Source organism: Tinamus guttatus, unplaced genomic scaffold (genome assembly GCF_059628265.1).
Source record: "Tinamus guttatus ecotype Peru unplaced genomic scaffold, ASM5962826v1 Tinamus_guttatus_pri_ptg000115l, whole genome shotgun sequence".
Taxonomy (NCBI): domain Eukaryota; kingdom Metazoa; phylum Chordata; class Aves; order Tinamiformes; family Tinamidae; genus Tinamus; species Tinamus guttatus.
In genome coordinates this window covers 2,806,108-3,026,687 of record NW_028288649.1, presented here as the reverse complement: position 1 = coordinate 3,026,687, position 220,580 = coordinate 2,806,108, and the positions used below count along the sequence as shown (strand labels likewise).

At 43.5% G+C, this 220,580-nt stretch overlaps 5 protein-coding genes and 1 non-coding gene across 10 annotated transcripts; 2 read left to right on the top strand and 4 right to left on the bottom strand.

Annotated features, from left to right (window-relative positions):
- The first annotated feature begins 8,686 nt into the window (after positions 1 to 8,686).
- SLC6A20 (solute carrier family 6 member 20) lies at positions 8,687 to 19,948 on the top strand. The gene is made up of 11 exons (XM_088521211.1): positions 8,687 to 8,825; positions 11,915 to 12,055; positions 12,465 to 12,556; positions 13,006 to 13,233; positions 14,121 to 14,231; positions 14,366 to 14,607; positions 14,740 to 14,902; positions 15,607 to 15,811; positions 17,126 to 17,285; positions 18,592 to 18,757; positions 19,793 to 19,948. The coding sequence occupies exons 1-11, from the start codon at positions 8,705 to 8,707 to the stop codon at positions 19,946 to 19,948; spliced, it is 1,785 nt and encodes a 594-aa protein (XP_088377337.1). The 5' UTR covers positions 8,687 to 8,704.
- Positions 19,949 to 21,169: 1,221 nt separating this feature from the next.
- Positions 21,170 to 25,592, bottom strand: SNRPD1 (small nuclear ribonucleoprotein D1 polypeptide). Its single transcript, XM_088521078.1, has 4 exons — positions 25,461 to 25,592; positions 25,117 to 25,193; positions 23,373 to 23,564; positions 21,170 to 21,350 (listed from the first exon to the last, which is right to left on the bottom strand). The coding sequence occupies exons 1-4, from the start codon at positions 25,472 to 25,474 to the stop codon at positions 21,274 to 21,276; spliced, it is 360 nt and encodes a 119-aa protein (XP_088377204.1). The 5' UTR covers positions 25,475 to 25,592; the 3' UTR covers positions 21,170 to 21,273.
- Positions 25,593 to 28,362: 2,770 nt separating this feature from the next.
- On the bottom strand, positions 28,363 to 54,836 carry SACM1L (SAC1 like phosphatidylinositide phosphatase). Its single transcript, XM_088521077.1, is given in 20 exon segments — positions 28,363 to 28,576; positions 29,333 to 29,390; positions 30,015 to 30,107; positions 30,190 to 30,283; positions 30,703 to 30,775; positions 30,861 to 30,930; positions 31,160 to 31,298; positions 34,210 to 34,308; positions 36,018 to 36,097; positions 36,185 to 36,253; positions 36,726 to 36,812; positions 37,016 to 37,101; positions 37,606 to 37,707; positions 40,390 to 40,423; positions 41,572 to 41,631; positions 44,256 to 44,405; positions 45,471 to 45,598; positions 47,378 to 47,452; positions 47,773 to 47,870; positions 54,652 to 54,836. Coding segments are annotated over 20 exon segments (1,851 nt in total). The 5' UTR covers positions 54,705 to 54,836; the 3' UTR covers positions 28,363 to 28,373.
- A 270-nt stretch (positions 54,837 to 55,106) lies between these two features.
- TRNAR-ACG (transfer RNA arginine (anticodon ACG)) lies at positions 55,107 to 55,179 on the top strand. Its single transcript has one exon. It is a non-coding gene; the product is annotated as a tRNA-Arg (tRNA).
- Positions 55,180 to 60,926: 5,747 nt separating this feature from the next.
- On the bottom strand, positions 60,927 to 91,406 carry LIMD1 (LIM domain containing 1). 4 transcript variants are annotated; one of them, XM_088521081.1, is made up of 9 exons: positions 90,847 to 91,406; positions 90,026 to 90,729; positions 79,127 to 79,228; positions 67,641 to 67,708; positions 66,243 to 66,305; positions 64,685 to 64,815; positions 63,029 to 63,080; positions 62,299 to 62,367; positions 60,927 to 61,383 (listed from the first exon to the last, which is right to left on the bottom strand). In XM_088521081.1, exons 1-9 carry the CDS (start codon positions 91,383 to 91,385, stop codon positions 61,246 to 61,248), a joined length of 1,866 nt encoding a protein of 621 aa, XP_088377207.1. In that variant the 5' UTR covers positions 91,386 to 91,406; the 3' UTR covers positions 60,927 to 61,245. The 4 variants fall into 4 exon arrangements, with proteins under 4 accessions (XP_088377207.1, XP_088377205.1, XP_088377206.1 ...); XM_088521079.1 differs by having other exon boundaries at positions 90,026 to 90,895; positions 90,953 to 91,406; XM_088521080.1 differs by having other exon boundaries at positions 90,026 to 91,004; positions 91,104 to 91,406.
- Positions 91,407 to 99,590: 8,184 nt separating this feature from the next.
- On the bottom strand, positions 99,591 to 187,700 carry LARS2 (leucyl-tRNA synthetase 2, mitochondrial). 2 transcript variants are annotated; one of them, XM_088521086.1, is made up of 21 exons: positions 186,487 to 187,700; positions 173,229 to 173,484; positions 171,359 to 171,487; positions 162,920 to 163,011; positions 160,516 to 160,576; positions 153,458 to 153,547; positions 149,847 to 149,990; positions 138,506 to 138,613; positions 137,787 to 137,946; positions 134,188 to 134,292; positions 131,436 to 131,551; positions 130,136 to 130,419; positions 128,127 to 128,225; positions 125,456 to 125,593; positions 119,391 to 119,494; positions 118,272 to 118,454; positions 117,455 to 117,624; positions 116,337 to 116,414; positions 114,150 to 114,261; positions 106,807 to 106,934; positions 99,591 to 100,740 (listed from the first exon to the last, which is right to left on the bottom strand). In XM_088521086.1, exons 1-21 carry the CDS (start codon positions 186,507 to 186,509, stop codon positions 100,561 to 100,563), a joined length of 2,760 nt encoding a protein of 919 aa, XP_088377212.1. In that variant the 5' UTR covers positions 186,510 to 187,700; the 3' UTR covers positions 99,591 to 100,560. The 2 variants fall into 2 exon arrangements, with proteins under 2 accessions (XP_088377212.1, XP_010225875.2); XM_010227573.2 differs by lacking the exon at positions 186,487 to 187,700 and adding an exon at positions 175,307 to 175,387.
- Positions 187,701 to 220,580: the final 32,880 nt, after the last annotated feature.

Genomic DNA, 220,580 nt, shown 5'->3' with positions numbered 1-220,580 from the left:
ATTAAGGACAACTGTTGGTTTCCGTGTGACGCCAAATGCTGTCAAAGACATTGACAAATGATTCTGACTGTCCTGAGAAGCGACGTGGATCATCTGATTCAGGTGGCTGAACAGATCAAGCTTGGAGTTCATGCTGCCCTAGGAAGACAGGCCTTTTAAAACATATTAAGAACAAATTTAATACCATTTGAAAGTAAGTTTGTATGTGAGCAGGTGAGCATTACTGCAATAAACGTTTTTGGGTTTGAGAATGTGCCCACAGGGCTCAACCTGTAACTGTTAATTCTTGATCATGGCACAGAGAAAGTACTGGCCTGTGATTCTGGCCCTAACCACCTACGAAACTCTTCCTAATCTGCTCGCCTCCTCAAATACTCCAGGGAAAAAAAACTGCTTTCCAAGTCCTACTGCATCCACACAGGTGTGGGGGTCAGCCTAAGGTCAGTAGCAGAGTGTCTCCTCACTGGATGGGGGCTGAGCAGGAGCGAGGGGAGCTGCGGCCACATGGCCAGCGCATGACCAAGCAGCTGCTCATGGGGTGGCCTCACGGTGGTCAGCACGTGATCATTGAGTTGATGGGTTGGTTGGGTTGCTGGGCTTTGCATGCTGCTGGGCAGAACAGGAACTGTCCGCAGGGTCGGAGCTATATAAGTCGTGTTTAACGCTAAATAAAGGTCTTTGGTTTCACCACACCAAAGTCTATAATTCCTTCATACGCTGCAAATGGTGCCCAACCTGGGGCACAAGCACTGAGGAGGTTCACAAAGCCCATGAACCTGGCAGCGCAGCCCAGCCGAACCAGGAATGGAGGAGGAAGGACTCTGTTGTGCACCCAGAGCCTGATTAGAGGTGAGTGGCTCGGGAACTATGGCAGGTGGAAAGTCTCAAGAGCAGAAAGGCAGCCTGGATGATCTGCAGCTCATAGTGCACGAACAGAACCAGGAGGTTTCTGGGAAGCACTTAGTCGTGCTACTAGAATGGATTTGGGAGAAAGTGCCTGCTCTCCCGAAGGAAGGCACATTCCAGGCGCTCAGAAAGCGCCTTTAGGAGGCAGTGGTGGATGGTGATACAACTGCGGTAAAACATGTGACCACCTGGTGGTGGATCATGCTCACCCTAAAAACGGCCTGGTATCTTCAGGGGAACAAAAGCAATCAGCCACATGCAGCAGCACCGTCAGCACCACCGTGTGGTGGGGCAACCATCCGTTGGACCCAGGCCCTGTGGACCCAGAGAAAGAACCCAATTTGTACCCCCCCCCCAGGCCCATATAACGAAGTTACAAAAGGGGATCAAGGGTCGGATTGCTGGGGAATGTTTAGGAGAGAGGCAGTTCAGTGGAGGCACTTAGATATGCTAATGACTGTGCCAGTTGTGAACTGACCTGCTGTGCTACTGCAGTGGGAATGACTGCCCTATGCAGCTATAAAAGAATTGTGGAAGGTGGTAAAGGAAAGCAGGATATTATCAAACATAACTATGACTCTCTTGGAATCAGTAGCAGAAAGTCACATTTTAATGCCCCAAGATTGGAAATCAGTGTTGCGAATGATCTTGACTCACATGAGTTATTGAGTATGGTTAGATGAATTTAAAGAAATGTCCACCTTACAGGCTATGGACAATGCTGCGCAGGGCGTGCAAGCCTCATACAAAATGCTAGCTGGGGAAGGTCCTCATGCCATCCCACAGATGCAAGTTGGGTACCCAAGGCCAGAATATGTCCAGATTAAAGAGTTAGCCTTATGCGTTTTGCGACAAATACCAGACGCTGGACCTGAGACTGCCCAATCATTCACAACAACCACCCAAGGCCCGACGGAAGGTTACTCTGCATTCTTAGATCACTTGCAGAGAGCCTTGGAGCAGCAAGTTGAGCAGCCAGAGGCCCAAGAGATGCTGCTCAAACAGCTTGCCTTTGATGATGTAAATTCTGGTCGTAAAAGGCATTGCAGATCACTCATGTGATCAGAGCTTGCCAGAATATTGGCACCGCAGAACATAGTGCCAACGTGTTGGCTATTGCCATTGTGGCGCATTTGACTGCACAAAACCAAATCTGGCCTCAAAAGGGAGGGGCAGAGAAGGGTTTTCACTGGGGAGAGAATGGCCACCTCAAGAAAAACTGCCCCAAAGGGCCGGGAGGTGGAGGCAAGCCAGCTCCAGCTAGCTTATACCCGCGCTGTCAGAAGGGCCCTCACTGGGCCAATGAGTGTCGATCTAAATTCCATGCTAATGGTCAACCCCTGCGTCCATTGTCTGGAAATGGCACCCCACGTGCCCTGAATACTCAAATAAATGTGGGCAGGCAGCAAACAAGCACTTGGCGAATGCACTCCGGCCAGCCACGAGAGGAAGTGCAGGGCTGGACCCGGCCACCGCCCAGGATGTAACCTTAACTGATAGCCGAGTCATGCTGATTCCTACAGGGGTGTTTGGATCTTTGGGAGAGGGTCCACAAGCGCTTTTATTAGGACTTTCTTCTATGACATGACTAGGTTTGTTTGTATTGCCAGGAATTATTGATGCTGATTTCACGGGGGGAAATTCAAATTATGGCATGGACTCCCATGCTCCCAAGTTATATTCCCACTGGACAGTAGATTCCGCAGTTAGTCCCTTTTCTGAGCCCTCCAATGCAAGGATGTGAACAAGAGAGGGGCTCATGAGGTTTTGGAAGTACAGGAGAGCCACAGATTTTCTGGGCAAGGCAGATGATAGATACAGATTGAACAACAGAGGTCGCTACTGACATGCACTATCAAAGGAATTCAATTTGCAGGGCTAGTGGATACAGGGGCAGATGATTCAACTGTACACGAGTGACTGGTCACCCCATTGGCCGACTAAGGAACCAGCGGCTGCTCTTGTGTGTGTGGGAGGCATGCAGCAACCATGACAGAGTGTATGCTTGTTGACAGCTTTGGGTCCGGACGGTACCATAGGCCACATCATAGCACCTTTCGTGCTGTCTGTACTGTGTACTCTCTGGGGCCATGATCTGCTAGGGCAGCTTGGCACGACCTTGTGTGTAAACACGCCCAAAGAGTGCTCGACAGCTTTTCAGTAGGGGCCACTGGCAGGCTGCCAGGCCAGATTCAACCTGTTCAGCTCACCTGGCACACAAATACGCCGGTTTGGGTAGACCAGTGGCCCCTACGAAAAGAGTGACAGAAACAGCTACATTTGCTGATGGAGGAGCAGTTGCCAGCAGGACATCTACAACTAACAGCTAGCCCATGGAATACTCCAGTTTTTGTGATTCCAAAGAAAAATGGTAAATGGAGAGTGTCGCATGACTTAAGGGCGGTTAGTGCAGCTGTTGAGCCTATGGGAGCTTTGCAACCAGGGTTACCCTCACTAGCTGTGTTGCTCGCAGGATGGCCTTTAACTGTTACAGACGTGAAGGATTGTTTCTTTACCACACCATTGCATCCCCAAGCTGCCCCTTGCTTCACATCCTCGGTGCCATCTCTCAACCACTGTGAGACCACGTGCAGCTATCATTGGCTGGTACTACCGCAGGGGATGGTTAACAGTCCCACTATTTGTCAGATGACGGTGGCTCAGATTCTGCAGAGAAATCCAGGCATTTTGATTTAGCATTACATGGATGATAGTCTAATTAGTGGTCTATCGCGACAAGCAGTTGAACAAGTCTCTGAGCAAATACAAGCAGCAGTAACTATGGCAGGATTGCAAGCTGTAAAAGAGAAAGTCCAACGAGCAGAACCATGGAATTATTTGGGATGATGAATAACCGATAGCGAAATTTGGTCTCAGCGAGTCAAAATTGGAATGGAGTCAACAAAAACCCTTAATGACTTGCAAAGATTGTTAGGGGCCATAAACTGGATTCAATCAGTGGTTGGTCTCACCAATGAAGAGTTACGACCCCTTTTTCTACAACTTCAAGGGGATCCGGATCTGAATTCTCCACGACACTTGATGATGAACAGTAAGCAGGCCTTAGAAAGGGTAGTGCATGCAACAGAGAATAGACTGAGCTACAGAATCAAAGAGGAATTAGAAGGTGGCTTAGTTATTATACCTAGTAATTACCAACTGTTTGCTGCCCTGATGCAGTGAGATGTCTCATTGACAGATCCACTCCAAGTGCTGGAATGGATCTTTTTACCCTATGGACAGTCAAAAACCAGTCATCACCGTGACAGAACAATATGCACAGTTAATTCAGAAAGCAACAATGTGCTTAAGAACATTAAACAGCAGCTATCCAAGATTCATTTATCTTCCTGCAACAAAGGAAAATTTGCAATGGTTACTAGCAGAACATTTACCCAGGTGGGTGGCTTTAGCAGACTTTGCAGGACAAATAAACAGCCACTATCCACCACATAGGTTGTGGTCAGAACTTTCTAACATTCCCTTATTAGCAAGGTCTCTTTGGCAGTGAACTCTCATTTCAGGTATTACTGTCTTCACAGATGGATCAGGGCGAAATAAAAAGGCTGCCATGGCCTGGAAAACGTCAGAGGATGCAGAGTGGCAAGCTGATGTTCAAGCCAAAGTACCAGGCTCCACACAGGTGATGGAGTTGATAGCTGCAACCACGGCTTTTCAAAAATTTGCAACTCAAATCTTAGTGTCGTAACGGATTCCTTATATGTCAAGGGCCTGGTGAAGCGCTTGGAGGGAGCTATGCTTCGAGAGATTGCCAATCCTTTGCGAAATTTATGGACTTTGTTAAATCGCCAAGCCAATCCCTACTTTATTACTCATATATGGTCATATACTACTTTGCCAGGACCATTTGCTGAGGAAAATAGAATAGTAGACCAACGTAAATTGGTAGCAGAGGTTGTACCTGACTTATTTCAACAAGCCAGACTGTCACACAATTTTTTTCACCAGAATGCCCGAGCTTTGATGAAACAATTATTTCAGTTGTCAAAGGCTCAAGCATAACAGATCATTCAGGCACGTCCTAACTGTCAGTGAATAAGCACAGTGCCACCACAGCAAGGGGTCAACCCCTGTGGCCTTATGACCTGTGAACTATGGCAGTCAGACATAACTCATATAGGGGAGTTTGGACGATTGAAATGTGTCCATGTCAGGGTAGATAACACATTCAGGGTATCTAATGGCAACCGCACATACTGGGGAGAAAAGTCAGGATGTGTGTAAGCACTGGTTGAGATGTTTTGTGGTCACAGGTGTTTCAAGAAAAACAATGGGCCTGCGTATGTTGCTGTGTGAACCCAGGACTTCCTTAAACAATGTCAACATGTCTTCGGTATTCCTCATTCTCCTCATGGGCAGGCAGTTATTGAACGCACGCACCAGACCCTAAAAAATCTGTTAATTAAACGGAAAGGGGAAGCTCAGGGAGATGGCCCCCAAGAAAGATTGGACAAAGCTTTATATGTGCTTAATCTTTTAAATCATAACATAGCAGGTGAGAGCCGAGTTACTCAACACTTTGGCCAGTGGTCAGAAAATTTACAGCCAAGACCCCAAGGTACCATAAAAGATCTAGTTGTGGGGAAGTGGGAAGGGCCAAAAGACTTAGTAACTTGAGGAAGGGGAACCAGTTAGTAGTATCTCAACATTATGAGTAGATGGTGGTTGGTGTTAAGCAGGTTGGTGCAGGCTTTAAGCAGCTGGACACCCCTGTGAAGTAGAGGGGAAAGAGGTAGAGGAGCCTTGAGGCTGCTGCTGCAGCAAAATGCCAGGAGCCCATGGCAATGGCAGGCGGCTCTGGCAAGGTTTTAGTTCCTCTCTTTAGCCCATTCCGACCCACTGCTACCCAGAGCTGTGAAAGGGCTCTGGTGAGCAGCAGAGCAGCCCAAGAACTCCCCAAACTATTCGCATCCAGTTCTGCATTGCGGTGAGTTAGAGGGGATTCTCCGAGCTCTATCGCGTGCACCTCTATGGAAGGAGTAGCCTAAAAACGACCTCAACCCATAAATGGCAAGAAAGCTGGCTTAAGAAAGTCAAGGAGAGTGAAAAAGAGGATTTTTCCAGGCATGTTTTCTTAGGGATAAGGCCTCCATAAGGATGGCTTACATTACTAATTGATCACTGGAGATAGCGGTAGTGCGGAACAGTTTGAGGGTTGCTAAGGGGCTCAATATGAGAGTTCAGAGCCCAGATCTCAGGGGCATCATCTACAGTCTGGTACCAAGCAGCAAGCAGCAGCGATGAGCTAGACGGAATAACAGCATTCCTGTATAACTGCCAATAACTGATCAAAGGAGAAACTGTAATCTCCAACTACACGTTGAAGCAATCACCCTACTAGTGTCATGGCCCAGGGTTCTTTAGGGTCTGGAAATCCAGCTGGTTCTCTCTGTCTCTGAAAGTAAGGAAATATGGAGCCTAAAGCAGTAGCTGGGAGATGGGAGGTGTCAACAGACAAGCTCAGGATTTGCAGTAGGTACCTTCACCTAGGCACTTCCAGTCCTGCTTCAGCGAGAAATGGGATTTCTTTTTTTGGGTACCTACTTCGTGTTAGGTTTACACAGAGCAGCTCTTGTTCTGTTCTGTCCTTGCCTCGCCTGCCATGGAAGAGATGAATCCCCAGCCTTTCCCCCGCTCTCCCAGCCCCATGCTGGTAGGTAGGGCCCAGGTAGGTAGAGGGAAAATTTATTTTTAATCCCCATTTAAAATGACCAGTGTAATTATCAAGAGTCCTTGTGTCTGTGATCTTCTGTCAGTTGATAGACCTTGTAAGGACAGCTGGAATTTGGACATTTCTCATATTCATTTCCCTCAGTCGATTTCTTTACAGCTTGTCTTGGTCCTTCCACATGAAGCCTAGTTCTTCACCCAACCCAGACAAAGTGAAACTCTTAAAGGAGACAGAGATAAATCCTCAGCATATCTGAGGGGATATGCTCAGATGTGGTGTGTGGAAATTCTTATAAGCAGCGATTACTGGGTGTTCGATGTTTAAATACCCTTAGGTGCATTTTAGAGCCCATCTCTTAGGGTGGATGACACTGGCTGATAGGCACTGGGCCAGGTGCCTGGCTGCATGATAGCCTTTGAAAAAATGACAGCAATTTATGAGCCAGGCTGTTCATAAGGCTGCCGTTTATGAGCGTGATGACAGATAGTGATTCACTCCATTGCACCTGAACTTCCTGATGTGACTGACCTGCTCCAAGCTCACCACTCCTCCCCGCCTGCAGCCTCCCCAGTCCATTAGTAAACTAGTTTGAAATGTAATAGGAAGGAGGTATAGACCCGGGGCAATGTTTAACTTGATTATGCTCATCAGTAGTAGTAATCTATTCACACAGAAGCATGACCATCATCCCAAGTGTTAGCTCTGGGCTATGTATTTTTAAAGCTCTCCTGCCAATGGCTTATTAAATGCTATAAGCCATTTTAAGTAACTTTTTTAATGAATCCCACAGGCAGTGATGTATATTTAACTTAATAATAAAACTTTGCAAAAGTTTTCACGATGTGGGACAGTTAACTGTAGCTTCTCAATATGCAGGTCTGACTGCTCTGACCTGAGCTGAGCGAGTCTCTTTCACAAAAAGGACCTGAAAGGTGCCCAGTCCTGCCCTGAAAGGGCCCATGGTTAGACTCGGGAAGGAAGCTGAGTCCTAGGACTCATTAAGCCCCTTTTGTTGTCTCCTTTCCTGAGAAACCCGTCTGAAGTGGTTGGTGTCAAAATGTACCTTGGCAAGGGCCCAAGCACACCAGGTTCACATCCAGGTTTGACATCTCAGTGCACATTCAAACAGCCCAAAGGCCTTCTAGGTCCTTCTGCCTCCACACCAGGCTGCAGACACAGCTTCCTGGTGACTTTCGTGTATTCCATCCCTGAAACTTACACATGTTTTAAAAGAGCAACTCTTCGGAAAGTCCCTCTGCAGCACAGGGGTTGAGTGTGAAGGCAAGTGGAGTAAGGCAGGGTTGTTTGCAGCTCTCCGTGAGCTCTACATGTATCATCTCACACGCATGACCACTGCCTGGAGGGCTAAGACTTCGGTCTCGACCACATGCCTGGTATTCCTGAAGGCTCAAACTCAGGTGCTGGACTCCAGGCTGAAGCAGGCTGGGGATGGAGATGGGTGATAGGGACTGTTTGTTATAAGGCTATTTTGGGGAAGAGGGTGGGCTGGTGGGGTGAGCAAGGCTGCAGTTTGCCATGCCAGAAATGGATGTATCAGGATGCCTGAAGACCACGCTAGGGCAAGAGATATTCAAACTACAAGTCAGCTCTGACAACTGCTAAACCCAGGTTAATGCTAATAGTGTAGAAACCTCTTCTTTCTGTTACCAAGCCCAAGCCGATGCCTCATTCACAGAAATGCAGCTCCTAGAGAAGAGGAGTGCTCTGTGTAGAAAGATTCTCTAGTTTCCAAAACCTGTCACCCCAGTGTTATCTCCTTCCTCAAGTGAGCATGGGAGCAGAGAAGAATCCCTAGGCTCACATCCTTCCCAGAAATGCCAGTCAAAACCCAAGCAGCTATTCACCCAAAGTGCCAATTTTATAGTTCTGTGTGTGCGTTCCTATAATCTATTTACCAGCATTCCTACTTCAGTATGTGCCTGTTAATAAGATTAGTAATTAAAAGGCTTCATCGGAATTGGCAAGCGTCCCTCCGCCTCTCCTCTCCTCTCCTCCCCCGGGCGCGGGGTGGCCGTGGCGCTGGCGCCGGGCGCGCAGAGCCGTGTGGCCAGGAGGCAGGACGGCGCCGACGAGGCCCGCGCCGACATGGAGAAACCCCGGCCCCTGTGGGACAACCCCCTACAGTTCGTTTTCGCCTGCATTTCGTACGCCGTGGGGCTGGGGAATGTGTGGAGGTTCCCATATTTATGTCAGATGTATGGAGGAGGTAAGTGAGGCTTCTGTTCCTTGCTTCCCTTGAGGGAGGGGTGTTGCGAGCTTTAGACCCACAGCACATGGTGTGTGATGGTAACACCCTGTGCACCCACGAGGGGAGAGCGGGGGTCGGATCCGTGGCTGTATGTGGCAATTTCATTACACAGTGCCAACAAGAGGCATAAGATACACCCATCTCTAGCCATAAATGTCTCTTCGCTTATGTCGCTGTTTTATTTCATGTATTCCTTAGCATGAAGTTCATATGTGCCAGCTGCCCCAACACAGCAGCACTCGTTTCCTACAAGTGCCATGAGGCCATGGGAGGACCCACTTGCCAAAGGGTGGGAGGTAGAGAGGGGCTGCAGGTCCATATGCTATCGATTTATTGCATTCTTCCTACAAGTGAAACACCCTAGAGGCATCAGAAACTGCCTCAGATCATGTGTAGCCTCGCATATGGTGACTCGAATATATATAAGGAGAAGGGGAGATGTTTTTGCTGAGTTAATCAAAAGATTATTCACAGCCGTTTGAGCTGCTGTCCTGAATGTATGTCTTTTATAAGCCTCCTTTTAGAGGAGATAGCTTGGCTGCAAATCTGCCTTGAAGTTGGCTGCAACGCCTTAGTCAACAGGAGTTGCACAGCAAAAACCTTACAGGAAGTTTTGAACATGGGGATTAGATTGGTTTGGGCTCCAAAGTGCTCTTTGAAAGGCTCCCTCTCGCTCCTGTCCAAACTGGAGAAAGAAGATGTCTATACTGAACACCTGCCACAGATGTTCTTTCTCAGAAATCAAATCAGTTAATTAGGTATCAGCTAATTAACTAATATAAGAATAATATAATAATATAGCTTTTATATATATATAGATCTTCTAGTACACAGGTATCATTGGCTAATGTCCATCTTTTAAAGAATGCTTATAAAGAGCTCCTCCAAAATGCTCAGTTTTATTCTACTTTCTATGCTGCATGGATTGCTGTGCTGCTGGATTCAGTGGTATGAATAGCCTCTGCCTTGTTTACTTCTTGCCTGCTGCTGCTTTTCTCTCCTTTCCGGGAGGAAATGCACACTGAGATGTTTGTTTAGGTGCCTTCTACGTGTTTTGTGCGGTGGACATTGGCTCGTAGTTTACTTTTAAACCTGCGCGTGGTAGGGATCAGCGCGTGCTGTGCCGGCTGCTGAGGGGCCGGCTCGGAGCGGGGACCGCAGCTGAGCTGCCCCGTGGGAGCAGGGCCAGGAACCCACAGAATGTAACAACGGCTGCAACTGCAATAGGAGCTGGATGCCATCACGGCCAGAACCTTTTCAGGCATTCTGGAGAGCAGGAGCGATAGTGAGAGGTGCTCTGTTTATAGGGATATCTCCATGCAGGTGCTTCTGAGGGTAAAGCCTTCAGGTCTGATCCTGAGCTCTAGCACAAAGCCTACAACGGCAATGTTTCCGCATGCAGCCATTGGCAGGACACTGCAGTCCACAAAACATGACAGTTTTGTCTTGGCAGACATCCAGAAAGTCAAACACTTGGGTTTTTTTTGCATTGTATCTTCTACTATATTCTCCTTATGGGGCATTATTAGCAAAGATGGTATGAACACTCTGAATATAGCCAGAAATGACTGCCAACCAAAAATGATTAAATTAAAAGGAAAGGTAGGTGAACAGGAGCTGTTTCTGAAATTCTGGACTCGAGGGTCGACTTTGCTTTCCTGTTACCTTGCAAAGCCCTCAGGAGAGGGGAAAAAAAAAAAGTACTTAGTGGCTTTCCGGGGTCTGCAAAAGCTGCCCTGACAAAACATTGTTTCGGTGAGCTTAAAAGCTTGCGGTGACAGGCGCAGGGCTGGGGAGGCCGCGGGCAGCCACTGGCACCTCCGCGCGGGAGAGCAGAGCCAGCGGGAGCGGCGCAGCCCTCCCAGCTGGGAGCCCCGAGCCCTGCGGAGCCCCGACTGCCACGGGCCCGAGCAGAGCAAGGAGAGCAGGGCTGCAGGGGCACAAAGTCCCCGCAGGTGAAGCTGCCTTTTCCAAGGTGGTTGTCACATCTGCAACAGCTCCGGGTGCTGCAAAGCAGAACAAAAACCCTTGGCAAAATGAGTTTTGCGACCCGGGGCAGAGCTGCCCTGGAGGGGCAGCGGGGCTGGCTCCCAGGAGGGACCAGCACTGCTCCGTGTAGGAAGTTACCTAACGGGCAAACAAAGGGGCCGTTAACAAAGCCGAGGTGCCAGGGAGGAAATTAATTCCCAGAATAAACCGGCTTACTCCCCATGTGCGCTTCCAGCCCTCGGCCGCGGCTCTGGTGCGGGGCGCATTCCCGCTGCGAGGAATTTTAATGCCACCGATTAGGGCCTAAAGAAGAGGTGCTTACGTAAATGTTTTTGGCGCACTGTAAAAAGGGAAGCGGGAAAGCCTCTGCAAAATCCCAGCTTTTGGCCTTTTCCAAAGCGAGCGCCCAGTCAAGGACAGGGAAATTTTTCTGTCCCCCAGAAGAAACCCAACAGAGCTGGGGAAAACCCAACCCGAGGAGCAGGCCGCATCCCTTCCCTCGCTTCGGCCCTCATGGCCCACATAGGTCTCTCCAAAAGCCATGGCAGATACCAGTACATCCCTTAACACTTGCCATTTGGACGTTGCTGCTACTTTTTTATTGAGCGCTTGTGCTCTGCCAGGGCGAACTTTCCACGAAGTAAATCTTTCCCCCCGGGGTCCTTCTGTCATTATCTTTTAAAAGCCGTGCCCGGCAGCTGGTTACCCTTTAACAGCGCCGCCCTGCACATTGCTCACGCCGGGCCTGGCTCCCCGGCAGCCCCGCGCGCAGCACATTTTAACATGGCAAATCCTGGCGCTGCCAAGGACCACGGCAGGGACCGGGGTCACCGGACAGCCTGTCCTGTTGCACCGGGACCGGGAATCTGGAGAAAAAACAAACAAACGCAAAAACAAGGAAACCCCATGAGATGTCCCTTGGGGTTTTGCTGTGTCCTGGATGACACAAGGTGCCCCCAAGCCCCAGTGACCTCCTGGTTTCGGGATGCGGTTTGGGGTCTCTGAGGGCAACACGGCGCCCGGTTTGCTGAGCGGCGCCTCTCGGCTTTGGCTCACAGGCGGCTTCCTGATCCCCTACGTTGTCATGCTCGTGGTGGAGGGCATGCCGCTGCTCTACCTAGAGCTGGCCGTGGGGCAGCGCATGCGGCGCGGCAGCATCGGCGCCTGGAAGATGATCAGCCCCTACCTCTGCGGGGTCGGTACGTCTGCGGCCGCGGGGCCTGAGAGCCGGGGGAGCGGGGGCGTTTTGCTGCTCGGAGGAGGAAGCTGAGAGACCAGGCCTGCTCTGAGCTACGCCAGGGAGTCACTGCATGGCCCAGATCATCTCATTTCCTTACACAATGAATGAATGAATGAATAAATAAATAAACAAAGCGAATTTCAACCATCAGGGGCTGATGTACAGCATCCAGTTCAGGATAGCCCTGAAGGAAGAGGGCATTTTGGCAGTAGGAAGTTGCCCTGTGCACCAGAGCTGGCCATGGCCATCGCTATCTGGGGCTATGAGAGCTTAAATCCCTTGGGAATTCAAGGGGGAAGATCATGGCATGGGGCTGCGATTCGGGGAAACGGAGGGCAGCTGGATGAGCAGCTCTCTCCTCGCTGCAGGCGTCGCCAGCGTCGTGGTGTCCTTCTTCCTCTCCATGTACTACAACGTCATAAATGCCTGGGCCTTCTGGTACCTCTTCCACTCCTTCCAGGTGGGTGGGTGGGCAGCTCCCGGGGGAGAGGGTTGGCCGATGCAAGGGAGAGGGGTCGTCTCCTGCGGGGGGAGGAGGTCGGCAGTCCCGGGAAGAGAGTCATCTCCTAGGGAAAGGGCCCCAGGGGAGAAGGGTTGTCCTTGAAGGAGAGGGTCAACAGACCAGAGGGAGAAGGTTGGTTATCCAAGAGGGAGAGTGTTCTTCCCAGGGCAGAGGCTCCAACCCAGGGGAGAGTTGGTAGTGTCAGGGGAGAGAGTTGGTCCCGGGGGTCAGAGGGGACACCCCAACCCCCATGCCAGGGCAGAGGGCTCAGCCATCCCGGGGGAGAGGCCCTGGGGAGAGGGTGGGCCCTGGGGGAGAGGGTTGAACGTGCGGGAGAGGGTGGCACAGCCTGGGTAAGGCAGCGGCTCCGGCCCTGTCTCCTCCGCGCGCCCCGCGTCTCCTGGCAGGACCCCCTGCCCTGGGCCAGCTGCCCGCTGAACAGCAACCGCACGGGCTACGAGGCGGAGTGCGCGCGCACGTCGCCCACGCAGTACTTCTGGTACCGGCGGACGCTCAACATCGCGCCGTCGATGGAGGCCAGCGGGGCGCTGCAGTGGGAGCAGGCACTGTGCCTCACGCTGGCCTGGCTCGTCGTCTACCTCTGCATCCTGCGCGGCACCGAGTCCACGGGCAAGGTGAGCCCCGCCGGAGGCGCCACGCAGCCCCGCGCCGTGGCTGCTGAGCCACGTTGGGAAGTGCCATGGGGGTCTGGCCCACACCAGCGTCGGGCACGAGCCAGGCGGGAGTTGCGCTCTGGATGAGCCGCTTTCCCTTCTCAGGGGCTCTTCCTCTGCTGGGAATCGGTGCAGAACCAAGGGCTGTCTAATAGTTGCTGGTCAGATCCTCTTCTCATTAGCTTGGTAGAGCAGGAGGGGAAAATTCGTTGAGGTCGACGCAAAGGGGCATCAACAAGATTCTCCCTTTCTTGGCATGTTCTAACGTGCAGAATAAAAATTCAGGTTCAAAGTTAGAAGTGTGATCAAAGCTGAAAAAATTTCCTTTTCTACCCTTCTAGCTGGGTTACAGCCAGTTAGAGTCTCTTCTACACTTGAATTAATTTTTCTTCCTTCCAATTTGATTTGGGTCACTTGCTGAGGAGCTCTGCTTTGCTTTTGCTCTGAACAGATGCTGAGACCCAGCTGGTTATTTCTTCTCAAGAAGCTTCAAACCAATTTTCCTCTACTAGATTCTGTGTAACGTAGGTTGTAAACACCACAAACGTTTGAAGTTACTATTTCTCAACTCAAGTAGAAGACTCTAGGAGCTTTACCACAGGTTTTTAGTATCAGTAAAACTTGTTTCTCTAGAACTGGAATCTAAACGTAAATCGCAATCTTAAATTCACTGAAAATATGCATTTAAAGATTAGTGTAAGATAGCAAAAAATAATGCTACTGTTTCAGGTGAAGTAAATGAAAACAGAAAGCTGTAGCAGGTATGTAGCCAGAGATGCTCTTGAGTATTCTTTGCATCAGTACATGGTCTGACAAATTGTCTTCAGTGTCCACTTTCCTTTCGGCAGGTTGTATATGTGACCGCTTCCTTGCCCTACTGCGTTCTTATCATATACCTGATAAGAGGGTTAACGCTCCACGGGGCTGTAAATGGGCTCATTTACATGTTTACACCAAAGGTAAGGAAAAAATTAACAAATTTATAGTACCTCCTGAATGCCTGCATCCTTTGGAAAAAAAAAATAGTGCTAATGCACAGTGTGGGTGTGAGCGGACGGGCTCCCGGCTTGACGGGCGCCGTGCGACCTTGCAGCTGGAGCAGCTGGCGAATCCCAAGGCGTGGATCAGCGCGGCCACGCAGATCTTCTTCTCGCTGGGCCTGGGCTTCGGCAGCCTCATCGCCTTCGCCAGCTACAATGAGCAGAGCAACAACTGCGAGCGGCACGCCATCGTGGTCTCGCTCATCAACAGCACCACCTCCATCTTCGCCAGCATCGTCACGTTCTCCATCTATGGCTTCAAGGCAACCTTCAACTACGAAAGCTGCATGAACAAGTAAGAGCAGGGGTTTAACTCATTTTCGTTTCCCTGCCATAAGCTGCTGCCAGATAAGCAGGGAAAGGGCAGATGATTAGAAGATGCTGCCCCCATGCACCGAGAGATGCTACGCTCCTTGTCTCTCCCCAGGGTGATCCTGCTGCTGACAAACGCTTTTGACCTGGAGGAAGGCTCCTTGACAGCGGACAACCTGGGTGCCGTGCGAGCCCACCTCCAGGCCGCCCACCCGCAGCAGTACGCGGAGCTGCTGCCGCAGCTCAGGAACTGCAGCCTGGAAGCGGAGCTGGACACGGTGAGCGGCCTGCGTCGCGCCTGCCCCGGGGCCCTCGGCAGGCTGCGTGCGCAGCGCACTGCTGCCTCACGGCTCCAGGATGGAGCCGCCCCGTGTGCAGGGAGGCTGGGGCGCAGCAGCTCCCCCTCTGACCAAGGCCCCTGGGGCTCCTGCTGGGGAATGTACCCCCGCTGCAGCCATTGCTGCCGGGTCCCCAGGGGAGCCCAGAGGCTGGATTACTGCTGGATTACAGCTGAGGGCCAGGGAAGGTTGCATGGGTTTGGGGCCCAAGCTTTTTGCTACAAGCAGATCTGACGTTTTCTGTGTATTTTCAATAAACCAGCAAAGATCTCACTTGGCGCTGTTGTGCAGCACCACCAGGGCACGTTTGCATTGCCATGATGGAGGATCAGCCTCTAATGTCGCTGTTCAAGCTGAGGAAAACTTCAGCCCTAGGCAGCCCTGCTGAAATCAGTAGAGCTCCTTGAAGAGTAGGATCCTAGTCAACATAGGGAAAAAAAGGTTGCCTTGATTTTGCTAAAACTGTTGACTGTTAATGCCCTACTGAACACAAATACTGCAATAAGGAAGAGAGATCGAAATCTCCCCAACTAAAAGGGATTGAAATTGGGAAGAATTTCAGTCTCCCCCGTAGAAATGATTCCTTACCATAAAATCGTGGGTCACTGAGGGAAGCACTGACCGTAACTCTCTCCTGCTGCCAGGCTGTCCAGGGGACAGGACTCGCGTTCATCGTCTATTCCGAAGCAATCAAGAACATGGAGGTGCCGCAGCTGTATTCGGTGCTCTACTTCTTCATGCTCCTGATGCTGGGCATAGGGAGCATGCTGGGAAATACGGCTGCAATCCTCACGCCGCTGACCGACAGCAGGTTCATTGCCACCCACCTGTCTAAGGAGGTGGTCTCAGGTGAGCAGACACCATGCAGCAGCATGAGCCAGGCAAAGTGAGAACACGCACATACAAGCTCTGGTGTCTTTGAAGGTCCCGCTTCGTCCTCCTGCAGAGTAGGGATTTTCAAATATGCTGCCACAAGTGCTTGCCTGCTCTTGAGAAATTTTCTGGAACAAGGGCAAACTATGTTGTGCTTGCTGCCATGTGGCTAAATACTAAAACATAGTGGAGATGCTTTAGGGAGGAATATCCCCAGGCACCAGGACAGGCTTGGGGTTAACCTACTGGAAAGCAGCTCCGCAGAGAGGGATTTGGGAGTCCTGGTTGACAACAGACTGACCACAAGGCAGCAGTGTGCCCTTGTGGCCAAGGTGGCCAGTGGGATCCTGGTCTGCATCAGGAGGAGCGTTGCCAGCAGGTCGAGGGAGGGGATCCACCCCCTCTGCTCAGCTCTGGTGAGGCCGCACCTGGAGTATTGGGGGCAGTTCTGGGCTCCCCAGGAGAGGGACACGGAGCTACTGGAAAGAGTCCATCATGGAGCTATGAAGATGATCAGGGGACTGGAGCATCTCTCTTATGAGGAAAAACAGAGAGAGCTGGGCCTGGAGAAGAGAATACTGAGAGGGGATCTTATCTATGTATACAAATACGTGAAGTGAAGGGGTCAAGACTCCGGGGCTGGGCTGTTTGCAGTGGTGCCCAGCAAGAGGACAAGATGTAATGGCCACAACCTGAAGCACAGGAAGTTCTGCCTGAATTTGAGGGAAAACTTTTTAACTGTGAGGGTGACAGAGCACAGGACCAGGTTGCACAGGGAGGCTGTGGAGTCTCCTTCTCTGAAGATATTAGAAACCCGCCCGGACGTGACCCTGTGCCACATGCTCTAGGTGTCCCTGCTTGAGCAGGGCGTCGAACTAGATGATCTCCAGGGGTTCCTTCCAACCTCAACCATTCTGTGATTCTGTGATTTATTGGGTATGTCTCAAGCTCTGACCACTGGACCCCAGTGCTGACAGAGCTACATAGGGAAGTATCACGCAGAGCAGCAATGTTTTAAAGATGGCTGTGAGCGAGATGCAAGAGACCTTCCAAGACTTCAGGGTGCCAGGTCCAGCCAATACCAGCACTTAATGCGGAGCGCTGCAAAGGGCCTTCCTGCAGCCTGGCTGCTTCTGCAGCAGTCATCACGCCAGTAGCTTGATTAATAACTAACTCTATTACCCTGTCAGAAAGCCACAGAAGTGCCGCTATCCTTCTAGTCTCAGTAAGACGTTTCATGCACACGCACTGCCCAGGTGCCACGAGAGCCTCTCTGTACTATCCATGCAGGTCTCGTGTGCTTCGTTAACTGCGTCATTGGCCTGATTTTCACCATGGAGGCTGGGAATTACTGGTTTGACATATTCAACGACTACGCAGCCACCCTCTCGCTGCTGCTCATCGTGCTGGTGGAAACCATTGCTGTGTGCTACGTTTACGGGATAAGAAGGTATGAGCTGGAAACCCCCTTTCGTTACAGCGTGATTGTAAGCAGAAGGGGGATGCAACCATAGGTCAAGCTGGACAGCAGCAGGAGTGAAAATACCACTTTGGACTACTGCTTTTCTATTTTTTTTTTTTTACCCTTTTCCTGACACTTTGGAAGCCCCCAAAGAGGTGCTACCTCCTACAATCTTAGTTTAGGGATTACTTGTCCTTAACACAAGGATAAAAGCCCCCAGCTGCTAGTTTTGGCCGTTATTTTCTCATTTGCCACCCGCCAATACCCTCTGCGCAGGCAGGGGAGCACTAATGAGCGGGACATGCTGTTCCCTGCTCGCTCTATCTCTTCGGCCTAAAGAGCATCTCCTGCCAAACCTCAGCCTCTCCTTTTGCAAGGACACATACGAGCCCAGCAGCGCTGCAGAGCACGGCCAGCGCCAGGCAGGGAGGCTGTGCTTGCGCGCGTGGGCAGCCTAAAGGAAGTTTTAACATTTAATGTGTTTTTAACGCTTGCGAGTCTGTTCACAATGGGCGCGTACAACCACCTGCGTTGCTCTTAGGCGCTAGGCGCATTCAGAAGCTCCAGGTCGCCTCCAGGTTGAGCTCCTGGGGGCAGCATGAGGGCCGCGATGAGGAGGCCTCCCCTCGGCGAGGGCGGGCAGCACGAGTCCTGTCGCCGCCTCAGGGTGAGGTCCTCACGCAGCTTCAACACGAGTCCTCATGCCACTTCAGCGCGAGCCCTCACACCACCTCAGCACGAGGTCCTCATACTGCCTCAGTGCGAGGTCCTCACGCTGCCTCAGGGTGAGGTCCTCATGCCGCTTCAGCACAAGCCCTCACACCACCTCAGCGCGAGGTCCTCACGCTGCCTCAGGGTGAGGTCCTCATGCCGCTTCAGCGCGAGCCCTCACGCCACCTCAGCACGAGGTCCTCATACTGCCTCAGCACGAGCCCTCACGCCGCCTCAGCACGAGCCCTCATGCTGTTTCAGCCCAGCTCTTCAGCAGCCTCCATAACCAACAAGGCTCTGACCTTGCCTAAGGCGAAGTCTATGGGGGCTCTTCTACCATATATAACTCTACCTATGGAGTAGGGGATCCTGTTGCAAGCCCTGCGGGTTTTCACTCCCTTTCAGACAGCCTTTCAGATACTGCCTCTTTCTGCTCATGCCTCCCCCTGGTCAGACACCCTCCACCTGCCTTATTTAACCCTAGAGGAGGTTGTCAAGCCACGGAGATCAAGGTGCTGACTGAGCGGGAGCTGCTCTCAAGAACACATGCTTTCTTTTTTTCTGCTTTTCTTTTTAATCACAGATTTGAGAAAGATCTTCACACAATGATTGGACATAAGCCAAGCTGGTATTGGAAAGTTATGTGGGCTTTTGCTAGTCCTTTGCTAATTATAAGCCTATTTATATTTTACATCACGGACTATATCCTCACAGGAACACTGCAATACCAAGCGTGGGATGCCACACAGGTAAAACAGCACTGGGGCTTTGGTTTGTTTGTGTGTTAAAGAAACTTTTAGAAAATCCTGCAAGGACACACAATGTTCCTTTCTAACTACACTGCTCCACCAAACTGCCTTTTCCAAGGCTGCAGCTGGAGCTAATGCCATTTCCTAGTTCTTATAAATTGATGTCTTTAAACAAAAAAAAGTTTAAAAGTTATAAGTGATGACTTTAAAAAAAAAACTTAAAAATGCCCTTTAACCAAAATCATTTCGTTCCAAAAACCAGCATTTTGAATAAAATAAGAGGTATTTTAAAACAGTGCAGTAGCTGCTGGAATAGCACAAACTGTTTTCACCAACCATATCTCCCAGTTACATTTTTCTTCATGGCCAAAATAATTCTGTAGAAGCGCCAAAGTGATTTTTTTTTGCAGAGGAATTATTACTGGATAAATAATTACTAGTTTCATAAGCTTTTGTGGAAATGTTTCTTGCACATAGGAAAAAAAAAAAAAAAAAAAAAAGAAAAGCCCTGTTTACCTCCTGTCATCACCTATTTGGGTGCCTGTAGAGGTCCGGGGTCACTGACTGGGTACCAGCAGGGGCCCATCCCGCTGCCAGGAGCGTGATGGGAATTGCCTGTGGCAAGGTCAGTGCCCAGCGAGCTCATTAAGGGGAGAGAGGCAGCCAAAATGTGGCTCTCCTACAGTGCACTGAAGCTGCAGGAAGGATAAAACCCCTGTATCTGCAGCATGCAAATCCACCTCTAGCAAGGTGCTGTAACCAAGCTTATGCTGGGGAGGCTGCAGAGCAGCTTTAAGGACAGTCATAGAATCATGGCTGGAAAAGCCCTTCAAGATCATCGAGTCCAACTGTAAGCCCTTCACTCACCACCCTGCCTGCTAGGGCACATTCCCAAGCACCTCCCGTACATGCTTGTCCAGCACCACCAGCCCACAAAGCACATGCGCTTCTCCCTTCCTTCCAAAACCTGTGCGAGGAGCTCAATGAGGGGTGCCCAAGGGCCCGCGCGCGCTAACGCTCATGTCTCACCTGCAGGGGCAGCTGGTGACCAAGGACTACCCGGGCTATGCACTGGCTGTCATCGGGATGCTCGTAGCGGCCTCCACCATGTGCATCCCCCTGGGGGCTCTGCTGACGCTCCTGTGGAGGTGGCTGCGGAGGGAGAGCGCGCGCCCGGCCGCGGTGGCGTGAGGCCGAGGGGACGGCGGGCTCCCTCCCGCGGCGCTGAGGCCACTGCAGCAACCCGTACTCGTAGCAGCAGCTGCTGGTAGAGCCGAGAGCCTCAGACACTGCGTTCACCGGAGCGCTCTTGAGAGGCCCCAAAACCAGTCAGGAAAAAAGAAACCACCCCCCCGCCAAAACAGAAAAAAACAAGCTCTTCTGTAACAGACGAAGCTTTCCGATGGCCTCCGTAGGACGAAACACACAGCAGAAGGGCAGCTCACAAAATGCCACTTAGCACAAGTTAACCAGCCCCCTGGCTAATCATGTAACATTTAGTTGCTCTCTGCCAGCCTGTAGCGCAGCCTACGTGGGAACACGAGCACCGAGCCAAGTGTCTTCCATCACCCAAGTACCGGTGTCCTCAGCATTCAAAGTCAAACTTGACACGCAAGCTGTTTTGGATGACATCTCTATTTAATCTGTTGGAGTTTTACATTGTGAACATAATAATTCCTTTCCTGCAAAAGGAAAACTGGTGGGAAGGTATCCGAGATAAATACTTCGGCTTCCTACATATTTGTGTCAGCAAAGCAGTTATATATAAACTGCAAAAATTCTCATTCCCCAAAGAAGTAAACGTCCAGTTCCAGTATCTAATCGTGTGCTTCATGTTTTCAGGGGTGCAATGTTAGAAGTATCTGTGATATGTTTCTGATCTGTGATACAGCTTCTTTACAAGCCAGGCTCAAACAGGAGCAGCATACGCCACATAATCAGCTTTAGTGAAGTTCCTCTCCAAGGAGGTTTTTAATTTTTACCCCAAGATGCAACAAATCAGCAGTTTCATAGCACTGATAAACTTCCTTATGTATTTTTTTAATAAAGAAAGTAACATAGTAAGTTTTTGAGGTTCACATAATAGAAAACAGTAAAATTCTATCTATGAACTTTAAAAAGGTCACTCTGAACAACAATATTAGACACATTCACAGGACAGTGGTTCTTAATAGGGTGTCTTCATTAGGTGATTAGAAGATGCCAGTTGCCTTACAGGAGAGGGGCTCATTTCAAACATGCACTATTACAGCCTGCCAAGGTCCCAGCTTGGGGCAAAGAGTAACAGATTCTCCAGCCCCTGGGGGTGCCTGGGCTCTAACCCAGTGCCAGCAGGACATGCTCACCCTGAAATGGCCTCTAGGAGTAAAACGGGCCGCCCCTTCCAGGCCTAGCTAACAAAAGAAAGACAACTTTTTCACATTTCAGTTTATTAAAAATGGACACCGTAAACAAGACCTGTACAAAAACTCTCCGAAATTGTCCAGAATGTGGTTAAGAGGAGTTGCAGTGAGAAGTTATCGCCTGGGACCTCCTCTTCCTCTGCCGCGACCTCTGCCTCTCCCACGGCCTCGGCCACGGCCTCTTCCAGCAACTGCACAAATAAAACAAAAGAAACATCTCAGTTTTGACTAAACTGTTCCGTAGCGAGCACAAACAACTCTGTGTCTTATCACAGGTAGGCAGGAAGTCAGATATGAAGTCTGGTAATTGTCAGTGAATTTCAGGCAGTATTTTTATATTTTGTATTAAGTTTTTTCCATCAATAACTTTCCCAGGCTATGGTTTATGTTCAGCTTCATTCAAGATGACAAGGGGAAACAGCAGCCCAGGTGGCTCTTTCCAAGCAGTTGATAGTTTGACAGAGCACTGATTCCCCTTTTCTGATTTCTGAAAAACTAGGTTTTATCAAGAGAAAGAAGACAACTATGCAAGACATTCCTGCACACAATATTTCGTTCACTATTCATCACAACAGATGTATTCCCACAGCTCATATTGTGGGGTTTTTAGCACATGGAGAAAGGGAGATGCACATTTCAATATACTGTTAGATTTTCAAGAACGCTCTTTCATTTACCTGCATGAAACAGTCGCATTTCCCAGCACCAAACAGCTCCTGCTGTTTTCAGAAATGCCTCTACTCATTTTCCAAGTGATTATCAGACCAAGTCTTGGCTCTGTGCTCCTTCTAGATACTACTATATCAGAGAGCAGTAAAACGCAGAGAGAACCACAGAGCAGTTTAGGTCACAAGGGACCGCTGGAGATTGGATGTTCCATATGATGATGGGGTGTCATTTTACCCCCATTTCATATGGAAATGGGCCCAGTGCCATCAGTATGCCAGCTCCCTCTAAGAACTTTTGAAATTACTGGTTGATTTCAAGCAAGCTTGTCAGTGTAGGGCTTGCAAAAGTTGAAGGGCCTGCCTCCCATCCACATTTTAATTTGCCAAGAAGAAATCACACATTAACCTTGTGATTCCTAGAGCACTTGCAGATGAAAGTAAAGAGCAACAAGAGCCTCAGCACAACCAAGGTGCAAGAAGTGAGGTTCAGAAGAGAGCAGCTCAACCACGACCCAGTTTTACCCTGTGGACAGTTTATTTTTAATGGATATGAGAGGGACAAAACACTTCCAGGAGCTTCACACTTGCACTTGATAAAGACCATGGCCACAACAACTAGCACTTTGGAAAGTGCCTCACACCGTGTCAGCAAGGTGACACCACCACCTCTGCCCAAACTGCACTGTATACATGGCTTAAAGCCTGCAGAGCCACATCCAAATACTCCAGCACCAATTACTGGAGAAGTAGGAAAATATTATTTTAGAGCACAATTAGCTTTCACTTAAAAGAAAGAAACAGAAACACCAAGATCAAGCACTATGCAAAATTTACACTCTGCAAACACCCTTCTACAGATTTTCTGCGTTTTACAGGGTGCTCAAGTTTTAATAGCATGGGCTGAAACTGAAGTACTCTCTACACTGTTGTGTTTGTAAGGAAAGGATTTTGCTCAACAGCCTTCTAAGAAAAACTGAATACAGTTCCCAGGAAGAGCACATATAGTGCAATGCTGGGAAACTTCTCACAGGATAAGAGCAATTCACTGCAATCCTGAATTCCCTCCCATTCAGCTCCCCCACAGTTAATTTTTACCCACTACCAAGCAATATACCAGCTATGTGCAAGAGGTCATACCATACTTTCTTACTAGGCTATATGAAGTTCCCCAAATAAAGTACAGAAACACAGCAGACATGCTGAGAAGAGGAAACTGTCTTTTTGGTGTCACCTCTGAAAATGTGGTAGACTAAAACTTCTTCAAGATTAGAAATATTGGCATTTTTTACACAAACATACGACAAGCTATAGGTGTATCATTTCACACAAAAAGAGATTTTATAGATGCTAAGAAGGCAGGCAAGGCAGACTTAGCAATATCAGCATCAAGCCATCAAATATGGAAGAACTAGCTGCAAAATGCAGAAATTAAGATACTCAGACATTTTACAGGACAACTGCATAGTCACACTGATGCAAAGTGAGCCAAAACCACTGCTGCATAGTGTAGAACAAAGAAAAGAGGCCAGGAAATCACAAACTAACCTGCTTCTCTCTTCTTGGACTTGACTTTTGGTTCCACATCCACTAGCAAGGTATCCAGAGGCAAGCTGTCCGGCAGGATGAAGTAGCGAATGTTATTCCCTCGAATGCTCAGCGTCTCCAGTTGCACAGGCTCCCTGTTCTTCAGCGTCATCTTCACCGCTTTGAGATGCGTGTTCATACTGACATCCACTCCTGAAACAGCAACAGGCCTAATGCTGGGATGAGGCCTACAAGATGGGCACTTCTGGCAACACGGGCTGCTCTGACGTATAGACCTGCTTCCAGGTGTGATCTGTTCATTAGCACTTGCTCTGGATCTAGGCCATTCACTAATTAAGCCTCTGAGTAAAACTAAACACGTTGCCTCTCTAATTTATACCGGCTCATTTATCAGTAACTGTCCTCAACCACTTACCGTACATTTTGATGTAAAGCCACTCACTGCTATTTGTACAACAGCACTAGAGACCTTTGTTTAGATCTAACACAGGCGTAGTAATTTTGTACATAATTAAAAAGGTTCCTTTGAGCAAAAAACAAGCTACCCTTTATTATATAAGTCTAATACTAGGATTTTTTGCTTTAAAAAAGTCATTAAAAACACTCTGAGGAGGAAGAGATTGATCATTTCCTCTCTCTGCAAGCATAAGAAGTGGCAGCACCATTCAGCCCTTATATTTTGTCTTGCATAAGCCTGAAACTATGAAGATCAAAAATAAAAATATTTTTTTCAAAACAAAAAATTAGACAAAAGATAGAAATCATAATTTAGAAACATCCACTAATTTACTAATTCAGAGAGGGCAACCACACGAGCAAAATTTTAGTGTATTTGAAGGGTGTGCGCGTCTGTGTGTGCGTGTACAAACAGAAACAACTCTGCGAGGTAAAAGCAGTTATTGTTTCATCTCATAAATAGGGAAAAAATGAAAGACAAGTGTTTCACCAAGGCAATAACACCAGCTTCGTAAAATTAATGCAAGCTTATGTGAAAATGCATTCCTATACAAGGTCACTTTAAATAGAGCAAAGATACCCTCAACAGAAATAATTATTTTGAATTAAAACAATCTATGGCCTACTTGAACTGATCTAAGACTGTGAGGACACTTAACAATTGCCATTTATCTGTCTACCAGAGACACACACAAAAAAGTCCTTTGCTGATGGCTCCACTATAAAATTTTCACATGACTAAGGGCTGGATTTCACAAAGCAAAATCAGACATACTCAAATATATAGAGACTTAAAAGACTTAGCTGTTTACCACGATGTCAAGCTGGCAGTGATACAACTAGCTTGCCACCCCCATCATGCTGATAAGATTCTCCCAAGTAGGTTGTGCTTCCTTCAGATTTGCTAACAAAACAGCTTGCAAAAGTTTACTTCATTTTCCCCTAAGTTTATTTGTAAATATAGCCCAGGAGACCACCAGAGGCCCCAAGCAAGGGCTACAACCAACTCACTGTCTCCCAGCAGCGCGTTGTGAGTAGGAAATCTATTGCCAGATACATCAACAGTGTGAGCCTGCCCGGGGTGCACTGTCCCCGCTCCCCGGCCGGAGATGAGGGCTGCCCGCACCAAGCCGCTGCTCAGAGCTCCGCACGGGACTCCCAGCGGACGTCCCGCCTGCATCCGGAACCCAGCCCGGAGATGACAGAGGGCTGGGGAGGCCCCCGGCCCGCGCAGGCCCCGCAGAGCGCCCCGCGCTGCCGGGGAGCGGCAGGAAGGCGCCGCCGGTACCTGTGATAGTGCCGTGCACCTGCGTGCCGTTCTTGAGCTCGATGGTCACCGTCTCGTGGCTGAGCTTCATGAGGAACCTACGAGGGGAGGAAGGGCCCGTTGGCTCCGCCGCGCCGCCGAGCGCCCGCTCGGGCCCGCCCGCCTCGCGGGGACAAAGGCGGCGCCTCCCGCCCCGCCGCGGGGCCGCAGCGCGGGCCCTGCGGCCTCGGCGCGGCCGCCGCGCGAGCAGGGTCCCCAACGGCCGCCGCGGGGGGAGGGAAAGAGGAGGCGACCGTTAGCGCGGGGGCGGCTCCCGCGCTTCCCGCCGCCAGGCCCGGCGCCGCCATCCGCCGCCATCCGCCCACCTGACGAGCTTCATGGCGGCGCGGGGCGCGCGGCGGGGCCGCGGGGCGCGGCCGGGCGCGGCGGAGGCTGCTGCGGGCGAGCGGCGCCGCCGCGGGCGTCGGGGAGCGGCGGCCGCCGAGCGGGAGCGCCGAGGGGCGGAAACGGCGCCGCGCGCAGCCGCCGGAAGGGGAGGCCGCGGCGCATGCGCAGTGCGCCGAGCGCGCGGGCTTAAACAAAACCGGCGTGCGTGCGTATATGTATTTCATGTAGATAGGAGTTAAAATAGGAGAGGAGAAATCGGGCTACGCAGAAGGGGCGCCAGAATAACGGAAACTAAGCTTTCAGTCACAGCTCAGGAAGGGCTAACTCTTGCGGAGGGTCTAGGTCTTCCCTTAAAAAATAAGGATAAAAATTCATTGCTATAATTCCGCCCCTTTACGCCAAAAAGGCTGTTTCTGGAGTAGAGGAGTTGGGACTCAGCTGGGGGGTAAGGAGGTGGCTTTTCATCCATCTCGAAGGTGCGATAGGGGATCCTTTCCTCAAGGATTTGCCCATTTCCAGTAAGCCTGGGGCTTGGTCTAAGAGCCTGCAACACAAGGAGTAAAATAATCCAACAGTCCTATTTTTCTCCTCCTTCACTGCACCCGTGAAGTGACTTCAACTTTCACGTGACAAGAGAGAAGGGCGGGGGGGAAGAAAAACAAAACAAAAACAAAAAAAAATGCCGCCCCCTATCCAACATTAGTCTTGTAAGGGAAGAGGGGAAAAGCCTTGGAAAGGGGGAAGACATACAGCTTACAACCAATCTTCATGAAGCTGTAAGAAGGGGATGGATTTCCTAATATACAAATTGGCAAGAAAGGACAGAGCTCAGTTAGTCCTTCCTTGATGGGAGTGCATAAGGTCTGTGAAAAGAGTCAGTGGTGGGTACAGGATCATCAGTGAGCACTAGAGCAGCAGCATCTTTACGTGCTATGAACTGCAACAAAAGGGAGTCTTCTTGGTGAGTGACATTTCTTAAGGAACACTTTGGAAAAAGCCACCTCCAAAGCATGAAATGCAATTGACAGTATATAGAAAAGTTGGACTTTTTTATTGTCATTTATGAGTACACTGTTTGTGATTTTTAGAAATACAGAGTCTTTGCAAAGCACTGAAATACAGGTGCCCTCCAACTTTGAAAAACCTACATTATTTTATGTCTTACAGCATGTTTATACTAGCAATTCAAGTTTGGTCTTTGTTGCAACCAGTTGGTCACCAAAGAAGCCAATGTGGAGTTATAGACAGCAAGACAGCCAAACCAAGTTTCAAATGCCACCTGCCTGTGAGCCCTACAAACCAGGTACTTTTAGATAGTTAACCTATGATGTTCTTGTACTTTATGTCCATCATGAATTCATGTGTGAAATTTAAGTTAGAGGATTTTTCCAGTTAACAGTTTCAACTTTTTTCCATTACAGCATCTAAAAAGCAAACAGATACTCTGCAATTACTAGTGCTTATGAACAGATTTCGTTTAAACAAAACTCAGAGAGGCCTCCGGAAACATTCAAGGTTAAATGAACAGTTAACAACTGCAAAAATCTGTACATATTTTCAATCATAACACAACGAAACACTGAAGCATCAGTGTTTTGTGTTCTAGCTTCACTAGTGAAACTGTGCTAGCCCTAGTATTCTACATGTTTCTCCCTTCTCCCCATTTAGATTTATAACTGCAATCTGAATATACAGCTGTACTTACAGGAAATATTAAACAATGCACAGCGCCTTAAAGCAAGTTTCATGTCTGGTTTTGAACAAACCGTATAAAATAAGTGGACAAAGTAGTTTAAGATTGGTCCTTGATTACTTATTTTTACACAGCTTGGAAGCACTAAGTTTAGAGACACACGTTTATTGTTAACCAGCACAAATTATTTTGCAGCTTAGCTTTTTTTTTTTTTTTCTTTAAAGATTGTGTTACAACATCATGCATGAAAAGCAAGCTGTTGCTCCCAAGTGCAAATGTGGAGTTCAGCCTAACACCTTCTCCTCAGGTTGCTACTCCTTCTTTCATAAATTATTTCAGCATAACCAAAAATATAGAAGCAGCTGACTAGCAAAACAATATCAAGTTCATATTTTACCTTGTGTGTTTTTTTTAAAAATAGCAGTGTACTTTGGACCATTACTATAAGGAGGTTTCAATAAACACTGCCAAGGAGTTTACATTCTTTGATTGCACTTACATCTTTAGAAGGAAGATTCTCTATCTTAACTTGCTAACTAATGAATCATCGTCTAAAGACTGCAGTCTTGAAACAGTGCAAGACACTCACAACTGCAGAAGCATCCAAATACACTGTCCTTTCACCCAAACAATGATTAGCAGAATATTGCATCAGTCCTCGGTAAGACAGGATTCAAGGTTTGCTTTAGAGGAGAAGCGTTAGGATTCACAATCCTTTATATTTAGTGAAAAATACATAAATATGCACAAAGGACTCTTTAACATGGACTTTAATTACAACCAATATAATCCAGCTGTAAATCTAAGAACATGTTATTGGTATGAAGTCATATTTGCTCAGAGAACATGATTAGACCCCTTTTCTACTGATATTTCAACATCTGGGTATATTAACAGGGGAAAGCTCTGTTTCTGCCAGAGATCAAGAATTAGATAAAGCTACCTAGGTGGCCTGTGAACTTATCCAGCCCATTTTTATCTTACAACATCCCAGATATCACAGAGTTGGTTTTTATCTTTGAATTATCCTGGTAAGTGTGGAGCCTCCTCCACTACCACGATATTCCCGAGACCACCACCACCAGGATGGCGGAATCCGATCTCAGGTGAAAGCTGCCACCAAAGACGACCGTTTACTTTCTCTCTGTGCTGTCAAGGATGAATGTTAAAAAGACCACTATCCGGTGTGGAAAGCAGGTCAGTAGAGACTCCAGGGGTGACTTGAGGAATCCTCTGCACCAAGCCGCTTTCCACACACACAAATTCAGTCCATCTTCTCTTTCTGGACCAGCTTGGGTGCATCTACAAAATCCTTGCCATTGTAGAGGATGATGGCAAAAGTTCCAAAGCTTGCACTTCCCCAGAACAGCACGTAGGCCAGTGTCTCAGTCCATGTATCACCTGCCAAGAGTTGATAAACTTTTGTTTGTTGTGTCTCATTAACGGTGAGAGCATTTTAGTGCAACAGCAAACAGTCCAAGCCCTCCCCATGTGGATCTGCCATCAGATGCAGTTGAAAGCATTTCCACAGATACTAAGGGCTTCTGCTACCCCATTTCATAAGTGCTTTCATTGATGTTGAAAAGCCCCAGCTATTTGTTCTCACCCCAGCATTCTGCTGCTTGCCACACTGAACTAAGAGCTCTTTCAACACAGCTACAGAGGTCACAGTCAAGTGTCTTTTGGCACTCAAGTAATAAAATTCAAGGCCAAGGCAAAAGGTGAGAGCTTCAGTTTCCAACACAGATCTAGGACATCTGTCAGACCAAGCCTATGCCTATCTGACTCATCTGGATTGCCCTTCTGTCCTGAATTAGGGAGATACTTGTAAAGGAGATTCATCCAGCCTATAGTAAAACTAGACATCCATCTTCGGTAGTTCGGGCAAGTTAAACTCAGTGTTTGGGCAATTAAGTCACACACCTAAATGACTCCTACTAAACTTTTGGCTTTATTTACTGTAGCACCTCATTTTTTTCCCCACATTCATGATGTAGTACTGCCCCTCAGCCTCCAGAGCCATGCTCAGACACATGTTAGTATGACTGAGAAACAGGCAAATACATACCAAATTGTTTAGTAAATGGCTGCTAGGAACTAACAAACCCAACATCCAAGCAAGCTATATTTATGAAGTTACACTAAGTGGTGACTTACCAGCCATTAGCAAACAGATAATGCACATAGAGAAAGCAACCACCATAATAATAGGCAACTGAAGAAAGAAAAAAAAAAAAAGATTACATGATATAATAGAACATATATTACTTAATATCCTTGAAGATTGGCAGCACTGCAAAAGCATTTGTCTTGTAATAAGGTGGCTTCAAGTATTGATGAACAAGTATAAAATTTCATATAACTCAGATTTACAAAGGAGTGTTCAGTAAGTTCAGAATTAAAAATGTATCTAAGACAGGGGGTGAACAAAAAAAACCCACAACAAAAAAACCCATCAAATAAATCTCTAATCCCCAACTCTGTTTCACTGCATGAGATACACAGCAGAGACAGAAGGAAAAAAAAATTCTTCTTATCTTCACAAGCTTCTTCTATTAGTCACCCTCAATGACTGTTTTCTTCTGCAGAACTTCTCCCTTTCCACTTGATGAAACAGATTTTTTTTTTAAAAAAAGCAAGCAGTTTTTCAATAGCTCAAGGACACTCCATTTTCTGTCAAGGGAACATTGTGGGTTTAGGCCTATAAACAGGTATCAGACACATAATCAGATTTTAGGAACACTTCATTGCTAAACAGGCAATTTCTTAGTCTTACTGAAGGGAGGGACTAAAAGGTTACATCTGTTTCTCCCAGCATGAACCAAGTCTCCATACTTACAGCTAAGAACTTCCAATCTTTCTTGACATGTAGAGGACTAGCAGGTTCTACTTCATCCACTGAGTAATTACCAAGAAAGAGATCAATAGCATCCTGGAGAAAAAAAGAGGAACAAATTGCAATGCACTGCAATATTAATCAAATATACTTCTCTGTAGTTAAAAGCCCAACCTACTTGTCTAAATCCATCAGAAAAGTTATTTTTGTAGTAACGTATTAATGAGTTCCAGCCATCCATAATTAAGCCCCACTGAGTTCTTTTCCCAGTTCTGTAAAAAGAAGTTTTGAAAAAAAAAATTAAAATTTTCTTCTTGAATGCACAATATTAGACTTATAACTCTGACTGATCAACAGTACCCCAAGTTTAATTATCCAGTGCTGCCTTGGCATTACTACCATACAGATTTACCACAAAAGTCATCTGAAACTACACTCCTCCCACAACACAAATATGTCTTGAACAGGCCCCACTACCCTGGTTTTATTTCCAATTGTCTTTCCCTCCCCTGCCTTTACAGGGAATAATACTGTTTTTCTGTAGGTTTTAGTCTCACATTTTACCAGCTGAGCTGGTACAAAACTAATTAACAGTCTGAGCCCAAAATAGATCTCTTCAGACATGAAGACTTAAAGAAATCCCCAAACGTACAAAAACCCAGAAAGCTTTTACAGGAAAGGTCTGACTTGCCTTGTGTAATCTGTCTTTAAGGCACCAGTTCCAGCATATTGTTTGGCACAAGCATTAGCATTATCAGCCCATGCTGTGAACAGGAAAGCATTAAGAGGAGATTAAGGAAGTTACGTACTCCATTTCATAAAAACTGTTTAACACAATAAACAACCTACCATTTTTGTAGATTTTCTCAAAGTCTGCTTGCTCTTCAATTCTCTGTCCAACATGTAGAACACCTAGTCTCTAGAACAGAAAGCATAGCACAGCTCACAACAAACTCAGTAGAAAAATGAATTATTTGCTTTCAAGAAGTTATATTTATCAAACTAGAATCTGGCCAATGGGTTTCAAATAAGACCATGAGCAATGGCAACTCAAAGATGCATGCCCTTGTTGAGGTCTTGAGTAACATTTCAATGCCAAGCAGAAAGCCTCAAGCCTCTTACAAGTTGCCAACCAGTCAAACACTCACCTGAAGCTGGGCTTGAAGGGATCGGCGCGCTAACAAGCTCTGAATCACATTAGTCCGATCGAGACAGTCCATGCAGTTACTACGGAATATTCCTTCCTGCTGAGTCACTATTTTACCATCAGAATCAACTAGAAAATAACTAACATACACAATCCATCTAAGTATTTGGATGTAACAGTGCATACAAAGTATACATTTTCACATGTATATATGCACTAGCAGCCAAAAGATGCATTCTCTTGAGCGTACGGTAAGTTACTGACCATGTTTTTGATCTGTGATGCCTCCTGGATTTTCGCTATCACTCCTTACCTCAAAGGAGCTAAAAAGCAACAGGATGCTAAGGACAGGTTCTCAAAACTATACTAACTATTGTTCTTTAAAGTAGCCTGCCAAACTGAACTATGTGACGAGGAAGGAAGACAGCCTCCCCTGCAGCATCACTGAATGATGTTTTTGGCTTCTGAGTTACCAAGATCAGAGAGTAATAGCAGAAGTAACCTGAGATTCACTTGGGCACCAGCTTTAGACCAGTCACCCCTGGACCTCACCTCACCCAGCCATATAGGTTGTTAGCCGTGATTCCTCCAGAAGGGTATTCAAGTCTTATAGGACAATCTGTTATTGCCACTTTTTAATATTTTTCCTGTTACAAGAACATGCAATGGATCAGATGCTCCCCCTACCACCACTTTGCTACTACTGCATACACTCATTATCACCTCTTTTTTTTTTTTTTTTTTTAAATCAGCTAAACCAGGCATTTCTACAGCAATACTGAAAACAGACCAAGTTTTAAATACCAAATTGCATGCATATTTTATGATACCAAAGCTAGTAAATGGAATAGGGAGATCAAGTTATTAGTTGATTATACAAAAGACACTAAACTGTCCTTGTCCTTCTACCACATTAAATTTAAGCCATTATATTTAAGAGTTCCAGTTACTTAAAGATTAACAGATCACACTCTAGAAAAAAAAAAAAGATACTTCATTATGTAGTTACAAACACCAACTTTGATCTAGTGCATCATCCACTGTCATTGTAGTCACTATATTGCATTTTAAAGCTAAAAAAAAAAAAAAGAAGTTATGCTAAGAAGTTATGCCAAGATCAAGAGCCTTAAAACAGTATATGCACTTGGATTAAACTTGTGTTAACAGGACCTGGTCTCCTTCTTGGCAAGGGAGCTTTGTTAAATCATGTTTTTTTAATGTTTAAGTGATTAAAGGAGATGATAACACCAACATAAAATTGATCCTCCCTCCTCTCCCAGGTTTCACCTAGAATTGACATGGAATACTATATAGTCCCACAAGTGGAGATTTCTGGTTAATAACCTAGTAAAGTGACATCTGTTATGACTCCTCTAAAATAAAATGACAAAGCATGCAAGTCAGCTCTCATTTCTGCCAAACCTTTTATACCCCAATTCAATCTTTAGCAAGTTCACTGCCTGAGGACTGCAGAGATTTTTACTCTCCTGTTCTTTATTTAAACAATGGCAAGACAAGGCAGGGTATAACCAACTTAATCTTGAAAGGGCACCTTTGGTTTTGACAAATCTCTAATTCTCATATCAAGAAAACTTAGTTCTGTTGTAAGTTTATAATGGCAGTGAACAAGTGATTCTCAGCAATCATTTCAAGAACTAAGGATCCTTGCCATATAGGAAACTTAAGTACTTATGTCTCCTTCAAAGTGCTCATAAGTCAGTTTATCCTGCTTTTGGGATTTTTTGGGGCTGCTTCTGATGGTAGGGAAGCCTGTATTCACTATTTGCAGGTAGCAGAGACCAAGAAGTGCTTAAAGCAACTCACAGGACTAAGCAAAAACTTCAGTTGATGTAGATATATTTATATATAGATAAACTAAATAAGTAAAAATAAACATGAGAGTTTGCTTCTTTGTGGATATCTTATGCTAGCAAGGTGCATTAAGAAGAGCGTCTCCAGCAGGTCGAGGGAGGTGATCCTGCCCCTCTACTCAGCCCTGGTGAGGCCACATCTGGAGTATTGTGTCCAGTTCTGGGCCCCACAGTACAAGAGGGATGTGGAGCTGCTGGAGAGAGTCCAGCGCAGGGCTACAAGGATGATCAGGGGCCTGGAACATCTGCCATCTGAGAGGGAGCTGGGCCTGTTCAGCCTGCAGAAGAGAAGGCTGAGAGGGATCTGATCAGTGTCTATAAGTACCTCAAGGGAGGCAATGAAGAGGATGCGGCTGGGCTGTTTTCACTGGTGGCCACCAACAGAACTAGAGGTAATGGCCACAAACTGAAGCATCAAAAGTTCCACAGGAACTTAAGGAAAAATTTCTTGACAGTGAGGGTGACAGAGCACTGGAACAGGCTGCCCAGAGAGGTTGTGGAGTCTCCTTCTCTGGGGATCTTCAAAACCCGCTTGGATGCAGTCCTGTGCCACGTGCTCTAGGTGACCCTGTGTGTGCAGGTGTTGCAGATAGTTAGGGAACGGCAGCCGGAAGATATCGTGCTGTGTGGAAAGATAGGGCCCCTAATAGCCAATAGCGTTTAGTTTATGATGTAAGCAGATGGATGTGACGTTGTAAACCTAGCTATATAACACCTTGTTACCCATCAATAAACGCCATTTGCCGTCCACCACATTGGTGTCAACTAGCTGATAGCCCGAGTGGCTTGGGGGTGGTCGCCGTGCCGTCCCTGAACCAGGTCGCTGCACCGTTTGAACTGCAACATGCAGGGGAAGTTGGACTAGATGATCTCTAGAGGTCCCTTCCAACCTTAAGCATTGTATGATTCTAAGGTTTGACACTACAAATGAAACCCAAGTGCTTGGCACCACACTGCAGAACAGTTTACTGCCACCAACATACAGAATTACTCTCAAATGAAAAACTGCCCCCTAAAGAGACCTGAAGCTGATGAAGAAAGTGTGCATACATCTGAAACTTTCACCTAAACTTTTACCAAAATACAAGGTTAGTTCTCAAGTTAAATACAGGGTCAATCAAGTGGTCTCACTTTAGTAGTTCAGAACTACTTGAAACCTATTGAACATCAACCACCTTACCTAAATTCATCTTGCTGTTCTGCCAATTGATCCATCAAAATTTGAAGTCGATCCCACCTCATTCGACTGCACTCTTTATGGAAGTCAAATGCTACATACCTATTGAGAGAAGCACTTTTAAGTTATAGACATATTTCAGTGAAGGTTAAAAAAAAAAAAAAAAAAAAAAAAAAAAAAAAAAAAAAAAAAGCACACACACGACAACAACAACAACACACCACACACACCCCAAACCAAACAAAGGAAAACCACACACAGAGCAAGCCCCCAGGGAAGAGCAATGAGGGGGGTGACAAAAACAAAGCCCCCCCCCACACATCCAGTTTAATCTCTGCCCCCCCCCCCCCTTTTTTTTTTTTTTTTTTTTTTTTAAACCAGCATTCTTCCATGCTCCCTTCCGAGGGGCTGCATCTTGGGCTTGTCAGTTCTCTTTCAAAAGATATGCAGGTGTTAACATGCAATATTCTCTGGCAGGCAGCATAGCCCCATTTGACTGTTCTATAGAAACTAGAGACAAGCTCTGCTTGAATGCCTGAGCTACTGCGCTGTAAGAAAACCCAACAGCTACTGACAGGGAACAAGATTTTAACAGCCAGTGAATTTCTGGTCAAAATGGCTCTGACAAATGGTGTCCAACTCAGCTTTTGTACACTCAGCAATTCACAGCAAGTGAAGTTCCTGAAGTATTAATAACCCCAAAGTTATTATTGGCCAAGCTTTCGAGACTATTTAAGGAAAGGTAGTAATATATGCATTGAAGACTCAATTAAGTTATTTGGCCCAGGAAGTAAATGCCATCAAAATGAACACCCACACATCCCCATACACCCCCACCCTTCCCATCATTCCCCTCCTTCCTCAAAAAAGGACTTTGGCAGCATTAACAAACATGTCAGTCCCATTTTAACATATACAGAGCAGCAAACACTATTTATAAAAACTCCAGAGCCTAGCAGAATTTTAGCATCTGTTTCCACTAGAAGGCTTTATAGCAGCGTCAGAGATGCACATAAACCTACAGGCTCTACACATCTTTAAGATCTCAATATCAGCCTAGAGATGAGGGTGGTAAAAGAACTCTCCTTATAAAAGGATCATATAGTTAAACAACCAGCCACACATCCCACATGCTTAAAGGTAGGATTTTCTCCTCAGACATGAGATCAGTGTAATAGTACCACACAACAAACTCGAGGAAAAGACAAAGAGCTATGGATCTGTGGGAGTTTAAGTCTCCCCATGGAAGTCAGGCAAAGCAAGCTGGTTGTAAACTGTGTACCACACTCAAGATTCCCATGAAAAGATGGAATTTCTCTTAAGTGTATTCCATCTTAAGCATATTCTCTCTTGGCCCAGTTATTCTGATGTGCCCACATTTAAGGTGCACACTTCTCTCCTCTCTAATCATTTCACCCACATTTAGCACTCCCTCACTAAAGCCAGCAATGAAACCATACCTTCTACCAGAAGGTAACCCAATGGGGCCCAATTTATCATCCCAAAATAGAGAGAATCACATCTTTCACAGCATACTATTATTGCTACACAGTATCACCAAGACCCTGGACATCCCTTCTTAATTCTGCCCATCTCTTGTTCACCCCATATTGTTTTCACAGGCGTACTTCCATTCAGCATAGAAACACTGAGGTAGGAGCATTGGTCATATGCAGGCTACTTCACAAAAAATAAAAGTTCTGAAACAAATAATGTATTTGTTCAAGGCCCTAAACCACTGCAAGCAGTTTCTGTGGGCGTCAGGCACAGGCTCCTTTTCACACAGGAAGGCAGCATTTCCTTTCACACACCTGACCATGCCATTTGCCATGCTGTTCACCATTTTTGCAAATGTTTGCTCAAGAGGCTTCTCTGAACCCTTCTGGTTCACCTGTGAGGGAAAAGAATGGATAGTATTACTTGCGAGCATGCTTGATTGATGCTTGAGCTTTCTCAACAAAAACATATGAAATCGTACCAAGTTAACAATCATTTGCTTCCCATAACTAATGATTTGAGAGTCAAAATGTCTTTGGAAACCATCCATCTAGAAAAAGAAAAAAAGAGGTGATGACACATTTATGCTACTGTTAAGACCTGCAATTTATAAGGAAATCTCTATAATGATCCTTCTGATGAAAAAGCACAGGCACTTCTCAACTACTTTTTTTTTTTAATTGTTTTTACTGTGCTAATACATTTCTACTTTCTATCCCCAAGCCCATTCAGTTCTGCATAAACAATCTGCATATGCTGAACACTGGGGAGCTACAAAGACTATTAAACAAGAACCAGAGAACTCATTCACACTTGCATTCTTCCCAGAATCTGAGCTCAAAAAAAAAAAAAAAAAAAAAAAAAAAAAAAAAAAAAGGGATACAAAGGTTTCTTCTTATTAAGCAATAGTAACAAAACTATTTAGTATTGCTAACTTTTATTCTCCTGATTACACATTGGCACCCTTTCACATCCACATAAACCCCAATTAAATCCCCAAAATGCAATGAACAGTCACATACGTGATTTACAGACTTGCTGATCTGTGGCTTTGGTTTATACTTGAGGTTTGGTCTTTGAGACCAGAAAAAAGGAATTGATCCACGGGTCTGCAAGAGAATGGAAATTGGTTTTATTTTTAATGGGCAATTGCTGTTTGTAAGATTTGTCTTTAAACTGCCTCATTTAGTTGGTAACCTCCCTTCTTGAATATACCTCAACAGGACCAACTCAGCACACTGCAAGAAGAAAGGTGGCCAATGAACCATTCAAAAAGCTTATGCCATCTTGCAGTCTATTACACCAATCTTACCTGAACAAATGATGCTTTGCTCCCCTTGTAATGCACAATTTGTTCTGTTTCCACAAAGTTAGCTGCATGTCCTTCTGAATCAATACCTGGGTAGGTAAAAGAAGGAAAGGGGCAAGGGTGGGGGCAGAAAGCTCTCATTACCCAGCTCACAGACTGGCTGGAGAAAAACAGGAGATCAGTAAAAAGTTTCCTACCCTTCCCTAGCAAGTACTCAAAAAAGCAAGAAAATACCATGTAGCTATCAGAAGATGATAAATTAACACAAAGTTTATCATGAGCCACACCAAATTTAATTTGATGTGCATACCTGCTTCAGCAAAAGGCCATAAATTTAAGAACATTGAAAATAACAGTCCTAGAAACTGAGTGGCTTCAATGCAAAATAAAACGAGTATTTTGACATCGAAGTAACCACATTTCAGTAGTAATGGTTTCTAGTATTTTCTTCAAAATGAGGACTTCTTGACACAAACTACTGTTGCAAGTATTTTCTGTTGAAATCATTATACCAGCAACCTCTCTTAAAGAGCGGCCACATATATGGATGGAATTTGCATTATTTTTAAATTAAAATCAATTTGCTCTCTTACCTCTTACATAGTAACGTACACCAGCCCTGAAACAGCTCCTTCTGGAAACAAGCAGCCAGTCAAAGCACTTTCCATTAATAGAACAAGAGTGCATAGTGATAACTGACGAATAACATGTTAAGAAAAACAAATGAACAAACTTAGTTTTAATATGTTTATATAAAAATATAAACAAAGAGGTAGAAAAGGTCAGAGAGCCAAATTATCACATTCAATTAAAACTAAAACATTTACCGTAGTTAAGGTAAACTTGCTTACAGTTAAGAGAAAGCAACTTCACCTTAGAACAACATAACACAAAAGACAAGGTACAAGGTCTGCCACTGACCACAACAGTAAAATTACTTCAATTTTTGACAGAACAGGACCCTGGAGAATATTATTCTAGTTTCAGGGTCCTATGCATTTCTTTAAAAGGACCAACTTGAGAAACTCTCTTCTGCACTATATCCAATCTCATTCATAACTTCTAATTAAACTACCTTAAGGAATTCTTGCCCCCACTGCCTTTTTTAAAAACAAAAAAAACCAAAAACACCACACTTTTCCCCTCTCCTTTAGCGTTTCAGAAGAAGGAATATCTTATACTGTTAAAATTTTGCTCTCGAGCACAACATACAACACATTTACAGATTCCAGGACTAGTACTAACAGAGACTGGGTTTCAAACCTTTACCCTAAGGGCAAGGACATGCATGAGGCTGCTTCTGGACCTTTTCTGCATAGTTTCCTTGCTTCCTCAAGGCTCATTATTTGCTTATCTCAAAACACAAACCTCTCATACACTCCTAAGAGGAACCCCTAATTTCTGCAGATCGAGTTCAGTCTGTGTATGCAGCCTCCACAGATTTGGAAGTTACCACAGGAGGCTAAGTAGGCTTTTCTGCTCACACTAGATATCCAGAACGGTGGCCCGTTCTTAGGGAAGAATTTCAATCAATGAGCAAGCAGAAATCATTAACAACCATTTTCACTTTTTAAGTTTTGCTCTTTCCAGCTTAAAAATACCTTAAACGGAAAAGCATTTATTAAGAATAATTTCAAGGAGCTTCCATCCTTTGTCCCCAACAGCCTAAATCTACAAATTTCAAGCAAGCACAAGACTGACATGAGTAATTTTGCAAGCTGCAGTACTGGCATCCTGCACTCTGTTCTGCAACAGGCCAAGAGACTTACTGTCCTATGGCTGGACGAAGCAAACAAAATGTATTTTCTTTAGAGTGGCACATTTTGTATTTTCTCCAACCCACAGTTCTCACAGCAGTTTCCTGCAGAATACTTAGGAACAAGATATTTCGTAGCAAGGCACCACTCTTTAGTTTACTACTATGCCAAGGAAGAAAGGAAAGGAGATCTTCCTTTTGGAATAATTCACTAGAATCTCAAACTCACTAGGAAAAATAATGCAAAAAAGGAAAACTACCAAAAAAGCCCCCAAAGTTGGAAATATTAATTTCTTCCCCCTCTTAAGCATTTGACTCTTCAAGACTGCAAGGGAATAGTTGGAAAAAAAGTCTGAAGCAAGGGAAGTGTTAAGCCTAAGTTTAGTCTTTCATTAGTGAAAGGCTTGGTCATCCCAAAAAGTCCACTATTTCCTCAGCACTGCAAGATCCAGACTCTAGCCCAGACAGTTGAACAAAATGTATTTAGTTTTATACTGAAATAACTACCAGTGGCACTACAGGTTAGGGCTCTTCGGCTCTAGCAGATTCATCACTAGAAAACCAGTCTCCTACAGATCTTGAGAATAGTTTATCTGAGGTACTTTGTTAGTATTTGAATTATAGCAATGCATACATTACTCACACTAATTATTTATGAAGGGAAATTAGGACAGAGGAAAGTGTTAATTACAGCCAACCAGTTGCTGATTGCAATCCACCCAGCCTCTCCCCTGCATGACTTACAGGATAAGAATGAGGTTGTTTTGACAGTTCCCTCTTCCCATCTTTCCTTGTCTCTCCACCTACTCCCACTACAGTTTCCATTATACTAAATCACAGGAAGGGCTAGAGGTTTTCCAGCACTAACAGCCCCACGAGAAGAACTGGTTGAGCCTGCACACCATTCTGTGGCCATTCCCAAGCTGCAGCCAAGAGCAGCACTGCACGAGTTGCTCCAAACTCAAGAGTTCTTGGGACTGACTTTGTGCAATCACTGCAAGAAGAGTAATGCATCCAGGGAGCCTCAGACCAGTATATACCCCTTCTCAAGAAGAGTAATGCATCCAGGGAGCCTCAGACCAGTATATACCCCTTCTCAAGTATCAACTCAGGAATGCTTTGCTAAAAAGGCTGTTAGCCAAGGCAAAGTGTTGGTGTGGCAAAAGCAACTTCCTAGCAGAAGTGTTCGAGGTGCCTTCAGCAGAACTCATCTTCCTATGCATCAAGAGGATCACTGACAGGCACTCTTAACTATTTGCCTTTATTTTAAATCTAAGGATTTTGATAATAATTGGTTGAATTATTTAGTGGTCAGTTAGTACAGGCTATTTAAGCTATTTATAAATTAAAAAATGCTGTATCTTTTAACCCTTTGAAAGGCAAGCATGCAAATCATGTCTGTGAGATCAAACAAATTAAGTCTTAAGAGTGGGAAAAAAAATTCAAATGAGTTAACAAGAAATACTCAGAGCTCACTTGCATGTTTTTCTTATGTGAACAAACTACAGCCTAACTCTGACATTACTCTGTTATAGGCACCAAATATAGTTTACTCTCATCAGCAACCTTTTTGCCTTAGGCTATCAAATTCAGCACTGAGTCTTACAACATAAAAGGATACATCCATGCATCACTGGTGTAGCAAACCTATGGATCTGAAACAAGAACACAGAACAGTTAAAATATTAGACACTTGTAGCCAAAAAGATATATAACCTAATTATGGTTTGTCTGCAAGTTGGTAGCTTTATATATTTGTTATCCTTCTTTAAGATGCAGTCATGCTCTCTGAGGAAAAAGGGTTCCCAGCATATTACCCAACCCTATGGGAGGAAATGGAGACAGTGAAATTCAGTTCAAGTGACCTTGGCAAAACAAGAGGCTGCTTTGTTCTACCCAAGGTATTTATTTTCCTGGAAACATACTAGATAAACCAGTACACACTGAAAGCCTTTTGGTATGGCTCTGCTGCATCATCTCAGCAGCACAATAAGCTGAATAACAGTTAGCAACATAAACCTTCAGTAGGAAGAATTCTTTGTGAATAATCCTCAAAATGCTTGTTCTACCAATCTGCCACACCTGAACAATGTGGTCTTTCAGTACAGTTTAAAGTTGTTCAATATCAGAAGTTAAAAAATTCCAAATCTGGTTATCTACAGCTGTTGCTACAGCAGGCTACCTTTAGTTAATATTAGGTCAGGTTTCCCCTCACATATGAGTTATCTCCATTTTCAGCTTCTACATTTTGCCTTTTATTTCTGTTTCTATTAACCACACTTGACTTGTCTCCCAGGAAGGTCTGTGTAGCACCATCCAAACCACGTACTCTGCAGCCAGCCCCCAGGCCTCTCCCTCCCTCCGAGGCCTGCATAGCAGCCCTTTGCTAATCTACATCACCACCTTCCAGAAGGAAGGAAAAAAAAAAAAAAAAAAAAAAAGTACAGCCCAGCATTTTGGAGCAGTGGTATCTAATGCAGTATGTCTGCTCAGGTCACTGAGACAGGAATAGAAACCGTGCACCATTCACTTGGAGAAACAATATCAGCAGAGCACCTTCAAATGCAGACACTTGCAAAGGGACAGCTTTGCCATGCACTGCTGAGGACACAGGTATATTAGAAAGTAACAGGCTGTCATGATGAACAGTTTTAATTTACATACACAGTGTTTTCATAATCTGACCTAGTTATTTCAGGTAACAAAAATTTGGCATGAAATAGAGAATTATAGGACAGTGTTGTATGTTTGTAGCATAAAGTATATCCACGGTGTATCAGTATAATCACTGCAGGGAGATTACCTCAGGTTGAGCAGCAAATTCTCTAAGAAGATGCCCATTCCAAACAAACCGTGGATCTGCCTGCAAAAAGAAAAAAGCTCTCAGAGGCTTTAAGCTCTGTTCAATTTAACATAAACATTTATAGCACCCTTGTACTAAGGCAAGTCTAGGGGAGCAGGTATACTCTGAAGTGGAACACTCCTGTATCAGTACATTTCAAATATCCTTTTTACTTTTACTTTTTTGATATTTTAGTTGAGGCTAATTCCCTCTAATCTTTAAGGAGCTGCTTGACCTCAGACATGCTAAGCCATTTACAATTCAGCTGCAACAGAACATCCAAATATCTGCCTTAAGTTAATTTTTGATCATTTTGTCAAGCCATGTTAAGAACAACCGCAATGTAACATTCCTAAAACAGATAAAAGGTAAAGACAGAACCATGTTCAAAAGCAATAATCATCAATTAAGAACCAGAAGTTAAAATACTACTCATAGTTGAAGAAAAACAAACAAACAAACAAAAAAAAACACACACCCACTTAAACAATCACATAAACCGTCCTTCTTAACTCTCTATTTCCTATTACAAATTCCCCTTAAGGTCTCAAACAAGACTCTGAGCACATTCCAAAGAGCTACCAGGTTAGTCACAAAGTGACAGTCTCTGTAGACTGCAATGAGAACTACAGAGAGGTGGCATAAATCTCATGACATGAGACAGGAAGATGATCCATTCACTCCAAGCAGGTTAATTCAAACTCAGTGTTGGAACAATCCTATGTTTAAACAGGAAACAAACATCTCCTAGAAGTCACACACCTTTTTTGATTTTTTTTTGTTTGTTTTAACAACCTCCCTCCCAAAAGGCAATCAAACAGGAAGAGAACTACTTGTCATGTGGATGAGTCTATGCTAACATAACATGATCTCTTCTGCCTCATGTCCTGAGGAATGCTTGTTATCTTGGATAATGGATTGCCCTAAAACAGCTTTTGGACCAAGTAGTCTGGGTCTGTCCACTGGCTTCATTACAGGCAAATCATATTGCAGGTTGGCTCTGAACTAGTTGAAGGACCTCACGTGACACTTTGTAGACCTGTGGCAGCACTGTTTCCTTCTACCACTCCCATCAAGAACAAACCCTAAACCAAACTTCTCTTGCATCAGTGGAGATTCCCCAGAATTACTATCAACCTTTTGTTCTGCCACTATACTGGTCCAACAGGAACACAAAGTTACATTTAAGTGGTTCTAACTAATAAACACATCTACTAACCTAAAAACGAGCCTCCTTTTTGTTATGGTTGGTCTTTCAAACAGCTGTCCTGAAGAGCCAGTTTAAAGGAAACTTCAGTGTCAGGAACTGCTCTCTCTGGCAATAGCACAAGAGGTGCTGATAATGCAAAACAGTTCCCCAGTATAGACTAAGGAAAAAGTAATTTTAAAAAAGCTTAGAAGAAAAGCTGCACTACTCCCTCAGTTTAGGTAGTCTCATTAACTAAGAGATAAAGTCCTGACAACTTTAGTCATCTCTTTGGCAAAGAATGAGAGTACACTCTTCACTTTTAGGGTTTCAATACTTTGGTGTCTATGCAATTCCAGCCTTATTCGTGTCACAGGTTCAGTTATTTACCAGAACAAGGATACTAGCACTCTAAAGCACAGGAGTGGTGAATTTGAGTTTGACTATGTGGTTCTGTTTAAGATGATAGTATAATAAATTCATATGTCAAAAATAAGGAAAAAGCACAGTTTAGAATGCAACATTTGAGGGCCCAAACCCATGGACCCACAGGTCTAAAGAAAAACAAAATATTTTGAAAGAGAATAAAACTCAAGAGATTTATTCCACCTCAAGAAAGAACATGACATTCCTAAATTTGGGGTAGATGAGAATAGAGAGGAAACTCCCCACTCTCGTTTTTGTTAGAATTAGAAACATTTAATATTGAGAGGCAGGATTTTTTTTTCCTTCCTCTTCAGCTTCAATCAAAGCAACCTTTTCAGACAAGTGTTCTGAGTTGCCTGATCTAGAGTTTGCAATCCTTCTAAACAGGTTTCTGGAACTTGTCACTGCTACTAAGCTGCGGGACTGAGGAAGGGCAGGCTAGTATATTCAGTCATAATCTCCAACCCACTAGGCAGGAAAAGTGCAGTACTGAGGAAGTGTCCGTGCTGGAGAACAGACTAGCTAGTTCCAACCTCACTCTAAGCAAATAAGGAAGCAAACTCAAACAGCAGCTTGACTCAGTCTACTTTGCACACTTGCTGGGTTGCTTCCTTTCCTCTTGTGGTCACCTTCTTTTTTTCAGAGAACCACCCGACTACAGGTGGATTGACAAGATCACAGAGACAGTGTAATTACACAGATCAGGAATACAGTGCTACTAATTATAATGATTTGCATCTAAGCAACAAATGTAAATCCGTTTGACTAATTTAACTTAATCATTAAAACAGCAAAACCTTTTCTAGCTTAGAGGGCTACAAATTCCTAATAAATAAAGTAGAAGTTTTGAGCTGAGGGTACTAGGAACACAACTTTCACCAATATCATTCTAAGCCTTGTATGAAGCTTTCTTCAGTTGGTGATCACTTGTTTTGACACCATTTAAACATCAGCTGCATAAACTAAACTTGTATCACAAGGAATTGGATGACAACGAGTTAGACAAGGATAGAGAGCAAAATGAAATCCTTACCCTCTCTAGGAGGCTCATTTCCTGGAACTCAGGGCTGGTGTTTGCTAACCGTTGCAGAGTGTGAGTTAGGTCATAGGTGGTCGAGAAGTAAAATCCATCCACACTCAAGACATGACTAATCATTGATAGAAACACCTTATTGTCCTGCAACTGTTGGGAAGAACAAGAGAGGGGTGGGTGGGAAGAAACAACTCATTTATTAATGCTCATTTATTCATTAAAAGCTTTTTTTTTTTTTTAATTGATGATCTGAACTTTGCTGGTGCTGCTGCTGGAACACATAGAGCATTCAGAGTATAAGGAGGAAAGCAAGAGACTAACAGTGCACTTAACTTGTTGCTACCAGGCTTGCTTAGCTTTTTTTATAGTACAGTAGAGAGGAGACAACAGTGCTCCTCTGACAGGTACCTCAGACTGAGCTACTAGAGCTAGTGAGATTAAACTGCTATTAGGGACTGCCCAGCAAAAAGGAAGCCATCATTTGCTTGAAAGCCATTCAGCCCGAGAAAAAAAAAAATGCCTTTAGCTTCACTGCTCTGGCACCCTTGACTGCTCTGTATCAACCTATAACACACTTGATTTTACATAAAACTTGATCCTTTTCCTCCCACTCAACCCAATTTGTCCCAGCTTGGCAAGTATGTAATAGATACTTAAAACAGCCCCTAAAAAACATCTGTCCTGCTATAAACAGTAAAATCATGAGGGAGAAAAAACAAATAAACAACAAAAAAACCAATAGGAACAGGGGCAGTGATTTTGTGGACTGGCTCAGGAACATGACTTTGCAACATACCGTGCAGAAAGCAACACTAGGACACCTCTAAATATACAGGGCAAGCAAAGCCTCAGGAGGAAAAACAACATCAGATTTCAGGACAAGAGATACAGCAAGACTGTCTGCTTATTCCCTCACCATATGATCTTAAAAGGAGGAAGAACGCAACATGCACTTCAAACTCAAGGTGGCCAATATTTTAAATTGCATGATGTTGTCTGTTGTCCTCAATTATGTAACTTTTCACACATTTATACCTGAATATTATGTCAATTAGAGATGAAAGTATAGTTCACACATCCTTAAAGTTTCATCATCAAATTAGGTCTGAGTGATGAAGACTAACGCAAGAAACCAGAAAGGCGGTGGGGGGAGGACACACAAAGAGTGGGGGGGAAAAAAGTGAAATCTCTTCCTGTCAATCAATCCACTCTTACCTGAATATCAGTTAAGTGCAGCATGGTCTTTTTGTAGGAGAGGATGTCAAAGTCCGTTGCTTTCCAGATCACATGACTGAATATCTCACCTACTTTTTTCTTTTTTGTTATTACAATGAGATATGTGCCTGTAAAACAAAGTTGAAAAATATTAAAAGTATATAAATATGTGCACATTAAGAAAAGCATCTAAAACCATCCCAGGACACTCAAAGCAATACGAAACAAAAGTTTCTTTAAATTTCACCCTCCATTGCAGGCAGGGGAAGGTGGGAAAAGGGGTGGGCAGGAAGAGAGTACAAAGTGTCACTGTCTTTTTTAATTTTAAGTCCTGGTTTTGTAGCATTTACTTGGGTAGAGTCTTCAAGCACTTAAAATGTGAGATGAGAAGATCATGGAGCATTCTTAAATATTGTTTGTGCTTACCAATGTAAAGAAATCAGACACCTTATTAAAAGGCAGCACATTATGTCCACAACTATATCATAAAGATGTTGCATAAATAGGTATATTGAATCAACGTGACTTTTCAATATTGTCGTTTCCTATCTGGGTAGATAGCACTTGATTAGAGATTCCAAACACTGAAGATACTACTTCAGCATTTTTCCCTCTAATGCTATTATAGGAAAACAGCGTTCAACTTTTTTTAAAGATACTTTATTAGATACAGAATCCATTTTATTAACAGATGGCAGTGAGTTGCCTAACATTGCAGAGCTGAACATTAACCTAAACACTATTTATATTTAGTTGACAACTATACATTAAAAATAGCGTAAGACAGTTGGAGTGGGGAATTGGGGCCAGAGGGAAGGAAGAAACAGGACACTGAAGAAGTTGCATACTTTGGTACCACATCCAGTTACATGAATAAAATTCATTACCAAACCTGTAAACTGTGAAAAATGCACTTCAAGGAAGGGGGCTTTTAAAATAACCAAGGCTAGTCGACTGCTTCAGACAAAGATATCCATTAAAAGCCTTTGCTCTGCAGTAACTAGAATTCCCAATTAGGATATGAACATATAAGGTTTGGCAATTTAAGATCCTGTCAGAAGTCAGTGCATTTAACACTGTGGTATTTTGCTTTGGTTTCATTAATTTCATGAACTTAAATCCTTCCTGTGTATGGAAACTTTTATTTAATGTGTACATTCCTATTGCATCAGCTTCCAGACAACTTTTGTCTCAAATTCTTAAGTCTGTATGTCTAGCCACATTTTTTTTTAAACATATACCAACATTCAAAGTCTAAAAAACCCATGACAGTATGCATCAGGTTTTCAGGTTTAACTGTGGCAGTGCCTGCTCGCATCCAATTCAGACATCACTATGGAATATTTTAAAGAGTGCACAGCTTGTTCTTGCCTCACCTCGTAACTCCCTAGAAGTTGGGATTTGGTTTGTCCTTTTTTTCTGCTGCCTCCTCTCCAAGTGTTGAATTTACTCCATACTGGGAGAATCATTCTAACACAGCCATTACTTAAATGGCTGCATGCAGTGGTCTATCACCCTGCTTCTCCCAGCTACTTGTGTACCAACATTATTGATTTGAGGTCAAACAAAAAACCCAACACTTCATGTTATATCAAATTCTGCAGCTGAGATGAACACAGCTAAAGAGCAGGCAGATGAAAGTGTTTGTGCACATTTGAAATACATTCTTTAAAATGTAGCAAGCCGAGGATTTACTCTACCTTTGAACATGCTTATGATAGACATGAACATCCATGATTAACTATGTTTTGATACCTTCATCCTGTAGCAGCCACAAAGAAAGTCTATAAAATGATCAAACTGAACAAAGCACAACCTCAGGTACCCTGCAAAGACTATTTTTGGTTTTAAATTCTCTAGCAATACATTCTGCTAAAATAGTTTAAGAGCAGTTTTGCTTTCCTTACCTGCTACCAATCGGATTGTACCCAAAATACCATATATAGGCCTTGTAACAGCTGAAGGGGGAATATCTTTCTTAACTGAAAAGAAAGAGGAAAAGTCAGAATGTTTCTTCCATGACTGTCACAAAACTATCACACAGTGGGCTGGTCAAGCCACAGGCAAGCATAAACCCCCTTCCTACCCACAAGATCAATTCTACAATGAAAAGCTTTACAAATAAGCCTTTGCCACATTAAAGGCAAAGCACTATTTTAAAAACAAAGAGCAATTCAGGAAAACAACTTCTCTATCTTAACACCAATTTTGTCTTTGAAGAACCTCTGGGACTGCCTGGAGTAAAATAGTAGATGAAGGAACTCAAGAGGCCTATCTTGAGGAGCACTGGTGAGGAGAGTACCTGTGAGAGTGACTTCAGTGGAGACTCTGTCAATAGCAAGTACATCATCAGCTCCGTCATCACAAGCTTCCACATAGAATTTCTCTGGCGTTATGTGCCTGTAACAGAACATATAGGAGAGAAAAAAAAATTTAGCCACACTTACTTTTGATTTATTGTTTTATATTTAGGTTCTTTAGCAGCTTCAGACAAAGCAATCAATTTTAAACCTCATTTGGGCTCTAAAAATAAATAAATCATTCTCACTTGGTTCCTACCCCACAGTCAGTGACTGGGACAGAGCATAATAGAACCAATGAAACTAATCAGTTATTGTAACGTCCACAGCTGTCTTAATTCTAAACCTTGTTTAGGACACTAGAAAGACATGGCACTGAATTCACATATAAACTATTTCCTTTAAAATGAGCATTTAATGATGCAGTGAAATACACCACGTAATTCATGTAAATTTGAAAAAAGTCACCTCAGAAGTCCAATAATCCAAAAATCAAGTTAGAGATTTTTGTTCTAAATTAAACAAACCCACACTTCTCATACAACAGAAATTAAGAATCACATTCCAGATAGAAGTCTGTCTTTATTTTTTTCCCCTCCCCTCTAAAAGACATTTGAAGGGATGAAAACATCTGCTTCACTTTAGAGAAAGTTTCAAGTCACAGACAAATTTACTGAAGCACATGTCTCAACACTACCATTCCCCAGAGTTGTTGGCTAGGCCTGTCCACATCACCTAACACAGCAGACCAACAGTGACATCCTGTTCAGACTTCATAACCATCTTCCCTCAGAAACACTGTACACAGTACAGCATAACTGTAAAATAAAGCAGTTTTCAGAAGTATCCTTTATTAAAAATATGCCAGTTGAGATACTAGCAAGAATCTGACCAGTTATACTTGTGCAGCTTATACAGTTGCTTTGCAAAACTAGCTTGTTACCACACATAAAATGCTTAAAAAGAGTGGTCTGAACTACCCAGCGATTTTTCTCATCTTAAGGCTTGACCTAAGATGGGGGGGAAGTAACAGTTTTAAGACATGTTACTCTTTCTGCAGGATAGGAAATATTTTTAGGCTCCTTCTCCTTACACAGCTCTTGCATTTTTAAAATGTTTTTGTATTTCTCTCTAAATCAGTTCACTGAAGTAGAATCATTGAATAATTTAAGTCAGAGGGGACCTCTGAAAGGGATCTAAAAGGGCTCCTAACAGCTCTAGCCTTCCCCACACTCAAAGAAAAGAAAAAAAGGAAAAAACCTCCACACACCACAAACACATACACTAAACACAACTTGAAAAATAAATCACGTTTCTCATGTTTTGACCATCCTCAGGGATTGGAATTTTATAACCCCTCTGGGCAACCGGAGAAAAGTCAGAGAAGACCAAGTGCTGAACTAGAGGAAAATAAAAGCAAACTGCAGAGCAATCTGAAGTATTCAGGGAACAGCTACCCAATTTCTTCATAGGAAAGTAAGTCTATCTGTTCTAAAATGGACAATATATACCAAGTGGTATGGACAGTATGCACCTTGCATGACATCATTCTAGGCACTTCATATGTGAAGTATTAAAGTCTATTGTATTCTAAACTAAAAACACTGGAGCAAGAAACAGAAATAAGAAGCAGGTCGAGGGAGGTGATCCTGCCCCTCTACTCAGCCCTGGTGAGGCTGCATCTGGAGTATTGTCCAGTTCTGGGCTCCACAGTACAAGAGGGATGTGGAGCTGCTGGAGAGAGTCCAGCGCAGGGCCACAAGGATGATCAGGGGCCTGGAACATCTGCCCCATGAGGAGAGGCTGAGGGAGCTGGGCCTGTTCAGCCTGGAGAAGAGAAGGCCGAGAGGGGACCTGATCAGTGTCTATAAGTACCTCAAGGGAGGCGGTGAAGAGGATGGGGCCAGCCTCTTTCCAGTGGTGGCCACTGACAGAACTAGAGGTAATGGCCACAAACTGAAGCATCAAAAGTTCCACAGGAACTTAAGGAAACATTTCTTAACAGTGAGGGTGACAGAGCACTGGAACAGGCTGCCCAGAGAGGTTGTGGAGTCTCCTTCTCTGGAGATCTTCAAAACTCACTTGGATGCAGTCCTGTGCCACGTGCTCTAGGTGACCCTGCGTGTGCAGGGGGGTTGGACTAGATGATCTCTAGAGGTCCCTTCCAACCTTAAGCATTCTATGATCCTATGAAATATGAAGTTCCTTGAATGACAGAGTTTTAACAACAACAAAAAAGCCATGATTTTCTTACTTCACCTTCATTGAATTTGGTTTTGATGAAGTGCAGAAATCAGGGTGCCAGGCAAAGAAGCTGAGGAATGTAAGCAAGTAGTTCTAAGTTGGAATCACAATGAAAAAAAAATCTCTACATGCCATCTCATAAGCACACCAAGCTGAAAAGCCCAAAGCCAGCAAAAGAATTAAATCCTTGGTTAAAAATAATAATAATAATAAAATTGAATTTCAAAAATGGAGTAAAGCTCGTTAAAAAAATTCTTAGCCTTCTTAGCCCTTACATCCTTAGCCTAAATACTTACAGGTTCTCTCAAATTATGGTTGAGGAAGAAGCCAAGAAGGCAGGAAGCTTCAGTCCAAAAGCTGATTTAAAGACTTATGAACTACAAAACTAAGCTTGTAGTCTCATGTTCTTTGAGTTGCCCCTTCCAATCTTAAGTTTGCTTTAATTAGGATGATCAAGTCTGATTTGTCTTTCAAGAGGGATGCTGGGCAGTCCCTGCAAGAATGCTGGTTCTCCCTTGACTCCATTCAGAACCAAGTACAGATGTACCGTACAGATATATTAAAACAATCTCAGCTCTGTAAGATAAGCGCACATTATAAGATGTTAAAATGCTGAAAGAGGAATAATTCAGTCATAGGGAATTTGTGGTCAAAATGATTCTGTTTTTACTGGAACAGGGAATGGATGAAAGTCCAAATGCTAGATTACATCAAAAAATAAGACCACTTGAGAGTCTTCTAGGGACCTATACTCCATGACTATTCTTGAAGTCAGCTCTCATATACCAATACACACTATATTCAACTCCTGTTTAACTATTTCATGTTCAAGCCTGCATTCTTCTCAGCTATGCTGTTACTGCTGCCTTCAACCAACCAAGCATCCAGAACTCTTCCCAGCAATACCTGCTTCCAGCACAGCTCACCATAAAACCTGCAAAAATGAGATCCTCATTTAGGTACCTTAAAAAATTGATAACCGCTATCATGGGCTACTTCTCAGTGTTGGTGAAGAGAGATAAACGAAGATATTTATCATCAATAGAATTTAGGATACTTTAGAAGAGGAAAGGCACTAGATGTGAACTTTTTGGATGCAACACATCTCATATTCTAAGGGTGACTTGCAGCTCATAATAAAAATAAATAAAAACCCTCTCCCTTTAGAAGCCTATAGATTGTTGCCAACTCACTCAGATTTAGTTCTTACAGTTCAAAGTTAACAGCAAGTATCTGCAAGTGATTTAAAGAAGACCTAGAAGGAAATGAAGACAGTTAGACATCTGGCATTAGTCTGAACTATATATATATATATATATATATATATAAAATATATATGTATGTATGTATGTATTTTAATAAGTGGTTCTTTTTCATTCTTTCAGCTTATGCTTCTGAAGAAGCGGTTAAAAAGAAAGCCTATATAAAGAGTGCACAGAGGCTACAATTAGAAGGTGTCTTCAACAGTTTTGCCCTCAAGGCAAAAAGAACATTCAGCAAAATTGCTACTAAAATTAGACCTTTTGGTTTATTCCCCTAGTTCAAGCACCCTTGTGAATCACTCCGGGCACTGACATGTGAGAGTACATCTAGTGCTGCAGTCATTCCTGCCTCAAGTCCTCGTTTATATGCAGGACGTTTCTATCATTTTTAGCAAGTATGGCACATTTGCAGAGTGTAGGTCCTGTGACAAGAGTACCTTCTCCCCCAGACTTACTAGACATTTTGAAAATAAAGGAAGGAGTTTCACAGCTTTGGCATCTGATTTTCTTAGTAGCTATTTGTACTACCAACAGTTCCTTATCCTTCATCGTGAAATTCAGGTTTCTCTATATTCCTGTGCTGCAATAGAAGTGAACATAGGAAGTCTTGCCACCTCAAAACTTGTGTGTTAAAGTTTATGATTTTCTAATAAAAATGTGGGTTTTTTTTAAAAAAAGAAAAAAGATAGCTGCTTTCTAGGATCTCCTTTTCTTTAATCATAATAGCAAGAGTTATCACATTTAATAATTCAAGTAAAAAGACCACTTTAATGAAACAAAAAAGAAAAGAAACAAGCAACAACAACAACAAAAAAACACATTGCTTTCTGACATAAATGAAAAATCAAGACAGCCAAAGAGAAGGAAAAAAAAGGCGGGGGAAAAAAACAAAACAAAAAACCACACATGCATACACTACTTGCTTAGACCAGTTATAGTCTCAGCTTCATTTAAAGTTGAGCAAGATACTCTTAGCTTATGCATTTATTTTGAAGTTTGCTTTAGTTATAAAATAATACTGCACATTATGAAGAGGAAGCAGAGCTGCATCCCATGCTTTCATTAGGCTGATCTTACAAAAAAAAAATCCTATTTTCAGATGGAAGAGAACCCATCATGCTCTAATAGCAACTAAAGATAGTACTTCACTCAATAGCTCTTAAGGCTTATAGACCTCAACAGCCAAATCTTACTTCAGAAATTGATTATTTCACCATAAATACTTAACATTACTCTGATACAGGAAGCTCTTTGACGCCAGCCTCCGAGTGCTGCAATAAAGCAGACCAAAAACACACATACTGTGCTGCAGAGCCACACACTTGCAGAGCTCAAGATACCAGAGGGGTCTAAAGCAAGATGGAGGAGAGATGTCACTGTATGCAGTAGCCCCAGCTGGGTGTTAAGTAACAGCACTAACACTGTGTTTCAACACTCCGGAGATTCCAGATTTTCTAGGTGAGCAGGTGCTCTAATTTTATACCTACAGTACATATTACTCCTTGAGGAGAAAGAGCTCAAGGAACTGGAATATTTCCCATGGAGTAATAGTTGATGTACGGAGGAGAATGGGATTACAATCTCCTGTTAAATTATTTGAGTATTGGAAACGCCATTTAAGAGACAGTCATCATTAAAAGACATATTTTAGTAATAAAGAGTTAATTTAAATGGCAAGGGATTTACTGCCTAAGTTATGCCCTCTTCAGCCAAAGGGCCCAAATTCATCACAGGAGGCACTTGGACTAAGCAGACCAGGTGCCCAAACCCTGAAAACTTTTATTAATAAATAAATGAGTAGTAATAAAAACAAGTTTTCATCCAGCAGCTGCTAATGCTTGATCTGTACTTTCTCACAACACAAGTGCTGCAATAGGAGATGGGAGTTAGGTTTGAAGCATAGCTAGTGTCAAAGTGTCACAGGATAGTCAGAAGGCTGCAGGATCTGTAAGACAAGGTCTTTGGCACTCAAGAAGGAAAAATAACCTCTAGCAAGCCAAACCAGCAGCCAAGTTTCTCTATTTTGCAAAGAGCGTGGACAATCAGTTTTTCCAGATTATTTGGATTGCTCAGCTTCACTGCCATCTACCAGCTCATTAGCTACTTGCGAGAGTGACGCGAGTCCCAGAATCCTCCCCCTGCAAGGAGGGCCACACACTGCTCATACCACTCCCACAACGCTCAAGTGCCTCCTTCTCTCCTCCCTGCACGAGACCACAAGCTCAGCTTAAAGAGTGACCAATATGGTTTATGTGACAAGAAAAGTGTCTGCAAAGCAGGCAAGAACCTCTCAGCCACCCTTAGCTGTCAGTAACATTCAGTCACCTCCAATGTCTGTACATCCTGACATAGCTACTAATCAAAGTAAGAAGCCCAGCGATCACTAGGCAGGTAACAGCTCTATGACAGCCTGCTTATACAGATATCCAAAGTGAAATCCACGTGCTTGCTCCAAAACAAAAAACAAGTATTGAATGAAATTTAACACAGCGCTAGTTACAGGCTTAAAAACCACTATCAGATGCTGATGCCTCAAAATGGCATCAATTATGGAGTTTCATGCTCGTATTTGGAGGTGGAAAAGCACAGAAATACCTTTAGGACACACAAGGACACTGGCTTAGAATAGCCCTGAACAACATGAACGGTTTCATGCCCAGAGGACTTATTTTCCACCCCCCCAGAAGCTTGAACCGCACAGTGTGAAGGCCTGTAAAGGAAGCACCTTCTTGGTTTCAGCCTAGTATTGCATTGCTTATGCAATTTCCTTTGCTGTACAAAAGGCATCAAGCAGTATCTGGGATATGCATGTTCAGAGAGTTGAGTTCTCTCCTGAAGATGCTAGCCTTATACTAAAGAAGCAAAGCCAAAAAAAAAAAAAAAACACAAAAGGTTAGAAGAACTCATGGAAGAGTCATGCTGAGTGATGCATGGGAGTCCCCCGAATTATTTATGTTGATGAGATCTGATTAACTGGCATGAAAATTACTACTAGACACTGACAGGCGAGTAGCCTTAAAAAGCCTGCTGCTGGCAGGAGGCACTGCAACATGCAGTGCTCGAACCTTTCTGCATGAGGAGCCCGTTTTTTAAGAAAGTTAAATATATTAAAAAAAAATAAAGAAAAAAAAAAAAAAAGAAGGCGGAGGACACGGAGCGAGCGGGAGCGCGCCCAGAGCCAAAGTCCTCCCCCCGCCCTCCCTGCCGCGCGGGCAGCGCCGCGGCCCGGCCCTCGCCGCAGACCCAGGAAGCGGCGCGAGGCGGCAGCCCCAACGGCAGCCCCAACGGCCGCCGCCCCTCGGGCCAGGCGGGTCACGGCAGTGACAGAGCCGCCGCCCCCCCGCCCCTTCCCCGCTCCCGCCGCAGGTCGCTCACAGCTTGAGGCTGCCGTAGGCGGCCGCTGCCGCCGCTGCCGCCGCCGCCGCCATCCGTCCGTGCGCGCGGGCTCCGCGCGGGCGCTGCGGGCGCCGCTCCGCGTCTCGCTCGGCCCCGCCGCTCTGAGGCGCCCCTCGCGCAGCCCGGCCCTACGGGACGGCTCCCCGCGCAGGACAAACCTCCTCGCGCGCATCAAGCGCGAGCGATGGCGACAGAGCCGGGCGCCGCCTATGGAGCGGAGGGGGAGGGGCCGGGGCGGAAACCCCGCTCCGCCATTGGCTGCGCGCCTGCGCTCGGGCCCCGCCCCCGCGGCTCGGGAGTGACGCGCGCCTCTGGGGAGGCGTGGCGGACGAGGCTCTCGGGGCGCGCACTGGATTGGCCCCCGCGGCTGGCCCCACCCCCGCGCAGGCGGAGGAGGCAGTGAAGGGACGCGGGAGGAGAACCGTTCTCGAGCAGGGCCAGTGGCGCAATGGATAACGCGTCTGACTACGGATCAGAAGATTCTAGGTTCGACTCCTGGCTGGCTCGGCCGCTCACTTTTTCTTCTTTTTTTTTTTTTTTTTTTCCCTCGTCTCCCCTCCCCACTCGCCGTGGCCTCCGCACCTTTTTCGTACCCAGGCTCCCCGCCGCCGCCTCTGCACCGGCCTCTCCGCGAGGCAGCCGCGTTGCGGCACCTCGAGACACCCCCCGGGCTGCCCCGCTCCGGCTGCTCTCCGGGCGCTCTGTGGAGCCCAGAGCTGCTCCGAAGGCAGTTTCGGGATGCTCGTGTGTGACAGGACTTCATGGGAGTCCAAGGACTAAAACCAACAGCCCAAACCTTCCCTGTGGCACCCGCAGTCCTTGCGAGCACCCAGGGAAGGGGAAGCTGCAGCCCTCTCATCCCTACCCGTGTCCGAGCAGCCTCCGCTGCCACCCCAGCCCGCCCCATCCTCCTGGGCAGGTGGGTGGGCGCAGCCACCTCCCAGCCCCATGGATCCATCCGCCCACCCTTCGGAGTCCGCGTCCATGTGCTCCATGATCTGCTTAGCCGTTCCCACCAGCAGTGCCTGCAAAACACCCTCTATGGCACCAGCCCCCAGGCCCTGGCACTGCTGCCCTGCCAAGGGCGCTGGAGGCGACCGACGTGGCTGTCTCTGAGCAAAGACTGGACACGGGAAGCGCTTTGCTGCACTGTCTTTAATCACAGGAGTCACAACGGGCCGGGTGCGTCGCCCTCGCTACAGCCGTCACTCTTTGTAAATACCCAACAGCGCGGGAGAGAAGAGGGCCGTATTCACACGTGGCCACGCTTAGCTACACCAGCAGAAAGTCTAAAACACTCCCCTGTGGGGCTGAGCTCTTAAGGAAACGACAAACATAGACCAGTACCGTTGAGTATCGCCCGGCAGCCCCGGGTGCCGCGGGCAGCGCAGGCCGGCTGCGCTGGGCACGGGTCGGCGGCGGCACCGCCTGCGGGCCGCACCGCGGCCCAGGACCGCTCGCCGGGCACGGCAGCACCGGGGCGCGCGGTGCCCGTCTCCTCGTGGGAAGGATTTCTTCGTCTTGCACCCTGCCCTGGCCAATGCGAGCGCTGGGGGACCCGTGCAAAAACGGCACGAGGGGTTTTACTGCCCTCCTTGAATGCAGCGGGCAGCTCTGGCACGGCAGGAAGAAATCCCCCCTCTTGGCTTCGTTATGTACAAGTAAAACCACCGCACAGCTGGAACTGACAAGCAGCAGGACACATGAAGAGAAAAGAAAAATGCACAGGACGCTCTGCAACGGGAGAAGCAAAACCCCTCCGGTCTTCTCCCAGTAACACTGGGATTCTATGAAGGAGGGAAAGGGACACACGTTTGACCTCATCACTTCCCTGGCCTCAAGTGCCGACTTCAGAGAGGTTTCAGGGCCGCAGGGCGCTGCCGGCCGGGGGCTGCTTCTCACTTCCACTCACAGCCTGTGTCTCAAGGCACCTGCGTCGGCAGCCGGGCAGCTCGTGTCACATCAGCCACCCATCCTCTTTGCCCTACAACCTCCCTATTTTTAACGTCACGTCGTTCTTTCCCCATGTGCCCCCACTGCTTCAACACCCAAGTTTGCTTATTGAACAAAAACCATCAGTCTGTTTTAGTGATGATTTCACAGCAAGGACTGCACTGCAGCGGATTTATCCCCGTGTGTATCTTGTCTGTAATAAAACCAGCTCTGGAGCTGACGCCGCACTGACTTAGGCACGTATTTGCTTTTGTCTTTGTGCCGGTTTTATGGGCTTCCGTGGGGCTGCCTATGCACTTAAAGTGAAACGCAGGGTCTTTCACGTGATTTTCTTAGCAGCAGAAGCAAAGCCAGAGCACAAAACTGCCACTAAACTGACCCAACACAGGCTAGTTCGGAGGCTCCGGCGAACACGTTTAGGCAAAGATGCACTGGCAATTTTTCTTTAAGTCGGGACACCGTTTTGTTGTTGCTAAAATAATGAAGTGGCAAAATTTCCAGGGAAACGCAAAAATGCAAAATGGGGACTAAAATTGTTAAATTAGGAAGAAACAGACTCAATTCTCCCCCAGGGCTGTGAACTCATGCGAGGGAGAGGCAGCCGTCTCACCAGCTATTAGACCTAAAAGACAGTAAATATTGAAACTAATTGAATATTTGCCCAGTACTAAAAAGCAGTGCAGGGAGAAAGTACAGGAAAATATTTACTCTTTTTCTGACAGCCGAAGAGAGCCCTTCCTCTCAAGCCGCTAACCTGATGCAGACCAACTCTCACCGCTTCATCTTTCCCTTCAAGCCTGCCATAACAAACCTGCTTGCTGATGTAATTCCAGTGTTTCCAGACCCAGGCGCTGCTCACTTTCTAAAAAATTACAAAAATCATTTAACCACTGAAAAACCAGGAAAACATTTTAAAAGCCCTCAAATGACTTAGAAAGTGAAGAGCTGTAAGACCCTTGACTCACCAAACACTCCTCCGCTAGGTGTTCTAAAAAGCTACTCTCTGCGTTTAACATCAAAGCAGTTCTGTGAAAACGTTTTGACCTCAGCCACTTTGTATACTTGAAAATACACAAAAATATCTGCTTCTTGTATAGCTGAAGTTTTCCTTCTGGCTTTTAAGCAAAGATCCCTATTTAAATGAACACCCATGCTCTAAGCAATAGAAGATTAACAGCATGATCTGAGCCCAAACCCTATAAACTCTGGTTCCTCAAAGCAAGCTTCAGGAAACTCATTTGAGTAACTATTTGCATGTGAGTTACTCACTACCACTCCTGCGGGACTTCCAAGCATCCCTCACCCTAAAATAACTCAACGAGCAAGCTGGTCTGGGAAACAAAGACTAGTCCGACGTTTCAGAGTGTCTGACAGGTTTTCCTATCCCAATAAATAAAAGAGAGCGAGGTTCACATGAAGAGCAGGGAGCAACCTGTCCGACTCGAGTGACGGGCAGTTTGACACACGTTTCCTCAAGTTCTTCTGGAGAAGCGGCTTTAAACTGGTCCTGCTCTGAGCTGCCCCATGGAGCTGAGCCTGAGCAGGGCTGGCTCTGCCTTCGTGCCCTGCAGCAAGAAGCTGAGGAGCCACTTGTCTGCAAAGGACATGGATGATAAGCTTGAATTAACTGAACCTCCCAAAGATAAAAGCTGCAGAGGTCACAACACCACGCCGAGGCAAGGCAGCACCTTTGCAGGTGAGCAGAGCGGCACATGTTCTAGCTTCAAAGCCCCCACGTCAGACGCTCCGTCTCCAAGAGCTCCACACTGTCATTTCTAGCTCTCAGAGAACGCACTGCACAGAGAGCATTCCTTTTGCCTTAATAATTTATGCAGGACATCAGAACTGGAAGTAGGGCAGCCCTCCCTGTGCTGGGCACTGCGGGACGGTCGAGACGAGTAACCAGACACCCTGTGAAAGCCGAGGCCCAACTTTCCGCTGACGCCCAGGGCCCTCCTGCACAGCAGCTCCGAGCACGCCGGCCAGCTGGGGCTTTCCACAAGGGAAAAACTCCAGCCTCCCCCTTCTTCCCTGCCTCTTTCAGTGGGGGGAGCCTGTACAAGTGAAACTGTAGACTAAAACCCAGTGTTAAAAGCTGGTACCTACAGATTAAGCTGTGCTGTACTTGGGTGTCACCGGAAAGTTTTCCACACGCTCATAACCCCTGTGAGCAGCTTCCTCGGGAGAGTTGCTCTCCCTTAGCCCTGTTGCTGCTCCTGCCTTAGGCACTGCCCTAAGGCAACAGAGATGCTCCTGTTCACGAGAACATGGGTTCCATTGGTGTTTTCTGTGCACACAGGGTGCTCTCAAAGAGCTGGCAACAGCTTCAGCTGTGCAGCAGCCAACCGTCCAAGGACAGAGCATCCCACCAAGAGCGCCGCTTCAAGCTCCCTTCCAGAAGCCCCTTTCATAGCACACTCATGCACTGTCTTTGCTGCCAAAGAAAGTTTAGCAAGGAACCACCTGCCAAGGATTAGCTGGATTATTCACTACGTAGCACGGACCTGGTGTTATTTCCCACCTCGGTACCTTGAGACAGTCCTAAAAACCACAGCTGGGTCTTAAGGTCCTCCTGGGCCTACATTTGGTAGCACTGCAGGAGACCGGCTGCTTGCTGCACCTCGCGCTTGCGGTAAGGGGAGCACAGAAGGGTTGCTGAGGTGGCTAGAAATGCAGTTTGTTTGGCAAGGCAAAGGCAAGTCACTGCTAGTTGGGTCACAGCTCCTGATGGTGACAGATGTGAAACACAGGGCTGCGCCTGGGCCTCGTTCCAGCTCAGAGAGGGTGAAGCAGCCCCCAGGGCACGCTCTGCAAGACCGGGCCCTTTCTGTCCCGCAAGGGCAGCACCAACTGGGAAAAAAAAAAAGAGAGAGGGAACGGAGAAAAGCACTAACCCATATTTGTCTGCAAGTGTGGGCCAGACTTTACCATTTCACAGTAAATAACATGCCAGGTCAAACACCGAGCCCTGAAGGACTGCTCTAGGAATTAAAGGTGAGGTCCACATGAGCACACGAGCTGGAATTTGGCTGCTTGGCATGAAGTTCAGTCACCTCCCCAGCTACAATTGCACTGTAGGGAAAGATGTCTGTTTGGGGGTACTCATCTTATGTTCCTTTTTGGTGTGTAAGTGCCACTGCTCACCTAATTTACCGTGGTTTCCTCACTAAGATCTTCAAGAGCATTATTCCGTCCACTATCCATCAGAACTGATTTCTTTTTAGCAGGGACAAAAGAATATTTAACTAGTGTTCCTCAAAATACATGCAGAGAAGAGCAAGTAAGACCCCATATTGCATCTGAGACTTAAAAATAAGAGCTTCTTCTTAAATAAAAACTTGGTACCTATATATGAGGGTCTACATAGCACTGGAACAAAACAAGGACTGCAGGTACATCTACCATACATGTGGCACATACTGTGGGAGCTATAAAGCAAGAGGCTTCAAAATGGGGAATAATCTGCCGTTCTGCTTTCCTTTACAGAAGAGGAAATAAGGGCCAAACTCCCCATCCCCTTGCTCAGATAAGCTGCTATGGTTCATGTGAGCAAATCTGTTTATACCAATGACTGGACTCATTTGCGTGGAGGTTTTGGATCTGGGCTCCAAATCCCTGTATAACAAAGGCCTTCGTCACGATCTCGAGTTTGTTCCCAGGGCTCTAAATAAGCACCGTTACGAAATGGATTTGTGTTGGGTAAACACCCTGGAAAGGAGCAGCCAGGCTGAGCACTGAGTTGTGAGGATAAACCAGGGAAAGCTCAGGCAAACGTCTGTGCGCAGGGAGATTTTTTCCAAAGTGATTTCTGCAAGCAAGGACAGGGATGGATTTCCCCAGTGTTCACACTTCCAACATTCAGGCCTTTCCAAAGCTAATCCGCTATTCAGACTGGCCCCCACACAAGCCCGGGCCCAAAGTCACCGTGGTGGCTTAGTGCAGGTCATTCCAGTTTTCTGTTGTGTTCGAAACGGGCTGCCAGACTCCGTGCCTGGCCTGCACTTGGAGAGCTGGTGCCTTTCAAAGCCAGACCGGTATCAGAGTCCTGGGCATTAACTAGAAGGCTGGAGCAGGCTATTTTGAACGGAGCTCTTTCTTTTCTTTTCCTAAAGAATTAAAAAGAAAGAGAGAGACTGCCTAATAACTGATATTAATAAGTTGATATCCTTGAGGGAATTTGATGAAAGGTGCTGGTTGGAAAACACTTGGTAGACTGAAGGAATGTTCCCAGCAGGCAGGCAGGCCGGCCGGCCTTGGGTTTTCTAATTGTGCACAGCAAGATCTGAGTTCAGAGACACGGCAGCTACTTGTGTTTGTACTGAAGAGTCTTTCAAAATGAGCCAGGAAAGAATCTCTGGAGAGCAGGGAAAGGCACATAAAAGTAAACCCATCAGTTTGGATAACATGCCACATTCTTGGTCAGGTAGATATAGTTTGATACAGCTGGAACTCTCAAGCCTACAAACTCTGGGAGTCCAGGAGAGAAAAAAAAGTCTTCTATCCTTTTACAGGAAAACTGTTGATGGGAGAAAAACATGCACAAGAAATCATCTGAGGGAGGGAAGAGGGAGATCATGTAACAGGACTTCTGTCCAGGCTTTCAGGCATTGGCCTCGCTGGCTAGTAGTGATGCGGGTACCCGGCCGCTGGGGTCGTGCCGTTCTCTATGTGTTTCAGATGACAGGAGTGACACAGCAAATGTTCATCTAGCGGGTAGCAGCGATGCCCGTCCTCATCATTGAGTTCCATGCCGCAGTCCTGCAAAGACAGCCCGTACAAATTACTGTAATATGGCTTTACCTGCCAGTGCTACGCGAGGTCTGGTTCCCATCAGGATGTTCCTGTGACAAGGAGGGACAACACTTGGCCACCAGCGCTCTCTAAGTCCTGAATACTCATACTTGTCACAAGAAGGAACGCACCTGTCACAGACATTTTGAAGGGCAGCCTGATAAGAACTTAAGTGCTTTTAATTAGCAGGTTTTTATCTCACGGTGAGTCGCACCCCTATGCATTTTAAACGTGTTCACATTTTGCCTTTGGGTAGAATTTGAGCCTTGGGTCAGGACCTCCTGTCACTGCATTATGAGCACAGGGATGGAGGACGTCCATTTAAACTCCCAGGGCACAAATATGAAGGCTGTCTGGAAACCCCCACATGGAGACTAATTGAATGTTCGAAGCTGGCACCTCTTGGGATCTTCTTCTGGAGATATAACTTTCTCCTCCTCCTGCCCACAAATTTCCATGAGAGTGAAGGAAACTTATACCGGATAGGATCAGTCAGCATCTTAGCATTTTTGAACAATCTGACTTAGAAATCAGATACATTCATGTGATCTGGAGCTCAAGGTTTCTAAAAAGCAGCACTAGAACCTTATTAATTCACCACATCTCCTTCTCTAACAAATAAACTGCCACGTTTTAAGGGCAGTAATTAATTTTTGCCCACAATGTTATGAACAGGAAATGAGATAATAGTTTATACACACTTTGGAAAAAAATTTGTCTTCAAACTGGAGATTTCTCTGGCACTGCTAACAGACAGTGAGGCTCTCAGCATGCAAGCCCTGAATTGCTCAGCTACCGCACTGAGCAAAAGAAATTTAATTTCCAAAATAGCACTAGCTCTGGTTATTAAGTGCCCGTTCCCTTAGGGAGCTGCTGACCTACCTCGCAGTGGTAACATTCCACGTGGTAATCCTTGTCCATGGACACAACCCGAATGGTCTCGTCAGAGCCCTGTGAACATGCAAGCAGAAGAGAAATTACAAAGTCAGAGGATTAGAGGAGGATCAGGCTCTGCAGATCGCTTCCTGCAATAACGGGAACGTTGAACAAATGCATTTGGGCTGCTGGCTGGAAAACACAAATAAATCCTGCCACCTGCAGTTGTTTTTACAGTAAAGCTCCATCATCAACTGACTGCAGATATCCTCTACAGTCTAACATCAGAAATGTTGCATCTACCCCAGATTATTTGCTAATGATTTAGCAATGTCAATATATCAAGTTTCTCAGCATTTTAAATTGGTTTTGCCAAAGGCGCAGCTCCTGCAAGCACTAAAATGAGTCAGTCACAGAGGGGTCACAAAAGGTCCTTCCTGAGCACCACCAGCTTTTATTGCCACGAAGGAAAGTTATTCCAGCATAACACCAAAAGCAGCATAACTTTGCAGGAGATGAAGAAAAGCAGCCTGGCTCAGGGGGAATAAGTGGCATTATCAAGCAAAGGAGGGGTCACATCTCCATGACAGGGCCAAACAGCTGCAGTCTGGAGGAAGCTGCCATCTCTCTGCAGGCACAAGGACCTCTGGCTTGACACAGGGTCATGTGTGACGGAGCACCAGGCCTCCGGCACGCGCCTGTCACCCACGGGGAGTAAGAAATAAAAGGCTCTCACCTCAGAGGGCAGAATGGGGAGTCCACATGCTGCGCATTTTGGAGCTAAAACTCTAGAAAAGCAATGAGAAATAGACGGCAAGTTATAGATCAGCATTAGGGAAAAAGCTCGTTTGCTCTTAGTGATAAGATGAAAGGCATCTGCATCTATAACACACACAGGATAGCTTTTCATCCCCAAAACACAATTTTATTTTAGGATTCATTGAACATCACCATATTTGTCTCCAATTAAATTTACTGCGCAGGGAAATAAAGGAACGGGGCATATACACAGGGACAGATAGATGCATGTGAAGGATGACTCTGTAGGCCTTGTGTTTCCTCAGGAAATCAGTCTGTAAAAAATAATATTAAAAAAAAAAAAGATTCCAGGGCTGCCTTGATTTTTAATCCATCAGTGCAACAGCTTTCTATTCACAAATGAATATTGCATTTGACCCATGATTACTTGCTGTTTACATATTCTTGTGACTGAAACAGTACTGACTACGGGTCAATAAGCCCAGTCCTTTCCGAATGGGTCCTGCACCAGCCTTGCTAGCAGCTGTCATTATAAACCTAAAAAAGAGTTTCTTTTTTTTTTTCCTTTTTTTCCCAGGTAACTAAGGCTTAGCACAGATTGTTAGTCAGGCAAAAACAGTCTTCTAATTGAAGTAGTTAAAGAAAAAGAAAATCACTGTAAAAATTCTTGGCTATTACTAAGCAAAAATGACTTGGTGATTCAGAAGACAGAAAATGAGCAGGACTGTCTCTGTCCCTCCAAAAACTCCATTAAAAGAACTGACTAACTGCCTCTCCTGCCCTGGGGCAGGATCATGCTGAGAGAAAACAGTAAGGCACTGCAAGGCTCCTTAAGTTTTTTAATATAATAAAAATAATATAGGACAACTGATAAATAGTAAATGAAATTGCAAGGAAATGCATATCCTCTTTGAATAATGCTGACACACAAACGGATTTAAAAATTTAGCACAATTAAGAACAATTCCAGAGGGTTCTTGAGAACCATTTCAAAACTCTGCCTGCTCAAAGAGTGAGACGAGGAGCACAGCAAGCCAAATGGACACTCAAAACGTATGCAGCTCTAACAACATAACTACTAGCTAAGAGCACAATCCTTTTCTTTTGTAAAGACCAAGTGATTTTAAGTCAATTTATCAGCTATTTAACTTAGAGCTACATTTAAAAAAATATTTTGTATTTGGCACTGATCTCTAGTAACATTCCTGGCTCTTCAGAAGTCAAACTCAGCCCTGCAGCTTGTCAAAAGCAGCTTGCACTAATTTCAGAGAGGATTCTCAGTCTTTACTTTTGAGTGGACTAATTTCTTACCTCATTGAACACTTTACGAGCACTATTTGACTATCTCAGTTTCCCTGTGACACCAATAAACATCATCACCACTTTGCAGAGGGTAGCTCTGCAAAGCTACCAGGTAGCTAAAGCCCAAGGAGAAGCAGCTTCCTCACAGTTACACAGGAAGCTGTTGGCATGGCAAGGAGAGACATAAGGGATTTCTAAGGTCCAGTGCCATCCCTGCACTTCTGGTTTCTCATCCTGTCTCTGCTTTACTAACCCATACATCATAATTATCTGGAAGGCTGAAGGAGAGGCTTGTTGATTGGATCCACTCTGCTGTTTGTTTTGTCCTTACTTGTGGTAGTCCCTGACACAGTAGATTTTGTTCTCAGCATCTACGGTGAACGGGACGCCATCCAGGCACTCGTTGCACACCACGCATCGGAAGCAGCCGGGATGATAGGACTTTCCTAGAGCCTGCAGGATCTGCAATAAGCCAAGAGACAGGAAAAGAAAGCACGAGTGGGCATTAAGGGTGAAAATAACACATTCACAGTGTAACATCACAGTGTGGCATGGTCATCAGCAGCGCTGAGCCTTTCTTCGGCACCTCATCTGAAGAATCAGTTAACAGGGATACAAAGGGCAACTGGAATCAATGTGTAACACCTGGTTCCAAAGAACAGAATTCTTAGCGTGGCTAAGAAAACAGTTTACAGAGTCTCAGGCAAGGTACTCAGCATTACAAAGAACAGAAGGGACAGAATTTAAGGGAGAAAATAATTTGTAAAGCCAACAGGTGGAGATTACCTAGCAGAATCAAACAGCAAGATGTTCCACCCCAGCAAAAGGAACATTTTCCATGAGAGGCTGAAACAAATACTCTAACTGGGTTTCCAAAACTTCTAAGATTTCTGGGAGCTTTTGTGCACAGTTACCTGGCTTTTTAATAACACAGACTATGGCAACTGTATTCAACGCAACTCCTGTAATTCACTGTGAGCTTTGGAGCATCAAGTAATGGGTGGAATTACATGACCTGTTATCGTTGTGATCAGACTTCTGAATGGAGTATGAAATAGTTTGCCTGGTTACATTAGAAAGCATTAATATCGGAAAAGTAAAGATAATTTGAGGTAAGCATTCAAAAACCTAGAAATTAATTGCTTCTTTGCCTCAGCCATAGTTTTAGACCATCAGCTACACGACGATGCATTTGTCTCCCTCTGAATGAGCCACACCTGAACACTGGCTGATGCTGGAAAAGACCTCAGACAGTCCTTTGCTGTGTGACCCCCTCAGTGCACACCTGGAGCATGTAGCTGTCATAGGCTAATAATGAGACTTGCCTGCTTTGGCAGGATGTCCACACACCTACTGAGCAGTTTTCAAGGACCTGGACACATCTGAGACTCAAATCACATACCCTGGGTCAAACCTACTCCCCGGAATACCATCCCAGTGCCTTCCAGCATATATAAAAAACAGCACTAAGGCAGCAGCTTCATTTGTGAGCTCCCTGGGAACTCACAGTGTTCCTGCAGGGAAGAAAAGTTCGGCAAGGGAGCACGAGCAAGAAAGCAGTGCAGAACCACTGCACTATTGAGCAGGAAGCACAGGCAGAAACGCACAGTCCAGGGAACCCCGTGGGGGAACGAAGGAGCTGGCAGCTCTGCTTTTCAGCTTGCAACAAAACTGAGCAGAGCAGAGGCTCTGTGCCAAACAGCTGGGAGCCAGCTCCACGTCCCTGCAAGCACGAACATCCAGCTTAGCGGATTTTCTTTCTCTCACCAATCTCACACTAGGCAGACTAACATGAAAACACACAGCACAGGTTATTAATATATTTTGCTTTTCATGTATTCCTCTAAAAAGCTGGAGAATTTTTTTTTCCTAATGCAATTATCACTTACCATGTCCATTATCAAGTGACCACAAATGAAACACCTGTCAGCTGACTGCTGGAAACCAGAATACTGCAAGGACAAGAAAGAATTGGCTTAAAATTTTGCAAGTCTAGTAGAGCATAAATAACAGCACATTGGACAGATTTGGTTTTTTTGTTTGTTGGTTTTTGTTTTTTTGCCTGTTCTCCTTTCACAAACTGTATTTCCTATTGCTTTGTCAGCATATGAAGATATAGATGGGGCAGGTCCCAGAGGATATTCTACAAAGATACCAGATATTTTATGTATAGAATTGTTAGTTCCTAAAACTTTCAAGTTCTAAAATTAAGAACAACAAATTACATGATACCATAAATGCACATGCAAATAAGGCATTTACTAATAAGACTTGCATGTTTATTTGACCATATGAATCTACAAGCCACAAATTTACACGTGTTTATCACATACTTCCATCACAACACTTGTATATATACGCTTGAAAAGCCAAATTCTACCTTGGGCTGCGCAGTTACAGATCTACTGAAACTTGCATGGGAATACTGTCCCAACTCTCTTCTAGTTGGGCCTCGATCATCTTTCAGTTGCCATTGCTAAGATCTAATGGTAAGGAACTGATTGTCATGCACGCAGTGTGCACCTTGGGCACAACACAAAATCTGTCCACACAGAAACAGACATTTGAAACACAAAATGTTTCAAATTCTGTCGAAGAGTGGAAATGCAAACTGGAAAAATGAAATATCTTAAACATGTTTGAATTAGAGGTTTCCATTTTCAGCCTGTGCAGAATACACCAGCAAGAAAAAGAAGGCAACTGACTCTTTGAAATCGCTAGACCTCCTCAGTAAGTGGCAAATAGAACTGTTCAAATCTCAGTGATGTCTTAGCCTGTAAGACTTTGTCTTAGTCTGCGCGGGCTACACAGCTTTTTGCAATTTCTGTGGTGTCATGGTAGTCATGAGTTTCTCCACCAGCCAAGGAGAGGATTGTAGGGCTGCTCCTTTTTCAAATCCCTCTGAGGGCAATGGAAAGACATCCATGAAGGTGCCCAAGCAAGAAGGGTTAATAGGAAAGAAAAGTTCCCTCAAGTCATTTATCTTGCTCTTACTTCCATGGCATTTCTACAAAGATCAGTTTTGAAGAAGCCATCACAAATGGCTACAGCTTCAAGTAATGCAAAACCAAGGGTTCTGACTCTGCTACTTCCACTACCACACACGGCAGCCCCCAGATCACAGACCCAACCAACTTGCTGCGTCTGGTACGTGGGTTAAGAGAGGATGTGCAGGGCCTGGGAATCATACTACAAACGCATGGATGAGAGGCACAGCTGCAGCAAGGGACACGAAGGCTCTGTGGGAGCTGTGCTGCCAACAGCACAAGGGTCATCATTGTGCTCACCAGGAAATCTTCTTCACAGAACACCTTTCCATTGACAAAATAGAAGGCTTTTCCTCTCAGCTTCCGACCTAAGGGGGGAAAAAAAACACAGGGAGAAGAGAAAGGTCAGTAGAGAGCAGGGAAAAAAACATGAGCAAAACCTGACTGCTGGAGACGCCTTTGGACACAGATCACTAATCACATGCAGCAGAACAGCATCTCAAATAACCAGCGCGACCCACTCAAGGACATCAAGCACTAGGGGCAGAGGCCTGAAGACCCAGCGCCCACCCCAAGCACAGGCCTCGCGCGCGTCTCCTCCGTCCCCTGATCCTCGGGCCCCAGCAGGAGTCTCCCCTCGTGCAGGGAGGCGGCAGCCCGGCAGCACCTCCCAGCAGGGGCAGCCCGGCGCTGAGCGGCCTCACGACAAGGCCCGGCCGTGACCGCGGGCATCCTGCCGAGGACAGCAAGCTCTGTGGAGGGTAACGCACAACTCGCCGAGGACAGCAAGCTCTGCGGAGGGTAACACACAACTCGCTCTTGGTCCTTAAAAGCTTCACACTGGTGCTGCAGCACTGAAGGGTGCTTTGCCTACTACCAGCAGCCAACAGATAAGGTATTACAGTATCTTATCTTTCTTATTATCTGCTGCGGGTAAAGTTCAGGGCTGCAGCGCTGAACACGCTTATCTCTGCCCTGGATCAGCACGTCCATCACTGCGCCAACAAGGTTGAAACATCTGAATGGGATCTGTGTTTTCTTTTGAAACAAAATGTCCTCTGACAGAGACAAGATGACACAGTTCTCCAAGAAACAGCTTTGTGTATGAAAGTTTTATATTTACAATAGTTTTTGTATTTATGCCACACATTTACCGTTTCCATTTCCACATGGCTATGGCAACAACTGCTTACACTGCTTCTGCTTCTACCATCCTTCCAGAAAAGGGGACAGTATTTTTTTTTATTTATAAAACACTTGCTTCTGCTGTTTCACAGCCTGTTTTCCCTACTAAACCAACCTACCTAAAGCAGGTTTTGAAACTACAGACTGTACCAGGCTGTACCAATGACAAGAGACAGAACTGCAGCCCAGGCCGTTCAGGAGGCCTGAACCTGGACACCCAAAACTGGGCATGCTGCAAGTGGTAAATATTGTTAAAAGATTTCTCAGCAGTGTTAGTTTATAAATAGGTAAGACACAAGTGACAGGTCTGGAGCTCCCCTCTGGGTATCTTGTGGCATTTACCTACTTGGTTGCCTTCATTGAATAATCACGCTGGCTGAAAAGAATCAAGAAAAGGAGGAAGGCAAGCAAAGCCAATTCCATAAATGATACTGTTTATCAGCCTGTGCGTGCACCAGAGGGCACTCTCCGGCTGGAGAAAGGCACACGCTGCTCCTCCAGGAAATGAAGGGCTCCAACGAGGCTCTGAACGCCCCTACCCCACATTCAGCCAGGCCAGCACTTCACCACTCGCCTGCAGGGCTGGATCCAGCTCCTGGCTACCAGAGCAAGCAAAGGCGGCGGTAGCTGGGTCTGTAGAAAAATAAGCCCTGGTTGGCACGTGCAGCAGGTCCCTGCGTAACCTGCACGTGCTGCTCCGCTGAGGGCTCACGGGGCGGCACGTGAGCCAGAGCAGCGCCCGGACACGCTCCCCGTCTCCGCTGGGGACAAACGGCGCTCGCTCCGAGGTGAGAGAAGGTCTAAATGCAGGGAGTTACCTCGGCCAGGCTGCGGCCTTGGCCCACGGCGTGTCCACAAGGTCAAACAGCTCCAGCCAGACGCTGTGTGAAAGGAGGCCCTGGACACCCGCAACATGACCAACGCGCCAGGCGGGCAAGGGCTGCGCCATGGCACGCGCGGACTGGCACCCCACGTAGCAGAAGGAAAGGTATCCTGCCCTAGGCACGTGTCTTAGTGTTTGCTCCCTCGGGGATGCTTGCCTTGGGCTAAAACACTCTGCCCCCCTTTATCTCATGCTGATACTCTGCCAAGGTTACTGACACCAAAGCAGGGCCCTGAGTCCAAAATAAAAATATCTAATCAGGGACTCGCTGGCTTTATGACCAAATAACCTGAGGTGCATGTTCCTGGGACACCGTCTGCCTGCCTCTCCCTGCAGAAATCCCTGTGGGATGTGCGGGATCTGCAATGCCAGCAGGGAGGGCAAAGCAGGAGGGTTGCCAGCATGCCTAGGGCAGCGAGCAGGTTGCCTACAGCCTAGGGCAGTACTCATCTTATCCAAAACACTGGGATTTGCCATAAAAGCAGGCCGTTACTTTGCACAAAGGCCCCGAGCGCTCGGTGAGCGGTTCCTGCTCCAGCAGTGGGGCCGGGCTTGGCGGACCAAGCAACCCCACTTGCCAGGCGTCAAAATACCGGGTGTATTTTTAACCCCCTGACACTCGCAGGCCAAGACTGATTGCAGCAGCCCTTCAGGGGACTGTCATGGTTAGCGCTCTGCGGCCAGGGCTCTGCTGCAAGCTCCGTTAGCAGGAGGATAAACCCCCGGAAAAGGGTTTGTAATTTGGCTGTTGGTTTTACGTGGACACATGAAGAAGAGCTGCTACTATGAAGAGTACTTTGAGGAGAGAAAGGGGGAATGATTTAATTATTTTATTTGGGGAACGGGCAGTCATTTTGGCTATTTTTTAGCTCCACACTTCTCAATGGCTTTCTTTTCTTAAAGGATTCAGCAGAAACAAAAAAGGAAATTCGTCAGAAAAATGAGTAACCGAGGGGCACTGCAGAAAAGCCCAACCAGCTTCTGGGGAAACTGAGACTAAACGGGGGAACGGTGCCCGCAAACAGAGCGGATTTCTGTGCTTGCCCCTCTCGCCTCTGCCTGCAACACGCAGATACGTTTCTCTCACCACCTCCCTAAGGCAGGGAGACGTCTCCTTGCCTGGGGCATGGGAAACCAGCACAGAGGAACGTTCCCTGCCCCACGGCTCAGCGGGGAGCGGGTGTTGCAGCCACGTCAGTGTCAGCGGAACGTGCAAGGCAGCGTCGTGGTGCCACGCTTCCCGCGGCTGCGGCTCGCGGGGCTTTGGGCAGCAAGACACGGGCTCATGGCCCACACTGGTCAGAAGGAGAGAGCTAACACTGCAGAAAACGGAGCTATGCACTTCTACAGATTTGACTCCTGCATGGATTGATCACTGCTTAGTTTAAACAGGCTTCACTTGGAGATGACTGCAGGGATGACACCCTTTGATAAACATAGGGGTATTAATGCTTGGCTTGCCACTTTCACAACTGATTGCTCTAACACATGCCTTAAAAAGCTGGCTCCTGGCCATAATTTACTTCTCCTTCACCCTGAATTTAGCTAATCTTTTATCCGCAAAAATTCAGGCAATTAAAATTCTTTGGCATTTCAACCCTTTCATCTTCACCTGTTGTTAGGAGATTTCATGTTTCTTTCTCTGGTGGGAGGATTGATCCTCATGCTTTTCTGTACATCTCATCCTTAACACATCTGTCTAATCCATTTAGCGGCTGGACCTTCAGGATGACCTCAAGGTCCTTTAGGCACCAATTTCAGGATATTTCCAGCTTAGCCCGGGGTGCCTTAGTGCTAAGTGGACACACACTGCCTCGCAGCTGATCACAGGCTGCAGTTCTGCGCAGCGCCAGGACGCGCTCCCAGGGTGCTGCGGCTCTTCTATCATTTTCTCCAAGGAAAGCTCTCTCCTTTTGAAGTTGACACAGGGGAGAGGTTTACCAGGCACTTGCGGTGGTTCGAGGAGGATGCCAGCAGCTGCTGGGAGGTCTCTTTCTGGCTGAGAGTCCTGGGCCTCGCTCATTAAAAAGATCATTTTTTTAGACTAGTGGCAGAGCTGTGAGATGAACCTGGACATGCCATTTCTAATGACAGATTCGATACATATATTTAAGCTTATGGAGTCAGTGGGTATAATCTCCCGACACGGTCAGGGGACAGCAGGTTGGAAGCATCAACCCGCTAGGCACTAAGGATCCTTAGTCCTGGAGGACTCCAGCTCACCTGCTGTCCTTCCCCTGTTTCTGGCTCTTCACTTGCAAGGCTATCAGAAGGTTCCAATCCCGGTTTGTTCACAGCCTCTGGACACCACATATGGCACAAGCAGGCCCAGCAACCTCAGTCTCCCAGGCCCTGTACAAAACTCCCCGCTGCCCAATGTTCAGCAGCACTTTGCCAGTTCCTAGCTGGCAAATGTTGCTTTTTAAAGCTGGACACATGAGAGCAGCTGGCACAGAAGTGTTAATATTTCCAGTCCTCTCTTAAGCTGGGACTGCAGAAAAGAGTCCCTTGGGTGTGTGAACACACTCCAAATCACGTATATTCACACTGTGATTAATAGGCAGATACGTCACTGTGGATCAAAGTCTTGGTGAAACAAGGGCAGAAGGATAGGATCTCTTTTAAAAGCAACTGCTCTAGGACACAGCAGCCCCATTAACATGTGAATTGCTCAGCCTCTCACACTCCACTAAAGCAGTTGGATTGTGCAATTGCAAAAGACCCTCCAAGCTCTTGCAAACAGCAGAGGTGACAAAAACAAAGCTTGGAGAAAGAGCTGGAGGCCAGAGAGCCCCAAGGAAGTTCTGGCTGCACTGCGGGCCCTGCTGAGCAGCAGGGCAACACACGGGAGGCCAGAAGGGCTCTGAAAAGGGAACACTGGGAGAGCTCAGCAGGCCGCACCACTGAGCAGCATCTCCTCCATGTTTGCTGTGAACCACTGCAAAATGCTCCCTGGTACATCCGAGTGTTTTTATTTTGGAAGGAACTGCACACCGGCACCCCAGGAGCTTTGATACTGAGAGACAGGATAAACTCATCCTGGGTAAGGCAGAGCTGCAACCAGGGAACCCGCGCGGAAACACCTCACTTCGAGCCAGTGCCCTATCTCCCTCCATGCTGGTACAGGGAGGATGGCTCTGTTTTCCTATCTCCCAAACCCAGGCACAATCTGGGACTGCTCCAAGGATGGAGAAAGTCACACGATGCCATAATTGACCTGGCTGTTCCTGGCCCTGGGGCAGGCCCCTCCAGCTGCAGGAAGCTTCAGTGTGTCTCAAGTTAGACCCTAGAAAACTATTCATAGTTACCACCCAAAACTTTGCCAGCAAACCCGTACAATTCTCACAGCAGAATTAATAACCAATTAATAATCAATTATTAATCAATAATCAATTAATAATCAATCTTACACCTGCTCTTAACCAAAAGCAGCATTCAGGAGGTTACATTAAAAACCAAACTGACCAGAAGGACTGGATATATAGCCCCTCCGGCTTCAAACTTTTGTTCTCATTTTGTCCTAATTCTTGCCCAGCACAAAGACACATGCGACTGTAATACAATACACTGACACAGGACACCAGGCCTATCCAGGAACACCCAGTGCTTCTGCTACTGACCAGCTGCACCTTTCCAGCAGGGATATCTATTGAGGGTGTCTGGACTGTGCCCATGCTCCCTCCCCTCAGACCTGCGGCAGCCTCAAACCTGACTTTTCCAGTGCTGGCCAGGACAGGAACACGTTGTGTCATCCTACAGTGAAAGCTCTCCTGCCCCGCTGCTTTCCCACGCACAGCAACCACTTCCTATGGCAAAAGCTGGAGATTTCTCCCCCGCAAGCTGGGACCAAAGACAAGTCAGTAAGAACAAGACAGCAGTTTAGACGGGAGCTGAAACATCCATAGATGCTTCCACTGTCTCTGGACTGCCTGCAATGCCTGGTGTGTCTGAATCTTTACTGAGATGGCTTTGGCTGAAAATTCAGTCTTTAATTACAAGGACTTTTGCATGTTAATTTTATTAAAGGTATTAAAGGTAGTGTGGCTATTAGCTAATGCTCAACACTGCCTACTTTGAAGATCTATGCATTTCTCACACACGCAGATCAACAGAGTGGTTTTATATTCAGCATTTGCATGAGCCAATTACAAGAAATAAATTCTGCCCTCACCACCGTAGCTGCTATTTTTTTGCATCTGAAGAATATAGCACACGTGCCTGTGCCTAACAGGTTGCTGAGGGGAAATTCACTGGGCCAGCTTGTCTGTCCTTCTCTCTAGAACTGAGCTGCATTTCCACAAAAGTGCAGCTGCTTGTAGTATAATTTAGCAGTCCCAGTGAAGACCATGGTCTTGTTTTTCTCTGGGTTATATACCAATACGGGGCGCATTTATACAACACAGTTAGCCCAGAGGTACCAAAAGCTGCCTAGCTGTAAGTAGCTCTGCTTTATAATCACAGCAGCCAGGCAGTTAGCCCAGCCAGAGGGCTGTGCTCTCCCTTGCATGGCTTTGTACCGTAGCTACCTTGTCTGGTAAATGAATTTGTTACCTCTAATCACCTTGTGAACCAAAATAAAACAAAACAAAATAAAATCCTTCAGAGTAGCAAAACACACCAAGTCTTGTTATTTCAAGTCCTACCACTGGCACTGCAGCCTGTTACTCTTACACAGACATCAACATTAATCTGAACTTTAGGGAAAAAAAAAAAAAAGAAGCAACGTGGACATGCCAAAGGTCGAATTCCGTAACATGGCAAACACGTAGGATTCCCGCTTCCTCGCCACATGGGGTCAAAATCCACTCCTGGTCTCGGCTTTTCTGCTTTAGTTGAACATCTGAGCCTCCTTCACACCACCTTGCAATCAGTTCTTTCCCTCCGACTTCCTTCCTCGCCTATTAATTTCCTTCACAGTCATCTCCGACACTTCCCTTGCACTTTTTTGGCTTTCAGATTTCCTGCGAGGACCAATGGCTCGAGCACAAGAACGGTCCCCTCTGAAGAGCAGCGGCCGGACAGCTGAAAGGGTCTTTCCCTGCCGCAACCTGCCACGGTCAGACACCGGCATAGCTGAGCCCCAGAGAAAAACGCTGAAATAATACAGGGGTTACACCAATATTTGTAATTGATAATGTCTCCTTACCAGTGAAATAATAAATACCAATATCTGGAAATAGCTACATGGGGTTGGGTTTTATTTTTGTGCGTATTCTGAGGACATGTCATAAACTAAGTGAGCTCTGATTGTTTTTCAGATAAATGAGGGTACTTGAGATTTCACAGCAACCTAAAAGGTTAATGTGTAACAAAGCATTTGTTAAGTAAAAATGTTTGTCCAGCAAACTGCAAAGAAAAACAAAACAACAACAAAAAAAAAGGAAGAAGCAGATACCTTGAGTTTTTAGGAAAAGCTGTAAGTTTTTTTAGGGTTCTTTTTCAACTTACTTTCATAGCCTTAAGTCAGATATTTTTACTAAAATGGCATAAACAGCCTAAAATTTCTTTTTCCCCTCTTGTCCTCCACAGAAAGCTACCCTGTTTGTATGTCTGCGTGGTAACAAACAAGAAGATAAATGAGGTATTTATGCCAGAGTAATCATTCTAAATCTGTTGTTTTGACCTCTATGCCAAATTTTCTCCATTGCATACCGTGCCTCAGATAGAACAGCAAATTCTTTTTCCTGACAACTCAAGCCTCTACCGTACCCATAACTCTACACAACAAATTGCTCACGTCTATCATTTATCTCTAAACATTTGTATACCAGAAAACAGAGGGTATTCATCTCTGAGAGGTATCACTTCTCCCCCACACCTCGGCAGACCCTCTCAGCTTGCTGCATCTGGGAAAGCCAAGCGGCATTTGGACGCAAATCCAACCACAAGCAAAATTAGAAATCCTCACAAAAATGGAAAGGGCAAGACAGCAGATAAAAATATCTGGAGGACAATATGCTTTACCCTAATAGGTAATTTTGTATATTTTATTTATTGGAGTGCAGATATTCAGTGTTTGTCCCACAAGCACAGAAATTTTAGGATTGAAATCACAAGCAACCTTGACTTCTCAGAGACAGTTTGTACTGGATGGTATCCAAGCTGAACTCCTGTTGACCTTAAAAACACAGCCTATAACTTACTCACTTTTCAGCAAGAAACCAGAGTCTCGACGTAGGCTGCTCAAGACATGCTTTGCAGCGAGGCAGACAATACTGTCCAGGCAAATATTTGTTTTCCTGGCAGTTAGAGGCCGTCTGGCGTTTACCCCGGCGGTATCACGGTAGGGATCCCAGAGGGGCTGCAGAGAGGCACGGGCGCCCTGTGCTGAGGCCAGACCCGTGTGCGCCTCACCTGCGGTGTCCTGACAGAGAGAAACAGCCTAAATCCATACAGGAGAGGGGACATCTCCTCAGCTTCCCTCCACCACCTCGGGGCAGAACAGTTCGTGCCACCCCAGGCAGCTGAAACACGGCCTGTTTAACCAGAAAGGCGCCTGGGCTGCGCCTGTGCAAACAGGGCGAGCCGAGCCGCGAGGCGAACTCCGCCAGGCAGGAATGCAAACACGCACACCCCGCGCCCCTCGCCGCGTGGGCAATGCGGGGAGATGGCAACTAACGCTAATAAAGCCAACCTGTGCTCTCGTTGCACCCCGTGAGCCCAGGCTTGTGGCTTGCCTCCGGGCGTGCGGAGGCTTTCCTGCGGGCAGCGCCTTGGAGCCGGCCTCTCTGGAAGTCACTGGGAGCGTCGCCTCGGAACGTCACCGGCAGGAGAAACAGGCCAACACGGAGCTTCCACCACAGGCTGAAACACAGCTGTAACACCTGCTGTCAGCAGTGCTGAGGGTTTTTCTCGATTCTAATATAATTAGGAACGATTTGTGGGAGATTCTAGAAAGCTGGTCTCAACGTCAAACCAGCAGGTAACCATCAGTGCGAACACGGCTGGGCCGCGGTGGCGGCGAGGCCGGGAGGAGGACGCGGCGGCGCCCGCAGAAACGCGCCCCGTGTGGGGTGCCCTTCCTCTGCTCTTCCCAGCCACCCGCGGGAGCGGAGAGCGAAGGGGAGCAGTCACTTCCTCGGCCTGCATCGCACGGCCCTTCTTGTTCTTGTTCGCTTGCCAGCGATGGGGTTGGAAAGGAAAGAGGCAAACACATCCTGGAAGGTATCCTCGGCGCAGCGCGAGCTGTCCAAGGGGCGCCTGGGAGGCACGCAAGGGAAAACAAAACCCCACATCCCCCAGCAGGGCTCTGCCCGAACCCACGCCTGGGTAAAAGGATAAAATGGTCCCCCTTCCATGCAGAGGATGTCACCAGGTCTCGCTCCCAGCAGCGGAGCCACGTGCACACGCGTGTGCCCAGGCGACTGGCTACAGCCACAAGCCCCAGCACCACTGCTCCTCTCACTGCAAACAAGGGCATTCCTGGAAATCTGCTTCCCTCTGCTTTTCTGAGGGCAGTTAAGATGTGTTTTCCACTACAACGTTCGGGGGAGCTGAAAAAAAAAATAAGATTTCTGTCCATCCCCTCACCTCATGCAACTTGCCTATATAAATATATAGAGGGAATATTATATACATATATAGTATTCTCAATACCTGTAAAATAGCACCAATTGCACAGTAGTAATTTTGGAAACCTAAGACAGCTTGAATCAGCTGTTGCATTATTTTTAACAGGAGGCTGGTGGGGAAGGGCAGTTTGGAGGCTTCCTGAACGCAAAGGGTAAAAAGTCCCTGCAGCCAAGCCCTGGGATGGAGCTACAAATTCTCTCTGCGGGAAAAGAGCTCACAATAACTTGGGTGAGACAAAGCAGCAACCTGCTGACTTCTGGGCCTCTAGGAAATTGCTGTCACCTGAAAACACCCCTTTTCTTTCAGTTTTCCTGTCTTCAGTCAGATGACAGGGAAAGGCCCTTCTGAAAACATAGGTGAGGGAAGGCACTCATTGTTGGGCAGCTCGGAAACAGGGAGAGTTCGAGGTTCAGCTATGATTAAATAGCACATGCACCTTTCTATATTTGCTCCCACCTACAGCTCCAAATAAAACACATTCCCTTGCAGTCCTGATGAGTTTACAATTTTACATACAACACAGAAAGAAAAAATGAGTTCATCTTGGAAAGCCAAACTGATATGCGCAAATAAACAGACGGATTATTATTATTTTTTACTGCTGCCAGATATAAAGCTACATTTCTAAAAACATGCCACCACCTCCAGAGTTAGCACAACAGAATACAAAAACGTCTGTGTTACCAGCACAGCCAAGGCTGGAACCAGGAGACGCAGATGCTCACCCTGGCTCCATCACAGGCCTCCTTGAAAAGCCACTGGGGAGAATTCATACGCTGGGGCAGGCTCTGCATTTGGGCAAGCTTCACACCACCCCTCGGGTATGGGAAGCGGCGTGGGGCCGCGCCAGGCTCGCTTAACTGTTTCGTAGGCTTTGTGAGCAGGCTTTGCAGAGCCGTCCCTGCTCCCCTTCGCAGAGTATCAGCACAGAACCCAGCTCAAAGCAAGCGGCCAGGGACATGCTGCTGGTCTCCCCGTGGCTCGGTGTATCTGTCTGCACAGCTCACGCAATAAAAAGCCAGGTGTGTAACGTGGCTTGAGTAACTTAGTGCGCTAGTAAGTGCTTTGGCAGGAAGCCCCTCAGAAGCACAAAGCAAATACAGTTAGCAAAAATCCAATAAAATAAAAACAGTGACAAAAAGCCATAGCGCTTGCTCTGGGGCCAGCAAGGTGAGGAAGGTGGGCAACACGTGAGCAACGTCTGTAGATAAAACTGCTCTCATCCTCCCCTTTCAGCAGGCACTCATTTCTGGCACCCTGCAGGCGCCCAGGTCAGTCATTGCAGCACCCAGTATGTTTCACCAGGCAGTTTCTCCCAAGCAGGGGGTTAGAGAAACCCAGGTCAGACGTGTGTCTCTGCACCGCACGCTGTGCGCGCAGCGGCACCCAGCACTATGTTCATGCTGGAGACATGCAGCAGGATCAACCTTACCACCCCAGCTAGGAAACAGGCTCTTGGTCTGAGCTGCCCGTCCTGGCACCCTTTGCAGAGAGGGAGCCACATCCTAAAACCAGTGTCTGACGCAGGCAGATAAACCACTCTCTGACAGGACTTTTGGACACTAAAATAGGCACCAGCTTTTTACATTAAACTAGCCGAGCTGGCTGCCACCTCACAGTGACTCAGCTGAGACAGAATTAATCGAAGTGAGAGGAAAACTGCCTCCCCCTCCAAAAAGGTGCATCTTGCTTTCACAGAGCTGCGGCTGCACACCTCTGGCAAGCCCACACTGATGAAGAAAGGGTTCACAGTCGTGTCTCTCTTTTGGACTCACAGGTTGTGAGGGCTTTGAAGTCTAACTGGCCAAGTAACAAAAACTAAATGCCAGTTAAAGCATATTTATTGCCACTTTAAAAAAAATACTCTCATAAATAAGGAAATGTGGCTACGTTGAGACAGAAAAGAATGAAAATAGCTGTCCCTCATACCAGAAAGCTGAAGGCAGGCATAATCCAAAGCATCTTTTCTAAATGCTTTGCAAGAATCTATTCAAAAACAAACACTGAACACCACCACAAAGGCACACAGCTGAAGCAAACTCCATCTGCCAGAATAACCACATCCTTTTTTTTTTTTTTTTTTTTTTTGGAAGACATACAAAACATTGATCCACAAGGATGGCCACGCGGACAAGGCAGCACTTACTGCAGGCTCCGCAGGTGAAGCAGCCGTCGTGGTAGAGGTTGCCCATGGCCTGGCAGGCCTGGCTGGCTCCGTACACTCCTTTGCTGCACTTCACACAGGTTCCTGGAAGAGACAAGGGAAGTCAGGGGGATTTAGCAGCACGGCCAGTTCATGCGGATGAAGAGGTGAGCAGGATGTGCGAGTAATCACACCTACAGCTCAGACCGAATTTAGGACCCAACGACCCACTGCAACCACAAGATGTAGGTGACAGCAGCGTTGCTCACCCTGGGAAGTGCTGTTAGCAGCAGACCTTCACAGCAAACTAGCACAACAACAGGCTCGGAGCCCTATTTGGCTACATCCTCTTCCTTCTCCTATCCATTTCCAAAACTTTCATACACACTCAGAAAAAAAGTTGATGATCCTTCCAGAAGGCTGGACAGTAGTAAAGGGTGTTCAGGGCTTTTCACTGACAAATGCTTTCTCCTACTTAATGCACAATATCAGCTTCTTGGTGGCAACCGACAAGAGGAAAGTACAATTCCTTATTTAGTCCCTCTAAATCTTTTCATATTTCAGACTCCTGAGTCTTCTGCTGAAGGCTCCAAGCCTCTACAGATTTCTTACCAAACTAGAATGGGATTGACTATGTTAAAATCTGCCTCTCTTCTCCCTTCCAATCATGTTGTGGACAAGAGAGCTCTAATACAAATGCCACCCACAGACAACGTGTGTTCTTCCAGCTCCTCGAAGGATAACAAAAGAAACAAAGCAGTTTTAAGAGAGCATATTTGCTGGTAGCAGCTAACGTGGATCTGATCTGCTTCTCAGGCAGCCCACGGGATGAAGGAGGGCCAGGGCAGGCCCATATGGATCAGCTTTGGAGTCACAGCCCACCTGCAGCTCATCTCCGACAGAGGGAATGGCAAACCCAGCTCCAAGCTGCGGCAGCCACCCAATGCCCGGGAAACACGACATGGACACGGGAAGCCTCATTTGCCTCTCGCCAAGCAGCCTCTGGGGCTACCCAGGCACGGGGCTACCAGCAAAATGCAGCAGCGCAGGGGCCTGGCCAGGGCAGAGGGACAGGGGCAGTGCGATGATAGCAGGGATGGTTAACTGAGGTTTAAGGCAAAAAGATGTGCAAAACAGCTCAGTTCAAGGCCAAGCCCAGACTGGTGGCTGGATCTGGCCTTGTCCCTCGAGAAATGAACAGGCACTGATTAACGGGTTACAAGAAAAAGCCTACAGCGGGGTTATTATGCCCTTGTGCACCTACAGGACCACGTTTAATAACTAGAGCCTGGACTTGGGTTATACGACCCTATTTCGCTTCCCAGAAAACCCCTTTTGGTAACGAAGCGAGAAACGACAGTAGAAAAACGGCAGCACTGCAGCACGCAGGAGGCGGCGCGGCCCGTCGCGCCGCGGCGGAAGGGCAGAGCGGCCCGCGGGCCGGCAGCGCTGCCCGAGCAGCGCCGTGTCCGCAGGGGCGCCGCGCAGCGCCCGGCGACGTCCCGGCGCGGAGGGCACCGCCGCGGCCCAGCTCCTCCGCGGCGTCACGGCACGAGGGGGCTGCGGAAACCGCCCCGCTGCGGCCAGGCACAGCAGGTCCCTGGCCAAGCGAAAGGACAGAGCGAGCCGCTTTGTTTGCCTCAGGCCTCACCACACGGTTGGGACAGACCAGTTCCTAAAGCAGAATCACCCCTTAACTGTCTCTAAATTGCCCACTGGCCCTTTAATCCGTGTTTACTTCAGCTGTCTCTATTTTACCAAAGATGGGCAGCATGAGGAGAGAGAAGACCAAGAGTGTCTTCCCCTGCTGTTCCATGGGGAACTTTTGGATGCCCCTTCACCTCCTGATCTCTCCTTCCTCCGCTGCTCAGACTGCTTTACTCTGACTACTCGGCGCACTGGGATTGTAAATCAAATCTTGCTGGTACTGGCCCAGCACAGAGGAGAAACCGATCCGACTAGAGAGCCTTAGTCACGCTGTGGTTAACAAAATTTCCCTTCTTTCACGGTACCGCAAGCTCCAGAGTCATCACGAAGGTCTGGTCCATGCTAGGAAAAAAGCGACGTACTTCGGCCAGCACTTAAAAGCATTTCCCCATGGTGGCAGAGCGTGCTGCCAGCCCAAGCTGGGGAACGAGCTCTTCCTGTTGCCAATACCTGGTAGTCTTCACGCCACCGTGACAAAAACGCTCAGCGCCCCATCATGGTATCGCAGGGCTGCTGAAAAGCAGATTCTCCATTTCCCCGGCCCAGACGTGCCCTTCTTCCGTGCAGCTCACCCAGAACACAGAGCACTGCCACGGATGCAGCTCCAAGCTCCGCTGTGCGCAGAGCTGGTGCCCAAACCAAAAAAGACCCGAAGGGAAGGCGAAAAAGAAATGAGCAGCCATCTATTTTGCACCAGGCAGAGCAGAACTGACATCCCAGCTTGGCTGCGAGCCCACCCCGATGCGCAGACTGGCACCAGCTTCTCAAAACTAGCTGCTCCTTCCCAGATCAAGCAGATTAAGCTCAGTTAGTTACTGAAACAAACATCTGAAGATACATCCAAATGCATTCAAGAATTAAAGATAAGTTATGCAGGCATTTCAAAAAGAAAAGAAAAGAAAATCTGACTTTTCAAACGCATGTGTTCTCTCACGAATGTGCACATCTGCTCCAGCCCAGTATGTTGTGCAATCATCTGCCACAGAAACTAAAGGCTGACTCGTAAAATTGTCTACCGGCTGCAACAAAGCACAGTGGAAAGTTCTGAGAGCAGAAATCTGCAGGCTCTGCTGCTTAGAAATCTTCTTTCCATGGCAATCCCGAGGTTTTCCACAGAAACTATGTATTTATTGCACTGAAAGCGCCTACATTTTTCCCTTCCTCATGCCAACGAGCGGTGCTTCAGAAAATCACCGGCGCATTCCAATTTCCTCCTTTCCAGAAGGCACCCGGCCGGGCGATGACACTGGACCTGTGTGAGCAGCAACCTGACCTGGGAGGTGGGAGGCAGCGCCGCCGAGGCCCGCGCGCCTTCCCCCTGCACCGCAACACCGGCACGTCCCCCGCGAACCCGCGTCGAAAGCCTTGGAAAACACTGCAGTGGGAATCACACGGAGAGCAGAAACCGCCTCTGTCTATCCTGGGAAAGGCCTTCATTCAGGCTTCGGAGAGTCCACGTGTTTCCTCCAAGAGGCTATTCCCGATAGATGCTGTAGGAGCTACCCCAAAGGCTTCCAGAGCCACAATCCTCCCTTCCTAAACCTCCAGACAGACCCCTCTCCTGCCTCATCCTTCCTTCTCCCTCCCTTTATCTCACAGGATGTGATCTATTCTATCTCCTGCTTAATCTTGCTAGTTATTCCTTTAAATATTTCAGCCTCTAAAACAGGAAAAATAGAAAAAGGCATAAAATGAAAAGGCTTTTAAAATAAATTGATGTTGTCTGTCAAGATGTAGTACATTGAATTACTTCACAATGTACTAACCAACCACACTATAAATATTTAAAAATGTCTTATGGCAAGGTTATAAATGACAGATTGACAAATGAGAAGCAGTGTTAGGCAAAGTATGTGTTGCAGTTTGTTATATTTTCTTCTTACATCTGCTAAATCTTATTTAAAAGCTGATTAAACCTCACTAGTAAAAATGGCATTATTCTAGAAAGTCTTTTCTTCTTCCGATTTCAATGCTCTACAGTACTCTTAGAAACATACTTGAACCTTCGTCTTTGACTCCGGCCCACCTTACTCTGAAAGCCAGAAAAAGGTGATTTTTGTTGATTTTTTCCTTCCTGCTTTTTCTGCGGCTCGCTCGCTCCCTGCTGCCACAATGATCCTGTTCTTCCAGCTCAGGCTACGCATGGAAAAAGAAATACCTGTAGCAGGCGCCCGGCGGCTGCTGAGCTCAGCAGCCCGCGCCACGCCGGCCTGATCACAGGCCCAGCCTCAATGCTCTCCCACACGGCACTTCTGCCCTGCTCCGTGTCAACTCGAACTGCTATGTTCTGAAGCAGTGCCGAGCCCGCTTTCTCCTAGCCAGAGCCTGGAGTTAAAATGTCACTGGCATCAATACAGCTGCACGTGACGCTGATGCTAGTCAGCGGCGCTGGGTAATTTTCTTGGCATAGCAGAAGTTTTAGTAAAAACTTCTCTGCTCAGCTTGCAGCGGGCAAACTCTGCATACGGGCGCCGTAGCCAGCGGCAGCTGCTTGCTGTGCCACACGACATGACTCGCACGCTTATGCAAGGGCCCATTTGAGCAGATACGAGGCCTCTAACAACACACCGCGGGCTACAACGTGGGCAGAAACGAAAGGTTTCTCTTTTATCAACGTGCTGACAAGGCTGCAGAACGGCCCGTGCGCAGCGCTGGTAAATGCACACTCTGCACTGGCAGAACAGCAGCCACATTTGGGAAAGGGAAGGGGTGTAAACTGCTGATTTCAGATCCATTTCTGCTGGTTGGGCAGCTCAGCCCCGCACAACAAAGGAATCTCTGTTCATCTAGCATCATGTGGCATCATGTGGAGAGCAACTGCCCAAGTCACATCCCAGCGCCTGAACAATAGGAGCTTTGGGGCACAGCTGGGCCTGGGAACGTGCCTTGGAAGCTGCGTCCCAGCTCTCGTCACCCTGGATTTCAGCACTGCAAAGCTCGAGAAACCCTGCCCCCAGAAACAGCATTTCTATTTACCACTAATTCAAAGGCTTGAAAGTCATGTCTTCCTCCAAGTGTTGTATTTCACACTCCCTGGAAGGTGCTGTTTTCTTACAGTACCCCACTTGCTAGGATTTTGATGCAAAGAATGCTGAACAGCAGTATTTTCTAGGACTAGCTGGTTGGATTTCATTCCACACACCAAAAATCATCTGTTTACAAACCAAGAGCACAATTTCTTAATTTCCCTCTGCATAGCAGAGTCCAAAACAGTCAAACCTTTCTACGTGTGTTCCTGGCTGGGTTTCCTAAGACCACCACTGAAGCTCAGAGGAGCAAACGTGATGGTATGAATACTCTCGTGTCAATGACAAAACAGATTTCCTTGTTACCTCAATCCAGTCCTCGAGTAAGAGGGATGCACTGGCAGATAAAGGGTAGGTTCTAGAGGTACGTGTCTGCATACACAGCTAACCTAGAAATGGCCCTTAGAAGAATAAATCCATCTTACTCCTTTTACTTGCTCCACGAAAGGCACACATTCCTCTAATCAGTTTGGTCCTCCTTCAGCAGTAACTTTATAATTTTGAAAGGTTTTGACCCCTCCATACTTGAGACAGACTGAATTGCTCTGTAGAACACCCAGTTGCGTGTTGGAAGAACCCCCCACAGTGTTTGCATGTAAATACCTCCAGTATCACCTTTCCTATCTGCCCAGACACGCACGCAGCTCATTTAGACGTACACCCTGCTGCCTCTGGGCTCCAACCCAGCTCTCCTCTTGCCTTGTTTCCATTTCATGCTCTGACAAGGAAGAGACACATGAAGCTACTCTTGAAGACCCACCCATTCCATAAGAATCGAGGCCTCAAGAAGACTATCCACTTAAAACAGTTTCATTATGTCATACCTAACGTGATGCCTAGTTACTTCAGTCTTAACTTCAGACCTTCTCTAAAACTTCATGCAAGCTCCTTATGGCTCAGCTTAGAAAAATACACTTTGAAATCAAACTCTAAATTCAGTGTGGCAGGGACATGGCCAGCCTACATACTGCTCACTTTGGTGAGCTGTTGTCCATTACTGTGCAACCGCACCTCCAAGGATCTGGATGCCTGGGAGAACATCGAGTGCCTGGAAAACAAGGCAGTCTGATTTCCATTCATCACAATCTCCTCATTCCTACCAGCCCCACGTTGTGCCTCAGTCACGGCAGAGATGTGCAGGTACTGCTCTGCCCAAAGAGTCAATATGTGCATTTTTTCTGTACTGTTTTTTTCATGTGAAACACGCTTGACCCCTCAACTTTGCTGCATTGCAGACAGTCGTGTACACAGTGCCAATGAAGTGCAAAATGCCATCAGGCTCACGTCAGTGGCACTGTAAGTACCTTATAATCATAAAAGAGATTATGTTAACTCCACCACAAAATGAGTCAGGTTCCTTATTACTTTCAGTTTCCCCTGCAAAACTCTTCTGCCTGAAGGACCTATTGATCCGCTGCTTGCACTCCTTTCTTCTTCTCTCCTTTTAGAGTGGATTTTTTTTTTAACTTGCAAATCCAGCTGAGCTTCCAGGAGCCCAGAGGGGAAGAGAAGCCTAGAGTCCTTTAATCTTAGAGTCGCATCCCAGGCAAATATTTACTTGGTTGCTTCCTCGCAGTGAGATAAGCTGTGCATTCTGTACACATGCAGCAGCCCATACGCTGCGCCCCTCTCAGCCTCCCCACCACACCGTGACTCCCCTCGCTGCTCCCTCCTCTCCGGTGCACACAGGGCTCCTTCCAGCTGCTTCCTTCTCCCAACAACGGGCACAGAGCAATGTGCTCGCTTGCTCCCAACGGCGAAGATGCTGTTAGAGGACAAACCTCAGAGAAAAACTCTAATTTCTACCAGAAAAATCTCCGCTCGGCAGCCCTGAAGTTACTCGTTGGTGCATGGCCATCAATAGGGTTTGAAAAGTCTGCAAACATGTACAGCCTCAGATGTGAATTGACTGCTGCTTCAGCAGTGGTAAATGTTTGCTTCCCTGTGCACCGACTTTGGAGTTAATAAAACTCATTGACATATGTGAGGAGGGCCCCTTGCCTCCACAGGGGCTCAAGGATCACCTGCAGTTCTGCTCCCTGAGCTTCAATGACACACCTGCACTTCTGCTCCTGTGAAGAGGGAAAGCAATCTGCAAACTTTCCGAGATCTTCTCAGACAGCTAGGAAGCACCCCCGGCCTTCAGCTGCAAAACAAGATGCCTGGGGCTCTCCTAAAATACCTGCAGCTTATCAGCTCTAAGAATAAAGGAAGGAAGCCAAGACTTAACACCTAACAAACACTTATAACAAGAAACACGTTTAAGAAAATTCTTTTAAAAGGCTCCTGGTAACAGCACAGTCACTCTTTATCACACTGGGATTTCCATCTGTCTGTACGAAAGGAGCCCTAGTAAAAACATGATTCTACATGTTGCACCTGTAAAACTTTCAACCTGCACGTGCAGACTGAGAAACTGTATCGTGCCACAGGGGTACTCAGTTCTGCAAAAGCGAATGGTAACGTTTCTGTAGCCCCAACTGCCTCGCAGCCAGGCCTGCATGACCGCAAGCTGCACTTCCGCATCAGGTTACTTCTTTGCAGCCTAGGCTCACGCTTAATTTAGTTGGGCACCTGCTCAGTTCTCACCTGGAAACTAGTCCAGTGAAAATCCTCGGGATAGCACCACTTCCCCAAACGTTTGGATTGCACTGGCTGGTGCTGGTGGAGGGCTGACAGCTTCCCCCAACACTCCTATTTAATTAATCTTGCCATTCGCTGCATGGAAATTAAGGCTGGTACATCCAAAGGAGCAAGGAATTCAGGCAACCATGGATAATCAGTGGGATTCAGACACCTCATTCCTGGATGTTCCCTGGAAACTGTACACCAAAAACTTGGATACAAGCAAAGCTGGTTTCCAGAGGCACCTCCCAGGGATTTGGGGCCTCTTTTCTGCCCCGTTGGGATCACGCCTCTTCAGCGAGTGATTTAGGAACTTCCCTCCCCAAGCATAAAATCCCTGTAGCACCTGAAGCTCTCTATGTCCACCTCCAATAGCCCACATAAATCAACATAAAGCACTTCAAAAACAGCCTTGGAGAACCCACATTGCTTTAGAGACGCACGCAGGTTTGATTTATCCCACATTGCTCACACATATGCTGCTATTAAAAAAAAAAAAAAAAAGAAAAAGAAAATTCTTGGCTTTGGCTGCTTCTTTCCCTTCACTTACCATACACACTCTGAGCAGACGAATGTATTGTGTACAGCAAACTTGTGCTGACAGATAGCCAGACTGTCTGCTACTCTTCAACAGAGCATCCTGCCTACGTTATGTTTAGTCCCTAGTTTGTCTCTCTGTCATTTTAGGTTTTCATTTACAAACATTTATTTTCACACAGTGAAGTTCAAAAGAAAAAAAAAAAAAAAAAAAAACACTCGTTACTGGGATCAAAATTGTTCATTAGAATTAATAGCTAGTCCAAACAGAGGTGGAATGAAAGACTAGACCTTACTAATAATGATAAGCCTATCTTTAAAAAACATCTATTTGTCACAAGAGCAGCACCTGAGATTAGGAGAGCTGAAAAGTATTTTAGATAAAGCACTTTGGTCACTAGTTTCACTTCCTGGCTCTGATGCACTACCAAGCTGGTGCACTTGAGCTGACAGAGATCTGGAAGGAATGTCTGCAAAAAATGCTGTCAGATCAAGATATTTATTTTCCATGTTGCAGTTTAGTAACTTGAAGGTAGACCTTGGCAAACATACATGGAAAAGACCAACCTGGCCCTTCCTTTTTCCAAAAGAAATAAACTGGTGCAACAGTGGAAAAATAAAATAAAATAAAATAAAATAAAATAAAATAAAATAAAATAAAATAAAATAAAATAAAATAAAATAAAATAAAATAAAATAAAATAAAATAAAATAAAATAAAATAAAATAAAATAAAATAAAATAAAATAAAATGACAGCTAAAAGGCAGGAGAGGCACAGAATTAAAATACCTCTGTAGTATTCCTTTCTTTTTCCTTGGTCATCCACGGGATGTCTGCTGAGTCTTCTTCCATAGAGCTCAGACTCCAACAAACTGTATTTCTTCCTTTCTCATGACTGCATTTTTTCATTTTTCCCTTTCCCTCTGCACTCTCCTCCTTTCCCACACACTGCTGCTGCACTAACCACACACAAGTATAAAACAAAGCCTCCTGTCAGGAATATTCCAAAAGATCTCATGAGGAACTAGGCAGACTCCATTTCTTCTCCCTCCCCAGGTTTCGGATCCAGGTGATGCAGGGGGCTGAGCAGCAAGAACTTCCATGTTGCCAGAATTACTACTAGCATTCATTGCAGATGTCCTGACAGATGAAAGCATCTCCCTGCTGCTACCACTTATTTTGTGACAAAAATGTAAAAATAATTCAACCACCAATCACATCCTGTCCGCTTTTTCACTTCGTCCTCATGCACACTTTTTGCTAGGGCTGAAGAGGGGTTATAGGGACCTATCCAGGGGAGAAGGCAGCTGCCTACAGCAAAATATTCAGATTTTGACCATTATCGCCCCAAACTCATGTTCCTAATCTGCCCCTTTCCAAAAGGGTTCAGCATCTCTTGGGGGGAGGTTCTCAGAGCTCATGCAAGCCACGTGCTCCCTGCGTGGTACACAAAGCATCAAAACACATTCCCAGGCTGAAATGACCCAAATAAAGCAACTATGCAGGTCACTGTGCTGCAGTAAGTAAGACTATATCTGCCCTGTTACACAGTTAAACTCAGTCTTAAGCGGGAAGCTAAATAATCATAGCAAAGCCATCTGCAGGAGAGCCTCACCACTACAGAGGCAGTTGGGAACACCTTTTACTAAGGATTTTGGGAGCACGAGGAGGTCCCTGTAGCTACCTTAGCGAAGCACAGTGTGCAGCTGAAGGCAGCAGCCCGTTCCTCAGGTCAGTGACCACAGCTGCCCTACTTGGCAACCACCTCGGACAGGAAGCAAACGGCCTACAGGCAGCGGGCCCGACGCAGCCTCGGATGCAAACTGCTTCTCTGAAGAATTTATCCTATTTCTCCTTCTACTTTTGTGACCAGAGATCCAAAAAATCACGAGGAAAAAGTACACTAGATCTGCTCCTGGCACCAGTTAAAATCGCAGCGGAATTCTCAACCTTCCTAACAAAAGCAACACCAGGATTCCTGTTTCCAGGACACTGACTGGCTGAGCAGCCTCTGCTGTTACACCACAAAGTGCCCAGGAGAGATGGGGAAAGAAAACAGCCCATTTGCCATCGACTCTTTGCCATTCTGCGATACTAAATCAGTTTAAGCCAGCAGGGCATTTAATTTCCTCATTCAGAAATCCTCCTGCCTAAGCAGGCTCTTTTCATCACAAAATACCAGTGTAACATCTGGTGGTGCTCTGGATTACTTGAGGACCTGAGATTCAGGACAAAGAGCATCTACTGCCTGTTTTTCAGCAGTACTCAGGATCCACTTACCCCCTCAGAGTTGATAGAATCTCACTTTGGAAAGGAGGGGGAGGAGAAAACCCCCAGCACCTTGATAAAAAGAACCATCTTTAGTGCTCTCTGTGAGTGTCTTTTCAAGAAAATTCACAGCCTGCGCGTGGCCAGGCCCTGGGGACCCGCTCGGTTTCGGCTCAGCTCACAACCCTCGTTACCGCCGCTGCACGCGGGCGGCGCGTCCAGCCGCGACGGCCGCCGCGGAGCTTCCACCCCGGCCTCCCCTGAGCCCAGCTGTGCCCTCCGGGCTGCAGCGCCTCACGTGGGGCTCGACACCATCCGCTCCTTCAGCGGCCTAGGCAGCCACCTTGCCATTCAAACACGGACATGCAGCAAACTGAGACAGAGAACCGCAAATACTGTCCAGAAAAGTTCAGTGCCCCCAGCCAGTAATGGTTGGGACTTCAAAAGACACCACCTGTTCCAGCCTGTCCTCAGCTCTTTCCTCCCCAACGCTGTCACACCACGTTTGCTTTAAAATTTAAGTGGCTGGATTAAAATATATATATATTTCATAGGAAAAAGAGGGCCAGTTCCTGTGATAAGTAACAGTTAAATAAAAACATATGAGCAACTGTAAAAGAACAACCAAATAAGAGAACAAGCGAAAAGCAACCCTGAAGGTGTGAACCCTGCAACACTTAAGTCATGAATCATATTCGCAACAATTTTTAATCGTGCTTTTCTGCAATTACACTTACCAAAGTAATCAGCCTTTGGACGCGCATCCATCTCCTGCTCCAGCCGCTGGGTGAGGGCTTCCAATTTCAGTTCAGCGGCAGACGGTCCCTGCTCCGGCGGCGGAAGGAGGGTCTGGCAGGGCAGCTTGACTTTTGCAGCCCCGGAGTTTTCCTGGTGCCCGGCGTCGGCCTGCAGCGCGCTCAGGCCCTCTCTGAAGGGTGGCTTGGGAGCATCCGCAGTGGCTGGGCTGCGCAAGGCCGCACTGGGGGGGCCGTGCTCGACGCTCGCACCGCTGCTGTTGGGCCGATGGTTCTGCCCGTGGGCAACGAAGTGGCCGGCGGTGCCGGGGTAAGCGCTGGCCGGCTGGTAGTCAACGCTGGGCGGCACAGTCGCCGGAGCGGAGCCAAGAGGGAAGGATGGGGGACTGTCGTGGTACCACAGCTGACCGCCATCCCTGCTCGTGTCTGCGGCTGGCATATCCACTCCGGCACTCGGACCGCGCGTGTCGGAGAGGCCCAGAAAGCCCGAGGCCGGCGGCGTGGACGGGGCGGAGAAGGATGACGAGCGATGCTGCGGGAGAGCTGCTTGCGCCCCCTCCTCGACGCCAGCGGCAGGGGCTGCAGGGCCCCGGGCGAGCGAGGAGGAGCGCTGCCCTGCTGCTTTGGGCTCCTGGCCCTGGCTGCCCCGCGGGGCTTCGCCCCCGTTTTCCCAGCTCCGACGGCCGCTCTCCGGCTGGTGCATCTGGGGCTCGCCATGGGCTTTCGTGGGGCTCCGAGGCAGCGCATCGCCGGGATGAACACTGGGCCGCCAGCTCCCTGCGGCCGCTCTGGGCATGGCAAACCCATCCGGATCCCCATCCCAGCCCCGGAGCACGGCCGGACTCCCCGGAGCTGGGCAGGCCCCTAGGGCGGCAGGCGGGAAGGGCCGGGGGGTGGCTCCATGGCAGCCGTGTCCCCCCGGGCCGCTCTCCCCGCAGCCGTACCCCGCTGGGGATGGGGGCTGCCCTGGGAACGCCAAGGAGTGCGGGGGAGCTGCAGGGCTGCCCAGGGGCGGCTTGGCCACGCTGCCGCCCGCCTGCCCCCGGCCCCCTTGCCCCGCGCTGCCCCGGGACCCCGGCACGCTCGCCCGCGGGGCACCAAACCCCGCACCACCGTTGAGGGAGCCCGCGGCCGCCAGGAGCATCTCCTCTTGCTGCTGCTGCTGCTGCTGGAGGTGGATTTTGGCCATTTTGGTGGCGAACACCCGCCTGGTCTCCTCGAACTCCGGGTTGTTGCCAGGCGCTCTGTCCACCCGAAAGAGCCCGTCCTTGGACGCTTCGTACATGTTGAGGTCCTCGATGAACTTGCTGGCCTCCAGGCCCAGGTCGTCGTACTTATCCATGGCTGCCGGCGCCGCCCGGCGCGGCCTCGTGCCGCGCGCTCCCCGCCGAGGCGCTCAGGTCCGCGGCGGCATCGCGCGCCCCGCGGCGGGGAAGACGGCAGGAAGGGAGCCCGGCCTCCCGAGCGCCGGGAAGTTCCCTCTGCCCGCGGCCGGCGGCGGCTCCGGCTCCGCACGTGGCGCCGCAAGGGGCAGAGAGGGCACCGCAAGCGGACCGGGAGCGCGGGCCGGGCGGCGCTCCGCACCCGGCTCCGCTCCGCTCCGCGCCCGCCTGCGCCGCCCCGCTCCGCTCCGCGCCGTCCCGGGCAGCGGCGGGGCCGGGGGCGGAGGCGCCGGCGGAGGCGGAGCCCGCGGGCGGCCCCGCCGCCCTGCAACGTGGTGCCGGCGGCGCCCCGGCGGGAGGCGCGGCCCGCGGGCGGCCGTTGGGCGGCCCCGCCGTTCATTTTTATTGCCGTTCTTTATATTATACATATATATATGTATAAGTTTGGTTTTGAGAGAGAGGCGGTGGCAAAACGAGCACTGAGGGGAGAGCAGGGGAGCGGCGAGCTGCGCATGTCCCCGATCCCTGGAGCTGCACGGAGCGGGTGGGCGTGCGGGTGTGAAAATAGAAACATACTATAAAATAAGCACGTGTTCACACACAGAAGTTCAGTACACGCCACAAAGAGGGTGTCTGTCTCATGGTGGCGGTGCGTGCCTCTACAGACGCACAGCACGGCTGAACTGAAGAAAAACTAAGTGAAGTTACGATTTAAAGTTAATAAGTCATAATTTGCTAAGAAGGCAAAGGGATGTGAGCACCAGCTAAGCTGGCTTGATTATGGCCTGCGTGGAGAGTGCTGAAATACGGACTGATCCCGAACCTGGTAAAAACCCGCCAAGCTGGCCAAGACGGTGCAGGGCACCCAGCTGTGTAAGGCAGAAAATGTCTGGCTTGCCGACAGCTGCCCCATGGGGTCTCTGTGGGACGCTGGGGAGAGGCAACGTCGGTAGGGAGCCGCGGTGGCCTTTACTAGTCGACTGAGAGAGCTGATCGCGCAGGCCCCAACATGTGTTTTCAGGAGTTTTTTATTTCTTCTCCCCCCTCAGGACTCAGGAGATAGGGCCAGATGTTCAGGAATGTGCAAATTTGTTCCCTTAATAATCACGAATTGGGCCATGACCAGAAAGCGTCAGAAATAAAAAATCCCCTCCCTGCTTTAACAGCTCCCTCTCGGAAACTTTGCTCAGCAGCTGGGACCGTGTGCCGGCGCGGCTGCTCCGGCAGCCTTCAGCCTGGCGGGCCGAGAGGTTGCGGCGTTGCAGACCCATGCCAAAGGCGCGTGTCTTCTGCCTGAGCTCCGGTACAGCTTCAGACTTGCAGGAGTCTGCAATGAAATGGCAGTAGATAGGAGATTTTACTGTCTCTTGGGGAGCACGGCAGCGCATCCCCACCAGTCCATCAAACCTTTTTGGACCTTGTTCTTCCTGCAGGCGCATGAGAGGGGAAGCTCAGGATTACTGCACCCGAGCTGGACAAGTCTGGTTTTGGTAAGAGCCTGGGTGAATTGAGGCTAAACCCCACCCCGCACAGGCTGTGGCAGCTGAGGGGATGTTTCACTCCGCCTTGTGCTCTGGGTACGCTCCTTCTGCCGGGGGGTTTCCTCCTGCACCTCCTGCACCCGTGGGCGCCGCACGGGCGCAGCTGAGCCCGCAACCACGCGTGCGAGTAGCTCTTGTGAAGCACTAGCCACGTGGGCCGAGCCTGAGGGCACCCGGAACCTGCACTGAGTTTCAAGGTCTGAGCCAGCTTCCTTCCAAAGGGCCGAGGCAATGCATTGAAAATGGGGCCTGCGGGGGCGGGAGGAACCTCGAGGCCGCCCCGTGTTTCCCACGAGCCGCAGAGGCAGCGGCTCGCGTGAAGAGGCTGTGAGGGCTGGCGCGGGGACCTGCAGCATCTCTCACCCTTCATGGTAGAGAAACCGCGAACAAACAGCAGTGCCTGGTTTGCTTCCCTTATTTGGCTTCATCGAATGAGCGTTTTCAAGCACAACCAAGATGATGTCTCTCATGGCATGGCTTGTTTCTGTCAGGAGCAGGGTCCTGAAGGGACTGGGAATGTGGGCCCAGATTTGCTCCTTTTGGCACATGGCACTCTCTCCCATGGAATCCGAGCTGCTCTGGGATGGTAAATTCCTTTTGTCCTCAGGACGGGGCTGGGAAAGAAGGCTTAAATAACCCGTAACTGGGAGTCAGAGAGGATAATTTCATGAATCCTCAAAGCAGCTTCTCCCAAAAGAACTTGGTGAATTTGCCTTTTCGACGTTGGGCTCAGAAGGGCAATTCCTAATAGTGATACCTGCTGTCAGGGAGCGAGGCCAGACACAAGACTTGGATGAGACTCTCAGAAACATTTCCTGGTGAGATGCAGGAATCTCTGAGCGCGGAGCTGCCAGCTTCCATGTCCCAGAGCTGATGAGTCAAAGCAAGCAGGGGAGGCATCAGGTTCTTCTCCCTTCCTGCTCCCAGGAAGCCCCACTGGCTTCAAAGTGCTTTTGGAAATGAAGTTAGCAGTAATCCTACAGGTCACTGCTGAAAACAAGTGCAAGGGGGAACGTGGGTATTACATGGTGTGGGAGTTGTTCTGCTTTCATTCAAAATGGGACGAGTCAAATGTTAAAACTGAGACTCGCAAAGGTGGCACCAAACAACAGATTCCTTCAAGCCATATATGTACGTGCCAAGAGAAATGCAAAAAGGAACCAAAATGAGTAAATGAGAGTAAAAACAGAAATCCTGCTGCTTCACCCATGGAGGGAATCTGCACCACAAGCTGGACAAAGAGCTGTCAAAAAGGGAGCTCCCTTTTTGTCCTCATCCCTTCTTCCCTTCTCCTCGCCAAAGGATGTAGAGTTAGGATGTAGAAAGCTCCTATCCAGCGTACCAGAGGTTCGACTAAGGTCTATTTTTTTTTTTTCCTGCAAACCTACCAATATGATGTTCTTCAGATCTCTAGGAAACAAACGCTTTGGTGGAACAGAAATATCTTGGAATAGAAGTATCTATTTTCAGCTTTTAAAAACAAAACAAGGAAGAATCTGTAACTTCACTCAGATCGTTGCCTTTTCAGATGTTCTTTTTTAAGGGCCATACATACATTTTTTGCCATTGCTCTTTATCTGCAATCTAACATCTGTAAGCTGATTTACAGGCGGACCTGCAGGAGCTCTCCGCCTCGGAGGGAAGCGGCCTCCTCGCTGAATTTATGCTCTGACACTGCTGACCTTCGCCAGCTATGTAAAGTACATTTCCTTCCTATGCCAAAGGATAAAATCAGCTGTGTGAAGAACAATACATGCACAGACAACATGGAAAATGCTGCCGAGGACCTTCGGATACTTAACTGCAAAGCTGCACTTGGCCGTGCTCCAGGCTCCGCACGCACGAGCACACACTGGGATCGCAAGTGCCTTCCAAGGGAATCGCGGCCAAGCCATTCAAAGGCATTTCGGCCTTTAGTTTGCTGTGGCTTTAATGACTATTAGGCAGCAAAATTCCTCTGAAGCTTTGCGCTTGCGATTACCGGGCCTGCGAGGTTTGGGCCGCGGGTGGAGGGATGATTAGCCTCAAGTTTGTGCTGGAGCTGGGGGTTTGCGCCGCAGTGACTTGTGCAGCGCTACGATGCTGCTCTGCGATGTGGCCCCAGGCCGTGTCTAGAAAGGGCTTACGGGAGCCACGACTGCCGTCACGGTGCATCCCGCCTGAGGGAGGGCGGCGAAACCTCTGCCTTGAAAAGCTCTTTGGCACGAGCCGTCCGGACGTACGGGGTCTTGGGGCAAGAGGGAGATACCTAAGCGCACCTTGGCACCTCTGTCCCTTGGGAAAGGGGCCCCTGCTCCTCACGCTGTACAAATAATGAAAAGGTCGCTTCCTTTCCCTTTCAGCACATTAAAAGAGCCAGAAAATGTTTTCCTCTCACTGCCATGGCAACCGCCCGCCTAAATCTCCTCCTCCTCCACACAGAGCAGCCAAGCGCCTGCAGAAAGCGCCCTGAATGGACAAACGCGACCGAAAAATGGCCGTGAATGGACAAACGCGACCCTTTCCATGCCAGGAATCCCAGGCATTTCCCAGCTATCCTGCAGCACATCCCAGCACCCTTGCGCGCGACCCCAGGGCCCAGCCAAGGGTTTAAAGGCAAGATGGGCTTCGGCCTTAACCCTCTTTAAAAAGTCTCCTCAAGTTTTCTCTGAAGTTTCCTTAAGCACACTCGCAGGGCTGATGCCTCATAGCCCTTCTCCCCGGGGCTATAACCGCGGCAGGCGGCTCATTTCCTGTGGGAGTCTGGGCTGTGCAGGTCACTTGGAAATACCTGAGGTGCGCGATGGGTTTGAGCAGGAAAGCAGTAAAAGACCTGGTGCAAAAATGTAAACAAAGTTGACAGTTTCTAGCACGGGCGTATTTGCAGGGGGGGAGCCTGGCTGCTTGTTGCTGCCGGAGTGAATCCTGCCCGTCAGCCTGATGTGCCGGCTGCAAATCACAGCGGGAAATTACAGGCGCTCCCTCCGGCTCTGTAAAGGGGCTTAAGGAAATGCATAATTCATCCACACCAGTCAAGGCTTTTCCATTGGGAGGAGAGCGCAAAGGACCTTAGGGCTTTAGGGTAATGGAGAACACAGCCCCAGCAGGAGCAAAGCAAGCGCTGTACATGCCTGGTGTTTTGTTTTTCTCCAGATGCTCTGGAGGACAGGAGGCTGGTGCACAGGGTGCACAGGGTGGCCAAGTTGGGGAGGCCTCATGCTGTTCGCCACCTTCAAGAGGCTCTGTGGGAACACGTAACGTGCGCGTGGCAGTGCCTTTTGGTCTGGAGCTGCTGTTCCTCCCCACGCTGCCCCCCCGGGGCCTCTGCATTCCTGGGGAGACTGGAGCCCGCCGCGGCCTCCCTTCTTCTCTCTGAAATTAACCCCCGAGCAGCGTGGACTGCTGAGGGCCGCACGACGCGGGCTGCCAAGGGCAGTGCCACACGGGGTGCCAAGGGCTGTGCTGCTCGCAAGGCCCTGGCCGGGAAGCCACGGTGCCGGGCTGCGGCGGCGCAAGGTAGCCCTCCTTTTCTCCGCCTCTTTTTCAGTGCGTTAACTCACATTAAAGCAGCGTCACAATGTGCTCAGCCGCCACGCGTGGCCTCTGGCAGCCCCACGCAGAAGGAGCGCTGCACAGCAGCTGACATCCAGCCATTAGTCACCCGCCGAGGGTGACTTGGTGGACGTCAAGTGGACTTCCCAGATGCAGTGACTGCGTCCATCCCGTCTTCCATGCATGGCCTAGGAGGATCTCTCTGATCAACAGATGTTTTAAAATGCTCTTTCGCATGGGAAAATTGTGAAGTACATATTTTTATTGCGCCCTTGCGATTTTATCCAGCCACGTGGATCTCCAGGGATGGAGACGTACTTAAGAAAAGCATTTGCTTCTAAAAGCTTCTGCAACTTTTCACAATATCTTCTTGGCTTTGCCATCCCATGTATCTCTATTTTGCAGCAATTAGTCAGATATACTAATTTTACTGGTATGTATTTGAAGACAATTCATTTTCTTTTGTAGCAAAAATTTACGTTATAGGAATTCTCTTAACCTCCATCAGAAAGAAACCCAGGGGGCCCATCCCACCTCTTTAATAAATTGCTCTCTTTTCTGGCCAAGTTATTTGTCCCGTGTTTATTACTCCTGATCACGGCGCTGGATCTCGTGCGGCTGTTAGGACTGCATGTGTTTAGCTTCACAGACTGCTGGCACCCGGTGCAACTGCTGGAGAGCAGCTCCCAGTGTCAGCTGCGCCTTTCCCGGGGCAGCAGGAGGTGGGAGCGCTCGGAGATCCTCGGACATTTCCACGCTGCATTTTGGCACCTGTAAACAGCTACACGTAGCAAGAGCAAGTTCAGAGCGTGACCGTCGGCCTCTCCCTTGCAAGCAGCCCAGGAAGCACGGGCAGGCGCAGGGCTGCTGCTGGGTTCAGCACTGCACAGAGGTAATATTGAAGCTTTCTCTATTTGCACACTCCTGCCCTGAGCAAGCAATTGGGCAGCCTAAAACAGACTGCGGATGAGCATGGTGCAGGCATATGAGCATACAAGGAAATGTCCTGGATATTCGGTATTACGGGATATTTTTTGATGAGGTTTCTGTGATCAAAATCCATGACAGATTGGGGCCATGTCACCCAACAGCAAATACAAATTTCGAGTCTCTCATTACCAACGAAATGGTTTGCAGAAAGCCATGAGGATCTCTATCTGTAACTGTGCTACACACTTTTTGCAAGCTATTTACATTACAGAGAGCATTCACCGAGGCAAAGAACTTCACTCGTTGAAGCTCTGTTTAATTAAGGCCCAGTTCTCAGAGCACCTGGGAGTTCACTGCTCCAAGAAAGTAGCAGCACTTCAGATCATCAGTTCAGGTATCAGCCACAGCTCAGCCATCCATTTGGATATCTAACGGAAAGGCAAAAATACTGCAATTCAGAGGCACCAAAAACTTACAAGCTCAGGAAAGTGTTAGCTTTTGACTGTTTAAACTCTCTGACTACACACAAAAGCAGGACTGATTTTTATACAGATGATGCTGGATTGCAACTCCAGTGTTAAAAACAGCCCTGGACTTTCCTAGAATAAATATGGCCCTGCCTGACACCAACTTGATGGAGAAAAGTGCCGCAAGACAAAGGCTGAGTGAGACTTTGGGCCTCCTGGGTCAGAGGGGGTTAGTGAATGCTGGAAAGTTCTGTGGTACCGGAAAGACAGTTCATTCAGGAAGGGAAAAATCCCATCCCACCTTTCCTCCTCATGCCGGCTGAGCTCTCTTTTATCATGTGTGCTGCAGATGACAGCCCTGATGCTGGGCTCTCCTATGCACAGATAACATTCCCATCCAGCTCTCATTCTGTTACGACCAAGCACATATTGGTCAGCATCCACGCTTTTTCTTCAGGATATACGCCCAGTTTCTGTAAAAAAATAACGTGGCTGTAGTCCCAGTGACGCTGCTCTAAGTCATGGTCAGAAGCCAGACTGATACAATCCATTTCAACTTGCTGTAGGCCTGCTGGCGTGACTCCAGACTATATATATTTTGTGCTATTGCTAATCACTGCTTTTTCTTCATTAGTGTGCAGAAGTCCACTCCTTGTTTTTATTTTTGCCTGAATCAAAGCGACATCTACAATTTACTGCTTCATCTTGCAAGAGCAAACATACTCCAGTGCGAACAGCAATAAACACTGTGGTCTGCAGCTCAGGCCCGCAGTGACTGCAGCTTTTGTTAAAAGGCACCACAGGGCCATTGGGTGCACAACATCTTTCTTCCTTCTTGTAAACTCCAAGAGTTTTTATTTATGCCAAACATGGCACCCTTCCCCCCAAAGAAAAACTCTGCGAAAATGGCTGCATGGTGCGTGTTAAACTTTTATTTGGAAAAAAGCAGGACTGTGCTGTACTGCAGCTTTTAAAGGGTCTCTTTCACAGTCCTTTTAGGGACATCAGAGCGGGAGTTTTATGGATTCGTAACAACATATATGTCAGGCAGACACTGGAATTCAGATTATTTTAACTTCAACTAAGGGCCTGTGTGTAAACGTCTGAATGCATTCCTTTGTGGCTGGGATGTGCGGAGTGTTAAAACTGCAAAGATCCTATCTTCACTATAAATATTCCCTTCCTTAGTCACCCGTGTGTCAAAGGGCTGCTAAAGAGAGAGCTGCACTAGCGTGGTCCAGAAGGAAGTAGAGACCGGGCAGTTTTGTTGCGGAATTGGCAAAGTGCAGAACCAATCCTGCCCAGTGCATCTCGCATCTCTGTTCTGTAGCGGGATCTTTCACACAGAAAATGCATAAAGGCAACAAAATGACGTGTTGTATTGCTTAACAGTAAGTGAGCCTTAAGATGCTCAAGTGGGACATTCTTATTGGTTGCTTTTCAACTTAATACACGAGCTGGATGACTGTGGGGTTCACAGATTTCAGACCTAGCTGTTTGTTCCTGTGCACATCCCTGAAAGCGCCTGGTTTACTGGACTACTCAGTTTAATGGCTGTTAAGGAAAGGACATTCTCATACAATGAGCTCTGTAGTCGTCTCTTTGGAAAACCTTTTCCAAGCACTTGCTAAATACAGTAAACATTTCCATGTGGCTATAACAGCAACGTATTGTACCAATAAAAGGGTTGCAATGAGGCATGAGAATGACTATGTGTTTTATTGAAAGTCTGGATGCTTTTTAGAAACTGCTATTTCTGCTTAATGAACCCCTCAGAAAAACAAGATTTTTTATTCAAGTTTTATGATTTAGGCACAGTAAGAACTAGGAGTAGAAGCAAAAAATATGCTGTCTGCCTTCACTGTTGCTGCATTACTGGTAGCCAACTCATCTCGTTCTCAAATCCCCCTGAAATTCCCTGAGACGGCTAATGAAGAGAGAGCAATTTCCACTCCCTTCCCTACATAAACAACTGTCAGCACTTTATGGAATTTGAATCTCTCGTGTATAAACCAAAAGAAACCTGAAAGCAAGTAAGGAGGACCCTGGCTAAAGCAGGGCTCAGATCAACCATTTGACTGTTTCCACAGCGTGCCTCCAAAATGTAGAAGAAATACGTGAAACCATCCTGATTATCTACCATGCCTGAGACCATTAACCACTATTAAACAAAGCCTTTTAATTAATGCTAAATTGTAAGAAATGTTACTCCGGGAAAAGTTAATTAGTGCTATGGTACCCAAATATGAGCGATAGGGAACAAAGACTAAGACTGACTACAGCTCACCTAACACTTGGTGTGGCAAGCACCTGTGACACTTGTCTAGCCCTGGAAACATAGTTATGCCTCTGCATCTATCCCAGCCAGCCTTCCAGCAGGACATATTCCAGAGGTTAACACTAAAAACATGTACAAACTTTACATTCTGTTACAATCATACAGTTCTGTTCTTCCTTCTCATTCTCCCAGAGAATACAGGCAAATAGCATCTTACCTTCAAGAAGCTTTAATTCTCTGCTTTTCTCCATGTTCAAATGAAGATTTAGCAGCAACCCGATTTATTAACAACACATTATATGAGATTTAAATAACCATCATTCATATTTTTGAATTAGTTTCCTCTTGAAGGAGTCCAGTCCCCTTTCATAGCCCAGCAGTGCCTTAATTATTCTTGCACTAGGAAGTTGATCAGGGCAGTTCTTGGAGACAGAAAAGCCTTTTTAATGGTTCGTCCCTGGAGATGCCTGATTCCAAGTTCACTTTGAAGAACTAGTTCACGGACTTCTTCAAAACTGCAGGCTGCTTGCTGAGGCACACTGACTTTGCCACAAGCTTTGTTATTGATCTGAAAAACAGAGAGAAGAAAACAAGAAAAAGCAGAAATTACTATGCTGATTTATACAATTTAATCTTCTGAATCTGATTAATCTTGTTACACATGGGGAAAAAGTGACTCAAACTTTCTTTCCTCTCACACCAATTTCTAAGCAGATGATAAAAATCTCCATGCCTCCTGCTCTCCTCCTATACTGTAAAAGAATAAAAATCTGATTCACGATACTCACGGAAACCTTAAGAAGTGACAAAAGGAAGTTTTGTTTCTGATCACAGCAAGCATCACGGGACTACGCAGTGCTGTGATCTTCTAAGTTTGAAAAAGGATGGTTGCACAAGCTGAATAAAGAGAGTGAACATAATGTTTGTCAGGTGGAAATATTGATTTACACGTACTTCTAGATTGCATTTTACATTTTTTATAGCTAAGTGATTTACTATAGAGATTTAAAAATCTTTTTAAAGTAAAGACCATTTGTGGTTGAAAAGGTATGTATGAAGGAGACTCATCACAACTCATTTTTATAAAAATAGACATTAACTTATTGTATGTTGCATTCTTAGCAAAACCATGGTTCATAAAGCTAACACTAACCACAAAGAATACAGTCTCTCACAGGTACTGCTTTCCTGGGTTTGGCGGCTTGTCAGAGCACCTTCCATACTGATTTTGAATCACTGGGACAGAATTATGCAAGTGAAACAGAGTACGGCTGCCCCTGGGAATCATCTCAATTTATAAAATAGCCTTATGACTGCATCACTTCTTTATCATGCAATAAAAGCAGATACTGTATGGATTGCATAGAGTCCTATTGCCTACCTTCCTTTCTGGAATTAACATAAAATCCCTTAATTATCACAAAAGGTTTCAGATTTAATGAATAATATCAACTCTACATTTTATCAGATTAAATAGTTGGTTATTTTTTATGCAGTTCAAATCAGTTACTTGCATAACAGGCTGTCGCACATACTGCAGATCTTTGCACCTTTAGACCCCACTGCACGTATTTTTCCATCATCTAAATGTAACATGCTGCTTCAGATAGCTTGAACATAAAAATGTAGCCTGGTTTTCCCCTGAATTTTCTCCAGGCTGTGCATACACAGTGTACTCGCCACAAAAGTGGTACGTTTCACTTCCTGGTTGACATTTTATTTTCAATAATCTGTGCAGTTCTCTGACAGGAAGATGAAGAGGAACAAGATGAAGTCTTAAATGCACCCAGGATGAGTCATTTCTGCTTTCTGACTAGACTTGACACTAATTTGCAGTGATACTGCAGGCAGGCCTTCAACCATTCTTAAATGCATCCTTAACTCAGTATCACAAAAGGCCCTGCCTTTAGTACCTTAATGCAAAACAAATCCTTTAAAAAATATCTTTGCTTTTATAGCCTTTATTAAAAGTAATTATTCTGATTAACAAAAATACCCTTTTGACAGAGTACCTTAAAGAAGTACTCCATAGGAAAAAAGAAAATGGTAGAATCAAAACTGATACGGTTTTAGTAAGAATATGAAGCAAGCTGATGAGCTCGCAGCTGGGGTAAACAGCTTCTAGTTCAAAACTATGCCTGCTTCATGAAGATGCCATTGGGCTCCCTCCGTGATACTGGTTACTGCCGCCTTGCAGACAGATTGTGGCTGAGACAAAATGACAGAACTTGCACATTTGCTGCTAGTCTCAAGAGCCAAAGGGTCTGGGCCAACAGAGCACACAGGTGGCTTTGGGAAGCTGTGTCTTCCCAGACACTCCAGACCAGGGAGCGGAGGCACCTCCCTGCTCTGCCAGCCCTCATCTCCCCGCCGTGGGCAGAGCCTGCAAGCTGAACCCGACAACAGATTGGTCATGATTTGGGCACGCGTTTGCAGGAGGGTTTGCCTTATGAGTTAGGCATCCTGATCCGATGTCCGGCGTATTAACTTTGTTCTTAAAAAAGCCTCGGCTGATCTGACGTGCACGTGTAACAAGCACCCGTCTGCATTTGTTTTTGAGAGGTCAGATTCCCAGCAGGACAAATATCTTCTGCCCTCTTCATCTCTCTGCATATCCCACTGGACAGCAGGTGCCCTCATGAGCTGCAGGGAAAAGTGCCAGTACAAGAAACCTGGGTGCCATTTGTCTTGTTTCTCTCAACAAGCTTCGTTAAGAGAAGCTTCTCAAGCAAGAGAAAACACAAATGAAGCTTGGGTTCTTCCCTCCCTGGGAAGGAAGCTGTCCATTTCCTTTCCATTTTTTTTTCCCTTTTTTGATTAAACATTTGACCTTCTAAACCACTTTGAACCTAGAAGGATCAGAACGCTAGAGAAACCATGAAGGATCAAATGAAAAAATAAGCACCTGTAACATTGCAGAGATGAACTTTTCGTTAGACTCAGAAGGGTTTTTTTGATTTTGAGGAATCAAAAGGAAAAAAAAAATCATTATCTGTGCATTTTCAGTCCTTCCTTATATTCCAAGGCAACAAAAATGCCACCAACTCAGCTTATTTTTTAACATTGGTCTTAAGAGACAGGGGTTGTGAGCATGACCTAAAAAACTGATGAATGCTGGTCACAAGTGTGTTCACAGGATGAAAGATCAGACTATTCACATGACATTTATGTCACTTTTTTAGCAATAACATATGGTATGATGTGATTGAAGGGCAGGGAAATTACAAATATTCAACTTACAATAATATCTAAATTAATAAATACATACACATATCCATTGAATTTAAGTGTTTTCTTGTATAAATGTTATACTGTATCAGCCAAAGATGCCATAACTTGGTTTGGGCGCTTTGGGTTAAAAATGAACAGACGTAACTCCAGCATAGACAGGAAATAATGAAGTATCTCATGTCAAGAGAAATAAAACCATAATGTCTCAGCAGGCAGTTTGCTGGCAGCCTGAGGCAGTTTGATGTCTTGAGAAGAATAGAGCGATGGCCCAAAAGACTCAGTTTCACTGTGCAGTGTGAAGAGACACTGGCTCTTTGCAACAAACCAATTCCTCCTTATTTTGAGAGCTTCTTGTTTTAACGAGGGCAATTTATTTTTACAACCATAAAAATCCTACAGTGTCCACAAGGGTTTAACGCTTTGAAATATTCACATTTATAATGACTTTTTACTGCTTCTCTGTATTTTCCCTTCACCTTACTCCTACAGTGGAAATCCAGGCACTCCCACAGGCACTATTTTTAAGAATTCCTTTCAGTTCCTAAGAGGAATTATGTTGTATCAGCCAAAGCTGCAGTGACTCAACTTCTGCCTCTTTGGTTTAAAAATTGACTCTGGTCTTTCATTCATGTACTTCCTTGAGCGTAAATAATATGTTTATGGTTTATGTGCATCATATTCTTCCATGAGTAGGTGCTTGCTTGAGCACAAGGGATTGCTCCTTTTCTTAACAGAAGAAATGTACACAAGACTTTAGCTTAGAAGCTTCGGCAGAAAGTGAACCAGGAATGAAAATAAAAGCACTTTTCACAATGACTATTTAGATTTCTGTTTTCTGCTTTAGAAAAGGCAGTTTTAACATCAGCAGGAAAACATTAGTGAAATCTTTAGGCATTCTTATCTCAGAGTCACACAGAATGACAGAATGGTTGAGTTTGGAAGGGACTTTTGGTGATCACCTAGTCCAACTCACCTGCTCAAGCAGGGAAACATAGAGCACATTGCACAGGAACGTGTCCAGACAGCTTTGGATTAGCTCCCAGGATGGAGATTTCACAACCTCTCAGGGCAACCTGGTCCGGGGCTCAGTCCCCTTCACAGTAAAGAAGCTTTTCCTCATGTTCAGATGGACTTTCCCCTGTTTCGGTTTGTGCCCGTTGCCTCTTGTCCTATTACTGGGCACCGCTGAAAATAGTCTGGCCCTAGCCTCTTTACAGGCTCCCTTCAGATATCCATACACATTGATCAGATCTCCTCTCAGTCTGGTCCAAGCTAAACATGCCCAGCTCTCTCAGCCTTTTCTCGTAAGAGATGCTCCAGTCCCCTGACCACCCTAGTAGCCCTGTGCTAGGCCCTCTCCAGTAGCTCCATGTCCCTCTTGTACTGGGGAGCCCAGAACTGCACCCAATGCTCCAGATGTGGCCTCACCAGGATGGAGCAGAGCGGCAGGATCCCCTCCCTTGATCAGCTGGCAACGCTCCTCCTGATGCACCCCAGGACACCAATGGCCTTTTGGGCCACAAGGGCACATTGCTGGTTTGTCCACCAGGACAACCAGGTTCTTCTTTACAGAGCTCTAGCAGGTCAGCCCCCTGCCTGTCCCGGTGCTTGGGTTTAATCCTCCCCTACACTTGCAGGACTCTGCACTTGCCTTTGTTGAACTTCATGATGTTCCTCTCTGCCCATCTCTTCAGCCTGTCCAGGTCTCTCTGAAGGGCTGCACAGCCCTCTGGGGTATCAGCCACACCTGCTGGTTTTGTAACACCTGCAAACGTGCCGAGGGTGCGATCCGTCCCGTCACCCAGATCACTGATGAGTAAGTTAAACAATGTCGGGTCCAGTACTGACTCCTGGGGGAAACCGCTGGCTACTGGTCCCCAGCTGCACTCTGCCCCATGATCACCCCCTCTGAGCTCTGCCTTTCAGCCAGTTCTCACACCACCTCACTGCCCACTTCCCGAGCTTGCCTATGAAGATGCTATGGGAGATGCATCCAATTAAGGTAGACAACATCCACTGCTCTCCCCTCATCTACCCAGCCAGTCAGGCCACTATAGAAGCATGGCAGGTTGGTTAAGCACAATTTCCCTTGCTCCATGCTGACTAATCCTGATCACCTTTTTATCTTTCACACGCTTGGATATGGCTTCTGGATGAGCTGTTCCATCACCTTTCCAACGATGGAGGTGACAGTGACTGCTCTGCAGTTCCCTGGGTCCTTTAGAAGAAAACAAACAGCCCCCTACTCCTTTCTCGTAAGGCAGCTAGGAGAGCATCATTTGTATTTCCCATACAAACAATGCAGTTTGTTTACATGACGAAAGGTCATTTCTTTTAGAGGTCCCATCTCATCCACGTACAGGATAGACCAAAACACACAAAAAAAGGTATTTAAATTTAGAATGTGTGTGCATGGTATGTTCAAAGGTTATCCACTGGTGAGCAGTGGATAAGGAAGACTCCTGTAAATGAAATAGTATCCAACCACATAATTGCAGATTATCACAATGCCTGAGGATGAGGAACTGAAATTCAAGTTGAGCAGGAACCAGCTGACTGCAGAACTAAGACACTTGGACCCTCCCTGTTGGTTCAAGGCCCTGCAAACTCTTTATGGCCTTTATGGCCAGCTGCTACTGTGCTCTGTCCAAGCTTTATGATGCCTTGGTGTGTGCTGGATAAGAGCTAGATACTTAGAAATGATGGAAACAGGATGGTAAACTACATTGTGCCATGTACATATTTGGGAAGCTTATAGTTTAGGCAAATGTAGTTAGACTTGAACTCTTCTGCCAACTCTTTCCACAAACCACAAAGGTGTTAAAGCTCAAAGTAAAAATGAAACCTAATTCAAACATAAACAAAGCTACCTCCTTTGCTCAACCCCATTCCTGGAAATATGCTTTGCCAGAAGTTCAGCCTGAGGAAACAGGAAACACAGTTTGGCAAAATCATACCAACTAAAGCCAGTTTGTAACAGGTTGTATTAGGCAACTGTAGGATTACTGGTAGCACAGGAAGTTTGACCTAGTTACGCTTTTTATACAAGGACAAGATTAAGAATGGACTGACAGGTAAAAAAATCTGGGGGGACTTGTATTTTGAGCATAGCTTGGGCTATACAGTCCTTTCCCTCAGTTGCTCATTGGTCAAATCTCTCCGAAGAGCAATATTCACAGTCACTCAGAAAGTTTTGTATTTAGATAATCTTCCTTCCAGAATTACTATTTTTTTTTTCAGTTCAGACACCATTTTAAAACCATCAAAACTTCAACTGCAGCTTCGATCTCCTTGGACCTCCTGCTGAGCCATGTAAGAAGGGGTGAGATTCGCATAGGAGCAGAAATTCTGTCATCCTAATGCACTAACAGAGTGCTACAGCAAATAAACACGGCACTCTTACCAGAACAGACATCTCTATAACATCTGATGGCCGAAGGTAATCTGGGTCCATCTGGGGCCAGGACTGATGCAGCACGTCAGCATCCCAGTTATGATGAGCACAAAGTTTATTCTGCATGTCTGCCAAACCTGCAACATGAAACCAGTCAACTGTTTAGCTGCCCTGGAACCAGGGCATTCAATCTTTAGAATTCGTCTGACAAATAAGATCAAAATAAAATTTACTTCAAAAGCCATCCTCTTAGGAGGAAATCACATTGTTTATATTCACATACAGCACATTATAAACAGAAGGATACATATCTTTGAAAATGTTTCTTTCAAACGATACGAAAGGACTCCAGTATGAACATTGTGGGTACACTTAAATGAAGGTTAGCATGCCAAAACATTGCCAGAAGCACAGAAGATCACTGTTTATTGTTTTAAAGTGTTATTCTGCTACACAAAGTGATCTCTAGCTTTAGAAGCTAATCATAACATCACATTCACTTCAACGGCAATGCCAATTGGATAAAAGTTTTACCAACAATTCAGTTAAAATAAGAACGCTGATTTTTATAAATCATTGTTTATTACTTTACCATCTGATGGATGGTTTCTAAATTTGCAAGTCACGCTACTTGCAAGATTTTCTCTTATTTTGTGAAGTATCTGCTTTCCTACAAATTAAAGACACTACAACACACACAGTTTGCTCTGCCATAGGACATACACTTTCGGAATGACTTTATCCTTTGATTTTATTTAACAACACTGGTAAAATAACTATAAATGACCCTGTGTGAAACACACTTTGCTCTCTCAGAGATAATCAGTTCCCAGCTTGTCCAAGTAACAGCAGAAGAAGATTCAATTCACCCTGAAGTCACATTCGGTAACTGAACAAAAGCTTCTGGGTCGAAATTATGTGTCTATTGACTCTAACTGCAGGGCAAGATAAAAGATTTCACTTAACAGGAAGGTTTCAAATGTGATCAGTAATTTAACTGCTACTGTGATTGTTTTTCACACAGCTAGGGTGCTTTCAAATTAAAAAGTAGAGGTTTATGAATGAGAATACAGATTAGAATTCTTTTTAGACATGTTTCATCCAGAATTGCAAAAAGTAACAACTGAAGAGCATCTGAAAAATGATCTCATTGAGGAAATCTCAAGCAAGGGCATAAAGAAAACACTCTTGGCATGAGATTCACTGTTCAGACTGAAGCATCCCAAACTGCCCAAAACACAGCACAAGGACAGACATATCACACAAACAAGCCGTGCCTGCTACATAAATGGATTTATCCGGTTGGATTGCTTAGACTAACATACTGAATAACATCAAACAAAGACAGAAAGAGAATGCAACTTCCTCCCAAATAAAATCATCGAGACTTCTGCCAGTGCTTTTGAGACACAGCCCTCCTACAAATGACACACACAATCTTGCTGTTTTCCTAATGATTCAGAAGGAGCCAGGGCGGTGGACTGCTGGGAGGTATTTCTAACAGCAAGCAAGAATGTGCATGTGTTTCCTAAGAGCAACCACTGAGTTACAATCTTATTAGGTAAGTAATTGATTCAGCACTTCAATAGATACAGATTTCTACTGCATTTTTTTTTCTCTTGCGACAGTGGCTCAAGCGCTTGAAGTGCAAAGAATGGGAAACTGAGTAGAAAAAAATCTTCACATTGGTGATTCATTTTCATGTTGACTTTAAAAAAACAGCTGCTAGGTTCTTCTCCTTTTTGCTTTTGCACACAGGAATGAGCTCCCTTCTTTCCAAGTGATCACATGCCGTGTGGCAAAGGCAGTCACACTAGCCACTCCTCATCCTCTTGCTGAAGAGGATTCTTCAAAATATTTTTAAAACTTTCTGATGCAAGTCAAGAGTTTTTACCTACAAAGGTAAAATCAGGATCACTTTTAAGCCCCATGAATACTGTTAACCCTAACAATCCTACTAATAAAACAAATACAAATACCCTGAAGCAGATAAAGTCTGATTTTAGTACAAGGCCAATCTTTTTAGTTTCTTTTTTCTAACTACAAGAATGAGCCATGAGCTCACCCATGTTAAAAAAGGAAAGTGCAAAAGTCAACAGAACTAGTTTCAGAAAATAGGGTTTGACAGGAAACCAAAATGAAGATTTTACCTATGTTGCCTGTTTGGCTTCCTGTCTTAATTCACATTTTTTGAGCTCCAGAACGCAGAAAACGCCTCCATGGTTTGTTTCACCTTTCAAGACCAGAACTTGAGACCAGCAACTTCACTGCCATCAGCTGGAGTTGCTTGAACACTTAAAAGGATTCGAGGGACCCTGGGTCCAGCCTTCTGACTTGCTCCTGATACACTGCACAAGAGCCCCATTTGACAAGCTAAGGACGAATCATTTCACAGACCCTTCTTGAGAAACCATTAAAATCCTGTCCATGCTGCTGCATGGGCGAGCACCTGAAGGGCACATTATGAAGTAGGCGGTATTAGGCTTTATATTTTTGACTTGTGTTGTTTTGATGGACAGAGAGGCAACTGAGTGCATTTCTGCTTGTCTGCACACTACTTACATGTGCAGCAATCTTCAGACACAGAGGAAGGACAACCCTCGTGCTCAGTGTGAAGATCTGATGCTTTAGTCAGCTCTGCTTGAATGGACTTTTACTGACCACTTCGCCAATACAGAAACAAAAAATTTTCCTAACCAGGAACTCATAGGATGAGAACCTGATATAAAACATAGTGCTACATTGTACTACCTTAAAAGAGGTGCAGGCGGGGACAGGACGAATATAACAATATTTAAGCTCATGGCAGTTTTTACTAGCATCACTTGACTCCTGAATATTCATAAAAATAGTACTTCCCCAAGATGCCATTACTGGGGAAAAGTAGACTGTTACTTTAAAGAGAGTTTTAAGAGGAAGAGTTGAAGCTAATCACGTATCAAGACTACAAGACAATTCCGGTCTTATGTACAAAAGAATTAGAAAAACGTATCTGTGAAATTCTCGCAACGACACAGCTAGTTTGATGTCTCACTATGCAGGCAATGGCAAAACACAGAAATGTTTAAAGCGTGCAGTGGGGAGTGGCTGGCCTGCTGAGGGACAAGGGCCAGCACAGAGAGGTTTCAGAGGAGACGATGACAGGAGGAAGGAAGTCTTAAGGTGAAATAAAAGGAAATTAATGAAGACATCTGAAGCAGAGCCAATATAACAGCTTAAGACTAGGGTTTTTCTAATGAGATAGAAGATCAGAGAGGGGTAGTATAAGGAAACTATGAGAGTGCATTATCAAAATGCTGGTTACCTTTGGATTTAGCAAAATCTAATCAGAAGTCTGTGTTAAGTAAAAATCCATTACACTAGCAAACAAGCAGATAAAGTTTTTGAACTCAAGGAGTAGTTGGCTGAGGTGCATTCTTGAATGAGTATCTTACTGGCCTGGCAACTTCTTCCAAGTACAGGACTGTTACCATATAATTTTTATGGTATTTTATTTAATTGATCTTCCTATTGGACAGATTCAGGCAAGTGGAGTATCAGAAATACATTTTTTCAGCCCGGGAGAAACATGTCTGTCAATCACATGTGCAGCGGTCTGTGATATCAAAGAAATTACAGCAGTATAATAATAGCTATATCCAAACGGCTGTGAGAAAAGCTCTATTCTGCTACTGTCAGCACATAAGTAGGTCAAAAAGTGTAATTTGCATTTACTGAATACAGTGTAGGGGATTCATTTTATATGTTCCTTAGTGATAGATCTGAAATACCAGAAAGGGCTTCTGAAAAGCCTGGGTTATGAGAGCTAACTCTAGAACGCGTTTCCAGTTTAGCAACTTCCATGGCAACCAGGAATCCCTTTTAACCTTCAGAAATTCATCTGCCCTACTCCAATCCTGTAAATTTAGCATCCTTCATTTGGGATTGTTCTCTTGGAGGAGAAAATAGTTTTTATTCTGAAAACCAGGGCTTCTGGTATTTGCACAATTCTGAATTCTGATTTTCCACGAAGATGTATCATGTTAACTGGCTTCCATTCAGCTCTTTTCTTCAGAAAGTCCTTCCCGAGCAAAGCCCAAACTCAGAGAGGCACTCTTGCAATAGAGCCACTGTGATGACAGTTCAAACATTGTTAAGACAACTTATACCATTATACATACCAATAACTAACATTTCATTTCAACACATCATCAGGTGTGTTTGTCATCAGTATTTATCTTCCATGTGCCATCTCTAGTAAAAATCTCACAATAAGCAGTTTCATATCCTCATCTGGACAGCAAAATATGGCATTACTACAAACAAACAAGCCAAAAAAAAATGCCTTGAATGGTGTCTGTATATTCCTCAGATACAAGGCTTCAGGAAGGAAACAGATTTCCTCATCCTGTTACTGTTCATAAACGGCCAAAATATCAGTCGCTGAACTCTTCCCACACCGAGGGGCTGCACTAGCTTTTAATGTTATTAAGCCAGAAAAGAGAGAATACACTGCACAGCTGGGACCACCAGACTGACACACCAAGAGAGCAGAGAGCGCTCCTCCTTTGAGCAGCAGAAAGGGCCACTGCAGACAGCGAATAGCGCAGCGCTCGGTCACTGCCGCTCAGCTGCTGGAAGCTGAGGCCCTGGCGGAACGGCGTTCGAGCAGCCTTCCTCTTCACTCGAGCTGCAAACATCCCCTGCCAATACTTGAGTGCGCTCTTCAACCAGAAAAAGACCAAACCCCTTCATTTCTAGATAGTACATGAAAACAAGATGGTCACGTAGAAACTGAATCCCATGGGATAGCAATTTTCAGCTGCAGAAAAACAAAATTGCTGTATCTTGAGTCAAACCAATTTTATGTTATAGTTCATCTTATATTTAAAGCTAAACATTACATCAGAATCCTTCAGATATGAAATTGAAGTTCTGAGTGTGTGTATCGGTGTCCTTACACAACTGCAGAATTATCTGCTCAATAGTAACTACTAGGGGTGGCTACGTACAAGATATCTTCAAATGAAATGTCAATACCCGACTACAAATACGTTACTTACGTGTTGTTTCTTATTTGCATTGCAACAGCAGACAAAACTTCCATCAAAGTTTGATGCCTGCTGCTGTAAGTGCTGTTTATAGAGCTAATAATATACAAAGTCCTTTTCCTGAATAGTTTACAAGACAGGAAGCAGCATGATCCCTCCGTTTTAGATGTAAAGCCAAGGCACAAACACAGAGACTTACTCTGACAATGTATGCAAAACAGGAGCACTAAGATTAAATGCAGAACTTCGGAAATTTATTTTTTTAAAGCTGCAGCTTGAAATTATTTAAAACAAGAAAAGACAATCAGCCATACCTAATAAAATTTAAGAAACTGGCTATATCAGATGATATACTTAGTGGAACAATACTTAGTGGAACCAGAATACAAATTCAGAACCCTTTAATCATAAAAAGATTAACTTGGGGAAACTATTTCTAGAGTATAGTTAGACAATTTTCCCAGAAGTCTTAATCCCAAGACAGAAATGCTAAATGTTGGCTTTTTCTAAATAAAATATTATCCTTATAACAAGCAGTAGCTAACTGTACATAGGTTCTCCCAATACAATTGTTTAATAATGTTGCTGAAAGGTAATGATGACTGGGTTATTATAGAATGTGTTTTTCACATTCCATCATAAAATCCTTGGACAATAATCACCACAAAATATTTTTGTACACCACCTGTCCTGAATTACTATGTGCAATCTTTGGATCACGCTAACAAAACTGGATCTTCCAATACGAACAGGAGTACAGGACAGCACAGTCCCAATTTCTATTACGTTTTTTTTCGTTGTTACATTAGAGAGAGAGCCAGAAAGTGCTTAGCATTCTTACTCTCCAGTCACTTTGGTGATATGGGAGGATATTCAGAATGGTACGGGACTAAGCTTTATGTTTGTCAAATTATGTTAATGAAGATATCCCAGTGATCTTTGTAATTTTATCAAATACATCTGCTAATTCTGCATTCTTAATATGTGTTTGAATTTCACAGTTCACAAGGCACTGTATGTTTAGGTAACTCTCCTTGACCACCTCTGCTTCCATATCAGCCAATGAGGAACACAAATACAGGCAGTTACTTCATTTAAGTATAATTTTAATAACACGATACTACATTTTGTAACAGAATATTGACTAAAATTAGCATTCTCCACATGGATCTTGTCTCATGCCAGGCTTTATTCTAAATAATTAAGCTTTCACTAAGACAACTTCAATATATGATTAATGAAAAAAAAACATTCTACTACTTCCTCAAAATGTACAGAAATATCTTGCTGTTTCCTGACTCTGGGCTGCTATGTTATTGTCATGCTCAATAACAAGCTGGCTCAGGGGGCTGGTGGTGCTGCACTGTCACGTACAGCTTGGAAACCTAAACCATTTACTAGCCCTGCTCCATCTACACTTGAAAGCACAAAGATCTAAGATGATGATCGTGAGAAATAAAACTTCTAAAATAGCATGCAGAATATAAAATTAGGTCCAAAACCACAAAGCAACTGTGACCAGCATCAACACAGAGTATATATCTATCCTCCCACATATGTCTTGGGACTTCTTCCAACAGAACTTTGAAGTAACTGCAGACCCCTTGGCATGAGCATCCTCTATTTCACAGGTTGTAACTGCAGCAGCAGCACACAACTTAGCCACTTGGGATTCAGATCTCAATGTTTACAGCTGTGACAGAACTTTAAAAAAAAGATTTCCTGTCTGTCGTTCCCACTCTCCCCTGAGAGGATAATTCACAACATAACGTCCCTCAGTCTCTAGGGAATATTACCAGAATAGTGTTTGCATTTAACACTCCTCTAGTCTTCATAATACACAGTCCGTGACACAGCCCTAGCTTCAAGTCCTGAAAGAAAGTACTTCTAGCCCAAAGACTCTAGAACAGTTCTTTTAAAAGATCTGTTCAGCTTTTAAAACTCTCTTCCAAATGAAAGGACAGTTAGACACCAACATACGAATTCCCTCCTCAGGCTGGTCCTCTCTTAACTTTATCTTCCTTCCCCTTTCCTCTGCCTACACTCTCTCTCTCTCTCTCAAAAAAAAAAAATCTTTGGATGCAAAGAGAAAGAAATTCAAAGTACAGAGATCTGGTAAGACCACAACTTTCAGGTTTGTTTTGGAGTTATGAGTAGGCGGCAGGCATTAAGACACTACAAAGCCTCTGTCTTTGACAGAAAGTGATGAGATAAACACAGCACTAAGGGATAAATGACACGTTATTTTAAAGATATCTTTGCAAACTTGCTCTCTTTTATTTTTTCTCCTGCAACATCAATAAAAACTACATATATAAATACCTTTCCACATTTCTGATGCAATGTGTGGAGCCATAGGTGCAACCATAATGCAGAGTGTAGCCAAAGCATCTTCAAATTCTGCACTGTGGAGAATTAGAGGCTGAGAAGCTTGCTAAGCAAAAAAAACAAAAGGAAAAAAAAAGTAAATATATATATACCTTATATACCTGAAGGGGAGAGAGAAGTAGCTTAGTTGAAAATAAAATGCAGTAAAAAACAACACCTATGATCAGAATAGAATAATTTCATAATCAATTAGAAATCTATGAAAATTAATGGAGGATTAAAATAGAAGCCACTTCAAATCGTAGTCACGGCGTGCTCTCTAACACCACTATAAAAAAGATGCAAACTTGGAAGACCTGACAGATCCTTAGGGTTTTACTCTGGTATCGGGGCCTGCACATAAACCTGTGTGGACGACTGTGTCCCTGAGGAGGATTTAGAATACTGCCATGTCTAGAATTATAATCTTAGATAAAATTAGAGCTATCTGAGAAAAGGTGGAGTATTTGCATAAAAGAGTAATGTTGTGGTAAATGCGATATGTTTTTTATAGGGATAAGGTTTGGTTGTATGGAATCCCAGAGTGGTTTAAGTAAAGCTGAATTTAATGCCAGTGAGGTTTTAGAGCAAGTGAGGCACAGGGAAGAAAAGCACAAAGCAACCTTTTACAGTCACATACTCAGGTTGCTTTAGTAAAGATAATTTTCAGTTTTTTGGAAAAGATGCCCAACTGAGATAATCTGAATCTTAATTCATTTATTTATTGTATCATAATAGAAAGTTGCAGCACTAAAAGCAGCTGAGTAAGCTTTTTCTTTCTTTGCCCCTGTGAGATCGCACCCCGTGATAAGGGCAGTTCATATTCTGTGTTTATTTTGTCATTTGCTTCTCTAAAGAAACAATAGAGAAAAACATCAATATATGTCAGCTAAGGAGAATTATTTGGTGGGTGTGATGGACACTAGTTCCTCTCTACTAGAAACTGTCCAAAATCAGTGATTTGTTTGATGCAGGCTACAGAAGAGCTGTCAGATGGCAACTTACCATGGATACTACTGAGGTCAGTGCGAGCCAGATCTGAGTAAGTTTTAGCAACTACTACCTGTTTCTATTTTTAAATTTCATCCACCTCCCCACTTCCTCCTTTCAAATGGCACTGAAAGCGGAAGTATCAGCATGTTAGAAGGAAATTTATTCTTGAAAGATACTGACGTGAAACAGAAGTGTTAAAACATTTGGCTGGCTGTATGACACTGGTCTTTTAATACTGACTCACCACCATCCACCAGCCCCAAATGCATATGAGTCACTGCGTTGCGCAGAAAAAATTCTCTCTCACTTTCCCAAAACTAGACAGTCTCCCAGACTTACATTATTTCAATGAAACCACTTCTGCCTGACCTACTTTACCTTTTGCTGTGTTCCTTGAATTTGTCAATAACCTCCTTAGAATCTATAGGGTGTAAGGTTGTATTTTAGTAAGAGGTTGGAAAATCCCAATTTTTAATTTGTCTTCTGTTCTAGATCACATATAAATATATGTCTGAAGGACTACTTAATGAGATGTAAAAGCAGTAACAAAATGTAATATTTTATGATATTTGACCTACCACCTCTGACAGATAAACAACATAATAATCTTTATTAAAAATACTAAAACCATAAGCTATACATTTGTTTAAAAAAGGGAGTTTGCAAGCTCTATTTGCAAGCAAATAGCTCAGTCGTGAAAGCAATCTTTGAAGAATACAAGATTATGTGCGATTTTCCATGTAAGGAGTCATTTTTATCAATATTTTTCATAATTCTATAATGTACTACTATATGCAATTCCCTACGCAACTTGTTTAAGATGAAAGTGAACAAAGAACAGAACAAAGCAAAATGTATCCCCTTGAAACTTCAGGATGCAGATGTAAACATCAGAACATATTGGCTCTAATACTTTCAAGCTCTTCCTGGAAAACATAGTACATTCAGGGGTTACGGTGATAGCAGAGTAATTCAATGGAAGTCCACGAGGCCTTGAAGTCAGAGGCCAGAGTAATGACAGTTACTGGCTTTTGGTATGGTAGACTCAGTGCAAGCAGCTCTTGCTTTCTATATAGATATACTGAACAGGGATTGAATACGCATACATGTATGATACACACACATGCACAATTCATATTGCATACTTACATGGAGCACGTTACTGAGGCTCATCAGCCGAGAAATAGCTGCATTGAGCAGATGATCCTTTGTGAAACACTCTGTGACCTGGTTGCATTAGAGAAAAGTTCTGTCACTACTTGCTTCAATTTCTTGAACATGGGATATTGGCATTTAAATGAAACTTATTTTCTGCAAATCAATTTTGAATTGTGAAACATGCCTAGCTTAACTTTCCCATGAATATCATTTCGAGGTCATATCATCTATCGTATTGTATCACATCATATATACAACCACATGCATGAGTGAAAATAAGAATCATGTAAAAATTAATCTGACCTTTGTTTCAAAATTTTTAAAAAAATCAATCAATACCAACTGGAATTGTTTATTAGCAAACACCCTCTATGTCTTTCAGTAAGATATCTTCCTTTTGTCACTATAAATAATGTTCATACTTGTAAATCCAGTAGCATCAATGAAAGCTCTTTCATACATAGCAAGATCACATTTCGAAAGTCTTTTAAAAGACCTAGAAGGAACTTCCCTGGCCATGGAATTTAGATTCTATGTGCAGAAAAATATTTAAAGGTAATCTTACAGGTATTTATGTCTCCTTCTGAGTCTTGCATAATTGAACACGATTGACACTAATCACAGCATGAGACTTAACACAGAATAGGCAGATAATTAATTCAATAACAATAAAAAAACTTTAGGATGAGCTAATATACCCTTCCAACATTTTTTTTCACTTCACATGAAGGATACAGCGTTTCTGATAATGAAGTGTGAAACAAGCAGATTTTAAAAGGATGATCTGCATAACTGACCTACAGCTTCATCAATGAAAAACAGAGTTATTCCAAACTCAAACTGAAACCCAGGCAGTTTAATGCCATAGCACCTCATTTAAATGAAACACACAGCAGAGAAACTTTGCCAGTCCAAACCTTACTACTTTGAAAAAGAGACGTGTCCAATGGAACTGACAGGTAAATAATTCCTTATACAGAAAATATTTTGGAGAATATGTTACTCATCTGGGTGAAATGTTTTGCTCCAACAATGCCCTAAGTCAAGTGTGCAGTTTAGCAAAATCAATAACTTAGCTATTTACAAAGTACGTAAGGATTTCTTTTCACCTCAGAAATCACCAGATTCTTCTGCTCCCAGATCTTTCTGGCTTCAGCCTTCTGTTTTGTACTCAGCAGCTCAGGATTGGGCAGGGTTCCCGACATCCTCGCTTCCCTGAGCTTGGTTACTAGGGCCCAGAGACGAGCCTGCCATCTCTGAACACCCGGCATTGCATCAGCTGCATTTAGTGAAGAATTGCAAAAATAAACAGATTTCAGCTGTGAGGAGTGAAGCCAAACAGTTAAAGAGAAGCAGAATGGAAACTGCACCCTGCAGTTAAACATTAAAAAACAAAAACATATACTGTGCATTAAAAATGTCAATGCAATTAAAATATATTTTAAAATAATGCTATGTTGCTTTAATGGAAAAGAATCAATAATATAAAAGTATTTCTTGCAATGACTTCAGACTATATATATACATACATATATATATAAAACATTTGCTAAATTTATAAAATATTCCAATGTTATATCAATGTTAAAATGTTTTCATGCCTCTAGAAAACAATCCTTTTAAAAGATTTTCATTTTTTTGAATTCACGGAAGAATATATACATACATATGTGTATATATATGGCTATACAAGCACACAAACACATATATACATACACATATATTTTTTTCACATGGAGATTTTTTTTCTAAACTTACATTTTAAAAACTTCTGTTGCTACAAAGTTGCTCCTGTGCTAATGACTATAGGCCCTGATCCATCGGACCATCTTTCCAATGCAGCCTGGCAACAAGATTTGTATTTATTTTCTGTTTTCAAGAAAAACACATTAGGAAAAAAAAGACAATAGAAACAGGCTGACTTACTTTTAACGTCCCACAAAATATCTTGTTCTGGAGGAGCTGCAAACAGAATGTAAAGACGCATGGTGTCGATGCCATACTCCTCCTTCAGTTCCCCAGGGTCTATGCCATTGTGCTTAGATTTGCTCATTTTTTCCCAAGTGACTTCAATTTTACCACCAGTTTTTAGATGAACAGGTTCAGCCCCTAAATATTAACATATACAAAAATATTAAAGTAAATTCTGTTCATTAATAACAGCAAAGGATTTTGTTCTCTAAGCTATTAAGAGGCAAGAATTCCCATTTGGGGGGAGGGGTGCAAACAGTTTAAAGAGCTTATACAAGTAAAATCCTTTTTCCTTCCAAAAATGTTGTTGCTTTCATATTTCATCACAAATTGCATCCCAGGTTTATAGGTTTCAATTTCAGTAAGCTATCCTGATAAGAAACTGCTTTATGTAGGGAGAGAGACTTATGCATACATAGGTACACCCAAGCAAAGACACATGCCACAGATAAACCTGTATGCTTGTTTTCATGCTGAGTTTGTATGTAGGAGAAGAGTGGTGATAATAAGGTGAGAGGAGTGTTTAAACGGGGCAAGTATGACCAAGTGGCTCCACTCTGGTCGCTGCAGCCCCTCAGAGGCTGCTGAGCCGCCTCATAGGATGCTTGAAGTGCCAGAACAGCCAGAGAAACACTCCTCCTTTCTTTAGCCATGGTATCTGTGCCCAGCGTCTGCTGGAGACAGCAGCAGCCCTGCTACCTGGTGCAGGGCTGTTTCTGCAGGCTGCCTGCTGGCCCCCCTCGCTCCCCTGAGCAAGCTGCCGAGCCCATCTTAACAAACCGGCCTCCGCTCCCCCGGGCTCACCTGCACCGAAGTTCAAGCAATGTCACAGGGCTGCTGCTCTGTCTGGGAGCAGTTAAAAGCCACTGGATTAAAGGGGTGACTCTGTATATGGGCTTGGCACTAGGCATACGAATCCAAAGCTCACAGGAGCAGTTTTCTAGTTGAAGTATTACAAGGATTTGTTTTTCTTGGCTGCGTTTTTCCCGCGCTGACTTGTACATCCTTTTTTACTGAAGCAGCCTCTGACTTACTGGGTGCACCTGCGCTGGTTTCCCCCACATAGCCTCTTACCAGTGAGATCAATCTCCTCCCTCTTCAGATACTGGCCTGTTGCTGGTAATCTGAAGGTCTGATTCTTGATAATACCTTGAACCAACAGCTTATGGAAAGGTTCCCTAAGGAAGGAAGAACAAAGAAACTGGTCTGTCAAAAATAACTGTCAAAAGCTCCTTCTGTGATAAGCCTCAGATGTTGAAGCAATTAGGCGCAATTATTTAATGACAGAAGAATTTTAAGTTGGCTATATAAAAATGGTTGTCACCTGTGAAAGTCAGAGTACTTTCTGCATTTATTCATGATGGCTAGTTGACAAGCATAAATATTTATCTGAATCTTGATTCAGCAGAGTTACTCTAACATCATTTTTTCAAATAAAAAATTGGATAATACACTAAAGTTTCTTGCCAAACCATGCAAGTTTACTAATATTGAACTAAATCACCATTTGTAAAAATGTTCCAGTGACCGGCCTCAATTTCTTGCAAATGTTTAATTTTAACTCCTCTCCTAGGAGCAGTGTATTTTGAAAAAAGTCCAAATTTCACAGCTCAAATTTCTTATTATGAACTGGAAAGACAGAGTTTCTTGAACACACACAAGCATTCGTATGTCCTGTCCTTTGCAGAACTAAGCCACGAAGACCTAGTTGTAAGAAAAAGTACCCTAGTAAACTGCAAGGCTGGAAAGTTCACATATCAGCACACCAGCTTACTTAGTATTTAAAATATTTAAACTTAAGTTTTCTTGTAAAATTTGCATCAGAAAGAATAAGCCATCAGATATGTGCATGATAGAGACAGAGAGAGCCTTAAAAGCACCAAAACTAAAGGCAACAGTACACTTGACCAGAAATCAGTTCTAAGGAAACACTTCTCTAGTTGACAGATACGCTATGGCTCCCTCCTCCTTTCAGCCATCTTACATTCCTAAGTCACTGATTCAGATGGCTGTCAACATTTTCACTTAAAAAAAGTGAATGCAACTAAACTCTAGAGAGATTAATTAATCTAGAGATTCAGTGCCCACTCAGTAGGTCAAGAAGGGGAAGAAGTTGTGGTAGCCACTCCAGGGGAGAGGACGAGGCAGACCCAGGGGGTGAAGAGTCCAGGGGATCCTCTCAGGGATCCTCTCGTGCAAAAGCCTTCGGGACCCTCATTCTGGAGGACTTGCTGATCAGTGCTGGCTATTGCCCCCAGTGCAGGGGTGCTCAAAATGAAGCACTCTGAGTGATCCCCTACCTTTCCACTTAAAGAAGCTCCAAATATCTACCAATACATACACACATACAAAAGGATGCATGACTTCTATTCGCATTTTTTTCAAAAAGCTGTAATAATCCATTCATCTAAAGAGGAAATGGTAAAAAGAGTACTTATATTTTACTTCACATATAAAAAGGCATAATCTAAAACACTACTCTGTTTACTGAAGTTTTATATTATCATATTCTACATTATTATTAAATACAAAATATATGACAATTTATCTCATGATTTAAAACATGGCAATTTAATAATACAGTAAAATTGTTTGATTTATGCATTTTAAATGAATTAATGGTGATACCTTCCAATTGCCATTCTTTAAACACTTTTGGTGACTCTGAACTAAGGAGATATTTGAAAGAAATTGAGATAGGGAAAGCGACAAGCTTCATACTTTATCTTCAGCATGGTCATGCTTGAACAAGAGTTCTCTGCCTTGCATATTTTGCATGCTCCTAAATATTAGGCAAGTAATGACACATAGTGAAATCATTTAGTCACCAGGCAGCAGAAGTCTCTACAATACTATGCAGTTTGATCAACAACATGAAGTAAGAGTAACAACCCAGGCATCTCTACATTTTCTGAACAGTATTTCATAGGTTGCCTGAAAAGTTCTGTTGTTCAGAAATAGTGGAACTCAAGGAAATGAGAGTCAAAGTCAAATTTAGAGCATAAAATCAAGAAATAGTATTTTAAAATGAGGTGGCAATGCAGTCCTAAACAATTCCCTTCCGAGTCATCTGTAAAATGACAAATCCTAACCAAAAGCCTGGTCATTGCATCATCAACAAAATGGGCGTAGAAATGCCTCAAGAGACAGCAAGCCTTCTTTTACTCCACAAACTAATGCAATTTCAGAGAGGAATAATGAAAAGATTTTTTTCTCTCATCATTCAGCACTTCAATCTGAGATCTAAAACAGTTATTAAAACAGTTAAATCTGTTGCTATCCAAAAAAATAAAACTAATGAAAGAGCCAAAACATCAAAATCATCCAACACTCCCAAATGGAAGCAATTTTTGAGGGATCACTTATCTTTAACGACAAAGAATTAGTTCAGATCAGATGCCAAGATCTGAAAAGATGAATGTAGGAATGAACATCTCCTATTTTTGTTTATGCTGACAGAGGCTATAAAAACACAACACAAAGTAGATTACCATGTATGGGGGCAAATTAAAAAAAAAAATACATGTTCCTAGTGGGAGACCACAGAGGAATGGAGAAATGCTCCAGATGAGAAAGGCAGAGCTTATTTAACATGCACAGGTCTCAGAAACAAACAGAACCACAGAACTGTACCCAGTTTTGCGGAACGATTTTGCTAGCGCTGTGATGGCTCCATCTCATGGTCATCTGTCGAGTTGCACATCTCAGAAACCATCAGCTGCGTCAGGAAACTTGAGAATCCTGCACTTGGCTCCACCTGCAACAACCTGGCAATGCTGCAGACAGCCAGCGTGTCAGTGATCCTTATTTCGGATTTTATACAGTCAATATCTGATGGCTTTTTATTTAAAAGTCAACAGTAGTAGTAAAGTCCTCAAAGAACCTATTGAGGCTCCAACATCCTCCCTCTACAGAATAAACTATTTCTGCCACACAGATATGTTTATTTTTGTAATGCAGCTCCTAATACCGCCTTCTTACTCTACGGATTTGTTCCCAGTCAAAGCTGCTGACTTCATGGCAACAATAAGCCTTTTCACTGCTTTCTAATCCTTCAGGGATTAGAAACATGCTGGCTGCCACTTACATTTTTTCAGCAAACAGAACTGATTACTACAGTCTCGGCAAGAGCTGAATTCGGTATCACTCACACCGGCAATAACGGGGGAGCAGGCGTAACGGAGGGCGTCAGCCCATCCACCACAGCGGGTGAAGCGGGAAGACGTGAGGTAGCTGCGGGCCGCAGCGGCCTCCCGGGCCCTTCGCCCGGGGAGGGTGACAAGCAGGAGGGCTGCGGGGCTGGAGAAGTAATTCCAGAACAGTTAATGGTCCAGAATATTAACAAAGAATGACATCAACTTGGGCTTGCTCTGCGGTCACGTGTATCAATACCCAGAGGGTGCTATTTGTTCTACCTTGCCAGCGTTAGAGAACATGAGCAGCTAGTCCTAACACCTCCACTTCCAAACTGACTCATCAAAAAAAAGTTCCCTCTTCAGGGGAGATTTAAGATATAATGATACCTTTCATATCAATTTTAGATATCTACCAACATTGCATTTTCTATGAAAGTAGTAGATGACTGTAAATGAATGGCTATATTTCTATTATAATGCATATCATATATGAAGAGGACAGAGCAGGTTGCCCTGAACACCAAAACCACAAAACTTTTGAACAGAGTTCAAAAGAAACTACAAAATTTTGAACTTTTTTCAGTCTCTTTACTATAGTAACAGTCATTAGTACAGAAATAAAGACTACAAGAAAAAAAATCAACGGATTTGAAAGTCAGAGGATAGTCAGCCAAATAATGAAAATTATTATCAAGAGAACCTATCAAAATGAAAGGTAATTACAGATTGGTAGGTGCATCTCAAAATTTGTCATGGCACCTGCTAACATGTAAGTGGTTGCAGCACTCATCAGCTGAGATATAGCAGAGTTTTATTAATTTAATCAGTGAGCAGAGAAGAGCTACTAGCACAAGATGTAAAAATGACAAGAGAGGAATGGGTTTTTTAACCTTTCAATAATCTTCCCTTGCAGCTGTGAGTCCTAACTAAACCTGTGGGTTTCTAACAAGAAGCTTCTGGTCACCCTTTTTGGACCCCTCAGACCAGTCCTAGAGCAATTCTAATAGAAGACTGAGCAAAAGCAGCTTCTGATAAATGTTGAAACAAATTTCTAACGTGTGGTAAAATGTATAGGGGACTTTGCAATTTCTATACAAAACCAAAATCTTAATTTGACTTCATTGCTCAGAAGCATCTAATGCTTCAACTTGTGCAGAGCTAAAGCAAGCAATTTTCTGCGTGATGATGTATTTGTTACAGTCATCCCACATTTTGAACAAGCAGCACAAACAACAGATCCTGAGGGCAACACTGTAATGTGCAGCGGTTCCGAAGATTATGTATCACCTCAGAGGGATTCTCTACAATCTTGTAAACTACTTTTACAGAAAGCAGTTTTGAATTCCTCCGCTTTGTCAGTAGACATAGTCAATATTTCCTGTGTACCTTTAAACCATTTTTTTTCCTGTAATTTACCCTACTCAGACCAGTCTACGGCACACAGCTTTCACGGTGCAGCTCCGTCACAGCAGACTGAACAATACAGGTTCCAAATTAACATTGCTATAAGTATCATCCAGTTTTAAAATACTGCAGGCTGGAAGGGATCTTTGGAGGCCATTTTAGTCTAAGCTCAGAACTGCACAGAACTGAAGTCCAAGTTAGAGCAGGACGAGATCCACCCTGAGGAGGGGCTGAAAACACCAGTCATCGATGGAGATCCCTTGTTTTCTCTGGTCCAACTGTTCCAGTGTTGGACAACCTTGAAACACTTTTTTTTTTCCTTCTATCCAGTTGGACCTCGCTGCAATCTGTGCCTGATGCCCCTTGCCCTTTTCCTGTATATTTCTGAGATAAGTCTTGTTCTGTTTTCTCTCTACTGCTCCTTAAGGTAAGATTTAATAGACTGCAGTCAAATCCCCTCCGTAGCTTTCTCTTCTCCAAGTGAACACGCACACTCCCTTAGCCTCTCCTTGCAGGGCACATGATCCAGCCCCCAACCATCTCTGTGTTCCTGTGCTGGACCCCTTCTAGTTTGACATTGCCTGTCACAACAGGCCCCAAAACTGGATGCCATATTCCAGCTGTAACTTCATCAGCAATAAGCAGAGGAGAATAACCACTCCTGGCCCTATTTTGCTCATGCAGTGCAATATACTGTCATATGTACTGCTAATGTTCAACTGGCTGTCCACCAGGATGGCCAAAGCCCTTCTCTGCTCCCCACCAGCCTCTGCTGCTGCAGGAGGTTAGTGCATTCCAGATACAGGATTCTGCATTTGGCTTTGATCGACTTCACAAGATCGTTGCCAGCACTTGCACAAGCTGGAGGAGCAAGTCCAACGTCCTTAGAATGGCAGCGCCGTCACCCAGCGCATCCGGGCTCCCTGGAACACGATGTTCCCTGAGCTCATGCAGGCTGCATGTTGCTGCACTGCCCAGGTTGTTGATAAAAATGCTAAATCCCAACCGGTCTCAGCAGATGAATACCTCTGGTAACTGGCTGCCAGTCAGACTTTGAACCACTCCCAACTATCTTTGAGTCCAATAGTCCAGACAATTTTTCCACCTTCTTCGTGGCTCACCCATTCAGTCTGTTTCTCCCCAGTCTAGCTGCAAGGATGCCATGGGAGACGTTCTCAAAAGTCTCACTAAAATCAAGATAAATGACATGTGCTGCTTTCCTCTGATCCACACAGCAAGCCATCTCACCATTGAAGATGGTCAGGTTAAGTCAGACACAATTTCCCATTTTTAAACCTGAGGTGGCAATTTCCAGACACCTTCTTGTCCTTCACATGTCTGAAAATTACTTCCAGGTGCACTTATGTCATAGTCTTCCTAGAGGTCTAGGTCAGGCTGACCAGCTTGTAAGTACATTGGATCATTCTCCTTGCCTTTTCTTTAAGATAAATAAAACATTTTTCCAGTCATCAGGAACACTCCTAGATTATCACTACCACTGAAAAAAATGCTCACTCAGGGGGCCTCATAACTCACAGATGAGTAGCATCTTACCTAAAGGCAGCTTATTTTTTTTCCCTAGAAATATGTAATACTTACTTGTGTTTGGCCATCTTCAGATCATGGCAAAAATGACTGAGAAATCTAGCATAAAATAAGTGCATAACTGCATGCTCCTTTCCTCCGATGTACAAATCCACAGGCATCCAATAGTCAGCCAAGTCTTTATTAAAGGGCCTGAAAAAACACAGTAATAGGAAAAAAGATAGAGAAAACAGAGCATAGAAAAGAAAGATCAGCTCTGAGTTAGCTCATCATACTTGACACTGAGAGCGATACAGCTAATGAAACTTTTAAGAGCAGATGTTTTTAAAGTGATATGCTCACTAAATTATATACAAATAATACACTGAGAAACAGATCCACGAAAATGATTGTCATATATTTTAGATGTGCAACTAAAATTTCACCTGGCTACTTAAGAAAGTGATGAAAATATCTGCATGCTCTTTAAAGCATTTTTTCAGAAATAACCTGTAGTTATAATTTGAATTTCCTAGTACTGACAGATATCAAATTTTGCCTTAAAATACACTACTATTAAAATAAATAATAATAAAAAACTCTAGAAGTACATTACTATTAAAGAAAATGAAAGATGACTATTTAAAAACATCCTATTTTTTTAAACTGGAGCTTTGCATGGTGGCCATGAGGGGGCAATGGAAGATCTTGTTATAACTCTTGCCTTCTGGGAGAGGCAGACGGGCCTTTGTACTCAAATTGAAAGATGCTCTGTGGATTTACAATAAACACTGGATGGCATTTAGAGCATTACTAAGTTATTGAAAGCAACCTGCACAGCTTCTTAGTGTTGCTCACTACTTCATTAAATATGGCTATGTCTCATGTAGCAACCTACTGCCTGCAAAATGCCGTTTCAATGTATGCTCTGTTTCCTCAACATTCATTTTATGTCCCTAGTCTAACATATTTACGTGTTTCATTAGCTTGTTTGATTATTTCATCTGTAGTTTTTACTTTGGTAACACTTCTTTTTTTCTTCACAGACGAACCCAGAAGCAAACAGTGGGTCTGAAACTCATGCCATTCATGGAAAGAGCTAAAACCCACTGTTTTACACAGGGTTCCAAAAACTAGTAGAAAACGTCTCTCAGATTCTAGGTGTTTTAAAAATGAAGTATAGAAATAAAGGGTGTAGGTATATGCAGCTTAGCTTAAAAAAAAAAAAGCAAGAAAATACCCACTGATCTAGTATAAAAGGCTAAAATTCTTATTTCAGCATAAAACGGATTTAGTTACACTGAGCTTGTTACTTTGGCAGCTTGACATTACACCTGACTGTGTCATCTTCAGCTTCTCGTCCACGCACAAGAATATATTTCAAACTGTCACTGGGGAGAAAGCATTCTGCATAATGTAAGACTATTAAAAACATATTAAAGTTAATAGGAGATGTGTCCAGAGAAGAACTGTCTTATCTCACACAAAAGCAGGCAGCTGAAACAGACATACAATTCACCTTCTTGATGTGGCCTTCTCAGTGAAGTGTCTATGTATATGAGTAAGTGCTACTCGGAGGTCGCAAACTCAAAATGGAAATGTGGATAATTAACTAAAATAGAATAGATCCTACCAGACTCATTCACCAACACGAAGCTCGTTACATACGATTCTCTGGGAAGCCTGAGGCCATTTACTAGACATTTTCTATTTATCTGTGCAATAACTGAATAACCTAGAGGAAACACCCATCTAATTTACTGCCATCATACTGTCCTGCACATTGGCTCTCAACATGCCCAAGAAACAGTAATGTCAGTTCACCCAGTGACTGTAGGCAGTGATCTAATCTGGTCAGTGTATATAAAATGCTTTTGGACAACTGAGTCAGCCTCTGTGCAGGCTGCTTTAATGCTGTGTTTGACACAACACCTCAAGGCACAATCAGCAGTGCTAATGCAGGCAGACTATAAAGCAGGTAAATAACTAAATAACTGCATATATCTTCCCAAGCTCTTCATGCTGCAGCCACTAATACACAGCACAAGAAGAATCTCCTTTTATTAATTATGCATATGCCCAAAGTAACAACACAGCAGGAACCTAACCCAATGCCACTTCACTTTAGGGCTGAACAGGATGAAGCAGCAAGATTTATGAGAATGCTAAAAGAGCTAACTGAAGATGTCATTCTGGGCAGCTGGATGTTGTACCCAAATCCTTCACTTACCAGTGCAAAAGCACTGTATTTCTACACACTGAAATACTCAGTCTGTTACTGGGAAGGCTACACACAATGTCGCACATAAAACAATGTCAGTGACGAGAGTTATGGTAGGTTGCTATTTTTATTTCTGGTGGTATCCTCCAGTCATATATTCCGTTAGCTTCTCAGCTGAACTCTTCCTCCAGGCCCTGCCTCATAATGGCCTTTCAGGCGAGCTCCTGCCCCTTGCCTTGCAGCTCCTCCACTTAGGCAGTTGTATCTACACGCTCTGCCTTCATGGATCTCCTGGACTGGGCACAACCAAATGCCATAATCTTACAGCAACATCTAGTCCACTCTGTGCTGAGCTCTGGGACAGACAGCAGGTGCAAAATCAGGAAAGCACATGGATTTACACTGCCCTTCTGCAAAGGCAGGTGCTAAAAGCACCAGAGTATCCAGGCTCTTTCTTCCTTCTTTTCCCCTCTATTCTGTAAAGCAGATTTGGCCACCACAAGGCCCTGCCTCCGGAGCCCTTACCGCTCAGCATTGAGAGGGTCAGTGTATCTCAGGTAATACCAAGCAGAGTCAACAAATGTATCCATGGTATCAGTTTCTCGCCTTGCAGCTGCCTTGCACCTGAGCAAGAGAGAAGGAAGGACAAGATTATTTTTAGACAAGCGCCAAGCTTGGCACAAAAACAAACAGGTAGAGAGTGGCCATGAAGAAATTCACACTGGAAAATGGAAGCCTGAACAGTTACAGCAGTGGTATGTTGGAAAAAGACCCGACATAAGTAACAGGGCCAACTCTTCTTCTCTTTCCCAAATAAACCAAATCAAAACACAAAACAAAAAGAAAAAAAAAGAAAAAGAAAAAAAGAAAAAAAAAGCCTAAATGGCTTTAAGATGAAGCAACAGTGACAAACTGCACAACACAGGGCTGCCCTCTCAATCATCCGCTCCTGGAATTTAGAATTGCCATTACAAAAAAATCAACTCTCTGCTTCCTATTTTGAAAAAAAAAAAAAAAGGAAAGAAAACTACAAATCGTAGAGCCAGTCTCAAAGCCCAGACAAACATGCCTTGCCATAAGGTCGATGGGTACTGAATATATATATCACACACTCTACATAGCATCAGACAAGCATTCAGCAGAAGGAGCAGGATAGTTGCCTCTCACTGACTATACTCACAAAAAGGTCTTTGAAGATTTCATTTCTAACCCCCCCCACCCACAAAAAAAATCAACTTTGCTTAATTTCAGCTTCTACTGAGATACTGAGATGTATCAGATCTTTTCTCGACCTTGTAGCACAATTTTAATTTGTGATTACTGCAAATCAATCTTTGCTAGGAGTTACACTGGCAGCACTGATAAACACAGCTTTAAAATGAGTTGAGAAGCTTAAGTTATTTTCCTCTAATTTCTCCCTGAATATAAATTATTTGCTTAATGGAGCCTATAATCCCATTAGCAACATTTTATTTATTGTAAATGATCCTTCTTTAAAACTCTAACAGTTAAAACAATGCACACTTGCACATAACATGTAATAAAGAGTGGCCACTGGCCATTTAATTTAGTCAGGTCACTGCTTTTTTTTTTTTTTTTTAACTAAACCTAACATTTTTGTTTATTAATGCTTCCTTGTATCAGTCACACTTTAGAATATGCTACTATATAATTTTAACAGTCATATCTGATAAGAAATTTTCTATACAATATATGAAAGTAAATGTATGCTTTAGTAATATACATGCCATTAACTAAGGTAAAAAATAGGTATTTCCAGAGAAGCCCAGAACTCCTGTGGCTAAGCTGCCTCACTAGGAATGCAAAGCAGACTAACATGCTAACCTGCAAGTGCTAGAAGGAAGTGATGATGAGATGTTATGAAAGTGCTGCATTCTGCAGGAGAGCCCCAGGGCCATTTATGGGTCTGATTCTCCTGCCTGGCAGCCCGGCAGCGTCTTTCCCACGTGGTCACTGCTGGAAGTGATGTTTGGTTCTCCTGCTGAGGAAAATCTTACCTGGGATAACCCATGCCCTGCTAGCTCCCTACACAGAACTTGCACACAAGTTCTAGTGTACTACAGGGTCTGTAAGTGGCCCTCACAACCAGACATCTCATCTCTATAATGGGTTTCTCCCTAGCTGTATGATTCAGGCTGCTTGTTTTCTTAAACAGCTGGGCAAGGTTGACAAGATGTATATATTTATTTCCTCCTTTAATCTGAATTATATGCTGTCACATGTAATATACAGTCCATGTGATCCTTCATGATAAAGAATTATATAGCAGAGCACACAATTTTGCTGGTCTATGTTAAGGAAATTAGCAAGATACTAGGTTCCTTACCATGAAGAAATAATTCATTAGTCATCTTAGGCTTTAAAAGCAACTATGCTGGGTCAAACCAAACATCCTTCTAGCACAGCATGCTGTCTTAGGGCAATCAGTCATCAACACTTCTGGAATGAGCCCAAGAAACCAGCAAGCACACAGGGATCCCTCCCAGTCCGCAGCAAGTGCAGCATTTGCTCACCTTGGACAGGAACAGTTCACCCACTCCGGAACATTTTCTAAAGGTGAGGCTCCTTTTCCTGTAAAGGTGGTTATCTTGGGTAATACCACAGGTAAGTCCTCATAAGGCACAGGGACAGTGCCACATGCCTGGCAGTGAATGACAGGAATTGGTGTTCCCCAGTACCGCTGTCGAGATATCAGCCAGTCTCTTAATTTGTCACTCGTTAGATCTCCACCTAGTCCTTTACTTTTGGCCTGCTGCGTAAGAGCTTTTAAAGCCTCCTGTCGAGTCATGCCTGTGAACTGAGGGGGCAAGGGGAGGAGAAAGAGACAGACAGACAGAATTGGAAAAGAGAAAGAAAAAGTCATACTTGCTACTGGTAAAAATGCAAAATAAAGTCATAAAAGTCTTAAATGCCATTTCTCAGTGACAAAGTTTGAGTCTAATATTAATTTTACCTTTCTCACTGTTTAGCATCCTCCTATCCAAAAGCCTATGCACATACCAGTCAATGGACTTATTTAAACTCTCTTGTTTTAAGGATAATCTCTCTGATGGCCTGAGCAGGGCTAAGAAAGCACCCTTGTAGGCCCCTTCAGCTCTTATTTGCAAATATCTGCATTTATTGCTGATACTTTATCAAGCAGCTGTATGCCAAAACTTCCAGTACATCACCAAAGCAGGGCAGACACTGAGGAAATGTGGATGGCAGACCAGCTTTCCATCTCCTCTGTGTCTGTTCGAGCCTAGTCTATTCCTTGCTTCCAAATACCTTTTAACCACTCAGATTCTACCTATCATGTAGTAACAGACATAAAGGTCATAATCTGTCAAACAACACCTTTGCTGGGGCTATAACACTCTATACAATTTGATTTAAGGATAAGATTTCTATGGCACTTACAGCAGGTATGTTTTTACCAGAAAGGCTTACAATATATTTCAATGCATATGTGAAAAAGGACAAATTTAGCTTAAAAATATACACAGATAATGAAAGCAAGAATCAACTTCTAACATGGAATTAATTATTTACTTTCCATTATAAAACTCGGACAAATACCACATTTCCTTCTCATGTACAAAAGATTAAGACTGGGAAAAAGTTCATTTTATTGCTATAGAAGAACTAATACAGTTTATTATTAAAGTATTCCTAGAAATTTCATAGCATTGACCTTGCTTAGGTCTTAAGAAAACCTTTTAAAAAAATCCAAAATCCCTGAAAACATGCGAAGTATTTGGCATTTTCCGGAAAGCAATTTTAGTTTACATTGCTATTTTATGTTGGAGAGGAACTCAGTATTTGTGCACCTACCTCACCAGAATTAATGACTTTTTCCAAGCCATTTGGCAATGTCTCAATCACTTTGGTGAAAGAAATACCCAGATTCTTAGCTACTGCAGCATCTTCTGTACTAGTACTAGGAATTCCTAGAAAGGAAAAAGAAAAATAGCCCTGGAATTGAATGACATGGCTATTGATCATTTGAAGGTACAGTATTTTCTTTCTATGTCACTCCACTCTTTATAATATTTTATATTAGCTCCATAAAGTTTAAAAATTTAAGATCTGTAAAAATATCCTTGAAGAAGTGGAAGTGAAGAGGCAATAATTATAAATATGTTTCATCGATATCTCAGTAACCCAAATGTCAATGTCCTATTGCGAGAGCCTGAAAATTACTTGGCTCAGAAAAAGTGTAAAAAGAAAACAATAAATTTTAGATAAAGAGAAAAAAAAAACACACCTTTTTTAAGAGTAAATTTAATCACTTCCTAAATTCCTAACTTATTAAAATGCATCAGAATACTACAGTATCTAACGTTACTATCCCTTTAATTTCTTATGAAGGACATGATTTGTTTTTAATCTGACGAAAAATCCATCAAAAATATAAATTTTCTTCTCAGAATACAGATACTGAGAACACTTTGTAATAAGTAACACAGAAGTCAGAATAATTTAAGGCTCCTGATGCTGTCTTTCCCTTTGCATCTTATTATTTGGGACAGTCATACATTTTGAATACAAGTTCCTCTTCCAACCCACACAGACTTCTTTTTATTACAGCAATTTACCAGCATCATAAAATGACACATTATCTTTAAATATTCCTCATTCATATTGATAGATGCTGACATCTTCCCCCTAACTTTGCTGCATGCAGTTTAGTAGTTACTGTGCTGCACTTTGCAGGGCTACCTTTCAGGGGCAAAGTAAGAAATCTGTTAACTTTATGTATTTATTATACAGTTGTACTCTGAAGTATCACTGAGATACTAGCAGATCTATCAGGTCACAGGGAGATGCATCTTTATGCATACTTTTTTGGGGAGGGATAATTTATTTAACACTTTGGATATTCTTGCACTTTCATTATCACCTTTAAAAGGCAAAGAAATATTTAAAAATAACCCAATGCAAGTAATAGTTCGGTTAAAGCTATAGACCAAAAACTCTCAAAAATATTGCTGAGCACTCTAGGATTATTAACATACAAACGACATTCAAAGTTGGTTTAACAAGCATCTTTGTTCAAGCAATGAAATGTCTGCTGCCACTGTAAATATATTAACTCTGTTAATACATGGAAGTTTGGAAGCAGATAGCAAATGAAAACCAAACCAGACTCCTCCACCACAAATAACTCCCTCCCTGGCAAAGTAAAGAATCACCATTAAATCTTTTGAGCAGATGTACTCTCTTGCCATTTAAAGGCCCTATTATACGATAATGTATCTTAATTTGTCAGAGAGCTCTGCAATCTGCAACAGGTGGCTTCACAATATGCTCTACAAATGGAAAAAGCAGACTCCCCTTTTTGGCCTCCCTTGCTTTTGCAAAAATGTTGCTATTAATGCACTTCTGCAGAACTCAACAGCTGGCAGCCCGAACTTCCTGGGAAGATCTGGGCCGTTTCCAACAGACATAAGGCCAAGGCACATGCCAGTGAACAACATGGAGGTTTTTCACGAAAAAATAAGATTAGGCATCTCAATTATTTGGCTCCTCTTACTCCAGAAGAAGTTCTGGTTCTCAAAGCAGTTTGGTCCTGAAGAGTGAGATGCAGGCACATTACAAGCAAGGTCTGCCATCCAGCCCTGAGGGGGTCAGCCAGGATATTTTTTGCACATTACTCAGTAAAAGCAGCACCAAGAAAAATGGCACAAAGACCCTGCAGTGGCTCTGCAGAATCAGCTGGTTTTATTCAGTTCTATTTGGGCTCAGAAAAGCCAACATTGGCAATAATGTAGAGGAGGCTGTAGCACTCCCAGAGTAGGAAAGAAGTGAGACAGTGGCACCAAAAAGTGACTGAAAGAATAAGGAAGACAGTGGAATGGGTTATGAAGAGATAAAGAACTTATCAGTATGCGTATAGAACGCTGACTGCTTATTTCATCTGAGATGAGACCACAACAACAACAACAACAACAACAACTACTGCTACTACAAGGAATTAATAAATTATAATAATAAATATGGGAATACTTTCTTTAGAGATAAGCTCCAAGACAACTTGTCAAGCCTAACTGAAAAGAATTCCTACATGCAGTGAATCACTTCACTGATCTCAACACAATATAAACAGGAAAGAATCACATCTGGAAGTTTAGGGCATTAAACTACAAAAAAAATGTCTGAAACATAGTTCTCTAACTGTGCATATGATTTATGTTCACTACAAACATCCTACAAGTTTGGGACTCTTGGAAAATATTTATGTCAAACACTGGAAGAGTTCTAGTCTGACCAAGGACAGTCAAAGACCTCCAAATGCACACATGCAATATGTGATCAATCCTCACAAGATAGAGATTCTTAAGACAACTTCTCCTCAAATTTACTAACATTATAATATCTTTATTAAAATCTATCATCCTGCAAATCTGCTCCCAGATTCTACATAGCTACTTCTCCTTTCCTTCTTCCTTGATTAAGAACAGTGTAGTACCAAAGTCCAGAAAAAAAGCCATTTAATTCCAAGATTTATCACGATAGCCTCCGGTACTCCAACACAGTTAACTGAAAACCAGACTATTCCATTTACACATCAAGTGTCACACACCTATTTTAGTATCGATGAAACTCTCAAAATCTGGTTTTGCTGAGATGACGACAGGAATCTCCTGATTGGTAAGCAAATTCACAGCTGTCACTGAAGTAAGGCAATCTAAAATTAAACACAAAGATAACAAAAGTACAATATGACAGTAATAAGAATATTGCTTAATACGAAAAGAAAATCTCAGTATATCTTAAACTTCATGAAGTTTAGATTACAGCTTGTTTAAATAAGAAAGAAAAACAAAAACCAATCATATTTTAAGAAACTGGGAGGTATTAAAAACTTCGGCAAGCCTGACTGAAAAATAATTGTAATTAAAAAAAAAAAAGTAACAAACAGAGGGAGGTTTGGATTGTAATAAAAACCCTGAAGTCCTCAACATAAATGAAGGACTGCCATAAAATGGTATGAACTGGTGCTAATAAAGTCGGAAAATAAGCAGCCCTGATTTATATACTGAGAAACACAAACACAGAACTAAGCAAAACAAAACCCCAGTGATTCAGACAGAATTGAAAAGGAGCTATATACTATGCTTATACACAGAGCATGAGAAATACTGGTTTTTGTAGGAAAAAAAAAGAATGGATATGCATATCTTATCCATAACTTACGGATTTCTAAAGAAAACACTGATATTGATATTAGAGGTTGTCTTGCATCACTATCCTTGAAACCATAGAAAAGGGTAAGGATTTTGATAATCTGAAACTGATTTATATTTTGTAGCTTTGAGCTTGAAAAGAAGAAAACCCAACCTGAACCCTCCTAAGTTTTGATGATTGAAAACCCTTGTCTCAACTGGGAACTGTTTCTAACTTTTTAGCACTTTTAAGCTAAAAGCAGCTTCAAAACCATAAGCTAATGATTCTTTGGAAAATGAGCTGCGTGTGTAACTGCTGCACATTACGCTATGCAAGGGAACAGAAAGCAAGCTCTTCAGTGAGAGACTCTGTGGCAAGATATGTACCCTTTGACAAATCAGAGGTCAGGATCAAGTCAAAATATAAAAAGTCTCAATTTTAAAAATACAATTTTACAGACACACATAGTAAGATAAACCAATGCTTATTTTACAAGGATAAGGGACAAATATGATATTTCTAGGACCTGACTCTAGATTATAATAATTAAAATACAGATCACTATGAGCTTTCTTCTGCCTGTCTTCATAATTAAGCTAAGCAGAACCTCAGGCTTGTACTGTTATGCACGTAATGTCTGCTTGAAGTAAAATATAAAAATTTCAGAGAATACGATTAATGCATCTTATCTGCCTTATGAACACAAATTCTATATTTATTTTTGACATATTTTTTCAAATTTTCTTTGAGATATTCATTTTGATTCTGTACTGTCAATAATCTGGAGAAAATTTCTTCTGTTCAAACCACTGCACAGAGCTTTCGTTCTCTATTTAAGAAAGTAGAAGAGGAATCATTTTGCTCTTTGAAAGCATCTAAGCAAAAAGCCTCATGAATAGAAAACTGAGTAGGTAGGACAGCCTGCTTTTAAAAATAACTTTGCTCTTTCTTCAGCAAAAACATCAGGTTTATGCTGAACCTCGAACAACAGTTCTTCAGTTTATGAGACACTCCTTCCTTTGCTCATACCATTATTATTATAACTGCAAAGAGAGAATATTGTAACTACAAACACAAAGGGAGGGAGTTGCTCAGCATTGGAATGACCTAACAAACAATGTAAGGGTTAAACCTTTACCTCAGATGTCTCACACTGACAAAACTGGTAGACTTACCAGATTGTAAATAAATATACTGTATTTCGATAATTTAAAAATTTAATGTTTGAAAACTGATTGCTCACCCTCTATTTAAATGATAATAGCTTACAATACAGAACTGTGCTCCAAGAATACAGGTATTAGAACTTTCAGTTACTTTGCCATATTACTTCTTTTTCTCTGCTAGAAAACATCTAGACACATCTTCCTAACTATTTAAATGAGAACAGACAACAAAGAAAAGGACTTAAGAGATTATCTGAGCTGAAAAGAGAACAATTAAAAAGTAAAATAAATTTTCATATCACTGTGAATTTAAAAAAAATGGTTAATAGTGAAACTATAGTCTTTTCAAGGCAATCCTGAGTATTTTTTGGCTTGAATACCATCACTCATGGCATTCACATATACCATGGTTGAAATGGCTGTGTGAAATTTCACATGCAAATTCTATTCCTATAGGTTATCTTCTTTGGAAAATATTAGTCTGTTCCTTTGAAATGCTTGAATAATACACAATCAAATTATCAGCTTATTTCAACTGCAGAATATAAATATATAAATACATTCACCCATCCCAGGAGTACACAGCTATATGAGACTTAAGATTCTGGAATTGTTTCCACTTGGAAGCCTTTTATTCAGTGTATTCTGGCTGACATCATTCTGGTTGAAAGTTTCTTGATTTCACTCAAACGAAAGGTAAAGTCTGTCATTAACAGAACAAAAAAGCTTTCAATTATTTCCACGTTAAAAAAAAAATCCCTTGCTTTGCACTTGTGCACTTTGGCATAAAGCACAAGATTCAACAAAGATGCAGGTGCTTCCATGGATGTGCCTTTCTTGGGGCTTGTACATTGATCTGGCAGAATGGTAGGAGCTGTAATTTGTTCCTTTATATCTTAATAAAAATTCTCCAAGTCATTGCTCTCCCTCCTTCTGGGACAAGGGCTCTACATATTCAACACATTCAAGCTCCATTTTTTCCTGCTACCAAGGAAAATGATTTGTCTAGATTACAGAAATGAATCACTCAAAAATAAAACAGGTTCTGTGTAAGCAGAGTATTTTTCCTCAAGATTCCTGCTTTTTGCTCTTGACACGGGATGCTATATACATGATGAAACCACCTAACAAATCTTAAATAACAGCCTTAAGAAAAGATATATGCATACACTATATCTTGTATTTATTCTTGTAATTTTCTGGACTTCCAAATGACAAAAATGAGTAGGACAGGGCCACTCAGTGCAGGCAGACCACTACCCGTCACCAGCAATTAAAGAAACCAATTACCACTACCTTATTTGTAACTTCTGTGCAAGACAGTGCCTGCCATAATGGCCATATTGGCTACTCTGAATTCACTCTACTGGAACCATATATAAACAGCAGGATCTGTACAGCAGAGAATTATTTGCTATATATCAGTGATCTACTCAGCTATGTATCAATGATCTCTTCCCCTCGCTATTGTCCCTTGATGGGATGAGATCATTGCTGGTACAAGAGCTGGTGCTGCCATCTCTGTTCTAATGACATACTCCCTACAGTGGAGAAATTTCCCAGTGAATTCCCACAGTCAGTGTTTGAATATTCACTTCTACTGCATAAGAAAATGATAATCTGGGTCATTACTTTGCAAACTGTAAAGTATGAGGTTGAACGTAGTCCCCATTACCCTCTTCTGAAGGCACGACAAGCTGGAGTGCTACTACTTGACATGTGCAAGAATCAAAAGGACCTGCTCCCTCTCAAGAGCAATGTTGTGCTCAGCTGGGCACACATTTTCTGAACATAATTCTCTAAAGTTGTTTCAGTCTTACAACAAAATGCAGTCTAAGAAAAATATCACCTTTCCCTTGGATGAACTCCCTCTGAAAGACTTCCTTTAGGCTGCTATTCCCGTGCAGCAGTCGGTGATCTGGTAAGATATATAAATGGGAAGCTCCATAAATGGCTTCAGGCGTGTAGGTGTAGGCTGCTATCTTCTCTCCTGTTATTTTACCATTAACCTAATAAAGAAAAGAAAATATCCCAGATGAGTTTATACTTTTTCTCCATTAGAAGTGCAGGCCTTCTCTTAGAAGGAGATTTTTCCATACAAGTTTTGATACAGATTTTCAGAAGCAAAGGATAAAAACAATTTACCTAACAAAATTTAAGCTGTTTCAATTTAAGGTTCTCAGAAATTCAGGTTTAAAATAATAAACTGCTTTTCAGATATTGGGCCAGTGCAAACAGACACCATAAAGCTCCGAAGCACGAGGGTTGAACTGCTTAGAGTCTCTGAAAATCTCTTTTGCCACTACCACATCTGAGATGACTTCTCATCAGAAGGACTTCAGACCTTCTCATTGCTTTTTAGATAATTTTACTCTTCTTAAGGCCTCAGTCGGCTGTGCAGAGAGATGCCAGCCAGAGCTCGGCACTCCTCTCCCAAATATCCTTGTTTTCGGGGATTCTCATGAGCTGCCAAGTGCTTTGGCCCTACCACAGCACTGGACCCGAACACCCCCCTGCGCCACGCGCTCCTTCCCCTTGTGTCAGCAACGCTGGAACTGGCTGAGTTACCTTTAGCAGGAAGTCGAGGAAGCACCCAGAACAGTCACCTATCCAATTTGCTTGCATTTCTTTTATACCATACCACTCAGGGAGGTCAGACAAAGCGTCAAACATAGCCTAAGAAAATGAAATGACAAAAAAAAAAAAAAGAATTGGGACATTTAACTTTTGTAAACATATAAATGAACACGTTCAATCACAACCAGCAGCAAAATGATGAGGTGCTGAGAAGAAGCAGAGGAAGAGGCATTTTTGTATTGGTGCTGCCTCAAATTCATCTCCTCAAGAACAAAATTTACATGGCACAAGACACAGGAATGAATGTCTCTAACAGAGACTCTATGGTTATTAAAAGACCTTCTTTAGCTGACATTATCCCATAAAAATAATAATAAAAAATAATAGGAATAAAGGTATATTATTAAGGTATCATATTAAATTCAAAATGTAAATTTATTACATGAGCTTTTAAATAGGCCGTAAAGAATAAATTAAGTGCTGGCTCCCTCGTTGTCCATTACGTCCTACTCTCCACTATAGCCAATCTGTACCTTATATGTACAGTTATACTCAGCAAGGAATATATCCATATATTAATGCATTTTCTGATATATGGCATTGGCAGCACAACGAAGAACTATTCCAAGTACTTTGTCTAAACAATTTAAAAATATATTTTAACGAAAGAAAATACAAAAATAAAAGGAGAAAAGGTACAACAAGGAGAGAGAATAACAACTCAAAGCTAATCTCAGTTTTCACTTTGCATACGTCACATTTTTGTTATGAATACTCCAAGACTGTCCAAAATCTTTACTTTGGCAGAAATACAACCAGAGGCATGAGTCACTCAGACAGATGGCAGATATGCTGAACAATTACAGTTAAAAATCTAAGAATAAGGCAACATGTTGAGCTATTTTTCCTTTATCTGTACAGCTCCAACATTGAATGTGCAACTGTGTATTATTTCATTAACTTCTAACAACCTGCAAGGATAGGCAGCACCTATTAGGCTCCACACCTAAACTAAGTAGTGGGAGGTTAGAAACTTACTGAATACACATTTTTTGAACTTTTACATTTAAACTACATGATAAAATATTTTCAATACGAGCTGCATAGAAGATGTTACAAGGATTAAATGCTGGTCATGTCTCTGTCGAACGTCGATCATTCCAAATATAATAAAATGTATGCCATTCATAAGTCATAGCATTACACCACTTGGGATTATTATTGCTTTTTTATATCCTTAAGAAACAATTTCACTTTCTAATGATTTATATACACAAGAATGGTGAGGATTTAAATAATATTGCAACTTGGATCAAACTGGGTGCACAGCTGCAAGTGCCCTGCACCACAGAGGATTCCAAATTGCCATCATTTTCATTAAATTTAGTCCCAGAGACTAGCGAGCTTTCCCTGCCACGAATAATCCATGTACACACCTACCGTACAGCTACCAAAGAAAAAAGAACTGGATATACACCCAATAATTAGGCATATTCTTTGAACAAGATTTATGCATTATAAAAGTATGAAATTGTGTCAAGATACACAGACTGGCCAAACATATTAGCAGACTTTTATAAAATCCCCTGCTTGGCTCTTCATTCCAATCTACATTACATTATCCTGGCAGAGGCAACGCAATGTGCATGTGCTTTACTGACATTACAAAATCCACAGCCTCCTGCCAAAATTTGCTTTGCAAAACTCGCAAGAGATTCTTCACTGCAGGATTAATCTAACAAAATCCTTAACACCAACGTGGCAATGGCTTTCACAGGCTGTAGTTTGATTTAGCCTGGCTCTTCTGTTGATAATGCAATTGCTTCATGCAGCTAAACACATTATATAAGGGCCAACTTGGTTTCACCTGAGTGAAGATAGCAGAACTAATTCTGTGTGACAACAGAGCCCAGCACAGTCCACAGACACAAGCACTTCACATCATACTGTGTACATGAACGGTATGCTGCGAAAAAAACAAAAACCCTTAAAAATTTCCAGCATGGAATTATGAATCTCTACTTCGTCCTCAAAGTGCTGCTCTGGTTTCTTGTCAAGGCTACAGTTTGCAAATGAAGTAGAAAATCAGCAACGCACAAAACAAAATCTTTACCTGGGGTGAGAGGGGCAAATAAACCAGGATATATATTGCTAATGTTTGTAAGTGTTACTGGAGGGTAAATTAGCCTGTAATATAGACTAATAGGAAAGAAGAGATACTCATTAATGCACACACTGATGCACTTTACATTCAGAAACAACTGCAGCATATCCTGCCAGGACAAGCCTATATCAAAACCTGTTAAAAACATTTGTTATGTTTTTAAAGGGTATACCCAACTACTTAGGTATAATAAATTCTACGAATGGAAGCTCACAATTAGCACAGAAATTCTGCAATTTTATATACATTTATTTTAAATATAAATTCCATGATTCTTGTTTCCAAGTTCTTTTTTCTTTTATTTACTGCTGTCTTTGGTAAACGACTTTTGCAAACATTAGATTAGTTCCATGAACTCTGTGGCCAAGTGACATTACTATTTTATAAGCACTGCCCTGCGGGATATGATCCTTAAACAAAAATTCTGACCCTCAAAGGCAAGAACATAACTCCTAGTCAACTGTGCCATAAAATACGCTAACTACATTGAGAGCAGGGAAAAGGCACTGAACTAGGACATGAGGGTTCCCAGCACATCCAGATAAACACAACTAACCCCACTGTAGATTCAGCAATACACAAAGAACAGAAAGAAGGTATCACGGTGCAGTAAGCAGCGGGTGACAGACTAGTCAAATAAATTCCATTTTCATATCTATGATGATGATTTAATGGTGAGAAACTTGGAAACATTAGGTAGAGGGCTCTGTTTCTATAAAGAATACCTTCATTTTTCATAATTCAGGAAAACAGAAGAAAAATTCAAACACATGCATCTAATGACAAGAGAAATGACTAAAAAAAGGATCAGGTAATAAAAGCACCATAAAAATAGGAAAAAAAAGTTACAAAAAATTAGTAGCACAATTTTAGATTTTTTAAATTAATTTTTAAAAAATGAAAGCAAAGAGACAATGTTGAGATGGCCCCTTTTTGAATAGGCAGTAGTTTGGGGACTGTCTTAAAGACAAATCAAAAATTTTAGGCAGATTTTAAATGTAACGCAATGAAGGAATGAAATGTAATGAATGAAAAATAAAGACAGAAATAGTCAAGGTAACTGCTAAGTACACTTTGGCCGTCTTTTAGATCTGAAGATAGACTCAAAGCTACATTTAGAGTGAAGAATAACTTACAGGCTATAAAAGCCTTATGAAAGTTTGACTTAAGGGCTGAAGAAGTTAGAGTTTCAGGATAAAGGAATGTTTCACTGCTTCCTTCTTTCCAAATACGTAGGAAATTCTGGCATTTCTAGAAGGTGACAGCCAGTTCAGATTATCAGAGAATCACAAAATCAGGATAAGTTTGCTGAAAGATCTTTACAAATACTGATGACCAGGTCTGAACAAGAAGCATCATGAAAGCAGTAATATATCTCACCTACCCAGTTATTATATATCTATATATCTATAACTCTTTTGAAGAGTTATAGAAAGAGCTTCCTTTTAGCAGTCTTTGGGCAGAAGGAAATCAGTAAGTCCAAAGAACAGAAGGGCTTTAGACTTTCCCAAGACTCAGCTCCAAATTCCTCAATCCTCAATGCCAACAGATCCTCCCCATCTGCATGCAGAAAGGGAGGATTTTGATGAGCATTTTAAAAAATCCACTCTCTGATTGACTTTGGGAAATACTATTTTAAGTATGATCGATGTGTGACACTACTTTCATACTCAGAGAGGAGTTTCAACATTTTAATTAGATCAAATGAAATAAAGTGAAAAATCTAGGAGTGAGCTATAAAGCCAAATGTTTATTCTACTTTCAGTGAAGACACTTTAATGGATCTTGGCAAGTTTGCAACAGAATAATGACACTAAAATAAAAAAGGTCTTCAAATGGTTTTAGAAATTTCAAAAGCATCCAATGCATTAGCAAAACAAAACTGTCTTCTACCAAATTAAAATAAAATTAAAATAAAAAGCATTGCTGTTAAGGACAAATTTTGTCAAGAGTCAAAGAAATATTCAAGATCTGTGGGGATTAAAATGAAATTCTTCACAATATTTGAACAAGTTCCCAAAAGAGTATGCAAATATAAAATAAAGATTAAAGGAGATCATTTACTACAATTTAATACAAACTAAAGTACAATAATCTAAAACTAGGCTACCCAATGCTTTATTTTGCATTCTATTGCAGTAGCTCCATGTGTGATTATGCATTGTACCTTCTGCTGAAAAGTTTTTAATCTTATTTCATTATTTCTTTATCTTCAGTAATTTCTGCCTATCCTACCATCAGTCACTTTGGACTTTTATTTCCCATATGTGAAGTGTTCTGAGAACATATTAAAAAGCAGAAATAATACAGATATAGTACATGCTTCAAGTATTCTCACAAACGGCTGAATTTTCCGTTGTTTTTGCCTTTCTCTATCCTATAATTTGGAGTCAAGAAATGTCTCTGGTTTGACTAATGTCTTTGGTTGAACTAGGTAAAAATGAGGTAAATAAATGAATTCTCAAAAGCAAAAAGGAAATCCATTTTTTTTCTCTCATTTCTTCTCACTGTAGCAATTACGAAAGAGAAGATATTCCCTTTTAAATATGTGTCATTGTGGGAAAAATAAACAATAGATTCCGTAAATATAAAAGCTCCTAATATTTTAGCATTTTTAATAGTATTTACTTTCACTACTTTCATTAACCTTATAACAAGAGGAAGTGACATTTATATTACTCTAGCACCACATGCCACACTGCATTTATACTATGCAAAGATTAGTGTGGCCTGGATATAAAAAAATGATTTTCTATGCTGCCAAGCTGACAGAGCAGGGGACATTTCTTTATTACTGAAGTGGTAAGGAAGCTGGGGAGGGAGAGCTCGTGGTCCCTTTCCAGGAGCGAGCTTCCACAATGACTCAAGAGGAAGAGTTTCAAAGCCAATCAGGCCCATTCTGTTGGAACAAGACAACTATGAGGGAGACCCCAAGCGTAGGAAGCGAAAAAAAAATCACACATAAAGCATGAAAAACTAAAAAGCCTGCATTTCTATTCTCTTCATAATGATGAGCCATTACTTCACACTGTGAAATCCAAAGTACTGTCAAGATCCTTAACATACTGAAATGTAGTACTTCAGTTTTATTACAAGGTAAAAAAATAACTATTCTGTTTAATATCTCAGAAATGAAACAACAAAAATTCAAGCAAAGTGCAATTACGTGAAGCAATTCCAATTATATTCAGAGTAGACAAAGGGGCTGTCAGACACGACACAAACCCAGGGAAAAGTTGGAGAGGAGTCTTAGCAACAACTACTGCTGCTTTCCCGTCACAGAGTCAGCACAACGTTAACATTCAAGTTCCCTCACTCTGCAGAATGGCAGAAGGATTTTTCTCGAAATGGCAGCACACAAAATAAGAAAGAGCGTTACTTATTTGTATGGCAGCTGTAAATTAGAGAGACAGAACTTTGTAGGCCTTTCCACTTTCCACCAGTATTAAATTTAGTTTACATGTACTATCTTACTGTTGTACAAAAAAGGGAGATTATTTAATGACAAAAATTGAAGTTCCAAAGTTGAGCATGTATCATTATGTTTAAAGAAAGATCATTTTTCACATTATTTGGATGATTTTTGAAATCTAAAATATGAAAACAAACTACTTTATAAGATTAATTTGGGAGGAACAGGAACTATGCAATGTCCAACCTTATGTATTCTGAACTGTAGACTTCATTGTGCATAAAGAAGTAGCAATAGCAAAAAACAGATATGCACAGATAATACTAACATTTACAGGCAGACTTTTTGCAATAAATCTGCCTACAGATTCAGCTGGGTAACCACAGCAACTAAATGTTTTAGCTTAAATGTCTTAAATGCACAGACAACAACTTGAATAATAATGTCATCATTTAAGGCTTTACGCTTTTATCAAAAAAACCTGTCAAAAGAAAAATGTTAATTAAAATGTTCTTGGGAAGAAAAAAAAGAAATTGATAAAAGTTTGCTAGGCTCTGCTTTACATCTACCTGCCAGTTTTTTTAAAAAAGAGTTTTGATTACTTAATATGTAGCCAAAATAGCAAATACAGATTTCTCCTAAATGTCCAAATAGGTTGGTATTTCTGTCCAGGGGAATAAAATACATTGACACTGGTAAAGAACAATGTGAGGCAAGCACTGCTTTGTCTTCTTGCATTTTAATTTTATTTTAAGACAGGATTATGACTAGGTGTAGTAACGATAAAGATTTCAAAGTAGATCCGCAAAAAAGATGACTCTGGGCACAAAACACACCTAAAGCACACTGTGTGCCTCTGAGTGAAAGGATCATGAAACTGCTTGTTGCTGTTTGATAGGTAACATACAGCGTACAGGTGCAGATTGCCTTTACTAGTATTTGTTTTTAAAGTGATGAGAGGTACAGAAGGCAACGGAAAGAGATAATGGTGTAAGGGAAGAATACAAACGGTTAGAAAGATGATCAATAAACAATATAAATATGTTGTGTATGTATATTTACAACAACAATTTGTGGATTCTCCAAGCAGGAAATAAATTGTATATATACCTACATGTGTGCACATATGTGTGTGTGTATAAAGAGAGAATTGAGGGATAGCAGATTCATTAAATGTGCTTTAAATGGATCCTTATCTATGAAAGGTTGAAACCTTTCCTTGAAACCATGAAAAATGGTTACAAAATGAACATCTCTCATATTCCTCTTACCTAGACAGGAGAGATACTTTCCAGAAACAAAGCTTTATTCAACATGATTTCCTAATGTGCCAATTCAAGCAAAACTCAGGGATAACATTTGGAAGAAATGTGAAGCAGATTTGCAGAGTGTGTCATCACAGCATAAGTTCAAGGAAAGTGGATTTTTTAACATTTGATCCTTGATTTCTGTAATCTTTCCAGAAAAAATAATAATCACCTTCCAATATGCAAGAGAAACACAGCACCCAGGATCAGATAACTTTCCTATGATACCAAAACAAAATTAAGGCCTCACTGGAAAAAGGTGAGGGGAAGAAGCAGAGAATACCTAGAGTACTAACCCTGTAAGTCAAAGCAAGGAAAAAATACAAATCTGCCCAAAAGATGTAAAGTTTAAAATACTACCAGATAATCAATTATTGGCTTTCATTCCAAAATTTCAGAATGAAAAGTAGTGAAATTTCACTGCGTAACAGAGATACAGCTCTACAACTTAAAACCTGATTTACTCTTTACCTTTTCCCAATGCTAATAAGACCATCTCACGCAAGGAAGGAATAAATCTGCTCGGTTCCCATGAATATCTCCAGGCTGTGAGATACAGGAAGCAAAGGAGCAGGTGAGTACTGATATGAGTTCTGACAGTGTTGCTCAAAAATGCTGCCTTCCTCCACTGACAGAAAACACAGGTCTTTGGATTAGAGTGACTCTGTCCGTTCAGTCAGGGACCATCCTGCACTGTACCTGTCTGGACATCCTGGAAAGCAGCAGGACTGGACAGAAGATGCAGCTGACAAAGAAACAGGGAATAAAATCTCCAGTCCTACTGAAGATAATCTTTATTATGCTCCCTCAGATTTCCCATTGCCAGTAGTCTGTGTGTAAGCAATCATCACTGTCACTGCTAATGTTACCATCCTAAAATTATATTAGTGATTAACAATGGTTAACTTCCCTAAGTCAAAGGGATGTCTCTGTCTTTCATACCTGCTATATTAGGACTAGTCCCGTGAAATCTGGAACCAGGATGAAAGATTTGGAGTGATACACCAAAATGAAAGGCTAAATAATGGTCTTCAGGAAAGGGCTCTTGAAAAGAGCTATTGAAGGGGGGTTGAGGTATACGTTAGGCAGAGTGATCGCAGTGAGCACGGCATTCAACACCACATTGTGCAGAAAGGCAAAGGTTCAGTCAACCACCAGCAGCCTGAATCCAGAGAAACAGCACGTAAAACAGAGAATCAGAAGCAAGGACTCATGTCTCTTGCTGTAATGCCTTTGAAGGTATGGCAGTGACAACTGTGAGCTGCAAATAAAGAGATGTGTGCAGAGATGAGTTTTGGGGAATAATGATTCAAGGTATTCAGAGACAAGGAGCAAAGTTGTAAATGGGGAAACCAGCATTTAAGACATAGATCTTAACTAGCTTCTTTTAAGATGTTATTGTGGAGCTTCCTGGTTCTGTCAGCATGGGTCTTGAGCCTTTAAAAGACTCAAGTTCTTCTCTAGTTGTTAGCTCAGAGACTCGCACTCTGTGTAAGGGGAAATCTTCAGAGGCAGCTTGTGGCCAAAACAGTCTTCTTTGGAATGAACATTACAGCATTATCATAACACCTCTAGCCTCCTGAAACTTGAAAGAAAAATATAAGTGCCCAAAATAATTTATTCATTTTCCAAAGCATGAAATCTATCTAATATCAAATATTAGATTTGAAATAGCAGAACTTTGTAATATGCTATTCTTATAGGAAAGCTTGCACCACCCTCTCACCTCAAAAAAAAAAAAAAGGAAAAAAAATCCCAGTATTTTTTCCTCTCTACAACCAAATGTTTAAATTCCCTGCCAAAGGAAAAAAAAAAAAAAAAAAGCAGAGTGAGACTGTTTAAAATGTGCCAGAACAAGAGCAGCAAAAAGGGGAGTCAGTGGAGGGTGAGCAAAAAGGAAAATCCAAACCACCTGCTAATACTTGGTAGCATCTGTTATTACGCTGAGAAATGGGAGCACATTTAGGCAACGCTTGCCAAAACACTTGAGCTGGAATCAGTGCAGCAGCATTCATTGGCCTGGCTGTATGAGCTAGCACAGACCCTAGAGAATATTAATCAAGCTCAGAGCAAACATTTGGGAAACCTTCATAAAGATTTGTAGAGTTCTTTATAGAGATCAGTAGAGAGCCATTGTCCTCTGCAGTAATTTTTAAGTAGAGTACATGGCATCCTCTTGGGGTGACATCTTCCTTCAGGAATGTCACAGACACACCAACACCTTCTGGACAAAAGTTTGGCTCCAAATGGAAACCCACTGTAGAACAAGAACCATCTGATGCTTCAGAGCAATGAGCCCACTTACTAAGGAATGGCACTGTGAAGACCTGATCATCCATGGCCCAGTGCCTTTCCTGTAATTCTTTACACTTCTTAGGCCAGAGAATCTAAAGACAAAAAATATATCCTTCTTTCTAGAGCAGAAGGATGGGTTTTGAGTAAGTGGCAATTATCCTGTAACCCAAATGTGTTCTTGAGGCTACTGAAAAGCCCCTGTGTCTTGTCTTTTGGTCTTCAAGAATAGGAATTCAAGGCTAATTCACCCCTCTCAGACAGGTACAGATATGCAGTGATTTGGTGTCAGTAGGGATGCAGTCTGCAATAGGAGTACAACCTCCATAAAAGCAATAGACAGAAGATGTAAAAGCTAAGGTACCAACTCCAGTGACACTCCAGCCCATGAGGAGGAGGAGTGAGTTGGGGCGGACTCTGGAATATCACAAGGGTAATGATGAAACATGATGAGGTCCCTGCTATTCAGAGGGACCTCGACAGGCTGGAGAAATGGGCAGAGAGGAAACTCAGAAGTGCGAAGCCCTGCACCTGAGCAGGAATAACCCCATGAACCAGTACGGTCTGACAGATGCGCCACTAGAGAGCAGCTCTGCAGAAAAGAAGCTGGGGAGGCTGGCGGGCAAGTCAAACACAGACCAGCAGTGCACCCTTGAGGCAAAGAAGGCCAAAGGCATCGTGGCTGCATTAGGCAGAGTGTGGCCCGCAGGTCAAGGGAGGTGACCCTTCCTCTCTGCTCAGTCCAGTGAGGCCACATCTGGAGAACTGCATCTAGCTCTGGGCTCCCCATTATACAGAAGACATGGATTTACTGGAATAAGTCCAGCAAAGGACCAGAAAGATCATTAGTAGACTGGAGCATTTCTCAGATGAGCAGAAGCTATGAGAGCGGGGGCTGCTTAACCTGAAGAAAAAAAAATAAGTCTCAGGGTATTTTATCTTTGTTTATAAACATCTGAAGGAAGGATGCAAAAAGGACAGGGCCAGACTTATCTCAGTAATACTCAGTGATAGCCGAGTTCCATCTGAAGTTCCATCTGAACACATGGAAACACTTGTGAGGATGGTTGAACAATGGAACAGGTTGACCATAAAAGTTGTGGAGTCTCCAGTCCTTGGAGATATTCAAAACCCAACTGGCCATGGTCCTGTGCAACACGCTATTGCTGACTCTGCTCGAGCAGGGGGCTTGAACCAGAAGAACTCCAGATGTCTATTCAAACCCCGACTATTCTGCCATAATAAAGGCACCACGGAAAAGCTCAGGAGTTTGTGATCACTTTGTGTGGTGTAGACATGCTTAATTTTCTGTACAGCTAAAGCAAACATTTCTCCCTTGCCATAAGAACAGGTAATGCAACCAGAGAAAGCACGCACGCCTTTGGTATCCTCTTCGTGTATGAGGGATCAAAGTAGCTGACCAAAAAAAGTAAGGTTTTTCCTCTTGATTATGCATGAATCATGAATTCTTCTCTGGATTTCTTCTCCCCTGGATGAAGTCTCTTGAATCTGAGGCTCAGGGAAGGGGTAAAAGAGGAAGAATTTTTAACACATTCTTGGGAATAATTTTCTCAATTAGTATTTTAAGCCCTAATACCTGGAACACTGAGATGAAATGAAAACTCTAAGCTTACAGATCACCAAAGTAAAATATAAAAATGAAGTAAAATAGAAATTCCAGAGAAATCCTGAATAAAGACCAGTTAATCTCAAAGCATGACTGGCTCACACACATGTTGAACTCTAGATGAAGACTGCATTGCACTGTACTTCAAAAGACTTCCCAGCTACACACTTGCAATATTATACAGACAAGCACTGGGAGGGAAATATGAGGTGACAGTATACGAATGCAAAAGTCTTTCATTCAGTCATCTCCAATTTTACTTTTAAATTTCTTCAAAACTTAGTCCCACACCAATTACTTAAAATTCATACTACAGAGAAATGAACAGAAAGACTAAGGGATGATCACTTTTTTCTCTATATATTCACATATGCACACAGGCAGGACATATATTTTATGCCACACACAATCATGCATGTATATGCATATATATGTATATATTAAAAAGACCACATTCAGCTTTACAAATATTTCCAGATAAGTTGCCTCTTTAACTATTACCATAATCTCCAAAAATTGTATTCTCCTACCTTTGCATAGGCAGTAGTTTTGATAAACCACTGCTTGAGGTACTTCTGTTCCACTTTTGCTCCTGAACGCCATGAGCAACCTTTGTCATCCACCTGTTCATTAGCTAGAACGGTCTGATCCACTGGATCCCAGTTAACCAATGCCTAAAAATGTTGCAAAAAGAAAAAAATATTTTCAACAGCTATTTCACAAATTAAATCTTACTTTTCAGGCACCGCAAGAACTATTCCTTGAGCTCCCAAGTTTTCTGTGTTTTGTTAATGTCCATTTGAATCAGCAACATGGACTCAGCTCAGATGTTTTGAATGTTCATCTTCTCACAACTCAAAAACCCCAAAATGCTGACAGCATTTATCTGGATGATCACATTAGCAGAACAGATTAACACTTTTATATTCAGTGATAAGTGAGAACATCTCTGAGCATTGTTCACATGAACTGTACTGCATATCTACACGGTCTGATGATTTGCAATTGTCCACCACTGATCCAAAAGTGTTGAGGGTCATTAAACGGAATGTATAACTGAGGATCTCCAACCCCAATGGACAGAATCACATAAAAAAATTATATTGGACTATCTTCCAAGTGAGGAAGTTAGCATTTTCTTCCTATTGTTTAAACAATTCTGTAAATCACTTTTGCAATTATGCTCCCTATCAGTTATCAATATAAACATCTAAAAAAAACAGTCAAATATATGACTATGTTCAACTTTACAAACTGTATTTGAGGAGGAACTGAAATACAGACATACCGTCCTGGGTGGAAACAAAAGCCAAACCCACCTTCACCCAATATTGAAAAAATTAGCTCATCATTTATCATAAAGAATGCAAGATACAAAAGAAGGTAGTGGAAGAAGGTAGTGAGAAAAAGTAGTGAAAAACTCATGCCAGTGACAGATGTTAACTTGAAAAAAAACGAGCAGAAATTAAAAAAGAAAGAAAGAAAGAAAAAAATATCAAAGCAACAGAAATGATCACTTGAACTGAATTGACTTGTATTGGATTGACTAGAGAAAGAATGAGAAGAAATAATCATTTCCCTTTTTTGATGGTATTGGGTCAAATTTATGAAGAAAAATGTGGAAAGTGATTTTATATCATAACAATTACTTAGTGCAACATATTCATGTAAATTACAACAGGTAAACGTATCTAAGTGATGAAAATGTAAACACACAGGTAAGAAGTCCATAGCTGAAATGTCATGTTAGTGGATTTTTAAAGCTGTACTTTGTCCCTTCCATCTCCCACAGATTTTGACTAATATCCAGAATCCAGAATCAAATTAAATTTGAACCTCAGTTCCTATTTGTACCTCATGGGCAACCTCTTGCCAGTGACAGCCTCCTAAACTGTGGTCCCTAGAAGCCATTTTCACCTGCTCAGAGAAAGCACAGTGCAGCATTGCATATAGCACATCAGTTATGTAGATCTGCTCCAAGGCCAGTGAAGGTTTCATGCTTTTAAAATGGGATTTGTCTTACGCAGCTTAAGGGGTCTATAGCATACATATCTATCCCCAGGGTAGGGGACTATTCTTTTACCTTTTTGTTTGCTTTATAGACAGCAATTTATCTCAGTCTAAATGAGACAGTGACATCTGGCCAGGTCAATCACCTGTACAGTATTCAGACTCGTTCTGTATCGCAAAACAGAGAGAGAGGGTTTTGCAGCAGCGAGTAAAGAAGCACCATCTATGGGAGCTGTGGTACGCTAGCTCCAGCTCCCAGACATACGGAATCTGTGTCTCTTTAACAGGGTAATTTCTAGCCAGACAGGCACATTCCCAGAACAAAACATGAATTACACTCATGCTCTGCATGTATCATCCTTATTGCCACAGGAAAGCTATAAATTTTCTTCTTGTACCTGGAAGGAAATGGTAATATAGGCACTTCAGGCTGTGCAGCAAGACTGCTTAATGTATACTGCAGGCATGCTGAAGACTTGGGATAAATACATGTTTTAAGCATCTGTGTCAATTTGAAGAGACCCAGGCTTACATGCTGTCTCTCTGCCATCTGTTTCTTGCCAAGGAGCAGCTAGTTAATATCCACCAGACGTGACATCCCCTGCAGGTTGGCAGATGCTGATTTAAGTCCTCAAACTGATCCTTGACTCTTAGAGGGAAGCACATCCAATCATTAACACCCAGGCACGTTCAGGATCCCACAGTGCTGGGAGCCAGCTTGCAAAAAAATGTATACACCATGAGTACTTCTGAGACAGCAAACCTCAGGCTTCTGAGATTCACCTGGAATTAACCTTATAGCAAACAAATCTACATATAATAAGTCTGTTTTAATAATAAATCTACAAAATAAGTCTGTTATGGCAAAACTAAGGGCTAAATTCTTCATTATAATTTGGAAACAAAATTACAAAAAAAAAAAGAAAAAGAAGAAGAAAAAGAAGAAGAAAAAGAAGAAGAAAAAGAAGAAGAAGAAGAAAAAGAAAAAGAAAAAGAAAAAGAAAAAGAAAAAGAAAAAGAAAAAGAAAAAGAAAAAGAAAAAGAAAAAGAAAAAGAAAAAGAAAAAGAAAAAGAAAAAGAAAAAGAAAAAGAAAAAGAAAAAGAAAAAGAAAAAGAAAAGCCCTGTAACAAGTTAGGGTATATCAAATACCAAATCATTTTGGTAGCTGTCATTTAGGATCTATGAATATATAGAAGTAGAAGGGCAGTTTAGTAACACTGTGCTTTCCAAATGCTATGTTTGAGCATCAACATCTTTCTCTGGGTTCTATATCCCTAATTATATTCTATCGGGTTTTCTGGTTTCTGTGAGATGGCATGAAACTGAAAAGCACATTTAAGAAATCTTAGTTTCCATTTTAAGTTAGGGATATACATTAAATTGCAGCTTTGTTTATATGCAGCTGTTTAGGTATTTGGGACTGAATTGCATAGAGTTCTGTGGAATGTTAGTTTAACACCTTTGTTTTACCTCCCACATAAGAAGTTAACAGAACTCTTACCTTTTCAGAAAGCATGGTATATGTTACTTAAAAAATACCATGAGGTGAGGAGTTTCTAGGTGTACAGCTAAAGGAAAAACTGTGATAATCTTACAGCATCCAATATTTCTATAATATTTTAGAGACCACAAATGGGTTCCAGGAATTCTATGGTGAGGGACAATCTCCAGCTCCTCATCCTAATGGCTTTGACTCAGTCATAGTACTGAAATAAAGTAAAATAATCTCATTGCTGAAGAGACTTATCATGATCATGTTAGAATCAACAGAACTCTTTCACGTCTGCACTAGAGGGAAGTTAAGAGATAGAAGATTTTGATATGAAAGCCATGAAATAAATTAACAGTAGCTATGTTCTTATCCAGCACTTTAGTGTAAACCAGAGAACAAATAAATGCGATTTGACTTGCTATATGATGTCATTGATGTTAGACAGTTACATACAAAATTTAGTTTTAGATAAAATTCAATATATTTTGCAGTAATTTAAAACCAAGTATAGCAGCAAAAATAGCTATCCACTTAAAGAATGTGAACAGATGTTTCAGGAATATGTTATTGACACAATGAGAGACTTGAGATAACATCAGTGTACATGCATAGTGTTACAAGTCAAAGCTTGTACCTACCTCCTTTTGGTAAGCTAACCCAGCTTCAAAAAGCTTAAGAAAGAGGTACTGTGTCCATTTATAGTACTCTGGTAAGCAAGTGGTCACTTCCTAGAGAAATGAAATAAAAATACATGAAACTATTCTTACTATCTTACAACTTAAGTAACTAACTCAGGAGTGCACGGAATATGGTAGAGACAAAACCAGCAGCCCGATATAAAGGTATCTTTGAGTAATGTTATTTTGAGTGGTATTCCCACGTCCACAAAAACAGAGGACTCTGGCTTTGTGCACAACATGCAAAGCAAAGTTTTCCTTTTAACACGGAATAAAATCCCCCTGCAATAACAATGCTGGTAGATACGAGAGTACAAAAAGAATGTGAGTGACCACAGCTCTCGCTCAGTAACAGGAACAGAGATTGTCGACTGCTCAGAGCTGGCTGCAGAGGGAACAGACTGAAGGAATCTGCAGCTGAACCTGAGAATACAGAAAGATAAGGGAAGAGCCTGAACGGCTGAGGGTGTTGACTGGCAGTCACCAGAGTGACTTTGGTGAGTCACTAAAGAAGTCACAAGCGTGGAGGATTGCTAACAGATAAAAATGAAGAGATGACACAAAAATGTAGAATTGGAGTGAGGAGAACAGATTTTTAATGAATTCTACTAATTAAAAAGCAGCTGCCTTATTATGAACTCTGAAAGTTTCCTCATTAAGAATTGGTCCATGTTTAAAGTAATATACTTTCGAAATTGCAGATATGCTAGAACATAGTTCTAGAAACATATTGTTTGCAATGGGAAAACCTGACCCCAGTGTATTTCCTATAAACAAAACTAATAGGAGTTATTAATCAGTCTCCTGATGCAGGACAGTACTGTAAAGTAAAAATAATAAAATGGTCAATTGGTTATAAAGTTACATATTTTAAAGTATTTGTTCTTTAAAGGGAGACCCCAAAGCCTACATTTCAAATAAACATGTTGTTTTGTGAAGATGACTAAAGGATTATACGGTTACAGACTCTCAGTTTTCCTCTGCACAAATGTAGAGTTTAACAGGTGCAGTGGATGCACATACACTCCCAGTCAGGCAGTTTAAAGCTTGACCAAAATGAAAACAACTGTGTAACTCAGTATTTAAACTTTGATTGCATTATGTGTAACAATAAATGAATCACATTTGCTTGTCATTAACTTTCCTATTTAACTTGCCCTTGTTTCAAGAAGATACTTTTCTACATATTTCCTCTATAACTACGTTTGTACTTGCTGAAGTGTATGACTGGACCTTAAATCACCAAGAATATATCTTGATTTCAGAATTACAGGGTTGACAGTCAGCCACTGACAGCTATTTGCAAACTGAACAAATTTGATCCACCCCCTGAAATAGCTTCCAAGCGTGAAATGCCTTTTTCACCCAGGCTTTCCCATCATCTGAGCTTTCCACTATGTCTGTGGCACAGATATTCGCAGCATCATCTGTTACTCAAAGACATTTGAAATACTTTAGCACAAAAATTGTATTCCTTTTTTTTCTACAGCTTTATATTCTAGTGCTGAAATGCTGCTTTGAACAATTAATATGACCTTTGAATATATGCACCTCAAAAGTGAGTGTAAGAGGCTTTCAAGACCAGAGACACTTAACAGCAAGTTTTCAGCACAGCACGCAAAGATTTAGCCCTGAAAAGCAGTTCCTTGATTAAATCCCTGTGCTCTGCACTGAAGAGAACACTTGATAAAAGTCTGATTTCCATCTCTCCAACTAAACATTATCCACTTACTCTAAAAAAAAAAAAAAAAAAAACACGTTTTGCCTGCATCTCCACACAGTGACACCAGTTCTTCTGCCAGCAGGATGCCACTAATGGCAACAGAGTTTCACCACTTAGGTCATGTCAGAGGTACAAAAGAGCAGGGATCTCTTGTGGCACAGTGCAAGACCAGGTGAACAACAGGCAAACAGATAAGAGAAGGGAGCTGTCAAAAAGAGTAAAATGGACTGAGATTTGTCCATTTGGTCTAGAATGGCAAATGTGTGTTAGCTGAAACAGTAGGGATGGCATTTAAGATTGTGAAACACGTATGTCTAGGATGTGGTGCAAACTAATAACTGGGAACGAGACCTCATGTACATGCTCCCTCGAGTCGCAGATTGACAACCTTCCCAGAAAGAAATGCAGCACAAGATACATTGAGGAAAACTTGCTCGGCAGTCACTAAACTGCAAGAAAAGATCGCTCAGGCTCATCACTTATTTAACTTCATAATCAGGAAGGCTTTAAGTTACAGACGACGGTTAAAACAGAAAGAGAAATGACATCACCACCAAGTGTAAAGAGAAGGAAATAAGGAGATTTCTGAGGATGACAAGCAACAATCTCTTGTCAATCACAAACTTCAATTTTTTTACTTAGTTCTGATCATTATTTAGTAAATAATATTTGAGACTAAACTAATTTCCATTAAGCTGCAACCATTTAAGTGAATGCTAGAGTTCTCCATGCACTTTATCAGCATTACAAAGATTCGCAGCACATTACCAGAACTGCCTTGACTCAGAAAGCCAGAGAAGTGCTCATAGAAAGGCTTTGCTAAATGCCATGAAGAAACCCTTCCAGTCTTCCAAATCACGTAACATTCTGCCGAGCACTAGCACCCACATCACAAAGCAGGTCAGGGGACACATAATCAGGATTCTACCGTATTTCCTTCTAAGATAAAATATATATTAAAAAAAGAACTCTTTCTTATAAAGTATGCTGCCCAGCTGTCCCTTGCTGGCATTCTTTGGTGATCTGTGACAGATTTTGTGACAAGCCATCACTAGAGTATTGCAGAGGTACTAGGAAACAGGAATGAAAGCTTCCCCGCTCCTCTCCTTCCCACCCTTTTCTTTTTGTCAGCTTGCTAATTAAAAAAAAAATCAAGAAACTCTTGCTGTCACCAAAATGCCTCTTCATCATTGATTACTGTTATTCTTCCTTACTCCTACAGGAATGACATTATCAAAACAAACCACTTAAAAAAGTGGGCTACTTTTCAAAGCAGTGGATATTGCCAAGATCATCCCCAAAATCTCTGTGCTCGAGCCCTCTGCCTCAGCACAGCGTGTCTGCTCCTACTCAGTGTGACGCAGGGGTTAGCGCTACAAGCCAATTACTTAAGGGCTGATTAAAAGGGCTTTTTTTTTTTTTTTGCAGATAAGGTCTCAGTTACAAATTAATTAGCAGTATTACAACTTAGATTTGAGAGTGGGGTAACTTGGAAAGCAACCGGTTTGTGATAAGATTAAACTGTATCTCAATATGAAAAATGCGGAAAAAAGACAAATACTAGGTAAGAAAAAGAAGGGGAAGCCCAACCTAAATCCTACAAACAAAATTCTGGATGAAAGATTCTCTTCATAAATAAAAGAAAAAAATTTTTTTTCAGTATCTTCTTTTATAATCAATTATTCAACGTACTCCACCTACTATTTTCTACTATTACATGTACTATTTATATGTATTACTAGTCTATGTATGATCTACAACTTTCTACTATTTACTGTGAACCTAAAAGTATTTTTTTAAGCCAAGCGTTGTATCTCAAAACTACTTCCACTGTTATCATTTTAATAAATAATACTCACAGCCAGCACAAAAGCTTCTATCTGTTGTAATATCCACTATGTTTTGTGAATAACACATAACAACTAGACAGAAGTCATTTCTTAGTTTATTAGTAGTCGTTTTATTTCTAGCACACTCCGGTACTATACTAAAGACAGCCACATTGCACTTGGAACTAAAAAGGTAAGAAGGTGAAAAGGACAGTCTGAGAGGATTCTTTTCAAAACTATTTGGGAAAATTAAACATACTATTTGACTATTTTGGTATTACAGGGCATGCACCACCTAACCTGAAAGTAAAATGATCAGATTTTCACAGAGATCTAGGCCTAGACTGAACTACAATTCATTTGAATACTTTTTCTATTTAAAATGCACTCAAGAGCTTCATGCGTTATTAGCTACATATACAAACATGCAGTGCTTATTACACTGCAGAACATTTTTTGCTGCAGAACAGTAGCCTCATATCAACAGTTTCCTTTTTTTTTGTTCCATTACAAGCAGTGTGAGTGATTGTAAGTGGTTATAAGTGGTCCGTTGTTATATCTTCACAATTCCTCAGGCCCTGCACAAGAACAGCAGCTTCAAACCATACAGAAGAGCATCTGCACAAAAAAGTATCTAAAAGATTTCACTAATTTTTATGTACGGTGTAGAAAAGGAACATTAATTTTATCCAAAAATTACCTAGTTTGGAATGAATAATACAAAGACTGTGAAAAACACAGGCCATGAGTGCTACCTTTACAGCCAGATAATGTGCTTAATAGTGACCTGGTGCCTCATTAGGAACATGCATTCAGTCTGATGGCAGAATTGAGCAAAACAAAATAAAATGGTTACCCTCTACCTTGGTGCTGATGATAAGAATCTATAAGAAGAATTATATTGCCCTATTCCCCTGAATATAATGTTTAAAAGAAATGGCAGGCAGTTTGCTATGCTGTCTGGGATGGTACTTAAGAGAAATCGCATCACCAGGAATCCTCGAATTACTACTACCTTAAAAATAAAACATAACATTTTTTGACTTTTAAAGTGATTTTAATGTCTATCAGAAACATTTTCTCTCTCTTCTTACTGCAGCTTTTTAAATCTAGATCTGACAGTCACAGAAATGTTCACTTGCATTTACAGAACAGAAATATCCTACCTCTTACCTAGTATTTTTTTTTCAAATCCTCTTCTTTTCCCCTAAATCATGCCCTTTTCAAAGTGTTCTGTAAACCCAATATTAACTATTCAAGACACTGAAAATACCTAGACATACAGGAAAAAAGGACATCACCATTAGTATTCAAACCTACTCTAAGGCAAACTTAAGAGAGCTAGCTTACGCATGTGAGTACACTTTTAGTTCGTCATTTTAGTCTAAGCTGAACATGTAGGATTCCCTGATAGTTAACATAAAAGACTAGCACTTTAGAAAAGTGCTTCACCTCGCATGGAAATAGAAATCTGAGGTAGAAGAATGGATTTCTCCAGCACATATTTGCAAGATATCACACCCAGAAAAAAATGAAGCAGCACGCTTAGGCAATACCAGCGAAATCTGGTTAAAACCAAACTCCTATTTTGTACAACAGGTTTGGTTATTGGAACTAACGCACAACAGAAGGCCTTTTTCTGTGATTTTTCATAGGAGTCACTACAGTGCTGTTGGGGTTAATGTTTGCATTATCACAGCATTCAATAAGCCGCCAATTTCGTGGCGCACAAGTACAGAATAAAAACAATAATTAAAAATAAAGAAACCTCATCTCAAGAGCTCCCTTTTTCACAAAAGTCCCTGCACAGTGCAGTGCAGCACCGTGCAGAGATGCCTGACAGGAAGAAGCTCTGCCCAGCCTGACTAGCCCTGCAGAGAAGTTGCCTTTATCGGCCTGGAAAACCCACTCTGCTCAGCTAACTGCTCAAATACTCGTGCATTTAGAGGTCAGGTAAAACGTGTATTTCAGGCATCACACAATTTTTGCATCAAGCAAACATATCTCTGTTTCTTAAGGCTGCCATTCAGGTCACCCTCACTTCAGTTAACCACCGCGCCGAGCAGTAACATGAGCTAAATAAAACTAAGCTACAATCAGCCAAAACGTACTGAGCTTCAAGTAACACCTCCTCACTGTTTTAGAGCTTACCTTTCAAAAACACAAACTGAGCCACTTTGCACTGCAATTTTTTTTAATTGCAGAACCATTCAAATGGACTTTGCTGCAGAGTATCAATAGCCTTCCCACAAGGACTCAGGGACTTCCCAAAGTTCACCAAGTGAAACATGCTTTGCTAGGAAAGTCAAGGTAAGCCCCCCAAAACAGCCACAAAGATGACAGACAGCATTTCCCCATATGCCTATAGTTCTCCTTGTGGTTTTCAGCACTGCCAGTTCTCTGGATGCAAATGTTGAAAAATACAAGAAAACTACTGCGAAAAAAGCATGGAGCGAACCTTCCACCGCCGCCCTTTTAATTTCAGAGCAACTCTTCAGTTATCAAGAAAACTGAAATCTTACTAAAAGGGCTGACTGAAAATCTCGTCATATATATGACATGACAAAGTACACTTTTTAGACGCAAGACATGCATATAAACAACAGATTAAGGAAAACAGATGGCAGGTCTCAGACTGCCAGAAAATGAATTTGTTTTATTTTCAGACCTACAATATTGCTGTAAAATTCCACCACAAGGATCCCAATCACTCTATGCAGAATCATATTAGAATGGTAAGTAATGATTATCACTGTGAATGCTAAGTTAGGGAATGACTTTGACTCGCCTGTTCGTGCAATAGCGCTACCGAACAACTGCTGCAAAAAATTGATTTCTTTCATTTTTGCCTTGAAAACTACATGGCTTATGGTTGATTGTATTAGCAAGGTTTTCAAGGTGAACAACCTATTCTCAAGAATTTGAGTTTTAAATAAAATACCTAGTTTCCAAAGTGTTTATGACAAAAACAGATATGAAAATGCAGTTCTGCCTTTCAGATTTAAAATAATATAACCAAACCAGCCTTAAAGTTGCTGACTTTAAGCTTCTGAGTATAGTACAAACGTACATACTGACAAAAGCACTCCTCAAAATACACACACTTTAACACAAAGGCACCCTTCATAAGCAGCTGTCAATAAGAACACCTGAACTTGGAGAGAGAAGATGCTACTTTCGAAGAGCTGAAAAGGACAGACAGAAAAGTCCAATTGAAAAAACAAAACTATTTTAAAGAAAGAAAGATCCTAAATGCTGAAATTATCAGATCATGTCCATAAGTACGCCAAAAATGAAGGAAGAATAATTACATTGCCCACTTCTTTCCAAGTGTATTTTTGCAAATTAACAATTTAAATCGGCCACTTTCAAAGCTTTCTATATTGCCACATCTAAGAAGAAAAAAAATCCCTGATTTCCATCAAAGAATAAAAGGAGAAAGCATTTCTTAAAAGAGAAGATCTTACCCTTTCCCATGTAAAAGACAGACCTAGTGCATCAAACTGTTTCCTCATGTGTTCAATATTACTGTAAGAGAACAAAAAAAAAATTGAGTCACTTAAAAAGATTATCATCACGTGGTCATATTTACAATCAGGTGTCTGTACAGTTCTCAAAAATCAAGAGCACTAGTTAACCTCTAAATCCTACAGTCTCACTAACAGTCAATCTCCAAGAACGCCTCCAAGAACAATATTTATCTTAGACTCATTTTAAAACTCTTTCATGAACCCTCACAAACCCAACTGGATATACAAGACGATTATTTTTTTCCCTCTTACAGTATAACTGAAAAGCAAATACAGCACTTTTGGTTGAGGAAAATGTGCCCTGAAACATCACTTTTCATTATTTGCAACTACCTTTACTACAAGAGAGCCAAAGGGTGCTAAGAAAACTTCACGACATGCTGGGATGTACCTTCATGATCAGCTTATGAGTCTGTCCCAGCCACCCTATCCTGCTACAGTCTCTTCCCAGTCCCCAGCAATAGCATCTCCCAGAGGAACCATTGGAGACATCTCTCAGCGTGCGGCTCCATGAAACAACGGAGCTCTCGAGGCCAGAAGGCAGCAGTGACAGCTACACTTGACTTCTGCAGAGCCCACACTTCGACTATGGCAGCCGTTCAGTCACCTGAGCATTTTGGGAGGCAGTTTTCAGATGCAGCAACGATTTCCCTGGGCACAATATCCCCTGCTCCCAGTATTGCTGTGCCTGCAGAGCTCTGGTTTCATCCAAAAGGTTTAACAGCAGAGTTTTAGCAACAAAGGTAGCCCCGGAAATCCTCTTAGGGAGTCACAGCTTCTGCCAGAAGCAAGCACACTTTCTGCAGAGCTGCTTCCATTCATCCTGCACTCACACGGTACCAACAGAAGCATTTCAAGTTTGCATGTATTTTTACAAAGCTTCTGTCACTATATATATATAAAAAAGCTTAATACACACACATATATATGTGTATCTGTACACATATACATGTATCAAAACCAAATACCAACTAGTTTTTTACTATCAGAAATGTCTGTGTTTTGTTTAGGTAACTGTCTTCTCTTTTGTCAATTTGGCTTTTTTTTTTTTTCTCCCTAACTTTCAGGTAAGAAGTAGCAGTCAACTGAAGTTCATTCCAAGTAATCTCTTCAGGACGTGATGATGATCTGAAATTTGCCTGCTGACTCCTGGACTGGGTTAGCTGGGTTAGCTGACAAGTTTACCCAGTGTCCCCTTTTACAGGGGTGGCCAGCTCTGCTCCAGGCACAGGTACAACATACATCATGTCGCTATCACAGCATCAAGTCCAGAATACAGAAACATAATATTGGTACAGGTTTATTTTATTTTTTTGGGCTACCATCTTGTCAGCTCCACGTACAAGCCAGTGCATGTCTGCCCTACTGCAGCCATGACAAACATTCAAGACAGGGTTGAAAAGGAGAAAATGAGATACAACAAATACTTGAATGGTCAGAATTTAATCTGTCTGTATGATGAGTCATCTACCATCACAAGTATAATAAAAAGAAGACATATAAATAATTTTTCTATTTGCATGCTACTATAAGCAGTCCCAGTAGTGATCCGTTAACCTGCCTGAAAACAGCTTTGTTGTTAGAATATCTAGTTTTAAGACTTAAATAGTCTACCAATAATGCCTTTTCAGTATTAAGGAAATTTTCCAGGCACTTGCTTATAGTGGGATTTTCTTTCGCTACAGAACATCTTATACCTCACTGTTTTAAGTGTATAGAAAAACACAAACTGATTCAGCTTGCCAGCTCAGAAAAAAAACGTTCTGCCATTTTAAGGGGTTGAATGAGCCCACCACAGAAAAGCAGAGCCAACGGAGGCTGAGGAGAGCGGGCAGTGCAGCAGCGAACGGCCCGGTCCACTCAGCCTGTTTCACCTGGCAGCTCCCTGAGCAGTTTGCCAGGGTCATAAAAAGAGTGTGGCGCAGAGCACAGTCTGCACTGATCCTCCGCTGCTGCTGCTTCCTGTGTTGTTGTATCCCACCCTCCCTTTTTCTTTTTAATAGGTGCTATACTAAGATTTAACTCCTGGTAAAAAAAAATCTTGATTTATTTCCTGCTCCCTTGGGTGTTTGGAAATTGTTTTTTATTTTTTAAAAAGGTATGCACTACTCTCTTAAAAGAGAAAACTAATCAGAGGAGAAAACCTTGAAAATCACATTGACACATTAAGTTTTTGAAACTGAACTACCTGCATGGTCCGAAACAACATTAGTAAACCACACACGTTCTTTCTGTCCTGTCTTGTCTTCCACTAGCGTGTTTTTTTTTTTTTTTAATGGAGGCAGAGCACAGATATTCACAAATCAGAAACGTGTCATTACTTAACTCCATTAAAGACTACCTCTGTGTCCAGCTTGCAGGGTGTAGTCCATGCTCAACTGCAGCATTTTCTGCTGGTAATCCAAACGCATCCCATCCCATCGGATTTATCACCTGTGGGCAAAAATTAAAAAACATGATCTTAGGCAACCTCTTGGCACGGCATCAGTAACAAACACAAGTCTGTATAACTGCACCTGATGTGGAGTCTACAAATTTATTTTTCTTTTTAATAAAATATTAAAAATATTTTCTGATCACTCTTAAATTTTACAGATAACAGGAAGATGGTGACAATTTTTTTCCTTAACCTTTTTTTTTTTTTTTTTTTGAAATTTGGACTGAAGACCAACACAACATATTTCAGGACATCAAAACATCAGATAAACAACAGTAGAGCAAGTTTTTACTTGCTCTATTGCTGTACTGCAAGTTTGTACTTGCTATACAAAATACAGCAGACGAACTTTGTTGAAATAGACACATAGCTTCCTATTAATATGCACTTTTTGGGAAAAAAACACATATCTAGCAGCACAGTGGGCAGGTACAAGAGCTATTTAATAACTAGGAAACAAATGGTCAGCACTTAACATGCTGTCAGAAAATATACTTATGATATGGGTGCCTCAAAGAAGCAATGCCATTTCTCAAACATGCAAATCTGCTATGCATGCAGTGATGATGCTTAAAATTACAGAAGTTTAACCAAGGCAAAACATGATTGAGTAACATTTAAAAGGTTGTAGGAAACGAATTTTTTAAAAAATGTATACAATGAGCTTGTAAACAAAGCAAAGAGAAAGAAGTCCCATCAAATTTAGTCAGCGGTCAGATGTCTAGCAATGCTGATCTCATAAACTATCTCAATACAAAAAAAAGTATTTATTTCCGAAGTGTGAGGTACTTTTGTCATTGTTTCAACTTTTTAAAATCATTTTTGTCACAATTCTTAGATCATCGGACTTTGATGGATTCTTTCTTAAAAAAAAAAAGACATATTTATATACCTGTCTTTGGCATTAATTCAGTGCAAAATCAACAAGATTTAACAGATGTGACTCCTCAACATCCTAGTCTTTAACACTGAGTTTATTTAATACTGCTGTATTTCATGATTCTTCTGGTGCAGGGGCATAACCAAAGGCATTAAACCATGTTGTTGATCAACCATGACTCATGCCAGCAGTGAGAGCCCAAGCACAGCACAATTTTGGATGTGTAAATCTAACAGAAAAAGGAATGTTGTTCCCTGCTACAGATTTTCCCCATTATCAGATGGATTATTATTTGTCACATCACAGTGTCAGGAAATATGAGACTCACATTTCAATTCCCCACTTCCTCACTTTATAAACATTTCATGGAAAAAATCTCATTTGCAATGACTTGACTGCACCCTATCACAGCATGCCTCTCCCCAGCCCTTCTGCTCTCCCTTCCCTCACAAACAGTCAAAATTATTGGTATAAAAGAGAGAGAGAGAGAAAAATAAGCTTTAAATGAACTAAAATTCTCTTTAGAATTTTTTAAAGACACAACTAAACTCTTCTCAACTGTTATTTAGTGTAGACCATCTGGCTGACAGAAATGATGAAATAAGCCAGATGTTTTTTTTCTTTTGTGGAATACATATTCTCTCTTGGCCAACTTCTTTAGGCAGACAGACACATCCGTACAAATACCTTCTTTGGCTACAAGCTGATTCGCATTAAGTGGAATTAAAAAAAATCATTCCTGCCTAATTTCTTTTTGTAAATTTTGGCTTTTAAGCATCTGCACACTATAGAAAAGCGAGGCAGGCTTATTTCTCATGCTCATGAGCAAAAAAAAAAGTAGGACGAATAGCTCCTCTCCTGGCTGCAGATCGCCCAAAGGGCAGAATGCTGCTCCAGCCAGCTCATGTGTGGACATTTTAGCACCGTCCGTGTTAGCCGGAGTTTTCTGCTTGCACGCATCTTCCCAAGTTCTGGCGTGCACTTTAAATGTACCATACAGAGGATTTACTTAATCACATTCAAATGGCAGTTCAATTTGGCAATGAGTGTTACTCCTCCAGTGAAAGGCCTGAGGAAATACACTAATTCAAGTTACAATAAGAAACCCGAATTTAAAGAGACATATTAAAAATATCCTCAAATTAATCTCCAGGATAGATCGATTTGTGTAGTTGCCATAGAGATGAATGCAACATGCACAGTGGTTTAGAGAAAACGATTTTGAGTTCATTTCCTCTTTTACTTCTCTGCTGCAAAAGGATTTGAAAGGTCTGTGAAATGTAGTTGTCTAAACAACTGGGCAGCTTCTTCAGGCTGCTCTGTGTGTTACGTACCCACAGTTAAGATGCTACAGCCTCCACGCAGCACTTGGCATTATTTACATCTTAAACCTGCTCAGCCAATATAAAGCATAAGGCTGAGTGTAACTATATAAATGCAAAAAAAATGACAAAAATCTCGAGAGATATGAAAGAAGAGAAGAAAATACAAAACTAACATCAGAAGAGAGCAAAAATAAAGAACAGGGAAAGCGCAATTTTGAAGACCAAAGGATATTCCCTTGTATTTCCTTGATGGCTTGGTCATTGACCATAACTACAATGCAATTTTCTATCCCTCAACATATGGGGTTTTACAGAAGGCCATGACGTTGTGAGGAAGCGATCCATAGTATGTTGGGAACCAAGTGCTTGGTAACTGCCACGCTGTGTCTTTCACACTGTACAACAACATCTTGAAACATTTTAGATCATGAAGATTCAGGCTTTGTATTATCCGGGAGCGTAGGGCTCACTTCACAGCACGGTCAGAAGGCTGTCACTAGCGCGGGCTGGAGCTCCTGACGTGGCTGTGGGGGACGGCAAGGTAACTACATTGATCCATTCCTGAGATCCCCCTCGCTGAAGGTTTTCACTGCCGTAACAACTAGCCCGTCGCACTGACATAACTAGGGGAGCTCAGTAAGTGCTCTAAGCACAAAGCTGGTAATAATCTTACAACACTCGATTCTATGTCTCCATCGACACAACTGGAAAAACATGATTCGATGAGTTTTTATATCTGAAAGGAAATAACTTGTTTGCTCTCCTAATGTGCTCAGCATGCCTCAAAATTTGACCAGAGATCTGGCACATCCTTTTTACATTCAGCTCTAAATTTTCTGAAAGACAATACAGTGAGTGTCAAAGAAATGCCTGTAACTAAGTATATTTACTTCAGAGGAGCGTGAAAATAAGAGGACAGCCGTATATGAAAACAGGCTGGCTGACAGCTCAGTGATTTGAACTAATGCAGCAAAGCCGACGTTCCTGCCTCTGGTTGCCATCCTGGACACCTAACGTGCACTAACCACAAAACGCTGACAACAGCGGTGATCTGCGCCCCGGAGCTCCTGCTTCTGCAGAGCAGCTCCGGCCCCACGGGCAGCCTTAAGGCATCGTCCCCACCGTTCACCCAACGGCTGCGCAACCACACGTGGGTGGGATGGGAAGGGCACAAGGCAGAGGCCCGGGGAGAGCAGCGCTGGAAACCCCATTTGTCGCTCTAGAGACTGCTGATACAGGGACATTTTAAAAGCAAGACATCTACCCAAATGTGGCACGGATCACCTTTTAAGTATGTCACCTAATAAACACTGTTACACAACGGCTAAAAATCCAGCAGAAAAGGTACATCTGGAAAGAGATGAAAATTACAAATTTTTGCCTAGTGCGTATGATCCAGCCAGCAGAGCCATTTCTGGGATTCTTTGCGACAGAATGCAGCCTATTAGCATTCTGATAAGGCACTTTTCAAATTAAAAAATAATCAACCCACACAGATTTCTATCAAAACATAACAACTCTGCTTATATAATGTTCTCATTTAGCTGTTTTTCTCAGAAGATACAAAATATGAAAAATTAGTCTGTGTCCACACAACACCACAAACATTTAGAAAAGTGGTCTCTCACCTACCTGCCTCTCACCTACCTAATCTCTCACATTCTTATCTAACTTAATTGCATTTAAAATAATACATTTCTCCCTCTTTCACTGTAAATGAAAGAAGTGAGACAGCTAACACCTTCAGTACTCGCTTCAGAGAACTAAATTCAAATAAGATGCAGTTCACATAAATATGTGTAAAACTTTCCACTTAGACACACAGAAAAAAATGGCAGGTAGGCGGCACATTCCCACAAGAAAAACAAAATAGTGGTAGAGATAGTTAATGATGATCAGAAACCTGAACTGTATTGAAACAACATCTTCTACTGATCAATTCATTATAAAGTTTTAATTCAATGCTCTTTAGCTGCTTTGGGATACCATGAAAACATCACTCAATATATTCCAGACCCATCTATCAGAAACAGGTAAGTGTAAATGAAGAAATTCCAAACACAAGATGCAGGAATTTCATTCTGAATTCTCCGGTGATTACTCTAATTTCTGTACAGCTCACATATAATAGCCTCACTGTGGTATCAATTTCAACTCATAATTGTATTTTAAAGATCTTACAGAAGCTATTGAACTGGATCACTCTGTGCTTGCTGATTGCAATGAGAACTATTCTTAGTCCTCAGAGAGGCACAGATTATCCACTTTGGAATTTAATAAAGACATGGCCCTTTTTCCCAGAGCACAGCAGGCAATAAGTAGAAATCCCCATGAATATCTCCATAATTTGTACACCACACTCTCATATAATCTATAGGAAATGTCTTATTCCAAAACTCAGGCATTTCAACTCAAAACACGTATGTAGTTTCAAGAAGAAAACACAACCAGGATCTTCAAGTTTGGCTTCCAGATTGGCTTATTAAGAGATAAAAAACTGTAATTTGAATTACGTAAATGACCATTTCATAGCAATTTTAAAGAGGTTTTAAATTGTCCTTCAAAAACATTACTGCACAGCAGACATGCCCACAGTCCTTCCGAGAACTTGGCAGCGCTCAGCAGGCCTCAGCGCTCTGAAAACGTCACGGCCCGACGGGACGTGATGTGACGCGACGTTACGTGCGCGCTGAGGCCTGTCCTTGCGCAGCACCTCATCAACAGCCCGGCCAGCCATGCGGCATGGTAGGAAGGGCTGCTACTTCTAACATCGTCCCTCTGCTCATTTTCAGGGTTGTTTGCAGCTCCGTGTTAAAAGCGAACTTCTCTCCAAAAATATAAGGAGGGTAGCAGACATAAGGAGCAGTGATACTCATCTTCCCACTCGAAGTGCTGCTGAAGTTCATCTTTCTTGCACATGTCAGCAGGTTTGAATGCTCATTACCTTTCCAGAGTTATTTTCATTGAAACATGGTTCCCTCTTAAAGGCATTCAAGCTTATCCTCACTGGAGTATCATTATCAAGCAAGCCAATCATAAAGGAACATTCAAACCAAATTAATACTAAACTAATTTACTGTTTTCTGGTGAGGGTGTTCTCTAAGCAAGAAAAAATAATCTCTCCTTTACTCTTACTCAACATAGGCACTATAATGTACAAATGACCTTCTTTTCCTGATATTTTTCTTTATTCTATGTTAGATAGATATACATTTTAGTCAGAGGTTCTCCCTAGGAACTGTGAGTCTGAATATTTTTTGCCATTTTTTTTCACTGTACATACTTGCAATTCCTCATTATCTAACAACATTTTCAAACCTATCTATACTCCTGTGCAGGTAGCAAAGCAATATGACTTGTCAACCACTGTCACTTCTACATCTGTATGTAGATACATTGTCCATAATATTATCTTTGATGAATCTTCATTTTTCTTCATTTCAAAAGGAAGGAAACTAAGCTTAAAAAGCTTAAAAAACATTATTACTTAAAAAAACTTTAATCCTAAACTTGTCTTGAATATCCAAAATATATTAATTTCTACTTATTTTTTATGTTTTAGCATTTTATTGCTAGATTATTATTTTATTTATTATAAAATTAGCATTTTATTGCTATATTATTTATTTTATTCATATTTAAAATGCAAATATAATTTTGCATTTTAAATACACAAAATTATATTTGAATTTTGGGGTTGGGGGAAAAGGGGATCAATACATTAACTTCAAAATTATGCACACTGAGAGTTTTTAGAAAATATATATTTTTTATGTACAGAAGAAATCCAGTAATGTTCATATGAATACACAGAAATAATTTTTTCTTAGGGATGTCAAATGTTGTGCATGACAGGACATAACTATTTCAGAGCCTATAATAATCACACTACAGAAATCTTTAACAGATAAGACAACTCTGACAGCCTCCAGAGAAAAAATTCAAGACATTGATAAATTAATTGCAAGGAGAGAATCAATTATGAAGACATCAATTCTAACCAATGTAGACATTAATATGGCTAATAAAGAAAAGTTTTTTAAAGTAAATGCAAGTTTAAGCAAGTAAATGCACATCACTGACACAGTAGCTCCAAGTCTGACATATTCAGAAAATCATTTAAGAGACCTTTTATGTCTCCTTAATCATACATGAATGTTGAATTTTTTGACTGCCCACCTTTATCCATAAGTAGATGTTCACAGAATGTAACACAAAGAAGATATGGTTATTTATAGCAATTCAACATGTTCTATAGGTATTCTAATTTTCTTTAAAGGCATTTTTACATGAAATGCAAAAATAAGTTGGAAGACAAGATTTTAAACTTTGCATTATGAGTTGATTAGATAAAAAAAAAGTATTTCAGAACACCTTCCCCCCCCAAAAAAGCAATCTCAGTAAGCAAGACTTATGGAGAAATTCAGTAGGTATCTCCACTGTTATTGATGGGAGCCAACCTACATGTTAAAATGGAGTCTACAGCAGTCTTAACTTCAAGCAACAATCTAAAGTCTTACCAAGAACCCAGTGAGCCCAATTTTCAATGGCATGTAAATTCTTGTTAATCAGAAAGGTCAGTATAGATTACTATTACAATATATATACACTTTCAAAGAGGAAAAGCAGAATCAGTTATTCCCTTTTCTGGCAATTTCAAAAGCATAAAAATGCATATGTGTAAAACAGCAGTACAAATTTTGTGTATTTTAGGTCAATGGTGAACACAACATACCTAATGAGTATCTGGAAAGGTAGTTACACTGAGTAATCCAGTGGCAATATCCTGAAAAGCCTCGTGGATAGCAATAAATCTTCATGTAGGGAGCATTTGTGTCAAAAAAATAGCACTTTCTAGCATAACAGAATCACAGAATGATTAAGATTGGAAGGGACCTCTGGAGATCGCCTAGTCTAACAGTCGAACCAATCTCTACAAGCAGGGTTAGCTAACGAACCACTAACTAATATTTACTTCTCAATTTCATCTTTATTTGATTTTTTTTTAAGATTATTGAACTGTTCTGTCTTCCTCTTCATTTGTTTTTCATAGAATTCATAGAATGCTTAAGGTTGGAAGGGACCTCTAGAGGTCATCTAGTCCAACTCCCTGCTTGAATCTCCTCCTAGATTCTTGCTTAGACCTCTTTCTTTTTATTGGCTCCAGCTTTAAAATATTCTCTCTCCATACTTTTTCCAGCTCCTTTCCAGATTCTTACCACTTTTCCCCCTAGCAAACACTGTTTTTTCCTCAGCGTGATAATCACTGACATCACAATTCTTGCACAACTTGATTATGTCCTTACGTATTTTTAGCCACTCCTGACAGCAAGAAGCCAGTTAGCTTCCCCTTGTCAAGGACATGGCTCAACTATAACTTGTGTATACAAGAGGGAGGGAGAAGGGCATGAGGGAGCAATGAGAAGAGGCCTGGGGAGAGCTACGAAAAGCAGGAATGCAGCAGGGAACACAGACTTCTTGAGAAGGCAGCGAGGAGTTAGTCTTAGCCAGCCTCAAAGACTCATGCCCTCAAACAAACAGGGTGTCATGTGTATGAGCAAGGCTGACACAGGCAAGCCAAAGGCTTAAACCCCTACAAAACAGACACTTCCACAGCTATTCCCATGTGAGATGCCCCATTTAATCCGACTTGCAGCCTAGCGACACAGGGATCCCCTCACAGAGAGGCAGCGAGTCCCTCCAAGCATGGCCAAGGACAGCAACGTGCTCTTGGGAACAGCGGCGGTGGAATGTGGCTAGAGCAACCTCTGTTTCATGCCAGCAGCTACAGCATATTATATTTTTCTTCTATCACATAAAGATTTCCTGCCCAGATGGTATTAGGGTATCTCCTCTTGTAGAAGTGGTGTGGTCTGTAACTCTCATTGACATTCAGGTGGCTGATACAGCAGGGGTCACATTTCACACAGCTTGTAAAGGCCAGCAACTCTGAGTTATAAAGATTATGTCTTTTAAAAAAGTCTCAAATTCACAAGCTCCACAAGTCATTGTGCTAGGCATCTGTAGCACATATTGAAATCTAAGTTTCCATCTGCAAATTTTAGGAAACACTAATTCCCTGCCCAACTGTGAAATTAAAGTACCAAGATAAGAATCCTATTGCAGTTTTTTTCTTACCTGCATTCCTCTCATTTTCTGAAACCGAGCTACCACATCACTGATGGTGTAGACACGAACATGGCCCATGTGAAGCTTTCCAGAAGGATAGGGGAACATAGAAAGCACGTAAAATTTTGGTCTTGATTTCTAGAAAGGAATTTTTATAAAGTTAAAACCACATGAATTAGCATTGAATTTGAATATATACATGTGCACATTACAAACTATACAGTACCAGCAGGTGAAACAAAATTCTGACAGTACTGATCCGAGTGAGCACTGAAGGTGTGCCTAGTATTGAATTTGGGGATGTAAATGGATATCTTTTACCAGACCTTGCTCCTGTCTCTTCAGTTTATACTCACATTTATATGACACTCAAAAATGTTTTTAATCAACTTACCTAGCTAATGATACATAAATAGCCTAAAAAGTCACTATTCTTTCCCAGATCAGCAGTAACTGACTGTGCAATCCTTATCTTTCCCAGCAACAAAGAAAAACACCACAGATTAAAAGATCCTCTTCACTATTTAGATGCTTTACTTTGCATTTACAGTGAACAAGCGGCTCACCCACGTCCAGTTGCTTTTGGTCAGCTGAACTGTGGTAACTCCCTGAATGACAAACTCCATCGTTTGTAATTACATCAACACCCAGCAAAGTGAAACTGTTCAGTTCCACGATGCACGTTAGATATGAGCACGGTATCTGCACTATCTTGCAAGACAGTATCTTGCATAGTGAAAAGAAAACGAACATCTTCTTTTAGGTAGGTGTAAAGAAACTGAAAAAGAATTCACTTCTTTTTAGTTATCATTGAGTTTATCTTTGATATCTAAGTTCTTTCATTAATCATGTTAATAGTGCAAAAAAGGCAGTTTTAATTATGATGAATCATACCCTGTATTCACATTAATTAAAAAAAAAATTTCTACAATAGCAAGGCTTGGAGTAATTTAAATACTTATCTGAATGCTCTGTACTACTTGCATCTTAGTTAATTTTATTTCGATTGTAAGGATAAAATTTTAAAAAAATCAGCATATGTTTTGGAATTAAGCAAATGGTACATATATGACAAATATGTATGAATATATAATGTTGTTGCTGGACAGTAAGAAAGAACACAGGCTTAAACTAATGCTTTCCCTGCTATGTGTGTGCATACACACAATTTTCATCTTTTATTTTCCCTCAGAAAAAACAAGCCCCCTCTCTCTGACAATTTGATAGAATTTATTTTCTGTTGGAGACAGCACATTTAAGGAAAGAAGAAAAGCAAACAAGAAGGGGGGGGGGAAAAGATTTTGTACCTATGTGACTGAGCCTAAGTATGAAGGGAGAAGACAGAGACTGCAATTGCTTCTAAGTTCTTTATTGTGTGGGAAAAGACCTTTTCTTGCTTTGCCTAAGATGCTGTAAAACAGGAAAAAATCTTAAAATGCTACCTTTCCTTAACATAAGATTTTAGAGAATGACACCATGTGAAGCATAATGGATTTCGTCATAATCACTGGAAACAAGCTGTTTAGAAAGTTAATTATTTACAACATTTTTGAATGCAAAATAACTTTATATTACTTTATATAATTAATTTCTCAAGTATGGTATAATATTGGAATAAATAAATAATAAATAAAATACTTTCTAAATTTACAAGTTGATTCCTTTCTGCTAAGTATGCCTTTCATTAAGCTTTTTTTTTCATTTTAAGCACATTTAAATTGTTTTTAATGTCCTACTACAACATAAGAATCTTTTTCTCTATAGTGCATTATAAAGTTTGACACTTTAAGTCAACTTTGTTACATGGTTTCCAATATATTTCTGCTTGAGAAAACAAAAAAAGCAAACATGCAATTTCCAAATCTCTCATGATGCTTACATCAATTTCGGAAATTTTGCAGAACTGATCTTTTATTCTTGGGAACCACCAATTTTCAACTCTTTTCCTCGTCTCCAACCCGTATTTTTTTTCCCATTTCCCTGTCTCACTGTAGATTGTTCTGATGGATGCAGGAACCAGACGTGTCTCCCATTTAACTACTCCCAGGAAGCCACTTAGTTGTCTATTCAAACACGAGGAACAAGTGCCAACCCTCTGACAAATGGACTGCATTCTTAGGGCCATGATGTGTGTTCTGAAAAAGACAAAAAATATACTTCAATCTATAACATATAACTGGAATTCAGTTGTTATTACGACTGTATAGCAACTCAGTGGCTACGATGCACATTTTACTTTGGTTTAGATTATGTAGCTGTTTTCGCTATTACCTGCATTCTGTGTGTTAAAATTATAAGAGCATTTAGTTTTTAGTTGAGAGAACTATCTGTTGTCCTTGCATAGGACAACAAAAGTGAGCAAATATGTTAAATAATGTTTGCATCTGTCAGATTATGCTCAAAGTCTGTTAGATTTCTTCTCTGGTAGGATGCAATTCTTGCATTCAGTCTCCCCAAACAAGAAAATTAGTCAATCAGAAGGTTCAAGAAATTGGGCCAACCGAACAGCAGAAGGTGGCTCACAGAGTTTTACTAACAATTCAGAACGAAAATAGGAAGAAGCGGAAGTTGGCTAAAATTAGCATATAAAACTACCAAATCTGTCAAGGCTGTACAGAGATGGAGATGGATTACTATAATTATTAGGTTTCAAATGGTACCAGAGGATATTCTAAATTTTGCTAAGTGTTACCCTGTCAATGCATTTTCCTGCAAGAATTATAAGGAACGCCTGTAAGTACATCACTAACATTTAACAGGCCAAGCCAGATCAATTCTGAAGAGATCCAACTCTTTTTCAAGTAATAAGTCAGCCAAAAACATTCTTTTCACGTGCTCCAGATTATATATTCTTAAATAAAACTACTCAAAGGTGAGAAAAATAAATTTGTTAAGCTTGGGATAGATTTCATTAAAATGTTTATTGATTTTACCTGATTTCCTCTCTTACACTAGAAAATACTGCATAAAAGAATCTACTTTGAGAAGTTTTCTTTCCTCATCTTCACCACAATCTTCCTTTTTAAAATATTGTTTCTTTACATCAGCAATTCCTACCCTCCATAGAGTCTCAGTTGTTGATCTATAAATTTGAATGTTGTAGCAAGCTAGTTACCCCAGTCAGATTCACAATTTTTCATGTAGAGTTGCAGTAGTTAAAAGCCCTGCACAAAGAAAGTGTGTAAGAGAACAGCCCTGCTCCAGTTCTTATATGATAGCACCCTTACTAGTAGAAATAACTTTTAGATCACTCTTAGATCGCTTAAACTGTATACCCACCATAACCAGTGGCAGTTACAGTCCTTCAACATATATCATATATGAACACGTATAGTTTCCAATGCCTGCACCATTTCAAAGTTACTAAATTGCATTACTGAAATTTTACTTTCTCTGCTTTTCATCAAGCAGGCTCTTTTAAACATTTTTAATGTATATAGGTCATGCCAGTGCCTCAATTTTTTTGTTGCTAATCTCTAAAACTTCTCTTATTTCTAGTAATAAGAAATGCAAAATGGAACACAGGATTCCAAGGGCAGGTGCACAAAATTATTTAGGAGAACCTCATTTCCCCCTCTCCATAATCTGAAGATTATTCAATGCAACACGGAATTACCAAGGACTTTTTATTACCCATTTTATTATTCCTTATTTGTTTTATGCCAGAAGCTGCTCCTTCCTTCTGTACGGTAGACCCCTTCGGGCAAGGCAGCAGTGTCAAAGCACGGCAGGCACGCGAGGGAGGCGGGAAGGGGCTGGAAAAATGGGGGAGACACCGGCCCCGTCTGAGACCCTGCTTTGCCAGGAGGCAGTTAAAACACACGAAGAAGAAGAAGCCGGTTCAAAGAGCAGGACGAGCTCGAGAGAAGACGCCGAGCACCTACACGAGAGCGGGCTGCCGAGCTGGGGCTAGGGCTGGGCAGGCGGCAGTTGGAGCCGTTGGGCCGCGGCCGTTACCTGCGCGCGGGAAGCCGCTCCCGCGCCGCACGCGCCCTCAGCTCCCGCGCCGCTCCATGGGCGCCGCCATCTTGGGCCCCTCCGCGCACGCGCACTGGGGGCGGTGGCGGGCGGGGAGGCGCGCCGTGGGGCGGCCGTTGGGAGCTCTGGGGCGGGCGGGAAGTGGCGGTTTGCCGTTATGTGCCCGGGCGTCTTGGAGCGCTTCTCCCCGTTATGTGCCCGGGCGTCTTGGAGCGCTTCTCCCCGTTATGTGCGCGGGCTCAGCAAGCGCCTAGCGCAGGGAGGAGCAGATGCGCAGTCTTTCCTCGTGCACTCAGCTCGACCAGAAGGGAAATCCCTGCACCGAGTTGTCAGTCTCGCTTGAAAACCCGTTTTTAAACCCCGGGCCTCAAAGTGCACAAAGGGGAAGAAGGATGTAGTCCTCAGAAGTGCATTTTGCAAGTGGTGCCCAGGTGACAGCAAAAGAGCATGTGCTTAAATAAAGATTCATCTTGTACCTCCATTAAAATGTTCCCAGAAGTACTTTAAGAGAGTGCTAGAAAACCACTGCCTTACCAAAGCGCTTGCCAGCTGCAGCCATTTCAATGAGTGGCTTTAAATATAAATGTACGGTTAAGAGCAGCCCCCCACACCCCTCTGACAGAATACACACATAGCGTATATGTGATAGGAGAGCTTCCCAAAATCCCAATCTTGGGCCTGGAGACGGTGTCCTGCTCATGATGAAGTCCTTAGCTCTCAATCCCACAAACTTTTCGGTAGGGATGAGACTAGTAGTGCAAAAGCAAGTTAGTCACTAACGAAAGGTGTGAGAGCCCCTGGATGATCCTGACCAAGACTGTGTGAGACCATTTACATGTTGAGGTTATTTAAGATGCAAAGCTAGAAAACGAGCGGTAAAGCGAACGAATAAATGACGAGGGATCGAATCTCTGTGTACGTTGCACAGAGCTTGATTAATTTTGATCGTCTTCACGGCATGCGCAAATAGGCCGTGAAGGGCCTTCATAGGTTAGGACTTGATTTTTGTAGCATTTTGCCTCGAGTAATTTTATTGCTTCCCTTCTACAAATCTTTTTTAAAAATATTTATTTTTAAATTAGAGGCAGGTTCAAAAGTAAAGCCAATAGTTTTGTTAGTTCTTTTTGACTAACAAGGGGAAAAAAAAGTCAATAAAGACAATCTAGAGCAGCACAATTAATTCTACCTCTGGCTGGAAAACAACATCTTACGTAGTTGTCAACAGTTCAGAGTTGTTTTTAATTACTGCAAGCTGTTTGTAGTAGCCTCCAAGAAACGGATTCTTTTTTCCTGTTGATTGTGCCCTTTTGCTGCTGGCAACCATTGATTCTTTTTTTAATCTTTTCCTTTACCATTGTGTTTCCAGGAGACCTTATGCAATGCAGTGCCTACGGTGGGGTGAACCTTTTTGTGCTGCAGAGATAGGGCCTTACAATATGACTAAAAGTAATAGTTTATCCAGTGTAAGCTTTCCGCTTGGTTTTGTATACTTGTCAGATACACCTAAAATTACAGCCTTTTGGCTGCAAAAATGATTTGGGAGAGGTTCAGATACTAAACGCTTATAATCAACTCCAGTTTCGTCAGGGCTGAGGGTATGTGTGCATGTGCGTAATGCTCTTCACCATAACTGGAAACAACATGATAGGGCAGTGCGAGTAAAGCTGGAAAAGTATGAGAGAATTATTTGGTTCCAAAACTGTTTTGAAAATCCCAATCACGGCCTCAAATTTTAAGTTAGATATATAGATGTTTTAATTTTCAAATTCTTTTCAATCTCTGCACCGTTGAATTATTTAACCCTAAACATACTGACCTATATTTCCCAGGGCTTGCCGTCAAAGATTAGAGCTGATTGAGCAGAGACCTTTGTCTTACCTTTTTAATCCGTTCATTTCACTAAAAAATTGCTCTCCCTTCCTGACAATCTACTTACGTATTTCAATTGCTTGAAGCCAAGGGTAATCCGTTTAGCATAATACCAAATTAATCAGCAATATTGAATGTTTCTAGGAAGTCAGATGGATGCTGTACACAAATGCAGGTAGACCATAGCTTGGGAGCGCCTCAAGCTTGGTGGAGCCTCCTGTGCTTCTCTGTTCACTGAACTATGCAGGAACCCAAACTGGGCTCGGGTCAGGCCAGATGCAGAGAGAGCCTTTGGCAACTGCTGAAGCAGCCCCTGCTACAACAAGTGCTGCTGGAGGGACTTATAAACGGTCACAGGTTCTCTTAGAACCACAGGGTTCAGCCAAATCTTGGCTATATTCACCACCTAGAACCCAGCTGTTTCCAAAAAAAGATAACCCAGCGAAAAATTAAACTATAAAAAAATGAGGACCACTGTTTTTCATTACTTCTTTCTTTCTTTCAGGAGAGTTTGATGCTATGATTCTGATTAGCCATTAATAAAAGCAAGGCAAACACATTCATCATAGGTTTGCAGGGCTTGAAGATGTTGACAGAAGATGGCTTCTGCCAACAGTAGATACTCCTGTGAACTTGCTCTAAAAATATATTGACGTCTTTGTTAGTGTCACTTTTCTCATTGATTTTAGTGAAGCTTATTCTGCTGGTTTTGGATTCTGGTAGAGTAACAGATGAAGTTGAGCAAGGTGCAAGGTCATCTGTTAACAGAAATCAAAACTAAGCGAGAAAAATTCAGACCAACCAGAAACAGACACAGAAAGAAAGAAGAGCAATGGTATTTTTCAGTGCCTTGCTGAGTGCTGTGATAATTCATGAGGATCAAAATAACAGGCAGGTTTACCCTGCCTTTTGGCTTGTTCTGTGGCTCATTCATGCCCAGACTAGTAGTGTGCTTCCCATCTGCTAAGCACTTTAATTGCTTGGTATCGACATTTAAAATCTTTCTGCCAAGATGCATTGTCAGCAACGTGTCTAAGAAATAACAACAGATATTGACATACGGTGCAACATGATATGCCAAAAGTTTTCTGATAGATCTGGTACTAACTTTCTGTGGTCTTGCCCAAATCTTTTAACCTGTGTGCTGTATTTTCCCCACCGGGCAGCAGGAGGGCAGATGTTTCTGTCCGCTGTGCCCTGCGTGTGTGAGTGCTGATGCAGGGGAAGTTGGCTAAGTTACGAGAGGAAGATAATTCATCTGCTATATGACAAACAGAATAAGAACCACTTAACACGATGAAGTGCAAATACGTTTTTTTAAGCTCACTGAGAGGTTAGAGGCCCATACACTTCTGCTTTATTCTTTAATTTCTGTGTAAAATAGTTGAATAAATGAAGTAGTGGAGCTTATACCAAATTTATTGCTATGCTCAGGAACATCCAGATGTCCTAGGGACATAAGCCAGAACGAAACTGAGCTCTTCACATACCAGGAATACTGTAATGGAAAAATATAAAAATGTCTTAGATTTTCCCAAACAGGGAGCCTATGTTGCTCTGTCATTACTCCCATCTTTCCCACATTGCTTTTTTTTTTTTTTCCTCCTTCTTGTTAACATGGGCTGTTAACAAATTAATGATAAAAGGGCTGTGCTATTTGCCATAACACTATAACACTAACCTTGGTAGGAAACTGCTTTCCATGAGGCCAATATTCTCCTGTTTTCTTTTTTCTCTGGAATTCCATAGACTTTAGACTAATTGTTTTTTTAATTATTATTTTTCTGCCTTTGTTAATCAACAGAAGGCTTGGAAGTAATTCAGTAGTTAGATAATTCATTTGTTCCTCTATGGGGAACCTGCAGAAGTGCTGCAGTTGTCTGTCCCTTCAGCAGTCCGGGACAGGGCTGGTGTTGCCTTTGCTGATAGTTACCAGAGTTGGCGCTTGTGTTTCCTGGTTTTGCTCCTATAGCAAAACTATTACTGCTTTTTTGACAGCCTCCTGCAATTAATTAATTAAAAAAGGATTAAAGAGCAGTATTTGGAACAGAAAATAAATTTTATTGCCTGCATACTTCAAATCCCAGCCCCTTTTAATGTAACTAAAGAGTTTGCCTTTTTGTTTTTCTCCCCATTAGACTCTCTTGGAGTAGCATTTGCTTCTGAGTTTTATTTTACCATACACATTTGCTTAGTGGTTTTGCTTCAAAACACAAGGTCAAATGAAAAATGCGAATGATTGAATTGCAGTGATGTAAAGAGTAGCACTTGAGACTGTAACAAAGAGCAAGAAATTAATAGGCTAAATAGAAAGTAATGAAAATGAACACAAAACTCTCAAAGCCCTATCTTCCAGCTAAGCCTAGATCTCAAGAGGAGGAATTTTGACTGACTTTATGAAGATCAATAACAGCTTCATATTTTCAATAGATTTTATCTACAAAGCACTCAAATATTACGGTAATGCAAGAATAAAATGTTGAAACAGATAGAAGTAAAGTCGTATTTTTGGAATAGAAGCTCTGCAAGAGCTGCCACGTGGCTAAGGAAGGAGCTTGACTTGCTCCTCAGGAACCTCGTTTGGCTTGAGTGGTTCCCCCTCCAGCAGGAGACCAACTGCGAGGACCGAGGAGCTTCTTGTTTCCAAAGCACTTAGATTAACATAGATTTGTCATCCTTGCGTTTTACAAAATGAAGGAAAACTTACACAAAGAGCAAAATGGAAGAAGAGAGCAGCCGAATAAGAAGAAAATACCACCCTCACCGGCATGAATCCAAGTTAGGTGGCCAGAATGGTCCCATCTGATGGGGAGTCCACAAACCTGGGCTGATCTGATTGTCATGTATTAAGCCACGGAATGACTCAGAGGTTTCGAAAATGTTTGAGATGGAGATCTGGAAATCTTGTATTTACCAGCGTTGTTCAACAGGCCAGCGTTGGCCTCTGCGCAGGGAGCTGGGACCAGGCTCTGGGCTCTCTCCATGGCCCAGGTAGCCCTTGTCCTGGGGGCACTTTGTGCAGCACCGTTACTGTGGGGGTGCCCTCAAAGGGCGCATTTCACCCAAGCTGAACGCACTGGTTCCAAGGTGTCAGAGCAGTATCGATGACAGCTACCAGCTTCTTGGGGATTCAGGCTAAAATCTGTGCATAGGTGTGTGCCCGTAGGTGAGGAGGAGATGGCAAAATCGATGCACGTGCACCGTTTCGCAAGCCAGTTGTTCAAGTCTTCAAGGAAGGCAGTGCATGCGTTTTTTCATCTGGGCTATCTTTTTCTACCTCACCAGCACAATTCTGTTGTTGTTCAGAGCTTTTTATTGACACTGGTAAGCCAAATTACATCTCTATAGCACTCAAAGCTCTGAGTGTATTTATTAATCTGGCAAAAATAAAGATGGTGTTGGGATTGTTTAAAGTTATGAATTTACAGTCACAGCGCTAGGAGCTCCACCCTGGCATATGGGTGGACTCTGGTTATGTTTATATCATATTGTCCTTCAGTTATCCACACTTAATAGCCTCCAGGAATGTTATGTCTCTTTATTATATATAGGAGGGCTAATTTGGGAAAGCAGGGCTTTCGTTCTCCTCGCTTTTTTGAAGCCTGTCATTAGAAGTGGCAAATTGTCTGTGTGCCAGGCGGCAGATGCCTCTATATGTTTGAAGTCGCTAGCAAAGGGTAAATGTGCTGATATCCCGTAGATCTTCTACATCATGGGGGAGGAAGGCCGCCCGCGAGCCCCAGAGAGAGGCTCTGCGCCCGCCTTCCCGCCGCCTCCCTCCCTCTGCAGCCTCCTGCAGGCACCTGCTCCCGTGCCCGCTTGGCCTGCGCTGCTTTGGGAACTCTTTGGGCTCTTCCCGGAATGTGTGGGAAGAGAAGTAACCCAGCGGGAAGAGGAAACGTTCATCCATTGGGCTGGGGGCCACATGGGCTCCAGGATGGTGCTTGAGGGGCGCCGGAGGCAGCGCGGAGGAAGGAGGTGGAGGGAGATGCTCAGGGGCACAGGGAAGTTGAAGGCTGCCCCTTTGGTGCCAGGGAATGATTTGATCGCCCCAGGTCCTATAACTGTCACAGTAAATCAAGTATTACAGAAGCATGTGCTGCTGGGTCAGAAAAGAAAGAATAATGAGAAGCACGCTCATTAGTTAAACTGCTGCCTTCTCTTGGCGTGTCTTTCACTAAGCACCAGGCAATCCTGTTTGACGAGGTGGTGGGTGCACTTTTCCATTCAATGTGACTATTAAAACAGCTTTTTACAGCAAAGGTCAAACTTTTATCGTAGCAATTATGCAGCAGCTTGATGGCACTTAAACCTTTCTTATGATACCTGACCGCAGAAAATGGTTTGAATGCTGGGTACGACCGGCTTGTGCCCTGGGTCTGTCTTGCTTGCTGACAGTTGGATACCCCTCTATAATGAATTAAACAACTGGAGTAGGATAGGAGGAAAAGTATCTCCAAGTCTTGAAATTAATCAACAACCTATGATCTGTGTTATGGAAAAAGTTGTAATAATATTTAGTGAAAAGCTGTGTGCAGCTTGGAAACTGTAGTATTTACATATTTGTATGTGTATGTGTTGTGTGTATATATATACACATACATGTATTTGCATATTTTAAGTATATGCATAAATATGTCTCAGATGCAAGTAGAGGAACAGATCTATTTTTACTCTTTTTTTTTTCCTATGTACAGCATAAATACTCAAGGAGAAAGAATGGTTAAATTAATTTTCTAGTTAAACAGAAAACAAGATGAAAGGAGCCAGGGCTTATCAAGGGAACGTTGTGCCAGAATAACCTGAAAGTGTTCCTTAAATGTGATAATGGATTTTCCAAAATAGAATATGTGGTAAATCTCATTTGGACTTGATACAGTGCTAAATGGGAAAATGTTAATGAAGCAAAAAAGATGGAGAACATGGAATAATGGAAGAGGGCAGAGAAAAGGAAGAAAGAGAAGAGTCAAGAGGCAAGTTACTGGAAGAGGTGTTCAGGGGTCAGTTTTAGTACCCGTGCTGGTAATACTTTCATTAACTACATTAGCAAAAGTAGTAGATGTTACTTTTGAAATCTTAGGGTGAAGCAACATTGCTAATGCAGAAGACTGTAATCCAGGAAAACCTGTTTGACAGGTACAGAAATGGGTTGAAATGTTTGGTTAGAACCAAATATGAGGTCATGAACCTTATCATTAACAAAAAAAAAAAAAAAATTCTTCTCTGAGCAAGAAACGAGTCCAGCAGAGAGAAATCTGTGTGTCCTAGCTGATCAAAGGATGACCATGAATTGACCAGGAGACGAAGGCATGGAGAAGGTGTACGTGCTCATAGCATACGCGAGACCAGATTTTCCAGCAGAAGAAAAAATTTTTGTTGTGGAAGGCATGGATGGATGCAGGCCTGAAACACAGCCTATAACCCGGCACCCTTCTGCAGGAGAGATGAATCAGTCTGCAGAGGTGTGGAGAGGCTCTGCATGGCGTCACATGAGGGATGACATCAAGTGATGCTTGGTCTGAAAAATAACAGCCGTGGTAGGAAGCTGATTTCTTTCTAATAATACATTGGTGGGTTAATGCCAAGAAGGGAGAAGAGATATTTATGGAAAAGAATAAAAAGCTGAGTAGCCATTATAAAGTTACACTGGAAAGCAAAACTGTGTCATTCAAAAATGGTTCTGATAACAACCTTCCAAGGCAGTGGAAATGGCCTCCCCCTCCAATAATCCTGGCAACTTTTAGGATGGAATTCAGTCCATCAACAGGAAAGATCTCGTGGCATGATCTCTGTGGAGAGGAAGGGTCTGGTCTAGGTAGTACAGGTTGTCCCCTGAAATACAGGTGCCCCCCATAGGGCAGCCAGGTGGGGGTCACCATGAGGAGCTCAGGTGGGAGGAACCCCCCCATGCTCACAGAGCTCTCCCTGCCCGGGCAGGGGGTGGTGACTGCGTTCAGCGGGGCCAGGTTGTGCTGAGGGCCGCTCTCCTCCAAGAAGAAGGAAAGTCCATGCAGTGGCCACGCAGGGCGCCTCGGCCGGACTCGTGCCCTTTCCACTGACTGCAGAAGGAGCAGTCAGGGCCTCTGTGACCAGCCAATAACCCCTGCCATGGACGAAGACTCACAGGAGATGGGCAAGGGGTGAGGTGCACAGGGATCATGGAGGATGTAACTCGTTAATCACATCTGCGTACAGAGAACTGACTTTCTCTTAACTCTAGGGCACCAGGGGATAACCTTCATGTTAGATAAGCAGATGTATGTAAACTTTCCTTCCTGAGTTTCTCGATCAAACTAATGTAAATGGCACTCCAAGAACAGGCAGACCAGCATGAGGGAAGTGTAAACGAGTCTCAGCCCTACACAGGGTACAAAACCTGAGGATGCCCAGCAGCATGACGTGCAGAGAGCCTATGGAGATGGGAAACGGCAGGCCCACGGGTGGTATGATTGAACTGTGTGCAGGTGCACGTTTGCAGTGTGATTTCAGTGGGGTGCTGAACCACACTGCTGAATGATGTAACATCACATATCTTCAGACTAAGCTTTTATATTAAAGCTCACACTCTCGGTATGGTGGAATATCAAAAGAACCTGGTCAGAGGGTACTGGGCTCTGGCAGCCTCCCTAAGACAGCTTTCGTGAACACCTTGCTGAGCTGTGCCCTCGGGGCATGATGGGCTGTTACAAAGCTGTGATAGCTGTTGGACATCTCTGCATTGTAAAATTAATGTTGTATGTTCTTTTACCAATCTGCTACTTCTCATGATGCCAGAGGGGAAGGAAAATCGGCAGGAAGGTCAAAAGCGCTTAAAAACAGCCCAGTACTTCATGAAAAATAAAAACAGAGCATGGTGTTTTATCCAGCGTCTTTGCAAACACTGCTGACAAGGTAAGGATGTTGTAACAAATGTGGAGATGAAAAAATTGAAAGTCCCAGGAGGAAAGAAGTTGCTAAGAGTCTGCTAAGACTCTCAGCCTGGATAACAGAGCAGAGAGGAAGAATGAATGTGGAATGGAAGTCCCAAGACCCAAAAAGGATTTGGACCAGCAGAGGAGCTCTCAAAAGCTTGCAAGCCTCAAGGGTTGGGAAGGGCAAGGGCAATCTGAATGGGGAAGCCCAAGCAGGGGAACCACAGGAGGAGCTAGATGCTGGACCCAGCAAAAAATTGTGTCAGGGCTGATACACACAGAGCGGGGAGGCCTCTGCCTGCCCGTCCAGCCAGGAGGTTGTTGCGCTGCACTAGGCAGCTGCACACACTGCAGCTGAGAAAGCTGCGATGCTGGCGCAACCTCCCGCTGTCTCGTGCCACTGCAGATACCATATATTCTTTGTCAGCATTATTTGCAGCTCAAATCCTATTAAAAGATTTCTTTCTTTTTTTTTTTAATTTAATGTTCTTTGGAAAAGGAACAAAAAAGATAAAGAATTGTGGATATTGTTTGAAGTCTGGAGGTCGCTGATGATGATTATCTACTGTGAATTAACTTTTGCCCTTTTCATTTTGCTATTTTGATTAGTTTACTAATGTTATTACCAAACATATATATTTTAATAGCATATAGACAGTGGAGATATTAGGTCCATTACATAGAATGATCTTGGGTGTTAGCTATAATGCAGGTATTATTCAAATCCATTGGCACTAGATGTAAACCGTTTTGCTTCCCAATAATTAGATAACTAATACAAGGATTAAATGCTCTGGACCATAATTCCTAAATCCCAATTAACACCTCATTTTTCAGGATCTGATGTTATAAAGCCTGCCACTCATCTTCTCTTTGTAGCTTGAAATGTAGAAAAAGATGGCACAAATAGTGAATAAGAAAGCAGAGTGGATTACTGCTTTATACACAGTGTTCAGGCTTTCAGGCTGTATCTAATCAAGAAAATTATTTTAAATGTTAAGTCGTATTTTAACTATCTAAGACATTAGACATAGCACTGCATTCACCTGGATGTGATGCTAAGATTTCTTGAGCTCTATCCAGGATTTTTGGTGCCTGTTCTCTATGGAGTGTTTTGCTGCAAGTGGGGAAAGAACTGGCATTTTTATGAAGAAGTACAGGAGTGATGAGTGGTATTTTTCTCTCACTTGCAGGTTTCCATTGACTTCTCACTTCTGTTCAATCCAGGATTTAAGGTTTTTAGACTTTGTGATAAAAGTGAGTTGCTTTTCTGCTGCGTGGCAGCACGTGTGAAGGTCAGCCTGGGCTCTTGTGGCCGGGATGTTAATCCAGCACAGGGCACGTTCTGGGGACCCCTGAAGGGACTCGCAGCACAGGGGCAGAAATGGCACCTCCTCCGCTAGTGGGATCCCCATACACCCCATGTCACAAATCTTCCTGCTCAGGGAGCCCGAGCCAGGGAGGAAGGTGGAAGTTCGGAGCAGCCCCGGCACTGGCTGCACTGATGGGTCAGGAGATGCTGCCGTCGGCTGCTCCAAGGCTGTGGCTTAGCAGGTTGCTGGTGGGAAACGACTGTCAGTAAAAAGCCCAGCAAGTGTCTGGTACAACAGCCTATTCATGGGCTGGAAGCTGAGGAGGCCATGTCCACATGGAGAGAAAACCTTCGATACCAGTAACTTTACATAAATCTGGAGGGAGTGGCAGAGAAGTGGGTAGAAAGGTGTACAGGGGTTCCACAGGATGCCTACAGACAATTTATATTTCTTTTGGAAAGAGAAAGATTTGTGTGTCTGGCATGTTGTTTTCTGGTGTAAAATTGTAGTGGCTGTTTGGGAAGTGCTGGTGTGAGAGGCAGTGTTTTGGGGCATGCAGTGTCTTCCCAAGACAAGTAAGGAGACCACAGGCACATGATGAATGGAGTTCATACATGCGCTGCTTGAGCTTGTTGACTAAGGACCTGCTTGCTGACCTGACAGTAACGGCCCCTTTTGTTCCAGTCTGCTGGATATTGCATGGTTAAAACTGACCACTGGGCTCTGACCAGTTAGTCATGAAATTGCTGTTGTGAAGGATGTTGTCTTCTTTGTTGATACAAATTTATTTTTAATATGTATATCCATTCTTTTCCCCACAGATGTGGGAGGAGCAGCAGATTTGCCTTATGTGGGATCACGCAGTTCAGCAGATCCAGGTATTCTGGATCACAAAGAAGTTTTATGTGAAGCCCTTCACTCGAAGTGCCGAGGAGGTGGAGCAGCAGCACCGTACACCGTTCCTCACCAAACCAGGATGCTTCTCCCCAGCCCTGGCAATCACCTGCTGGCTTATCCCAAGGGAGTTGCCACACTTTGGAACCTCAGTTACTTGTTTGCCTCTTACCTCATTTCAAAGAGGTTTCTCATATCTAGTGGTTTTCAGCTGAGAGCTGAGACTCCATTTATATTCACAGGGAGAAGAGAATGGACCACTCCAACCTTGAAAGCTTTCCGTGAGTCCATGGCAGCACCAGTGCCTTTACCAGGCAGGGATTTGCAAAAGTGTCCTAGACTTTGCAAAAGTATTTTTTTTTACCTATGTTGGGACTCATCCAAAGTAATTTATTGGAAAACACTGCATACACAGCAAGGGAAGAAGGATAGATTCTTAAACAAGACTGGATTTTCTTTATGCTTTGATCTTTGGTTTTCTAATCTGTAGGAACTAGTGTACAAATCAAAATGCCAGCCAGTCTCCTCTAGAAATCTAGGTTCTCCCCATAATGAACACAAAATATTAATTTTATTCTTGTCCAAACCTGGCAGATTTTCCTTCCTGCTGTTCCCTCCACTGTCCAACCTCAAACTGCTGCAGATAAAACTATTCTCTCAAGCTGTTTTGACAACTCTTTCCTTCTTATGGTCGTGATGAAAACAACCTGATAGGCACATGCTGCCTTCCAACAGAACATGCCTGCCGTGAGTTATCCTGTCTAGCCATAAACAAGCAGTGATGGTTTCTTCCCCAGGCATCATAAATAGACAAGGCAGACCACGGGGAACAGTGGGAACAATTTTCCCATTAACAAACGGGGAATTGCAAGGGAAAGTGTTTACAAGGCTTGTCCAAATTTTGCTCTGGGGAAGTATCTAGCAGGCCTCAGAACTGAGCCAGTTCCCTTGTTGTCTGGCCTGATAACATAACTGTAAAAGCACATCTATAGCCCACTATTTTTTAATAATTCTTTGCAAACATAGGGGTCTAAAACCAAGCAAGCAGTGCTGAGCACTTCGAGCTCCCGCCAATGGCACCTGGCACCTCGCAGGACTTTGCCATCCGATGTCCCTGTGCCAGCCCTGCTCGAGGCAAATGTTGGTGCAACCCCTGTCACCTTCAGGCTCTGTTACCTGCCTGCATCGGCCTTCATTTCTTACTTCTAATACATCTCTGATCTCCCAAACACACACGTGGGAGTCTCTAAATTAAAAATAGATCCAGAAAAAGTGTTGTGCAGTTGGAGAACTGATTTGCAGCTGAATTATTTATCCCCATACATCCCTCTCCTCCCGGGATGATAGTACCAAAGCTCTGCAGGTGCAGCCTGGCCCAGGGACCTATAGCTGGCTGCTCCTTGGGTCCCTTGTCAACAAGCAGAAACTGCCACTGGTTAGCTCATCTTTTTTTGTTTGTTTCTACCAAATATCGCGTGAAAACACCTTAAAACACTGCACCTTTTTACAGTATCTCCCTTACCACGCACATGTGGGATGCTGCCTGGACTGATGCAGATCAGCTCTTGTAGACCCAAACAGTTGACTTAGTCTAAAACTTTGTAAAAGGTTATTGGAACAACCCATGCCATTAACACCAAACCTGAGTGGAAAAAAGCACAGAAAAACTGCTCCAGTGCTGCTACTGGGCAGGCTGTGAGCAAGGGCACTTCGGTATTTTGCCAGCATATGAAATTGCAATCTGCAAGAGACCATGAATGATCCTCCCTGTGTATCTGCAGGGGCAGTCCTTGGTTTTAATCAGCACTCTAGCTGTGGTTGCAGTCTGCCCTACAAAAATTGCTAGCCGTTAACTGACACCTTTTTTTTTTCCAAGAAATTTTTGTAAATAACATTTTCATTCCCACAGAGAATTATTAAATTACCAGAGCAACCATAAAACCCTCTGAACTTCAGTCATCCCGAGACATGAAAGAAGAACAAAAACAGATCGTAACTTCAAAGCGGTCTTCACAGTTCTGGCTGAAACCCCAGCTCCCTCATGCCGTGGGCTGTATTTGGTGGTGCCAGTGGCTGCTCTTGAGCCCCTCTCAGTCCCCACTCGTTCATGCTGGGCCCTGCTGTGAAACTCAATGAAATCTCAATGAAATACAAATAAAAAATACTGCTCATTTAGTAGTACCTCTTTGCTTCTGGCAGATGAAAACTCCCAATTTAATGGGTAACAGAGGCCTCGAAGGTAGGAAAGTCAATCAATCTCCACCTCACTGCAACCTCCTTTCAGGTAGTTAAAGAGAGCAACAAGATCTCCCCCAAACCTCCTCTTCTGCAGACTAAATAACCTCAGCTCTCTCAGCTGCTCCCTAAGGTGTGTGCTCCAGCCCCTCCACCAGCTGTGTTGCCCGTCTCTGGACACGCTCCAGCATCTCACAGAATCACAGAATGGTTGAGGTTGGAAGTGACCGCTAGAGATCATCTAGTCCAACCCCCCTGCTCAAGCAGGGTCACCTAAAGCACGTGGCACAGGGTGGCATCCAAGCGGGTTTTGGAGATCTCCAGAGAAGGAGACTCCACAGCCTCTCTGGGCAGCCTGTTCCAGGGCTCTGTCACCCTCACAGTAAAGTTCTTCCTCACATGGAAGTGGAACTTCCTGTGTTTTAATATATACCTCAATGTCTTTCTTGTAGTGAGTGGCCCTAAGCTGTACACAGTGTTCGAGGTGCAGCCTCACCAGCGCTGAGTACAGGGGGACGATCACTTCCCTTCTCCCGCTGGCTTCACTGTTCCTCATACCAGCCAGGCTGCCGCTGGCCTTCTTGAACACCTGGGCCCACTGCTGGCTCCTGTTCAGCCGGCTGTCAACCAGCACCCCCAGATCCTTTCCCGCCACGCGGCTCTCCAGCCGCCCTGCCCCAGGCCTGTAGCGCTGCTTGGGGTTGTTGTGACCCAAGTGCAGGACTCAGCACTTGGCCTTGTTGAACCTCATAGGGTTGGTCTCAGCCCACCAATCCAGGCTGTCCAGATCCCTCTGCAGAGCCTTCCCACCCTCAAGCAGATCAACTCTTCCTTCCAGCTTGGTGTCATCTGTAAACTTGCTGAGGGCGCACTCAATCCCCTCATCCAGATCATCGATAAAGATATTAAAGAGGACCGGCCCCACCACCAACCCCTGGGGAACACGGCTCGTGACCAGGCCAGCTGTATTTAACTCCATTCACCACCGCTCTCTGGGCCCGGCCATCCAGCCAGTTCTTCACCCAGCGAAGAGTACACTGGTCTAAGCCATGAGCTGCCAGCTGCTCCAGGAGAAGGCAGTGGGAGACTGTGTCAAAGGCCTTGCTGAAGTCTAAGCAGAGCACGCCCACAGCCTTTCCCTCATCCACTAAGCGGTCACCTGGTCATAGAAGGAGATCAGGTTGTCATAAGTTTTTTTTTCTCAGGAAGGAAGGAAGGAAGGAGGGACTTTTATTTTTGCAGCCAAACATGAAATTCACAGGAAGATTTGCTGAGCAGTGAAAGATAAAGCAGCCTGTGAAGGAGGAGGAGAGCCATAGAGAATGCTATTTGTGTGATGCCAAAACAGCACCAGATTTTACTGTTATCTCATGACACACTGAAAGGCAAGGTGAGAAAATGTAGATTTGTCAGACTTGATCTTAGTTCCTCCCTGTCTGGACTCACAAAACAGCCAGGAGTGTGGAGAAGAGACAGTTCTGAGTAGCTTTCTCCTGTATATCCAAGCTTGAATCATCCTCCATCTATTACAAATACTCCTTTTTTTTTTTTAATATAGTTGAATTTGCACGAAGAACTATATGAACTTTGGCTACAATAGATGTCATTCTGAGCTAACTTTCTTTCTTTCTGGCTGCAGCCAGAAAGCCTTGGTATAATAGGCAATAGTGGGCTTTCAGGGATCACCACTACTACCTATAAAATCCAGAAGAGATGATGACTAGCGTGCTTTACTTAAGAGGTACATACAGCACTCTGTGAGTCACGATACAGACTAAGAATTATTTGCTGAATGAATTCAAAAATAAGCCATTGAAGAACAAATACATTTTGAGAGCGTCACAGAATGTTCAAACTGGAAAAAGCCAATGTGCATGAATGTAGCTCTGATAATTTATTCACCTTGGCTTAATTGGAACCATGCAGGCAGAACTGGTTGGCAATGGTATAAAAATTATGGCCAGCAGGAACCTGGCAGCGCTTAGGAAAGGAAATTCTGGCAAATTATTGGGACGAGGTGTTGAAGTGAGGCTGGACAATGGCAAAATCCATCTTCAAAGCTGAATTAATTGCAGTAGAAAGAGAAGTTACTCAACAAACCAAAAATGGTGGAGGTGGCCACTGGAGAATGTGTCTGGAGACACCTTTTATAGTTTGCTTAGGAGCTGGCTATTGAATTGGGCTAAACTACCTGCAACAGGTCACAACACACAGTGCTGTGAACTATGGGATGTACTTAAGGGATGCTTGGAAATGCAGTTTAAGTGGAAAAGTGTTGCAAGGGCAGCATAGTGTGTAGCAGCATCCTTAGCTAGGCAGTCAGCACCGAAGAGGGCTGCAACTGCAACAGAGTTTTTAATAACTCCCTGCCTGGGGGCACTATGGAGCTTTCCTTCAAAACATTTAAAACTCTCCCGAATAACTGCCTTCATGGTAGAGTCTAAACCCTGCTGCGCTTTCAGGATGCTGGGGTTTTTTTGGTGCTATTATTATTGCCCCTGCCCTTTATGCAATGGCAGCAGTGCCGCTCGTGGGGCAGCTACATTTCAAGGGCCTGCGTTGAGACCCCACTTTGCCATGAGAATAGTTCTTGCTGATTGACCCGGCTGTACCGTATCAGGTCTGCAGACTGCAGAACAAACCGTGTTGTTAAATGTTGCTGAAAGAGCTGTCCAGAGCCAGAGCTCCGGGTTTGGGTGGATGGAGGATATGTGCAGCCAATGCAGACTGCTTCTCCGTTGTGCGTTGAGCAACTGTAGGTAGCCCAAGTGGATGGAGGCTGGTTGCCACTTTCTTTTAAAGACTTTTTCACAGATTAGATCATCTCTTATAGAGAGATTTTTTTTTAATCTTCCCGTCATTTCTTCTGCTGAATTTCCACAAATGATTCACAACGTTCTGCATCATTCACGTGCTCTCCAGATGTGCAGGCAGCAAGGTTTCCTTTGCTTTCATCCCTTTTGTATCTTGTACAAACCATAAAAACCAACCCAAACCAAAACTATCTGTGACTACATTAATTTAGAAGCATGTACATGTTGGATTCTACCATCTTGTGCTCCTACTACTCAAAATGCCCCCCAAAACTGGTCAAACAGGCTGCACATGGATGAGCCCATGAGCAGGTCATGCACTAGGAGAGCCAGCTGGGGTCAGAGTTTGCCCTCCCTTGGAAGACTCCTCTCTGCGTTGCTTGTAACCCACGTGAGAAAACTTTTCCGCCTTTTGTTTACTAGCTTGGCACTAAAAGATGCAGACGGGTACGAACAGCAACTTGGAAAATGGGAATTGATTTTGTCGATATGTTTCCTGCATTCAGAAAGTGGAGAAATACTTCACATTTTGTTCTTCTGGGAGTGCAGCCAGATAGCTGAGACTGAAAGAAGACTAGTTTCTCCCATGGTCTTTGTGAAGCACAAGATGGAAGATCCTGGAAATACATGACCATCTCTTGACAAATGCTGGAAAACAGAGAGTCTTTCTGTGTTTTCAGCACAGTTAGTTGTGGTTTCTCTGGTCTGGAAGCCCAAGATGTCAGATATTTTGGTTGCGCATGTTAAAAAAGCATTTATTTTTAGAGGCTAGGTTGCCCCTGCCTATGAAACAAACAGGAGTCATTAACAGAAATCTCAAGTTGTTTCCCTCAGATAAATCAGAAACGAGTAACTTTTGAACAGAGCAGACTTTAAGATCGTGTTTGTTTGATGCATTGAGCCTTCCTAAGCAGCAGCACGTGTACGTGCCATCATCAATGGTACCTGTACAATGGCAGAAGCAGGGTGTTAAATGGTGAACTCTTTACTGGTTATCAGTTACAAACATTATAATTAGTCTCCCTTCTTACTGGCTTTTTAAGAGTTTCCTGCCCCCTTTCTGCCTTTTTCCTCCTCTGCCCTAAGTTGTGCCAAAGATTGAATCAACGGTATTTTTATATTTCTAAGTAGCCAAAAAGATTTCACTCCTTATGAGGTTGTGGGAAGGAGCGATAACTGGCAGTTACTGTTTGCTTGTTGACTGATGTATTAGTACAGGAGCAGCATTTACAAAGCTACCACCCCTCTTTAAAGCTAAACCAGCAAACCCTCAAAACCCCAGTGTTCCTCATGGTAATAGAGGACGGGTGCAGCTATGAACTTGATGAAACGCACTGGAAATCGTCCCTCGAATCAGCGACAGCTGGTCAAGCTTTTCTAGCAGCTCTTTCTTCACCCCCGTCATTTCTCCCCTGCAAGCTAGGGAGAGGTGGTTTTAGATGAAAGTGCAAGCGAGTGCAGAACAGAAGCAGAAGTGACAATTCTCTTTTGTGACTTGTAGCATTTGTGACATGAGTGCTCTGGACGATAGTGACAAAAGCCCTGTTAGCAGAGCAAGCATATTAAAAAGTCGGTGTCACTTTAATTATCCCTTGGCAGCATAGAAGACCTATTGCTAAAAGGGAGACAAGAAGAGCTGTCATATGTTATTTCACTGATGATGAGCTCTGATTTACTCCCTTGTTTAACAGTTTACACAAGCAAGCCTGCTGCATCCTTCGCAGGAAGGCCAGGGGCTTCGTCACCTGCTTGCTCGGCTCGGTCCTGCAGAATAACACGGGTCTGATCCTGCCTGCGCCATGAGCTGCTCCGGGCTGCCTTCCCCTCGCCGTGTCCACAGCCGGTGTCTCCACAGCGGCCCCTGCCCTCCGCTGTCGCGGATGAAGGGGTTGACGATGGCCATGAGGCCCTGCCACAGCCCCAGAACCGTTGGGGGACCAAGTGACCAAAGCTGCTTTTGGGCTGTGAGCGGATTAGCACCCTGCTCCTGCACCATGGCATTTGCCTTACAGAACAGCCACAGATGCAGGTTATTTTCTGCTACTAACAAGAGGAATTGTTTTAAAGCTACATATCACTCTCCCATTTCACTTGTAAGAGACAGTGCTTATTTTTAGAAGCAGTTACTCACAAACAGTAGGTTTTCCTGGTCATATCCGCTGATAGAAATGTCTGTATTGCAGATGGCAGCATTTCTAATCCTCATGAGACAAATTTCCTGGAACTGAACAGAAGACAAAGTGTGAATATCACAGTGTCATTTAAGTAACTATGCCTGTTTAGAGGAAAACCAGTCAGCAGTACAAAACAATTTTTTAAAAAACAATATATTGGACATCCATTTTAAGTTGCATGTAAACAGCTCATTTTTTCTCAAGCTGGTTGTGGCTGCAAAAGCTAAATAGGTAATAAAAAGAGTGTTTTGAACTTGGAATTAATAAACAAGTTACTCACTAATCACGGACAGGTTCCTTCAGTGGCAAGTCTAGATGCCCTCTGATTTCTTTCCCTTCCTGAACCACTGTAGTAATGAGACAGAATGAGAACCACTTTTTTTCCTGGGAATCATTAGTTTGGAGCTGGCCATTAGTTTGGTTTGGAGCCAGGGACCAGGAGAAAAACAGGATTTGGAGGGGCCTCCTGCCCAGGGGCCTTCTGCTTGTTCAGGCTCAGGGGACTGGCTCCGAGCTTTCCGATGTGGGCAGTCAAGCAACCGGAGAAAACCACTACAACTCTAATGGGACAGCTCTGAGGCTTACCAGAGAAAGACAAGGCCTGCTGAACTAAATTCCTCCAGATTAGTCTTTACTATACAAATATATTGTAAGAAATATTTTGCAAACAAGTTGAGATTAAAAAAGGAGCAGAGAAATGAAATTGATTTTTTTTTGGCTATTCAGAGAGATCAAAAGCCTAATGCTGCTTTAAATGACTTTTTTATTTGTATTTTAATGTTGCCTAATGACCAGGAGCTCCTGAAGTGTAGGAATCAGGAGTACCCGAGCACGACTGCATTTGAAATCCAAGCAATAGCCCGGGCAATGCATTTCAAGATGATCTGCTCTCCAGAGGAAGTTGTGTGTGTTTCTCATGCAATAAAAGGGGAGAACTGTGAAAAAATCATGGATTAAGAACATGTTCTTCATATCTTTAAAGAGTCTAATTTCTGAAGCCATTCTGGAATGTAGTCAAAGCCTATGAGCAAATAAAAAGGCAAAATTGTTTAATTTTCTTGCCTTGCTTTCTTTCCTTTCTTCTTCTCCTTCTTCCTTTCCCATCTTCTCTCCCTGGCTAAGTTTAAAGAAAAATAATCTGCACACACTGATAAAACTCAGGGCAAGGCAGAAGCCTCCAAACTCTGTGGGATCCACCAGCGACCACCAAACAGGGTTGAAGGAGCTTTCACACTGCATAGCTTGCCCCAGAATGAGGGAGTGAAAACTTCAGTTCTTTTCCTACCTTTATCTGAGGCATTTTGGGAAGCTACCCTTTTATCCAGCCTGGAATTAATTGAATGTATTTCTTCTTCACTCATTCTTCATCCTTTCTCATCTTGGAAAGCAAGAAGTATTTGAGATACCATAAACGAGCAAGGCCCCTCACAAGCTGTGCATTAGAACATGTTGAAACCTTAAAATGTGGCAGCATGATCTGCCAGCGGCCAAAATAAAACTAATATATTAATGCAAATTAATATATTCAGCACAGATACGTATAAGAGCCTCAGACACTTTTAGCAGTTTAAGGTTGAGCGTAGGTAGGTGGAAGGTTCCTCTGTGCTTGTGATGGAGCGGAAAGACTAATGCATCCGGTAGAGAAAGGAGGAAGGATGGACTGAGCTGAGGGGATGAATCACTGTCGCATGGCCATGACGAAAACCTGCTCGTGGTGCTTGCAGCACAACCCGCTCACACCTGGGACAGAAGCTGCAATTGCTTCTCTTACCTAGTCTGATAAAGGAGCTTAAGGGCTTTTTATAACTTTTAAAAAATTCTTTGTATTGGAAACCACTAAACAACAATTGAACCCCCGTGGAATTTGTAGGAATTGTACAAGGCTGAAGTTATTGCACCTTTATATGAAAAATAATTTCAACGGCCCTTCCACGGTTTGAGTTATTTCCTCTGTCACTACAGAGGATTGGAAATATATGTGTATGTCTCTCTGTGTATATCTCTGCATATTTGTTTTTAATAGACAGAATCCATCTTCTGCCACTCAAAGTGAATTGCTGATATTCAACAATTCTGGCCACAGACTCAGACTAGAAAGCTGGTAAACACAAGTCAGGAGAAGAATTCATATTTCTAAGTACAAACCCATCTTCTGGCTGTTTTCTTGCAGCCCAGACTCAGGAGTTAGTTCTCTGTCACAAGAACATCTCACAGTTGAACATAGTGTCCTCTCAGGTGGGCGAAGGCTGGGCGCAAGAGAATAATCCCATCTGTGTTTGAGCAAGTCACTGCACTGGTAGTGGAGAGGATGCTGCTTTTCTGCCTGCTGGTTTTCCTGGAAGAAGAATATGAAGTCAGCCAACCAGTGTCAGCACAATTCATCACTATCAGAAAGAAATACGTATTAAATTTTGCCTGGATACAAGTGTTAACTGTGTAGGTCTTTGCAAAACTTTTATTTGTGACAAAAAGAACAAATAACCTCTCAACAGTCCTTTGTTTCACACTAGCTCTGGTCTTTCCCCCTCCTTCCTCCAGCAGGAGCTGGTGTAACTCAGAGATGCCTGCACTGCTTTAGGAAGGAATTGTTCACTTTGATGAAAGTGGTTAATGAAAAAGAAGGGGGAAACAACTCTTCATACTTATCTAGCAGTCTCAGGGTGGACTGAAATAATGTTTGCACCTGCATTCAACTCTTCAGCTATCTACATGGCTGTTTTCATGTTCTGGCAGGTATTTTAAATGAAGCTCCCCTTTTTACTTTCCAAAGAGCTTACATATGCAAATAGGCAGATGTATGTGGAGGACAATTTCTATTCCGGTTCAGAAAAATGTCCACTCCAGAAAGCAGAGCGTTATCCCGCGGCCCTGCAGCGGCGCCTCGATCCTGGGGGCGAAGGGCCCCGCTTCGCCCACCCTGCCAAGCTGAGCCGCCTCATGTCCCCTCTCTTCATGAGGGAATGCTCGTTTTTCACAAGAGCGCTGAGCTCCAACGATGGGACTCTGAGGCCAAGGTGTCTCACTGCTGCTGCAGAAATGAGGTGCTCTTGCTGTGGGGAGAGCAGTGCGGCTCGTCCAAGGGTTACTGTGCATTAATCACCCGTGCTGAAATTCCCCCGGCGCTCGGCATCACTATGTGACAGCCTCTGGGAATGGAAGCTCTAGTGCCAAAGGGCTCCGAGCAAACCTCTGTGCTCCCGTGCCACATGAATCCCAACGCCTGGCAGGAAAAGGGAGTGCAGAATCGTTCCCAGGCCCCACCTGCTACTGCAGAAATGAAACAGGCAGCCAAAACGACCCCGGACCAATGCCACACATAGTTGCCATAAAGATGATAGTTGGCATTTAAGTCCCATTGGCCAGTGGAAGATCTTGTGCAGGGAGGGGAGCCATACCAGCTCTCGGGTTTGAAAGCAAGATTAAAAGCAGCTGTTCCTTTATCGGTGCAAAGATGAATACAAATGAAGCTCACAGTATAAAAATAAAATGTGGCTGATTACTGCTTTCCTCAGAGGCCCTAACTGACTTCAGTGGCCGCTCCGGCTTTGGGATGGGGTGTCCCCGCGTGCTGGAGCTGCCCGTGTGGAGGGAGCTGGCGAGCGAGTCCTCCAGGCCCCGGCACAATCATGGTGGATGCAGCAGAGGCTCCCCTGGCTGCTGCCCGCGGCTCCAGGGCGCTGGATGCTTGGAGCGGGGTGAAGGTCACTCGGTGGTGTCTTCATCTCCCAGTGTCGGTTTCCTGTTGGAAAAGATACGTGATGCTTGCCAGGAAGCCCGGGCAGCAGCTCTCACCTCGCTCCTGGCCCCTCGTGGAGGCTGTCAGAGCGGCGGCGAGTCGCTGTGCGCCCGCGGCGACCTCCCCCACGCCGCCTCTGTCCCAATGGAAACACCAACGGGGCTGTTAGAAAATAACTGAACGCGTCTTCATCCGGGCGAGCCGCTTTCGGTAGGGCATAACTGCATCTACAAGCTGTCCCTAGATGAAGAGATGAGAAAAGACTAGGAAGCTTGGGAGAAAGTCTTCTGAAAACCTAACCTTCTGCCCCAAACAGGATATTTTAAATGCTATTAATAATTTCTGAAGGATTTTCTGGACATTAATTAACATATCACCTGCTTAGAAAAGTCAGTTCAAATCAACGTTATGTAAATACTGCTCTTCAATGAAAAATATGTTCTAAATGCAAATATATCAGATCCCCAGAATCAAGTTGCACAGTGAAACATTTATTGTTGACCCTCAAAATTTGAAATTTTGAGTTGAATGTACCGTCTAAGTTTTATGTATTACCATGCTTTTCTTCATTAGCAGATATTACTGTTAATCTGCTAAAACAGTATGCTAGTGTAATGCTGTCTACAAACTTAGACATGAAACTAGAATGATCATATAGATCTAAAAGGCTTCAGGAAGAGAACTAGTGATGAAAATTTCATCCTCAAAAGTGATTGTATCAGAAAGTTATGAGTCTGTCAAAATCGTGGATTTTAATGGAAACTTCCTTGAGTACAGGTGCCTAATTTGTTTTCTATACGGTTTGATCATCTGCCTTGAAAAAGTATCACTGCTAGTCATAAGTTATAAATATTTAATTGCATAACTGGTAAGCGCTGTTTTTTAGAGAACTCAATTAATTATTAGCAGATTTCTAGGTAATTGACTTTCTTTTTGCTGGCACTTAGGTAATTTATTAAACAAAAATGACAGGATTATGTCAGGTAATTAAGAGAATGATACTTAAATTCTCATTTTGGTTCAGTTCTTATGCTGGGCTTCATTTACTTCACTTCTCCCAAGAAGTCATCTAGTCTTGAGTTCACAGTTTTGAAGATATGTGAACAGACATGGCTAAAGTTATATATATGGTCACTGTGTGAAGCTCTGGAGTGCTCTGCTCTGCCATTGCTGGATATGCACACACACACAAAAAAACAAGCATTTTCTGTAGAATAATTGAAGTGCTTGTTAAATCTTTGGTTCCACCCATCAAATCAGCAGAGAATCAAAGCAGAAAACCAAATGAGTGAGGATTCTTAATGCATTGCAAGCCCTTTCTTGTGTGCAAATTAGATTTACCAAAGTGTCTGTGCACATAAAATATAGATGAAAGAAAAGTCTCATAACTGGATCAGTAATTGTGATCTTCCTTACTTTCTTACTGCTTTCAACTAGCCACAAAATCACAGACAGAACAGGACCATTACTGGAGGAGCAACACATCTGCTGCACGCTCTTGCAGTAACTGTATTTGTTTTAAGTCCCTGTAGAAGTATCATGATAAGAAACAGTGCATCAAATTTTGCCTGCCGTTACTCAGTTCAGTGACCTTGTGTAGTTGAAGTGGACAGAAAACCTAATCGTTCTGCATGCACAGCATGTACCAAAGTATGTGTCATAAACCAGTCAAACTACAGAGTTTTGACTACCACTGGCATATTCACGTAGATCACCCAGATGGCTTTGCTGGAAGTGACAGGCAGCAGGAAGGTTTCCTATGGTTCAGCTTGGAAGGAGGGGGATTCTGGACTAGGCAGACGATGTGAGGGAAGTTATCAAGGCCCTGGCTAACACAAGGGCATATCAGTTTTCCAGCAGGACGGTGCCCATGCACCTGTGTGCTCTCTATGTGGAGAGGTTGGATTTCCCTGCCATAACCAGCACATTTAACACCAGCATTTGTTTGGAGTCGAGGGACTGCCAGCTCTAATCTCTGCCTCAGCTCCTTTCCTGCTAGGCAGCCTGCATGTACGAGTGAGACTTCGTATCTTAGAGCAGGGGAGGGTGCCGCACAGCATCCTCCACACAAACATTGGCTACCTGCCCGAGTGGCCTGGTACGCTCATGCCTGCGACCCGCGCTCTGCGCTCAGGAGAAATGCTCACACCTGGGTAGAGTGGGGCAAAGGAGACGGCGAGGGGCAACCATGAAGCAGACCAAGCCAGGCAAAGAGGGAGAGCACAAGAGGCAGATGGCTCCGGCAGGGATGAAGGCATTTGCCCCCAGAGGATATGGGAGCGATACAGGGTGGAGGAGCAGACAGGGGGTGATTTCTCAGTCTGGAGCACTGCTTACATCATCTGCAGCGTGGTGCTCCAGCTGGACCAATGTGCACGGTGGCCACTGAGGCAAAAGGCCAGGAGAGGACGAGGCCAGAGTGCTCAGACAACCCACCCTCGACCCTGGAAGAGGACCTCCAAGCACGAGGACTGTGCTTGGAGAAGACCTCTGGAAAAGACAGGTTACCCACCCTGGGGAAGGAACCTGAGAAAAATGACAAACGCACCTGCAGAACTCCAGGGGAAGCCTTGCCTGAGCACAGAGCCACAGCCAGACACCTGCCTTCATGCTCTGCCTTACCTGCGGGCAGAGACCCTCCAAGGAAGCCTTCCGACACGGCACGCTTCACACGTGCCTCCTCTCTGGGCTCAGGAGCTGGGGCACACACAGCTTACAGCCTTTCTTTGGCCTGAGTTTAGGGCCTTTGTTTGTAGAGCACAGGCTTGCTGGATGTCCCACAACTCAGTTTCCTGCCCCTCCATCCCGTACTCGCTGCAGCGTGTTCAAAGCGCCTTGCTGGAGACTCCTCTCGCACCCAGCATGTGCTGTGCCAGGCACAGCCACATGTGCTCCTCGTGTCACACACGGCACGACTAGACCTGCACTAACAAATACGTCAAAGTTAGGCACCCAGTTAGCACTGATGGAGGCGCAACTCACGGCCTCCAGGTTTGTGTCTGGTCCCTTTCCGGTACATAATGTTTGGATTTTTGTGTTCTTGGAAAGCACGATCAGAAGCTCTTGTTATCTTTTTACTCAGAAAGCTATCATTTTGTTCAGGAGCAGGCAGCGGAGTAGCTGATCAAGTAGATGTCTCTGTTTCCAAGGAGCTAGTCCTTGAATCAGTGTCTAGAAGAGATAAGAGGTCTAGAATTCTTCTCCAAAATTACATGTTTTGAGCAGCCCTGGTCCATTTTGCTTTATTACAATGTTCTGTGAAAGGGACATTAGACTGCATACACATGATGGAGCAGGGTACGTCTGGCTTATTACAGAGCTCCCCCACGCACCTCTTCCTGTAGGGACTGAAAGAGAAAAAAGGTGTTTAAGGAAACGAAACATGAATTGACGCCATCCAAACCGCCTTGCTCGCTCAGATCGGCTGTGAGCAGCTTGCAGTTACCTAGCAACTACGGAGAGCAGCTCCGAGCCGCGGCCAAACCCTGGGCTCTGAGCGGGCGCCGCGTACCTGGCTCTGGAGCCCGGCTCTGCTCACCAGCAGGATCTGGCGTCTGGGGCAGAAAGAAGCATTAAAGACACCCATTAAAGCCCCCAACGCTAACACCTTAGGGGCCCAGCCTGTGAGGTACTGCGGGGTGAATGACAGGCTTTTTTTGCCAACAAAATCAACCTTGGAAGACAAGCCGTGGCAAGCTGATTGGGCCAAGAGGTAGGGAGAGCAACAAAAATGGTTCCTAATGTAAGAACCTTGCAGACCTTCAGGGGTTGCTTTTAGATTAGCCTGGATGTTGCTATCCTTAAATCTCTCTTGGCTACACTGTACTGATCCTCCTCGCTTGTGCTCAGGAAAGCACATGATTTGGAAAGACAGTTAGTTTTGAATAGAAGGCACCAAGAATGGAGGAGTCGACTGTTTCCCAAGTTCTGCACGGGGGCATCTGAGAGACTGTTCCGGGCGACCTGCCGTCTACAACTGGGGCAGAGGCAGCAACAAAACCAGTGTGGAAAGGCTGAGCAAATGTAGCACTGGCAGCATCAGCCAACAGCGTCCCGCTGACTTCAAAGCTGCTTCCACTGACTCTGTCAGGTGAATTACGTATTTATGTGTCTTCACCTTTGCTCACCCAAAGAAAAAGGGCTGAATCCTCAGTTACCTATTCCATCCCATTTTGACATCTCCTAAACAGCTTGTCTGGGTTGCTCAGACTTCATCTTTCTCTTTGGTACCCAGGAAAAAGCCCTGTTCCATTCACAGAGTCATGATGTCGCCCAGATTTGCCACAGGTGTTGGTATCCTCAGAGAAACAAGACATATCCTATTTCTACTTGTCAGTGACCAAAGTGTCTCATATACGGAGAAACCAAGAGATAGTTAAAAGTCTGCAGCAGATAAGTAGGGAACTGACAGCAGTCTATATTGAGTAGCAGAGGAAACATGAATTGCATCACCATGGTGTAATGCAATATTTATAATCTGATCGGGCTTTTAATTCTTTTCACTACTTCCTCTTCAAATTGTTATAGATTGCTCCATGACAGTCAGAGCTTCTATTCAATATTAAGGTGCTTTTGTTTTTTTTCCTATTCAAACACTATGAAAAAAACTCATCTATCACTTAGGTGTCTGTTTTGATGGGCTGTTCTCAGTCAATCCTTTCATTAAAAAGGAGGTGCAGTGTGATGCTCCTTCTATGCAATATTTTGACGACACTCTCCTCTCCTACAATCCTATTGCAATCTCAGTAAAGATGGGGCCTGTGATGGGCTGATAAATAGAAAGGTAGATAAACTCTCATGCTTGGTATTGTAGGCCAGGTGTGGGAGCATCTAGATGCTGTAGGAGAGGTCAGCAGCATCTTGGAGCATTTAGTAGTGGCATTTCTGGAGACCGAAGGGAGATGTAGTGGAGGCTTGAGGATAAACAGGATTGAATAGCAGTGGGAGGAGGTGGAACGGGTCTCCAGGACCCCAGGGGCCTGATGGTGGGCTCACCTGTGGATGAACTCCCAGCCTGAAGGAGACCAGGAGCAATGCTGGCCAGCCCGACTGCCAACCCTCCTGGCCCAGGGCCCAGAACAGGGCCCAGCAGGAGCCCTTGGTGAGGGACCTGTGGCTGCCAGGACACCCACCAATGCAGCTCCTGCTTCCCTACAGGTCTCCAGAGCTGCAGGAGCTGTATAAAGCCGTGCTATCATTAAGGGACTTCAGTGGACAAGCAGGTCATGCAAAAGATGTGGATGACGAGGGAGAAATCTGTCCCTACACCATGAAGCTCAGCAGACTTGCATTTCACTACAGCCAATTTATGTTGCTGATATGTCAGTGTATTTTTCAATAAAAGGGGGCTGCACTCTGCATCTACAGAGGTTATTTCTCTGGCTACTACTTTGGCAATAGTGCATGTAAAAAGAAGTTTAGTCTCAAAAAAATGTTACAGGTTTATCTGAGGTCCCACACCTCAACTGAGCTATTTCTGAATGTATTGACTAACCTTTACTGATTTCTTCCAGTTACTAGCTACATATATGAGAATGCACGAACATTGTCTTGAGCCATCTGAACCACTACCTTGCCAATGACTGGTTGCATTCCCCAACACTGTAGAGAAAAGTGGTGAAAAACTCAATCATAAACAAAATACAAGAATTGCATGCTAACAGGGAAGAGAAATTTCTTCTTGCCCACATGCTAGTAGCTTGCTTTCTCTAGAGACACAGAAGGTCATAAGCCTACATAAAGAAAATATTAAACACATCATCATTTATAAAAAAGTCTAATCCTTTTTTAGAATCTTGCTAGGTTTTTGGTCTCTGTAATTATTATAATAGGTTAATAGTACTCTTTGTAAAATTGATTTTCTTTTATCCAATTTCAATTTGTTGCGTTTCACTTAACATCTTGTTCTTGTGTTATACGAAAGACTGGAGGCAATTACCCAATTTGTCTTCTCCATGTCATGCAATGGTGGGGGGAGGAAAGGACAACTCTGTCATGTCCTTCTTATTCATGCTCTCTTCAAATCAGTTTTGCTAATCGTTCCAGCCTCTTTTTCCTTCAAGTGCCAATTCCTGTCTGCCAAGGCAATCTATCAAGACATCAGATTTCCTTTTATCTGCTGTAGCTTTTTTTCTGTGTGGTGATCAAAGCCACAGGGCACCGAGGAGGACACGCAGAGACAGACTGTGCTGTAGGAGCGCTGCAGCTCCGTGCCATCATGCTAGTTGCTTCTGCTCTGCTTTCACATTGCCTTCCCCTGGTGATGCTGGCCAAAACAGAGCTTCGTTGAAGAGTCCTTTAGTGGCCTCCTCTAACACAGAACGGAGTCGAAATGAATGCCAGTGAGCCGTCCAAAACTTCTGGCAGTCCTGGCGCAGGAAAGCACTGATTGTTCTTTAGCCTTCCCTTTCCTCCTTAACAAACTGTTGAAAAAGAGTAGGAGCTGCAAGGGAGATAACAAGAATAACAAAAATCCCTGCAGCACAAGATGTGTGGAGGCTCGGCGAGTCGTGGTACCATCTGTGCCTGTCTATTTACAGCCAGAACAACTAACGCCCAACTAATGGTGAAGAGAAGCAAAGCGTCATGTCATGGAGACAGCTCTCTAATCTTACATAAAAGCAGCTTTCTGAAAAGCCTCAAGTGTTCATATGGAGAGTGGTACGGTCACAATTTACACTTAGGAGGGTTTATTTATGGAATTGCCTATACCTCTTTGTTACGGTGATGTCCTTTAAATGATCTTCATGGGAGACTCGCAGGCAAGTTTGTTCAGAGATTTTTCATCAACAAAGTTTAATATGCACAAAACTCAGCATAACAGATAGATCCATGGTTACAGAAAAAGATCAGTAACAAGAGGGAAAGTGAGTTATCTATAAAAAAGTCTGCTTGTTTTGATTAAAAAATGTTTTTGCATTTGGTACAGCTACTGTGTGAAAAGGATAGGTATTAATCAAAGGAATGAAAGAGCTCTTCTGGTCATATTTTCAGTTAGAATATATTTTGAAAACACATATACTTTTTTAAGCTGAAATTAAAAAAAACATTTCTGAAGTACAGGGAAAATAAAGAATTAAATCCCCTGCATTTACCTCAGTGGAGTTGTCCTCAGGGATAATTTCAGACTCTATTGACTCAGTTTAACTCCAGCAGGGATAAGAGACTGGCCTGAAAAGATGTATCATGCTCAGGTGAAATGGGTCCAGGCAATCACCCATTTAAAAAAAGAGCCTGGGACACGACCTGTGCTGAAGCAGGAAAATCACTCAGGGAACAGGAGAAATGAGGGATAAGAGGAAGTCCCAAGTGAAGAAATAACAAGCGATACAGGAGGAAATAAAAATAATTCTGGTTGGAAAAATCCCTGAGGAAGGGAAGCAAAGTTCTCTGTCTTTGTTATAAATAAAGTATATAGAAAAACAAACTAGGTTTCACTGAAAGTTTTCAGAACTGATACATGTACAGAAGACCCTAAAAACCAAATACTTCGGGGATGCATGAAATGTATGGATTTAAGCAGTCAGCCTTTTCCATGGGAAATTTTAGATTATAATGATAAATAAAAATCTATCCAAACGGAATCTGAACTGATAAATGATACTACAAAGTGCTAAATTTGCTCCTGTTCTATCTCCATTGTCTTCAGAGCAGGCTTTTTTTTCTGTCCCTTTATGTATTTTTATTTATTTACTTCAAAACTAAACACTCACAAAGCTGATTTTTTTTTAAAAAAAGAACAAGAATAAAAACACAATACAAGAAAAGAACAAAGAGCCACAGCTGAGACGAAGTACACTCAAGTACAGTCTCACATAATCTCACCCCAGTGAAGGGAGGGCGTATGCCGTTACCATCATCTTATCAAAAGTTCTGGAAGAAAAGATGAGCTTTTCAGTGTTATGTTGGCTTAGAGACACAGGTCCCTTCAAGATGCTGTTCTTTTTTATCTTTTGACTATCAAATTTCAAGAGATGAAGGAAAAAAAAACTCATTTTGCTGATAAGTTGTGAGGATATAGATGTGTTCTGGGGCCATCCAAATTGCTGCCTGGAAACATCTCTGGAGGCTTCTACCGGTCTCTCACTACTCTGGTACATACAGACCAAACCTGCTAATTAACAAAGTGCCTCTAAGGATTATAATACCAAATAGATGCAAATTACTCTTCTAATTTCTTTCTTCATTACATTCCTTACTTCCTTTGATGCTCTAACGCCTTTTTCTTCCCATGACAACACACCAGTGATGGTTAAAAGCATCTTGAAAATACCTGCTAGCACCTGACACTTTGATATTTTTCAACTTTGGTCTTGCAGGAAATTTTCACTAACGTCTTGGGTTGCTTCCTATTCCTTCTTCAGTTTTCTCCAATCGTCCAATATCTTTTTCCTCTCTTCTCTGCATTCCAGGACCCTGCTCTCACAGCCTGCTCCTCCCTCTTTTTTTTTTTTTTTTTTTGTGCCAGCCATCACAAAATCACAAATAGTTGGCAGGCCAAATTACACTATCTCTAAATGGTGGAATTGCACCAGATTTAGTGGAGTTAAAGCACGGCTCATGGTCTCATTCCATATGTTCTGTGAGGAGTTTATGCTCTGTGATATTTTTAGCACCAAATTCCCATTGATCTCAAAGTTGCTCAAATGCTTTTGAAGAGCTGGACCTCTGACAAAGATGTCAGGAAAGCTGGTCTGGTCTGATTTTTAAGAAATATATCTAAGATATATAGATATGGATATTACATATCGATACCACAATATCTTTTTTTTATCCTAACATGTGTCCTGGAATCATTTTTCTATTATATAAGCTATGAAAAGTTCTGATGTCCTTGACTATTCAAGTGTCTGTGTTTTACATACCTGGGTTCTTGGCAGTAATACATTTGGCATCCAACAAATTTTCCACGCTTTTGGCATTTCTTGGTTGTTTCTCCTACTCAAGCCACAGATAATGATAGTAAGCACAGGAAAAGATTTGTACTTGTCATTTGTTAGAGTTTAAAATTAAGCTTTTTCCATCAAAACAAGCACCACATGAACTGTTGTAGCTTAGCTACCCAAATCCTACATGGGAGTTGGCTCAGTGGAACTGAACATCCTATGTTAGTGGGTTACGTGGGCTAGAGCTAAGGAACATATTTCAAATATAGACAATCAAAAAGTGCTATAATCTGTCTGTGGAAGAGGATGCAAAGGCATTCCTTTATTTATGGACCAAAACATATTAAGGATATGTTATAAATCAGTTAACATTGACTTTTGTTCCAATGTACTACTAAAAATATATATTCTAGGTACTTTTACAACTGAGAACTAAAATAAAAGCAATCTCATGGTAAAATGAAATACTACTCAATCCATCCATCTTAACTATTTAATGACTAAGTAAAAACAAAGTAACTAATAGCATGTGCACTAAATAAGTGTTTATGCACACAGAGAAAAGTCTTATTACAAGAATGCTCATGAAAAACAGTATTTGAACTGCAGAAAATCATCATGAATTGTACAGAATACATGAATATGAATATGTAAGGAATTGTAAAAAGGATCCGCTTAATGTTCAGCAAATCCCTTTATATATTGGCAGACAATTCTGGATCATGCAATTTTCCTGAGTATAGTCATAAACATCTAATATAACCATAAATCTCTCTATTCCGGAGAACTATAGAAATCTAGCTACCCTACAGCACTGAAATCACAAAGGAACGTTTTCAAGTCATAGCCCAGCCAGAGGAAATGGGTAGTCTAAAAATAATAACTCAATCCTCCTTTCATTCCTTAGACATCCGGTAAGAAAGATACTGTGGAGGAAGATTTTCGTCTTTGGTTAAAAAAAAAAAACAAAACAGGATCCGTAACTTTTCTACACAATCATAGTGGACTGACTTTAAAAGAGGTCTTCATTAGGAAAAGATCATTGTTTTCCTCTGACTGTGGCAGAAACAAGCACTTTATTAGGAAACTGAGGTGAACCTGCTCACTGTGGACTGCGGGTCATTTATATTCTTGAGGACTAACACGCAGGCTGGAAATATATATGTGTATCTATTTATAAGTACACTAGCATTCAGTTTGCAAACAGCTGTATCATCTGGAGATGGTGCCATTCCCAGCTGCTATCAGCACATCTGTGCTAGAAGTTACTGCTGGCCCAGCTCTCCCAGCAGAAGAGGCCTTGTGCAAGCTCCCTCACCTGCTTCAGGAAATAATAAATAAATAAGTGACCTGGTGGTCATAACCTTCGTCCCTTTTAAAGATGAGTATGAGCCAATGTGATTCACAGCACAGACCAGGGAGTGCTGTGAGCAGATGAACAGACACCTCCTGGTAGTAGGCAGCCGAGAGTCCTGAGAAAGCCCTGAGCAAAACTAGTACTGTCGTGGGGTGGCCCAAGCAGGCACAACATCTGCCTGGAGGCACTGTGGGAATCGGCCTTCTCAGCGCAGGGGGAGACTGGGAGCTCCCAATGCAGCTCCCTGCAGCTGGAGCACCTGGGAGTATCGACCCCCCTCTCCCGTGCCTGGAGTATCCGCTGAGTGAAGACGCTGACCCATCTGTGAACACAGAACTTGCATCACTTCACCACCAAATCTCACTAAAGAGAGGCAGCCCCTAACAAAATACTTCACTCAGGAAAAAAAAATGATGTTACATAATTATTGACATGCCTTTTTTTTTTAAAAAAAAAAAAAAGCCTATACACCCTCTTACACTGATTTGCTGTTCTTTCATATTTTCCTTTCAAGTAAAATCAATGTAACTTCAGATTGGATTCCTCTGTTTCCTCTGCCTGTTTTTTTTCCTCTTCTTTTTAATCTACTGTTGAATTACAACATGTGTTACCACTATAAATAGAGAGATTTCCTTGCTGTGTCCTGTGCAGTTACTAAGAGCTCCAGGTTTAAGGCTTGTTATGGTTACTTGTCTAATAGTGTTACTGTGAACTCCATGGCTCAATGTAAATACACAACAGGGGGACTGGAGTGTAGGAAAAATCTAGTTATGCCCACAAATAAATACACAAATATAGGCCAAATGTTCAGAATTATATTATTTCCTCCCTTCTGGTTTAGCCAGGATACAGGCAGTGTGCCCAAGGACAGATCAGACTCTGTGCATGATATACATATGGCTTTTCTGCTGAAGAGGTAGAAGAAGTAGTGGTTCTAGGAAAAAAAAAATGATCAAATGAGAATGAGAGCCTGAACTGAATGGGAGGTTTGACACTAAATTTAGTAAAGTGACAATTTTCTTAGGTTTCCCATATTCCAAGACCAAAAGTCTTCATAAAGCCAGTTGTTCATAACAGTCCTAGAAACACCCTTATGTCTTTGATCACACCCCTTTATGAGCTTTACATGAAGTTTCAGTTTCAGAAGTGTCCAAATGTAAAAAGTGGATCTAAACTGATCACAAACCTGCTGTTTGCTCTGACCCCTTGAGTTTCACATGCTTTCAGATAGCACCAAGACTTTTTTTTTTTCCAGTATAAACAACACAGTCATAGTACAGTTCTTCCTTAAAAGATCTGCCTGAATATAAATTCAGCTGGTCCCCCGATGCCAGATGCAGACCAGCAGAAAGGTTCCCTGCTCTGTGTAAGCCTGTAGCGTGAATACATCTTAAGCTTGAAATGTGTGAGGAAACACATTTTTCACCTAGCTCAGCTATGAGGATAATTCCAAGCAGAGCAGAACTGGGATGAGGTTGCGGCCTCCACCCTACGGGTGGTTATTCCCATGCCCTTTCCTTCGCTCCTGACCTGCTAAGCCCCATGCGATCCCCGAGCGGGGCTGCCCTGCACTCCCCGTTCTCTGCTAAGGGCCCGGGTATGGCTGCCGCTCCGCAGCCTCTTTGCAACCCACAGCATAACCACGTTGGCTCTGCGCAGCTCTTGCCTGTGGAGACCCTGCGCTGGGGCTACTGCTTATCCTCTCAATCCCTTTCCTGCTCCTTTTACGATTCCCTCGTCCTCAAAGAGGGAAGCAGCTACAGTCCAAAGCCTGCAAGTCTCGGGCCTCCAACAGCTCCCTCTTGACAAGACAGAGATGTAGGAGGCTCTTCAGCTCCCTGCCCTCTCCCCAGCCTTCTCCATCTGACCCCTCTGCTGCAGCAAAGCAATCAAAGAAAATGAGGCAACAGGCACTCATTTAGCTTGTGAGAGCTGATTAGGACGTTTAGGAGAGAGGAATACTTTGACAAGAGGAACAATTTGATAGGATTTAAAACTGCATCATAATAGGCTGTGTATGGAGGTGATAATTACTGATGAACAGTAGGGAAGCAGCTGAGCTTGGAGGGAGCGTCCAACACAGACACAGGTACTTCTGCTTCCTGTGCCTCTGGGGGAGGCGCTCGAGAAGGAAGTCTGTGGGGCAGAACACGCAGAGCCCCCACGAGCTGGTGCCGCCGGCCTTGCGGCTTCGACAGGAGCCCTCGCGGCAGCAAGGAGCGAGCGGGCCTCACGCTGGCTGCGCACCCGCGGCTCCACCTTCACCTTTTCCATCCACGTCTTGAAACATTCAACACATATTGACTAAATGCCACAAAGCTCCTGATGTCTTTCCTTCTGCCTAAGAACTAAGTAGATGGAGAAAAATAAGCCTGCTGGGCCAGAGAGCTCAAACTATTCTGTCATGTCAAGGAGATCCCCCCGCCTGTCTCAACTAACACCAAAATAAAACAAATAAAATAGCTCATGGTGAGCACTGTTTTTACACGACCAGTTCATTACTCACTTGCCTAGGTTAGAGGAATAATGAAGGAAAGAAGAGACCAGATATTTTCTGCACCCTTCCTTGAGATAAATTACAGCTTTAATTAAAAAAAGCTTCCTAAGAAGAGGGCTGAAGTGCAAAGCTGTAGCTAAGTTGGTGCCCAGAGCTAAAAAGTCTTTCTCCCTCATAGAAGAGCTGTGTGCTCCTAGTCTACATGTTCTTTTCTGTGTCTTTACTGGGAACAGTAAACGGAATTTTTATTTATGAATGTATTTATATATGTAAAATTGAGGAGAATATACATACATTTGAGGAGAAATTTAGGATTCTGCCTCCCATTCAGAAGAAATGCTGTTTCAGTTTGCTATTTGTCAGCCAGCAACAGGGACATTTCAGGTGCTGAGAGGAGGCAGCCCTGTCCCCCTCCCATCACAGAGGTCATCTTGTGCAAAGAAAGCACTACATACCTTGGGGATAAAATAGCCACTTTGGAAGATTGTTCCTGTGCTGCACAGAGCACCTAGTGATTTCATTTCAGTGCGGTTTCTCATTTAAGCAGTATGCAATATATGTATTTCGTTAAGATTTTTTTTTATATTTCAGGGGATCATTTTATTTGCTTATATATGATATTTCTGGGTAATATGGTAACCTGGCAGGGACCAGGGAAGGGGAAGCACAGCCCTGTTCACTTTGAATGCTTATTTCAGGCTCAAACAATGTTGTCATCCAAAAGATATCTGAACAAACTAAGTAACATATGAGGCAACAACTGCTATTTTTTTCTTTCAAGGGTGTATGCATTTATGTATTTAAGTTTTCTTCAGCCCTTAAAGAGTTGTCAGTGATTTTTATTTTAAATCTGCTTTGCTGCCATCATCTGTTTCTTTGCAGATAATTCAAATAGCCACAAATCCTTTTCTGAATGGGATAGAACTGCTGGAAACTTTGCAGGATATTCAAGTTGTGACACTTATTCCTAGCCTGAGTCCCTCTGCCTATGATGAAGTTTGCTCATCCTAGGCAGTAGTGATAACATTTGCAATGAGGATGCTTTTTGCATTTGTTCGTCTTTTGTGTAGGAATCTGTGTACTCAGTCACCGCGATACCTGTTCGCAAAGCCCCTCACTCAGGGAGGAGCCACTGTCTTTCACAAGTCTTCACATCTTGTGAGGCTGTCAGGATCCTCATCCAGCAGAACATTGCTACTCTAGAGAGTCATAATTACAAAGACTGACACTGTTTCTCAGGCAACTTGGTCGGACCAGTGCAATGGAGGTTTAAAAAACAGGAATTCAAATGCTCTAATCTCCTGAGGTGCCATGAGCAAGTGCAGCATCCGACTGTATTCAATACTTGGTCTCACAATTGAACAATATTTAACCTGAGGGATCTTCAAAAAGCTCAGCGGTTTCACTCACACTCAATTGGCTACACCAAACATGCCAGGAGAACACAAATATGTGACTTACAGTCAAACCCAGGAGGCACCAGCGTGGGAGACCATTCCCCACCATCATAGATGCTTGTGCATCAGCACTGAGGAGGCCCCAACAAGGAATCACTTCTGAAGGCCATTCCAGCAAGTGGAGGACAGATACCTATGGAGAAGCAATAGTAACATTAGGATTCTTAAATTTCTGACACATCGTATCCAAATTATCAACAGATCTGCATTACTGGAATATCCTACAGAAAACTGACCCAGCTTTCTTACATTTAGGTACAGAACCAGAGTAAGGGGGTTAGCAGCTTAATGAGGATGCATTCAGTCACTCAGATGATATTTGACTTTCTAGCCTTTAGTGTTTAAATAACTACAAAATTGCAAGGTTTTGATTTTTAAAGCAGAAGATGCCACGGATTAAAAAGGGCAGAGTGGGAGAAATCTCAGTTCAGCAAAATGTGACCTTCCAACAAGGGTTTTGTCTTGCATCTTAATCAGCACAGTATTTCCACCTCATTTTCTAGCTTTTTACACTGCTTAAGACCAAGAAATGGCATTTACTCATCTTTGAAGTATCGGGCTATCCACAAGGAGATTTAAGCTAACAGAATCTTTTATACTCCATCAGGTACAGCTATTCCAGTAAAATATTGCTCTTTCTGGTCCTGTAAATCAACAGCTCTCTGAAAATCAAGCATCCAAATACTACATACTCTCTGCCCTCTTTTCAAAACACTGACATAACTCATACTACTTCCTTGAGACAACAAAAGTGAACATAATAAGAGGCCATAATCCTTGAATTAGGTAAATTGGCTCAGGACTGCAAAAGTTTTAAAGTCTTTCAGTGCCTTGGGTCACTAGAATCAAAGAATCATAGAATGCTTAAGATCGGAGGGGACCTCTAGAGCTCATCTAGTCCAACCCCCCTGCACACATAGGATCACCTAGAGCACGTGGCACAGGACTGCATCCAAGCGGGTTTTGAAGATCTCCGGAGAAGGAGACTCCACAACCTCTCTGGGCAGTCTGTTCCAGTGCTCTGTCACCCTCACTGCCAAGAAATTTTTCCTTAGGTTCCTGTGGAACTTTCAATGCTTCAGTTTCTGGCCATTACCTCTAGTTCTGTCGGTGGCCACCAGTGAAAAGAGCCTGGCCCCATCCTCTTCACTCCCTCCCTTGAGGTACTTATAGACACTGATCAGGTCTCCTCTCAGCTTTCTCTTCTCCAGGCTGAACAGGCCCAGCTCTCTCAGTCTCTCCTCATAGGGCAGATGTTCCAGGCCCCTGATCATCCTTGTAGCCCTGTGCTGGACTCTCTCCAGCAGCTCCACATCCCTCTTGTACTGTGGAGCCCAGAACTGGACACAATACTCCAGATGTGGCCTCACCAGGGCTGAGTAGAGGGGCAGGATCACCTCCCTCGACCTGCTGGAGATGCTCTTCTTAATGCAGCCCAGGATCCCATTGGCCTTCTTGGCCACGAGGGCACACTGCTGCCTCATGGTCAACTTGTTGTCCACCATGACACCCAGGTCCCTCTATGCAGAACTGCTCTCCAGAAGGTCAGTCCGCAGCCTGTACTGGTGTCTGGAGTTATTTCTCCCCAGGTGCAGGACCTTGTACTTGGTCTTGTTGAATTTCATGAGGTTTTCCATCACTCAGTTGTCCAGTCTGCCCAGGTCCCCCTGGATGGCAGCGCAGCCCTCTGCGGTATCAGCTACTCCTCCCAGTTTGGTATCATCAGCAAACTTGCTGAGGGAGCACTCTGTGCCTTCATCCAGGTCATTGATGAATAAATTGAACAGGACTGGACCAAGGACTGACCTCTGGAGGACACCACTAGCTACAGGCCTCTAACTAGACTCTGCACCGCTGATCACCACCCTCTGAGCTCTGCCATCCAGCCAGTTCCTAATCCACCTCACTGTGCACTCATCTATCCCACACTTCCGGAGCTTGCCCAGGAGGATGTTGTGAGGGCCGGTGTCAAAAGCCTTGGTGAAGTCGAGATAGACAACATCCACCGCTCTCCCCTCCTCTATCCAGCTGGTCATTTCATCATAGAAGGCTATCAGGTTAGTCAAGCAAAATTTCCCCTTGGTGAATCCATGCTGACTACTCTTGAGCATCTTCTGGTCTTCCACATGTTTGGAGACAACAGTTAGGATGAGCTGCTCCATCACTATTCTGGGGATGGAGGTGAGGCACACTGGCCTGTCGTTGCCTGGGTCCTCTTTCTTGCCTTTTTTGAAGACTGGCGTGACATTGGTCTTCTTCCAGTCCTCCAGCACCTCCCTCATTCTCCAGGATCTTTCAAAGATGATGGAGAGCGGCTTAGCTATGACATCCGCCAGCTCATGCAGAACTCTGGGGTGCATCCCATCAGGGCCCATAGATCTGTGGGTATCGAGTTTCCTTAGGTGCTCTCTGACTCAATCTTCCTCTACCCAGGGCAAGTCTTCCTCTTTCCAGGCTTCTTCTCTTGTCCCTAGGGCCTGGGACTCTACAAGGCTGCCCTTGGTAAACACCGAAGCAAAGAAGGCATTCAGCAACTCTGCTTTTTCTGTGTTATTTGTAACCAGGGTGCCCATCCCGTTCGCCAGTGGACCCACGTTTTCCCTGATCTTCTTTTTGCTGTTAATGTATTTGAAGGAGTTTTTCTTGTTATTTTTAATATCCCTTGCCAGATTGTGTTCCAGACGTGCCTTAGCTTTCCTCATTGCATCTCTGCATTCCCTGACTACGTTCCTGTATTTCTCCCAGGGGGCCTGTCCTTTTTTCCACATTCTCTATACCGCTGCCTTCTGCTTGAGCATTGCCACAAGCTCCCTGCTCATCCACGCAGGTCTCCTGCCCCCTCTGCCTGACTTCTTACACACAGGGATGCACTGTTGCTGGGTGTGGAGGAAGTGCTGCTTGAAAACTAACCAGCTCTCTTGGGCCCCCCTACCTTCTAGAGCTCTAGCCCATGGGATTCTTTCGAGGAGGTCTCTGAAGAGGCCAAAGTTGGCCCTCCTGAAGTCCATCGTTGCAAGGCTACTTACAGCCCCGCCTCCTCCTCGTTGGATCCTGAACTCCACCAACTCATGGTCACTGCAGCGTAGGCTACCCCCCACCTTCTCATCTCCTACAAGTCCCTCTCTATTTGATAGCACGAGGTCCAGTAGCCCACCTCTCCTCATTGGCTCCTCCACAACTTGTGTCAAAAAGTTATCATCAACGCACTGCAGGAACCTCCAGGACTGTTTGTGCCTGGCTGTGTTGTCCTTCCAGTTGATGTCGGGGTAGTTGAAGTCCCCCATGAGAACCAGGGCCTGTGACCATGAGGCAACATCCAGCTGCCTATAGAAGGCCTCATCAACTTTCTCATCCTGGTCAGGTGGCCTGTAGCAGACACCCACCACAGTGTCTCCCACATTAGCCTGCCCTCTAATCCTTACCACAAACTCTCAACTCACTCATCATCCACCCCCAGGTTGAGCTCCATGCATTCCAGTTGCTCTCTCACATAAAGAGCAACTCCACCACCTCGCCTTCCCAGCCTGTCCTTCCTAAAGAGCACACAGCCTTCCATGGCAGCAGCCCAGTCGTGTGAGCTATCCCACTACTGCTTACTATCACACTACTGCTTACTAGCTAATAAGTAATGCACAAGATAAAAGTAGAGATAGGAAATAAATAGAAAACTTACAGCAGTTTGGGTTGAGTCTCAAAAGCACTGTGTTGAGCCTCCACAATGCAACTCTGATATAAATTCAGCCAGGAGAAGGGCTTATTGATTAAAGATCTCTATTCCTAACCACCACTTTGTATTTTACTGACAGTCTTAATCTGTCATAGGGCATGTATGATCCTGCAGAGTGGTGGGGGAAAAAAATCAAATCTGAAGGTCCAAAACCTGTTCTTGGGATACAACTCCTATCATGTTAAAACCCTTTAAAATAGAGCTATAAAGCATAAATAATAGAGCACATACCTTGAGTTGTAGTTTGAATTGAATTTTAGGGAAGAAAAGTCAAAGAGCAGCAAAAAGAGAGTTCTTATTTCATGGGAACAGATTCTTCCCTTTCTATTTGCTGCCTGCAAAGAGGCTCTTCTTCTCAGTCAGATACCTGCTGCCTCGCTAGGGCATACGGGTCTCAAAGGCCCCTCTGTTCCTTCCTGCCAGACTCGGTCCTTTGAACAAAGCATTTTGGCACAACGCACACTGGAAGTGCAATAAATGCCACTTGATAAAGTGCTCAAATGACACATTGGAGCGACTGTAAAAACATCATCTTCCTTAGACGATTAAACACAGTTTTCTGCGTGTGAAAAATGCTTCTCCTAGCTCTGCCATTCCTCTAAAGCACTTGCTCTTCGCATTCTACATTGCCGAGGTAAGAGTGAGAAAGAATAAGTCTCTTTTGGTTTGTCCATGGGATAATTACATGAGCCATAGGTGAAGGGTGCATAAATACATGTTTTCTCTAATGATTTGGAAAGTATTTAGATCCAGAAACTTCCAGGGACATCTTAGATCATGTTTGTGGATGACCTGGGAACCATTTTGCTTCCTCCACCGGGATAACAGCTCCGTTTCCAGTTGCATAATTCATTTTTATCCTGCCCAGATATATGCAAAGGTTAAAAATGATATAATTAGTTTCCTTCTCTGTTCCCACCTCTGTCCCACACAAACCCTGTCTCTTATTCAACCTGTCATTGTTAGCAGCATAATCCAGGTCTCCTGAAAAGAGACAGCAATGAAAAAAAAATATGGTAATTTAATTCAGAATGATCTTTCTTTTGTAGTTTGCACATTACTTTTGCAGATACATCTATTAATAACCTGTAGGAATCAGCTTCTATTTACGTAGCACTTTTCTTCCCAAAGGGACTCTGAGCACTTTGCTAACCCTCAGGATCATTTTATCTGTTCCTGACATGGCTCAGCTCCACCCATATGGAAAACTTCAGGCAAAGGATAGGGAGCAAGGACTACTGCGTCAATGTGCTCCTGTGGGGCCCCACACCCAGGCTGCCAGACTCCAGCTAATGGTGTCCAACCCCACAGGGATGCCCTTGGTCCAGCGCCGAGGCAGGCGCTGCCCATCGCCCTGCCTCACATGTGCCGGGGGAACGTGAGGAGTGCTCGGACCAAGGGGGCTCCTGCCGTGCCTGCTCCTGTGCAGCGATATTGCCAGTTCACCCTCCATCATTCCCTTGAGCATCATTCCCTGTAGTGTTAAATGAATAATTTGTTCCCTCTAATGAAGAAGTCCTGGAAGCCTCTGGGAATGCTGGGGACAGAGTTCCTGCATGAATCCTGTCATCTTTCTATAGATGAGAGACAATAGGGGCACCTACAGGCACAACCAAGACCAGTCCCTAGAGTGCCAGGTGCTGTAGTGCTATCTGCTGTGTTGTATCTTAGTGATGTCCAGTGATAAGACTAGAGTCAATAGGCACAAATTGCTATTCAGGAAATTGCACTTAAAATAGGAAAAAAATATATTTTAACAGGAGGGTGGTCAAACACTGGATCATGTTGTTGAGAGAGGCTGAGTCTTTACCCTGGGAGTTTTTGCAAATCCAGTGCAATGAGTCCCTGAGCAACCCATTTCTGTTGCCCAGCTCTGAAGAGGGGTTGGACTAGATGATCTCCTCCCTTTTCAGAGCTCTGTTGTCATGACAGGCTTGATCATTGCTTGGGGCATGTCTGAGTTTGGCTTTTGTAGAAAACTCCATGGGAAAACAGAAGAGAAGGTTCCTCATGAACATAAGAGCTTGCATGGATTAACTGATCCACCTTGCATAATTCCCTGACAGTGCCTCATAACAGTATTGCTCATTAACAGGACATATATAACATATGTAGTGCATGTGTAGCAAAGCACAGCCAGAGTTTTTATACATGAATGTTTTGGATCTCATGGGCAGTGAGCTGTGTGGATCCCGAAGCAGTAGCCCTGGAGGTCGATCCCATCCATGCAAACAGAGATCTGCAGCACTGAGTTCCTGCAGCAGTTCCTTCAACACTCACAAACCCTGTGGGATTCAACAGCAAATATGGCCTGTGATCCCATGGATTTGACTTCAAAAGCAGTTTATAGTAGCTGAAAAACTTGGCCCAATAAATTCCTGAAACATCTTTATTTCAGCAGCTTCCTGGCCATATGGCAATCAAATTTATGGTCTGAAGATTCTTCTCTCTCATCAGAAGCAATGCTGTCAAAATCAACAAGGTGACGGTGGTGTAAATCCAGGATTAAGAACAAAATCTGGCCTTCTGAGTCAATTGTTCAGCTTTCATATCCATTATCCTTTTGTAGCCCTGGCATTCTGTACACAGTGTATTAGGAGGGCTGGAAGAACACGAGCCTCTGTGAGTGACTGAGAATAAAACCTCTACAAAGGAATTTTCTAACAATGCTAGTAACAACGGCAGCATGAGGTGCGTAAATGAGCCAAAAACATAGTCTGTAAAGTCAGCACAAATGTGGTATTTTGTTGAGATCAAACCATTCTGTAAGAAACTGTCACTTTCCAATTCAATTTTCAATGACATAATCCTCTCACCCTTTTAGTTTTGTTGCGATCTTGTAGAAATGTGTATTTTAATAAAATGCAACCACTTTTGATGCTATTGATTTATGTTGGCTCTCATATACTACTTCATGTTAAATAATATCAGATAATGTACAAAACAATTTTGCAGACATGTGAAATATGCGGCATTATTTTGATATAAAATCTAAACTGAATTGATCGAATAATACAGGGGCACAAAGTAGCTTTTGTTACTGACATGATAGCATTAAGCCAGCTCTTTGAATCCTAACATAATAGCTTGGAAACGAATTTCTTTAGAATTTTAATTTCCTGAGGAATTTTACTTCTCAGATCTACTTCTGTGTGATTGCATATTACTTTATTTATCAAAATTGCCTGTGGAAGAGGCCAGATCCAGGCCAACTCCAATTGAAGTAAGATTTTTCATTAAAGAAGCTCCACTACATGGAACACATTTTTGGAGACTATCTTTGAAGATGCCATTTTCAAGCATGCTGAAGGGTGCCTCAAGCTCCCCTTTGCTGTCAGCAGTGACAGAAGAAATCCCAGTTCAGTTCTCACATCAAATTTCTTTCCAGTACAAAGGACTGTCACAAGGTCTTCTGTGTCAGTTAAGCCTCAGATTTGAGTTAGATGGGGAATTTTGTTTAAGTAGAATCAATAGCTCTTTTCACTGGAGAAATCTTTGGAAAATGTGTTGTAAATGTTTGATGCTAAACACAGTACTTTGAATAATAAAATAATGGTAAATAATTAACCATATTCATCTTCACTGATCAGCAGAGCTTCAATGAGTCCTGTTTATTAAAGTCATTTTTGTTCCTTCATGTGCTCAAGGGTATAACATTATGAAACGAAAATAGCATTAACATCTATAAAATCTCTTGAGAAAACCAGCTACTGATGTGCCTGAGAACAGGGAGAACAGCTGGGGAGTCTACTACCCTCTAACATACAAAACCCTGAATTTTGGCAGACTGACTTAGACGCATGTCCCTTCCTTCTTCCTAATTCTGCCCTAATGGTTTGACTTTCCCTTCATGATAGAATTATCTTGATGTTTTTTATTTCTTTGGTTAACATGTGGCAGCAAGCTCTGTATTCTTGTTAATGCAATTACCAGTATAACAAGCAACTACCTTCACTCAACATTTCTCAAGGCTCCTTCTTAACCCACATCACCATATGAAAACTCTCCTCTATTTGTGGGATAGAAGCAGGGAAAATAGAGGCGAGATAAAAATGTTCCTAAGCTGAAACTCTGCTGCTTGTCTCCTGGGACCAGCCAGCCTGTGTTTCTAGTTAAGTGCAGTTGCTGGCAGTAAATGAAATTAAACTGGTCATTTTACAGAGACATCTAACTTAGAGCACCAATTACACAGATGAACACCATTTACAGGCAGATGAACACCAGAGGAGGAGGAGGAGAGGCAGTGCTGGTTCAGATACTGCAAGCAGAAAATTCATGCAAACTAAAGAAAGTTTTGTAACCTCTAAGCCTGTGAGTCAATATCTTGCCCTCTGAGCAAGCATTTTACATCAGGGCAGTGGAATACAAAAGGTGCATTGGAATAATAACTAACAGAAGTAGAAATGGTAGAGATGGAAATCCAAGATTAATGATGTTTTCTTGAAAAGTTTTATTACTGTATTTAATATTAATACATTATTATATTTTATATATTATATCGTGCTGTACGTAAAACACAAGGCTCTGACAACCACTCTCAAAGACACCACACAACAAGTCATGATCAATGGATTAGCATCACTTTGAAACACAGAGAAACCAACTGTCGGATTAACTGTAGGTGGGAATATGTGTTATCAGTAGAGATCATTGTCACAAGATACAAAGCCAAATCAAACAGCAAAAGCATGAAGACAAGTTAAAAAGAAAAGAAAAATGAAGACCTAAAACAGGAGATTCATGTAATCCTGCAGACTTCTGAGCAAGCTGTTCCCCTGCATTGAGAGAGGACGATGCTCCTTCTTCCTCTAGCATTGCACTTTATATTCAGTAAAGAAAAACAGATTCTGATCTAACTTTCCTGTAGTCACTATTGATCTGGCATGAGAAAGAAAATGTAGCTAGTGAATGTTTTATGGCAGGGATAAAAGCTAATTCAGCATTCAGGTAGGCAGACAGTACAATAGCAATAATACTCCTGTAAGATATGTAGCTAATTAAAACACTATAATCTCTCCATCAGATTATCCTCTTTATTCTGACGGTCCACTGGTGTCAGCATCCCTGACTGCCACTGTGCATGGAAATCCCACAGAGACTAATTAAATTTTACCAACTTGCAGTAAGAATACGGGGGTTATTTTTAAATCCTATTTTTACCTCTGTGATGATCTTGTGACAATGGATGTGACCAAAAGCACAGACATGCCTGTTGTCACCTTTTCACAACTGAGTCTTCCCGTGGGGGTTGGGCAGTGCCTGTCAGGGTCTGGAAACCCTGTGCCATGGCACTTCTACACATGCAGTTTGTGGACTGCAGCAGGGTTGGTCTGGATATACCAGGACATATGGAAAGAAGAGAAACAAAAGCTTTGTTCATAGTTA

What these genes read in the sequence shown, in the direction of transcription:
- SLC6A20 (XM_088521211.1), top strand. Translation starts at nt 8,705, where the DNA reads ATGGAGAAACCCCGGCCCCTGTGGGACAACCCCCTACAGTTCGTTTTC. An exon ending in TACGAAAGCTGCATGAACAA is followed by an intron (nt 14,608 to 14,739) that starts GTAAGAGCAGGG and finishes GTCTCTCCCCAG; the next exon opens with GGTGATCCTGCTGCTGACAA. An exon ending in AAGCGTGGGATGCCACACAG is followed by an intron (nt 18,758 to 19,792) that starts GTAAAACAGCAC and finishes TCTCACCTGCAG; the next exon opens with GGGCAGCTGGTGACCAAGGA.
- SNRPD1 (XM_088521078.1), bottom strand. An exon ending in GGTGCACGGCACTATCACAG is followed by an intron (nt 23,565 to 25,116) that starts GTACCGGCGGCG and finishes TTGCTGTTTCAG; the next exon opens with GAGTGGATGTCAGTATGAAC. An exon ending in GTCCAAGAAGAGAGAAGCAG is followed by an intron (nt 21,351 to 23,372) that starts GTTAGTTTGTGA and finishes TTATTTGTGCAG; the next exon opens with TTGCTGGAAGAGGCCGTGGC.
- LIMD1 (XM_010227578.2), bottom strand. Translation starts at nt 91,385, where the DNA reads ATGGATAAGTACGACGACCTGGGCCTGGAGGCCAGCAAGTTCATCGAG. An exon ending in TCCAAAGGCTGATTACTTTG is followed by an intron (nt 79,229 to 90,025) that starts GTAAGTGTAATT and finishes TGTCTCTTCCAG; the next exon opens with GAACCTGTGTGAAGTGCAGC. An exon ending in GTCACTTGATAATGGACATG is followed by an intron (nt 64,816 to 66,242) that starts GTAAGTGATAAT and finishes GGCTTATTGCAG; the next exon opens with ATCCTGCAGGCTCTAGGAAA.
- LARS2 (XM_088521086.1), bottom strand. Translation starts at nt 186,509, where the DNA reads ATGAGAAACCTCTTTGAAATGAG. An exon ending in AGAAAATGAGAGGAATGCAG is followed by an intron (nt 163,012 to 171,358) that starts GTAAGAAAAAAA and finishes TTTTGCCCACAG; the next exon opens with GTGATAAATCCGATGGGATG. An exon ending in AAGTCATTAATTCTGGTGAG is followed by an intron (nt 130,420 to 131,435) that starts GTAGGTGCACAA and finishes TTGCCCCCTCAG; the next exon opens with TTCACAGGCATGACTCGACA.